General features: G+C 40.2%; 3 protein-coding genes and 1 long non-coding RNA gene across 15 annotated transcripts in view; 1 reads left to right on the top strand and 3 right to left on the bottom strand.

The window, feature by feature from the left end:
- Positions 1-44,191, bottom strand: part of PLEKHG1 (pleckstrin homology and RhoGEF domain containing G1) — a 122,014-nt gene extending 77,823 nt beyond the window's left edge. Inside the window, exons 1-4 of one of the 9 annotated variants that reach the window (XM_064649120.1) lie at positions 43,695-43,801; positions 31,387-31,455; positions 30,520-30,574; positions 5,325-5,399 (exon numbers count right to left, since the gene is read on the bottom strand). In XM_064649120.1, coding sequence (XP_064505190.1) covers positions 5,325-5,373 — 49 coding nt within the window. In that variant the 5' untranslated portion in view covers positions 5,374-5,399; positions 30,520-30,574; positions 31,387-31,455; positions 43,695-43,801. Of the gene's footprint in view, positions 1-3,274; positions 3,294-5,324; positions 5,400-30,519; positions 30,575-31,370; positions 31,456-43,694 lie in introns of those variants that run through there. The other 8 variants (XM_064649121.1, XM_064649123.1, XM_064649119.1 and 5 more) reach the window with 8 other exon arrangements.
- A 22,167-nt stretch (positions 44,192-66,358) lies between these two features.
- On the bottom strand, positions 66,359-175,333 carry IYD (iodotyrosine deiodinase). 3 transcript variants are annotated; one of them, XM_064649112.1, is made up of 6 exons: positions 120,828-121,128; positions 114,089-114,283; positions 111,927-112,086; positions 110,556-110,712; positions 67,246-67,286; positions 66,359-66,534 (listed from the first exon to the last, which is right to left on the bottom strand). In XM_064649112.1, exons 1-6 carry the CDS (start codon positions 121,006-121,008, stop codon positions 66,519-66,521), a joined length of 750 nt encoding a protein of 249 aa, XP_064505182.1. In that variant the 5' UTR covers positions 121,009-121,128; the 3' UTR covers positions 66,359-66,518. The 3 variants fall into 3 exon arrangements, with proteins under 3 accessions (XP_064505182.1, XP_064505183.1, XP_064505181.1); XM_064649113.1 differs by lacking the exons at positions 66,359-66,534; positions 67,246-67,286; positions 120,828-121,128 and adding exons at positions 108,305-108,877; positions 132,159-132,244; positions 165,655-175,333; XM_064649111.1 differs by lacking the exons at positions 66,359-66,534; positions 67,246-67,286 and adding exons at positions 108,305-108,877; positions 121,617-121,665 and having other exon boundaries at positions 120,828-121,067.
- LOC135411496 (uncharacterized) lies at positions 112,119-116,075 on the top strand. Its single transcript, XR_010429173.1, has 2 exons — positions 112,119-112,327; positions 114,065-116,075. It is a non-coding gene; the product is annotated as an uncharacterized LOC135411496 (long non-coding RNA).
- A 90-nt stretch (positions 175,334-175,423) lies between the features above and the next one.
- PPP1R14C (protein phosphatase 1 regulatory inhibitor subunit 14C) lies at positions 175,424-229,329 on the bottom strand. Of its 2 annotated transcripts, XR_010429172.1 has the most exons (5): positions 228,954-229,329; positions 201,930-202,027; positions 189,258-189,341; positions 187,781-187,813; positions 176,585-176,754 (listed from the first exon to the last, which is right to left on the bottom strand). XR_010429172.1 is itself a non-coding variant. In XM_064649114.1 (4 exons), the coding sequence occupies exons 1-4, from the start codon at positions 229,230-229,232 to the stop codon at positions 176,680-176,682; spliced, it is 471 nt and encodes a 156-aa protein (XP_064505184.1). In that variant the 5' UTR covers positions 229,233-229,329; the 3' UTR covers positions 175,424-176,679. The 2 variants fall into 2 exon arrangements, 1 of the variants encoding a protein (XP_064505184.1); XM_064649114.1 differs by lacking the exon at positions 201,930-202,027 and having other exon boundaries at positions 175,424-176,754.
- Positions 229,330-274,915: the final 45,586 nt, after the last annotated feature.

The following is a 274,915-nucleotide window of genomic DNA, read 5'->3' as shown; positions in this document are numbered from 1 at the left end:
CTCAAGTTTAAGCAGTTCAGGCCACATAAGCTCTATATAACTCCCTAATGACTGAAACACTGATATTTGGCAGGATACCAACCAGCCAGGACACCAGGGCAAGTGCTTGGCATTTGAAGAACAGGTTATTCTACTTGTTAATAGCCCAACCTTTGTAATCAGTGACTTAACCACCATTACATTACAGCAACTGCATCTTCACTTCTGATGAGGAGCAAGCTTTACTGTACTCCAAAATTTCAGAGTGTCCAGAACAGTCTATCTTTCACCACCCTTCACTGCCCTAGATCAAGAGAACCACCACATCCTTTTCCTCTTCATTGAGCTGAGGAATTTTAGAAGCCCATCCAGTTTACAGCCTGTTGGCAACTGAGAAAGAAAGTGGGACCCAAGCAGTATGGCTCAGTGACTAAGACAATTCACCAAAACGCTTAAAAGAAAACAGTCAGTTAACTCAACGTTGTGGTTAAATGCATCATGCACTAGCAGAGAATATGAGCTGTGCTGCACAGCACAGGGGCTGCAAACAGTCTGGTTGCAGCAAAGCAAGTTCCTTTGGCTGTTGCTAGTACTGAACTTCAGTGAACTGGAGCTTGCCCAAATTTCAAGAAAGTTACAACAAGAGTCATTATGTATTATGACAAGAGCCTACAACCAGTTTTTCAAAGAAAGATGTGGCACCCTCTCACAGTGTACAGAGGGAGACCAACAATTTAGTGAGGACTCAGAAACAGAATATCCAATTTCATCAGCCTTCCACTTTGCATTTCTCCCATTTCCAATCAGATTCCAAATCTGCTTTGGCTTCACCACCTCCTTTTATAAACACTAGGGTTAAGAATTTCAGATATTGTCTTTATACAGACACTTCCTCCTTCATCAAGATATGATTTTGGGGGGATTAAAAGCTGCTGGAAAATGAGGCTATGAATAGTAACTAAAGAATAAGAACCTGGCACAGGAAGATTATATTACTGGGGAGAGTGAGAATATAACAAGCATGTACTATTTTTTCCTCAGCATTCTTTTAGCTTCCAACCATTTTCAGCTAAAGTTATTTCCTTGGTTCACAGTGGCTCATTTATTTGAAACCATCTTCTCTAGTCTCCCCTTCAACTCAAGTGATTTTTTTACATTCACAATATCCTTTGGCAGGGAAGTCTACAACACCCACCATTTTCGGAATAAACATCCAAGACCTTTTATGTTCCATCTCACCCATCTAGTGTCAGCACACAGATGTTTTTATGTCCATCTCAGCCCAGTGATGTACCATTAAGCCTAAGACTGCACTATTATCATAGCTGTCTATGACTTCACATGGACATAAGGTCTGAAAAAGCTTTAGATAAGATGCTTCATTTTCCATCTACTTGTGTGTTTCTTTAAAAAGGGGATAGTAATAAAGCGTAACAACTTTCTTCATAAACATGACACACTGAAAGCCCACACAGCACTGGGCAAAAGGCAGCACACAGCATTTACTAACCTAAATGACCATACCCTTGCATTCCTGCTGTAAAAGAATCAGCCTTACCAAAAGTTGGAGGTAGAAATATTCATGCTATTTTCTTCACTGCATTTGAAGTGTGTGATCTATTGGGCTGTGCTTGCATGTTTTTCCTGTGCAGCGTTACGTATTACGGCAGAAATAGCACGCAAACGTAAATCAGAGGAGTTACAAAAAGGAATTACTCTTATCAGAAACAGTAACAGAAACAGCTGGTAGGCTCCCACTAGTGCCATCAGTACACAATGCAAGGAAAACCACCTCTTGTTACTATAGGATATTTTACAATGACATAAGCTTGTTGTCCACAGGGATTTGTCAGTGGCTGTTTATAAAGTCCAGGTGTAACATTTGTTTCCTTCAGGATGCAAGTGTGAACTATGAAGTCAGTAGAGAGGATCCAGCTGCGGGAAGTCATGGCTCTTGCTTAATCATAAAGGGTGGTGTGGGAAGAGGGAAAGGAAGAAGAATTTGTGGGAGTTTAACTTCCTCACATCTTCAACTATGTCTACTTTTAAGGCACAGAAAAACAGGCAGTCAAGTTGACTGGAGAAACTTATTAAAGGTTCCGACATCCATATATCTTTTCTTAGTGTTTTGCACAAAGCTACTGCTAAGGTAGCACTTGACTGATATCCCAAAAACTTTGAGTCTGGGAGTCTTAAAAATGGATACTAAGGCAGACCTCATCTGGTTCCTTTGAAGCAAGCTTAGCTATGTTATGAACAGCTGTTCATAGGTATCATGACAAAAAAAATCAGCTATCCATGGGATGAAACACTTGTGTTTCATGAAAAATATTCAGCAGCATCAAAATTTTGTTAAGCTATAAAAATTTTGGTTTAATCCTGTAAGATAGATAATTTATAATGAAAAAAAAAAATCTGTGATCACTCCCCTAAATTTTTGCGAATGAGTAATTGGCCAGCTCCAGATAGCATCATGACCAGCCACTGTGAACAACAGCGGCCTCTCTGTTAAGTGAGAGGAGGAATTTGTGCAGTGGGTGGGGTACTCCTGTCACAGCCTAATTTCCAACAGTTAACTATACCAGAAATTTAAGAGTGGCTTTTCAGCAAACACAAGCAGAACAAATGCTAATTCCTTTGCAAGCTAAAACAGAAATACACTCAGTCCACTTCCTGGTATTGACATAGTACATTGTTCTAAATGTATCCATTGTAAATGGAATATAATAGCTTTGCCGAAGGAAAACAGTTAAGAAATAGTTATACGTGGATCATGGTAAGATTTTTTTTGTTTTAATTTGTTTGTCTGCCACTCCTTGATAGCTACACAAGCTTCTTGAAAAATATTTTTCCCTGTATGATATGCACGCACTTCCATCTTTGCAACAACGGAATCTCCAGATCCTGGGTTTTTTTCTCCTGATAACATAAAGCAAGCAGTGACATTTATAAATGTAACTGTTGACTCTATAAGGTTTGACAGAAGTGGTGGTAGAAAAGCAAATAGTCTGCCCACCCACTGGGGACCTTCCAGGCAAGGACTAAGTTACAGTAACTTAATTACAGGAAACTCCTTTCTCAATTGTCTGCTTCTGTGTGCTCCATGGCTTAACTGGAGTATATGGAGCAGTGGGTCAGTGGGTGAGGGGCAGGGAGGGGCACTGACAGGTTAAAGAAACGCTGACTTTTTAAAAGTTTCCAGATAATCAGTTACTTGCCGACACTTTGCTCAACCCAACTTGACCCTGATAAACATACAAGGTTAATTGTTAGAAATTTGTAACAACAAATATACCTTTTTCTTTTCTTTTAACCAACGACTGCAAGAATATTTCTTTGGAAAAAAACCAAGTAGTAACAAGAAGATAAGATGCCTGGAAGTAATTACAGAAGTACACAGTTATGCACATAAGGAGCAGTGATATTTTAAACATGAGACATTAAACACCCACTTCTCAATTCTGACTCAGTCATACTACGGAAACATTTCTACATATTAGTTAGCTGTATACATGCTAAGTAAATAGAGATATATATGATTAAAGACTAATTATAGAAGTTTATCTTTTAAGTCTGTGCTAGAGCAGCCACTGGCATATATGTCTTACAATTTTTTTCAGTAAATGTTATCATAACAGCTTTGAAAGTATTTATGACAATAAAACAGCAAAAACTCTGAAAGTTTTAACTTCCAGCATCAATGATTTAGTATCATTAGAAGACACTAGTATGTTTTATGTATAGTAGAGCATTTTCATCAAGACATAAGAATAGGTTTTTCAGTGAAGATTCATTTTTATTCATTATTTTACTTTTTTTAACATCTAAATATTAGTTTCAAAAGAGCAATTAAAAACAAAGCATCCAGGTTAAACCAAGTTCTGTTTTACTAAACACTGCATTTTTTAAAGCACACCAAATCACAGAGAATATTCTGAGTTGGAAGGGACTCACAAAGATCATAGAGTCCAATTCATAAGTGAATGGCCCATACGGGGATCGAGTCCACGACCTTGGCATTATAGGCACCATGCTCTAACCAACTGAGCAACCATATATTATGCAAATTGCTGGAGCTCTTATGAGCTCTTATCATGAGCTCTTATCAGAATACAACGATAACTGTAATTTGAAAATGAAGACTCGGAATAATCTCACCATTATAGTTAGCTATATTTTATTGTAGACTTTTGTTCTAACCAGATTCATCACAGTGCTTTTAGCATATGTATTTATTTATAAGTGGGACACACAACATGAGAATCAGGGAGAGTTTAGTCTTTGAAGACTAGCTGTAATTGCTTCTCCTCTTGTGTTGAGAGTTCTTCTAGTAACGTGCTAAGCTTTACAGTAAATTTAAAAAAAAAACTTCTGCAGTTAAGCATAACTTAATGTCCTTTATGGGAAGAGAAATGCCTTTTTTTGCTGTTATTGACGCACTTCTTGAAGTTATTATGGGAGTATGGTCTTCCATGCCTTTCAAATGTCAAAATGGAGGTTTAAAGGCCACAAAAATATTTAAAACTAAATTTTCAGATATCTTGAGGCATAGAATAAACCAGCCTCAGCTGTAAGCTTTAGTCTAACTAAAACACACATTTGAATTAATACAGCCCTTGTGTGAGGACAGCAATGATCTAGAAAGCAAGGGTATACAAGAGTTACTATAAGTTTTGACACAATACTGTCAGAAACACCTCACAACCTTCACACTAAATAGCAAATTTCTATAAAATATTTTAATGACACATCCAGCAGTGATTCTGAGAAAGGACTCAAACTAGCAGCATTACAATTGTTTTTAAAGAATAAATTTTCCCTGACACCAAGTGCCAAACATTCAGATGTGGGAATTTAAAATTAATGGACTTTGAGAAGAAAAAGTGATTGGACTGAGCATTTCACCACTGATTTTAGTGAAAATCATGCATCATCAATTCCTCCTCATATCAATCATCCCACATCTTAAATGTCAGCTTGGGTTCTGTGAGACTCAAGTATTTTGTATGAAAAACTGGCCTCAGTCAACAAGATCTCTTTATCAAAATGGGACAAAACATCTTCTTCAGTGCTGAAATCCTATCAATGCACTGGCCCTCCCCCCTCAATATATATTTTAGGAATATCATGGATGTGGGCTAGAGAGGGGTGGAGAGATTAAAATAATAAAAAATAAGTGAAAATTTCCTGTTATTTAGATAAACATGCACATATAATACTAATTGAGCTCTCCCTTAAATTTAAGGCCAGTAAGGGAAACTCACTTTCTGACTTGAAAAATTCTTCACAAAATCACAATGCTTCTTTTTTTTTCAATAGTCAAAAAATAGAAGAAAACTACTAACCTTCACTTCTGGGCACAGGCTCTGTACCACCTGGTGTTTTATCTGGCATCTCTTCAGACACAGGCTTAGTAAAACCTAATGGACACAAAGCAAAGAAAGCATTCTCCATCAAAGCCAGTATGATCCATGGTCCCTGCGAAGCATGGATTTTCATATTTCAGCATTTCTGTATTCGTATGTAAGAAGTGTAAAGAGGTAAAACTCACTAAGGATTAACTGCAACACCATTCAGTAGACTCTCACCTGAATGTACTGCCAGGCAGGAGGCACAAAAGGACCCTAATTACATCTGTCTTTGATTTTGTATGGTTTTTTTCCCCCTCAGTTAATTTCTAGTGAGAGGTCTGTGAACTGGGATGGAAGAGCTGCTTACATTCACACACTGCTGAAGTTAACAATAGAGTGACCATGTGAAAGAGTCACATCAGCCTGCATTAAACAGAAAATCCTATTAACTTAAGGCTTTACTACATTGTAGAGCAGCAACATTTACTCCATCACAGCAATAGGCAGAGAAAAAAAGGCTTCTCAGGAAGGCAGTGAGCCCGTCTCCTCTCACAGCAATCTTATGTACCCTCCGTGGTACTGGCTGATGGTAAATGTGTGGCTACCACGTACTAAGATTTTGTATCCTCCTTTTTAGCACCTTTGAATATTCTCCCATCACCGGTAGACTGACATTCAATTTTACATAAAAAAAGCCTCAAATCAGATAGAATGCATCAGGAAATACAAATCAGAAAGAGGAGGATTCTCTGCCTGAAGGAGACTGTGTGCCAATTGGGCAGAGACTTCACCTTAGCTGACAATGCACATAGCTCAGTGCTGCGTACAGCACTATACAGAGTACACAGCACTGGAAGTATTAGCAGTACACCCTTAATTCCTAATGAAATAATTCAATCATCTAGTTTTTAACAATGCTGAGGCAAAGAGCAGATTTGGCATGCAGATTTCAGACAACCAGCAGATCCAGAGTTATGGGAGACCTCCCTGGATCACCCTGCAGCAGAACTGAGACTGAACTCCAATAAATGGCCTTCTTTTCCCCTCTCTTAAATTATTTTGCTTTCAAATTCATATGGCTTGTTTTGAATCCTATCACTACATATAAAATGAAAATGTTTCTGCCCTAGCATCCAATAAATACTTGGGTTTACATTAAAACCAAACCATACAAAATATCTAGGATTTCTTAAGCAATTTAAGTCACAAAATTGTATTTCAGGTGTATTATCCAGGGCTGGTATATTTGTCATATTTAACTCAATATATGTAAAATACTTAGAAACTTCTGTCAGACATGTAAGGCTACAATCCACTAGCACATCTTGGGGTAGAAATTAATTCCTATTTAGCTGATGGAAACTCTACAACATATGATTTTCTAGATCAGCCAATTCATCCCTACTCAAGATAAAATACCACCAAGTCTTACTTAGGAATTACTTTGTCCTTAACATACATGTTTTATCCACACAAGAGTACACACACTTAAGATAGAGAAGATGCTTGGCTAGTTCACCAACTTCCTAAAATTAATAGTGATAATGCTTATCCACCTGAAGGTCTGAGTTTATGAGTTCAAAAACCACAGCTGGACAGTGTCACAAACTGAACAAACAAATGTGCCTGCAACAGAGGTTTTAAACAATTATAAACTCACAGTAGTCCCTGAAGTCCTTTATAAATCTTGTGTAAAACTCAGAACTCACAGTCCAGAAGACAAATAAAAAAAAAATTTGTTCTTCAAACAGATTACTCAAACTTAATTATCTATGCTTATCATCACTAAACAGTTGGCTAGAATAAATACACCAACTAATTCTAAAACTTGGCAAACTCCTGTCTAAGCCTTTGCATTCAGTGATGCACCACATATTATCTTGAACATTGCACGAGTTTATATATAAAATTCCAGGTATCCATTGCTTTCCTAGGAGAGTTAATTGAAACTAGTTAATCACACAACACATTTCAACCAAAAAATTACATTAATAAATACTATATTTACTTTCTGTGATTAATTTCAAGAAAATGTTTTCATAAATTTTACATTTTAAATAAATCTTTTAATATCATTTATTCAGGGAACTACATGCTTAAAATGGAAAAACATGGATATCCACATATTTGTTTTCAGGTTTTGGCTGGTTTGAATTGTGTAGAATGGAAATAAATATGTAAGTAAATTTCACCATGAAAATGTTCAAGGAGTTACTCGCTGATGAGATAATGACAAAAAAACCAGTTGTCTCAGAAATAATTTGGAGCTTTTTTACTGACATTTTAGAGGTACTAATATAAGCAAGAAGAACAAAGACTTTTTTCTTGCCTCTTCTACCCTGATTTTTATTTATGTTAAGTCCAATTTTTCCTTGTCTAAAGAAGCCAAAATTTTCTACTTGACTTTCTAAGGAAACGATAGCCTTGATTTTGTGTAAACTCAGTACCAAGAAAGCATTATTACTACAAGTAAGACACACACTAACAGTCAGTGGAGTTCCTGTCTTCATCCCTCTCTATGGAGCGTGACCTATCATTCCCAGCACAAAACCAAGGGAGATTCAAATGGGCATTGAATTACTCTTGGCATTTTTAATAAAGGAACAGTAATTTAAAAGCTGGATCATTCCATTACTGCACATGAACCAAGGTATTTATTGAACAGGTTCAGACCTGCCACAACAACAAACAACTCTGTTTCAAGAGCTCATTTGGATAATCCATGACAATTTTAAATACTACTGTGCCACTAATGGTTTTCTACCCAATTTAGCAGCTCTGCATTACAATAAGTGATAGCAAGGGAGGCTTAACATAGTCCTAACAGATTGAAGAAAGTCAGCCTCTGTGCCTAGTACATTGCATCTTCAGAACACTGTCTAGAAACTCTTAGAATCGTAGGCAAAAAGACCTCTAAGATCACTGAGTCCAGCTGATAACATGACACTGCCAATCCCTAAACATGTCCCTAAGTGCCACATCTACACATCTTTTAAATACCTCCAGGTGTGGTGACTCCACCTTTTCCCTGTGCAACTTGTTATAGTGCTTGACAATCCTTTCCATGAAGAAATTTTTCCAAATATTCTTGTCACTGTCTGTAATGGTTTTCAGTAATGAAACAGTCTGAAATTTGTGGCTGTTTTCTAAATCACATAGGAGATTAGTAGCACCAGAACAGTTCAACCAGATGCAAAAATGACAGTCTTCAACATTTTCCCATATCGTTGTCAATTAAAAAAAATTACATCTAAAAACTGAGGTCCAGTAATGTGGCACAGAACAGTATTTTATGACTTCTTAAAAAGCATAGAAATCCACATATTTTAAAATTTAAAAAATATGCTTTCCACCCTTCTGTCTCATTAATGCAAACCAGTTCCACACTGGTGGAATTCTGCAATTTCTAAAAGAAATTGCAGAATATACTAAACAACTTTAAAAAAAAAGGAAATCCAGAACTCTGCTCCTGTTTTCTGTAACACACCAAGTTTTGAATTACTCAAAAGCCAGAAGTCAACATTTAGCATTCCTTTATTTACAAATAAAGTTCCTCCTTTTAATCTAGGAAGGAAATCTCTGAAAAATATATCAGACAAGGAAAGTAAATCTCTGTCTCTTCAGTAAGGCCAAGCAGGACTCCTACAAAATCCAGCAGAGAAGCAGCTTTTGGGGTATAAGCTTGCTAGTAAATGTAAAAATGCTCACTTTCTATACAAATAATTTCCACTTATCCAGACAACCTTATTCATAGTAGTATCCCAAAGTTTGCAATAATTTCAAGATCAATCAAATAGAATACCTTATAAAAACATTCCTGTTAGACCAATCCAAATACTCTTGCAATACAATTATTGATATAGCTTTAATTGCCCCTGAATCTCAGGCTCAGCTATTATAGCACTCCATGGGGTACTTCGTATTTCTGAATTCGTCAGTCAAAGCTGCTACCTATTGCTTACTCCAAGAACTTTTTCACAGAATATCCTAGCAAGAGAACTTGAAATACATATGCATTCATAATTTATGAATAAACACAGCCATACTGTTTACATTTCTCAATTAAGCAAAACTCTTTAACAGCAACCAAAAACATTCAGATGCATGACCACGCATTTTCACAGGCCATAATCAGCTAGGGCCACCCAAACAGGCATACTGGGAGGTCTTACTTCAAGAAATTTGTCGTTCCTTCTAGTAGATTGATTTGCCTTTCAAATCCTGAGCTGCTAAAAACTGCAAATCAGCTTTAAAAAAAAAGATCCTTTAAATACAGCATCTAAACCAACAGCATGCTATAGGTGATTTAAAAGGAAAGCATTCAAATTTATAGCACGAGTGGCTAAAAAATACTTTAAAAAAAGCATGCTTACAAAAAATACGAATTACTTGCATTTCACAGACAAATATAGTCCTTATCTCTTAAATTAACTGTACTCTGCTGAAACAAACAAACAACAAGCAAAACCAATCAAACACCAGTAAGGGTTTCCAATTATTCAAAATCACTATTAATTTTCACTTTTAAAATTTCAGGAATAAATTTTCATTGGAGAGAAGACTTCGGTTCCATTTTTGTTCTTTCAGCAATTTATTGCTGTATTCTCAAAAAAGCATGAAGCATCTTGAAAGAAACTGTTGTTCATCACAGGACTGTTTGCAGTTGTAACTATGGAGCCTAACCATGTATTTATGTTGAACGATGATCGTCACTAACCAAAATCTAAGCTGAACCTTCTTCTTTGTGTCAAACCCCTGGCCCCTAGTCTACATCTGTTCCAAATAGCTGGAAGTGATCATATTTAAGAAAGTCGGTTGGATTTCTTCCCCATCTTTCAAAGGCACAACCAACTTTAATATTAAGATTCTGCTGTGGGCACTTTATTCATGATCAATATACATGTCCCCTTAAAACACTGTATTACAATTTTAAATGCAGCCTTTTACAGAATAAACAGTTAGTGCTATACACATACAGAAAATACATGTCAAACAACTGAAGTCCTGAAGTTCCACATTACATATTGTGCTGCTAACAGTAAAGCTATCTGCCGTTTTATTTTTAAATTGTATTTGGATGAGTTCTTCCTGATGCAATTAAAAAAAGCATAAGAGGAGTGGGTAGAAAATGGATATTAGTAGGTTTTTTTGACACAAAATATTTTGTAAACAAATAAGAACAATTAGATGTCCAGAGACAGCCTGCATAGACAGTCATCCTTCTTGGATTAATGATATTGGATGTTGCATTTCTGAATGCAAAACAACTCACAGAACTTCAAAACCAGCACTCAAAATCTCAGGTTGCAGGATGAACTCTAAACTCCAAGGATGGCTATGGTAAAATCCACACACGCATCAACACGACCAGAACTTGACATCTGCCTGTGAAACACTGAATATATCTTTGTTAGACAATAAGGACATCTGTCCCTGATCTAGTTTTTGCCATTTGTTTGCCTACAAAATCCCTTCTGGAGCAGATGCATTGCTGCTCTGAACCTCAAGAGAATAGCTTTGATCCCAGGTCACAGGAACGATAAAAGCAAGTTTATATGCTAACACTAACACAATTCTTTCACATGAACCAAAAAGTGACACTGAAAGAAACCCTAAATAACATTGACAGAAAGGACAGAAGTTACAGGGACAGAAACCACTGTATGCCATCAAGCCTCACTACTGCTCCTATTTACCACCACCCCTCAGCCCTTCCAAGTAACTTGGCAGTACCTGTTTAAGATTCCAATGTTATTTCAAGTTAATAGTTATTCCTTCAAAACTGCACAGAATTCTAATGGTTCCTTGCATTCCCTTCCAGTAGCACTCTGGATGTGAGTTACGGCTTCCTTCTTCAACAATCCTCTCTTTCAAAGTCCCACAAAAATCTTCCAGACTTTTTTCTGCTGCACACCAATGCATATCAAAGCATTCCAACTTTAGGGGGTTTAGCTGTAGTTTGGGGTTTGGGTTTTATTTTTTGCAAGATGCTACACATTTTGCTGATTTTCCCAAACCAGTTCACCCTTTCACTTTCTTTTCCACAGAAAGGCAGTAACAGTGGCATTTAAGATAACTGCAGCAAGAGATGAGCTGGTCCAAACGAGATCACCTGATCTATATTGGTGAAAAGGAGTAAAACCTCCTTTGCACATTTTCCCCATTGATGGAAGTCATATTAATACCACACTCTCTCCTGCCCACTTCTTCAAAACAGCATAAATCTACAGCATCCTCTGTCTAGTTTCTGAAGCTAATCATCCATACTGCAATCCAAAAAACATAACTTTTTGCCAGCAAGCGAAGACTAAATCACAGAATCCCTTTGTCACTTTCATTCTGGTTTCCTGTAATTCGCCATGTTTGAATGTGAAAAACATCACAGATGTTCTAATATAAGGAATGAGCTGTCTGGCTCCTTTGTGGTTTAACTGCTATGCATATGTCTTCTCCCTCCTCCAATCTCTCCAATAGTTCTGAAACCATTCCCAGTGCTGTTCCAAGACTTTCGTCATGGTTTTCCAAACCCACTAAAAGATCAAGTTCATCAGCTAATCACCATATTTCAGCCTGCAAGTCAAGACAGCATATTTTTTACGAAGTAGCACAGGATAAGAGGTCTGAGAGGGAATGTGACACAGTATTTTCTCATTCAAATTTTGTATAGAATGAACTTCTTGAAAAGATGAGCCATTCTTAGTGTTTGGTCAGTGTCCAACCACATTGCAGAGCTCCTTACTTAGCATATGCTGCTACTACGTCTACCGAAAAAGGAAACTTTCCCCATGGGGTCTTCTGGGAGGAAGAAGGATGAAAACTGACTGACACTCCCAGAATACCCTTGTGAAGCATAAGCTCAAAGCCTAATCAGAAAGATGTCAGCTTTAACTGGTGAAATGCATGTATTTCCTGCACATATATATTAGCTCTGTACTGATCACAGCAGTTTCTCACCTCAGCAGAAGTGCCATCTTTTGAACTCAAGTCATTTCACTGCAGAAGAAATTTCTTTAGTATCATTAACCACAGCTATTTTATTTCTGTAATAATGAACTGTTAATGAGTATGTTTGAAAACAGTTATTATACACGTTCTCTTTTACACTTTGCTCAAGATCAATTCCGCATTGCATATAAACACCCTTTGCTACAGAAAGCTGACAGAAAACAACCCAATGCCTCCTTCTGTGGCACTGGGAAGTCATGACAGCTTTTTCCCGGGATGATGCATCTCTGAACCGTAAAGCCACCGGTTCCAGCAGAGCTCCCACAGGTGGCACTAGCTGCTGCTCTGCAAGGTGCCACACACTGCTCCACTGGCAGACAAAACCGAGTGCTTGCAGCAGAAACTGTCTATCCCTCCTGGTCAGCATGCCAAACAAGGGTTATAAATCCCTCTAACTTTCAGATTTCTGAATTGTCCTGCGTATCGCTCGAGTCTGGATTTGGGGTTGAATAGCCTGACAGCTAAGCTGCTATACCACCTTTTATTTATTTCAAAACTCCCTGTAACCAGAATGAACAGAATTATTTTGTAAAACACTGGGCATTTTTCAAATTATGTACATATATTGCTTCTCTCATGCCTTTGTACAGTGCAGTTAATCTCAGCAGCCCTTCCAGGTCTTCTCTAAAGTTAAAAAAAAACCACACAAAGAAAAAAATTCCATCAAAAGATCATGTTTCACTTACATACACGTCTGTCATTTTGGACACTTTCTTTTGAATCTAAGCTTTAGAAAACAGACAGACTTGGGTAAGGTGGCCCAGCACAGGACATGCCTGACATACACTCTGATGATAAAAAGGAAAAGCAGGATAAGCAAGTCAGTCCCAAGATATTTAGGGACTTAGAGGCAAGTCTCAGCACAGACTGTTATGAGTACAGCAGTAGCAAGTCATAGCTGCCAAGTACAGCTATTGTTATCACAAAATACTGTTATCATGTACTCAAAGAAATCTGCTACTCAACAAGCATAAAATGAAGCACACAATGTATTCCAAGCAAACCGTTTTCTGAGCAATTAAGAAAGAACCCCATGTAACGTACTACATGTAGATACTCTGCAAAAACCAACAGCATAGTTTTCATTAATGATATTTACAAAGATGGAGATGAAACATTTTACTTGAGCTTTAACTGTTTAATGTTAACTTTAACCATTACACTGTTTTCTGATTTCATGTTTTCGGTAAAACTAGTTCTACTGTTAAGTGCTAATTAGGGCCACACAAAGAAAACTGAATTTGAGACAAACCCATTTTAAAAATAAAACCAAATGCCTCAGCACAGACAAGAGCACACAGTTCAACATTTTCCTTACTACAAGAGTTTATTTCTAGTTTCCTTAAGTTGCAGCTCTTCAGTAATGCATATATCAAGTGCAGAAATAGCACAAAAAGCACATACACCAGATAGAGCACTAAAGAAACTGAAGGATTTTAGGGTACAAGTCCTCACATTGCAATAACAGTCAAACTCAGGGCCAGAACCCTGACAGTTGCCAGAAAAGAATACATGACTCTTCCCTCAACAAATTCTCTGATACTATTAGAATTTACAAAGTCATTTTGTCATGTCACCCAAGGGAGTAAAACTAAATACAAACTCTGGCTATTAGGTTTACAGCTGCACTTCTGTGTTGCTCACCACTCACCCCTCCGAAGTTACATACTTAGGTAAGTCCTCAGTTTCCTTTTTTAAATCTACATCCAGTATTTGGACTGGTCACTAGCACCCCCTCTTTTTACATCTTTCTCACGAGAAAATACAACTACAGTTGCATTAAGTCTTGTTTTTTTTGTTGAAATGAGTCCAGATGAAGGCCACCAAGTGGATTAGAGGGATGCAGCACCTCTCCTATGAGGAAAGGCTAAGACGATTGGGATTGTTCATCCGGGAAAAGAGAAAGCTTCAGGGTGACCTAATTGTGGCCTTCCACTACCTGAAGGAAGCCTATGAGAAAGCTGGAAAGAGACTTTTTACAAGGGCATGTAGTGACAGGACAAGGGGGAATGGCTTCAAACTGAAAGAGAATAGAGTTAGATTAGATATTAGGAAAAAATTCTTTACTGTGAGGTTGGTGAGGCACTGGAACAGGTTGCCCTGAGAAGTTGTGGATGCCCCATCCCTAGAAGTGTTTAATGGAGATTAAACACTCCATCCAGATTAGATGGAGCTCTGAGCAACCTTGTCTAGTGGAAGGTGTCCCTGTCCACAACAAGGAGGTTGGAACTAGATGACCTTTAGGGTCCCTTCCAACCCAAGCCATTCTATTATTTCATTCTAGTAAGGTGCACAGCATAAACCTCACCACTGGGTCAAGAGTTCTGGCTTAATAAATGAAGAAAAAAACATTCCACAGCTGGATATGAACTTGTTAAATTTCCTCAATAGTAAAGATTGATTTATAGTGCACATGGTTAAGGAAAGGAAACTGAAGAGGAAAGAATTTCAGCATTGTTTATCTCATAATTACTCAAATTCCTTTCAAAGCTCTAAACTTTGCTACAATTAGAAGAGACGCTGATTGGTGAATAAACAATCACAGAGATGCCCACATGCAGTGTCCCTCTTTAGTCTTTTTCCCATTCAAGTCTCTAGTGCTCAGCAGCTGCTGTTTAAAGATTCCTGGTTAAGGGTAAGGGCTGCTGCTGCTGGTTATCCATGCTGTTCTTGGATATTAAAAAAAAACAACAAGCAAACAAGAGCAATAACCCAGCTAGTATCCTAACAGTCAACTTTTATTCTCAATTCTCTGTTATACAGAAAAAAATAAGCAAAACAAACAAAAAAACTCCCTCCAGTTTTGCATCTGGCATACATAGTAAAGAACCCCTGATACCCACTTTCACAGGCTGTAAGCCTCCTTTGAATTATTTGCTATTAGAGATATTGTCTGATAGCACTTACAAAGACACTTCTCTTTTTGCTTGATGCCTGTGCTTGAGATATCACTAAACATCAACTTGGAAAAGACCACTGTTGTGTAAATTCATCACTTCACCCCAGGTTCAAGTAGTGGAGAAAATAAAACCAAATTAGGCTGCAAGGAAGCAAAGCTGTTGCTGGATGACAAGGAATCCAGTCACAGCAAACAAGTCACAATTTACTTTCAAGGTTATTAAATACAAAAAGCCTTAAATTAATTTGCATCCAGTCCTACGTGCTGAATAAATCTTAAAGTGATGGATAACGTACCAGTGAATTCCAATGTGTTTAAAGAATTTAGTTATGATGGGAGAAACAAACTTACCATGTCTGCATGCATTTCACCTTCTGACACTTCCTTTCTGCATTTCTATTTCTGTTTCAGGAAATTTCTTGACACCCAGCTCAAGATCCCTAACTCCATCATACTTCATAGAAAAAGGGAAACAACCTTGCTATCTGCTTAATAAGGACATCAGGCAGTGTCTATTATGAAGGGCAGTCTCTCCTGAAATCACAGGGCTATGATAATAATGAAGCTGTTTCTGCAGTTTGTTTTGTTTTAAATGAAGGTTTTGTAGCTCTCTTACAGAGAAATTCTTGATATTTTAAGGTCAGTATAAAAGCTAGTATCTATGGGACAAACAAAATTCGTATATATTTTAACTTTGTGTAGGGCCAGAGTCAAGGCACTGAGATAGGGAATGACATCTTCCTAAACTCGCATAACCAGTATGCAATGTAAACCTTGAAACCACACTCATGGACAACTTGACAAAGAGATAAGGTGCCTCCAAAAGCAAATACTCAAGACTACAGAACAGCCCAATGTTTTTCCAGAGTATAAATATAGAAAAGCCCAATTCAAAGTCAGTTGTTTCAGGGGTATTTCTTCTCTTCGCTTAAACACTTTCCTGAAAACTCAATAAAAAGAAAAAAACTCCAAACACAAAAAATACTGCTCTGCACCAAATTAAAATTACAAGTTTATTCTCTCATGCATATATTTTTCAAAGCACTGTTATTTTTCTTCCAATTTCACTAACAACAGAGAAATTAGTATGCATCAACTCCAATTAGGCTGATTCACCTCCTCTTTAATATGTTTGGCTTCACTATGTATTTTCAAAGAAATAACTTTAGACCTCATTGTAGAAGAAAACCACAGAACTTTCAGAATATGGTCATAATGATGAAAGACAAAAATGTCATCACTGTCCAGAAGACCCATTTACTTTGCTAAAAATTTTCCTAAACAGTGTTAATTCCAAGTAAAGAAGGGAGAAAGATATTTTTCCCCTTAACCGTAAACTCTTTCGGAGAGCTAAAGAGAGGGGGGGAAAAAAGATACAAAGGAATGTTTGGTGTGGCATTGCTGATGTTTGTTCATGAAGCGGAGGCCTACTTAAAACCAGGATAATAGCTAATTATCACTTTATATGTGGATCCTTCACTACTTTTGTCTCCATAAAGCACAGTGACACCGTTACATTTATAAGAAAAGAATCAGACACAGATTCACCATCAGGAGAAGGGCTCCTACAAAGCCCATTTGTGTGTTTCCTTCAACTGCAATTGCCCGAGTATGGCATTACTGCTGAAATGAGATGTTTAGACATGGGTTTTATAATTATTAGACAAGTAATACTCAGCTGGCTTTTCCAGAAACTGTCATTTGAGCAGCTAGCCAAAGTTCAGCCATGCATAACAAAGTTACTTACATAGGCCCCATGAAACACATTTTTTTATCCACAGCCCTCAGAAAAAATCCATCTAACTTTTTGACTACAGTCAACTGTCATTAATGAAAATGTTGGGGGTTGCTTTCATCACAGAGTAAGTAACATAAGGAAACAACACAGCCAATTCCATAAAAGAGTCAATGGTTAAAGCTTTCTGAGCACTGACATTTTCCAGGCTCCCAGCTCCCAGCCCTGGCTTAGGCAGCTAGTTGACTGTAGGACCACTTCATGTTTCTCCAGCTTTTCCTCTTCCCTGCTTTGAGGATACATACATCTGTATGTACATATGTATATACATACTGCACACATACATTAAAAAAGAGGAAATTAGTAACAGACAAACTAACAGCGCTATGTACATTCACTTGCAATTTATCCAAATGAATGGCCTCGTAACTCAGGTTGTGACATCTCCTGTAGAAACACCCCACTATTCATCAAGCCACTCCAGACTGCCACTGTTGAAGTGTGGCCTGCAAACAACATGTTTTTTAGAGCCAAAGTTTGCAGTTACCTACAGAACACTCTAACTAGTTATGGAGAAGCCAGAGCCCTCTCTCTGTAAATTAGCTTGGAAAACGTGTCCCCAGTTCAGCGTTCTGTAACTGCAAGCCCAGTCAAATTGGCTTTTGTGTCACTGAATTGCATATACAGAGCATAGAGAAACTTTAGTTTCAAATTCCATTCCTGCTTAATCTCTAACAAAACAGGTTTTTGATATGCATACATAAAGACATGCACATAGATATTCATTTTAAAGCATATGGAATATTAAATGAAAAAGGGCTAGAAATAGAAAGGAAATTATTTCACTCACCCATGATCAGCCCAAGCAGAGAGCCTAGGAGACTTAAACTGTCAAAAGGGAAACCACACACAGTGACAATCTTTAACCTGCCACAATTTCCAAAGGAATTTGAATAACCATTTTGACAGAAGCAGCTGATAAGTTGCTGAATAAACATTTCTTTGGGGTTAAACTGCACTACTCTCTAGAAACAGAAACTCCTCCTATATAAACGTATAAAGCTTCTTATCTCCATTATTCTTTCTCAGAAAAGCTGGATTTCTTACTAAACATTGCATGGCCAAATGCAGACTTTCACTGGCCCCAGACAAGAATACTAGTTCCATTCAGAGAAAAATACATGGGGAAAAAAATAATATCACTTACAAATGTTATAGTTGGAAAGGTAATTCCTTCAGCTGAATATTTTTGTCCTTTCTAGATTAGTCTAAGAGACATGGTTTGATCAAATCAGTTGTTTATAAGTAATTCTCAACAGCTGGATGGAGTCTGAACCATTGTGCACTTTGATAGGACTTCATTCCCCTTCTCAGAAAATAAAAAAAATAAATAACTTAGACTTATTTAGCTTTCAAACCTAGAAACAAAGAAATATCTATTTTGTACTGAAATAGTAGTAATCTGACATTGCCTCATAGACACTTAAGAGTATGCAATCGTTCAGACTTTCAGAGATTTGCAAGATTCTGAAACAACTATAGTAACTCACAGCTTGTGCTAAGAGACACCTTTTTTTGGTGACCTACATGTTGTTTTGTAGCCTTCAATACGACAGGAGAAAAATCATCCCAAATCCTGTAACTCTTCAAGGTGAAAGTTATTTCAAGGATAATGATCATTAGGAAACATCATGTTTGAATACAGGTTATCAAAGGATAGTCAATAAAGGGTTTCCAATCATTTTAGCTTATAATTTTAGAAGGTATTAAGATTACAAAGCTTTTTAAAATTTCAACATGAACAGACACTTTTCATCCAGCAAAGGAGTACAAATTCTCCTCTCTTCACCTTCTCCACCTTCTTATACCAGCAATGAAGGTCACATTTCTTACCTTTCCATTTTAACCACAGTGAACAGTGAAGCTTTTTCTCCTTCTACACACTTTGTAGAGAATCAAAAACAAATCACGCATTCAGCAGTCAGCTTTCCCTGCTCTGTCTGGGATGCCAGAAGTACTGACAAAGGGATGTCTCTCTCCCTATCTATTCCCACCAAGTAAAATTTTACTAGACTGAAAGATGGATCACGTGTACTTCAACAACAGTAGAAGGCAGCATTAAGGGTAATCAAGTACTTAATTTCTATCCTGAGAAAGATAAGGTTATGAAAAAGAGCAAACAGGTACAAAAAGGAATTCAGGTCTCCTCAATTAAAAAGGTTAAAATGAATATAATGACTCAAATGACCCCAAGAATTGTCAAATGATGTCAAGAATTATCAAATGACATGTAAATATTATGCACTGTATTAAAAGGGTAAGACAGACACCTTCAAAATAAGACAACTTAACAAACCACTGTACATGAAATCCTATAGCAAAACTGCACGTGAAATCTTATTGCAAAAAGAAACCATCAGACACACTTCCATTTTTATAACACGTATATCAATACTGTGGTTCCAAACAAGTAAAATTCTTGAGTTACAGTGTTTTCCCACTGGCAAGGCAATACATTGCTGCAGTAAAATAGAGATTTCCAGTTATTTCATACCACTGACAACTCTCAAAGAACTTATTTTTAAGAGAAAAAGCTTTATATTTCATTGATCATTGGATCTAGTACTGGAAACCAACACAAATAAGGACAAAGTGTGAGAGAGAATCTCTGAATAGGCTTCATTAAAGTAAATATTCAAAGGGATATTACTCAAGTCAGTACCAAGAGCTTCAGCCAGTTCCCAAAGCCCTTTGAATTTTCAGAGCTAAGCCCGGTGAATTCAGATGAAAGTTCTTTTTCTTCCACTTTTAAGGGAAGAAATAACTTATGTGAACTTTCTGCAAAACAGCCTTCCGAGTTTAGTAATTGGGGAATAAGCCTAAAGCACTGCCAAGACACACAACTAAGCATTTATAAACCTTAATGTTTCATTCAAATATTAAGTACTGATATACTGAATTAAAAACAGAGAGGTATTTCAATAATGCTGTTTCAAGTTATGTAATACCATCCCTTATACACAAAAATCCCAGCTCCTCCATTCTTGCTGCCTAGCCCACATTTTGTACTCTGAGGAACACAGGGACATGGGGCGCATACTAACAACACCAAGTTTCCACTGAACCCAGCAAGAGGCCCAGCGAGGCAAGGAAACCACCTGGCCATGCCTCGGCTCCGAGATGATGTCAGCTTATTCAGCTGGGTAATAGGAAAAAAGAAAAAGTCCCTGTTGTATTTCAAACACACACAAGGAGTTAGGTATATTGCCCCAAAAAGCAGGAAACCACTCTGAACAGCAAATGATTCTACAGCCCTCCAAGCCTTACTGCATTTAGGCAAGAGGAGTAGGTGGAAGAAGAAGCATTTTCTCCCTTTAGACTCAATGACAGTTACTCCATCTCCCTCTCACTCCATCACTGTTCCCACACCCTGAGCAGTATTCACAGAGTATCACCAAGCTATTATAACTTTTTGCCCAAAAGTCACCACTATGTGCTGACTTACCAGGGCAAGTTAATTTAACAAGTGCCAAGCAAGTCAGTTCCAAACTCTTCTGTTTTCTCCTTCTCAGTTCCTAATTCCTCCATTTCTCTCTACAAAACAAACAATCCAGAAATTCACTTTGAAATAAATAATAGCAATTCTGTAAAGCAAACTTACCCAAGTGAGGGACTAAAAAGTCTGCAGAGAAATGCTGACTGAGAAGATGCACTCACATCGAATAAAAAGTGACACTTGATTTTTCCCACAGTGAAGACACTCACAGGATCTCTGGACCAACCTGCAGATTCTCTGATGCTGAATAAATGCTGAGTTCATGTTGCACAGTTTCATCATTGGAAAAATGAAGGCTATGCTTAAATTCATGCATTAGATGAACCCAACAAGTGCTCCTGGGCACAAAAGCAAGCTGGGACAGAATAGTGCATATCTGTGGTAATGAACAATCTTAGTCTACAAAACAGGGTACATAAAAGCCAGCTCTCACAAGTGGTGACTGAACTGGACTAGGGACTGAGCCATGCCTGGAAACTGTCTGGGGAGAAAGCTAACTATCATTTCCCAAAAATTACACCAGCAAACGTGACTATTACAGACCACCTTCTTCCAGGCCTGGCAGCATTCGTAGGCCCATCTGAATTTTAAACAGATGGAACCTTACAGGACTCCTCTCTCAGGCCACCTATGCTCGTAAACTTTGCTGGCACATAGTTTTGAACATTTCTCTCTTAATTGAGTTTCATTACACACTTCAAAGACTTAAAGCACTCTGAGTGGAGACAGAGAAAGACACGCACTCGACGGCATAAAGAGCAGAACAGCTAGGAAAAAAAAAAAGACAACCATGCTCTCTGGAGAGCAGAAAGTATAATTACATTCAACTGAACTACTCTTCCCTTATACATATGCCACTGGTGGCGTCAGGGTTTACGTCTACCATCCAGTCCTGACCTTTAAAACAGATCAGATACTTTTCAAAAAGGAGCACAATTTTCTGTCACTGTACCTGTCAACACCTTTCTCTGCAACTTCTCAGCTCCTATGCATCCAACAACATCTACCTCAACTTATGGAAAATAGGAACTCAGCATACTTAATAAAAGTAACTATAGTGTAGATTAAGGCAACTACCAAATTTCAAAATTACCTGTAATTTTTGAAAGCTTTGAGTCTTACACCTAAAAGTAAGAAAACGTCAACCTATTTTAAAACACATATCCACATGGTGCTTCTGTCAAATCATTCTTATTATATGGCTTTATTTGCAAAATAGATATGTGGAAAAAACCAGCAAAAAACTAAAACCAAACCACAAAACTAAGGAACAAGGTTTGAATCACGTAAACCCTGGAGGGTTGAATTAGCATATGTCTAGAATTATTTTGTCTTTTCCTGAAGTTAATTGTCAGCAAAACTGACACAGCTATTTGACTAATTAATTTGTTATCAAAATTACTAGTTAAAACAGATAGCCTGTAACTACCAGCTTCAAAGTTGAAGATTCAGTATTTCTCTAAGGAAGTAAGAGAACTGCTCCACCTTTCAGAGAAGTAATTGCAGAAACATAATTTTCCTTTTCCAATTTATGCACGTATTAAAATTAAAATAGATAATAAAATCCATTTCCACCACATCAATGTTTTGTGGACTTCCATTACAGTTTTGCTCTCTTTTCCACCCTACAAAGAACTCTACTAAAGATCCACTTTAACTGATTCACCAAACTGCTTATTTGGCAGGATTATAAGAACATACCAAGCGAAATAAAGGTTTTCAACCTTTCGACTGAGGCAAAGGAAAAAAAAAAACGTATTAAGAAGAACACTCAGATGCTTTACAGACTTAGAGCCTGATGATCAAGTAGTGGTTTACATCCCACTTCTCCTCTCGGCTGCTGGCGCCTGCCCCAAGAGTGCTGCACTCTGCCTATTCTCAAGTATGAGCCCACTACTCTAGACTGCAGTGAAAATCCTATATCCAAACAGCATGAATTAAGCAGTAACACTTCATCTGAAGTATGACATATACTTTGGAAATGTTCCACCCAATACTATCAAAATACCATGGACACTGTCATTTTCAAGATATCTACCATGAACCACATCTTTGGAAGTAGAGGTTTGCCTACTAGATTAACATGTAAATCCTAGATTAACATGTAAGAATCATTAAGGAAAAATTTTTTGTTTGCTTTTAGTGATAAAGATCAGTGGCAGGAAGTACAATACTACAGAGATATTAAAATATTTGTATGATGCCTATTTATAAATAGATGAATGTTTACATTGTGCTTTTCGCATATACAGAAAAAAAGCATGCATTCTTCTACCACTACTGCCAATTCATTTTAAGGAAAACCCCCAGCTACTAATCTCATTTCCAACAAGCATGCAGTGGGCTTATGTCACTCACCTTGAAGACCAACATCCAAGCAAGCAGGGAAGGAAATTACTTTCGCAGGGGAATTAATGCCTCCCTCATTTATACAGTTATTTACACTACAGAATTTCCCCAAGTATCTGTATCCTTACATCTCATAACGGTACGGATAAGACAAAATAGAATTTGACAGTCTCGAGAAACGTACACCACTGTCAGTGCTGAAAGGCTGTTAAATGGCTTTATGAGAATTAGTGTCTCAGGGATTTAAACTACATCTTGGGTTGTAACCTAGGTACATGGAATAAGTGGCAACAGGGATGAAGAGCTGGGGACTCATGATTATCACACATGCACTGCTGCACTACGGGAGATGAAGCACAACAGCATTTGTGGGGGGGTCCTCCAACCCCTAGAGTAAAAAGCATTTGAGTGTTTTGCCCCTCATCTTTCCTGGTGGGGGAATCAAATCAAGCTTTTCTCAGAAACAGAGAATAATAGTAAGCTTCCAACCCAGAAGACACACACATAATTTACCTGAATTTTATAGTTTCATTCAGCTTTTATTTCTTTGTTCTATGCATAGTAACAATACAGATATTAAGGTTTGCAAAAGCATGTTACCACAGGCGTCACTGTCTCTTGAAGTCTGACATCAGCAACCCAGCAGATGGTCATTATTTTGAATTCCCCACCCTCCATCATCATTAATTCAGGAGCAAACTCATTTCAATGGACTAGCCCCTATTCATAAAGAACTCATTGTCCTGACCAAATTAATAGCTTTAGATCTTGCATTACCAGATGTGCTTCAGAAATACAATAACATTTTATATTATAAAGTCCGCTTCAATGTAATTTCTCATAAATATTGCTGTATAAAGCAAACTTACAACCTATTCCCAAAATAAACACAAAACCTCTGTATTTTTGGTTTAGATCCCAGACAGATTTGGCACAAGCATCCTCAATTATCCTGCAACCCACTTGATCAAAAGCTGTCTACTCTGAGACTAAAAGTAGCACAGTCTTTTGAAAGGCTTCATTTCACTCCGAAGATTAATAAACCCTCAACACTTGCACATCCAATAAAGAGACAGGCACTGATGGTGCCTATTACATAAGCAACACAGTTTAGACCAATAATAACAATGGGACAAATCAAATTTGTAAGAATTTGGAGTAGATCTTCACTGATTAGTCATCAGTAAGATTTTTAATACACGTCAAATGGGGAATGAAAATGAATAGAGGGAATCATTTGTAATGACTTTATCAGAATGTTTGCATTAAAACAACAGAAGAATCTTTTTCACAGGAACAATTTGCAAAAATGAACATCAGTAGACTAGAATCAACTAGCAAGTCATCTTTCCAACTTAAGGAAAAAAATAAAAAGTAGAATTTTGAAAATAGCTATATTCTTTGTGAGGAAGAGGTACAGATCGTTGAAGGATTGTAATTCAAATAAAAATATAATTAAAATAAGCAGAGACAGAACTTTTCAGAGAGACAGTATTCACTTCAGTTTTAAATTACATTGTTATTTTTCCATGGAACTGAAAACACATTCTTACAACCCTGAGTCTCAAAAACTCCTCTTGCTGATAGTTTTGTTTAAATCCGCTTGTGTGAAATGTTCTGTTTTAAAAAAATTGTTATTTTCCAACAAAATATTTTTGGCTGAAAAATTCCTAACTGGTTTCACTTGTAAAACTGTTTCTGAAATGTAACATTTCATTAAATCCAATGCCTTTCCTTACTTAAAAGGCTGCATTGTGTATTCTAAAAGATACACACTCCCATACTGGCAGAAAACAAGCAACATTTGTGTTTTAATCAGTATGTATGAAGGGCATTTTTCCTAAGTAATCTATTTCCATGTAGAAGAAATGAATATAACAATTACGATATTAAGGTATTTTCTATTCTATCTTGAAAACAGGATTAGAAGCTACATCTCTAATAATCTTTAACCTGCATTTGATCACAGTCAAAACATACAACTAGGTAACTTCACACATCTAAATTAAGTGGTAAACAAGCATAATTCTATTGGATTTATCATTGAAGTGCAGTTTACAGTTGCAGCCGAAGGAAAGGAGTTAAGGCTGCAATGTCTGCAGGATGAAAACACACTCTTGGGAAAGGACAAATAAGTAAGGGAGAAAGAGGAATATTTTCTTTTAAAAAGGAAAACAAAGAAAGAAAGGAAAATCAGTTAGGTCTCTTACCAAATTCCATACTGGAATAATTTTTAATTACAATAGAAACTCATGAATCAAGAACAAAAGAGTGTTTGATATACTGCACTTATGTAACTGAAGCTAAGTATGCAAAGGCTGGGTTTTTTAAATGCATTAAATATTTTTTCAAATTCCTACATAATGTAACTAATAAAAATATTTACTTTTACAAAGGGTCAAGTGGACAGAACATAATTCTCCCAGAAGGAAACCAGATATTTAATATCTTTAAAGTGATGTCTGTGATGATAAAAGCAGTAGCTAATCTTTCTTTTAGAGGTTGAAGGTCTTGTTGAAGTTTCTTTTACTGAACAGCTATGTATCATGCTCTAATGAATACCTGCCTCAACAGAACAAGTATTTTTAATTTTTAATAGGATTTTGGTCTGTGTGTATATTCATCAGTGCATATGTACTCAAAGAGCTGTGAAAATTTTCTAAAACAATCTACAGTCCTGCTATAAGTCACGTATTGCATCTGTAGTTTATGATAAAAGAAGTCACATCTGTTCCCAAAGCCAGGATTCCATAATAAAAAGATCTTAGCAAACTTCTATACAGCAATTCAAATACACTGGCACACAAATATTCAAGTGTTTCTCATGAGTCATTCAAGAGGTGCAGAATAATACATCAACGTAGTGCTTAGAATTGCAAAAAGCACTAATTAACAATTTACTATCTTTCTTAAAACTTAAAATGCAATCTTTATAAAACTCAATGTATTAAGATATCCATAAAATGGAATTTACAACGGCTTGAGCAAATGGATTTCAAATGATTCTATGGGTTTCTCCTGTATTACTTGGCTGGTGCCATGACTAATATTTAGCTACAACATAAAGCTTGCTGACAGATGTAAGATAATTCTGAAATCCTATGGGGATAGGCTAAACGTTTAAAAAGCTTTGGAGGTACGAACAGGGTCTCTTGTGTGTCTCACTCAAAAAGAAAAAGGGTTATTTAGATGCTTAAATTACTCTTACACAAGTTTTCAAAAAAAAAAAAAACAAACCACAAAAAACCACAACCAAGCCCGTTTTGCCACTAGACAAAAGGAGAAAAACCTACCCAATTTAAATTTAAATTTGGGGTTATGGCACCTGCTTTTTCATTTTCTGAATTTTTTTCTGATCAGGGAATGACAAAAGTTTGACCTTACCTATGATGGACAATTACACAGTTGATTACTCTACATTGTGTGCAAATTAGAGTACAGGTGAAAATCAAGTCAAAGGAAGGTTCACAGTTTTGATGCCCATTCTACCAATACCATAAGGGCATGTATAGCACTGGGACATTAATTGCAGCACAATTCACTTATGGTATCATTAATTTTGCATTCAGCTATGTTAATGTTCACCTACAGCACAGTTCTTCCTCGCTTTTCCTGTCGACAGTGGCCAGGTACATCTGTTATTTAAAAAATCTATTTAGCTTAAGGAAGGCTGTAAGCTTTCAGCTAAATGGTGTCTTATGGATAGAAGTTGAACATCTCAACACCTCCTTTGTTAAGTGATGGAGATCCTCTCAAGAGTACATGGATAGAGCAGCTCTTGGGATAGCCCAAGCAACAGGAAGGGGCTGAAAAAACCTTCAATTTTATCCAATACACATCACAAACCCCCAAGAAAGAGGGCAGCACTACTCAGTCTGCTGATTTGAGTTCACCAGCTTCATCAAAGCCCAACATAAACTCTATTAGTTTAAGTACCAATATATTCAGACTGTACAAAAGCAGAGTACCGGCACCTTGCTTACAAGAAACGCTGCAATTAAACAGGATAAAAGCAAAAAGAAGGAACAAAGGACAACAGAGTAAGTGGTAAGGATTCAGATTTACACAGCTCTTTCAATTAACGGTTTTTCAAGCACTTTTCTTGGCAAGAAAGAACAAAAAGTTCCCCTGTTCAAGACACACTCAGGGTATACATAGAGCACCTACCACTTTCACTTCTTTATAATACAAAAGTCAAAAAGAAAAAAAATTGTGGAAAAATTAATTGTGGCTGATGTGATGTGAAGGGCAAGCTGTGGTATACTCCCCTACCACACCCAGCTGTTTTACTGGCCTCCCCCAATCATTTCCCCAGATATCTGTCTTCCCTACCTTCAAGTCCCATTCTTCTCTCAGGCCAGACCCTTATCTATAGTTCACCATTCATCTGTCCTCAAAACTTCCTTCTCTGTCACCTGTAAAGTCAGGTAAGGAGCTTCATCCATGCCTAGCCCCCCTCTCCAGGAGGACAGGAACACACCATAGAGCTGCCCAGTTCGTTCCTCAGCACTTCCAAGATCTATGCTGCAATACATCGAGCAAAAGATTTTCAAGCAGGAGTTGGACAATGATATTACAGACTGAGAAACCACATCATAGAGTGAAAGCTGTGTGAATATTTCAGCTTTTGAGTCCTTAGTACGAATGCTATTTTATTTCTCCACTTTCCTAGAGAAAGCCATTTTCAATGTGATTTTGGAGTGTTAATTCTGCAACGCAGAGACCATACTACAAAGACGAGACTTGTTGCCTACAACCTGCAACCAAACACAGCAAACACTGTACATCGCTGAAGTCTTTGAAAGATTTCTTTGTTGTTGTTGTTTTTGTAAAATACACTTATTTAAAAACAAGTCATTCTCCTCCATTGTGCAATCTGTTTTTCTGCTCTGGCTACACCTGTGACAAAGGAACAATACTGTCACATGTCACCCGCACCTCCTCTATTAACTACTCCTGAACAGGAAAAAAAAAAAGAAAAAAAAGTAATCTTCAAGACAGTTTCACTGCTGTACAGGATGCTCACCAGAAAACAACAGATGTGCTATAATCACTACTGCCCATTCATTTCCTTTCTGTCAGAAAGAAAGCAGCGGTCATCAATTAAGAACCCCTATCTACAGGACACAAAAGGAAGTATACACTTTTCCTTGGTCATTTGACCGCAACAATAGGAGATGGCAGCGGGAAAGGACCCGACCGCTCTGAGCAAGCATGGTTGGGGGTGGTGGGGGGAAGATAGGGTCGAGTGGGCTTGTGGGTTCAGAGGTTTTTTTTAAATGAATATAAGAAATTTTATTCAACACTTCAATATACAAATGTTTAAAAAACAAATAACATTGTCTACAAATTACACAAAATCTTAATTATATTATTAGTGATTTTGTCCAGACAATTCAGTTAATCTTTTTCACAGCAGAAAATCCCAAACATGTGAGCTGACAAGAGAATTAAGCAGCATCTGGAAAAGCTGTTTTATCAATTAACAAAGCCTTCTCTGAAACACTTATCGCAATTTTTATAAAACTGTTAGTCTAAATGTACTATATGTTTAGACTTTCAATATATCCCTGGCATAAGTTATTTGGATTAATATTTTTAAGAAGTCTAGTCAGATCTGTGGATCCTTCTGTTAAAAAGATTACATTTGCTGGTCAGCTTCATCACTCTGAAATAGAATGGCAGCTTTCATAAAACTGCCAACAACAGAGAACCCTAGAGATGGCCTTTATATTATGGCTGGTTCACAACTGTAGTCAGCCACAAAGGGTTTGGGAGAAACTTATTAAAAATTGTTAGCCTTAATTAAGGTATTAGGCCCTAATCTAGCGTGCTAAATTAAACCCCAAATATTCCCATGGACACTAATGCAACGGCTCTAAAAGCCTGCTAGGCGCTTCCCACGATAGGAAAGCTTTTACAGGCCTCCACATTGCAACTGAACCCCTGGTTTTGCCCTGTACCTCTGCTTCTTGCATACCAAAAATAGAACCGACTTACAGAAAAGCTCACACGTGGGCATAGCATCATTCCTTTCCACCCCCACAGAGATTTGCAAGCCCTCATACCATTAAAGGCATGGCCTAAACAAAGCATTCAGTGATGCGCAGATACTAAAGGATTTTTTTTTATGTATTGACTTTAAGCATAAACACACTGCATATTAAAACTCATCATGAATTGTCAGAACAAAGTATATTGACCTGATGTTTCCTTCTCTGTTACAACAGATGTTATGATCTTAAGAGCTGATGACTCACTTATTAAAAAAATTAAAAACAGACAATATTGTTATATAAGTCAAATGGATAATAGCAAAATATATTATTTTGCTCCCCCACCATCTCCAAAAGTTTTTCAGAATGAAAATATCCTTAGAAGTTCCAGACTTAAGTCTGACATGTGAAACAAATTTTGCAAAATTATTGGTGGTTATTTGGTAAGATTTCACATCTGTCCCCCAAAGCTGTATATGCCTAAATCATTACGCTACTCTTTTTACAGAACACCTCTTCTCATATTTTAGGTTTCTTCCTTTTCTCCACGAAATTAATTCCTTACTATAGGCACTTCATCTAGTCCTTGAATGCCTTATCCCATTAGTTGATACATTCCCATATACTCCAGTTTTGTTGATGCAACAATTTTTTGAAGCACTTCACAGTGAATGATTGTCTTCCATGGATCCCAAAGAATCTTAGGAAATCTTCTGCATCTTAGGCCACAGGCACAATCCATGTTATTTCAGCTTCCAGAAAAGAGGTTTTTCTAGTCTGACAGTCTGGTTTAGCTTTTCTGTTCAGCACGAAATCACAATAAAATCACTGCAACTCAAAACCAAGGCCAAGCACCACATTTGAAATTAAATGGAAATCAGGGGAGGGGGGATGTTTGTGCAAATAATTCACTCTAAGGTCACTAGGCAAATACTTTGCGTGCATTTGGATATGCACAAATTTCAAGCTAAATAAATAAAATGATTTCCTGTGTGGAAGCTGGGAATGTACAGCCCATCCACATTTATGGATGAAAAATATTCTAGTAATTAACTACTGGTAAATAACAGAGAGAACTAGTGTACTGAATTTAGGTCATGCCAATTATTTTTCTCTAATGCATGTTGAAACATGCAACCTTATTCAAATCTTGCTATTTTTAGAAAACACTGAAGAGGAATTTCTGGTCTTTCCTCTTGCAGCCTCTGCAAAATGTTTTCCTACTGTTTTCCCTTGGATCCAAAGGAAAGTAAGATCTCACTAATGTTTGTCAGATGTAAGTTTCAATTTAATGCTATGCAGTCCTGCAAGTGTCTCTCTAGTACAGTTATGCAATCTCAAAGCACTGGAGCCAAAATAAAGTTGCCATTCTCCTAAAATTTTATAAAATTCTAACACAGTTGGATGATAAATACAAAATTATATTAAAAGCCCCACCATCAGGAGGTAAAAGAATTATTAATTAGTAGTCTAATATAGCATATTAGTATTCCCTCTGCAGATCACAGAAGCCCAAGTAGCAATTAATATAAGGCACTTTTTTTTTTTTAATTATAAACTAATCCATGCTACACTGGTTTCAGCATTAGCATTGGAAGGAGTGAAGTAGGTTACTTATAAGGCATCAAGTTGTCTATGCTGTTACCCACTGAATGTCTGCTTTTTTCAGAGAGAAGAAAAGATTCCTTCAGGTTGGCAGCAGCACTGAGGAGGAAAGGAGGAGAAAGGGATGTTGCCTAAAGCTCTCTTATTTAATATTTTCTGTGGAGTTTCCTGCCAGCCCTATCATGAAGATTTCTGGAATGTCAATTTGTTTTAGATAATCAAATGAGTGAAACTGGTTATTACAATCAAGTTACATTTCCATGGCATTTAAATCTGCTTTTCCTATGCTCTAAAGTTCCCCAAGTCTCCCAAGAATTTCAGGCAGTGAGATTACATAAACAAAATTAAATCCCTAAAAAATAAACTAAGAAACATCAATTTCTTCTTAAAATGTCATAGAGTAACACAGGAAATCTCAGGACAACAGTCATCCCAGATTTCCCCATCCCCAGTCTCCCCATCCCCACGGACAGACCACTGTTTCTTCATGAAAGTGGCATTTTTAATTCCAAATGGATAGAATTAAGCAACCAAACAGAACTTCAGCTACAGATCTTCAGCAAAATTTCAGTTACAGAAACAAGGATTAAAAATAAAGACTTAACCTCCCTTAACTGCTTAGCCCCCACCCAAATTTAATTTAATTAGCATAAAACTCCACTAGTGTGCACAAGAAAAAAAAACACTGTCCCAGCTAACCCACATGTCAGGCCCGTGCAGCACACTGACCTACTGTGGATTTGCATACCTAGCAGCCTCATGGTTAACCTGAGGCACATTTACTATACAGCAATAATAATCATCTCAGTCAGAGGTACAGCAAACATCATCTCATATCTAGAATTACAAAACCAAAACAAAACAAAAAGTTAAAATAATAATAAAAAAAAATTACCTGGTAGAGCACTCACCAAATATATTACTGTTGGGTTAGGCAAAGTGGAGTCACTTTTCCTTTCCTCTGTTGAATCTCTGGCATTCTACAGAAAGGAGGGTAGAAATTATGGAATTAGAGAAGGGATAAAAGGCAGCACAGCTGCACAGCTCAGTGGGAGTCCACACTCACTCTGGTTTATACCCCCTAAGTCGTCCTTGCTGTATGTACTGCCTGCCTGTTCTGACTTAAAGAGTAGCTGAATAAAACATAGCACGAGCTGAATCCAGTTCAGACAAGCTAAAGGGTCAGATTTTGAATAGGAATTAGACACTAATGTGATTCTGAAAATCCCATTAAGAGCCTTTAGCACCTCTGCCTACCTTTATATCTTTAAAAATCTAGATCAGACAGCTTGCCTATGGTCGTGCTGTACATCTGTGGTGGAGCAAGGAAGTGCTGCTGCATTCCCAAGTGCTAAACCTCAAGGGCTTCAGGCCACACTCCTTCTGGAAATTGTTAGTGCTGATATTCAACTTAATTATCTTTATCCCTGGAAACTTCTATCTAAGTGAGCCCTCACTTTCCTGGTAAGCAACATTGGTGGTCATTAAAGCACATCAGAGACATTGGTCACCGAGATCTGCCTGGTACCTCCATCTGATCTAGGTATTTTTACAAGGTCAACAAAGCATGATAAATATTCAAATGAAAATAACGTTTCTTCTACCACTTCATGAAAAGCAGCTATCTAGATAGAATCACGGCACAGCTTTTTCTCGCAAAATGTATTAATCCACCTTAAAGCCAAAAAAATGGAGGATTCTTGATTTAACGAGGGAAAGAACTCATTTCCTTTGCTAAATTTGTAACCCTTCCCAGCTTCAGAATATCAATTGGAACTGAACAAGGATACCTTTTTTATTATTTTCATTTCTCTAAGACATTTTCCTGTTCTAGGGCATCCCAAGATTAATTCACCTCTCCTTCTTTGCTATTTCTGTGCTATGGACTGGACCAAAGGTGACAGCGAACAATCCACAGAAACCAAACGTCAAATGTTCTTGCTCTGAACTTTCAAGAAACTATTTAATTTTTTCTTCTCTTTTTTTATATCATCATAAGGCCTGTTTATATACTTGGAGTGGAAACAGTGCACATTCAGCTGCAATTGATTTCCTGTATGGCAAAATACCTCAGGCATTCAGCTGGCTGGGAACACTACAGAGGCCTCTTACCATCACCAGTTTTCTGAGACCAGGAAGCTCTGCCCAACGCTTGTTCTTATGCCAGAATAAATAAGAGTCCCTGCTGAGTATCCAAGTTAATTTGGACTAGGCGAACCAAATCATAAACAGGCAAAATTTTATGTCTCAAAAATCCATTTAAAAAATATTGGTCTACTTTCAACTTCAACAGTAATACCATCAATTTAATCTTGCTAATGCAGCATAATGTTCATCTACAGATGTTTTTTTATATACAAAAACTACTCCATCTGAAATTTTCTTTTAATGAAATATCAATACATCTTCTCTCTCCATGCTATCTTCATAGCAATAAATTAACACTACAGGCAATTTCACAGACCAAAAGAGTATATTTTTTTCTCTTTTAATATCACTGAATGACAATTATAACAACAATTTTATTTACTTCATTTAGTTTTTTTCTGTTAATAACTGAATATATAGAAAAGCCTACACTAACACTTCTATGAATCTGAAGGAAGAAATACATGAGTAGTCTCACCAGGTTCCTGTGATCAGACTGTCACAGCTGTAACATTCAAATGCCCAACCACCTGACTGTACCTCAGATTGTAAATTAAGTGAAACAAAAATACAAAGTGAGCTGTGATTAACATCCTACTTTCCATTTAGTTCATGCAAGTTTCCTTACTCTCAAATCCTCCAGAGTCAAAGGACTCAATTTCAAGTGCTTGAGAAAGCAGTTTCTTTAAGAACCCTAGAAAGAGACAGACTGGTAATACAACCACAACCATTTAAATATACACACGAGTAAGTATATATACATGTGTGCATATATGCTTACATATATATATAAAAACATATACATATGTTTATGTATATGGAATATACATACATACACACATTATATATAAAGAAATGAAAATCGGTGACCAGACAATCCTGAAGAAGTTGAAATTTTTATAGGAGCACTCTTGTTTAATAGTAGCTTCATCAATAACAGTTTCTTAGTTCTTGAGTAAAATTATTAGCCAGAACCTGAGGTATTCTCTAACCCCCAGAGGACACAATGGCCTTCCAAAACCTTTCAATTGATGACTTCTGACAGGATTCCACAGTCACATCCAAATTGACTAAAGTACAAGGTCTCGGATGCTACTGAGTGTTCTTCTATCAACCTTCTTTAACTTTTCCAAGAGATCTTTCTACGGATCTTGGTATTATCATACTATATAACAGAACAATCTGTAAGGAAAATGAATGTTTCATACTGTGAATTTTTTTATCAATTAAGTGGTTTATTTCTCAAACATCAATCTAAGAAAATTGAACACTTTTATACTAGAAACCCTATCACAAAGAAAACACGTGCATGTTCCCTTCAAGAAAGTGATTAACAAATAAACTGTTGTTTGTCCTACAATTTCTATTTCATCTTTAAAAAGCTTGCATGTCTTAAAATAGTCTTAGTTAATTTAGAAATATATCACAATTATTAATCAAAAAGCATTACCTTCTAATTACTTTTAGAAAATAAACAGGATTAAAGCATCAAGCAAGTAGCAGCTTAAGAAGCAAAACTCCCAAAGAAACCTGCATTCATGTATTTAAACTGACTTGAACCATAATGTCTGGCTGTCCTGTGAAAAACACTTTGGCACTCGGACTTCACATTGTAATGTTAAATTAGAAGCCCAGAAACTTGAAAACTGTCTTTCAAAATGCGGTAAAATGAAGATTCTCTTTTTAGGTATACTCTGAATGGGAGGCAACCAAAATAATTTTCAGTAAGAGGACAGGTGCTTTATTCTCTTAGGAGTCATTGAGACTATCTTCACCTCTGTTTTCCTCAAAAGTGTAAATGACACTCAACCCTTCTGTGTGACACGCTCCCTCAGTCCCAAACTGAGGTGCTTGGTAAAAGGCTAACATTATCACTTTACTCCAAAAAACTGGTTCCCTCAAATGACGTGCTTTGAGTTTTGAAATCTCTGCTGTTTAAGGATTTCCTTATCCTGTTTCTGCTTGGGTAAAAGACCAAAGTAAGCCAGAGCCACCTAATTACGTATAATTGTGTTCCACAAACTAACATGTGGGAATTTGCTTAAATTACAAGTAGGATATCAAGACACTTGTTCCATTCATTGTCATCCCTGCTCTCACCTAGTCCCCAACCACACCTCACATCCAGACAACTCCATCCTTACAACTTGGATTATATTGTGCAATGGACATATTAAAATTGTGTCAACTGTAGCATTTTAAAACAAACACTCTTGTGAAACAATTCCACATACTGATTCTCTAGGCAAAGCTCAGAATAAAATTATTTGTAGAAGCAAACCACTGTCAAGTCTAATCAGTAAAGCAAAAATTTGGCATGACTTTTTACTGAGCTATGTGCCAGTTCTTAAAACCCAACTTTTGTGGCCAAGGAAAGCAGCTTGTTCTTACAGCATCAAGGGAAGGCCACATACTGTAGCACCTTCTTGTTGCATGACACAACTGATGAACAGATGGACAATGCGCGGCATCCCAAGGAAAAAGATTTATTTCATATGCAATCAGATGAGAGCTTTCCCAAATATATTAAACCAATTTCATGGACTAAGAACATGCAGCACTCCTGGAGTTTCTCTGACTCTACCCATTCGCAATAGTGAACAGCACAAAGCTGAGTTACACGAGAAGGTCAACAGCTGAGTGAATCTTTGCCAGAACTCCTCCATCCCTTGTATAACCTCAAACTGTCCCAAGGAAAGGAGTCAGTACTGGGCAAGTATGGGCATAGACATGTAACTCTGATCCAGGTACCAGAACTAATTACCTCCTGATATGACTCAATATTTATAACTAAAAAACAAATGGAACCAATCCTGTACATTTTTCTGAAATAATTAGAATACTGGCACCACTGATCCTCTGTTAAATATTGAAAGAACTCCTCGTGCAGCACTGACATTGATTCAAAGAAGATCAAAAGGGGGGGAAACCCAAAAAATACCCCAAAACCAACTCCTCATCACTAAAAGTCAGTGGTGAAGACGCATTCAGATGGACCTAGCACCCAAATCCCTCTGGAAGCTCAAATGGTTGCATGATGCACATAGCCAGGCTAGGCAGGTTCATCTGTCAGATATCTATGTCGGCACTGTCCCCTAGAAATGAAAGAGACTCACAAGCAACAGATCTTCACAGCAAAGGCTGATGACCAGCTTTTCTTCTGAAGACAGAAAATGAGATCATCACGGTTTTGTTTTTTTCAGAATTCTTCCTTGAAAAGCAGACACAGCTCCTATCCTACCCAAACAGCACGCAACGGCATGTGGAAGAAATCCTTTCTCCTCCATCCCTCACCTGTGCATATCACAGGTTCCATCACATCAATTCTTCACCAATGAACAGTAGAAAAAAAAAATCCCTTAATCTGCTTTGACCTTGTGGGAATCTGAGTCAGTGTCTATGCTGTGCTTTGGATGAACAAACTGCTTTGGAGAGGCCTGAGGAGTGCAAGAGTCAAACTTGTGTTTGGTAACAGGGATGGTTTATCGGCAGGACCCTCTGCTGAAGAGTTGTAGGAAGAACCTCTTCAACATGGTTTCTTCTGGATCTGCACTGTGCATGGCAGCAGCAGGATAGCCTAGCTCTAAGACTGAAGAACTCAAGTGACACTGTCAGCACGCACAGCCATTACTGAGGAAGCACGCCTGTGCTGGTAACATGCCACGCTACCAAAGAGTGCTGCTGCAGGTAAAGTGGCGAAGTGCAAACTGCAGTAATGGAGATCAGCAGGATGAGTCCCCATGCAGGAAATCAGCTCTAAAATCTGCCCGGCACGGCTTGTGCCTTGGCAAACCACTCTGTCCTTCACACAAAAAGAAAAGTGGAGTTTTCTTAATGCTCTAGTCTGCATTTCCCCACTGGCAAACTAAATGAAAGAAGAAAATGATTCCTGAAAAGGAATGTCTTCAGAAAACCTGGTCCTTTTCATTTGAGAAATTTGCCTAGCACTGAGTCTCCTAGCACAGACAACCAATTCAGGAATAACATCACCTAATGCAATGGAGGAATAGAGGCATGCCAAGATACTGCCCTATAAATCAGAAAGAAACCTTGGAGATTAAATGGTCATTGATACCCTCCATGGCTTACCAAAAAGCTTATACTGTGCCTGATGCTTGGTGCTGCAGGTAGATGTTAAGAAAATAAGCCAGTGGCTTTCCCCTGGAAATCTGGGAAAAACTCACAAGATTAAATGAGTTCAAGCTCGGGAGGAGATGTTGGAGATGATATCCTCATACCACAAGAGAGAAGAGCCTTCATGACACAACCAACCTCATAGGGCAAAGATTTTAAGAGGCTATATCCAGTGAGGAGTGTGCTAAGTGGGCCTTTCTGCTTGCAGGACAGAGACAGCAACCTCCTCAAGGCAGCAGGAGCACAAAATGACCAAGATAAAGCAAGTCAGAGATTTTTTACTTCAGATTCATCTAACACGAGACTGACATTTATCAGAGCAGACTGATGGAAAAGAGACATTACTAACTGGTAGAGGATGAGGGAAGGTAAGCTATCTGTCCAAATTCGATAATGATTTATTGTTAAATACATCCTTGTCTACCATTCAAATAGGCTAAGACTGCTGATTCTTCTGAGAAATCAGTGTTTCTGCAACAGGCTGAGTCTGTGATGACATCACTCAGACACTACAGTGTGACACCTCTCTGAGCAACTAGTGAGGTATGTTATCAGGATAATGACAAGGAATTGGAAAGTAAACAGTGACAAAGCTTCATAAACACTTGAGTATGAAGCATGCTCATCTTGGCAGTACTAAACCTGTTTGCAAGCCAGATATTAACTTGGTTTCAGTTTAAAACAGTAAGTGGAAAGCTCTGTGCATTCTGAAGTGATAAAGATTACAGGCATGTATAACAAGTAGTTCATCTCTCCCATCTAGTTTCAAAATTATTTACAAAGAAGGAACTATAATTTTTCCTTTGTGTCAGGCATCAAGGACACAAAGCATGATGTTACATTATACTGAAGTACCACAGATCAGTGGCAGCAGCAGAAAGCAAGTAGTTCTGCCACTACATTTCTGAAATGCATTGGAACCTCAACTATGAACCTGGACTCACTTGGATAGGCAATACAAATACAGAAAAAAAACCACAAAACAAAACCAAAAAATCCTAAACAGCAAGTTGATACTGGTATGTAGAAATCACAACGAAGCCACAGCAGACAGTATATGTAATCTTAGGGGATATACAGGAGGGTAAATATCAGTAAATACTTTAATAAAGCAGAGTTTACAGGGGGTTAACGAGGAAAACTTGCCTATGTTTACAGATAATGCTGAAAGATATCAACCATGACCATGAAAAGAAGCTGGCTGTTACGCTGTCTCCAGTACCACTCCTTACCAACCCAAACAGCCCTCTCCTTCCCAAGCTAGGTATCAAGGTTTTATCTACAATGGCTCTGAGTAAGCAACTGAGCAGGTGATTCAATCACTGTTCCCATGACACACCTTTTATCTCTGCTCAGTACTTCCAGTGAAAGGACACACACATCCTACCAGCAGAAAACATTACCTTCATGATACTAATGCCTGAGAGTGATCCTGAAACATCTGAATGGATACGAAGGTTCAAATATTTCCATGTTAACAATCATTAAGTTAGGTTTTAAAACATCTGGGTAGGGCTCATATGCAAGTTTCTACAGAACACATGCTTACAGGAAGAAGTTTGGCACCTCTTGCAGACTGAAACTCAATGACAGAGGTAAGCAAGACTTAAAGGATTCAAAGCTATTAGCTTTGGTCACAAGTTTACATGGGAAACTGCTGCCAGCTCCAAGCTATACTTGTTCACTACACTTATAAAAGACACTACACTTATAAAACACACATGCAACTTCCACTAGCATAACCATCCATGGTCCTGTAGAGGACTAGGAAGCAGGACTCATGGAGTTCATGGCTAGGAAGGAAGGAAGAAAGAAAACCCTGAGATTAGCTCAGTTGGTTAGAGCACGGTGCTAGTAACACCAAGGTTGTGGGTTTGATCCCTGTATGGGCAATTCACTTAAGAGCTGGACTTGATGATCCTTGTGAGTCCCTTCCAACTCAGAACATTCTGTGAAATAAGAATTAAGTCAGATGCATCAAGCATCTCTTACAGACAAATTTTCAAACCATCACCTTGCTTTGTATTTTCACAGCAATGCTCTGCATCGTGATTAGTGAAAACACAGGTAGCGAATCACCCCCATATCCAAGTTCTTCAGAAGGAACCTCAGTCAGCAGCTGAGAGTGGGTTTAAGAGTTTGCAACTTTGCTTGGACAACTGCTTCTTTCAGGCCTCCTTGATAAGTATCAGTAGTTTTTCCCTCTATTTCCTTCCCCAGTCCTCCCTGACTAGGCCCCTTTCTTTTCCTGCACTTGTAATCAAATTCGCAGTTAAAGTTATTTTAGGCCAAGTTCATATTAATTCAACTATTGGTGAATCAGACTAGATAGACCTATTTGATACAACAACCACAACTAAAAAAAAAATGTTTATATCCTTAAAGTGATTTGAGAAACTTAAAAAACTATGAGATAGTTTGTCACACATTTTTTTTGAAAATTAATTAACACAAACAGGTTTTGCCGATACTTTCAGTTATTATTTAATCAGTTCACATTCATCTCTTGTATTCTTAACCACATATGTAAAGTGCTCCTGTACTCACAATCATAATTGTTGCCACTGCACTAAGACTGACTTTCCTCTTCTCTCGCTTTGCTCCTGGTTGTCAGCTTGGTTTTGTGGTTTCACCCACCTGCTCTGATGCGTGAGGCTTTTCTAAAGCCCCAAGTCTTGGAGCATGACATCTCATGGGAATCTCAGCTTTACTTTCAAAAATGAAAAAATGGGAAAATACTACTTTAATAGACTTCAAACCCAAAAGGAACTGAAAAATACTACAGGATTAATGGCTAATAAACCAAACACACAAGTTCAGGAAGCTTGAGCCATGATTGGAAGACATTGCTTAGGACTAGTGATGCAGTTCAGCTCTTTAGGTGGTTTTGGTTAGTCTCCCAGAATGAGAGGCTTAATCAAGTATTAAATGAGCAGCTATTAGAAATGCTTTGAAAAGCAACCTAAAAAAAAAAGGGGGAGGGGGAAATCTAGACTCCACATCCTTTGCATTCTAAGTTTACAAGAATAACACTTTCTTCCACTTCTTTTCCTCGTTGACAGTCCTACAAGCTAAACTTTCTTATGTGCAACAAAAGTAATGCAGGTTCTCAGAACTAACCATTCAGCAACAGCTCTGCAAGTCTTTTGGCCATTCATGACTTTGCTGAGGGCTGCAATAATTTTTTTCCCCCACGTCCCCCACTTAACACTAGAAAAGCAAAATGCCATTTAGAGTAAGACATCTTCATTGTCCCTACAAGCCAGAATTCCAGCTCATTGTAGGAGGACTGCCTTATATAATCACAACTATTCCAAATGTCTTCAGTAGACATTACATTACTAACTTGCATTCTTTCATATTTCATTATTCTATCTTCTATTATATATTCCAGCTAAATATCTGCAGACTACACTTGGCCCCTAAGAAATTTATGGCAAAATAACTTCAAGCCGTAACTAATTTAATGTGTCAATAAACATGTTTCTTTAACACAGCAATCATCCTTCTCAACACATGACTGAATACAAAAGGGAATGCACACCAGATTAATTCCTTTGTTCTAATTTATAACTGCCACAGCTTTACACACATCTAATCTGAGAAACACTTCCAAACAGAGTTCTGCAAATGGCTCCCTTTATCATCACCTTGGATGTTAAAATTATTTCCTGACCCAGTACATCTGACCCTATGGACTTGGGGTACATGACAGGGCCATGCTGAGTGTCATCTCCAGCTGCCACCCAGAAATGTGGCGCCTCTCTTTCTTCATGACCTCATGCTCCCAAAGACCAAGAACTGCAGCTCTGGCTTGGCTGGGGAGAGACTTAGTGGTGCCCAGCAACTGCTGGAGTGGCAATTGCGCATGAGGAAAACAAACAAATAAAAATCAATAGTTGAATGAGTCTTTGGCATACTTTAATAGCTGTGCTAAATATCTGCTAAAATATTGTTATTTAGGACTTCTTAAAAAAATTAAGACATAAAACAAAAGAATCCCCGTCTATTCTGACATCACATATCTTGTAGTATCCTTCCCTAAGAATTGTTTTGGTTTGGGATTGGTCTTTTTAGGCACAATTTTAGAAATAACACCTCTGTACAGAAACTTTTTTTAAAATATCAGTATCTCAAGCTTATCTGTGGATCTACTCTTCAAAATTACTAATAGCAGACTTTGTAATTGTGTTCTTGATTGCCCCATCTTTGGATTGATCTCAAAAGTACTCACCATAGCCTACAAGTTGTATGGGTGATGCTCTCACAGAGCAGAGTAAAATGACAGAAGCCACTATTGAAATTACAGTTCTGTTAGTGTTCTATGCTAAAAGAAACAGTCAGATCTGCACTGCAGAGTTTGCATTCAAAGATAATGAAGCACTACTTCAAGTATGAGCCTTTGTCAGTTGCTACAGCCCTATCTGGTTAGCAGGACTTAAAAAGCCTTTCCTGAATTGGAGCTAAGAAATCACAAGCGTAAGAAAGGCAGAGGAGGACAGGTATACCACAACTCAATCCAAACAAACGCACATGAGAAAGCTTTCAGACACGCACACAGCTCCAAATGACTTCAAAAAAATACTATCACTGGTGTCACATGAAAACTGCATCAGTGAAAAGTTCAACCATACCAACCTACACAGATAACAGTAGCAAAAAGTACCACAAACTCACAACTTGCTTAAATTACTCATTAAAAAAGTAAGCATATATTTTCACTTCCCTTCTAGCTTTAACTTTTTAGATCATAATAAAAGTTCAAAATAAAATAAGAAAAAACAAAACCACAAAGAAACCCAAAACATAACCCCATAAAAAAACCTTACCTAAACAAAAACACCACCCCACTTCCACACAGGAAGGTACCAAGAGCTCAGTCATTTAGCTCCAAACCTTTCCTACTGGGCACAGTTTATACCACAGCCTTGCAATCAACCACTTTAGGCTCTAAGTATGCCTTTAGTCAGTTAACTTCTACTCTCACATCCTGCCCAAGGAAGAAGAACATATTAGCAGATGTCCTGAAATCATGAGAGCTGCCAACAGACTTGAAGATTTCCACTTAAAAATCAAGTCACTGCTGTCTTTGCAAGACGTTATTAAGACTATAAATTACAAACCAATTTGACTACACACCCTTTTTTTTTTCTTCTTCTTTCCCTTTTTTTGGAAAATAGTAACAAGAAAAATGACACATTAACACCTAGTGTTAGAATCATAATATGCATTTGAAGAGATGAACTCAGTTGTACAGCCACAAGTCGACACTGTTTACCTAGAGCTCTCTAGGTCTGTAAGAAACAGACAGTATTTCCATAAATGATCACGTGTAAAACTGAATCTTTTACGAGAGTGTTTTGCACCATTTCGAGTTTGTCAACTGAGAACACAGAGGAGAAGTAGAGTCAAAATTTAATAGCTAAGCATCTGCATGGACCCAAGAACAATACCAATATTCATTAAGAGGCTGAGCTCAAACTGCTTTCTCATATTTTCAAGACAAGCGCTCTATTAATACCTTTTCTAACCTTAGTATAACTCGTACGTTTTCATCCCAAAGCACCCAGACACACATTGATGAAGGGTTCCCAAAATTATGGCAACTACGTGCCACACACACACCAGGAAAAAAAAAAAAGAACCTAAAAATAAATCTAGAGGAAACTACATATTGTGCCTTGCCAACCACAGTGAACTGCACAGCCAGGAGTTGCTATAGCCAGATTTAGCTCCATACAAGCTAACAGGATTCCTTTATAAATTTAGCTAGAGGCATGGGCAACAAACGCTTATGGAAATTTGAACCGCAACTCTCCAGCAGCAAAGATTGTTCTCTCCAAGAATGAAACAGTAGTAAAAGATGACTATTAGTAGGCTCTTATTACATAGCTTTCAAAACACCTATAAGTCATCAGGTTCTCTAGGCAGCAATATTAAATTGCTGAAGTACCAGCAAATGTTAAAAGAAAAAAGCAAGACCACTGCTCTTTCTGAGTCTGCCCATTAATAATCAAAGAAGGAAAAAAGCCAACTAGAGAAAGACTATATTGGAAGCCAGTCGTACAGCTAAGTTTGTTTCAGGTCCTCTTCCCTCATACTTGGAACAGTGTGGCTTGACGAGAAAGAAGAAAAAGAGTGCCTCGTGTCTGTTAATGCTAACTGAAGGATGAGCTCTGAAGGGCTTCCCCACAACAAGAGGGACAAGGACTGCAACGCGCAAAGCAGGGAAAAGACTAAGGCAGGAAATGGGGAAACGCATCCAGGGTCCCACAGGACAGCAGGACACTGCTCTGCCCCACTGCCTCTCCCTCTTCTTCCTTCCCCAGAATAAACGTTCCTGACACTTAACAATAGATCGATCTTATTTTTAACTCTCTTTAGTCCATACTTATCACAATCCCGTTAACGTTACTTCAAAACATCAAAGACTGAGGGTCTTTTTTGGAACGGATTTTTCCAGAAGACGCAGGTTTGCTAAAGCATCCGCACGAAACCTGAGGCCCCACGCAATTTTGTAATATTTTAAAGGAAACACCTCCTCCCCTCGCCAAAAAGACTCAACGAAACCCTCAGACTCCCTGAGCGAGGTGCAGCGCGCCTAGGCTGCCCCCGGGCTCCGGCGAGCACAAAGCGCACCAGAGGGCAAGGCGATCCGCAGCTGGCGGCCGCCGCAGCCCCGATGAGAGCCCCGCGCACGGTGCCTCCTGCTCCCGCCGCTGGGCGAGGAGCGGCGGGGCTCGCACAAAGGCTGCGGTCACGAAACGCCCTCTCCCCTGCGGACCCCCACCCCGCTCCTTCCCGGTGGTTTCGGGGGCTGCAGGGCACCGGGTAACTCACCTCCCGCCCGCCCCGATCCGATCCGATCCGATCCGGGAGCCGCCTCCCCCTCCCCGGCGCGTCCCACTGAACAAAGCTTTCCCCCGGCAGCGCTCACCGGCAGCCTCTCGCCGTCTTCTGCCCTCGCACACCCCTCCTCCTCCCCCGCTTAGTATCCAGGCGCAGGGGTGCGAGCCGGGAGTGCGGGAGGTTACCCCGCCCCGTAACTCCTCCGGCGGCGCTGGCCGGGTGTCCTCTCGCAGCGCCCGCGGCCGCGCCCCGGTCCCTCCGTGCGCTCGTGCTCCGGGCAGCGGCTTAATCTCCAAACTTCCTCCTCCTCCTGCCGGCCGGGCAGAGGAGTCTGTGAAACTCCCCTCCTCCATGCAGCTCCCGCAGCCCAGCCGCTGCCTCAGCCCCTCCCCGGGGAGGCTCGGCTCGGCCCGGCCCGGCTCCGGGCTGCAGCTGACTCCGCTCCCCTTCTTCTTCTCCTCCCTCCTCCGTCCCCCATTCTCCGAGGCTGGGAAAGGGGGGTGGGAGAGAGATTAACCACTCGGACTTGTCTCTGGAACCGAGCCAAAGAGAGCAGACGGATTACAGCTCCGGGAAGAAAAAAAAAAAGGGAAAAAAAATCCACTACTGTTTTCACGCAGGGACAAGCGCTCGGCTCTCCTGCCTTCCCCCGTGTGTCAGGGTACAGCCTGTCTGCCCGGCTGCGAGCCCCATGCCCGACTGGTAGAGCTGCCCACTGGCTCCTCTCATCCACCACGTTTGAAATTCAGTGATCGAAGGCACGACATTGGTATTAAATGGATAGAGCTTCTGTAAATGAATTGCCAAAATGCCACAGAGGTAAGTCCACCCTGAAACACAAACTCGTAAAAAGCAAAATTCAAAGAAGTTGTAGAGACTACACCTGCCTCCTGGCAGTCTGGGTGGGCCATCTTTTTTGAAAAGGTGATTTTAAAGTTACACGACATTAAAAAAAAAAAAGAATAAATTAAAAAGACACACACACAAAGAGAGAAATGGCTTAAATAAAGCCTGAATTCTTCATACATGTTCAGTGGTCCTCATTCATCTGAGCCGTAACAAAATCCTTGGTTTCCTGTAAAACCTTTTTCCATATTTCACATTCAGTAAAGCTGTGTTACTTTTGTTCTATAAAATAGTTTCTCCCTCTACTCATGCTAATATACAGCATGTGGAATGTGAGGAAATTTGGGAGGTTAGAACAACTCATACTTTTCAGAAGTCAAAACAAGTAATTACAGCAGTAATTCAGAAAATGAGGAAGTTTCAGAGTTTGCCCTCATCTTACCTGTTCTCACTGGAATCCTAGGGAAAAAAACGAAACAAAACCAACAACTAAACAAAAACAAAAACAAAAAACACCACAACAAAACAAACAACAACAAAAACAAAAACCGAAACCCAAACCAAACAACAACAAAACAATAAAAAAACCCCACAAAATGAAAAAAAAAAACAACAAAACTCGGTCAGGGTCTGTTTCTCTATCATTGATTCAGAAGCCCAACATTCACACTGAACATGCTTCAGACCAGTGATGAATTTTAAAAGATTACCAGATTTATGAATTCATTTTGGCCATGTTTCAAAACAAAGGTTTGCATTTGACAACTAGGACTATATTAACTTCTCAACTAAAGGAAAAAATACCTCAAGTGTTTTAATGACAGCCATTCTGCACATAACATTTATTCACATTGCAGAATTAGAGCATAGTTATCGTAGCATCATAGAATATCCTGAGTTGGGAGGGACTCTCAAGGATCATCAAGTCCAACTCCTGGCCCTTCACAGGACAGCCCCAGGAGTCACACCATCTGCCTGAGAGCATTGTCCAAACACTCATTAAACTCCGTCAGTCTTGGTACTGTGACCACTTCCCTGGGTAGAGTTCCACTGCCCAACCATCAACCTCTGGGTGAAAAACCTTACCACCAAGGTTAAGTCTTGCTCTCCTGCTACTGCCTTGTGAGCCGTCACTGTCCTATCAGGCAGGAAAGGCAGATCATGGGAGGCTGGACTCCACAGTTAATATTCTGGAATGGTGCTCTACGAAGTCACTTGACAAAGGACAAAGGGGGAAAGGTCAAGTAATTTCAGATGTGACTAGTAGCTCCACTAAACCCAGCCCACTGGTCATGACCTCCTGCACTCCATGTCTGAATTCAGCATCCAGCTGAGCACACATCCTTGCCTCAGCACTCTACATTCTGGCCTTGTGCTGGAGCAAAAGGTTAGCCTTCATTTGCAAGCCAATTAGAAAAAAAAAGAAAAAAGGCAGCAAAGCTGCTGTGATGAAACTACCGGGAGAGGAGCATTTGTAACTCTTTCCCATTTGGGGGATCAGGGAATGTTTTTCCTTTATTAATAGATCTTTCAAAGATGGTAATAAAACAAACTACTGGTTGATGCATTTAACTCGGTCCAAATTAAAACAAATGAAAATACACACGCATCCCCAAATGAGAAATACAGCAAAACCCCCAAACCACAGAGTATTTCAAGTTCCTTTAAGAAACTGTACAGTCTTTGCCAATATGTTTTAAAGGCCTTACATTATCTATTCCATATGGAGTTTGTTTTTCCTCAGTGCTATGACTAACAAGAAAAATCTAGAGGAGAATTCTCTTCCTCTCTCTTCATCCTTCTATCTCCATTTCCCCAAAGGACTGATCATGAGCCTGTCTGGTTGCTTGTTTGTGCTAAAAATAGCATTACAGTGGACTGACCAAATACCTTCAGTTTAAAGTCGACTGATTGACAATGTACAATCATTGTTGCAGAAAAAATGAGAGAGGTTTAAAGGTCAAGCTTTAGAACACTGTAACACAAAACAGTGTATCTGAAGAACCACCCATTTTTTGAGAAATTAGATACATGGACAAATTGTGGGAACTCCTACCTTTGAAGGTAATCCAGGTGACCACTGGTGAAAGGGCGGGAATGACAAGGAGGCTGCAGGCAGACAAACCTTCCTCCTGGGTATTGCTTGTGCACCAGGTCAGTGGCACAGGCAAGAGCACAAATTGTTGTGAGGGTTCCCAACAGCTTGCTCAGTCACCCTCAGCAGCACCCCTGTGCACAGGCAAGAAGCAAGCCTCTGCTCCCCCTGCATTCATCTTTTTCAGCGCACATCTTTTTCTGCTCACTCACACAGCATCTCATACTCTCACACAGCAGGATCCATGCCTTCCCCCATACATAAGGTGGGATACGGCCTCATCCACCAGCTCTTCACCTCTGTCCCTCCTGCTGCCCTTGCAGTCAGAAACTTGCACTACTGAGCTGGTGTCTTTCACAACAGTGGTCAGGACTTGTCTTCATGTACCACTTGGAAGTGATTTGCTCACTATATTTGAGAATCTATAACTTATTTCCCTTTTGGGGATTTTCTTTCCTCCTAGAAAGTCTGACTATATCAACTAGTCTACCAATAGGTTTGTACACATACATATGTTCTCAAACATCACGGCATTTCCATACATCACCAGGTCTGAATTGCACCCATCATTGTGTTCATGTTTTTCTCATTTTATCTGCGACTCAGTAAAACTGTAACCAATGCCTTTAGAGGTACAGAAATCTCTGTCACTTCAGTTTTGCTGACTGATGATGAATTTCAGCATTCACTTGAAGAGAAGCACAAGTTTATCTGTTCCAAGTTAGAATCTGGAGAAAAAAAACCCTGTCCCTACAATAGCAGAAAACTGCTACTTGTAAAGATACCCTTCACACACACTTAAAAAGACAAAAAGACACATCCTAGATTTGATTGTTTGGTGAGAGGGAGGATCTGTAGAAGCAAACAGCTGCATCCATGCCATGCACAAGGGTGTAAGGCAAGGAAGATGGATATAATCTTAACCTGGGCACTCTTCAGTCATCTTAAATAATAATAGTAATAATAATAATAAGCAATATGCTCCTTGCCTTGCATCCAAATTAATTATTCCACCCACAATACAATTTAATTGGCAGGCATAGGTATGCTCATTTGCTTTGCAAAGCAATATTATTAAGTGTGGGGTTTTTAGAGCTATGCTCCTGTTTAATAGAATATACTCTTTCATGTATGCTAATGCCAAGGAGTACACAATTATTCCAGTAATTATATGTTCCAGTAAAATCATTAATATCAAATAAAATGCTATCATACCTACTTTATGCCTTTGTCCTGTACATATTCAATGACCTCTAAGTTGATGATTTATTTGTGTGAAAAAAATTGGAAGCATATTTAAGTCTTTACAGAAACAGCTGCTACACATTTAATCACAGAAAGTTCAAAATATCTTATTCTCAATCTTACTGCAAAGTTTAAGTGGAAGTACTTTAAATACAAGATGACTTTGCATGCCACTTGCCTTGGCGAACAAATAGTGTACATAAAGAATGGGAGTGGGAAGATGAAGTTTAGTGGTTACAAGTATGAAGACTGTCAACATAAGAAAAGAACAAAATATTGTACAGAAGGAATTGACTGAACTTAATCTTTCTAAGGAGAGGCTTTGACTCCGTTGTCTGGGAGTATTTCCATGCAGAAGTAAACATCTTTGAGATCATTTGCTTTTCCACATACCAGCACTGCTTGGATTCTCCACAAATGCAACTGTATTTCATAAAAAAAGCATACAGACTAGCTGCAATTTTAATGAAAGAGAATTTTGGTAAATTCAAATGCTAATACAATTATGTTGCCACCTTCAGGTCCCAAATTCCTTAGAAGTCTTGGGTCTTAAGCACAACCTCCACCATGATGCTTTCTTCATTGTGATAAATAATAGCCTTCTACACTTCCCATCTGTTCTTCTCCAGAAACTTTTTCTTCTGTCTTATTCCTGAAAACATTTGCATCTACACCCTTGCAAACAAAAAACATGTTTCAGTCTTATAAAGGCTTATCTTTTTCCCCATGAAATTTTCTTTGGAGTATTTTAGATTGTAAGGCCAGAACTGAGCAGTTAATTTCAAACTTGTGGACAAAGATGGCCTTCATTCATCTTGCTCTGGGAGAAAGTCACTACTTATTCCGTACTCTTCATACCAAAGCCACCAGGTGAGGATGAGCCATTGCAACCCCTCCATCATGCTCATCCCTTTTCTCTGGACAGGACAGTCAAAAGCAGTCAAAATAAAGCTGGAGCAGGAACGCAGCCAATCCCTTTTCTCTGTTTCATTGCTTGCATAGCAGACAGGCTTGCAGAAGGTGCTTGTTTCTCAAAATTCAGCTGCCTCTTTTTGGCTTAAATTGATTATTTGGTAAAAGGGTATTAAGGCATGTCACAAAGAGACCTTTGGTTTGTGTGTTTGATTTAGGGACTGCAACATCGTGCTTTTCAAAAGGTTTTTTTTTCTTTGTTGTGAGTCCATGTGCAAAAAAGGCAAGAGCAAATCTGAGGTCTTAAGAGCACAACAAAGAATACATTAGAGTTGCTTTAAGCAGCAACTAAGAGTTACTTTTCAACATTGCTAATGCGGGTTGCTCAGATGGCAGATGAGTTCATCTGATTACAGGACTCCAACTTCAAGGAAACTCCTTCAAACACTTAACCACTGGTTTCTTCTGACTCATCCAGGTTATTAAAAAAAATATTTTACTACTTACATGAAAATCTTGCGGTTCTCTACTTTCAGCTGTACCTTTTAAAGCACAATGCTCCACAATATTTAGACTAATTGTTTTAAACTACTATCTGAGTAATAAGTAATAAACATGCTTTTTTTTTAGGCAATAAACTAAATTCATCTCCTAACCTCTCCACCAATTAGTCCTTGGAGTATTTTCTCAAGGACAGTTGGATTCTTCCTTGCATTTAGTCTGGTTTGCTGCCCATCAGAGAGCAGGCAGATTGCAAGGGCAGTTCTCTGGACATGGATCAGAGAGAATCCCGAGGGGCAAATTTCCAGGAAGGAGCTAAGAGAACTGTAATCTCCTTTGCCGTATCGCTGTCTAATGCAACACGCAGTCCAAATCACCTATCAGATAACTGCTCTGCCACTGTTCAGCCATCCCAATCCTCATCAAAGCTGCATCCTGTGCTGTCCTAAGCTACTACCAGAGCAAAAAGCTATCTTGAGGAAAGGCTTTCCTATCTCTTAATAAATTGTGTGAATGGCAAAAGCCAACCAGGTCACAGGCAGCAGGTGTAATTCATCACAGCCCACAGGCAAGTTAACACTCAAAAGCTCTCACTCACTGCAGACTGGTCAAGGGGAGGTGATACTTCAGATCGTATCAAAGATTTAACAAACCTGCTCTGGTTTCATTTTGCACATATCTACATGAGTGCAGACAAGGTAGTGGAAAAGGAAGTCTCAAAGCTTTATCAGGAGTTGTAGCAATCAAGGCTGTTAACCTCCAAATGGGAACTTGCATTAACCTCAGTCAGTGCCTGTCCAGAAGAAGGATGTAAGCCCTAAAATGAAGATCTGTCACTGACAAAAAGACAGAGAACCTCTTACAGTTTTTACAAATCTTACTACCTACTGTATGGATTGATGCTTTTGATTATTTAATAGTTGTATATAGCAATCTAAAAATGCAAAATACTTTAAACAGAAGAGAGAAAAAAGACCATATCTCAACCTCAGACAAAGGGGATCGAGAGCAGAAAACATACCTCAGTGAAATAATGAAATAAGGAAGAAAAATAGAAGAAAGGGAAAAAGAAAAACAGGAAAACCACAAATCCTAAAGTGTTATGGTAGGTGATGTTAATTCCTTTTATTTAATGCAGAAGGTTAACGCAGAAGGCTAGTACAGGAGAAGAACCCAAAATTCAATCAGAAAATATCATTTAGAAAAGGCAATGTGTTGCAGCATCTTGTAAATACTTGTTTATATGAGATGGCCTATATACTTACTGGTTATTTTGTCTGTTCACAAAATCTGAATGCTAATGTAACAGAAACAGTTCCAAATAATTCTGAGACAGTGTAATTGACTGTCAGTTTTCAATGTTTTGAAAGAATTTCACTCATCAAGGAGCCAGCACACTGTATTATTATTACAGATGCAAGAGTTACCAAATAAAGTCACATCAAAAATTGGAGTATTTGGAACTAGCAGATCAGAGAATCCTAGAGTTTTCAGAGTGTCTCAGAGACAATAGTGCCCAGCTATCACTGCTACTAGAATACTGTTACTAGATTATTCTGCTATCTCAAGATTCGACAGATGAAATCACCTTCATAACATCCTTCTCATAGCCACAGACAAAGCAACTGATGCAAGAAAGAGACAAAAGTCTGTTCTCTTTCCTCAAGCCTTCAACTTTATGATACATCTGTCCCAGGACAGTGACCCACTACATCACTTTGAACAAAAAAGCCAATGAACACTTAAGTCTGTTAACTGCCTGTAAATCTAAGCAGCTGTGTTGTGAGTCATTTCAGGACTGGCTAATAATTGAATAAACAACTGTAACTGTGCTCCATGAAACTCCCATGTTTCCTTTCAGTCCTGGCTTCTCCTCTCATGAAAGCTGTACAAGTTAGGGTGCAACCACACAAACTCAGTCAGCTGTGACAATGTTTACCTAATACCTCTAGTTTACCAGCCATCATGAAACATATCCTGGCTCTGAGCATCTAACAGTAATAATTTCAGAATATTCCAAATACAGTGATGAGAAACTTGCTTACTAAGTGATATTTTGAGGGCCTCAGATAACAGCGCCATTTATTATTTATATTGTAATAATGCTCACAGGGCATGGGACCAATGAGCTAAATGTTTGTTAAACAAAGGAAAAGGCAATCCCTATACCAGGGAATTTACAATCTAAGTAGAGCTGAGTGTGTTCTGAATCTTTGAATAAATGTAGCTAAAATTTCACTGGAAGGAAGGTCTTTTTATTCTACATAAATGCTCTTTAACCTATGGTCTACTTTTAGGAGTCCTGGAAAGATAACTGGGAAAAGAAGGTTTACTTTGGTAGACTTAGATTCACTTTATATGGATCCACAAATTTGAAACCAATTGAAAATACTAATCTTAAAGATTTGTAAACTATCCTGTGGAATTGCATTGTTGTTCAATTATTTTATGGGATCATAACCACACAGTTTGCTAGAGAGGCAGTCACTCTGGGAAGTACACTGAGACACGGAAAGGGGGCAATATTCCTGAGCCCCACTGACTTCTGCTGCGTTACAGCAAAGGCCACAGACACACCCATGCAGACTGAACAGTTAGCAGCAGCAACTGGGAAAAAGCTAAGAGAGAAGAGAGCATAGGAACCACAAGATTTCACCTTGGTTCTGCAAAGTGTTGGAAAGAGTACAAACAAGCTCTAGAGTCTGTAAAAATCTATAGATTTTACTAGTATATAAAGTAATTCCTAATAAACCTCATGAGGTTTATACGAAAAGTTTGTAATGTGAAGATCCCCTACTGGTGAGCAGATAGCTTTGCTGCTGTGACTAATTCAGCCTGTGACAGCTTTGCCAAGGCTATAAACAAAGTTTCAGGCTGTTTTATTGACACGAATACTGCTGGAAAAAAGCTCTGACACTCTTCCAGCTGCATATTTCTTTTCACCTACAAAACACCACTATAGCTTGCACAATATCGAGGCAAAGCAAAGTGAGAAGTGCTTGTGCCTGAAGCCTAAATTTGCTTTGATAGTCGACAACTATCTGGTTTGCCATTCCTGGAGGAAGGTCCTCACAGCTGTGCTTTTCAAAAGACAACCATGTCAGTGTTGCACACTGCTGCACAGAGCTCCCTTTAAGAAGAGCCTGTGTTAATAAGGTTAGGAGATATTCTGGTAGAGAAACAAGTCCAAAAGCGCAGGATCAATCTGGGGAGAAACAGAGTCCCAGGGCTGATATCATAAAGTAAAAAAAAGCTAAACAAGGTCCACCAGCCTGTGTATTTTTATTTTTTTTTTTACCTGCAGAATGAAGATCAGTTTTAATCACAATATGTTGTTACAGCCAACAGATATTACAATTATTTTTCTAAATCTTATGAACTGGCATGGCATAAAACTGTTTCACTGGAAAGCAATAACCATAGATGCAGATACTGATATTTGCTTTTTGTATAAAAACAAATTAATCACAAAAATCTTTCTTTGTCTACCAGGCAGCTGATGTGCATAGCAGACAAAGAAACACTTTTTAGCATGTTTCTCAGAACAAGATCCCTTTTGACAGTAGTCAACAAGGAAAGGAATGTCTTTATTGAAATCCATATTAGAGGCAGAACATTTTTCTGTTCTACCCTAATCACTTGAACTATGTAAAGTAGTCCTTTTGACTACCTTTTTCTTTTCATTAAAAAACTCTCACTTTTATGACACCTTTCTTTAGGCCCAGGATTGTGTGTTTTGACAGGCTGAGTCTATGGGCCTATTGTATCTTCCACAAAACAAATTAAGCCAAATGCTTGTTAAAATCAGTTGTTCCTATCTGGGGAAAAAGATTTAACAAGTAGGGAAAAAAAAAAAAGGGTATTGTCTCACAATACCAAATATCTTGATCTATTTCTCTCACTCTACAATCTACCCTTTTGCCACCTTTTCCATTTTTTAAGTTCTTTGTGGGGATCTTGGACTAATCATGTCTATCCTAGAACTGCATTCATTGATGCTTGGGGCCAAATTTGTTCGTATAGAAGGAGAACATAATTTCGGAAGTAATCATGAAAATGGAATAAACATCCCTGGAAAGAAAGAGAGCTCAGATTTTATCTTATATTGCCCATCTTGTTTCTTTTGCATATAGCAAACATACAACACTACTTATTATAAAGATAAAGTACTGAGTCTAGAAAGCACTGTGCTGCAAGTACGTTTTGCTGCAAGCACGTTTTCTGTGTAGAACATACTTAATGCATGAAGGAAGACAATTAAGTATTATAGCAGAAGGATATGGATGGAAGAGAAATTTTTTAAGAAAAGAGAGGATCTGCTCCATCTCCCTTTCTGGAACGCTGGTTTCTCCACCTGGAAAGACACTCTAAAGCAGAAAAATTAGTACAAAAAATTACTCTTGAAAGGGCGATCAGAGAGTGAGTGTATACACACACCCTTCCTTTTGAGTAGACTTTCCTGAAAATTGCCTCAGCTGTCTGTTGAGCTCTCATGGAAGGATTTTTCCTTTTTATTAAAACAAATAATAAAACCCTTCCTCTTCATATTTTGGAGCCAGCAACTCTCCTCAGTGGCAGCGGTTCCAAAGCTTTTATTGCACAAGCCCCTCCCTGCTCTACACAGACTTTGCACTGAGCTCTGCTTTTGTTTTATGACACTGAATCGTCTGGGCTGCTGAGTGTCATGCAGCACTGGAGATGCTCATGTGCTGCATATTGCCTGTTTGCCACCCAGCATGACCCCTCCAGGACTCAGCTCCAAGCAGGTTATGTACCTGCCTTGGCTGGGACCTTACAGAAGACAGCTTAGGCAGCACTGTTCTACCAAAAGTCCATCAGTAATTAATGTGCAGTCGCTCATCAAATCAATCTCTGCCCCAAGAGAGTTCTCAGCAGCTCCAAGCTAAAACAAACTATATACTCATTAGATATTCTGATTGTGATTGATGTAGTAGACTAGTGTTAAGTTACAGCATATATAGAATGAGGTGAATCAGAGGAAAAATTGTATTTTTTCATTTGAAGAACACCTTGGTTTTGGACAAGGCTGCTCAAACAAGTAATAAAAGAAAATTAAAATTACCCCTGGATATTTCTCTCAAGAAAAGAAGTTCCTTTCCAAAATTCCACTGAAAATTGGCTTTGACCTGACAGATTTATGAGGCTTTGAAACTTCCAATTGAAGCCTAAGCAATAGTTTGTTTTGTGTTTAGAATAATAATACTTCTTAACTGAGGCAAAGAGTGGCGGTGACACCACTATTTATGGCTTGTTGTCCCTCTCAGTTTCTGCGCAGGGAATGCAGCTGGACTGGTGGTTGCTTTTACAACTACTGCTCGCTTTTTGTATTGGCAACCCTCACATATTGGAAAACCACAAAACTGCTCCTCCAGAGCAGAGGATTAATTAAAAAGAAGAGCATTTTGAAAGTGATACTTTCAGTTGCTCCTGCTTGTCTTCTCGTTTAAGCCATTTGTGTGTGTCTGTTTCAAGTTTCCAAATTTTTTCCCCAAACCATGAATACTAGAAACTTTTAGGTCAAAGCTGAGATCTTCATACCTTTTAGGGTTCTGTCATCCAAGGCCAAATGAAAAGCACTAAATATCATAGTATTAGCAATAAACGGACAGTCACCAGCATAGGAACTTCAAAGAGCTGTTTTGTCTTCTCAAGTGGCTTTGTACATGAAAGATGAAAATTCTTCAAAAAGTTTGTGCAACAGTTTTGACATGTGGACATACAAATATAGTTTAAAATTTAGTGTTCTTGCCTTTCTTTTAGGATTGCTCAAAATACTGAACTCTAAGCTGAAGTTTTCTTGATGTGCTGGAAGTACTTTCTGTACAACCTCCTAAAAATTGGCTCACTAATGTACTTAGTCTTTTCTAAGTGGAGGTACTGAATAAAATGGGATTTTTTTTTTCCTATTGAAAAGGCAAATAGCATTGTTTCTACTTTTGTACAAGAATTCAAGGGCTGCAGAATCAATAGGCTGTTTCATATCCCATCATCAGCAGATACTGGGCAGAAAGCCAGTTTCATCACGATGGCTTTGTTTAGCCTACAGTTTTGGTCATACTGTAATTCTAGTTAATTGATTGCTGGTTTGTTTGAGTTAGTACAATTGAAAATGTTAATGTAGACATCCAAGAAATATTTGGGGCAGAACAGTTCATTAATCAAAGTCACAAAACTTTGTAACAGACCAGGTTAGGTTGGGTGTAACCTCTCTCCCACCTGACACTCAGGAACTCCATCCACATCTCCCTGGGGTCTGATGCGCTGATGGAAGACAGCTCTCATCAGGACCTTGGATGTGGTACATCAGTCTTTTGATTACAGGTGAAAACAGACAGATGCCCTGTAGACAAAGCAAACCTTACACCCAGTCCCCAGCACCAAAGGGAGACAGGATGAAGCACTCACTTCAAAAGCAAAAGCAGATGCACGCAAGCACCTTACTCCTTTTAGTACAGACAGCTGAAGCAGCAAGGGTTACTGCAACTAAACCTTTCCTTTCACCTCTACTTTACATTTGAGTGTGAAAGAAGCTATTGTTTTCTTCCATTTTACATGTAATGACCACAGCATAGTTGTTGATGGTTCCTTATGCAGGAGAGAACTGTGCAGAGCAGAACCATTCTTCTACCAAGAGGCATCAAAACTATGAACAGACATGTACAGTTACATTCATGCACCCAAACTGAGAAGGATGAAGGTCATTCTGATATGAATGTAATAAACCAAAATGCTAGATTTTTTAGCACTACCCTATAAAACTTAGTGGTTATGAAAAAGCATGACTGATCTGGACACTCGCTACAGCATTTTGTACTGATATAATAAGTGAAAAAATTGTACTGAGGACTTGCAATGCAGAATCCCATGGTGTAGTTGCGGTCCCACTGGTGGACATTGTAACATACGTGGGATTTGGATGTGTTTACTATTCCATTGTTTGACTTTATCCTGGCGTAGCATGGTTCACTATGTGACACAATGGTTTGAGTCTTCACTGTTGTTCAGCTTTCCCCACCCATAGAAGAAGTTTAATGACAGAAAATTGTAACTTAGAATTTCAAAGTGTAATGAGGCTGGAATTTGAGCACTGGTCTGAACTCCTAGCTGTGTGTTTTATCTCCAGAACTACCCTGTTCTCTACTGGTAAGCTTGCATAGTAATTTCTATTGATGCTATAAGGCATGACCTTAATGAAAAAGTTACATCTGACTTCAAAGATAATAGTATACATACCACTCCTGGAGAGCGTACATCAGACCTGACTCTCTCTTATTTATCTCTCTGGAATGGCTGACAGCAGCTTGAGACAAATGATTTGGAAGAACCTACATTTCTATCCTTCCTCTTATACAGGTCAATGAAAATCTTTAGTGTACTTACATTGAGCTGAAATAGAGCTGGTCCCTGCTGCCTAAGCTCTGCCTGCCATAGAGAGCCATATGCAATTTCCAGAGTGCAGACTGATTAATGACAGCTCAGCATGAGGATGCAGAGAGACTCAGACTCATGACTGATGCATGTGAAAAGACTGATGAACAGGGGGTGGTCAGGTTTGAGAAAACAAAACCCATCACTGAAATCGGTGAAAGCTGCTGACAATTGTTTTTGCACACAGAGGCTATTTCTAAACATGAGAAAACTTACTCCTACTAACTACTGTGTTTCCCCTTCCTCTTGTCACAATCCCAATCTTCCTGCCATGGCTAAAAAGGAAATCTAGAAGTAGGAAACAGGTCAAGAGGCAGCCCCAACTTTATATAACGAGACTTCTATGTTCCATGGAAGTGTCATTCTTAAAATAAGGAGAGTGATTCTAGTTTTAATAATTTTATTAATTAATTGAACTTTGCCAGCCAACCATTATATTGATCAATGTATTATAGTTTATATATTTGACCTCCTTGTCCTAGGAGATCAACACCCCAAAATCAGATGACAGATGTGACCCCTGAGAGTTTATCTGACATGTGAGGACAGAGAGAGAAGGTGGCTAGAGGTGAGATTAAATAAGAAATTACATTCTAAAGTCAAAAGTTTTAGGCTGTCTGTCCATTATTCTACTGTTTTCTTAATTTCTGTCACAGAGATTTCTCTCCTTGGAGTAAGGCAAAGGATATACCAAAAGTGAAGAGACAAAGCCAATGCTGGAATAGAAGCAGATTGGCTACATGAAGTTAATACTCCTTCCCCTAGAAGCCTCAGCCCCAAACTACTTGATGGTTTCCTCTTTTTGGCTTTTTCACAGTTTAACATTGGAAGGGGTGCCTTGATTCATACAGCTGCCTTTATAAACCAGGAACTCCAGAATAAGGAAAACTTGAAGGAACAACAGCTCCATTTCAGACACTATCGCTCCATACTTTTACTGTATAGTGACAAAAATGTATGAGATATACATTGCCCTAAAGAAAAGACCATACAGAAGACCAAGACAGCACTATTTTTTTCCACAGAGGGAAGCAAGGTAAATTTTATTCTCAGATTTTTAGTTCATGTACCTTCAACAAAGATTCAGTTCCATTTTCAGTCACTGAGGGGCCTTCAACTTTCTTGCTCCTGGCATATGCCAGGAATTTCCCCCGTATTCATGGAAACCACAATGAACTGGTATCCCAGATATTCTGAGAAGAGTTTGTTCTGTAAATGTGACATAGAAAAAAGTCACCTTGTGTGGGAGCCAGCACAGAATATCACTTGAAACAATGGTCAGTGCTCCAGCCAAGTGCATGCAGCATGGATGGGAAATCCCAGCCCTGACACAGCGGCCTTCCTGACTGTCCCTCACCCATGAGAGAGAATCTTCTGTTTCACTGTGCTTGGCAGTGATCATCCTTCATCTTTAAATCACTTCAAGAAAAATAGATTAGTAAGAACATACGTTAACCCTGTTTGAGAAAGACCCTCTTCTTATTAGAAGATGCTACAGGGAGGGACCACATCCTATATACTACAGAAATCATTGTCATCACTTTGAAGCAGCGTTTCTGTTACATAGCAGAAGAATTCTCTATGTTGAAGAAACACAGAACTCAACAGTGAAGTTAAATACAGTGGTGTTTTTTTTTCTGAAACATTTCCCAAACTGGTTTTTATTTAGTGAAATCCATGCAATTTTGTGTATAAGAAGGGGTTGAATCATAAAACTATTCTAAAAGAAAACATGCATAGCCTTGATAACATATAAGTCATTCTTATTAAACAGATAATGATTAATACACCATATATCAAGATGGGTGGAGTTTTCCTAGTGGAGGCTCTGAAATTGTTTCCTTCTAACAAAATTTCAGAATCCATTTGTCAGCACATATGATTTCCTGTGCTTCTTGCTGTATTCCAAAAGCCAAAATACACATCGTATTGTAAAAAACCTCCTGGTTTACCAAGATAAATAAACAAGAACACAGATTGTTGTTCATGGTGTCAGAACTTCAGGCAGCTCTTTGTATTTGTTGGAAGATATGACTGGGTTATGAAACAGTAATTATTTCTAGGCAGATTCAAAGATTTTCAACATTTTAAGACCTTTTCTCTTGTAGCTGCAAGGTTGAAATCCTCAGTAGTAAACATAAAATTGACAATTAGTTCAACTTTATCTCATGTTATTCAGCTATACAAAACAAAGTCTGTTGATAAAATGAAAATCAGTATCTTAGAATATCAAAAGAGACTGTTTACTAAGTTGCAGTTTCATGGGCAACTGAGCAAACCTTGTGTCCTATGGTGGCCAACAAAGTCTCACCCTGGCCTGGCTTCTCTTCTCCCCTGCTCTGCTCCCACACTACCCACTTGACATTTGGAGTCTTCTGGATGCTACCCTAATCTATCAGAAGACTGCTCGGCTCTTCTGCTGAATAATTTATCCTGCTGGGCTAGTGGGCTAGACTCCCCTCAGTCTGGAAATGAAGGAATAGGAACAGAGTGGCATGTGCACAGGCAAGAACAAGAGTCATCCACCTTGGCATCTTGGCTGCGCAAGGAACTACTGCTCAGTATGTAACAACATAACGAGTCAGAGAGTAAGGACTCCCGGAGTCACTCATCTCATCTGCTAAAAAAGGCACTTGCCACTCACTTCAGTCAACATTTGATCTTACAAAGTGGATAAAAATGTTCTTTAGTTTGGGAAATACCTGCGTTACTTGGTTTGTAGCAGGGAATCTGACTAGCGGACATCCAAGAGAGAAGGGGAACTCCATTGTGCTTGACTACAAATATGTAGCAAAAATTGTCTTCTGCAAACACATTATAGCTGAGAAACCGGATAAAATTAAAAGTAAAAAATTACCACGTCTATAGTACAGGTCAACAGCAATATTAAATCTCAAATCCAGGTCCCTTTAGACCCTCCTGGCTCATTATCCAAGAGATCTCTCATTTTCTCAAAGCCTTGGACCCAGTAAGAACTCTACTAACATATATTGTAAAGTCTGTAACTCTTAGCAGTCAAAAGTCAACTCCATCAAGGGCTGCAGAAAAAAAACACATTTAAGTGAACTGAAAATGCTCATTAGGCATTGGGCTTAAGAAAAAGATTTGTTTCACTGACAATTTTGATTCCACTTATGTTTTCTCATAAGTGTCAATTTCTGGAAATACCTGGGGGGGTTGCCATTTAGTTTGTTAATGTTTCATTACAGATTTGTGTGGAACTGAATGGACAATAGTTGTCTGCCACTGAGTTATACAATATGCATGCTTCAATAGAGTGAGACTACTCTAGAAGGCAATTCATCCCTTAGTTCTGTTTAAATAGCACACACACTAGTAGTTAGTATCAACTTAGGTGCACTACTTAGATGTTTATTGACCTGTGTATCTACTCTGCTAGAGCAGACTGTATTCTACTGAAGCCTTTTGAACTGCTGCTTTTGTTTATGGTTTCCAGATCACACAAATTTCCCAGAAAAGGAGAATCTCCAAGACATTTTAATTTATGAAACGTGTACAGCCCATATAAGAAATGTATCCCAGAGGACTGGAAAATTTTAGTTTGCACAATCTGTGGATAAGAGTCAACTAGTGTTGAGAGTAATTAAATTTTGGCACTAATTAGTTTCAACCAACAGTGTGCATTAATTAATCCACACAGTGCTCCTGTGAAAGAAATACAGAAAACTCTGAAATTGAGGGTTTGTTGATAGATGAAAATTGGCATATAACAGGATAGGGAGACAATTTTAAATGGATAGCTGATTCAGGTTGCCTCTATAAGGGAACATTCTGACCCAGGTTCTAGCTTGCTTAGTCCAAATGCAAAGTAGCTTGAATACACTCAGAAACAGAGAGGAAAAATTCCCACTTCTATTTGAGACAAAACCATCCAGATTCCCAAACCAGTTACTCATTAAATCCATAGATAGCCACAAACCCTATTATTTTATGTCCTGGAATCCTTTAGTTCTTGTACATTTTTCACATTTGACAAGTGTGTTGGTATAACTCTGATGACGCTCCGTCCAAAAGGCTACAGTAGAACTAGGAGTATTCTGAAGGGGCACAAGGATGAAGGGGGACACTTGCTGAGCAAGTATGGTTCAGCATCGGCTCATGCAAAGGCTAAGCAGGCTAGCTCTCTTCAGCTCAAGATGACTTGCACATGTGGGGAAAGTAGGTTTATAAAGTCATAACTAGGACAGAGAAGATGAATAAGGAACAATTGTTCATCATTCCTCACCATATAAACAAATTAATTTATCCAATGGCAGTTTTAAAAACAGATAAAGCCAAAGGGAACTGTTTTCCACACAAAATATTGAGCTGTATGACTCACTGCTAAATTAAGCTAGGATGTGAAAAGTACTAACAGGTTCAAAGTGGGATTAGGCAAGTCACTTGCAGAAAGGTCCATCGAGGATAACTAAACAATGGCCCTAATGTCATATCAAGAGGAGGAAATGCCTGCAGCACTGATCACTAGAAGAAAGGAAAGAGGAATGGATCATTGCTGTGTTTCTTAAGCTCTTTCCCTAAGCTGTTGGTACTGGCCATTGTCTGAGACAGGCTAATGGGATGCTCAACCAGTGTGGGACTGCTTAAGCTGGTACTTCCAGGAGTTTCCAGTGACAACATCTCTGCTTAAATGGATTTCAATATTACATTCAAAAGAAATAATGGTAACATATTACACAGAGAGTACAGAGCAACAGAACTGGGCATGGATCTTATTTTGTATACAGCGCTTTTTTATTTATCCTCTTTATTAGCAAGTATGATGACCCAGGTCATGTAATTTCTATGTATTTCCTAGCTAAGGAGTTCTGGAGCTGTATGGGAGTGATGGTGAGCACTATCACTATGAAATAATAAGGTAACTATAAATAAGTCATTTCCTTCTATGCCCTATATTTATCAGACCACACAAAAAAATCTCTTGATATAATAACCCAGATGAGTGAATGATTTCTTTATGAGGATCTTGACATTTCTGTCACATCTGATTAATGTTATGGTCGTTGTTCCAGAGGCTGTATATTGAGAATGAATTTGCCCTGTAACTATCTGGCTCTAAAACTTGATTCAAATATACAACGAAGTCTTTATGGCCTTTCTGAGCTCTGACAATTCTCCAGTTACCAAAAACAAATGACAAGAAACTCCTCTTGCTTTTCTTATTTCCACATTTCACTGTTCTTCTTTCACTTGATAATACATTTTAAAGTTTAAAACTCTCTCCAATCTATTTTTTTGTCCCACTGCTATCAATATAGATGTTAAAAAGAGGTTTTCGGGTAGGGATAGACAAACTCATTTAGCCTAATTTTGACCTCACCGGAAAAAAAAAAAAAAAGAGGATGAGATTAAAAGTTCAGTTTGACCTTTTTGTGGTATTAATGAGAGAAAAGCCAATGAAAAATAGATTGCAGTAAAAAATAGAAAAGAATTCAGAAGAGAAAACATGTAATGAGGAAATGAAGATCTGCCACATACAGTGGGCCAGTTTCTGTGAGATGGTGAACAGTTTGCCATCTCTACTATAGCACAAAAAGTTCAATCTACCAAAAAAACCAACCAACCAACCAACCAAAAACAAACAAAAGAACAAAACAAAAAATATGGCCTGGGAAAAATAATCAGTTTAAATTGCAGGAAAATGAAATTCATAGTAATTATGTCAATAAGAAGGATGATGATAAAGAGTGAAGTAGACCACACTTTTTTTTAAACGTCTAGCTTTATATCACCTGACAGATGGTTTCTATAACTATTCTTATATTCAAAACAAATTTAGAAAAACAACCATGTGAAGTTGTGAGGGGATTAAAAATACACCTACAAAAGGGACTTCTTAAGTATCATAGGTTTACTCGTCTTTTCCCCTGGGGCTGAACACGGTTAGTTCTAGGGGACTTGCGATGCTGAGCCAATTAGAAGCTGTGGTAACGCCTCTGCGAATTACATATGTAAAAGGCCGGAAGAGAAGGCTTGTGTCGTAGTAGAAATTAGAGCCACGAGGGTGGTAGAAGGGCTGCCAGGGCCCCGGGGGCCGCCCCCTCCCCGCCCTGGCCTGGGGGCAGGCGCGGCACTGAAGCCAGGACCAAGCCCCACACTGAATGCCGACACAAAAGCAGATTCCATTGAAGCAGTCTATATAAAGCACCTTTACTGAAATCCAAACAAAGGGACAGTATTGATGAGTGGTTTCTAATATAGTCCGCTAATCACTTGGGGAGTTTGCATCAGTAGAAATTATCTTAGAATTATACTGTAAAAGATCTTGTTTAAGGAAACGAAATTTGTTTATTCCCTAATAATAGGGGAAAAAAGAGTGTCTTTCTATCAAAATATAGTGAGCATTTAAATTTCATCAGTGACATACCTGAGTGTCATGCATTTGTTGGAAATCTGCCAGAAAGAGAAAATGCGAATAAACCTGAGGAATTCTGTGTTGCACTGAAATAATTATCTTGTGATACTGTTCAGGAGTTCACATACTATATGAGTAATTTATAAATATCTTCTAAAAATAAGAAAGAAGTTGGGTTTTTTTAAATTCTATGGGCAGTAGAGCCAAATTAATACTTTCCCCCACTCCCACCCCAAAAGTGCTAAAGGCTTTTTAAAAATAATAAGAGAGTTACAGCAACAAAAGTAGGAGAGGTAGAAGAGAAGGTTCTTGGTTTTATCAGAAAACCTGGCTTATATCATCATATTTCCCACTCCCAAACGTTTGGGGAGCTGTAGAAACATTTCAGTCAAAGATAAACATAGGTTAAAAGACTCAAAGATAATTATAAACCCATAAGGTTTATTAAATAAGACGTATGATACCAAGTAAATGCTTTCATGTGGTGAAGTCATGCAGGAAAAAACTCTTCTAGATTCCCATTCCAGGTCTCCTATTCAACACTTACCTGGCTGCAGACTAGCCAGGGAATATCACAGAAGTATGTTACTGCACATAACTTCTTTTCCCCCACTTGTGCACACAAACCTTCCTCCCAAATACTGGAAATCTAAATCCATTCCTTCCTCTGCTTGAGACAACTTGAAGATGTATTTCTAACTTTCAAGGAAAGGCTCTGAGCACAGGTGTACATGGCACAGTTATCTGAATTTCTGGTGTATACTCCATCCAAAATAGGAAGCACAACACGGAACCTGACAGTCCTGCTTCCCAGGGGAGCCGGCAAAAGCTGAGATCCCTCTTGCTCAGCACTGATGGGGCAGTTTCAGTGGGCAGGACCCAGGAATCTGCCAAAGCCTGGGAAAGACTCTCATCTCTGAAATGTTAGGAAGTGACAGCATCTCTCAGAAGATGTGACTGAAATCCCTTCAGGAGTAGGAAAAACATGAACTCGCATCCCAGGACAGTATTCCAACAGATGAGCTGTAAGATGAACAGACAATCCTTCTGACAGAACTTTTAAAGCCAGACTTTCTGTTCCTCTCCTATTTTCTTCTGCTCTCTTCTACTACAACACAAAATAAAATGTTCCAACAGCAAAGAACTCATTCTGTGTTGAACACAGCAACTTTTGTTCATCGTTCCCTCACAGTCTGTACCACACTGTGCAATCTGAGATGGTTCTGCTGGGGTTTTCACGTCTTCTAGACACAATGATGAACGCATTTACATACAAAGCTGTATGAATAACAGTGGTCTGAGAAATACACTATTTAAACTAGAGATGCCAAACTCTCTTTTCCCCCACTGTTTCTTCAATTAATGAAGAAATACAGAGAAGACAGAATGAAATGACATTAATTTCTCTCTCTGATTGCTTTCACACCCCCACGTATCTCAGCAGTATCTGGAAGTAATGCAAAGCCTCTCCAGCGCTTAAGATGCATTCCCTCCGAATACAACAGAAGAGCTCTGAAGCCAATAAGCAGGAAAATTTGCATTAAAATGGAAACTAATTTATCTCACCATTAAGAAAGCTTTCTGTGTCTGGCAAGCGGTGTGAGCCTGAATTTGCGTGCGTCTCTTTGCGAACAGTAGTACAGGCACTGTCAAATCCATTCTGTTGCTACTATGATAAAAGCAGACAGCATTTAGCGTCACTATTATATATTGTTCAGCGAATGGGTTGTTTTAGGACATATCTTAATAAAAGACACCTATCTTGTACAAATGTTTTTAAGCATAAACATGTGCAAGATATTATAAGAAAAAGATTTTTTTTTAAACATATTTTTGCATTTGCTCATCATCCTCTTGATTTTTTTCCTGAGGAATGGCAAAACAAAGCCATGCTATGTTCTCAGCAGGGCTATTTTCATAGTAGAACAAGTTTCAGAACTGTGACTTGGTACTCTTCCACTATTAAAAACATAAAAATAAAAAACTGATTCCCTATCCTTCCTTCAAGGAAGGAGCTGGAAGACAATTTCCAATGGTATTCCTGGTATCTCTGTGAGCAAAAAAACAACAATAGCAGAAGTTTAACATACATAATAGAGGAAGGAAGAGACAATGAAAGCAATGTTTGTGTTTATTTTCTGCAGTGTATGCACTCAGCTATCACTGACTTCAAGGCAAATGCCATTTTCCACAACATCTAAAGTATGAGACCAATGCTGTAGGAGCCATAGCCTAAACTGAGAAGCACAGTATAAAATTAGCCAGGCAAGCAACCAGCAGTCTGCTCAGAAGCTACAGCAGTGTGGGATGGCAGTGTACAGGCTCCTTTTGCCCAAATCTGCCTTATTAGGAGTATTCCCATATTCTCTTCTGTTCTCATTTTGCCTTTAAATAAATAGAATAGCAATAGGAAAGCAATAGGTCCCCTAGCTACAGTAAACACAGGTGGACAAAACAGATTAAAAGTTAACTTCTTATGATCTTACATTCAAAGAAAATAAAAAGCTCATGCTGGGACTTGGTGTGGCCTTTTGGAACACATCTTGCTTTCCCAGCTTACTTGCCTGACCTCTGTACTGAATGACAAAAACTATCAATACAATATGCAGAAATGATGTCACCCCTTTGGTATGAAGGGTGAGGGATGGCTCATTTGGGATATTTGTTTTAATGATATCACAGTAACACATTGTATGATTTGAATCAAATAGATGCTTTTGAGCTTAAAAAATTCAACTGATCTTTCAAAATTCTTTTTTTTTTGTCTGATACTCCAGTATGCTCCCTAGTACTGTTGCTATTTAAATGACTTCACAGCTGAAGCAGTAAACATATTCAAAGATATGTTTTATCTAAAAATTGAAACAAATATAACTGGTTTTGTCTCAAAAAGCAACTAAGAATTAAAAATCAGTTCCCAGTAACTGCAACGGAAAAGTCACAAGTGGCATGTGTAAAGTCACTATGAATCAAAATCATATGGAAACAGATCTGTCAGTAAGACTCATTTGCCTCACAAAAACTGCACATCCAAAAAATAATTGCTCAGTTTATACCTGTGACCATGACAGTAAAAAAAAAAAAGCAAACCTGTGTCTGTAGCTTGCATGGGTTGAGCTGAACAGCCACAGGCATCAGTGCAAATTTCGCTTTCCATAGGCTTCAGAAGTTGATGGTAGGATTCAGTATTATGTATAATTAATGACAACTAGACATGAAAATAAACCTGAATTAATACAAAATCTTAAAATATGTTAGTCTAAGTGGTCATCTCAGATCCAAATTAAAATTCCCACTTTTATTTCAAGTTTTCACTATACTTATCTGGTTTATTACCTCTGTTTTCAAATTCATGAAGATCTAAAATTCTCATGAAAGGCATTGCCAGGAACATATTAAAGATAACAGGACCTCCAAAATTTGCCCAGTTTTCTCATTTTGCTCTCAGTGCCAGCCATCAATGTTTCAAATGAAGAGCATAAATTAGCTCAGGACAGCCTTGTTCTGAAAAGTAGTAAAGAAAAAGATCAGCACAGGTACTAGTACTTATTGAATCAGCACACAAAGAAATAAGAACTTAGGATATTCCCACAATACAGAAGTTGAAACAGTTTTCTTTTGTATGCAGTCTCTTTGTGAAGGAAACTACAGGAAAATCTACCATTCTTGATATCTGGCATAGTTTTATAACAAATGGACTGTTCTAACAGTATATTCAGCATTTGCCCTATAGACAGTTGGTATAGGTATGTGAATTTATACATTTATTTTGGTTTCTATTAGTGTGCTCACTGAGCCTTGCGGGCTTAGATGACATAAGTTTCTGAAGGTAAAACTTATTTGTATTATGTATACTTCTGCTGTATTTACTGTGATCTGTAAGTATTGCAATGATGCCCACAGTATCCTGTGAAGTCCTAGTCTACATCTGGAACGTGTACTGGGAAATATTTTTTGTAATACTTACATTTAATTCATTTAGCTCTAGCTGTCCTTTGGTTCCAAAACTGCACCTTGATAACAGCAGTTCTTAATTTAAACCAACTGCTCTCTACGTGTGTGGATAAGACTGTCACTATGGTAGCAAAACACCTGGGATAAACTCCTAGGCCATTAAAAAAGATAGTTTTGTCACTAATTTTAAGAGACCAGCATTTGGTCCTCTGCTTTACAGAACAACAGATAATGAGGCTTTTGTTAAATGTTCTGGCCTACCTCTGCTCTCTTGTAGATGTTTTCCTTGGAGAATTTGCCACCTGTATCAGAAAAAAATAAGCTTATTCTTACCAAAATAAGCGAGTCTGTATCTTTACAACACATGTTTCCTTTAATAGAAGGTAATGTGTTTACAGTCTCTGTGCTTCCTCATCTTGCTTGGACTTCATCACCTTGGCTTATCTCCCACGCAACTTGGTGTTTGCAAGTTCAGTAGTTTACACTGGAAACAGTGTAGTCAAAGAATTTTACTTCATTACACAGATAGAATTTCACATGTGCTCTGTATTGATGTCTTTTCCTGTAACCAGAAACAAGGACACATGAACTTAAGTCCTTTGGCACTCCATTGGTATAAAACTATACTGTCCCACTTTTGAAAAACCAGTCAATTTTCTGAATGAGCTTCACACAAATGAGAGAGTGCATTTCTGATGTAAAACCCAGATGCACAAGCCATCCCTCACTGATGAGAATGCAACACTAGCCAAAGTCTAATCCTCAGGGAGCAGAACAGTCCTGTGTAAAACATGGACAAATAATACAGGATTACAGTAACAATATTAATGGTAGAATACTACTAGTTTCTTATGCCAGACAGACACAGAAAACACTTGTAGGGGCTTAGGAGATTCCCAAACACTCAGCCTAAAATCTGAGCAGCTATTAAAGGTTTGGACTTACTTCTGCTGTTCTTTTTAATTATGGAATCATTAAAGGAGTGTTCTTTTCTGCAAGGTAGATGCGAAGAAGTAGAACCTTTTCATGTTACGTACCTGCTCTCTGTGTCAAGAGCACCCATGCCCTCTCTAGGTAATCATTCCAGAAAGCTGCAGATGGACAATACAGAAGCAGTTGCTGCTTCTCACACATCATCAAAACCTCAACTCTGCCTCATGGGTGTCAGAGATAAAACTCCCATTAATCCAAGATGGGATCAAATTTCTCGAATACAAGTTGTCACGCCTAGGAAAACCCACAACAGGTGAAAGTGGTCAGGCTGTTGGTGAGGAGGTGAGTTAAGGCAGTAATGACCTATGGATAGGTGACCTAGAATGGACAATTTCAAGGTTATTAGCTGCCCAGGTGTCTCCCAGTGGGCATACTGTCCTGCAGAATGTGCCTTTTGAAATGTAGAGAGACTCCTACAGCTTTGGCTGTTTGCTCTGAGTCTTAATAGAGGATTGATAGTTTAAACACAATGCTTACAGCAGTGTTATTAATAAAATAGGTGCTTAAGGGTAATAAGCGCAGGTATCTCATCCCATTGGAGTCCTTTTTTCATGTGACTAATGATTATTTCCACCTTTTGGCATTTTATAAGCAAATGGTACTCTCATTACAGCTGTCACTTGAATTACTACTACTTCCATCAGTATACTAGGACAAGTATAATGGTTTACAAAGCAGCTCCTGACTTAGACTGCCTCCTGTTCAGGAGCAGGCATTTCCCATAACTATTGCAAACTAAAACTTGAGTTCCAGGTACTCAGTCCATCTAAAAGTCAGAAAAACCAGACATTGGTTTATGTGAATTATCAGTAAATCCTGCAGCAAAGCCATAGGCCTAAATATTTTCTTTCACAAAGCTTAAAAGAAGAGAAGGCAAAAAAATACTTCCTTTTCATTACACTTTGCTGTTGTGGCTGCAGGAATAGTCATCCTAACCAAGCTATTCTTACTCTTTTGTGAGGTGGTGACTTTTTTGGCCAGTGTTCATAATTTTTCCCATTTCTGTGAGTTTTAAACTAATGGCTGTTCCTCAGCACAACACAGAACCTGAATGAATCCACTGCATAGATCCACTAATACCAACTTTTAATTCATGCAAGCATTTTGGATTTGCAATTGCAGAGAATGCACAGAAAACAGAAAATACCCAGGGAAGTATGAGATAGTAAGATGTCCAAGAAGTACAACACAAATTTGCTGAGTCAAATATTGCAAATTCTGCATAAACAACTTGCAGGCTTATTGAGAAGCAGAAGACAAAGAATGGTACTGAGATAGGAATGACAAGGAGATTGACAGAAGAAAGAGATCACCATCCCCTGCTTTGTGAAGAAAACTGAAATAGAGTATTGTCCTGATGGGAATTTTATTTTATAGGGACTGTAAACAAGCTGCAATTAGCACTGTATTAATAAGAAGCAAAAAAAAAAAAAAAATTAAAAAAAATTTAAAAATTCTTACGTTACTACTTTGAAAAAACTCCAACAACTTCACAATTTAGAAAAACAAAACAAACCACAAAAGTTTATGCCAGTCTTCATTTGCAATTTTCTGAGTTTACATATTTTTTCTGGAATACTAGTCTCTATTTTATTTATTCACATTAGAGCAATTTCAAAAATTCCTCCTCAGACATGTCGCATCATGTCAAAATTATTCATCACGATGAAGGCTTCTAACAGCCTCTGGTTACAACACTGTGACATTTTCTAATAAATTATAAAGTGAAAAGATAATTTAGTCTCCATAACCAATTAACCCTTGGCTTCTTAGCAAAACTTAGTTTCAAAAAATGTGTCCACTAGTCTAGAGAGAGCTGGACTGCAATAATCAATTCACCTCACTCTTTCCCTCAAAATAATCAACATATCTAAATGCTTTCTTGTTCCAACAAACAGAAGAAGGACAAGCCTTAAAGAGCATTTGAAAAGGGAGTCTGAGGTAGCCTCTTTGAACTCTCTGGTCTTCTTCAACAAGAAAGCAGACCAAGGAATGAGTTAGCATCTTGAAAAGGAGACAAAGGACGCATTGTAGTTAACATGCCTCAGGCTTGATTTGGAGCAGGATCTCATGCATTTTCTATAGAACCTTTGGCTGACGTGTCCTGACATTATTGAAAATAGTCCATTAACTTCATGGCTACTAACACATATACTAGGGAGGGGAGATACAATGTTATATAAACAGCAGGGACAACCAACATAAATATTTGGAATTGTTACAGTAGGTAATCGAGTTGACAGGTTTTGAATTGTGGGTATATGAGCACCAGGAGTAAGTATTCTTAAGAAAACCTAATTTTGTGGATCCTAGTCTAATCTAAATCAAGCTTTTATAAGACTAAATGTTGAGGTTTTATTAATTTTAAACTCAGGGGTCTGTAGTATGTACAAACACTTCTACTGTATGCAGACAAGGTCAGTGAGATGTTTCAGGTGTCAAGGGGGAAAGTTATCACATTTCTGGAATGATAGAGTGAAGATTTATAAAGTTTTTACTGGCCTGAAGGAAAGAAAGAAAGCAAAAACATCTGCCAGAGTCATGAGTGGATTGTTGGCTAAATTCATTCAGCGGAGGAGTCTGAAATAGATCATCTCTGTCTTCAGCAGTAGGCGTTAGTGGAGTCATCAAAAATAATTACTACAGAGGAGTCCAGGTTGTACCCACAGGGAATAAAACTAATCTGAAAAGGTAAATTAAATTCACAGAGTATGGATAGAAAAGCCAGTAGTTCTTACACTCCTGGGCTCACACAATGTGCCATGTTTACTAAGCTCTTATTAAAAAAGAACAGAGATACTTTTTTATCAAACAAGAACAGAAATACTTTTTATTTGAGTCTGGAATAGTACTTATGAATGTGTCATTAAAAGAGGGAAAATTGCAGACAACAGAAATTGCTACAAATACAACTATTATCACATTACCCAGAGCTTCAGTAGTAAAACATCCACCCGAAGATACAAGCATGAATTTCACAGATTCATAGAACATCCTGAGTTGGAAAAGACCCATAAGGATCATCAAACTCCAACTCCTGGCCCTGCACAGGACAGATCCAAGAATCACGCCATGTACCTGAGAGCATTGTCCAAATGCTTCTTGAACTCTGGAAGTCTTGGTTCTGTGACCACTTTCCTGGGGAGCCTGTTGCAGTGTCCAGCCACCCTCTGGGTGAAGAACCTTTTCCTTATATCCAACCTAACTTTGCTGAAAACAGCTTCATGCCATTCCAAAACATTCCCTGTCACTGGTCACCAGAGAGAAGACATCAATGTCTGCCTCTCCACTTCCCCTTGTGAGGAAGCTGTAGACCACCATGAGGTCTCCTGTCAAGTCTCTCCTTCTCCAGACTGAACAAGTCAAGTGACCTCAGCTGCTCAATTTCAAGCTTTGGCATTGCCTGTGATGTTTCTAATAAACTCTAGAAACTCACTATTGCTGAGAGAAGTAAACATGAGTGGATGGAGAAAAGGTTCAAACAGCTGAGGAGCAGTGACAGTAGTACAAATTTAAACAACTTTCTCCCTTTTCAGGATTTGAAGAAAATCAAAAGGAGGCTCTGAAGTTCCCAAGGTGCTCTGTCACAAGTGTGTCTGTGCTTGCCACTTGGCACTATCATATAAACAAGGTACAGTGCACCACTGGAACAGTGATGTGGCCATTTCCCACAACAGCCCTCTCTCTCTCTCCCCTTGTAAACAAACCCTGGGCCATGCATATTCTTTACAGCTGCCCTGGCCTCTCCTCAGGAGCTCACATGAAAGCACTTTGACTGTGTTTTGCATTAGTTTGCTTCCAGTGCCAAACAGCCTCGGGACTCCCCAAGCGCATACCACAAGCCCCTGCTCTGGGAGGGCAGCCAGCAGGGCTGTGTGAGGCCCACAGCCTGGGGCTCTCCTGGGTGCCGTGCTGCCTGTCAGGGCAGAGAAGACCCCTCTGTGACTGTACAATGGATGGCTAGACTTCTGGGTCTAGAGTTATCCAGAGGATATGCTCTGTAAACTTGCCTTTGAGCAGCTGGAGCGCAGGGAAATGGTGGTGCTTGCAGCCAGAGCTGCTCGTTTGACTCTTGGTGTGAAGGCTCTGGCCTTCCCCCTGCACTGACAAGTTTCTGTGGTTATACTGCTCAGGCCCCAGGCATGTTGATTTCCTCAGGGCTATTGAAAACTGATTAATCCCACTCTGGCAATGGTCGAAGACTTGTGAAATGTTGTACAGAAATTATTTCAATTATTTTCTTTCTGAGGGGTTGCTCCTATACACTGCTCCTCCACTGCTCTGGCTGCAGGCATCTGGCCCAGACCGGCAGCACAGATTAGGTTTGTATAATGGGAGTGTGGAAGGGGTTCAAACTATGTTTCTCAACCTAGGCCACCATAGGAGGCCAAAATATAAATAGATGGAAAGGCAAGGGTAATTGGCATGTCAAATGAATAAGGCCACGAGCTCACCCTAGGAATTCTTGCAAAATAAAACTTCTGTGGCAATTCTACCAACTTGTATTCTGGTTATCCTTGTCTGATTTTGTCCAGATGTTCCACTTTCCCTTTCTTCTTTGAACAGTAGTATCTTTTCCCCTGGAGTTCCAATTCCATGTTGCATAAATTATATGTATTCCAGACTGTAATTACTTTCATAGATTAAGCAAAAAGATGACCATATAAAAGATGAATAATCCTAACAAGCCTGGTGCTACTCCATAGTTTAGCTTTTTGGGGAAAATTAGGCAAGTTTCTAAGACAAAACTTTTTCTAATCTTGTGGTCCATAGTCTCCGAATCGAGTCTTCTACTGTGGGGAATGCTTTGGGCCTCTGGACATGTCACCATGTCTCATGCCTAGGTAGTCTGGCAGGAAACTAGAGTTGTAAAAGCACACTTTACCTTATTCACAAGTAACGATTTGATAAAACATGAACTTAAAGGGCTAAGCGATAAGCTACTGCCCATCAAGACTTTCTCAGGAAAACAGCCATATAAGAAGTTTCACGTGTGGGACAACAGAACCTACTGTCTGAGAGGAAACTGGGAAGAAAACATTTAAGATGATGTCTGTTTCTAACTCATACTACATTTTGTTTTCTGACATTTTGTTTTGTTTAACAGACACTCACCTCAGACTTGGATCCACTGGAAGGCTTCTGTACATTTCACAAAAACAGGATTTGAAAGTCTGTTGTGGTGAAAGTATGATATAAAAAATTTACAAATTTATTTTAAGCACCATCAGGTGTATTTCTCTTTTGGCTCACGCTAAAGCTTGGGGTTGGAGGAGGAAAGAAAAAGTGGCTCCTGTAATTGAGCTCTTCAGAGTAGGACTTGAAACTGTGTCCTGCCTACTCACAGTGACCAGGTAGGACAAGCTTTCATTGCCCCACAGGAAAAGGAACAGGCGTGCTCAGGAAGTCAGAAAGCATCATGAATTATCAAGAAGAGTTGTTCTGGGGAGGGACAGGGAGGACAAGGGAAGAAACAAACTAGTTGGCCAGGTCAAGAGAAATGCCCAATATCTGAAGGATGGAAAACCACTGCCATTTGTCACCACAACAAGGATTTGAAAAAAGAAAAAAGTTAGATTACGAAGGATAAACAGCTCTAGCACACAGGAGACCAAGGAGAAGTCTTTTCCTCAGATTGCTCATAGATATGAATCCCGTGGAGAATCAAGTGCAGGTAAATAGATGTTGAAAGCAGACTAGATGGTGTAGTGTTTTTCAGAGACACATACATCATCTTCAGGGCGGTGATGAAAAAAAGCTAGTCAAAATGTAGAGAATGGAAAGTAGCCCTTAGATATTGGGTAGTAAAATGTCAATTAATTTAACTTGTCTCAATCTCTGCCAGTCATATCTATGAAGTGACAAACCCTCTTCACACTGTTGTCATGTTCTAGGTCTCAGCCTTCTGTCCCTCCTTCCTGGAGATTAACTCCAAACAGAAAAGTACTACAAAATAATCTATGTCTGATCAGAACACCAATGTAAATGCACAAATACTTCTGTGTTAATAAACTAGCAAGGTGGCATGAGAAGCTCTTCTAACTGTGCGTATCTAATTTGTGGGAAAAATGTAGCTGCTGTTAATTCTTTATATAAAACTGAGAATCAAATGCTCTGCATCTGACCTGGGATTCCTCCTAAAAGAGATGGCTGAAAGGTTGTTCTGCAAGTTAAAACGAAACCCTATGACATGGTTCAACTGAAGAACTGAATTTCTTTGGAGATGCTCAATTCCAGGGGGACTTCTCTCACTAAACAGGGAGCAAAGGATGCTCTGAGCTCTTGCCCCTGACAAATTGGGGTAAGAAAGACTGTGAAGTGAATGCAAGGCACAGAGGAGCTTTTCTGTGTTACAAAAGGTAACTCCAGAAGGTTAGGTCAATAAACCTGAAGTATGTCAATAATACTATATATAATCCCTATACATTTTAACAGCCCTTACCCAAACAAGACTATTTCATTTGGATATTTTGCTATCAGAAGGTCAGTAGTTTAATTGCATCACCTAAACAGCAACCCAATTAAAGTTACCTCAGCAATGCATAGATACTGTTCAAATAACTCTCCCAAGCAACATAAGTGGCCTCAAAATAGCACCCTTTATAATAGCAAAGAAGATACTTGAGTGACTGTCAGAAAGATAAAAGGTGAACAGCACAGCACTTTACCCACACAGTCTGCTTTTCTTGCCCTTCGAAATGCAATTGTATTGCTTTTAATGCTTTGGCATGTTCCCAGGGGTTTTTTCTGCAGTGAGATCAGGCTACAGGAAGAAAAGCACTGTGTTAACACTGCAGTATCTTAAAGACTATTTTTATTGTTCCTATTTATTTCTGACCTCCTTATTTTTTTTTCTGCTTGACCTTTCACATGAAGACAAGGAAAAGAGTACCTTTCATCTACCAGTTCAGTGCATTTTCTTTTCTTCTCTAGCAGAATTATAGGGTTTTAAGTGAACGTCAGCTATTCTGCCCCGGGGCTTTCACTTCACAGCGACTGTATATCTGGCCTTTTCTTTCCTCACTAGTAATGGCCTTTTTTAAATAAGGGAATGTTTACCAAGCAAAACCAGCACAGCCTCTAAGATTTGTGCTGAATGACAATGTTTTGGAAGTTAGTTTCCCTTGGGAGTCAAAATTGGTAATATGTAGTTGGGTATTTTCTTAGTGCTATTGGTTTGTTTACCAAACCTGCACATTTCCCATCATGGTTCCTTTGAACCATGATAATGAATGGCACACAAGCCTCTTTGCAATTGTGTGTTGCCTCCTGTCTAGAAACTGCTGTTTTCCTTTGTCTTCCTTCACGACCCATTCACTCTACAGCTCTAAGCATATGGTCCCAACGGTAATGCAGATGCTTGTGTGCTCATGTACTGAATCAGAGAGAGACAGAAAAAGCATTAAGGTTTGAGAACCTCATCATTGATTTAGCACCTGCGCTATGTTAGCAACCTTGCATATAGGGAAGCTGAGAAGATGTCACCCTTCCTTATCCTCCTTCCCCTTGCTCTCACAATTTCCTAAACTGTCAGCCCTCAACCCTGTCCTGTCCCAAGTTGTCCTAATTCTTATACTTGCATCCAGAGCTTTGGGAACAACAGAGCAATAGGAGAATCATAGGTAGGACATTAAAATGAGGCGGGTGTTGCACAGGAGCAAATAGGTTCAGATCTCCTCAGCTTCAAGCAAGGCTGCTGCCTCTGAGAAGACTGAGAGATGAACAGTGCAGTCTTCACCTTCCTATGGCACTCCTGTTCTAACGAGACTCTTGAACTCCCCACCTCAGCTATCAGTGCTGCATTTATGGCCTCCTTTCCGGCAGCTCTGTTTGTGTCACTATGCAGGTAAAAAAAGCAGAACCCTATTCCCACCATCTTGCTGCAAAGAGGGACCAGCAACAGCATTGGCCTGGGACAGGAAGGCTCTTTCTTGTGGTTAGAAATTGTTCCCAGGACACCACATCCCAGGATTTTGACATTAAGAGTCCTTGAAGTCATTTAGAGAAGCTGTTTAGAGATGAGGGACCAAGGTACCAGGGAAGGTGCTGGGTGCAGGTTTGCAGAATTTCCTCCTTAGGACTATAAGTCTTAGTTAGGACACAGGATACCCCAGCAAAAGGCAACGGGGCAGCAAGGTGCTTGTGCAGGTCTTGGGCAAGAGATATGAAGGGCTCTAGAGCCCAAGAAAACCTTCCTGGCTTCTTTCTCCTTAGCTGATCTATAGCATGGAGATAAGGTATTCAATAACCTGTCTTAGAGACTTACTGTCTGCAGTTTGCACTTGTCCTGCTGACCAGCCTGAAGACAGATGTGTCTGTCAACTGACACTACCACATGACCTTATCTGCTACTCTTCTTGCTTGCATCACAACAGGGGATCCAAGAAATGTTAGTCTGTGCAACTGTCCTCTTCCCCCTCTCCTTGTGTGCAAAAAAATGACTTGTAGTCCATTAACTATAAGAGAAAGGATAATATCTTACTTCGTCCTAGTTACCCTGTGTTTAAAATAATTGGGAAACCTCCTATTCTTTGTCTGGAAGCAGGTTCACCCAAGTTTCTTCCAGCCTGATGCCTGCAGTGTGCAAACCATTAAGACCTCATGTCAAAATGATAACATTCTTAGCAAATCTTTAGAAGCAGCATCATAGTTTTCCTATTTGCACAACTGGCACAACAGGATATGAAGTCCCAGTTAAATTAACTTAGTGGGTATCTACAGACTAGTAAAAACTTCCTTATGACAAGTTTGAATGCCTGTTTTTTCCCATGTATACAAAATCTAAACAGTGGGTTTTTTTGCTTAAAACAAGTCACTGAACTCTCAAAAAAGCAATTCTTCCAAAGAAGTATTCTTTGTCATATGGGATTTAAACATAAACTTTGATTTTGTTATTAAAGATTGTACTTAAAAATATTTTCTACTACATTCATGTCTTCAGATCTTAGAATGAACTGTTGATTCACCCTGTTGCTCTATTCCTACCCCATATGCCAGTACTCAAATGCCTCTTGCAGCTTCACTCACACAGAAAAACCAGATTCCCATAACAACAGTTAAAACAGTACAAGATACCCCCATCTTCTCCAAGTATAGATGCAATAGTACAAATGTACCATCTAACAGCGTGGTTGAGAAATGAGCACAGAAAGCCCAGACATTCTGCATGAGTCTGTACTCAGTTTCTAGGGATTTGCTTATGACAGACACCTTGAGCCATGGTAGGTATATTTGTGCCTGTTAAATCTCAAGGCTTTTTTCATCTCTAAACCCTCAAAGCCCATTTCTGAAGCTCTGAGAACTTCTGGACCCCAAGACATGCTGTGGCCAAGGATTACATAACTTAAACATGCAGCAGCGTGTGAAAATGTTATCTCCTGTTTATTTTGAACCTGATACCTGATGGCTTCATGGCACACTCACCTGCTTTGGTAATGGAAGCAACAGAGATAAACTCTTTCATAATGACTTTTCCTTCCTACTCTGTCATTTATCTTCTTCCACACCTTACTGCTTCTGGTAAAGAAGCCTCATAAGGAAGGGGAGACACACCTTTCAACCACTATAGCACTGAAAAATACGTTAAGCCTTTAAGAAAAGTCACATTTCTCGAGTTATAAGTAGTACTGCATTTTGCCAGCTAATTTGCATTAACTGCTTATTTACATGCCACTTCTCTGTAGTAAACATGAGGTACATTATCCTTCAGGTAGAGTGAATCATCACTGAAACAGAGATAAAATTTATCAGGTAGTAAGAACACATACCCAGGCAGGTACCAAGGAGCAGCTGACACCCACGCTGTATTTATGTCTTACTTCACTTGTCAATACTCAGACCTAACCCAACTGAAGGGGCTTTGCACGGAGGTGCTGTGTTATTGCCTGGTCAAACAGCCCACTGACACCCCAACTATCTAAACCACTTCAATCTCTGCTGCCTCTTCTCCTTGAGCTGTAGCACCAATTTGCAGAGCAATAGGCAGCCCTTTCCTCCCCACTGCTCACACTCACACCCCCAATTCCCTGCTCTCCTCTACCAGAGCCTCGTGTCCACCCCCCACTCCAAAAACGGACTATACTGAAAGACCAGACACCCCTGCCAGTTGCTATAAATACCGTGGGAATGCCAGAGCCTAAGAAGAGATCTTTATGGTAAGATCTTTATGGAAAAGAACACTTATAGTTAGTTTGCTATCACATCAGCTGCCCTAAACTGGGACAGAAAATTTGATTCATGGGGAGAGACACAAAGAAAACTTCCATTTGCAGTTAGGAAGGTAGGCTAACATACTGACAATGCTCTGGTCAGAAGGAGAAGAGGAATATGGTAGAGATTGCTTGATAAAAGGAGAAGCCAGGTTTTCAAAATAACCAAAATTTCTCAGGTATCATACAAGCTGGTTTACCAGCTATGTACTGAAACCTTGACTAAGACCAAATAAAACCTTTCCTCCATATTGCAGTCTTCATGCCGTAGTAAACAGCTGCAAGATAACTGCATCACAAACAAAATCCACTTCTATTTCGCAGACTGCATCTCTTTATATTGAAATATAGACTTTCGTGCAAAGAAGTTAATTACCCACAGGTGTTAATTAATTAATAACAAATCACTGGATCACTACCTCTTCTAATATATGCCCTTCAGTTCATCATGGGTACATCTATCTAAAACCTGTCCTGCCTGTTTTCTGTTTACTATATTGATATTTCCTTTCTACCACTATCTTCTCTGCTTCACAGGATGCTGAAGCAAACCAAGTTTGGATTCACCAACAGCATTACAGAAGAAAGAGCATTACCGAATGAAGGCCAAGGTCAGCTACAGCCATGAAATTCTTCATAGGAGATAAACCCATAGGATCTGTCAGTATACTTCCTGCCCATTTCTTCACAGTAAGGCACACACACAGAGCACACCACCTCCACCTTCCTTTTTCTGACCTGAAAGTTCTGTGCTTTCATCAGTAACAGCCTTCAGAAAGCACTTCCCTTGTTAATCCTATGGACTTCACAAGTCATCCCAAAAGACAGGATTCCTCATTTCACTCTTTCATGTTTTTTGAGGTTGTAGTAGCCTTAACCAAGCAGTTCTTTCTTTTCACCTGCCTTTTTCAAGATTTACTTAAATGATTTACTGCAACTATTAAAAAGTTAAGCTAGATTGTCCAACAGTGTTTAACCATGTGGTCATGAGTCATTAGGTCATGCAGTAAATCGGGCCAAGCACTTCTTGTGGGAATACACCTGTGAGCTAATTTTAAAGTGGGTTCTCTGAAGTTCTCAGTTTATGAACCTATGAGACTTTTCCTATTAATGCTTTGTTAGCACAGCTTACCCACTGGACTGCTCAGTATGGATGAGTGCTATGTACCCATAAAGAAATTATGTATGAAAGGTAACTTAGAATCTTAAATATGATCATCAGTGCACACCAGCAGCTAATTGAAGTTCTCTCATCTTTCACATTCTTAGTGTTGATACAGGATAGCACCTGCTAAGCCACTCGAGTCATATAATTTAGTGTCACAGAAGAACAAGGAAAGGACTTGAGAGATTGTACAGATCAGAGATTGTACAAAGAGAGTTAATTTTATCTGGACTGTCCCAGTTGATAAAAATCCTTATGAGGGTTTTGCCAAACTTGTTCTTGACCCCAAGGGGTCTAGATAAGTTATGCCAATTTGATGTTCATCCTTATCTCATTTTACTATCATCTGAATCATACTTACATTACAGTACTTAAAATACTTTACTTACATTATTGTTCAAATCCTCTGTAATCTATACAAGCTTGAAGAATGTTTCAACCTTTTCTAGGAAACTCAGGGCCAGTTTGTTCTACATACCTTTCAAATAATTATATCAGTTCTTTGGAAATGCTGACATCACTGCAGATTGATTGATCAGAGATACTGGAAGAAGGAGAGGCATTGAAGGAACTGGAAGAGGAATATCCTGCGTTTGCCTTTGAGGCAACAAAACAGCAGCGGGAAGGAAGAAAGCCACATGAAAGCACGTCTCCTCCAGACAGCTTCTACCAAGATGACAAAAGAAATTTAAAATAAATGTTTATGCCACAGGAAACAACAGGAAAACAGGAACTCTCCTGCATAGCATCAGGGAAACAAATGCATGTTTCAGAAGACGGCTCTAATTACAGATTTTTAGCTATTTGAAGTCTCATTAAGCTTACAACATCTCAGAAGCAGAAGAGGACAGATTTGTCAGTCCAAAAGAGACATTACATCTAGATTCATTCCTTTTTGTGCCTTCTCTGCTCCTTCTTTAGAGTCTAACAACAGCTGCCCAGGATGTTGACAAATGAAGTAGTATTCCTTGACACTCTTATCCATGTTAGGCATTTTGATTGGCTTTCAGATGCATAGCTTATATGTACATGAAGTGTCAACAACCACAGCCATACCCCAAACTTTTGCTGCTTCTTTAATGTTATCTTCTTATGGAAGTTTTTTTTTTCTTTTTTTTGGTATTTTGGTATTTTGGCACTTGGAAAGCATCCCAGGGCCTAACTCCCATCAAAATTAATTCAAAGTAGGCACCCGTGTCTAGACAGCTTAAATGCAAATGTATTGCTTCCTATAAATCAAGCTTTTCTAAAGGCCTACAGACAGAAAATGTTCCTGAGGGATCTCTCTTGCCTGCTCACTTCCGCTTTAAGCAGTGGTTTCCACCAATAGATCCATCATTCCAGCATGCAGTAACTGTTGGGAGTTGTGAAAGCCTGGGGTGAGACAGTCTGGTAAGTGTGATCAATGCTACTGGTGCCCAGTTAATGAAAAAACCAAAATCTTTTGGTAGTAAGAAGTTGGCTGATATTTTTAGGACTAATTAAAACCATTTGAGTTGCAAAAGAAAAAAAAAACAAAACAAACCAATAAATTTTTAGGTATATTATGTTGCTACAGTCAAGTCAGGTTTAGATTTCTTTCTTTAAAAGCTTTTCATATGATCATAATTAGTTCTCAAGAAAGAAGACCAAGAGGATGCAGACAGTTGGTAACAAATGACAAAAAAATATGGAGAAAGTGACAGAAACCACTTTGTACTACCACTTTTAAACTTTAGCCACTGAGCTAACTTCTCATCCAGACAGAAATGGGCTAAGGCTGGCAGGAGACAATGTTCCTTCTCCTGCAAGCACACAAAGCTGGGTGTCACCTTCATACCTCTGCCATCATGAGTCTATGACAGCTTGTGCTTTCCTCTTGTAAAATGCTAGGGATGCCAAACAGGATGCAAGAGTCTTGCTCTGTGTAATCAGGGACATCCCAAGTGTGTACACCTGTAGTGTATACTGCTCTGAAAGTCAGACTGCTTCTGTCAGCACATATTCAAAGTGAACAGATGAATTTAGTGTGTCAGTATTTTATCCATCAAGACAGGAAGCAGGAAATTCTGCCTCAGAACTAGATCTGTCAATATTTCCTGACATCGTTGGCTATAATGAAGCCTTCTACGTTCTCTGGTTTTTCAGAGACTGCTGGTAATTTGTCCCTTTGAACTAAAAAGAATTTGTTAGACATTGTTAGACTTTAAAGGGATTTATTTTCTGTTGGTTCTTTGAAAGTTTTATTACAGAACCTCTCTCCTCTTTTTACCATCTGACTGATAGGAAATCAAAGAATTCTAAAATGGAAAACGTCTGAATTTAGGAATGAAGCAATTAGTTGGCATCAATAACAACAGCATATTACTACTGACAAAAGCATTTCTGCAACCTAGGATCCTTAAATAGAACGAAAGGAAAAAAAAGAAGTGCACCAACCAGGGTTAAGTTCCGTGCCAGCTTAAAAGAAAGCAGTGGCAAACTATACTGGCACTAGCTTTACTTATTGCACGAGCTTAACATATTTGCTCTTTGCTCTTGGGGCATTTGATTGCATATAATAAATACATAACAAGTAAACACATCAAAAGCATTAAAAAAAAAAGGTAAAGTAACTGCTGTGACTATTAGGCTTAATGTTCCTGTATTCACTTAAAGGTACCGGATAACCAAAAGGCCACCCTTACACATGAAATATGTAAAAATAACAATTTTATTACCGAGCTTTAGAAGATACTAAATATATTTCAACAAATAAGGTATTAGAACACATTAAAATAGATTTTGAGAAATACTGTCAGTGACACAATGAAATGGTCTGAAACTATGTCAGGGAGGTTGTCAGAATTAAGACTTTTTTAAAGACTCATGTGGCAACAGAGTCAGTGAGATGGCTCTGGGCCTCATTTCTCCTCTCTTCACAAGGCTGCTGAGCTCCAGCTTCAGAGTCAATGCTGAAAAAAAATAGTTAAGTCTTGTTGTACTGAGTCTGGATAAGTCTTATGTGATCTTTGACATAGGAATTAGCCTACAAAGTTCTCACACAGAAGCCAACAATCAAAATCATGTTTTGTTTGGAAGTGTTTTTCAGTTCCCAGGAATTTGTAAAGGCTTGTACACAACAGTAATAAAAGACCAATAGGAGCTCTGCAGTTAAATCACTTTCCTTAGCAAACCAGGAAGAAATAACAAGAATGGCCTTGGTCTTTGATGTTTGAATAAAAACACCAAGAGTTATCCCTCTAGCCATATAAAGTGGCCTTGGTATAATCAAGGCCCAAGTGTATCTGTTTGCTTCACCCACATTGTGTGAGACAGGCAAAAATGTGTCAGTCTACTGAGCTGAATTAATTACTAGAAATAAGCAGCAATAGATTGGAAGGTAATTTTTGAACATACAGGGGAAAAGAGAGGAGAGAATTTTATTATTTGCCTTGATACAGCATCACTTACTACATTACTTTTTTCTCTTCTAATAGAGTAAGATATGTTTTCCTAATGAAATCACTCAAGCCTCTTTCTTTTCACAAAACAGGTGATTATGAGTTTCTGCTCTATCACCTATCACTCTAGAATATATTATAATGTAATACATAAATATAATTATAGATAATAATAGAGAGTAGAAAATATCACACATATAAAGTTTTCAGTCCTGTCTCATTATGACTTCAAGGTAATCATTTAAATGAGACCATTTCCCTGAGTATCATGGACACCCTGTCCTCTCTCTTGCCTAGTAATTTCCTCTCAACTCATGTTTGGTTTGCCTCTTCAAAGTGGGCAGATGTTGGCTGGCTCTTCTTCTTCAGACCAGCTTTCACCCTAGGCTCTCTTGCCCTCAGGAAGAGGAAGGGCTGGGAAGGTGACAGACAAAGCTGGGCCAGACCTCTCCCTTTGCCCCTGGTATCTGTAGGAGTGGCAACAGCTGTAGAAGAGGAAAAGGAAGAGAAAAGTGCTGAGGAAAGGGAGAGATAAGGAGAAGCTGCAGTGGATCACAGTGAGTAAACACACAGGTGTGTAAGACAAAATGCTTGAAGGCAAGAGGACAATTAGGAGGCATCAAGATAAAACTGGGCCGAGTGACATCTCTACACAAAGAGACCTCACTGGTCAGCTCTGTATAAAAATAACAACTTGCCTTGCCAGCCACATTCTCCCTTTGGTCCCCAGCTGTTTCCACTTCCTTTACATATGTTGAACTGAATGAAGTGTTTACTAATTTCCCGTCCAGCTTTTTCAGAAAAACACAAGAGCACGGACTGCCAAGGCCGGAAGAAGGTGAAAAAGACCAGGCAAGAAGAACAGTAGAAGATAAAACTAAAGTGTTTAATCAGTACACTCCTCTTGGGTTTTCAGCAGGTCTGCTTAACTGCTTCATTACCAGAGCTGGCACTAAGATGAACATCCACAGTTACCAGTTTTGTGGAAGACAAGTGGGTGTCCGGATATCAGAATGGGATCTGTTCTCTCCACAGGGGAGCCAGAAGCACATTTTGAGTGGCTAGTAATGATCATAACAAAAAGAAAAGTAACTACAACTCATCTGTCATTCACTCTCTAGAGGAGGTAACCTGAATTGCAGTCCCCTTCACAGTCCAGAGACAGACAAGAAAAGCAGTTTTTTCCAGTTTTGCTCCTTTTAGCAATATTATTAATAATAAAACAATAGTCAAAAGCTCTTGGTATATTTCTGTTATATTAGCTGTTTCTCCATCAGCAGAGCTCAAGGGTAATTAATGCACAATTCTCTGGCAGCAGTCATTCTGTTTATTCATGAACCCAAGTTAATAACCCAAACTAGTAACTAATTCTCACCCACTTGTATCACATAAACAGCAACAAAGCAGATTTATTAATTCACCGGGGAGAGAAGGAAAGGACCGAGACCAAAATGAGGGCCTTGTTCACATTTAAATGCTCTGCTGCTGAACTTAGTGCAGTTGTGCACAGCTGGTGTGCCTCTCTGCACTCTTCATATTGATGCAGCTAGCTGCAAGAACACACTGTACCTGTAAGAGAACCTCTGTATCTTCATAAAGATGTTCACAGCCCAGTCTGTTCAGATGTAACTGTTTTAGTCTGTCACACTCTCACAGGATACTTAAACCAGCAAGAGAGTTCCAGGCAGCGACTGCCCCACACCTTGAGACCACAGAAACAGATTTTCCTTCATTCTTTTTCTCATGCTTTTTCCTGTGAGCACAACTTTGATAGAGCAACAGGTAGCACAACAGGTGAGTTAAAAACTACAATTAAAAAGCAATCTTGGGATTAGCATGTTTAATGAGTCCAAATTCCTGGAGCTTCAATGAAGAAAAAACTTGGAACAGCACCATGCATTGGGTTGAGTTGGAAGCTTCAGCGTTTATTGTAATTGCTTTCTTTCCTACTGTTTCCTGCACTTTACTAAGAAAATTCAGTAAAATCTTCTGACGGAGAAGAGCCTTATATTGTAAAACTTGTTCTGAGCAGGTTTCTAATCAGCATGCAATAACCACAAAGCAGAACAGAGAAGAATCTTTTTTCCATTGTAAAAGTGAGGATCTTTGCTGCCCCCATATCTGCCAAGTGAGAGGGGTAAACAGAGCCTCATTCAAAATCTCAGTTTGATAGCTCTTCACTCTAAATCTGCAGTATCTAGGTAAGTTATATCCTTCAACTGGAATAAAAGGGCATACAATCTCATTTCCTTCTGTCAATTAGGGTGACTGGTGCTTATGAAAAGCTCTACCTCCCTGCCTTGGCATACTACTTAAGGTCAGATTCCCTAGAATCAGAGAAAACACTAAGAAAAAGCAAAGATACTGGACATTTTCCTTCCTCTTTCCAGTTACTGCTCTTTCAGTTGTCAATGATTTCAGCACTGCAGGCTAAGTGAGGATGTGGGTAAAGGAAGTTTTCAGTGTCCTTATCCTTCTGTTTCCTGGTATCATTCAGAGCCAACTTGACTTCCAGTGTCATGCAAAGCAATTTCATTGCTGCTCTGATCCATTCTCATGTGCTATCATCCAGAACACAACACACCCCAGCCATGACCCTTCCATCCTCCTCTTGGCACTGTGGCTATGCAGGCACAACAGAGTTTCATTAGGCAGGGGATATCCCCTTGGGTTTTCTTCAGTACCTCTTGTTCCTTCTCAAGTGTAGTAAAGGAGTCTGGATAATGAGCCCCAAAGAAGTAATTCACAGTAGTTTGCTACAGGAGGCAGAGTGATTAAAAAGGACTGAAAAGCTTACACAGCAGCTGCCAGACCAACAAATAGAAGTGTTCTCCATCCTGAAAAATGTGGAGCGCATGTTTTAGAGCTCCTTGACAACACAGCCCTCTGTGGAACAGAATGAAACAAGAATAATACAAATATAAGCTAGTCTACTGCTGTAGTTAAGACACTTCCTGCAACAAAGGCAAAGGAGAAATTAAAAAAAAAAAAAAAGAAGAAAAAACCAAAAACTTGTGCTATAGAAGAGTAAACTACTTACCCTCAGCCACCAGGCATCCCCATATCTGCTCTTATTTAGCCCAGATAAGTCTAGTCTTCATCTTTCCTCTGAGGACCACAGCATGTTGAACTGGACTTTCTTCCATTTTGAACCTGTCACAAAAATTTCTACAAGTAGTGGTGTATTCCCTACCTTATTTGACTGAATGATTAAGTCTCTTACCAGTTGGACTTCTGATGTGGTTTATTCTTAATCAGCCTGACATTGCTTTGATTTTAGTTCCACACCTGCCTGATCTTGCACTGGCTTGTCTTCCTGTGGCATTGGTGTTAAAGCTGCAGCCTTCAATCCGTTTTTAATTTATATGCTATTAACATGTTCTTGAAACACCTCCAGTTAAGGAAAGGTGATTTCTCTAAATCACCTCGACTTACACTCAGGAAATTTTCTTAAGGTCTATCATGAATGAAGTTTAGACCCATTTTTTAATTATGTTGTTTCTACCAGTCAAGTCAGAGAAGGAAAGCAGAGTAACTACAGAGATAGGAAAACAAGAGCTACTGCCTACTTGCTCCAGCTTAGTAACACTGGAACAGATTTGTGTCAAGTTCACTGTGTTACAGGAGCAGCCTAAGGCTGTAAAACAATTTGTTTCTGTTTCAGGGCACATGAGCTGCATGTCAGCCAAGGAGCAAACAAGGTGCCAGTAGCTGATGAACTTGAAGCCTCCTCTCTCTGACAAGACCTGGCACCATCTCTGCATTCAGATGTAGCTTCACCTTTGTATGCCACCAAGAACAGGTAGACAGTACCACTGCGTGAGTACACCCTTCCATTTGTGGACTGCCTTCCCTCATTCACCTCCAACTTCTTTTTCCCAGGCAGATGTCATTCACCCATGGTTTTCTTTATACCTTGCATACTTTCTTCTTCTCCTCATCCATTTCCACCATTATATTCTTTCTTTGTTTTATTCAACAGCTGACATGAACTCCATTTTGTCTTAGAGACCTCAGTGCACTCATTCCCAGGAGCTGTAACGGAACTATACTACTTCCCAAACAGTCATTTACATTTCTACAGTGCCTTCTAGCTGTGCATCACAAAATGCTCTGAAAAGATGAGCTAAATCAGTAAGATTGCATTTCTGAAGACAGGAGTACTAGCCTCTTTCCTAACTAGGTGAAACTGGGCAGAGAATGACAAACTGACATCTCCAAGATGGGCCATGCAATCTCGAGGCCAGACTTGCTATGCAACCTACATTTCTTAAAATTTACCAGCCTTGCTGTGATCCTATGCTCTATTCTGAACTCTCACTTTGCTTTAAAACTCCTCCTTGATTCTGTATTTTGTTCTGTTTCTATAGATTCACATAGTTTTAGAGCTGTTGATATCTAATTTCTTTGCAATCATCAGCTCAGAAATGTTGCAGTGTTTCAGAAAAAAACATCAGGTTCTATAGAAATATCTGAAAACATGGAGTTTGTGAGAAAACTTTACTTGAAAAAAATCCTACAGGTAAAAACTCGCAAAACTCATCAAGAGTATAAAACCCCCAATCCCTGTAGCCACTGAGTAGCTCTTTCAAAGGGAAGAGATGCAGTGAGGTTGTTGGATTTCATTGTGTACTTGCTGTTCTCTTGCTGGGAAGACAGGCAACCTAAGTGTTTCATAGCAGCAGCGTGCTAGTGCTCCAAGGGGAAGGAAGTTATTCATTTCTCAGCTGACTTATGACTACCTTGGCTGTGACGTGAGGAAGTTTGTCAAGCAGAAAAGGGAGAAAAAAGATAAGGGGATGGGGTGACTAAGGAGGTAAATGTGCAAAAAATGAAATAGTATTACAGATCCAAGCTGCTATCCAGACAGCACTGCCAGAGAATCGTTTGTCCATGAACCCTGCTACCACAAGGCTGTCATGTTTTCTACATATCCATGTAGTCACTAAAAGACTTTTATCCCCCCATCTTACTAATCAAAGCTCCCACTGCACTGTCATATTGCTCTTAAATACCAAAGTCTCTTTCACAGTAATCAACCTAGTTTCTCAGTATCACCTACTCCATGCTCTTGCCCTTATTTTCACAATACTCCTATTTCCCTGCCACAAATGTTACCTGTTTGACTGGTAAAAACAGCACACATCACAGCTGATTTAGATATGAGTGCTGACAGTAACATTTGCAGATCATAGAGGTAAGATGAGGACTGAAGTCAAACTTCCCCTTTGTCTTCTTCCTTGCAATGAATTTTCATGACATTTTTTAGGTACGTACCATCAGCTTCTACTTCTGATGAATTGATTGAAATTTAGAATTTATTGGTGAAATTGCAGAGATGGATGGGCAATGCATAAGTCTTGTATTCACATGAAATTTCCTGTTTCCATATCTCTCTAGAATCTTACATTGATCCTAGACAAGTGATTCTTTACCTGTTTCTTTCTGTAACATGCAACAGCCAAACAGAAAACAGGAGATGGCAGAAAAAGAAGGTGAGGTAAAAAAAAAAACAAACCAGCTCCCATGTCAGTCTTCAGTAATTTTGTCAGCCCATTAATATTGTTCAGTCTCCTTTCCTGACACTTAGGAATGCCACTGATGTCAACATACAGTACGCAGTTACCTTAGCTCAGAGGTAGACACCTCCTAAATAAGAAAACCAAAGCTAATCCCAGAAAGAACTCTAAGAGCCATTAAGTCTTGAGTATTATTTTCTTCCACAGATTTGGCAAATTATTCAGTCTTGTAGCTAATAACATTCCATAAAAGTGAAAATCTCCAGTCTTGTTAGCTTTCAAACATAGAAAAACTGTTAATGGTAGAGAAGTCACTGTGAGACTTTATCACTTTTTATTTGTTATGAGGGCAATAAAAATTGCTAATGAAAAATGTCACCCAAGGAACTTGCTTTTTTTATATGCTGCCCTAAGTCCAGAGACACAACTATCATCAAGGAGGTGAGGCATTAAAAAGGAGAATTTCTGGACTGCTTCTTCAAATAAATCCAAAGCCTGTTACAGTGTAACATTGTTTTCTTCTTAGTTGAGAAGCTTGAAGTATTATTTCTCAGATTGTGGAACAGCCTTTTCACTTAATGAATAATATTCTGGAAAAATGACATTTTGCCTAAAAACTAATTTCACCTTTTAATCTGTCCTGTTGTCTCACTCATTCATGCTGTGAAATGTAATGTACTGCACTGCAAGTAGCTCTCAGCCCAATAACCTGAGGTTTAATACTTGCGAAGAGCTTTGTTTAGATATGATAGATGTTCATCCAGTGTGCTCCAGAATCAGTCCTATAAACACTGTTTACTGCCAATTTGATGGAGCATTTGTTATATGTTGCATCCAGCTGTTTCTCTCCATCAGTGGCAGTGTTGCTGATGGAACACCACTACATACTCACTGTCTGCCCTTGGCTGTGGTATCAAACTCTTTCCGTTCACAAGCAGTATACTCACCTCTGACCAAAAAAACCAAAATTAAACCTCTTCAATCTGATTTCTGCCCAGAGCTGATGAACTTAATTTTCTGCCAGATTATGAGTAGATCAGGAAGTTTAAGGTATTTGCTTTTCAAATGTATTAATTTTTTTTAAAAAATATATTATTTTATGGAGTCAGAACAGATACTTGAGATTCAAGCCATAGCGTTTCAGCATCACTGGCCAAGTAAGTTTTATTTTCTGTTTGACATTATCACCCCTGATTTGACTAATATGTAAGCACTTCCAAAGCAAATGCTTTGCGTATGTAAAGGATATTTTTTTCCTGAAATACATGGGAATATGTAAAAGGTGTTTTTCAAAAGTAGGTGCATCAAAATATTGGTTAACATTGCTGGTGGGCAGACACAAAATGGGTACATCTATAGAATAAAAAAAAAATGATGTGCATTTTTTGCATTATTCAACCTTGTTAGTAATGTGCCTGGGAAGACAAAACTGAGGAAGCTGAGATGTTTTGTTATACAGATCTTGAGGTCTTTGACAGGTTACTAAAGGAAGGTTATCATATGTCACTGAAAAGGAAATTATTTTTTTAAATAGCTATTTTTATGCCTTATTCTGTGCACGTGTAAATGATAATTTGCGATCAGCCTGCTTTGTTTGGTCAGTGCTGCCAAAGAACATCCCATGTAATAAGCTTGGCAAAATCCTCAATTAAATCAGGTCAAAGGAGGTCAGGGCCCAGCAACCTTTCCAGAAAGGCACGCCAGATTTTTTTTTCCCCTACTAGAGATAAATCACGTACTGCTTCTCAAAGAGACAAAAAGAGACGAAAGGCTCCCAACTCCCATATGCCAAAGCTATTCATTACCTTGTGCACAACAGGAATCTCCACTGAAGACATAAGAGGGAGCAGAGAATCCCTGAAAGTCGCAGCCATCTCACAAAATCCTTGCAAGTTGCAGCCATCTCCTTGAAGGCACAGCAGCTCCCACCTTTTGATCCTGCCCAAACCCTACAGAATGCCACTCAGAAGGGACCTGAGGTTTCTGATTCTGGAATAAAGATTTACTTGGAGGGAAAAATCCTCTTGCAAAAAATACATAGCTTCCACATCTAGCCTGTGGGGTGAATGCTTGTTCAGTTGTCTTAATTTCATGACTGTTTAACTACAACACAGCGAAACCTGATTCAGGCCTATGCACTTGGGCTTCTTTTTTCTGGAAGCTTGGGAGCCTGAACATGGAGAGAAAGATGTGAAAGCTGGCTCGTGAATTGAACCAGGACCCAGCTTGAGCAGAGCTCCTTACACAAGACCTGGGAATCACTCCCTTGTCTTCTAATTTTGGTTTATCCTTAGCCTGTACCATCATAAAACCATTACTTGGAAAATCCGTTGTACCATGCACTGAGCAGAGCAGTGATATGTGGGAAAATCCTCATTACATAGATGACTGAACTCTGTGACATACAAGGTCCATTTTAGCCTTGGCATCTTTTTCAGATGGTACAACCATACATGGTAAATCCCTCAAATGTCACCACAGGAAATAAAACACTGCTAAGCCTTGGTTCAAAAAACAAGAAGGTAATCTCTTAACGGGGACTATAACAGTAATAATAGATCTAAAGAAAAACCTCTAATTATGGCTAAACCTGCTAGGTTTCTGTCTCCTCATATTGTTTTCTTACACTCTTTGAAGCCTGCACAAAAACTGAGTGAAAGTGGCATTCAGTTTGGTGACACAGCATAACCCCCCTCTCTATTAAAAAACAGACTTAAACCTACTCTGAAATAGGCAAAGTAGGAAACAAGCAGTCACTAGTCAGTGTGTAGACTTTCCTGCCTCGTGTTGGTTATTCAGCAGGGAAACATATACACAAATCACCAGATCCACATCAAGTTGCACTAAGAAAAAATGACGTACTGGAAAAGATAATGGAAGAGGTAAAAGGGCAGCAGATAGGGCTGAAAGAGAAACATGCTCTTGAAAATCTTAGAGCAGAAAGGGTCAGAAAACATAGATAAAAAGTTTCTTCTGCAAACAGGATCATTCATGATTTCACACTGAAGGAACCTGTGTTCATAAAGCACTTTCTTCAAAGAGCTGTTATTAGCTAGAAGTACACAAGAAGACACAGCAGTCATATCTACTGCAGGCTATTCATGAAAACTAAAATACTAGCAAACACTACTCTTAAATGCTAGGAAAGGCACGGAACATTATTAAAATTCACATTAAAACTGCACATTCTCAGTTGTCTTAATTTTGTACTGCTCTCTTTAGCCTATTTTGCTACTTTTCTACTCCTTTTCTGCCTCAATGGGTTGGAGAAGCAAACAAGCAGAATATCTGCTTGCACAGGCTAAAAGAGAAGTTGGCCTCCATGGTCCCATGTCAGGAAAGCAGGACTGAGTGGCAATCGTCTTACCTGAATGGACAAAGGCAGTCCATTTCTCTGCGGTGAGTTCCCAAGCAAGAGTAAAAGCAGGGATTTTGGCCAGCTCCTCTGTGCCCTGAGCAGCATATCTTCTGCTGATTCTGAAGCCCACATTTGTATGCCTACCTCTGCACATCAGAAGTATGCTTCAAATTCATAGTACTCCACTATCTTGTCTCCACACTCAAGTTTAAACCTACAGTGAGGAAGGGCATAACCCCTTGAGACAAGACTGACAATGATTAATGATTAATCCACTACAGCTAAACAAGACACTTTCAGGGAAGAAAACTACCCTTCAGTGAACATCTAGGTACAGAGCAAAGGCTGTCACCATTCTGTCATGTGCCTTGGTCAGTGTGAGATGCTTCCTAAAGAGTCCTTTAGGAAACAGAGAAAGGTCTAAACATCATTGCACCTCTGGCAAACTCCATCTCACTCAGTTTTCTTCTCAACCCCCTTTCTTTGTGCCTTTTGTCTTTCATGTTCTCTTGGTCCTTACTCCAGTGTTCTGTGGCAACTGCTAGCACAGTCCTCAGAAGAAGCTTTTTCACCTTTATTTCTTTATAATCTGCAGCAATGAGCTTCAAGTACCCTCAGGCAGTTTCTGTCTCAGAAGGCAAAACTCTAACTCGTTCATCCGCCTGGCAATAGCACAGTGAAACCAGGTAAACTGAGACAAATATATTGGACATGATGATATTACAGTATCTTTCCAATATGATAAAGGAAAAAAAAAAAAGTCAGTCATTATTCAGGCGGAGAAGGAAAGCGGTGTAGCGCCCCTACTTATGAAAATTACATGAAGCAAGAAAATGAGAATTCTTGCTATTGAGTTATATGTGATATTCAATACTTTGAAACTGAATGCACCTAGCTAAAATGCCAGTTTCTGGTTTAATTTACAGAATGGAACCACAGAAGAAATTGCATTGTGAATTATTTAAATTACAGGATATTTTGCTAGAACAGTACACCTTCGTTCTCAAGCAAATGTTATCTCCTGATGATACCAACCTTAAACAAGATATACTTCCTTTCATGATATTGAAAAAGAAGATTTTATCTCTAGCATTCCACACCATAAAAGATACAGCTCAGACAGCAAAGGAGCTGTCTTTACCCCAAAATTCTCTGATTGCTGAAATCCAATGGCTGCTTAAAATAAAAAAACCACTTGAACCCTATCCATGGCACACTTCAGTCCTCCACTTTAGAAGCAGTATAACCTTAGGAGATCAAAACCAACCACTTTTCTTGGAATGGGACAGTGTATATGCTAGGGAGAACAGATTTCCAATAATATTATAGGCAATGCTGCAGATCCTAGTTATCTCCTAGCTCCCTATCCCTATCAGCATGGACTTCAGCATGATACTAACAGCCGTGCCACCATGCTCTGAAGCCACAATCACAGGGGCAAGTGAGACTTATTCTTTAAAAAACATTTTTCCTAAAAATGGCATCTCAGAATTTTGGAAATGCTATTGAGTGGTCCCAATTAATGAAAATATCTGCGAGTTCCTGCAGTGACTGGATTCAGTAACACAACTGGACAAATACCACAAGAACTATTTCCACCAACAAACAAGGCAAATTCAAAGAAGCATGTACTTTCCTGCTTGCACTTCACTGACTGTCCAGTGAAATGCTGCCAGACTAATTGCTTACCAAAGTTTGTTTTAAAGCTACACACATTGTTTGCAGATATCATGCTTAAAGTGTACGTTAGAAAACTTATACATGCCACAAATTAGAGCTAAAACAGCATGGTTTATCTGGTCACTGCTACTGAAAAAGAGCTTAGCATTATGCTCACAAAATATGGCTTTAATTTCAAAAGAAGTTTTTGCCCTCAAAGAGGACACACACTAATTTTTTAAAGATATTCAACTAACAATGAGATTCATGAAAATTAAATTGGTTTGCCAAAGTAGCTTCATATTTATTATAGGGTTCCTTAAGATGTATTTATTCTGTTCTGATGACAGAACAAATTTTAAATACATAAAATGAAGAAAGTTTTATGGAGAATATACCAGAAAGCTGGGAGACATTGAAAAAGTGCCTAGATTAGTCACAACACAATCCTATGACACATTCCTGCAAATAACACACAGCTGTCTGGTTTCACTATGGAGGTTTTTTTATGCTTACCAAAACTAAGAATGACAAAGACATAATTTAAACTGACTAAAGATTTTAATATAGTTGCATCCCATGCACCTTGAATTTATTAAAAGGAACCATGCAGATAACCTTAAACCATTCAGTTTGAAGCAGGTTGTTGGCTCAATGGTAGTCAGTGGCCTTATTAATGACATAACACAGAAAGTCTTCTCATGGTTTTGTCAGAGATGAAATACATTCTTTCCTCTCCAAGAGGGCCAAGCATTCAAACATAATCCCAGGAAATCCCATTGTTTATAAAAGATGCTGTCATCCTGACTAGCACTTTACAGCTCCCTCCAGATGTGGCTAGACACTTCTAAATTAAGTCAATGAAAGCACAGGCATGTCTGCAAAGTTGCAAAGTGGTTTTCTGAATCAAACACTGAAATAAAAATAATGCACAAAGACCATATCTTTATGCTCTACATCTTGCAGTAAGCAGTCTGCTGCCACTATTACTGACCCCTACATTTACCTGCCCAACTGGAACACCCTTGTTCTGCACCCAACTAAGCATAAAGCATGCAAGGTTGAGAGCTGCAGCAGCTACACTATACAGACTTGCCAAGTTCTGTGCCCTGAGCGTAAGCTTCCCATACGGTGCTGCTTCGTGCTACCAAGGAGGGGTTGAGATGGCCCCACTGCCGGTTTCAGCCCTGAGACCCTCTGTGCAAAAGCAATACACATATAAATACAAAGGTTACCAGTGTCTGATGCCAGTGTGTGGAAAGGGGTGGAACCTGTAGCTCTGCAGCCCATCCCAGAGTACTAGACTAAATCTATGATAAAGCCTGGGATTTAGGGAGGACTTGGTTTGCATGAAGACCTGGGAGTAAACTCCCCTTCTGGCTGAAACTGCAAATCTTTCCCACACAGCATCCCAGCTCCTGCCCACACACAGCGTTGGTCTCTTGAAGCTTCAGACCTGGAGGCATCTGCCTTTCTCTATCTCTTCAGGCCTCCAGAAGTCTTCCTCCCCCACTTTTGGCACTGAGCCTGAAATGCAGCTGTTCCACAGTAACGCAGCAGCTCCTCTTTCCCTGCTCCTCCCTTAGCTCAGGCTATTATCAGACGTCAGCGTGTGGATCCCTTCCCAGGAGGAACAGCCAGAGTAATTAAGTTCTAGTTCTGCTTGCAGGGATCCCAGCTCCAAAGGGAGACAGTTCAGCTACGCAGACACCAGGAGCCTTCATGACTGAAGACATGTACTCCACCAGTGTGTGCAAAGAGTAATAATTAGAGTCCCCTTCTGCACTCGATGTATCCAAGCCAGACTACACAATCTAAGTCTGGCTCGGTCTGATAATTCCCATATTTCTGTGAAAGCAACTAGTCTCTCCCCTTTCATCTCTGAAAGAGTTGCTTCTTCCTGCTTCTTCCATCTTTAAAAGCCAAAGCTTTCCCTTGAGCATACAAAACCCCAAGGACATCTGTGATGGATTTGGAGATGCCTGAAATTGTATACATAATCTTTTAAATGTTTGTTTGATTACTGGAAGCAATTTACTGTATAAAAACACGCAGTTAAAGGGAAAAACAAGCTGCCTACATCAGGCAGGGAAGAACATAATTCAGTTTCATACAGGCAGCCATTTACCTACCATTTCTGGAGAGGGTTTTCACACTTAAGACCACTGGGCCCTTCAGGAGGCACTTTGGAGGCTATAGAGGGGTCTCATCTCTCCTTTCAGATTATAAAGTAGGTGGGGGAATAAGACAAGGCAAAAAAAGTTTTAATGTGACTGTACAAGAGCTTCCTGAAGTCAGGTTAACCTGTTATGTAAGAAGTTAAAACTTCTGGAGGAAAGAGCATCCGAGTAGCTTTAAAGGAGCATTTTCTAGAGTATTCAGAAAGTATTCAGTCACACTATCTCTCCGTGCAAAGCTGGGGGTCCCAGTGGACTCCACTTTTATGCTGATAGGCTTCTAAAGACATGGATTGTCTGCTTGTATAGTTCTTTGGTTCCTCACCCCCAAAGTTTAGTTATTAGGAAATATATGGTGTTGGTTTATGTACAAGCCTCTTCTTTCAGACTCAAAGACCATAAGCAGAGGATTTGTAGGGCAATACAAAACTAGGGCATGGTACCAGGCCTGAATAGTTACAGAAGTCTTCTGTGAAGGACTGCCACCTGAAATATTTTCTTCTGTAAAAGGCTGACCTAAACAATTGAACAAAAGGGCAGAAGAGAAGAGAGACTCAAACTGGGTAGTACCATAATTTGTAGTCTCTGAAGGCACCTCACACTCTTGCTCCAGGTGTTGCCACAACAGCTGTCTGAAGCTCCAGCTGCCCTTCCAAATACCTTCTCTCTCTGCAGCTCTCCTGTGCTCTCCTGTTTGATTACGTCCCAGTCTGGGAGATAAGTCATGCAGCAGAGCCAGGAAATTACTAAAACCTAGCTGGCAAATGGCAGCCTTGAATAATACCCTGTCCTGCCCAGCACACCCATGCCATCCCACTGTGGCCAGACTGCTTTGAACAATGTTCAAACATGTGTTCCAAAAGGGAAGTTTAGGTAGCACCTGGTCCAGTATGGATGCATGCCCTGGCAGCTGTGCAGCATTTTGTTTGCTGCAGCATGACAGCACTGCTTCTCACAGCCTGGGTGCCTAGGAGAAGCAGGGAGAACTAGAACAGAGCTGAGAAAGAGTAATGGGCCCGGAGAGATTACGAAAAGGAGAAAACAACCTCCCACTCTGTCCTCAGGCTCTTCTGTACACTTAGACATATCAGCAGCACCTCGTGCAGGAAGAAAAAGTGGTGAGTGCAGGCTGGAACCATTTTGCCCCAGGATGATAAACAACTCTCAGAGGCTATCCTAGGGATTAACAGAAAGAAATCAGCATAAGAGAAACTAATAGGGTAAAAGCAGTGACAGGAAATAACAACTCCATCACTAACTGCTACCACTTCGGCTCTCCCAAGTGCAGCTTTTCCCTCCTCCACATTTCCCCCCACCATGCACACACTTTTTATTTCACATCAGGATGCAGGTGTGATGGAAAGGAAAGTGCTGCAGGAGAATTCTGCTCTGCTCCTAACAATGGTTTAATCTATTTTGACAAGCCCTCCCCCTAGGCTCTCCCCTGCTAAAAATAATCAACACTTCAGTCTTTCATGGGAGTGTAACTTTAAAGACTGTGGAATCAGTGATTTATTTCCTCCTTCAGCCAAACATTTTTCTTTCTTCACATGGGAGAACCCGTTCCTTCTGCCTTGCACAACCAGAGGCTTTGAAAGGTGCCTGATACCCAGCAAATACACGATCATTGAGAGCCACAGTTTAGACTGGGTGAGGCGGTGGTCAGCCCTGCAGTCCTCAGCACAGGCGGTGGTCAGCCCTCAGCATTCTCAGCCCTCAGCAGTCCTCAGCATTGCTCTGATTTTTCCTCCTTAATTTTAAGGAGCATAGCCACACTAGCCAGCGCTGGCTTGCTGCCCAGCTTCAGGTGCAGTCAGTAAGGTGACACATGCAGGGTGACTGCCCCCAGGACACATACAGCTAATAATTTCATATTGCTGCAATTTACGAAAATACCAAAGAATAGCTGGTAAGAACTGTGGAACTGTTTCTCTCAAGTAATGCAAAACAGTAACTGCTCTCTCCCACACGTGCTATGAATGCATAAGACCCTCTCATTGTCTAGTTCACTGTGCTCCCTCTGCTTCATCTTCCCTTTAGCAACTCTTTCAAGGTAAAAATGAAAGGTGTTTTGTCTAAGTCTACTTTTCCATCAACTGCTCTGTATTGCCTCTAGTGACAGAAGTGTAAGGCAGTGCATATTAGGTTACACATCAAGTAAGTACAAATTATTCACATTAATGGGAGAAATTTCAGTCATATTTATATAACCATCATACAAACAACATAGTAAGTAGTCTTCCATCTTTAAAAAAACCCACACTGCATATTCCATCTAGTGCCTAGCCTTGTAAGAAGTTTTATTCTTCTTTGCAAGTACAGGAGCACAGAATACAGACAGAAAACCCTGTTTTCTGGGAAAATGGGAAACACTTTTTATTTTCAAGTGGAAACCTGGAATCCTCCTCAGGAGGAGTTGAAATGCTGAAAGCAGAAGCCAAGACAGATTTTAAGCTCAAACCTACAATCTTTGCTTCTTCAAGTGCACAGAGTTCACTGCTGCCAGGCTGTCCAGTGTTAAAATATTTCTGCAGTGTTTATCTATTCTTTCTCAGTCTCCAACTTTCCTAGTATCTTTTGAGCATCTACGATTATTTCAGAAAGAATACATTCATGATTAATGATCAAATACAGATGAGTTTTAATAACAGATAAGCTGAATATGAAATCTGGGAAACTGATGTAGGCAGCAAATTTGAGATTATCAGATTAAGCTTATCATGGGCTGCTCTAGTAATTTTTCCGCTTCATTTATTTTCTAGTTTATCAGCACAAATCCCACCATTCACGCACTGACAGAAAAAAATATGTTAAGTGATTTATCCACTATTAGACAGGCAGGAGTTCCAGTCTTTGGTTCTAGCTACCTGGCTGAACCTTCAATAAGGAGAATGCTCCTTCATTTGATGTTAGTATCTGACTGACTTGCTGCTTGGGCAGCCAAATAACTCCTCTGCACCTGCCTACCTTCCCCCAGTATGTAATTTCTTTGTTGTTACATAACAGTTCTAGCCTGAACACAGCCTTACACATGCCTTCAGATCTGTGTTTCACTCCCAGACCTTTTTGCCCTTCTATCTCCCATTAGGCTTCTAAGGCCACCACACTCCATATTAAAAGGTGACTTGTACTTACTTCACAATTTGTTTAAAGTCCCAGGCTTAATTTTCACACTGCTTATGGAAAAAGAGGAAGTTCTAGTTTTCACACACAGCTCATTCTAAAATCCTTTAAATAGAGAGTAAATGAAGATTTATTTCAGAGACAAGATGGGAGAAGACAGAGGGAAAGCTTTTCCTCCACAGCTCTTCTCATGTTTATGTTGCATAATTCCCTCATGACTTATCTGTATCTGAAGAGAAAGAAAAAGTGAATGATCTCCCTCTTCTCTGAGGCAAACAGCAGAAATTAAAAAACTCTACACTCCTTACTTAGATGACAAACCATGCCTTGTGCTTCATATGAGCAAGTAAGAGCCTCTGAGTAGACTGGAGCTGGATCTGCTCCTTGAGAAAAAACTGCCTGAGTGTCATGCCTTAGCTGCTGGCCAGCCGTGATTGCAGAGGTCTGGAAGCAAGTATGAAGACCCACAGGAGAGAAAGGGAAATACATGGGGAATTAATTCAGTGAAAGGAAATGGCTGTGACCATTTTCTTACTTAAAGACACCTCAGAACATGACAGCCTGCTGGATGACTAACGTGAAATTTTGTGTCTATATCATTGAAAAGTATATGACAATATGTGACTAGATAAAATTGGTCCTTTCTACAGTGAAAAAAAAATCCCACCTACCTAAGCTTGGATAAGTGAGTCTGGCCCTTTGCCTTTATAGTCAACTCTTAAGCCATTTAAGTACATGAAAAATTTTTACTTTCTGTGCAGTCCTTTTTTTTGATCACAGATAAAACTTTGCAGATGCATATTCCCAGATCTGTGGTTTGGGTAACAGACTACGGTTAAAGGTAACAGGAGCAAGGGGATATTAGGGGCCAACTCATTTCCTAGCTAAGGTCCTCTGTTCCTACATGGTATTCTCGTGCCATCTAGTGGTAGTCAGAGAAAGTCAGCAAACGTGGTGGAGCACTTAATGTATTTTCTTGCCAATTAGAAGCAGCTAGAGAAAAAAAGATGATTGTACGTACAAAAGGTCAAGGGAAAGCTCATTCCGTATGAATAATCTGAGAAGCTAAACAACGGAATGGCATTTATGTATTCAGCCCTTAGAGAGCAGAACACGAGTGCCAGGTTAGGTATGCAGTTCTTAAAACATCTGAAGAAAAGAAAGATTATTTAAAACACTATTTACTTTTTCCTTCACAAGGTATTTTAGTTCTGGGCAAGGATACTGGTCTGCAAGCAAAACTGCCTCCTATTACGTCAGTTCACTCTGAATAATCCATGCAGAAAATCGTATTTCCCCATTCAGCTGCTCACAGGAGGACTGCTCTACTAGATCAAAGGGGCAGAAAGGAAAAACGTTCCTCCACGAGAGAGGTCTGCTGCATGATTGTGCAGGTGAAAAAAACCAGCCTTCAGTCAAGAGGGACCGTCATGCTCTAAAGAACATTCCACAGATAATAGGCATTTGTGCAGAAGATCTTCCACCATTCATGGCTACTCTCCACGTGGATTTTCATAAATCAGTCACATTTAGTCCACTCTACCCTGTCCCTCCAGTGAGATGAAAAACCAAAAATTGGAAGTCCACAGACAGCTGACATCAGTACACCATGAAAAGCAGATGAATTCTGAGGAAATTTCTGATCCAGACCTGGTTGCAAATCTGCTATATTTGATTCTGCAGGTGAACGTGCAGTCTTCTCCTACGAAATATTTGTTCTGTGTAAGTTAGTTAGAAGTCAGGCTGCATTGCTCTGTATTCTGGGCCTACCCAACTTTATAACACTGCAATCTCATATGGAGTGAGTACTGTGCTAGCTAATTACGGCATTAATTACAAACTGTCTTCAGCTGCTAATCAAATGTTCCACAGAATATCAATTGTGTGTTAAAGAAATTCACTACTAATTCCAAATAATTACATTCTTGAACTTTGAAATTTGTTCATGAACAATTTAGTAAATTAAATGGGAGGGTAATATTCACAGAGTGTGTTACTCGCTTGGATTTGTAGAAAAGGAGGTACCTGCCAGATTTCCAGTTGCAGTTAAAATAGACAACAGTTGACAGCAGTTTGCTCTAACCTTTGTTTATTAGCTGATTCATACTTCTACTTGTGTTTTGTCATCAAGTTATAAACAGATAATATAACAAATCCAGCTAAAAGGAAAACACAAACTTGGGAGTGAGAATCACTTTTTGCTACATATCTAATGGAATTCAGGTGCTGCACCCACATAGAGAGAAAAATCACAGTAGAAATAAGCACACAAAAGTTAAGATCTTGCTACTGACCTGTGCTTACTGTTTTCGTGGCTCTTCTGCCAGCTCAACACATTTTGCATAGTACCCATGCTTTTTTCTGTCAAATGTTTCTGCACATGTACTTCAAGTGTAAATTTACACAACCTTTAAATAGAAATAAGTTACATGTGGGAAACTCTCAACTTACCAGCTTTGCTAATGGAGTCAATATATTATGGCTTATTAATACAATAAATAAATAAACCCATACGGACCCAGCTTGGCTGAGGGTTCAGCAACCAAATCCCTTTATTCAAATAAGACAACACCTTTATAAAAGGCACCTCAAAGGTACACGTGACTCCCTTGACCAATCACCATGGGTATCTCACTACCCATGTGCAAGAGAGACTTCGGGACTTCATTTCCCAAGATGCCCCTCCAGCATCCTTCCTAAAACCCTCCTTAGTACCCTTAAGTATGAGAAGGTCAAGTCATTTACCTCTGTGGGCTGACCATAGCTTGGAAAAGATGATATTTCTACTCTGTTATTAAAACCACACACAGCAGACTGCTGCATAGTGAAAGTTGGTAACACATAAAGTGTTACCCTGTGTAATGCAAAAGGGCTGAGATCTGTATCCAGAACCCAAACACAAAACCTAAGAATCATGCTATAGCTCTGGTCCTCTTTGCAGTAAATTCCCCATCAGGTATTATTTGATATTACAGAACAGCAGCTATATAGAGAGATGCCACCTTGAAAGTTAGAATCAAAACACCTACCCATATTTCTTACATGTCAGCTTTTGTTCTGAATCTAGTCAGTAACGAGACAACACGATGTTTAGGCAGGGAGAAGTCAGACCTGTGAGCACACAAACAACATGGATCCAACTTGATCGAGTTCTCATTCTGGGATGCTAACTTGAAGAAATCCAGTTACTGTAAACAGAGTACAAGTAGCCTTAGAGCTTCCAAAACCCTGAAGTAGTCAAACTCATGAGATGTTCAGTACCATTTGGTTTGTATATAATGCTACTTTTTGTGTTTCTACTAAAGGAAAACCATGCTCAAAGCTCAAAAAGTATCTATAGCAAATGTGACAGATGTGAAATGAAGGACAGAAAAGAAATTGAGGTCAAGAACATGAGAAAATGGATAAACAACAAACAGCATCATGACTGCACTCAAGTTGTACCATGTAGAAGGAGGAAGCAGTACTTAAAGGTTATCCTGTATAAAACACTCCTACTTTCTGGTAAGATGCAAGATACTTTTTTAAGAGTCCTTCTGGCCTTAGAGCTTTTTTCCTAGACTTAATTTGCTATTTTCCACAACCAGCAATGTTTGGTTTTTGCCTAAGATTTCCTTCCTGGGAAAGTGGCAAAACTGCAACCACTTGAGGTGAAAACAATTCTGCTGTGCCACATTATTCACCTATACTTTATATGTATAGATGCACCATTTATGCGTGCACATCTACGCATACTTGCACAGCCAGAGTTAGTGGTCACAACAAGAAATCTCCATCTGGTACCATCCATTGATCACCTCTGATTTATGATGCTATTGTAGCAAACTGAGACATGCAAGGCATAATGTATTTAAGGTTTGTGCATCACGTTTGTCTCAGACCTCACTGAGCCACAGAAATGAGCTACCAGGCCCTGTTCAATACATAACATATCCTTAAGCTGAAACACAATCTGGAATCCCACATATAGATGACCAGTTGTCGCCTTGACATCCTGGCTAGTAGACAGCTTGGAAATACGATTTCTCATTTCAAGGACAATCTGAAATACAGTTCAACATGAAACAGATCCTAATTCTCTTTCAAGTGATTACACTTGCATATGCTGCTTTGGTCTCCAAAGCAGTGAAAGGAAATAATCACAATTCTTTTAATGCTTTTTGAAAATTAATCAAAATGAGTCAGTATTTCCAGTGGCTTTTGATTGCTAAATAGATAGTCTATTTATTAATCTTTAAATTAGTAATTTTGAAGTTTGTTTTTCTTCTCTTTCAGGACCAGCTACTACTAAAGTTTATTGATAATTCACCCTGGTTTAAAGTCGAGGGTGCTCTTACTTGATACCATTTTGCAAAACTGTGTAAAATACGTGATTATTTAAAATTTAAATTTATAAAGCTACATATAACTGTCCAGAACTCTGTTTATTGATTATACCACCTTTTTGCTTTGATGAATGTTTCACTGAATTTAAAATTATTCTTCTCCCTTCATGTGCTCCGTCTTCATTTTCCAGCAAAAAGGGAAATAGAGACCAAAATTAGAGAATGAGATGCTGTATTGTATTAATTCTAAGAAGTATTCTGAATAATAAAAGGCCCTATACCAAAGAGGAGTGGTGCCACAACTGTCCTGCTTGGCAGCAGCTAAGTCATCACTCATTAGTAGCTTTTACACGTAATTCCAGGAGTGATACAGATTTTTCAAGAGTCATAATATCCTGAAATTTGGTGAGCTCTAAATTTTATGTATTCCAGCTTACAAACAGGAACAAACATACTGGCCAGCATAGGAAAGCTTTTTTTTCTTTTCAGCTCTTTGAGTCCTTATGCATTGCATAGTAGTTGTGGCTTGTCTTCCTCTGTTTCTTTTTTCCTGTTATAAAGCCCAACAAACAAGTTTACTGCTACACAAAGGTTACACTGTTATTGAAAGCAGCCTAAGATCTTCAGACTGAAAACAGGGTGACTTACATCACATCTCATATTTATTTATTCCAGGAAGGCAAACCCAGGAGGTCCTTGTTGCCCCTTCCACCTAGTAGTACTACTTGCTTAGAGATGTCTTTCACAGTAAGCTGCTAGAGAACATATTTCTCTTTATCTAAGAGTGGTACCTTGGCATTGGTTGCACAGAGAATTCTGCAGGCTGAATGAATAATTACCATCCTATGAGTGAGCTAAAGGAATAGTTTGAAGATGCTAAAAGCCTTCTGATATTTAGAAAATTTGCACTACAAAAACAATAACACAAAAACTTCATTAAAATCCAGTGCATAATCTACAGACCAGCGTCTCTACTGCATATCCAATGGAAAAAAAGTCAGCCTGTTAAACCAGATCCTCTCTTTGAAGCATATCTGTGACTGTTGTGGGTCTCCACAGCTGTGCTTGTCACTATCTGACTCGCAATATACACACTCTGAACTTAGTATTTGCAAGAGGTGTTCCTCAGGATAACTTCACAAACACTATCACATTGTAGGGCAAAACTGTCCAACTCTGGTCTCACCCTTTCAAGCCGAGTCACTTGTGATCTCAATGACAAGATCTTTAGTAATAGACAAGAACTTACCCTCAGGCACAGGATAGCTCCTCATAAAAAACTCCAAGCGCTTCATAGGTTACCTCTTAAAAATCCTTCAAACACAACCTCTCTTAATGCTATGTCTTGAAAAACTTGGTAACTCATGCCCTGAGGTTTTGGTCATTACCCATTTTGCTGATCAATATTTTTTTCCCATACCTTAGACTGTGTCACCAGAGTCTTGGACTGCCTTCGTTGTTTCTATCAGAACTAGTTCAACTCAGTTCCAATCTTGTAGCTCAGGTTAACACAAAACACACAAAACCTGTAACAGCATGTGCTATTTAACTGGTAACTTGCTGCTGCACTGATTCAAGTTTCAAGAACTCTCCTCCATCTTAAATTTGAATGGATTTTGTTGCCCAGCTTTCATGCCTTTAAGTGTTCTCATTATTTACAATCCACAAGCATAGAAAAGTTCTGTCTAAGAGAGCAAAGACTTAGCTCTCATAGATGTCTGATATTGGTAGTGCTAGCCAAAACAATAATTAAATGCCTTGAGAGTTCTGAGTCATGAATCTGTTCTACTTTTGCAGTTTCTTTGGCTAAGCTCAGGTGGGTGGAAATCTTCAAAAAAATACAGCAGCCAACCTCTTCCTAATGATCTCCATGGAGGTCTCATCAGTGACAGCAACATGAAGCCAAGGCTGAGCCCTTCTGGAAACAAAAACTTCTTAGGACTTGCATGTGCTGGCAGAATTAGCTTTTGAGTTTTTATTTCTTTCGTGTTTTGCTGGGAGCAGTGGATTAGTGCTGTGAATTCATGTTCTGTCAGCACCTGGCATTCAAATACAACTGATCCTGCCTTGGAGTGCAAGCTGGATTATTTCTCAAGATTCATTTTTCATGGGCCCAAGTTTATGTAGCAATTAAGGAAATAAATCAATCAGATGCTGACTGCACATCTACTTGCTTAAATATCTTTGAAGTGCTGCAACTTAATCAAAGCAAAACTACAACCTGAGTTTGGGGCTTGCATGCTTCTGTTCATCTGGGCTACAGAGCACCATGTTAGTACTTCCTTGCACCTAAAAGGTGCTTTACTTCTACTGTACTAGTGTAAATTTATATGGTAAGAAATGCTTAAATCATCATCATCATGGCTAGCTTTCGCGAACGAAGACTTGGGGAAGGCTCTACCCATGGTCAAATACACAGCTGATAAATTACAGCACATCCCTGTGCACCAGCTCAGACCAGCTCAGTAGCTGTTCTTGGGCAGTTGTTTCCATCAAATGTAAGATAGCAACACTTAGCTTTAAACTGTTTGCAAAGAAGCTAAATGCTGACAACCTGCTATTTTCTTCAAGCAGAGAGCTGTTCACTTAGATGGTTACTACAGCCCAGCTAGTTTATGGGAATCTTGCACTCAGTCATGTAGGTGAGTTCTAAGCTATGAAGGAGATAGCATATATACCAGTGTAACAGTTTCCTCAGACCTTTGAACACTAAGATTAAAAAAATATTTATTTTCAAGCAGAGTCATTTGGGTTCTGGCTCACCTGTCTGGAACAGAAGATGGTGGACTGGGTTCTTACCCAGGGGTAATGCTTTCCTGCCACACTTGATGGCCAGCTGGATTGCTAATGAGGTGCCAGGTGAACTGCAACAGCTTACAGCTCTGTATTCAAGGGCATACTAAAACCAATGCCAGTTTAGTCATCCATGGAGAGGGAGGAGATGGGCAGTTTGCCATGGTTCCAACAACATGTGATACTTATTCCTTTAATCATCTGGGCTGTGATGCAACCCACCGTGTTGTACCTGACTTCAAGCCTGTTTGTCTGACAAACTTCAGACAGTGAGAATCCTTGAATGCACACAAATTTGTCCACGCAGTTCAAGGAAGAAAGATCCCATAAATGGGGAAATCTGATTGGTGTCTGCAGCTGCCTGATTGGAAGGTGCAGAGAAGATGAAGCCAGACTTCTCTTGCAGATGCATAGCAGCAGGCCAAGAGGCAACCGACACAAGTTGAAATATGGGAAACTGCAATTAGATAGCAGAAAAACATTTTTTTACCTTGAAATTGAACAAATACCTTAGAGGTATAGCTTATTAAGTGTAAAACAATTTAAATGCTAACCTTTTTTTTTAATAATGTGCTATATGGAAAGGCAAAATTTATTATTATTTAATTGTGATTTAAGTTAAGACAGTGCACTTATTAGAGAACACTTGCAATTCTAAGTAGGCTTGTCACTACAGGAACACTAGCATGATTTACAAGAAACTCTGCAATATCACCAGCAGCTGTAATACTACTGAAGAATTTCTGATTGAATAAGCATTTGTGTGGGAGAGGGAAAAAAAAAGAAAAGAAGCTTATTTTACTTACATTTCATGGTCTAAGAAGAATCTTTTTGACTTAGTAGGTGTGAGGGTGTGAGGGCTTGAGTTTTTCAACTACTACATGGATATTAGTTTCCAGAATCAACACAAGGGAAAAAACACCATTAATCTTCTTTGGTGCAAAGAAGTATAAGTGGTATATACCAATGCTTGTTATTGTGACAGTTTTCTGTGTATTTTTAAACTGGTTTAGTTCTTTGTTTTTTAATTATGAAATCATACTAGAAATAGTCTTATATATGCAAGATTCTGCTGTTTGAAACTGAATTCATTTGGTAAAGCTTCTCTGAGTGTTGTCTATTTTGCAGACTGAGACCAGGAAGCAGCAGTTTTTTTCTGTAGCTATAGGAGAGGTTGCAACAAGACAGAGATTCATCCTCCCTCTATTGATGTGAACTCTGCATTAAAACAAACATAATTTTTACAGCAGGTAAAAACTGCTTGTGAAGGGGCCTGATGTGGCAGAGCAGCATCTGCACAGAAGGAAAACTTGCAACAGTGACTTTAAAATGTATTCCTGATAACTGGGCACCTGTAGCTGGTCAGCCTTGTCTTGGTTCAGCCCATCCCTCTCTCCCTGACTACCTTTTAGACCTTGCAAGTGTGTAGACACAGGACTTCCTTATTTTATTTTATATTAGTTATAAGAGCTCATTTTAGATTAGGCTTGCATTAAGAGCTTCCTGCCATAGCTGTATCACTGAGGATGTGAAACAAGATTAGTACAATAGGTGAACACATTTAGGCATGCCTGCTAAATACCAGCAAAATGGTCTGCTTAAGAGAAAAATAATTTTTCCCACTGGGTGACTGAGGCATTGACACGGCTAAAATCTGTACCTCTGTAAAACATTATCCCCTCCACTTGCTAGGCTGACAACGGGTGATAATAAATGGGATTGACTTATAGAATTACAGAATCATAGAATGGTTTGAGTTGGAAGGAACCTGAAAGATCATCTAGCTCAAATCCACCTGCTGTGGGCAGGGACACCTTCCTCTAGCACAGGTTAGACTTCAGACAAGGAGCAGTGGGTCATCTCGACCAATGCCCAAGGAGGGCTGAAGCCAGTTTGGCTGAATTTGCCTGCAGCAGAGATCAGGGTAGGAAAGTGTTTCACAGAACAGAGACCTGCAGGAAGGATGCCTCTCTCCCAGCGTTTTCACGTTGCGCTATTCCAGCGCCGGCGGTACCTGCGGCCCCACGAGGGGGCTCTGCCCGCACAGGGATCGGCAGCACCAGCGCTTCCAGGGCGCAGCTCTCACTGGCGCCCCTCACATCTCGCTTTTAGTAAGGAGCATTGCTTTTGTGGGAAGCAATATCCCTGACTATGCCTGATTTGGTGTGACATGAAAGCGCCTCTCACGTGTCAGCGTCTGTAAAGCAGTTTAAATTTCAGGGTGTTAACCTGGTATAGTTGTAGGTATAATAAACAGGATAACCAGAACAGTAGTTCCCTCTGGGCTGCTTCCAGTGGAAGCAGCAAATACAGGGGGCATGGTTGATAGCTACCATATGATCTGACTGGGCCTGGAACATGTATAAATAAATGGTAACAAGGAAATTACTTGGATGACTTTTTCCTACTACATTTTCCCCAATCTAAGACACTCGTAGCAGCCATAGTTTAAGAAAGCCTGGTATAGACAAGGTATTTGAGATCAACCAAGTGGTGAGATCCTACTATATAAGAGAAAAATAGCATCCTTCTACACAGAGGGGGAAGGGGCATTTAAACAGTGATTGAGACAGCTGAGTCTGACCTCTTTATATCTTTTAATACAACCTTCATTAAAATTCTTAAAATAACTGTGTAATGGCAATCAGAAAAGTATAAGAAGAATATATATTCCAGTTCAAGGAAAGATTTGTCCCCCCCAATGCATGAGAAAAATCAAGTGATGAAGGTCATTTAAATGCCATTGTCCCCTGGAACAACTGCCTGGTTTCATAAGTGACAGCACCTGTCAAATGCACAGCGCTTGATTGCTCACTGCTGTTAGTAGCACTAAAAGAAATACAGATGTAAACTGCCAGAGAGCAACAGTGACATAGGGGATGATGCAAAGAAACAGCAATGACAACTTCATCAGGCTGCTGCTTCCTAGCTGTCAGCAGGGATGCACTCCTTCCTCCTGGCACTGGGCTCACATGACCACCATGATGTCTTCCAGCGGCTTTCTGGTCAGCGCAGGCACAGTAGCATCTTTCTTGGGATAGCCAACAGGGAGCAACAAGAGTAGCTTCTCATTTGCTGGGCGCTGGAGCAGCACCCGGAGCTGGGGACCACAGTTGAGGGGTGTGGAGGTCACCGTGTACAGACCTGCATTCTGCAGCAAGACAGACAGCAGTAGAGTGAGACAGAGGTCTGTGCTCTGTATGTGTAGCAGTTGTTCCCACCAGACCTGTATTGTCCTATTGACTAGCCCAGAAATGCTGCTCTGTTAGATCCTGTTGCAGTCTTTAGAACATGTGATTTACTAACAGCCTTAATGGTACCATAAAAGAAGCCTACTTTGCTTATGGAAAAGTGCAGTTTTTCTCGACCACAGCAAAGGCACATTCTGCCTGCCAAGTCTGCGTGCCATACAGCCGGAGCCTGCCCGCAATGCTCCACGTAGAGGGGGACCCAGGGTTACACTGAAATTGAGAGGCAGCTGTGGGGATATTACTGGAATATCATCCCATGGAGTTGGGGATTGGACTAGGTGACCTGTAAACCTCTCTTCTAACCCAAACTATTCTGATTCTATGACCTGGCTTGCACAGAGAAATGTTTCAGTTTTTGCCTCCATAGAGCTGACAGGAGGATGCGTTACAGCTTTGTGAACATTTGCTCCCTACAGGGAAAGGGGGCACAGGCACTGTGTCAAAAGTTGCTACAGGAGTCTGTTTCTGTCTCTCACAATGGCCATTGTTACCACTTATATCAGAACCGCAAAGTAGGTCTATATATCAGTCCTCCTCTCATACAAAATCGCACAAAAGACCAAAAAAATCTGACAAACAATAAAGAGCTGACATCATCCACGGTATAAGCACATAGCTGACTCGCTTCCTGACAACTGCGTATGTGGATTTCAGTCTCTCCGTATATGTAATGTGAGAATTTTGAGTCTTTGAGATATAAAAGTCAGCCAGAGAAAGGTGCTCAGGCAATGCACCTCTCATGTTTCATAATCTCTAGGATCTTCTCAAGAGGAGAAGAGCTAATAGTGGTGATGCTAAATGGTGCCTGAGGAGCAGCAATGCACAAAAGGAAGTGTCATTCAAAACAGAATGGAGGAGAAATGGCAGTGCCTGGTAGGAAATTGGCCTAATATAAGAGGTGGCACCTTACTGTTATCCTGCTGACAGGTCAAGTTAACTATCAGAATAGCTTTGCTATTTAAACACTTGTGTGAGTACATCAGATACAAGAAGCAGAACTGAGCACTGAGAAACCACTGAGAAAATCTAACTGGCTGGTGTCAAACATGCTGAGCTTTAGAAATCAGTTCGCTTTGAGAAATGCCTTGGAAATACTGATTGAAATAGTACAGCCTGTTCTGTGGAGTATGTCCCTAGTTTTTTATTTTTTCCAGCATTGTGTACTAAAAGTGTTTTGGTGTCAGGCTGTTTTTGAGGGATTACTGAAAAAAAGGGGCCAGTGTGGCACCACACAGCCATGCTTGGGTAGTTTGCAGAGCCTGTCAGCCCTGTTAGCATAAGGCAGAAACCACAGGAGCTGAAGTCTGTGCCTAGAAAAGAGTGACAACTCTGGAAGCTACATTACATTTTTCTTCTTGTTAACCAGTACTGATGACAGGAATTACCTTCTCGGATATAGATATTTATGGAATAACTTTAAAATTCAAAACTAAGACATATTGCCAGGAATTGGAGTATTCCAGAGGACTGATAATGTTAAAATTTAAATTGGGTTCCACTCTCATTTGGGCAGAATAGTCTTGGTATGTAGTCCAAGCTAATAAATTGACTCCTAGTGTGTTGGTTCTGTCAACATACCTGCAGTGCAGCAAGCAGGATACCACAGGCAATCGAAACACTGATTTCATTATAGTAATGCGTCTTCTTCTTGCCATTTGGAAGCCGCCCATATACCTGCTTGAAAATGAGGATCAGATATGGAGCAGTGTCCAAGTACTCTTTGATCCAGTTTGTTCTGCAAAAGAATGTTTAAGACATTTATTTTGCAACCTTTTCACTTTCCCATAAGCCACACTTACTGTCTGCAGAGGGGCACTAAAGGTACATGACAATTATAGCAGTAGACTAAAGCTTAGAACATTTACTGCAAAGGATTAAGTATTATCAGCTTAAATAGAAACATTTTTGGAAAAAAAAAAAGCTTGAATATAGTTCTCAATTTTAACAGATTTGGCTGAGGAGTTGATGTGCTCACTCTGAAGAGTAGAATTGCATACAAATAAGCTACCTCTTATCTATGACTGGCCTCATGGGCATTTGCCTGTGAGATTATTTAATTCCTGGAATTTTGCAGATTTGCTTGTTACTAGCAGTACCAACTTTTTTGTGATTCCAGGGAAAACTGCTGGCAAAAAAGTTCAAAACTTCTTTGTCTGCGATCTAAACCTAAATGTATTCTCATGGCAAAAAAAAATGTTACTTTGGTTCTGAGTATTTCAGCCCTGTTAGAATTCATTTGGCTCCCAATTTTTTAAATGACAATTTAAATATATTAATTATGATGTAGGATTTAGAGAAGAAAATGTGCACTTTCTACTGTTTGCACTCAAAATATAAAAAATACTGGGGTTTAGTTGTTTGCATAGCACATGAATTTGCATGGCACCTAAGCACATGTAAAATAACATTATGAAACAGGTAGGGCAAATAAACCCTACAAAGCTTTGTGCATATGTTTCATTTGACAAGCCAAGACTCAGTAAACATCTTCCCATTGCGAGAAGTTAAGCAAGTCAGTCAGACTTCGGAGGGCATTTGGAACAATTAAATATTGTATAATTCAGCACCTGGATAGGGTCAAGCCTTGGGGCTACCTCAGTCAGTAGCAAAGCTTCCAATGACTTTGGGAGCTTCACTGTTTGGCAAACAACAGGAAAAATCTGGGACAAGAGTTTCAGCAACAGAGGTTACACAGGAAAAAATAATGATGGAGCCAAATGCTTGGAAAACTTTCAAGATGGAGAGCATATAAAACCTTTTGCTGGAAGCAATTTTATGAACCAGCCACCAAGGCACAATTCTATGCATATTTATAAGTTTTTCTTTCCAAGTGTGAATCTTAGAAATATATTAAAAATGAGAGGGAAGAAGAAATTGAAAATGATATAAGTCTTTCCTAGACTAAAACATATCTCCTTTCAAACTCCTTAGCCAATTGACTTTTCATACCTGAATCTTTTCAGGTCATTAACCCATCTGTCTCCCATCCTTTTTTTGTAGTTGATTTCCTCTTCTTCTTCTACAATTTCACGAATCTTACGTTTTAAATATGGATCTTGCACTACCACAAAGGTCCAGGGCTCAGTGTGTGCTCCACTAGGTGAAGTACCTTCATACAAAAACAGGGAAAGATGAAAACCCAGGAAGGAGGGTGGGCAGTGAGAGGTTTCAGCTATTCCTTGTGAGCTTTCAGGCTGACCAAGAGTGACGGGAAAGCAAGTGAATGAGATGGGAGGAAAAGGACTGAGGCAAGTTCTGGCAGACAATCCTGTTCATTTCTTTCTTAAAGAATGAGAAGTCCCATTCAAGGACAGAGATTAGTCCTTTCATACAGCAATCTTACAGGAAGGGTAAGTTAAGGATTTCTAAAAGTTCCTTTTAGTTCTTATGATGAAACGGTAACATGGTGCAACATATGCCCATAGTAATTATACGGAAAGCAATGCACTGTCTGAATATGCAGCCAACTCTGAGACCTGATTTTAGTTAAAGGGCAAAACTAATGGCTTTCAGGGAAACAAGGCTAAGTGACCACCCGCAGGAACCTGTCACTGACTGACTAAGATAAGGAGCTGCACAACAAAGACATCTGCCATATAGCATACAGCTTTGAGTTTTTTGTCCCAAAGGCTGCTGGTGTACGTAGGTGTGCACATATAAAGTCTGCACTTGCTTACCAACCACCACCATAGGAGAATATTTTAACTGCCTAGAGGTTAAAAACCAGAAGCTGAAGGATATAGTTATCTGCACAGATTCACATATATATGGGTTAAAAAGACTGCTTAGATCTCTCTGATCCCTCATACACATTTAAAAATATTTGAAGATCTTAAACACATACAATAGTTGCTTACCTAAGGACTGATTTTAGCTTGAGAAACACTGAATAAGCAGCTTGAACTATCTTTATATATTAAAATGTTTTTATATTGTGAACCTTGCCTCTCCTCAGGTTTGGGTAAAAACTGATGACATTTATGCTTCATTTTGTTTTCTTTTTCTCTACACAGCCCAAAGCTTTCAGGATTACTAAGTACTTCATCTGCACGCCAGGCTTGTTCGCTTTGCTGCTTTTGCCAAAACATGCTCAGTGTTTTAATGACTCCTAGTTAATTAGAGGGAGACAGAGACTCGTTACAGTGCAGTAGCAAAGCTGCTTACAGTTTTTAAAGGGAAAACAATGCACCTTAAATGTTGAGAATCTTTATATTATTAATCCTGCTAAAGGCCACTGAGCTGTTTTCTAAGGCAGCCTGGAATATTTTCTATAGCAGGAGCAGCTGGCTCATAGAATAAGAGAAATAATGAGGGTCAAAACCATTTCTGGCTGAAGTCAATGTTACTAAAGCAGAGATGAGATTAGGGCAGGACGTGACAGTAATGATTTGAAATGCATAAATTCTCAACAACAACAAAATAATCAATTTCTGACATTCCACCAAATAACCTTGATCAGGGTCCTCATCATAACACTGCAGTCATATGGAACGAGGATCTGGACTGATGTCAGAAGGACTGGAAAAGGTTTTTTGTTCTAGACAGAAATTCTTTTTCTATAATAAACCCCAATCATTTATATCACCTGAAATATTTTGCTTGCCTAAGAAAATTTCATCACTATGTTTGTGGGGGGAACCCAAACATCAAAACCCACACTGGATATTATAATGCATTGCATTTTAAAGCATGCGAAGTACACATGGTTTGACATTTTTAAGAGAAAACACTTTAGTATTCCTATTTGAAAGATGTCTCACTAAACCATACACAAATTTTATTTTAAATAACATCTTTTAAAGGTTGAAAATTAAGTATTTTGCTTCATGCTGTTGAAATGCTCTTCTTCCCTTATGGGTAAACTGCAAATACAAAGGAATTGGGAATGCTCCAAACAATTCCCCAACATATTGTTTGTTGTTCAAGCTGAGTAATTTCTGATCAATCAATGGGTGCTAATTCATTCCGGTTACAGGTGAATCTGGTAAAACCATAAGAAAAATGCCAATTTTCTTGGCTTTTCCACACCACCTTTTCACAGTTACGCAGTTGAACAACAATGGTGATCCTTTTTTTGTTTTTTTCAGACCTTGAACCACTCAGTACCATACCTGCTGTTCTGATGACATTATCGATAACCTCCCTGGGGACCGGCTCATCACTAAGAAACCTGACAGATCGCCTCTTATTTAGAAGCTCATAAAATGTCTGTGACCTTTTAATCATTTCAGCCTCAGAGTAGCGCTCCGCAGTGAAGGGGACATGGGCAACATTTTCTTCAAGTCCTTGCCACTCTTCATCAACATCTGCAAGAAAACACAAGTGGTTAGGGATTTTTTTGCTGGAGAATGCTGTTGATATCCTTGGCATTCACCGCTGGAACGCACTTTGTCCTGCATTGGCGTACGCTTTACTTCGACATCACTCCTAAGGCAAAGTCTGAGGTTCCAGTTGACACAACTCATTGATCCCTAGCTCCAGCTGCTGAATAAACATCTTGTTTAAATACCAAGAGGCACGAGGGTCCTGGTTGGCTGTTGCAAGTGTGATCCACAAAGAAGTCATTGCTTTCTCCGCTTCAGCCTGCAAGCCTGCCTGCAAAAATGGGTTACAAGCTGAAACAGCAGTGAAAAACTGGCTAGGCCTTCAGCCCACTTTTCTCAGCAAGTAAATGTGAATATGTATATTCCTTCTTGAGCAGTCTAATAAGAAAAAAAAAAGTCAAATTACTGAAGTTAAGGAGAGAGCTTAACTACCATTATGTGAAAAATCTCCTCTGAAGAGCTGAATGTCAACTTCTTCAATATTCATGTTTCATAGCCAAAGCACTGCAAGTCTTAGCTCTGCAGAAATGTGACTTTGTGGTTAAGCTCTTTGGTTTCCCAACACTTCCAGCATAAGACAAAATGGATGACAGGCATCTATACTTAGGATAACAATATATCAAATATAGGATATTGTGCTTCTTATCTTTAAATTAAGAACTCTAAATGGTTCCCCGTTTCACTGAAATCTGTCTCTCTGGGGTTTTTTATATCACAAAATGAATCTTCTGTTGTCTCTGAGATCTCTTTCTGCCCTTTATTCCTAGAATCAGCAGAGATAGCATTTTTTGCAGCTATGATGTGGAAGTTAAAGCCATTTAAATGCTGCATTTTGACTAGTCGATAGTATTGAACAATTTGCAACAGAGAGCTGAGTCAGGAAAAATATTCCGGTTCTTTTTCAGTCACCATTAGGCTATTATTCCAGAATCATAGCAATTTCCAGTGCAAATTCAAACAGCAATTATTTCTGTGTTTTAGTAGTATGAAGTTGCCTTAGAGACCAGGCTGATTTTTTGTTCATTTTATAAACAGCAGTGAAATATTCACAAGTGTATCTCAGCATGTGCAAGATTGTGAAATAAATCCAGTTTCATACATTGAATCTAGACAGAATTATTCTGGTCCCCAAACAACACACATTTCATTTTGCATACCCAAAGAATTCTCTTTGTTTAGCATTTCATGCCTCTGTTGAGCACTCTTGGTCACAGTCTGCAAGGACCTGGCTCCACGTTAATGCAAAGCAGTGACCTGCTGTAAAAATTATTTTTGCAGCGACCTGCTGTAAAAATTATTTTTGTGACCATCTTGTACACTCAAGCTGAAAAGTAAAAAGGTGCCTCTTCCTAATGTTCCCTTTGTGGTTTACACTTAGTAAAGTAGTGATGAATGTGTGCTCATTTTGTGGTGTGGAGTTTTTTTTCCCATGAAAGAAGAAGGGAAGAAAAAAAGTCCAATTGCTGTTTGGTCAAGATGCCTCAACTTAATAATAAGGTGAAAAAAGAAATGTACTTTCAAAGATTTTGAATATGGAAAAAAGGTGAGGCAACTAGTGAGAATGAAAAACCTTTATACCCTCCAACTGGGAATACTGGCAGAGGGAGAAGAAGAACGCAGGATTGAGGGAACTGACACACAAAATCAAAACTCTCCTGGTAATTTTTTTTTTAATAAATTCATCTAGTATTTATTCTCCTCTACCATGTGTCTACCATTCATTCTTAGCAGTTAACATTATCCATATGCTAAGATAAAATCATTATCAGCACCATCTGTTTAGTGCATGCTCTCTATATCTTTAATTGCTGTGTTTAGACATACTCCTGTTCGTATGGTCACATTATATAATACTACAAGTGTCTTGTTTACATCTCTGTGTATTCCATGACTTGATGGACAACAGACATCCTGCTGGTAAGTCTATTACCTTGTTACCCACATTCTCAAGATTGCCATCGATTCCATTGTACATTTACAGTAGTCTTCAGGCTTCCTGCCTTTTATGAAAATCTGAAATGGTTTTGGCTCAGGCATCCCATGAATCTCATTTTAATGAAATCTTGTTTTAGAAGTACTATTTCTCTAACTCTATCAGAAATTTCTCTCAGGATACATTTTAGCATGATGACTGCGATCTTCCCAGCAGTTCATATGGGAGGTTATAATCAGCCTACAAACCGTATAATAAATTTTGCCTCATTTTGTAGCAACAAATCTTACCATGAATTCCTGGTAACATAAGCTCACACTGAGAACAACGACTTGTCATTTCACTTCTGTTGGCCACTTATTTTACCTACACTGACACTTCCCTGTATTGTTGGCTTCCACTTGTATGTCATTAGGAAATTTCATGTGTCCTCCTTGGTTTTATGCAAAGACCACTAGATAATATTAACAAATGGTCCTGAAACTGATCCTTGAGAAACTTCAGTCTAGAGGAATGTGTTTGCTTTCCAAACAAGCTCTTTCAGTTTCTTCTCTAAGGAATTGCTTCCAAAGCATAAAATTCCTTTGCGAATCTCTTTGCATAGGAAAACAATTAAATAAATGCAAAGAAAGCTTTCAGATCTTTGGACATAAAATTCTAGGTAACTGACCCTGTTGTTTTTTGCTTGATTAATGGCAGACTGCTACAAAATCTGCCACTACAGGAATCCCAGTAGTGAATCCAATCTTGAACTGAGTGTGTGGCTAAAAGAGAACTAAAAGAGATGGATTGCCTTACTAATGGGTTATAAATAGTGCCTAGCAGGCTGATCCTGGAACCCCAAGAGTTGGTTATAGATCTTAAGCAAAAGAAGTAGCAAGTGGAGAGGCAGACCCTGGAAGAAAGAAGCCAGAATCAAAATATTGTGAAAATTACCTCAAACTGGAATATAGTTACAGAAGGTTTTTAAGATCTTCAGAGAAGTGGAGTGGCTGTTTTATAAAGAGAAGACTTGCTGTTTTACCTAGTAAATGGAAAGCTAAGAGGTGATCTGATTGCTACCTATAAACCACAGGAGGATATATACCAGGGTTGGAAGAGTATCCTTTAAAATATGAAGAGGAAGGAACAGGAAAAATGGGTATACAGTAGTATTAAATAAGTTTGGGCAGACAGGCAGGTAGAGAAGGATTTTTAACCTATAGCATGGAGTTCTGGACCAACCTTCCAGCAAGGTTAAAGAAATAGGGTCATGAATGGCCAGTTTTCATGTTCATTCTGCTGATGACAAGGCTGGATTTGTCTGCAGCAGTAGGAAGATAAGCACAGTAATGCATCATGTACATCTGAGTCCCGTGTTCCTAAATGACACAAAACATGAACTGTTATTGAAATGGAAAATTAAGTTGCTACTGCCTCATTCATGTCAGTAGCATTATTAAGATATGGGAAGTCTTTGAAATTGGGGAGAAGAGAAATGCTTTTAAGTGGAAGAGGTCTATTACGAAAAGTATAACAAGCAATGAACAGTGCATTTTCAGAAGAAATTGAATATTTGGAACTTCCTACATTGCTTTGTATTCTTTAAGTAGAGTGTATTGCCAATGTCCCCACAATTAAATATATAGTAATAAAATATCTTTGTTGTTAATCTGTGCAACTTATCCCCGGAATAACAAGGATACAAATATAATTCAACCACATCTTCCACACCACTTTAAACTGGGTCTTTACTTTATCCAACAGTTGTACAGATCTGAATTTATGATCAAGAAAATGATTGATATGCATTAAGACTGGACATGGTTTTCGGTAGTCCAGATCTAATTGTGTAAATCTGAATCAGTGGGAGATGAGGTACCACCACTTTGGGACAAGATGCCCACTACTATTAGAAAGTCCTTGTGACTCATTGTTCAAGGCAAGGCTGAAGAAACATCTTTTTCATCTGTATCTAATTGGTAGTGCAATGGCCTAGTGCAAGACACAGTCAGACATATACATACACAGACCATTCTTGCCAATCCACAGCACAACAATCGCTTGTTCTGGATCTTAGAAATGAAGGGGAAAGTTACAGGACAGATAGACATGTAAACAAAGCTGCAGTGCTGCCAGTTAAAGCATTAAACAAATGGGCTGAGTGCTTTGCACCTAGTGAAGGAACTGGGTTTTTATCTGCTCCAAGAAACACTGATCTCTTCAGCTACTGAAAGCAGAACACACACAAGCTCCAGAGCACTTCTACCCTTCATTACCAATAAGTGACCCTACTGAGTCTGCCCAAGCAGTTCAGCTAATTACACTAAATGCTCTGCTACTCAAAGGTATGGCCCTCTCAGGTCAAACATCCCTGACGGGGCCACTTCAGTGAAGGTTCATGATATCTACAAATAAGGTCAGTGCTTTTCTTACAGGGTACTTCACATGCTTGGCAAATATACCTTGTTTTGGTAATGGACACAAATCAAACAACTTGATCTTAAACTATCCCTTCTTGTTCCAGAGTCTGTTGAAAATTCAGCTTGTTCACCTAGGGCAGCCCTAGATTCTAGCTTTAGACAAGTCCTTAGGAATGTTTCATCTCACCTAACTCCAATTTTCTTCAGAGGAACTTTAAATACAAGCCAGCTTGAAACATTTAAATAGAAATGAGCTTGTTTCCATAAGATACGTTAATAAAGTAACAGAATTTACACAGCACATAAAATATTCTTTACTATTATAAAATCTCTGTTTACGTCCATGTTTCCATTTCAGCATCTAGTACAGTCAGTGAAAATTTTAATACTGACAAGTGTTAAATTTTAACAAGGGGAATACATTTTGATGTCTACTTAGCAAAAGATCCTTACCAGCTCTTCTACTTCTCATTACTACTCTTCTCACTTAAGATGGACTTTTCCCTTCTAAAGAAAAACTTCCCAGAGCATGATGAAATTATTTTAATTTTTCTAGAGATAAAAGACATGATTTGAATCACATACCATTAAGGGAAAGATAATTACTTATTATTAAAAGCAAAATAGCAAGAAAACCGATTTTAACATTGGATGACATGGTAAATTGAGAAAGGTTTTATTTAAAAATAAATAAATCTTTTAGCAACAGCACCAATATGTCTACCTGTCAATTTTTTTGCAAGGAATTTTAAACTAATACAATTTTGAATTTAGCACCTGAATAAAATGGTAAGTAACTAGCACATAAATGAATGACTTTATATATGGAGTTGTGGCAGTGAGGCTCCTTGTTAAGAACTAATAGGTTTGCTTATTTAGAGGATCTAAATTTTTAAACTGATAGAAGCAAGCATAGTCCGAGATGATAATTCATAAATTATCACTTGAACTACCTTCAGGAATTTTAATTTGCAGCAATTTAACTGAACTAGCAAGCCATCAGTGACAAAGGGATTATGCGATAATTTTATGCAGAATCTATTTTGCATTGAAAAAAGGAGGATACAACACATGAAGTAATTTTTAAAGAAATTTTACGTATTTGGGAATTAGTCAACATGGTTTAAAATGTTCCAGGTATCGACTGTTTCTGGAAACTGATACAAAACACTAACTCAAAGTACACTGAACACTGAGAAAAGAAGAGAAATAATGGATCTTAGAAATAAGTATATGTACAGAAGAACAATATGTTTCAAGATTTCTAGAAGTGGAGTCAGGGAATGTGTCATTATGGGACCAAAAAAAAGAATCCCCACAAAAAGCCTTTGAAGCCAGCTTGAGGAAAAGGAAGAAAAAAAAAGAGAGCTGTATTAACTACAACTTTAAAAGCTTCATAGGAATAGAACTCTGTAGATTTTTATTTCACAAGGAAATAAAGGCGGTTTATGGAGGATAGTCAGGAAGCAGGAAGAAGGAAGGGTACATACAGTGTTTAGACTTTTGTCCAAGCTGTGCATCAGAAACAGCTACTGAAAATAAGAGTCATTCTGTATAGGTTCAATTAGGCAGTTGAGTGAACAGATTAGCAGCATCACTACATTCTGTTCTTGAATATTTGATCAACATAGCTTTCAAATGGTTCTAGTTTCAGCTAAAGCTCTCAGGGACATTCTCAGAAGCCACAAATGGAGGACTTAAAACCATTTCCAACTTTTTAGGGGTGTTGAGACCAAAGATGTAGCACTGGGTGGTAAAGTGAGACGAGATGTCTACAAAATCAACTTGCAGATATAAACTGTCTGCTCAGGTCTTCCCTTTGCTCACACTTCTAAGACCTGGGAAGAGGTTGGGGGGACTTTAGCAGGATCTCCTTTCTTTCCTTACATTGCCCATAAAGTCCCTCATAGGTTTGAGATCTACTGTTCAGAGGAACAGACAGGGGTCTTTGAAAATGTGTTTTCTTTTTGCTCTCTGACCTGGATCTGGAGGAATTAGAGGTTTACACCAAGAGTGACATGACATGAGGACTGCCTCCTTCCTGGGAGCTGACAAGCTCAGGGCACAGCAGCAGAATAGCATTATACATTGCTGTCACTGTGGAGAAGTCCAGAGGATTACATCTCCTTTATTCACGTCAGCAGATAATATTCAAACAATGAAGTGTTCAGATGGATAAGATTTTTCTTACCTTCTTCATCTAAGGTATGGTCAGTACCATCTTTTAAATCTTCATCCACCCACGGGCGAGATGTAAGCTTGCTTTTAATGTCACGTTTTTCCTTCTCTCCATTAGTTTTCTTTATTATTACCCCAATCAAAACACATATAATGGCTATAAAGACTGGGGTGAGGGAAGAAAAGAGTGCCATGACTATGGAAATATGGAGCCTTTATTACAAGTTCAGTAGTTTCTCACGAAAAGGAAGGGCTGAAGAGGAAAGAGCAGAACGACAGTAAGCAAAAAGGGGTGGACCCAAGGTTCAGTCCTCGATCATATCCTGCTTCTACTTTTCAGTCACCTCCCCCACAGTCTTATCTGCAATGTGCTCCTGCTGTTAATAAACAGCTCATGCTGTTAAACAAACTCCAGACCCAGGCTTATATATTTTCTGGGGAGAAGCAGTTTATAAAAAGCACGCAGAGACACTGACCACATACAAACACATAAATGCTGTCCAGTGCAAAATAAATTTAAAAAGCCCAACACCTTTCAAAACCCCAGACTAAGGCAAAAGGCTTCTCGCCTCTTATTTTTATTGCTATAGTCATCCCAGTAATCTTTCTTGTAACAGTGATTATGAGAAGAGCCAAGTGGGAATGTGACTTTTAAAAACTGATGGCATCTCTTCAATTTTTAATTCATAAAATTAGTTGTATTACATGTGTCCTGGGAAATCAGAATATTACCAATTGAATACCAGCTTGCAGCACCACCTTTGGCTATAGAACAGTGTCAATAGAACAGTGGCAGCATTACCTCCGTGTAAAGTATGAATGAGTTGATTCACAGAACTCTGTATTCGTGCTGGATATTCTGGGGGAACTAAAAAGAAGAACACAGGGAATCAAAGTAAAAAATATTTGAGGGCCGCAGTGAATTTTATCAAATTCTTATCAAAGATTAAAAATCAATATGATCCTGGTTTAATACAATAATGGTCAATGTCTAAATGCTTAACCCATTTTTTACTTCAAGCAGCTGCTTGGGAATTGAATCAACACAGCAGCATGGAATTGATGTCTTTATCTGGGACTGTTGGGATATACTGGGTAATGAAATGTCAGATGTCAGTAGGTGCTGAAGAGTGTGCTGGAGAGCAGGGTAAAGGAGTATTGACTGCATGCAGTCACCAGTGCCCATCAGCCCTTTTTAGCATCAGCTAAGCACCAGCCCTGCCAAGCCTTATCCCATGCTATAGGAGGTCAGTTCTGAAGTCCTAGCAAGTTAATCCCATGCCAATCCATGGCAAATTAATCTGCGTTTTGAATAAGCCTACCCGAGATAAGAGGGAGGAGTCTTGACTGTAACCATTCCATGAGATGGTGAGCCCCAGAGCCCTGGCATATCTCACACTGCAACAGGCACCTGCAGGGGGCATTGCAGGTCAAGCCTAAAGCATTCCCGGTTTCCTCCATGTGAAAACCAGGACACACAGGGGAAAGAGAAGTTGGGGTATGCACAGGTTTCATCCTGACAGGTTCTCAGTTCATACCCTACTACTCACATCTCTCAGTCTGCTGTTTTTGCAGCACTGGGCACACCCTTATTGGTCCCATTTGACATTGTCAGTCCAAAGGCTCCCTATCTTCCAATGCTTCAGCAGATACTGCCAGCTGCCTTGAAGATTGGTCTGTGTGTTGGGAAGCACAGATTAATGACCAAGTTGCTGCAAAGGAAGAGGAATGTGTGGCCATGCCAGCTGGCCACACACAGTGATAGTCTGGCTAACAGTCCGGTCATGCTCCTTTTATTAAAAGGGCAAGGCGAAGAAAATTGCTCAGCTGTGCACATAGTGTGCAGACATACTTAGAGGCAAAATGAAACTACCTCACAACTTGTACCCAGGCTGGGCTTTCTCAGCTGCCCAGCTCAAAAACAGAATAAATGTGTTACTGCTGTTGTAGTGCAACCTACTCCAACACACAGGCCCCCGGTCCCTGTAGGTACTAGTCCTTCCAGGCAATGTAGGGGATCTGTCTAAGAAGGGCAACCCCAGGACCAGCCAAGTGTTTGCCCAAGTCCATCAGAGATGAAATAAAGAGGACATACAAAAGTTGTGCTTAGGTTTCTAATCTAATCCAGTAAAGCTGGCAACAAACTGCCACCTACCTCTGGCTAAGAGGACGACTTGCTTGAAAACCGAAGCCATGAGTCTTGTCTTTCCTGCTCTCCAGTCAATTTGTGACCTAGGGCACCTGCTTGAGTCATTGATACTGGGCTGCATGTATAAAAAGCCCCAAAACACATACACTGTACAGGGACAGAAAGGACAAAAATTATCATGTGGGGAAAAAAACAGATGGAAATTTATCCTCTCTATCTTTGATTTAGAGTAGTTATTTAAGCTCATTTGTCCTGCCTTCTGGACATCCAGTCCTGGGGAGAAGTACTTCACCTTATTCTAATTAGAAACAATGAATTCATTCATGCAACTAGAGAAGGAACCTGCAATTTCATAAGGCACATTTTCAACAGCCCACTCTGTAGCAAGGAAGGAAAAGGGAATGTGGTCTGAATGGTGCTGACTATTTCTCCCACATGGAATATATTAACCTTAAATATTCACATACACATAAAGTAGGATCTGGATATTTTGCAGCTGAGATTCCATCCTGTGGAGAGAAAAGTCTGTGCTGAAAGAGAGAACAGCAATATAGAAGGCTGAATGATGTTATTTAGAATAACTACCTCTATTTGGAATACTGGGAACTTTGTAATCGCTCCCTCCTCTGAAATACCTGTGACTTCCTTAAAGGTAATATTAATTTTTCTCTTGTAGAACAGGGAAAGAAAGAAAGCTAAATGTAAGTCCCTTTGGTATTAACTTAAACAGAATCTACAATGGTGATCTCCTTTTATCATCAGGTGACCCACCTGGTGGATGAGGGGAAGGCTGTGGATGTGGTCTACCTGGACTTCAGCAAAGCCTTTGACACCATCTCCCATAGCATACTCCTGAAAAAGCTGGCAGCCCATGGCTTGGACAGGGGCACTCTGTGCTGGGTTAGGAACGGGCTGCAGGGCCGGGCCCAGAGAGTGCTGGTGAACGGTGCTGCATCCAGTTGGCGGCCGGTCACTAGTGATGTCCCCCAGGGATCAGTGTTGGGCCCACTCCTGTTTAATATCTTTATTGATGATGTAGATGAGGGGATTGAGTCCACCATTAGCAAATTTGCAGATGACACTAAGTTGGGGGGGAGTGTTGATCAACTGGAAGGCAGGAGGGCTCTGCAGAGGGACCTGGACAGACTGAAGAGTTGGGCTGATTCCAGCGGGATGAGGTTCAACAAGGCCAAGTGCCGGGTCCTGCACTTTGGCCACAACAACCCCCTGCAGCGCTACAGGCTGGGGACAGAATGGCTGGAGAGCAGCCAGGCAGAAAAGGACCTGGGAGTTTGGATTGACAGGAAGCTGAACATGAGCCAGCAGTGTGCCCAGGTGGCCAAGAAGGCCAATGGCATCCTGGCCTCTATCAGAACAGTGTGGCCAACAGGTCCAGGGAAGTGATTCTTTCCCTGTACTCAGCACTGGTGAGGCCTCACCTGCAGTGCTGTGTCCAGTTCTGGACCCCTCAGTTCAGGAAGGATATTGAGGTGCTGGAGCAGGTCCAGAGAAGAGCAACAAGGCTGGTGAAGGGACTTGAGCACCAGTCCTGTGAGGAGAGGCTGAGGGAGCCGGGGTTTTTCAGCCTGGAGAAGAGGAGGCTCAGGGGAGACCTCATCGCTCTCTACAACTACCTGAGAGGAGGTTGTAGCCAGGTGGGAGTTGGTCTCTTCTCCCAGGTAACCAGCAGTAAGACAAGAGGGCATGGTCCTAAGCTCTGCCAGGGGATGAATATTTAGGTTGGATATTAAGAAGAAATTCTTTACAGAGAGGGTAATCAGGCATTGGAATGGGCTGCCCAGGGAAGTGGTGGATTCTCCGTCCATGGAGGTTTTTAAGGTAAGACTGAATGTGGCACTTAGTGCCATGGTCTAGTAACCACGGCAGTAGTGGACTAAGGGTTGGACTTGGTAATCTCAGAGGTCCTTTCCAACCTGGCTAATTCTATGATTCTATGACATTTGTAGCCTATAAATGGCATTTGCTCATCACACATTTTTACTTTTGATACTGAGTACATTTTTTTCTTTCAGAACAACAACAACAACCATGCATAGAATTTCATGGGAAATATTAAAAAAAGAAGTTTTGATCCAAAAGCTTTTAATATTATGGTCTGTGTCCTTTAAGAGTGTTTAAAACATACCTACCTAAGTTGGTACTATGTTAGCTCTGCTCTAAGCTCATACAACTCTGGTGCTGAGGCTGTGGACTTACTACTTCTACTATTTTACCATCCTACCGTAGATGCACCATATGATTCCAAACCTCCTTTCAGCACTCAGATGTGAGCTCTAAATTATGCAGCTCCACCTCTGCTTTGGGTGCTTCCCACGTCATTCTCTGTGACCTCAGCATACGTCTTTCATCCTATTTGGAGCAGTCTTATGGCATTAGTATGAGATTGTCTCATGGCTAGGCAGGAGCAAGTCTCTTGGTGAATTCTTACATGCATATGAGGTCTAACAGAAGAGCTACACAAAAGACATAAGTGGTAGGAGATCCTCTAAATGCACAAATTATCAAAGAATTATCAGTGGGTGAATGTGAGCTACATAAATGCGCAGAGGCAGCAGGTAAAGAGACTGTAAATGGTTGGGCAGAACCAAAACCAGCAGCCCCCCCCGACTTTCCAACTGTCTTTTTCTATTGGTACTTTATTGGAGAACTCTTAAGACTTCTTATTGGATGCTGGAGAAAAATAATAATACCTAGACATTCAAAAAGGTATTCAATACACGTATTCAAATTGGGTTAACTGTCAAATGCAAAGTATGGTAGTTAAAACACCTAACATAGGAAGCCTCTGAGATTGAGGAAGACATATGGACGGAGAGACCTTTTTGTGCAGTCCTTAGCCTTCTTTTTTCCTAATCACCTATCCTTGGCCATGTACACACATATCAAGGGTTATAGCACTTAATGTCCTCAGATGGCTAGGACTTGGTATGAGAAGTATTACTGTAGTCAAAAGCAGATCTGTATAAAATAAAGCAGTAGTAGAAACAAAGAATGCTAACAGGGAATGTACAAGAGTGCAGAGTAGGGTGAAGGAGGTACTTGCAATAAATATAGCACAAGTCTGCAAGAGAAAACAAGTTTTTGGGTGTTGGCTGCAATTCCCGTTGCAAGTGTCGCTTGCTGAACACTATCAGTTACATACCTATAAGGAACATGTGCACTATTTCTGCTGCTCGTCAGTGCATAAGCCACTGTCAGAAACCCCGAGTGATATCCCCATGTGACGGTGAAAGGGTCCACACAAAAATCTGTGTTTATAGTTAGAAGCAAGAAAGAGTCACCACTGGGTATTGTCTAGAGATGCAATAAAATACTACATTGTCTTCAGAAGTAAGGTTGTGACTGAAGTTGGTGTATACTGAAAAGAAAAAACAAAGGCTATTTCAATGCCATCCATGGTCACCTCCCAACTCAGTATATACCTGCTATGGGCAAGGCAGAAGCACCTGTGAACTGCTTAATCCATTTTCTCCATCAACCCATAGAGACAAATGTCTGGGATCAGCTGAAACTTACATATCAGGTATTAGCATTACTAAAAATATCATTAGCTTAATAAGCATCTCCATCTCTGTGATACATCTAGCACATCCCCTCCTGCCTCTACCAGTGACCAGCACACAGTGCTTCTGAGCAAGGTGACCCTTACTTTTCTGCTGTCTCTTGCCTCTTCTTGCACTCACATATACAACCACCCCTTGCCCCCAAGACAGCTGTATGATCTCTTTATGACCCCTGGAGATATCAGATATCTTGCCCTGTAGTACTGGATTTGATTATCTCTTTCATTAACTTATCTCAGATTGCCACAAATGTTATTAGTGTTTATGAACTACCCTTTTGAAATCTAACAGTACAGTGAGTAATACAATTACGTCCCATAGCAACAAAAGCACAAGACAACAGTGCACCATGCAACAGAGCAATTCTTTCCATTTGTCCTCAGTATACCACCCTTAAGTTGCAGGCTCCCTGTGTTTATGTATTAGAGGCAGAAGAAATAACCTAGCTATAGACAACGTGATTCATTAATATCTTTCTAAATGGCATAATCCATTTATTAGGATCTGTGGTATCAGGTAAACCATTACTTGTGCTCAACGGGACAATAGTGGTCCTAAAAATATTTCTGATTTTAGAAAATAACTTAGATTTTAACCCAGAGACTAGTTTACCCCCAAAATCATAACAGAAGGAACAGTTTGTTGTTGCTGTACCAATGTTACCACCATGAACCTGTAGGAGTGAGTTTACCCCCGGCAGGGATCTGGTGGACATAGTAGTGCTACTCATTGAAGTAAAACTGTGTGGATGAGTTTTCAGAAACTCACTGAAACTTTCAGCTCTGAAAGGTCTGAAAGTTTTCAGAGGTCCTGAAAACCACTGAACTTACATGATAATCACCAAGGGACTGCAGATAACACAGACCTTAAAAGTTATTTGCCCCAAATATGGGGATACATAAATACCTAAAGACAAAATATTATTTTTCTATAATCACTTTTAGACATAGACTCATAATAGGCTGTGTTCAAATCTCGTTTATTCTGTGAGTAACCTTTGATACAAGTCCATGGGGAAAAGTAAGGGCCATTTCTGAATAGCCCCATGGTAGGTGGGAGTACACAGCCTAATAAAGGCTTTTATAACCTCTTCAGAGTAGGGATGTTTAGAGAACAGGAAGGAGGGCTAGCAATGCCCCCCCCCCCCCCCCCCAGCAAGCTGAGAGTAGCCTCTTCCAGATAAAATATCACAGCAAACTAATTCTCTGCACATTGGGCCAAAGAGGGGAAGGCAAGGGCAAAATGCAGAGATAGAAATTCAAAAGGCAGATTCTGTATGACCATACTGCCTGAGGCATGGAGCTGAAGCATAAGCATAGGTAGACCTAAACCAGCTTCATAATCAGAGCCACATAGTTTCCATGATGTCAGTCAGGAGGTATCAGCTTAGTCACTACCCTAGGCAAGGACTCAAACAGCTCCTCATGCTGCCACCCCTCCAGCTGCAGCTCTCTAGCCTTCATCCCCAGGTTCAGACTCTGTACATGCTCTGCCTGGGCTTCTGATTGCAGCACAGGCATCATCCCAGATCTCTCTTCCCCATCTGTTCAAGATGTAGGAAAACAAGTGTTTATAGCAAATTTATAGTCGTGTCCCACATGATCAGACTTTTCAAATCATGATGTGAAGTGAGGTAACAGCAGTAGAGAAATGATAACTGGATGTCCTTTGTAGCTGATGTAAGAAACATTGCAATTTTCTTTTTGATGTGAAAAACAAATACAGGGAGACAAAAGAATAAAAGTATAAAACAAAAGGTAAAAGAGGACAAAAATTACACACACACACTTCCTACTTTTTAAAGGTGGATTTTTATTTCCAATTGCTAATATATCTTTTTTCATATGTTCACACAGAGGGAAATTGTCTTTCCTTCCATAATATTATGACAGGACAGCTGAATGGCAGCATGGAGCATTTTAAATCAGCATTTCAAAGCCTCTACTATTCCAGGAATAGCTATTCCTATTACTTCACTTTTTATTTGCACCAAATCAAAACACGGCTTAGTTTGTTTGAAGAGTTTCTTACCTGATTACATCTGAGCCTCTAAAAACTTCATCTAGGAAAACAGTTTCTAAGCTTAGAACATGAAGGAAGCCTTGAATTCCTATGTAATCATAAATAGCAGTGTTCAAAGATTTCAGGGCTTTTATGGGTTGGTTGTTTTGAATTTTTTTTTTTTCTTCTTTACATGCTTTCAGTGAGTTTCATCTCCCAGCCTCCTGAAGAAATCTATCACAAGGCTGAAGCCCTGTCCTTACTGCCAAGGGCATCCACAGCCTCCTCTCTTCCTTGAGGTGAGTCTGTCCATGACTAACTCCAATCCAATTCCAATTCCAACTGCTCTCCTTCACAGTGTTGCTTGGACAGTGGATTGGCCACACAGGCTCCTTGCCCAGCAATAGTGAGTATCTCCCTTTCTTTTCCCTCCCTAAGGGGCCTTTGCAGCGCCCTGGAACTATCTCCAAGTGAAACCCCTCCTTCTTTCTGATAGTATCAATAGTGGCCAAGCATTAATTGTCACTGTGACTCTGCATCAAGGATGATGGTGTTCCAGCATTTCTCTTTCCCTTGCTCCAGTATTTGTTTTTCTTGTAAAGGAAGCTGGGAAGTAAATGCCCATGCAATGCACAAAGTCCAGATCAGCAGATATGCTGACCCAACTCTCAGGTAAACCACAGAGACACCAGACACTGTGGGAAGATGTTTTTAGACTGTCTGATAATGTCAAATATCTTGGTATCCAGGGAGGGTGGGATAGCTGGGTGGTTAGGTCAGCATGCTCTAAAGGGTCCTTGAGGCTTGAAAGTCATATGCCAAGGGACCCAGAATTACAGATCTTCTTCCCATCATGAGTGATCCTTTTAAAGAGAAATCCCAAGCACACGTAAGATTTAAAGGACCACCACAAAGAACCTGATAAAGATATTTTCACCCTTTTCCCTAAGGCCAGAAAGGAAAATATTTTTTCTGCCTGAATCACTGATCTAAGACTTCAGGAGATTCAGATCTCTTGCCCAAGTCTACTATTACTTTTACCCTATGTGTAAATATTTATTTCACAACCTGTCACATCAGATAATCAATAAATCACTCCTCTTGGGTTGTAGTCCACCACCTGACAGGTTGCCAAGGGGAGATTAATATTCACCATCTTCCTTCCTAAGAGAAAGAAGTTGCAGCTTCTGGTCCAGAAAACAAAGTAGCCTTTCTCACAATGGCGCTTAGTTCAAAATGCTAGCACTGTTCAAACAATTCACTTTACTCAGCTAACACTTCTTTAAAGACAGTTGCTCTCTGAAATGAGACTGGATATTAATGGACTGTTCGAAAAACTGCAACTATATGGGACAACTAAACTGTTCAAAGTTTGCTATTCCACCAGCCAGTGGACTCGACATGTGGTTTCTCCAATGGGCATAAATCTGATTTCAGCATACAGAGCTTGGAAATGCGTTGGTCTGAAATTTTTCCTCTGGATCTTTGGGATCTAAATTCATTGAAAAGTTCATACTAACTACATAAGCAAAATCCACTTTGCATCCCATTGTGAAAATCTTCCCTTTTTTGTCTCAACATAAAAGCTCAGGCCATGACAGCCATTTGAGATCTACTTTCTGAATGAAAAAAAAAGTATTCTCTCATTCCTTCTAAAATAGGAACAGGGTCCTTGACACCAGAGGAAAACTTCGCAAAGAGAAATAATGATTGGTGCTATCTGAAAGATCTGGAGGATCTCACTCTGCCCCATCACAGATATATTATAACTACAGTCATTGGTATGAGGAAGAAGAAACTCAGACTCCGCAGAGGTTATTTTACTTAAAAGTTTATGAATGGGTATTTCTAAAAAATGCGATGTGCACCATGACTGAATGAACTCAGAGGTCAAGGCATTCTGCCAGCATCCTTATCCTCACCTTGCCTTGTCACCAATATAGTGACAGAATAGGCTGCTGCCCTTCTGATGTTCCCAGAATATCCTGCAGCAACAACAGAGTCCCTGTTTACTTCATATGGAGTTCAGCTTAGGACAGCTCTGCACACGTGGCTGAGGCTCTTTTAAAGGTCACCAAGGTGATTCCCCAATACCAAGTGTCTTCCCACCAGTGATCAGTCATATTTTACCCTTGCAATCAGTGCCCTGCAGACCATTACAGTTAGTCAGTGCTAGAGCATCTTCTGTCCAAAAAGATAAGTAAGCTCATTTTTAAATATTGAGTGGAACTGCTTGCTTTTCAGCCTGATTTCACTCCAAAATTAAAAAATAATTAGGACCTATATACTGTTTTCTCTGTGCTACAGATTCCCCCTGCCCCTGCTAACTGTGAGGTAGTCTGTCATCATGTAACATGCTTGCCATCAGGTACACACATACACAGAGGATCCTGCTTTAAAGGTTTGTCAGTGGATTTTTGCAGCTTAAGTATCCAATTGCTCATTTTAGTCAGGTTCATCTCAGTAAATGTAAAACCAGCAGAGCTTTATCTGTGAAATGAGGTGGGGGGCCCTGTCCGAGCCCTGCTGTTACTTGAGGTGACCTCTGAATAGCTTTACCTTCCACCCAGTATCAGCTGCCTTTGAGGTTGTGCTGACAGCAAAAATAGAAGTAGTATGTGACCATCACTTGGTTATTTCCACTTCCTCAGCTGATGCCTTATTACACAAGGCTCTGAGGGATGTGGCAGTACTCAATCTGTTAAAGCATATTTCCCCAGTGGTTCCTTCTGAGCAGCATGAAAGTGTCAGATGAGGACAGAAGCTGGCATTATGCTACTGGCATGATTGAATCACAACAGGAGCTCTGTTGTTAACCATTTAACTGTCTAAATATATTGCACAGCACTGTCCTGTCTGGTTTCTGTCCAGCATTATTCCTGTTAGAGAAGGGAGCTAATTGTCCAGGAAAACTGTGTGATGAGCCTCTGAACAGGCACCAGACTGAGCTGATCCAAGCTACAGCTCAGCTGCTCCAGCATCCTGGCAATGGTGACACAAGATGCCTCAGATGATGCGAAATCTACATCTCGTTCAAAACCAGGTCCTTTCATGGCAGCAGTTCCTGCAGATCACTGTGATCTCTGAAAATATGTCAGCCTTCCGTTCAGAAAGCAAAGGCTTGAATTACCATGACACTTTTGTTGATGAGCTTCTTGTGCTAGTAGGTGGCATAAGAAGAGGTTTCTTTTCCACACTGTTCATTACACTTGCATCAAACCCTCCTGAGGATACTCTGACAACATGCTTACACGAGCTGACAGCTGCAGCCATAGCCCAGGGGAAGGCAGTAAGTCCAGGCCTCAGAGAGACAAGTTTCTCTTCCCCAATATTGCCTTCTGGGAGCTGCTTGGCAGCAAACAGCTCTTCTCGTTTTCTGTCTGCCTGCTCATCTGCTCCATCTGTCCATGCTATCCTGCTTTTCCATCTTCCTGCCTCTTCCCTCTCCTTTTATTCTAATGTCTAACTTCATAACGCGCTTCCCTTTTCAGCCTCTGTCACATGTCTAAACACTCTTTAACATCCCAAAGATTGCCTTCCTTTACAATTAGGACTTAAGAGTCAGAGAAATCCTAACTCGAGTTGCCTGGGTGCTGGCAGAGAAACTCACCTTCAGCAGTCACCTCCATACCATGCATGCCTTCCTGGAAGCGCTGCAGGTTCCCTGGAGCAGCACTGTTTGGCAGAAGACCTCCCCTGAGCAAAAGAAAGAAGACAGCACTAATGAAATGCCTCTCCTGTCATCAGTCACCTAGTAAGCCCATCCCCTAACTCGATAGGATAAGTTAAAGGTGGCATTCAGGTTGAGATGAGGCAAATTTAAGGCAAATTCTCTTGTTGCTGTTAATCTGGGGACCTCTATTGGTTACAGAAAGGATTGTTCTAGTCAAGCTCTCCTTTTTCCAGTCCCCTGGTTTACAATTATATTGGTGTCATTATTTCCATAGTATTATTGCTTAGTGCATTGCAGTACCCTCAGAGTAGTAAGAATCTTAACCTTACTTTTCATTGCTCTTGTTAGTTCAAGTTAGCTACACAATGTCATTATGCTTTTCTATAATACAAAACCACAAAAAACCAATACAAAACTTCTACTATTCCTTTTAACTAAATCCATTTCTTTTAACTAAATCCATTCCTCTTCTAGACAGTGGATAGCAAAATTTTATGATCTTGAACATCAAATATTCCCTGGGCACTTAACCAATCAGGATTCATTGACTCCTATTAACGGTTAACAGGGCACTGTGTTCTTCAAGCAGATATTCATAATAAGGCTTTGACTCTCTGAAATCACAGTAGATAGCCAGGAAGTCATTTAAGTTACATGCAAGATCTAGTTTGCAGGAACCAAGAAACATGAATACATTTATTTACTTCAATGCATTGATGTGGAATACCAGCCAAAGAACCCATAGCACAACTTCAAAATAAGATGCCCTAGCTTCATCAGCTTTACATAATCCCTTTTATTATTTAGTTGTGTTTCAGGTAGACAGAAAGACAGACAATCTCTCTGATCATTGTCTGACACAAGACATGAGGAAATTCAGGGTCTGTAAATTTTTCAGAGAATATTCTTAGGAAATACTATTCTCTGATATCATTGGAACATTCCCATTGGCGATTTAAATTGATTCTATAAGTGATAATAGGGACATCTTCATTTAGAATTATATGCACAGCTGCACATACAGTTATACAGCCTGTCAGGAAAAGGCTCTGAACAACTTTGCTATATACTTTAAAAACAAGAACAACTTTGTACAGAAGCCTATAAAACTGTCCTTGAAATATGACACTAATAAAGGACATTTTATTGTGTTCTACTCATAAAGTTTAGGAAGCAAATTAATTTATCTCAGTTGTGAAAGCTACATCATCAGCTCCAGTAGTTGTTAGCAGCATAAAGCAAATAAGGTTGGGATCCCTAGACACACTGTGCTTTTTAGAAATAATTGTTCTCTTGAAAGAGTTAAGAGCCTCTGCCCCTTTCTAAATGCGGCACAATAAAAATGTTGCTCTCTCTCTCATTAACAAGTATGGTTCAGTAATTGGAAAGTAATTTTAAATTCTAATTCCAAGTAATTTGATTTGCAGGAAATGGCAGTTAATTACTCATGCAGATGCCTCTGTTAGGTGTGGCTGGACTAATGCACACTCCATGAAGCAGGGAGAGCACACACTCTGATGTGCCTCAAACAGCCTGAGACAACTTTCATAATATCAAATATAACAATTTATTTTTTTTCCCCAAATCACTACCCACTGAAAGTAATTTCCAAGTGGAATTTTAAATTAGAGGTGTAGTGCAACATAAGGAAAAGCTGTACTCCAGCCAATTTTAACTACTCTTTGCAGACTCGTGGCCAACATACCCGTCTGTGACAGTCCCTTCCTGCTGCTCTGCTCTTCACAAGGCATGGCCCTTTCTACCATCACAGTTTCACCTCCAGACCACGAATAACTTTCTTTCTGATCATCAGCATGTCTGAAGGTATGGGTTTACAGTCCTAAGCAGGGCCCAAAAGTTCACACACAAAGGGTCAAGTCAGACAAAAAATGTCCTGTTTAAAAAGTCCTGCCTAAGGCAACATTTTCACAAGGGAACCCAGCACCTTTTCCATCAGGAGAGGCTGACCCTGCTGTGCTCAGCCAGGGTTTTCCCTCTCCCTTCCCACAACATTCATTTCTTGCGTGTTAGCCCTCGCTCTGTCACACAAGGTTAGCGACGCTTCACTGGTGCTGTATATACACTCAACCACCTATTTTTGGCTCTACTAGGGCACTGATTCCAGCAGCAAATAAGGCTCTTGCTGTCTGCAGTCTATTTATCCAACCCTGACCCTGTGAGCCAGCAAAATACCACTATGCCCACAGCACATGCAGGGAGAGAGGCAGAGAGAGATTAAGCTGTGGCACAGCAGGGACTGAACACCCCCATGCCATGTGAACACCCAGCCTATGTTACCTATCTATGCTTTAAGATTTTTTTATCTGTGAGCACACAGTTTTTGGGAACAAATTTGAGAACAGTGTGATGTGCCCCATATGCTGGCCAGAGAAGGGACCAGAACACCAGCAGGGTGCTGAGATCCTGGAGACCATCTCTTTAGCTCCAGGATGCATTGCAACATTGAGTCACAGCTGTGGGTGGAAGTGACACCAATTTTTAGAAAATCGCCGGAAGAGATATGGGATAGGTAGCCTGACCTTTGAACAAGGACAATTAGGAGGAGTTGTAATAGGGACTAAAATTAGTGGGCAGCTAGAGAAGCACAAGTTATTTGGGATGATTACAGCAGGAAGAGTTTGTATTACTTTTATAATGAGAAGGTCTTCCTTACTCTCCCTGGAGATCTGCAAAGGGATCCACAAACCTGAAGATAAGGGTGATTTGGGATAGGCAGATTAGAAAGACTGTGTAGCTGCAGAAACTTCATATCCTTTGGGAAGTTTGACTAATCTTTCCACATTCTAGGTCTGGAAATTTCATTCAGCTAATCATTCAATATTTAGTACTCTGTGAATTTTTTAAAGCTATTATTCCACAAACTTGAACACTTTCTGCTTCTCTGATGCTTGAATATACTCTGACTGCTGAGTTCAAACAAGGTGAGATTTTGGTGAGCAAGATGAAACACAGTAATTCTCCCTGTTTTCCCATTTATTTCCATTTTTTAAATCCCAGTAAAAATAGAATTCCCTCAAGGAGGCTTCAAAAAGTACTTCAGGTTTTTTATTATGAATCAAAAGGATCCACAGCAAAAATAAAGAAAGACATTTTTCATTTAGAAAATGGCACTTATAGAAAGAAACATGCAAGGCTATGAACAATCAAGCCCCATGCCCTGAAGGCCATGATTGCACTGCACCTAACTTCAGCTGAAGGCCGCTCTACTGGGATATTTGATTTACTCTAATGACTACTACTTAACTCGAGTTCTATTAGTAGAAGTCCCATGTAACTGGGGACACATTTATCTGGGGCCGATGGACTGTGTAATGTTTAACCAAGTATTAAGCAAGAGAGGAAGCTTAATCTCTTTTTGATTAATAGAGGAAGCCAACATCCACAAAATAAGCACAGGCAAAATATAAAGAATTTCACCTTTACTGTTAGATTTTTTTTTTTAAAACTCATTTACATTATTTTCATGATTCCAGGCTTACTCTATAGGAGTAAGACTGAAATATAGGAGGTCAGACTAGATGCTCACACCAAACTCATTTGAAACTGAAGTCTACATAATCCCAGAAGACATGACTCTTCCAGCACCCAGGCAAGTGGTGGGAAGGATCTGCATGTATATGTCACTCAGAGAACAAGCTAGAATGCCTACATTTCAGCATGAAAGGGTGAGTATCTGCCACCTTCATCAGAATCCAGGGACTGGTTTTGAAGTCCAGAGCCCAGGTCAGTGCCTGGGCCCATAAAACCTCAATGGCAACTAAGCAGATAACTTCCTCTTAAAACTCAGAAGTCCTATCTGTATCCTAAAGAAACTGGTTTGTAAACTTGCATAGATCAAAGACAAAAGCAGGGACAAAATCTTGAGGGTTGGGGTAACAAGAGTCAAACCAGGCTGAGTTATAAACACATTATCTGATCACTGTAACACACTGCAACCAGTAACCGAAGGGAAACAAAACTAAACAAATGGGACCTTTTTCCAGATTCAACACAAGTAGGCAGAAAGTCACTGTACTTTAAAAGCACAGCTTGCTTCAACTCAGTTTCAATCCCTCTCTACTGGAACTGCTCCCTTCTTGTGCTACAGCCATTTCCAGCAGAGCAGGGCCCGTGGCCATTCCCACTGGCCACAGACTAGCGGTGGAGCGAGCACCAACCTCTACAGCACAGCCTGCAGCAGGCAGATAGGCAATACCACTTAGTGTGGAAATAGAGAACACAACAAGTAGTGCAAAGAGAGAAAAACTACCATGAAAAAGAGAAGACTTGATGCATCATTTTTAGAGAGCATTTGTCTGTGCTATCTCAGTAAATGTGAATGGGATGGGAATACCACCAAGAGCTACAAGTGTAGATAAAAAAAGGTGTTCAAAAGGCAGAATTACCTCTGTTACTAGACACTTAGAGTTATCCTGAATTAATGATAGTCCTGCAGTCCTCATCTGCTGGGGGGAAACAAAATAAAAACTAAAAAAAAAAAAGAGAGGAAAGGAAAAATCTTTAACAGAGTAAACATTAATATGCTGTGCATTGCTTCTGGAAAAGGCAGTGTGAATGCACTGTTTGTAGTAAGCTAATCTAGACTGATACCTCAGAGAGCTTTATGCAAACAAACAAGCATACAGGACAGGTTTGCCCCTGCCCAGACATCTATAGAGGTCTTTTCCTTAAGTTGCAATTTACATGCTCCCGAGTAATCGCATTCAAGAGCAGTTTTGTTGGAATGAACAAGGAAATGAGGTGACATACTGATGCTGCTGCTGCAAGATCATATGTACACTGGGAATGAGCAGTTTTATGTTCCTACCCTCTACAGCCAGAGGGTGTGATAAACAGTCCACAAGAGACGTGCACATTGCACTGGAGGTTCTTAAGACGCGAATAACTGGTAAACAATATAACTGGTGAGGTAAGCAAAGTTGAACTAGTTGCCAACATCAGAATCCAGCCAGGACACACAAAATGAAGGAAACTGATTTGAAACATGTATTTCCTTTTGTGTCTGCAATAATTATGAGCACTGAGGCAAATCTCCACAAGATGGATATAATCAAGACCTTTAAGGTTCAACCAGATATCTGCAGAGATAAAAATCAATAGTAATTCAATATTGAGGGGTACCAGCTCCATTTGTATGGTACAAGCTAGATTCGTGAGAAGAGAGATCAGCAGAAAGATTTTTTTATCTTTTCTAATGATTTATTTTTCAACCTAGTTTCAGCTCTTCCCTATTCCTCTACCAAGTGTGCACACATGGCTGCATATCCACCAACCTTGCTTTCCTCCAGCACTTCTCTTCAGCTTCTCTCTTCTGCTTTCAGACTTTGTTTCTCTCTCTCCATGTCTACTTTCCAACTTCTTTCCTTCTTTGTTTCAGTCTTCTCCCTTGACTGATTATTTTCCTCTTCTCTCCACTCACTGTATTTTTCTCTCAGAGCCTAAGATTCTAATTTGTTTTCCTTTTAATTTCCTAACCTTTCCTGCCTTAATGTTTCTACTTCCCACACCCGGTATCACACACAGAGCACCACAGGAATGGTTTTCACCCCTGATGGGCTCCCTCTAGATAAAACCATGCAAGCTTTTGACTGACTCTATTTACAATGTGTCTTTCAGATGCAAGTGAGAGGGACTTTTTCCTAAAAAAAATAAAAAATAAAAAAATCCCTTTTTCCTTTATTCTACTTAGCCTTATCATCCATCAAAGCAGTGAGCCCTTTATAAAATGAGCTGCCATGAGGGGAGTCTGTTGGCAGGGAACCTGCTCTCGCTGGGAAGCTGCCAAAGGCTGCAAAAGCACTGACAAACATCACGAGAGAGAGAGAGAGAGAGAGAGAGAGAGAGAGAGAGAGAGAGAGAGAGAGAGAGAGAGAGAGAGAAGAGGAAGCCAGAGAAGAGGTGTCTCAGAAATGGGTTAGTATTACAAAAGGGAGATGTTTCAGAAAGAGTTAGCGTCTCTAATGCGAAGCCATTTTAGAAAAAGAGTGATTTAGAAATGATTGCTTTTCTCAGTAGTTCCCAGTCCAGAGCTAACACTGCTCCTCTCCCTTCCTTCTAGCTTCAAATACAACCCACAGCTGTTTTTCAAATCCCCACAATGTTGACAGAGTAATAACTCGGCATCAACCAAATTCTTCTTACTTGGAAAACCTCCTGTCAATTAGTGTTTGAGAAAACAGATGTAAGGAGTCTCCCAGATGTAACAAAATTAGAATATTTAACTTCCTCTATCCTTTTGTACAAAATTCCACTTCAGTGTCCATCTGATATACCACATGCTGACATCTAGGGAGAAAGCGAGTAAAGCAAGTTAGAGAGGTGATATTTGTATGCAAGTACTACAAATCATTCAAAGCCTCTTAGTTACATTTGCTTCTGCAAGTGTACATCTGTTCCCACAGCTGCTTTTTCCATTCATGCTTCTCCATTCTTTTCAACAGTTTGCCCTGTCCATTCATAGTATCTTGGCTTCATTAGGCTGTAAAAAAATTTGGCATCCACTGCCCAGCACACGGCAGACTGGGACTCCAGCACTGACAGAAGCCAGGTGTGCTAGAACTGTATAGATAACTGCTGAAATAGAGTAACATTTACTAATGAAAAGGATGTATTTAAAAACTAGAACCTGAAAGTGAAACAGTATTTTACCCCACACCCTTTCTTTTTTTCTTTTGCTTCATCAGTGTGAAGAAAGAGGCTTGAGTGGAGCACATTTTCAGCCTGCACCTTCAGAATTGTCTGTGATCTTGACCCCAGCATCATAGAATCAGTGTGAAGTGCCCATCAGTCAAAGAGGTCTGTTCATTACCACTAGCAGTATTGAGTCACTTTGCCCCAGAGGAAGGGATTACAGAGCAAGGGAAGTTGGGAACTCTTACTGGAATGAAAACTCATGGTAAATTTGAGGTTTTCAGCTTCTCCAGAAGCTGGTTTGAGCAAGCCTGGCATCCACAGAGGCTACCCAAAGAACTGTAAGATTGATCTGGCTTTAAATAGGAGAAACCTAAATGGTGATTTGGAAGGCATTAAGATTTGAGCCCACTTTCTAGAAATTCAAGAATCCTACACACACATGCAAATAAACACAGAAGGTAGTCCTAGGCCTTTTGCCTCCAGCAGTTCACAGAGATATTTTTACCACGTCACACAGGTTCAGAGCCCTGAAAGAGAGAACTAACTAGGGCAGCATCTCAGGTAGGGACCTCTGGATCACCTGATGACTAATTAACAGAATATTCCTGGTATATATAAACATAAAGATGGTCAGTCAGTAAACCTACATTCATGTGTTATGTTCTTGTGGCACTAAATATTTTCTCCTTTGAATCTGAAAGATAGAAGTCAAGACTCAGCATGTCACCTCTGTCAGGTCTTGCTACGGCTGTGGAGCCTCCAGCCAAAGACAACAACGTGAAGACCTGCAGAAGCTGGGTACTGAGTAGATGTCCTCAGGGCTCTCAGATCCCAAACCTGGCTGTTTCACTCAGCTAGTTGTGGTGGAATATGGCTTCTGCTCTTTTGTAAAATATACTGAATCTTTTTAAACATCTCCTAACATAAGTTTCTGAACAAATAACTCATGACACCCTCTAACAACCTTTTCTTTCTACAAAGACTAACATCTATGTTGATTTGTATGATATTTAGACTATGTTTTTCCTTCAAATTTAGTCTGTATTTAAAACAGATCATTGCATTTCTACATATTTAATGACTGTGACTCATAAAATCTATTTCATCTGGGTTTTTTTTTGTTATTCTCATGTGATTTTGATGCTGTTATTTTTGACTACCAAGAAAACTGTTTTGGTGAAGAAAGAAACTCTGAATCTTCTGGACCTCACAAACATTTTAAGAAAAGTTAATGCTTATTCAGGTATACATGAATAATTCATAATGCAGCCTCATTTTTAGCACCATAAATTCAACCTATTAATTTGCAAATCATTTTTGCATTATTCATTTTCTTCTAATTGCAGAAAACCTTAAATAAAGTAGGGAAACACTGCAGTACTAGGAATTGTTAGAAGTTAGAAACAAATGATATTTTTGATTTAGAAGTAAACCAAGAACAGAGGCACATTTTCCAACCTATGATGTTTGACCTTGCAGTTAAAAACACCTTGACCTTTTGAGTCTAATTTTTTCCTGGAAACATGGCCAGTGCAATCACCGTCTGTGTATGTGTATGTGCTATGGGTTTCTTAAACCCACAGGTGAAATTCAGTAAAATTTGACAAGAGAGCAAAATGCCTTTAAGCAGTCTCAGTAATTTTCAGCTACTTACACTCGCTTGAAAACAGATAATCACAATAAATAGCCACAAACAAAAGAGACCTTTTCTTGCTCTAGCTTAATATACATTTGATTATAAACCAGGGAAGCCCCACAGAAGGAAGCTAAAAAATGCCCCACTTAGAAGAAAAGCTCATTCAGCTCTCTTGGTAACTTCAAAGGCTGATGTCTAGATCAGAAAGGAACATGTATATTGGCAACCATCAGTTTTGAAATATTTTCAAACACATCTGTTTCTGTGCTATGATATGTCCATATTCTCTGGAATTAGGCCAGCTACTACATGTAAATATAATGCCAATGACAGAGACTTACCCTAGTGATCCTCATCATCTAATTTTAGTTGCAAGTATTTCTGTCTAAGGTACAGACAGACCAGCCAGGCAGAAAATATAATTCCTCCAATGTCCTGAGCCACTAAATCTAGATATCCCAGGCCACTGCTGAAGGGAAGGCCAGGCAAGCCAGTGACTCCTGATAGGTCTCTCTTGTTGGCCATCTACCTTAGGACCAGATAGCATCAATTCATTGAGGCAGTAAAAAAAAAAAGAAAACAAACCACAAACAAAAAACCCAAATCAAACAACAATGATGTTCAGCTTTGCAACCAAATCAGTGGTCCTACTATAAAACTTTAGTGAAGATACTTGTCTCTCACAGCACTACCCCAGAATTATTGTGTAGAGATTTTCCGCCCCCTGCAAAAACATTTCACCAAGAAGCCCTACAGAAAACCTACAGAGTGCTGGGAAGTTGTGAAGAACTCCAAGCACGGCTTTCAAGAGGGTGGATAAATTCCAGTTTGACTCTTGCAACTGCTCATGCCTTATTAGCATCTCAGAGGATGCAAGATGGGTGTTCAAATTCAAACAGGGCCGTATCTGTGTTCAGCTGCTTTGGCAGCCAGCCAGGGTTACCAGAAAGGATTGATATATGTGTATTCACATGCCAGCTGTGAAAACTTGTTGAAGGCATTGAGGCAGGTATGAACTGCACTTTGTATCTGACAAAAAAAATAACAATAACTTTAACAGACACTGAAAGCTACACATCAGCCCTGCAATTTTGTCACCACTGGCATAAATGGCAAGATTGCTATGAACATGAACAGGACCTTGCTTTGGGTCAGTCACGCATAATTTTCCACAAATGTTGCACAGTGGGGTCCGACTCAGCATAGCTCCTGCCTGTGAAATGAGACCAGATTTGTCTAAGGACCAAAACATTCATTACTTGTACAGATTTTGGATATGATAGTAGTTAATGTTTTGGATTTTCTCTCAGTTGTTTCATGAAGAATAATGTATAATGAGAGTGCCTGAAATGTAAATGATCCATATGGGTGCATATCTAATAAGTGGTACACTACTTGGAATCTGGCCCAGTAAGCCTATGTTTTAAAGAAATATATAGGCTGGGAGAACTTCAGGACGTAGTGAGGCTGTTACTGATACTGTATTGCCACACTGGTAAAAAAATAAGGCAAATAATTCCCTTCAGGAAGCCTGGAGCCAAGAAGTAGTACTAAGTGCTCATAGTCCTGGGATTAAATGCCCCTTCCCTGCAGCCTGGTTTCTTCTAGTTAAAAATATTTCTGGTTTCCCTCCAAGAGAACATTTAGTTTATACTTTGAGAAAGCATTTGGAAGAAACTAAATGCAATTCCAGCATTAGGATTCTGATGGTTAGCCACCACAATTTTTTTAAGAGGACTGTTAAAACCAATTCCCTCCCTCACTCTGCACAGCTCACATCAAGGGGCATTAAGTCTCAAGAGACATGTCTGAGGACATTCCTAAAGCAGCACTAAAAATCCAGTTTCACCTACTACAAGGTAGTACAAGGGCCACAACTGTGGATATTTCCAAATAAAGCTTTACAGGATATACTTCAAACACAGAGCATACCATTCCACTCTGTCCTGCTACTTTTTCCTCATGGATGTAGGAGTAACAAACCCTGAGACTAGCCCCAGCACAAAGAATGCTGTCCACCAAAATGACTCGTAGGGCATCCAGGACATACTGTGTGCACACACGTGAGAAAAACTGGGTCACCACTACTCCTTCCTCCCTTTTGTCTTCTGCAAGTGCTCTGCAGCATGAGGTAAAATCCTGCAACTAGATCAGCAGGATAACAGTATTACAAAACCCATCAATAGATCAAGTGCTCAGGGACATAGAGGTCTAAAGCACATTGTGAGAGCCTTTTCTTAGCCAGCAGCTCCCCATTCATCTTATCTGCGGTTCAGTGAAGTAAAGTATTCAAACAGAATTCTTACTATATAAAAAGTGAAAGACTGTACATTTAGAAAACCTTAGAGGAGCTTTATATCAGTATCAGAGGCAGGCAATGGGAAGGTTCTCTACAGTAGATGCAATTAAAAAAAAAAACACCACAACAAAAAACCCCACCAATATTTCTCATAGTTATTTTGAAACAGCCCTTCAAGCTGGCTACATTTGGGTAAAGCTGGGGTCATAAAAATGCTCCTGGCCCAGGATATGCTCCATCGCCACTCACACTGGAAAAACTCAAAACAAGAGCATTTTTGATTCTCCTGAAACAAAAAGGGGCTAATGAAATATTTTAATGCTTTGGGATGACTTTCTTTGGATGTGGAAATTTCCTGGGCTGAACTGTAGTTTGGAACTTTCACTGAAGGAATGGGGAAGAGGAACTGAGAGGCCCTGCATGGAACCCCACAGAATAGCTGAGGAGTACACCTCATCCTGCATCCATGAACACGGCCACAGCAGTAACTCTCCAGCCTGAGCTGCCAGCCCTCTGAAAAAGCAGGCAGATAAGAGCAAGGACTTCCACCTGGAAACCCTGTGATTCATCATTCGTTGTTCCCCATACAGTCTGGCAGGTCGGGCCTTTTCAAACTGGGTAACAGCATTTTGCACAACTTTCAACTTTTACTTCTCCATTAGTCTGAGGGGAAAAAGGACTCCATGCTGGCTTAGCCATCTCAGTGTGATGTAAGTGACAGAAGGAGACAGGATAAGGGTGAGGGATTCAAGGAGATATAAAATCTCTCCCAAAACCTAAATGCTGAATTGGGAAAGGTCAGCTGGAAGAAATTCTATATAGAACTGAAACAGGGCTGGGCCAAGCAGGTAAAGCTTACATATATTTTTTGCTTGGCTGGAAAAAAACCAGAGCTCTAAATCGCATTTTTTAATATAGGTATTGGGGAGGGATTGGGGAGCTTTTTGTACAAACTCCTCCACTGCAGCTTGCTTTCTCTATGTGTATGTGTATTTTCTGGGACATGGAGGTGGAGGGGGGGGATTTTTTTAATCTTATAAGTACCATTTCCTGAATTTAGACCAGAAATCCACATCTAATGCATCCCAAGGGCAAGCTGAAGGTTGAACCACAATACTGCAACACATGCCCCATTTCCTCCTCAGCTCCCTCTGCATGCACCAAACCTGTATCACATCTAAAATCAGTGTCTGAACAAAGTTGGCACCAAAGACAGAAGGTGGAACTCAACCTTGCTTCATGGCAGTGTGACACAGGTCTGCAGGAGGCAAGCTACAGAGCTGCACCCACTGCTCTTCAGCACATCATGCAGGATGACCCAGCCACTGGCTACCTGGAAGCCAGTCTTTAGGATTACCAGCAGTCTCAGCAGGTAAAATCTTTGGTGCTGGGTTGTTCTGAAAACTTCTCCTAGTAGTTTCTTCTCTCTCTTTAATTTGCCCTCTATAAGAAAACCACCACCAAAGAAGAAAACTAATGAATTACACACTAACGAAAAGTGGAAATTTCACACTTGAAATCTCTTTTAGTAATTTGTAACTTCTACTTCCAAAAAAAAAAAAGTTATTTTGTGTTTCCAAACAGTGGCCTGGTGCCATCCTCCACATAAAAGCAGTTGACACCACATTCAAGCGACCCATTGGGAGTCTCACTGGCCTCCTGTCTCTCCTCAGGTCAAAACAAGTAATTGGTTAAGATCTGAGTATGCTTTCCTGTGAAACTTCGAATTTGTTCATTACTCTACAAATGCCACTCACAGCTAACTAATATATGTGCATTTTACAAGTATTTTGAAACTGAGGTAAAGTATGATTTCATAGGGAAACTCCTCTACTATATGACACAGAGTACATGGAAACAAAAGTCCTAGAACACTTTTTTATGATGCCAGATATATTAAAGGCATCATTTACTTAGCATTTTCAGGCTGTTCACACAATTGTCACTCATATATCCATCCTTCAGGAACCTAGATATTCAGCACTTAACATGAACATAACATTGAAATGTTCTCATATTGTATTTGGGGAAAGGACTGATTTTTCTCCTATTTTGCAGTCCCCATAGTAACTAACATTAGTGAAGGAGGGAGAAATCCAATGCCAGAGGAACCTGATGTTTGCACATAAATGGTCAAATGGAATGAAGAGGAGGCAGAGACAGAGAGGTTTCGTTCAGCACTGTTTGGGAGAGACAGCAGAGCTGCCATTAAGTAAAAGTTTGTCAGGAGAATTTAGCCTGGTCATGTAATTGCATAGCAGGTCAAGCAGCCAGCACAAGGTCATTCCCTGAGCAAACTTTGCAGAACTTTGCCTGAAGGAGCCTCCAAGTGCCTTTCCCACTGCCCTGGGTCTGGCACTCTGTTCCAGTCAGGTTTTGTGACTCTTGGTTATTGCCTTAACCCTAGTCTTGAAATGCAAGAGATGACTGTATGCAAGGTTCATTTAAAAACTGCACTATAATAATTGCTTTAGAACATAAGATGCTTGTGCAATATGCTTCTACTACCAGTCCTATTGAGAAACCCAGTGTTGGTGATGGCCTTCACTGGAGAGCCTAGTTATTCCCACCAGAAAGATGATCTCCATCTCAGGTCCTTGAAGCAAGCAAGGAAAGAGACTGTGAAGAAGCAGACAGAGGATCTGACTTGCAATTGAATCGAGGAGCTAGTGAATCCCAGAGCACAAGTCCATGAAAAAAAGCCACACATTCACTTTTGAATCAATGTATTTTTTAAGAACCAACAGTGAACAAAAAATATCTCCAGGAAGCTTCATGCAAGTCTTGCTTCCTGACCATTTCAACCTCATGTTCACACACAGGGCATTGATATGAAATGGTTGATAAAAAGGAAACAACAACCGAACAGCTGAGCCAAGTGAATGGCAGAGCATCTCTGAGTGCCGTGTCAGAGAGCTGTGGCTCAGTAGTTGTGGAGCTCATCCCATGATTCAGTCAATGGTTGTGTCACGTGTCAAAAAAGAAAATGCTAATAGGAACCTATAAATAAGGCATCTGAGCAGGGCTTTGCCACAGGCATTTTCCTGCCTTGCAGCGCTGACTTCAAGAACTACAAGAAGTTGGAGAAGGTTATCACACAGACACTTCCATCGAAAACAAAACGTTACTGTTTTTTTTAAGAGCAGCCAGCTACCATAATTAAGCTGACAGCCTATTGCTAACATGTAACTTATCTAATAACACTATTCTCTAACAAAAATATTCTGCACTAAGTTCAGCTTGAAGCCTGCAATACAGTTGGTCTTGAATATAAAAATCTTGAATAACTCACACTTACTGTGGTGAGAACTAGAACCTCATTTATTTAGGAGTCATTGACTCAATATATAGTTTGTATTATTTCTGTGCACATATTTAAGTCTAAAGTACTGTTCCTTGTGATGTAAAAAAATGCACTGAACAGTGCACTGAACATTTTCCAACATGGTTGGAAAATGCAGCACCACATTTATTACAGAAACAAGTAAGATACAGGAATTTAAACAGGAGATGCTAAAGGCCACTAACAAGGTGATAAAACTCTATATCGTTTCTTGTGGATTAAGCTAGTGGGAAATGCTGCAGAGGTTTGAGCATGCCTCACCCATTCATCTGTCTCAATGTGATGAAATATATACAAAAAACTTATACTGTTCCTTTATTTGGCTGTGCTATTTCTTCTGAAGGGAAAGCCTCCAGACTCTCTAGCGCATCTCAAGGTCAGCAAGTTCTGAATATGCATCAGTCCTCCTACAAAATAACTGGTTGTCCCTGTTTCCTACACATGCTCACACACACTTCCCTTCCCCATCCCTCTTGGATCCCAGCAGTGGCTTGCTGCTCTGCCTTACAGCATGCGCTGAGACCCATATTCTGCATCACCCCATTGCTCTCTTTATATTGAAATCCGAACACTCGTACCTGATTCCTTTCTCACATAGGCAGAAGGAAGCCTTGCATAGGAGCAGATCTAGATAAGTCACACAGGATGGCATTGGTAGCAGGAGTGATTATGCCTGGAATTGCAATGGATCACCCAGAAGAGAGCATCACAAAGTGCCAGTCCCGTGGTTTTATGAATGCAATTCACAGAGTCCCCCGACTTCTTGCTTTTTCTAAGGCATGCTTCAAAACACTGCTATCTCGTTCAGTGCACACACTGAAAGAAGAGGTCCATTTCTTTCTTACAGCACTGCCCAAACAGCATGAGATTCTTGAAGACTAAAGAAAAATACAATGCATTCATGCACAGAAGCATTCTAATGGGTGCTAATCAAAGCAAAACCCCAGAATGGAAGCACTTGCTTGTCTGAAATCATTGAATGAGCATCTTATTATAACACATGAATGACCTGGGGTATTTCCCCTCTCAAAAAAAAAAAAAAAAAAAGTGAGAAAGCCTTCAATGCTAAAGAGATCACATAATGGTTTCTCAAGTCAAATCATATTTAATAAGTGTTACAGGGAAAATGCCTTGACCTGTTTCTTGTATGGTAAAGTTAAAATGGCATCTATAGAAGAAGATCCTTCCATTGAGAAATAGGGCTATGTGAAGGGAAATATGTTAAAATTATGCTGTTCAAAGAGGGGGGAGGTCTTGCCTATTTTTAGAGTGTAAGGAAGTAAACTCCTTGTCACAAAGAACTAAGGAACACAAATAATTTTCATTTCCCCAAGCTCAGACACTTTGATGCCAGCTGTGATCTCTATAAGAATTTCAGCCTTAGAATTCATGTCAAATGCTACTCTGCTATCCCAAGTTGCTATAATTTAATTTCTCCTGCCTTTGACCACCATCCTCCTTCCCCCCACCCCCAAGACAGAAACAATCAGAAGAGCTGACTCATGGAAAAGAGGTGCTCAAAAATCACCCTCTCTCCACAAGATCTTACCAATTTGGCCTCTGTGCTCCCATCTTGATGGTGCAATCAACATGCTCACTCCATCCTGGTCCCACACCATGGTTCCCTGCTCCCACCAGGAGTAACCTGGGTGCTTGTGTTCTCTGCACAACCTGTTTTCTGCACACTTTCTGCAAGGATAGGAGTCCTTTCCTTTGGTAGTTATCTGCTTGGTTTGCCTTTGGATAAGGAATATAATTGATTCGCATTTATTAAGAAAACTAAAGGTGACTACCCATCAAGGCCTATTATCTGTCTGTCATACTTTGCCCTACAGAGGAATCTTAATGGATAAACACTGATTCCTCTTTATTGCTTTATTACACTTTATTACTGTCACCATTGATCAAAACTAGCGATAAGCAAGACATCAGTGTTAACGCTTACTCCAAGACAACAGCATCTGCCAAGCAGTTCATACTCCCTGATGAACATTACCACTGCAGCATGAAGACTAAACAGATGCAACCATACATCTACATCAGAGGCCTTTCTCCATTCAAAGTCACATTACTGAATCTTTTGTTGGTCTACCTTCTGTGTAGCTATACAACAAATGGACCGAGTAGAGAATAAAACCCCTTTCCAGCCCATGTGCACCTTCATGAAAAGCTGCCTTACCAGGAAAACAGTGGCCAGTCTGACCAATCACTCCAAACCCAAGGGCAAAGACTGTGTGCAATGGCCCCAGAGGGATTTACCAGTGATCAGGTATCTTTCTGGTGATTGTGATTTTAACATTCAGGACAGTGACAAGATTTTTCATGGCCTTCAGTGGTTTAAAAACTGTTTCTGGCTATTCTATGCACAACTGTCTTCTTGTCCTCCACTGAGCTGCTGCCCCTGTGATGGAGACCGCAGAGAAGGTGAAAATCAGTCGCTCTTGCAACCAACCCAAATCGCATAGGGATATCCCATTAATTTCCAGTGGTAAGAAACCCTGACAGAAGAGACAAGTAAATATTTTAAGACTAAAATCTTTTCATCTGCCCTCCAGTAAACTTATTCTGTCTTCTATATCTTTCATCAGCACAGAGGTTCAGCTGCAGCTGTCCATTCCCAGGGCTGCTGAGGTGACCACTGGTGCCAACACTCTGCAACACCTGCCCAATCCATCCAGGCATGTAGCTGGGGTGCCTGAGGCACGGATATGGTTTTGGTGCCTGCTGGAGGGTACAGACTGCCTGTGCTCTCTGCTCATGGGAAGTCCCATTCATATTTCATCCTTTAATTGAAACACCCCATTTGAGTGGTGAGATACCCTCCTATAGCTTTTTGATAGTCTACTTAAAACAGGTGGCTCTCATACAGGTTCCCTGTGTCTCACAACTGAAAAGTCTTTTCCAGAAGCAGAACCAAATAGCAATTTTTCCAGGCAAAACTTCCAGGTTATGGTGACAGAAGGAGATGCTTTACCACGCTATCTCACAACATAAAGCCTTGTGGAAAGTTCAATAATTCCCCACAGAAGAGAGAAACATGTCTCACTGCTCTGTCTGCTCCTAATATGAGGGACAGAAAGAGTGGGTGGGCACATGCTTGTTAACAAAGGAAAAATATTTGCATGGGAGTAAAACAATGCACACAGGAGACCAGACAGCATCTTTTTATCCATCTAACTCATTCTGCTCAGAAAGAAATATAACAAACACCTAAGTTAGCTCCAGATATCAACAACATAAAACTCTCTCCAACTTCACTGACGTTCCACCATTACTTAGCCCAAGCAACACTGAGGGAAGCAGTGTACTTACGGAGAGGTAACAGGACTGTGAAAGTAAAAGGAACAAGAAATGCCTTGCTGATAAACTCAGCAGCTTTGGAGAACAGGATACAACAGTTGTAGATAGAAGAGATGAAGAATAAAATACTTAGAGGGCAGAATCCTGAAAAAGCGAAGGTATACTCAGAAAACAAACACTGGAACGTATTTCTAATTTCTTAACTATTTACCAAACTTTTCATCAAGCAACTGTGCTCCTAAGTGACTATTGCATTAGGTATCAGATTGTTTTTGCAAGCTAGGAATAAAAGTGTCATGCAAACAATTTCTAAGATTTTGAGTTGGGTAAAGCAGATGAGCAGAAAAGTATCAGCAACTCTATTCAAAGAACATATCACATCAAAGAGAACACAAAATAGAGCACAGAAGAAGGGAACGCAGTAGAGAAAAGGTTTTCAATTTAAAAATACTAAGAACAACATAGAATAGGAAGAAGATGGAGTCTCAGAACAATTCTGTCCCACAGCAGAATATACCTTGTACCTCTATATTTTCCAGGACAGATTTGGTTAACCTGTCCTAAACTCTTGTGCTGATGAACCATCACCAACATTGCCATCAATCTGGAATCTATTTCAGTCTTTTGCTATATTCATTTTAGAAAGATTTTCCTAATGTCTTATTTGAATTATCTCTGCTGCTCTACCGCTTGCCCTTGATACCGTAACTGTGGAAATATTTTATTTTCCTCCTCTTCCTTGCAAGAGCCTTTCATGTTTTCAGAAACTGCTCCCTTGTTCCCCTCCATCCCTTTGCTTCAGATTACCTGATTCTTCCATCCCAGCCGGTGATGTTTGCTAGCCCTCTAATCATTCTCACAGTTTCTACACATTCATCCTTCCAGGCAGTCCTCATTTATCCTCAAGCTTATCACCCAAAATGAGGTGCAAAGCTCCTGCCTTGGCCTATTCAGAAAAAGCAGCAGGTATCTGGTTGATTCCTGGTGTTTCACCTTCCTTCCCGCACCAGCTGCAGCACTGGCCTTCTTCACATGGAGCTGCTGATCCTGTTCAGCCTGTGCTTCTCTGTAAGTCCCAGATCCTCTTGTAGCAGGCTGCTACCTTGGCACTCACCTCCCTTCTTATCCCTGCCTCAACTAGTGCACATGCTGGCTGACTGTCTCAGGGCAAATATTGGCTGCTTCCATTTATTAACTACCTACAGGTAGTACCTTGAACTTGTTTCCATTGAACTATTTCCCAGCAATTCCTCCAAGTTATCAAAATGCTTTGGGATCCTAAAAGGAAGAAACCCCAGGATATACTACCCAAATCCCCAGCTGATCCATCCTATCACTTTGATTACAAACCTTTGATGCCACCTGAGAAAATGGGTACTCAATAAGTTCTGATCCTACACCTCAATGATTTCATTTTGACCGTTTTTCTGAAGCTTACTTATATATACATGTGAAATAGTGTCAAATGCCAGCTCCTGCTGATTCTTTCTTACCTGCCAATGGGTTACAATTTTGCAAAAAAAAAAAAATTAGACTGGCTTAACACTTTGATCATGATAAATTCATAATGGATAGTATTTACTTTGCAATCTCAAGGGTGCCTACAAAATATCACATAACTATTTGTTTCAGACTTTATCAGAGAACATAACTGATTGGTTAAAAATAATTCATCTGCTTCCCCTTTTGTAATTATTAGTATATCTTGTAATTTTCTAGTTGTCCAGGACCTGGCTGTCCTCTTATTCTCATCCAGTGGACCATAGACTGTGTCGTTTCATGATCACCATCATATTACTTGCTCTCAGCATAAACTTTTCAACTCTTCCTACTAGTAAGAAATAAATCTTTAAGGAGTTTCCCTCCCAGTTGCTTTCACCACCCAGTATCAAAACTCCCCACCAGTACACTAAAAACTGGATGAACCATCTGTCATGTTTGTTTTCAAGAAATGCCTAGGTAACTAAATGCCCATTAACAACACATGCTGCTCTGAAGGATTCTGTAAGTTCATTTTTGCTGGAGCATCTTTGCCAATCCTTAACAGCAAGCAAATTGCATTTGGTGATTTGTTAGTCTGGGGAAACTAGCTGTAAATTCTCAGTTTTTCCTCTGTCCAACATCCAGACAAAGTCAGAGAAAACAAGAATAAACATTTATCTGCATTATGAGCAGGTAGACTCCAAGAGGAGAAAGACTGCCATCCCGTTTCACCAACCCACAACAGCTCTTCAGTCTGCACAGTGCCCTGCATCATAGAATTCATTCTGTTTGCAACCATTTACAAGAGTTTAAACCTTATGTCTGAGAGGATAAGGAATACCCTGTTGGGTTAGAGTAATAGTCCATCTAGGTTGGCATTCTGAACATGGAAGATCCAAGCTACAGTGTGCCGACTAAAACTTCTTTTTCCAGGTTCTTTGATGAATGTATAAAACTCGAGCAGAAGAGAAAGGCAGGAACTCACTGTAGTGGTGGAAACTTTCCAAGCCAGCTCTGTTCATTCACATTTTCAGTGATCTTCAATGTGTTGCACAGGCAGAAGTTCAGTAACTTCACCTTGGAGACCCTTCAGAAGTCCAGGCTAAATACCATCTAGTCCAAGGGACTTACCTGCTTAGTCAAACATGATCTGAGTCCTGTGAGCTTCCTGCTGTGAAAAAAATTGTTGGTTGTAGGAATCTCTCCAGCAGCAAAGACACACACAAATACGGTGAGCTTCTTGGATATGATGCACTGAGGCGCAGTTGCGCTGAGAGCATCTTTCACCTTTGGCCAGCCAGTGGTCTCACTGATTGCAAGTCTGGCTTCCCACTTCTGAGGCATTTGAAGAACTTCTCACTAGCAGCTCAAGCATCCTTAGCAAGGCTCTCTTCCAGTTTTAGGAGTTTTTTTTAGTCCTCCTAATTGCCTGTTTATGTGTCATAATTTATGCGCTCTCTTAATTTGGGCAATTTTCCCATTTTTTAATATAAATCTTCTCCTTGTAATAGCCTCAACTTCTGTATTAAGCCTTGAAGGGATTTTACTGGATTTATGTTTTCTTTTTAATTGCAATGCAAAATTCACCTAAACTTCTAATACTGTAATTTTTAGAAGCCTCCAGTTTTCTCACTTCCTAGACTACTGTTTTCAAGGTTGTTTTGTTTTCTTTTTTGACAAATTGACTCGTTTTCACAGAGCATCCTGTCTCAAAATTAAATATTCATGTTCTGAATTCATTTGGCTTGCTTTTGCTGAAATGTAATCATGCTGAGACAGTTACCTCCTGAAGTAGGTCTCATACACCACTTGTGACCAAACACAGATCAGCATCTTCTCCTGCAGGTTATTCTACACAGCCGGCAATATTGCATGTCAAAATTTTTTACCTCCATACCTTGCCCTCATAAAGCATCAATCCAGTCTATAGAGGGACATCACAACTACCCACTTTGCTGTTTTGTAACTGCAGCTCCTCTCATCTCACGCAACATTTCCCCATCACGTTATGATGATCAATCCCTGTCTGAGCTGGGGCTTGTCAGTACAATCCTACCATGGCACTTTGTTATTAGGGATTCCACTGCACATCTCTTTTCCTTAGAACATTTTTATGCCATTACATTTCATATTATCCTTTCAGAGCCTGGCTTCATTTTAACCATGGCATAGCCTGACAGCCTGCACAGGTCCATCTTTTCCCAGAAGTGTCTTCATTTCCTGAAACACTTTAATCCTACCTTTCTGCCCCATCACCTCCTCTGTGAAGGCTCTTTGCCTATGGAAATTGCAAGGTGAGCATCCAGGTAGAAGTCCAAGATTTATCCATCCCTCCGGTCCTCATTTTGATGCTGACACAGGATACTACCAGGAAAGCCTGGGTCCAATTCTCCTCTCTAAAGATCATAGAATCTTAGAATGGTTTGAGTTGGAAGAGACCTTAAAGATCATGTAGTTCCAACCCTTCCACCATGGGCAGAGACACCACTAAACCAGGTTGCTCAGAAACCCATCAAACCTGGCCTTAAACACTTCCAGGGATAGGACATCCACAGCTTCTCTGGGCAACCCCTGGTTCCTCACCATCCTTACAGTAAAGAAGATAGGACCTCAGTCCCCTTGAGATACCTGAGTTTATCCCACCCTGCTCCACCTGCTCCTCTGTAGAGTATGGGCTATGCACAGGCTCTGTGTTACATCTGCTGATGCTGCAAGATCTGTCAGAAGCCCTAAGGCACTCAAACAGCACTAGATGGCTGTTGTTTAGACAACTGAAGTGAGCTGCTTAGGAATGTGAGATTTGCCCTGGAACAGCAGGGAAAGGATCCCAAATTTAAAATGAAGAGATGCTTTGGAACAGCTAGTTACAGTAGACAATAGATGGTACTTCCTCTGAGGAAAGTAAGGAAGAATAAGAAAGGTTTGAAGACACTTCTTCCAGAGCAGAGATACTCAGCTTAATCAATTTGATTCTAGACATGGCTGCTAAAAAAAAAAAAAAAAAGTTCTACAATAGCAGTGAGGGGGGAAAAATCCCCAAAATCTGGGTGAATTGTAGAATGCTCTTTTACATCACAGCTCTGATTATCCCTTTTCAGAAGGTTTTGTACCCCTAAGATCAGGGATATTATCTCCTATGCATTTTGTTATTAGCGACAAGTTCTTTGCCATGAAGTTTGTTGCCTTTTTTGAGGTTTGTAGTACTTTTACATTGTACGTTGTTTTAAGCACAAAATAAGGGATCTCAAACAGAATATCAGAAATAACTACTTCTAACCTCATAATTAAGTGTTCTAACTCTCAGTATACTGATTAAGGGCTTTTTATGATAACTTCTCTGCTTTTGGGGGCATTCAACATCTACACAAAAGCATCAAAAGAAGGCAATCTTGCTGTAGAATATGTAATCAAATTTGCTTTGGTTTTTCACACAGCTACAGTTTCCGCATGTCCCTTTCAAATACAATATTAATTTGAAAATGCAGCATTGTTCCCCATACAAAAATGTTCTTCTGCGTGACCAAGGAGATTGTCTAGTGCCACAGTACATTGTGCCATGCCCCCACATATTGTGTAATTCCTTTTCCTTTGCACATGTGTTTCTCTTTGCAATCTGGCTCCAAGGCCAGCAATAGCACTGGACAGGTTCATGCTGCGATTTCTCCCAGAATTTCATGGAGTATTCACTTTACCTTTCAGTGGTTTAAGGCATCATTCACTGATGTCTTTTGTGCATGTCTTAACAAAGAAATATGTACTTACTGCTTGTGAAATAGCCCCTTTATGGGACACTCAGGGCTACATATTGCAAAATATAGGACAACTAAAAGTAACAGTTTTCCTTCAAGTGATATAATGCTACAGAGTAAAAGGGCAATCCATACTTAAATATGGATTAATAAAATGAACTTAAATATGGACTAAATATGTAAGTACTTCTGATTTGGACATGACTGAGCTCACAGGTTCTTCAGGGACAAAATACCAATTGCATAGCCACCCCTGGAAAGCTGATGGGGCTATAAGGCAATGACTCACTGCACATTTTACCGAGTCAAATTATATTCTTAGTTCTCAAGCATATTGTGATTAACAAAATAATGCACAAGGAGACTCTTAGTCCTTGTGCATTACTTAGTCCTCTTTGGCACAATTTTGCGGTGTCAGTTTTTTGCCTTCTGTGAAATTATTCCTGATCAACATTACTTAAATAAGGATCCAGCCAAGGGTGGGCCCAGTATTGTACAAGAACAAATGTAGCAGAGAAGAGTTTCAACAAATGAACCCTAGTCTCTAGAGGAGGCTGCAGCAGTACTTATCCAATTTAAACAGCAGAGCTATTATAGAAGTCTAGGAAATATAATTTTTGTCCTAAGCCAACACCCTAAGAAGTATTCAGATATGTTTTCATCCTTCCTTCATTTCACAGTTTTTAATCAGCAAAGACAAAGAACTCTCAGGTACTGTAATACAAAACAAAACAAAAACCAGTGCCAGAGCTCAGCAGCAACCTTCCCTCCACATCTGTGCTGAACTAAAGCCATGACACTTGGCCAGGAAGATGTCTTGTTCATTGTTCTCCATGATGAGAGAAGTTAATCCTAGTGGTTTGGAAAAACTGCAGTTTGAGTCATTAACATTCAGCCTACGCAAATCCTTGCCATCCTAATGCTTGGGCGTTGTGCTCCCTTCACAGTATCCCATAAACTACTGCCATGTTGCACCACAGTGCTTAGCACTGGCCACACCCCTTGCAAAAAGCAGTTGTGTTTAAATGGCAGATAAAACAACTATTTAATATAAAATCTTCAGCACAAAAATGTATTTTCTATCTTTTCAGAGTAAAGATGCATGGAATAGAAATAATGAAATGCAAAGCTGTCTGGCTAAAACTCAGAGGGGTTGGATAGGGTTTTACTTTTTGTTACACAAACCAAAATAAACTAATTTTAGCACACAGGGACATTTCCTTAACATTTTTAAATGCTGAATAGCTTTGTTCCCAATCCAAAACCTAAATAAATCCTACTTCCAAGCCAAAGAGATTTTTTTTTTTTTAGATCAAAACGACAAAGGAAAAAAGGAGTGTTGTGGGTTTTTTTCCACCAAGTTACATGAAACGTGGTAACCAGGAGCTGCACAATGTGAGATTAGAAAAACCACATGAAGTGGTGAAATGATGTATACAAACCTTCATTTTGCGCAGCTCCATCAGGGATAAAAGTGCTACTTCAGTGAAAGATATTATTAGAATTTGTAATGCTCTTGCCTTGGAATTAGCTGTCATGTCACCCACCAGGATTATGGCTGGGTGGACAAATAAGAAGAGCAGATGATACGTGAAAGCAGTAGAGATGGAAGCATTTTTCAGAATTAGACAGCAATGACAAGGGAAATGAAAATGACATGTAAGGTCTAATTGGAATTCCTTTAGTCACTTGGAAAGGATATTAAAAAGTCTTTCTCAAAGTACTCTTATCAAAATTTTCTTCAGGAATTAGTGTACAGCATAATTTAGTGAGTGCATAAGCATATTAATTTTTCATTCTGTGAGTAGGTGACAGAAAGCTTGCACATATTAACACCAGCCCATGAACTCTTCTTTGGGGCCACAGCAGAGAATAAAGCTGGGGAGTATCAGGCAGCTGGCTACCCCCTGACACTTGTGGATCAGTCTTACTCAATCACTTCTCAGTCAGGACAGGCTCAAGTGTCAGTAGCGCTCTGCTTCTAGCACGTATTTATCATCAACCCTCCCAGCTCAGATTGGCAGCTTAATTGTCCTTTTACCTCAACATCCTATGTGAACTTTCAACATCACAGCCCCAGTGAAAAGCAGGTAATGTGAATAGATACAAGAAGAAAATCTGACCTTGCAAGATTCATTACTTCCCCACAACCTTGGCCAAGACACAATGAACCACATAGGGATCATTGCACTGGGACTACCCCACGGCTGAGCATCAAAACTGCTCAGAGCAGTCACTGAACCAGAGCCCCTGACCAATCTAATCTGATGTTGAGGTTAACTCTGCTTTTGGAAAGTGGTGAGATTAAATGTCCTCCAAGTATTCCTTCCACTACAGTTATTCAACTTCTAAGAACTCCTTATTGCATCTGACTGTTTCTATCTGTCCTGCATGAGCTGTATGTCCATCACAAAAACTTTTTGAAGATTCTCACTTCTCTAAGCTCATCCTGAGCTATAACCTCACTTCAAAATTGGCCTCTTTTCACAGAGGAACAAGTTCTTGATATCAAAGGAAAATTGACAGGACATATAGGGGGAAGAAACCCTTCCTTCATTAACCCTCCTCATTCTCTCTCTCAAAGGAATGACAAAAAGGCTGTGCGCACTCATCATCCGGTCCCCAAGAAAAAGCCTTGGAAATCAAGTGTGGTGAAGGTCAGAGTGCTGTTTTACCAAAACTAGTACTTTCTATAAAAGCCCTATTTTTGCTGCCTACATAATACTGGAATAAGGGCCATGCAGCTTGATTTGTCATGAAATTAATGTCCAATGCACACATGCCTTTAAAAGAGTCAGGAACATTTAGAGTTAGTTAAGACATTTCAAAATAGCCATTTAAGATATAACTATAAAAGTACTTGGTATAATTCTTTAACCAGTTTGTTGGTTTGCATGAGAAACTCATACACTCAGGTGTCAAGTGGAGGAAACAGGCTTAGGATTTGACCTTTTCCAGGTCACATAGAAATCTGCTGAACTGCACAGACCTCATGAGCTCCTCTGGTGACTTTTCACCACTTCAAGAACCATACTCTTTCTCCTGCCCTGGTTCCTGACTTGAAACCCATGTAGGGATTTTCCTTATTTTCCCTTCTGTGGGATGGCCAAAAGCGATATTCCAAAAATTCAAAAAATGTTCCTCCTGTGGGATGATCAAAAGTGAGGTGGCAAGTGAACGTCCCCTACTATTTGATAAAGCTTCAGGTCTTCAGCTTGTTCAGCTGGGCTCTGCCTCTGTCACACATTACATTCGAAACCACATCTCTGAATTCCTGCAACTACATTGGTAACATTTCTGACCCAGAGACAGAAGATATACAGATACACTGCCTGTTTGCCTACACCCATTCCTCACATACTAAGGGCCTGCTAAATTAAAAGGGGATCTGCAAATACACCAGTGCTGTTTTAGCAAGATGCTGTTCTCCTGGTTTCAGGGCAAACTAGAGCCTGGTGTGCAAGACTACTGCAGAGACCTTTCCTGCTTAAATCTGACTGCTGGACACCGGAAACAACACAGGTGACCAAAATCTGAGAAAAAAGACATCACTTCTGTCAGTTGTTTTTGTTTACTGTACAGGCTTTATTATGTGACAACATCTTTTTTCCCACAGACTCTTCCCTTTATTTACTACACAGAATAGTTGGGCTTCACTTTGCAGTTACTTTGGTTTTCCCCTTTATTTTTCTGCATGAGGCACAACTTAATCCCTGTTCTGAAGAAAGAATTATTTGCTTCCTTCAGTGGTTTTCAAGGCTGCCACCCCTATCAGATCTCCAAGCATGTCAGAAACATTCAGATGTCAAACAGGGAAAAATACGTGCAAACCCTGCCAGAGTTTAGACATGCAGCTGACTGCTGCCACTCCAAAGAGAAGCACAGTGAGAGCCAAACCTGGTTTGCTTTTTTTACCATCTGCAGCACCAGGGAAGATGGGACATTTTGCCCAAGGCTTTTCCACATGCTTGCTGACAGCAGAATAAGTGTCAAAGGGAAAAACCTTGGGTTGTCATCATGGGCTTAGAAGTAAAGGCTGGTTTGGTGGACAGTGTTTTGACCCAAAACCAGACCTCTTTTACCTTTCAAAGCTAAAATACAGAGACGCTAAAGCTTCTCAAATAAAATGTCACTGGAACTTTTTCCAGCATAGTCACAACAACGCTTTCCACTACAGCATTGGAACACCAAGGAGAAGCTGGCTGGAAGGCAGTCCAGCCCCCACTCACAGCATGGCTATGAGCAAAGCCACATCTGGTCAGTTATAGCTTTGTCTATCACAGTCCCAAAAACATCCAAAACCACTCTGGGTACTTTTTCCTATGTAGCACCAAACTCCTTTTACATTGGATCCTACGTAAACACCCCATAGTGGGCAGTGCCCCTTGATATACTGGGGAGGAATTTGGGTCCTTCATTCTTTGCAACTATTTCTCAGGTTCTTGAGCACTTCACCCTCTTCTGTGTCAATCAGGGCTAGGCTAGGCCTCCTCCATCTGTGAGCAGATCCATTTTTATCCTGAATTTCTTTTAGCAGCTAGTATACCTGCAGGATTCCTCCTTTGTTACCTTTGAAAGCCTGCCTCAAGTCTTTGCTCCAGCTGGGCTTTTTTCTTCTTGATTTTGTCCTTAGGCACACAAGGGATGCTTTTATACTCCTATTGTCTGTCCCCACTTCCATCTCCTTCATGCTTCCAGTCTCATCCGAGTTGTCTTGAAATGTCCCAGTTGTCTTGAAATGCTGTTTTTCAGACACATTCAGCCTGGGGCAGACAGCTGGTATGGAAAATTACAGCCCAGTCATAGCTTCTACAAGTTATAAGTAACTGAAACAAGGATTTATAATGAGCAGGGTCGGGAAATTTCAATAATTAGTAACTCTAGCCCTCCCACCTGTAATTATCTACTGTCAAATACTGCAGCCAGCACTCACTGTGCTCTGGCCATATAATCCTTTTTAAGCAACCCTGAAGTGTATTTGTGCTACCCAAATAAATATAGCACTGATCTATCCTAGCAAATGAGTGCTAGTGCTTGCCTGTTTAATGTTATTATGTTACCTTCCACTGTTTCTGCAGCCCTAGACATTTTAAATTTATTTCCAATATTTTAATCTTCTTTTCCCCCAGCCACACCTCATTTTATCCTCTCCAGTTCTTGTCAAGATTTTTATTTGGATTTTTATTACGTCTAATATCACTTGCCCATGCTCTGTTCCACTTTTTCCTCCTTTCACCTAAGGTGTTTCCTGCCTCTCAAGCTCACTTTCCCTTTATTTTCCCTCCTTTACCTCACACATATGCCTCTCCCCTGCACTTCTCTCACACAATCGGTTCTTATCTTCATCTTTCTTCTCAGACACAGCTCTTCTGGCTTGATGCAACATCTTGTCAGTATCATTTTATTCCAAAGCAAATCAGTGTTACACATTATCTTCCCTCCTGCTGTGGGGAGAGACCAGGCTCAAGTGCAGTGTTTCCCTAGGGTACATTCGCTATCTCCCTTGCCCTCTGCACAAATTTCATCCCTCATCCTCATGGCCAGCAGCTGTCATGGGCAGCCTGTGTTTGGCAGTCCAGACCTAGGTGCAGACATGTCCTTGTTCCACCCACAGAGCCATCAAGCTTTTCTGACTCTGGTAGAGCTATTCCAGCCCCTTATCTTCAGTGGACAGAGAAGAAATGCTCTAAACAGGGCTACTCCTGCATCCAGGCCTAAGCTGGGTGTTGCGTTTATTGTTCAGTTCTTTTCTTCTTCTCAGCAGAGACCCAAGATCACTGTTCTACCTGCTACGAAAGTCATCGGCTGTTCTTGGAGGATTGAGGTCAGTAAGTCATACCCACTCTCCCACCCAGCTGCTGTAGGCAGCTGCCCCATGATGTTTCTGGATGCCACCAGCAACAGTGGGAGGGACATCATGCCGAGCTCCTGTGGCAGCAGCCAGGGAGAATAATGAATCCAGCAAACTTGGAGGCAAAGCCCCCTGCCCTGTACTTTCTGCATGATCTTGGACAAGTTGTTCAGTTGCTCAATCCCTAATGAGAACAGCACTTTCCTGAACCTACTTAGTCTAACACTGCCCTATGAGATACCCTGAAAACATATAGAGCACCACGAATATTGGTAAGATAAACACGACTTCATAATAAGAAATCAAGAAAGCTACCAGAGAATGTTTTCTGTTTTCTTTCCCTGGGGGAAGCACGATCGCTATCCATTCGCTTTGGCAACATGCACCCACACAGAAGGGAAAATAGAGGGAAGCTGGCAGAGCAAGAGCTCCAGCTCAGGTCTACAAGGATACCACAGTGAGATTTGCCCACAGCAGATGCATCTTTATAAAGAAAAGTGCCTGGTTCCCATGGCAGCTGACCAAAAGATAAATCCAGACACTGCTGAGCAGCTGAATCTATGGGATCATCATTCTAACAGCACCATCCATTGAACTGAGCAGTCACTCCCACATAAAAATCCAAATCAGCCAGATGGTCTCCTGTCACTGTGCAGACCTCTCAGTAGGAGGCAAATAGCCTTTGTACACTTGTCTTCTGAAGTGTTACCTAATTTGTTTTAACTGTTTAAAAATTAAGGTCATACTCAACACTTTAGCTACTCTTTTTTGTTTGCTTCGTTCTGTAAGTACTAAATATTTAAAAAGGTCTTACAAGGTACCATCTAACAGCAGGTTCAGCTGTTGCTGTGCTGCACATTAATAATTTAACCCCCTTCCAGAATAAAAATGAAGCCTGGAATAGTGCATTGGTATAACCTTTATATTACACCTCTGTGTGCAGGGAGAAGGGATACTATAGTAAGGAGCTTCTGAGGCTGTGGTGAAACAGCTCAACATGTAAGGACCTCCTCATTCACATCTCCCTCCTCTCCCTCTCACTCCTTCTGCCCCTGTGACTCCAAAAATGAACTGCCTCCTTCCCCCTTCAGCTCTCTCCCTTCCTTATTTGCTTCACGCACCTGCAAAGCTGCTTGTCACTCTAGGAACACAGCAGCAGTCAGCAGTCCTGTCGCCTCCAGGTAAGTGATGCTTTATCACAGTGCCACAGGCTGACAAGCAAGGGATGTGCGGGCATCCCCCTGTGCATTGAAGGAGTAAGAAACAGCATTACTGCAGAGGACAAGCTGTACATTGGCCTTTCCCACTCCCTTAGAAAATTCCCTTCCTGTCAGGGGAATTCTCACAAACGTTCCAGCTTTTATTACTTATAACTGTGTTGCTTGCTCATTAAGCAGCTCTTCTTTCTCGGACATCTTCATGCTTATTGATACAGATCACCAGAGCCTTTGTAAGGGAACCAGACTTTCTACCATCTACCAGCCAGCTTTGGCAGCAGAGCAGAGGCTTCACCAAACCCCACAGCAGCAGACCAAGCCTCCCTTTGAGCTTCCACTGGGGACCAGGGCAGGCATGCAAAAAGGAGCTTTGTGTTTCTAATTATTTGACCTATCAGCTTGCCCAGACATGTTCAGTGGTCTTTTCACATACAAACTGACTAGGAAAGTGTTGAGTCATCAAGATAAAAATTCACGGAAGTCATTTTGTGTACCCACAACTAAGGTCACAAAGGCAGGTGAAGGGAGTTGGGATTCTGCAAATAGAGCTCTGAGTATTTGAACAAGACATCAAGAGCTTTGTCAAATTCAAGTTTCTGGCTGCAAGTTTATTATTTTATATTTGGCTTTTTCATGCACAGAGCATAAGACCAAAATGTTAGTAAAAGAGGCAGTGAGGAGGGGAAGCAAACAAAAAGCCAGAGAATTAATACAGACTTAAGTGCCAACACTGACTTTGCCTAAAGTAACCTAGCATCAGGAGGCACTGCTGGGTAACAACACTACAAACAACATAGGCACACAGACAGAACCTTAAAAATAGTAACATGGGAGTTATTAGCACACCAGCTTGCTATTCCCTGTCAGCTCAGTAACTCAAGAGGCCTCCGCTTCTGTCAAGAAAAATGCAAGGCACATGCCATGGGTAGCATTAGCCTTGTGAGTACAGCACTTCCCACACTGTTAAAAATAATCTTTCTTGTCTCTACACTGGACTTTGGGGTTGTTTTTGTTTTCTGCTTTAAAATATCAATACAATTTCAATGCAAGTTAAGAAAATTTACTTCACCAAGGTGAAAATACATGGGTGAATTACACATCCTATTTTTTGCATTCAATCAATCAAACCAGTCAAGTGGCTCATGTCACCACGGTGTTTTGTGGCCTCAGCTGCATTTATCCTGACAATACCCCCATGACAAAATCAGCCCTAGACCATTAGCGCAAGGGGGGAGCTGATGCACAGAAGCGACTTTCTGAAGGCTACACAGGAGGTTACTGGTGGAACTGCAAGCTTAAATCACAGTTTGAGGAGCTAATATCCTTTATCAACTGCATTTTTTTCTTTGCAGCCAAGCTCATTTGTATTGCGACTGCCTCCCTGCCAAACAGGTGAAATCCCCAGAGCATCACCCAGCTACATCACAGCAGTAATAGCTTGGGAGATCCCTGTAATTTCTCGCAGGGGAATGCTGTGCAGCCACTTGGCTGTAAGCACCAGCCCTCAGTTCGACCAGACACATGCACATCTTCCTCACACTGTTGAACAGCACCGAAGAGCTACAGCTTAACAGAGCCATGGGGACAGGAGGGGGTCAAGGCAGGAGGCAGTTGAAGTTACCCTCGCCTGTGGGGCAAAGAAGAGCTGCCAAAGACGGATGGGTCAGAGTATGGGTGAGGGAGAGCAAGGATAGCCACCAGAGACTGGAGACCATAGGGACAGACACTGGTATGCCCCACAGGGGCAAGCAGAGCAGGAAGCAAAGTGGGACTTTCTCTATAATAGGTCAGGAATATTTTATTTGACTTCTCTACTGAGCTGGATCAAGCCCTGGTCGAGTGCAGGGTAACAACATCTGAAAGCAAGTGTGTCAAGGCAGAGTTACCTAGTCAGAGCAGCCAGTTTAAAAGAGCAATACATGAATCTAAAACCAGACTAAAAGCATCCAAGAAACCCCACATGTGCAACTTCCTTCCCAGAGCAGCTATAGCGTTGTAATAGCGCATTTGAATCATCCAGCTCTTTTCAGGCTGCCCACTGGGCCGGAAACCTTGCAGCCAGGCACTCAGGTCTCTTCTTAACTCCCAGCTGAGTCAGAATGAACCCCACAAGGTTTTCTGCCATCTACCAGCCAATCGAAAACAGTGAGGCTACAAAACCAAGAGATAATGGCTTCATACACAAACCCCTTTAACAACGCTCGGGGTCCAATGTTTCTTATTTCATTCAAGTCCATTAAAGCCAGCTCACATAGCAACTATCTATTGCACTTGTCAGCAAACACTGTTAGAAGCTGACCTTCACTTAGACCACAGGACCCCGAGCTCCAATAACAACTCAGCTCCCTCCAAGCCTGACCTGAGATCAGAAATGCACCATTTGGCTTGAGGATTTCAGGCTCTGTTTGCTGACAGTGAACATTGCATACCTGAGCCTGACTCTTTATTCTTAGCTAGTTACCAGTGGCTGCCTGTGCTTGGTTCATTGATTTATTCCCTTCCTTAGCCTGCTGCAGATGACCTTGCTCCATTCCACACACCAGAAAGGCCATGCTCTGCAGCAAAAAAATTCATATGTCCTGAACTGAGGCATGCAATCATGCTGAAACACATCACCCCCTTCGAATAGCAGAAAGTGTTGCACACACATGAGCCACAAAGGAGCTCAGTGTAAAACGATTATTTTACATGATGCTACCTACTGCGTTTTTAAGAGTTCTTGGGGCAACAAAAGATGGTTTGAGAGGAGGTTTTTTTAACTTAACCCAATATTTTTATGGCAAAAAAAGCCTTTGGCCTGGTATACAAATCAGATGTTAGCATTATCCTGTCAGAATATGGCAGTTTATTTAACCATAAAGCTTGTCTTTTTATTTATTTTTTCTCTTTTACTGCTATAGCACCAAGCAATCATAGTCATTCTTAACTAGATATATGCTATTCATTTATTTGTCAATATCCAGAAAGTTTTCAAGAATGGACAGTAAGTTGGGAGCCTCAAATTCCTAGTGCTCCAGGTGAGAAGCATTGTGAAGAGAGTAATTATTCTATAAATAAAGGTCCTTTTAAAGTGCCCCGTGCTGGAAAAACCAATAAATCAAGGCCTTTCAAATCAGTAGTTAATTATGAATGCCTCAGCCTTAACAAGCTTGCAGCAGAATAAGCAGTGTGTGTTGTTAGCAAGAGAAAATCCTCAGTTAGGTTGGGTGAGCTTCAAGCTTGACTATTTAGACTACAGGAACCTTGTATTTGCCCATAGAGAATTTCTCTCTGGCATAAAAAATGGTGTATCACTAATGTTCTGGAGGGATAAAGATTATTTTCCCATTAATAATAATAAACATCTTAATCCTATTTAAACCTTTGAAATATACCCAAACAACAACAGTGCCTCAGCAGGATTCCCACTTGTTACATCTGCTATAGCTCCCTCTTCACAAGTGATCTTGTACTACACATTTCAATATTTTCAAAGGTATTTTAAAAATATTACATTACTTATGACTCCTGTCAGTGAGCAACTGAGAGGTGGTGGAGGACAGAAAAAGACAGGGAAACGTGAGCAAGGCTCCTCAGCATTCGTTTAGGCATTCTCCTTAAGCAGCAAAACCTCATTAATCCTTAGAAATTAAAGAGGTCAGTGTGCTGCTTCTGACTCTGATGTGTTCAGCCTAGACACTAGTTGCTACCAGGAGGCAGGTCCAGCTGGGAAGGAAAGATGTTAGAAAGCCACTGAATCAGCCAAGAAAATCCCTGCAGATTTGCTTCATTTTTCCAAGTCAGTGCCAGCTTCCTGTAGTTTCCTCCTGGATGCTTTTGACATGTCAGCTGCTAAAAGGACCAACTCTACTCCTTTAGGAAACTAGAAATCAGGGCATAAGGAAGGAAAAATACTCACATACCATTAGATATAGCAGGTTCTTGTTTAGGAAACTGCTGTCCTGAAAAGCTCCTTTCCTTCTTCAAGGAGATTGACCACAACCTCTTTTGACAATGTCACTTAATATTAGATGCAGGAGAGTTCACATGTTTGTTTTCTTAAAGGCAACAGACTGTCTATTATACCAACAGTTAAGAGCTCTGTGAAGAGGAGAGGAAGCACTGCTCCTTGGTTTTCGACACTGCTGTTGACTGAGCAGCAGTGACAGGTCCATCTGAGATGTGTATGAGGGAGCACTACTCATGTCTTGGCTTTCAGCCATGGGACTTGCTAACACCATTTTAGGTGTCTGCCTGAGCGTGTGAGAATCTGTGTTTTACCTGAATCCCAACAGGAACAAGTAGGCAGGTTGTGCTCACTGGAGTCGTTCTCTTTCCCTAAGCAGAGATGGGTAATAATACACTGTCATGATCCAAGCAAAGGTAGTGCAAGGAATAGGAATTAACAGCCTATTTCATGGCAGTGGGTTAATGCAAAATGCTGTCTTATACCCTCTTGTGGAAAACACTTCTCTGAGATCTGGAAAGCAGAAGACAGACAACAAATCTCAAAAGAGATACTTAGATCAGAACAGAAACCTCAGGCTTGACAAGTTGAGTGGGCACTAGAATACCAGATGAAGCAAAGAACTCAATTCAGCTTAATTAATGCCAGCAAATTGGGGAGGGGGGGGGAATGTTTTGTAGTATTTACTTCAAATATAAGAGCTCGGTCATTTGCTATCCCTAAGTGAATAACTTCTAAGTCTTCCATGCACTGCTGTGGTAAAGAGTTACAAGCACTTACCTCTGCTTGGCTCCAAGTTGCCTGACACGTGAAAAACTGGTGGGATCCCCTGCTTTTCCACGCAACCCTGGTCTTTCTCTGGGAACCCTTCCAATTCCCTGCCCTACCCTAAGATAGGGAGGGTTCCCATGAACTGGAGAATAAGATACTGTTTAATTAAATATAACCGAACAGCAATCATAAAATTCTTGTAAGATTATCCATGTCCAAATCTTTATACAGAAAGCAACCACTGGTTGTCTGTTTCCCCTCAGCAGTACAGCAGTCCTAGATTGTGAAGGAAAGATCTGTGGGTAACTGAACTCTACACCTAATCTGTCATTTACAGAAAAAACAGGATATCATGAAAATGTTGTCATTTTAGTTTGCTCTCTCTATGGAGCTTCCCTCAAACATGTGGCACAGAAAGCTGTGTATCCATTTCCCAAATGCCCTTACACAGCTTTGAAACTTTCTGCCAAGTTTTGAGCATCAACTACCATTCATTTATTAGAATTGTTTGCTCTCAGTAAGTGACACTTTTAACAACAAAAAGAACTCAAAAGGCTTTCTTGATTTGCAGACAACCCAGCATTTGACAGCCTTTTTCTGTCCCCAAAGGGCAAAATTGGAAATATAATTGCTTGGGGTGATAGCTAGGCTCCACTGCAACACACTTTCAATCTAAACACATATTTAAAATGAGCTTATTTCTCTCTGTCCTCAACTATTTACACCAAAAAAGAGCTGATTGTTTCTAGCACACATCCAAAAACTGTTTCTTCCACCCTATGTACTGCAGTAAAGCATGGATGAAGTGATACATAAAAGCCCCCATCACTAACTCATTTTAAATGAAGGTTGCTTTCCAGTTAATGAAATGAGAAGTCTGCATTTAAATGGATAAAGGGCAAGCTAAATCAGCTCTAATGCCAAGTGACACCAGCATATTTAAATTTTACCTAGCTTATCTACCTCAGAGGCTTCTCTGCACAAGCAGACCTGAGGTCCTACCAGCACAGGGAGAGCTCCATGGGCTACATGAAATGCACCAAAAAAGGCAGAGTGGCAAAATAGGAGCATGGTTACCTCCAGCATCTACAAATGTTATTTCCCTGACCGTCCCTGACCTTTATTTTTTATCATAAGCCCAGAATCTTTCCTAGGATTTCTGTTCCTGAAATTGCTGGAGATGGGAAAGGAAGATTCAGTCCCCCATCAACTGTATGAACAACTTACAAGAGACCTCTGAGAAACCATCTCTCAAGAAACAATCAAACTATGCATTATAAAAGATTCAGGACTCCATAGCCTCAGAGTGCCAACATTACTTGCCTCATAATTCTTGAGCATTTGAGATGAGTAAGTTTCAGACAGTGAGGAAACTTTGAAAGAAGTGGAAAGTCAGCATATTCCTGTACCATGCCAGCTGTTTGACCTGGAGTCCCTGCCCTGATGCATATTTGACAATTGCTCCACAATTTCTAGTAACAAGACTCAGTGGTTGGATACGAAACCTCTGAACAGTCACAATCTTATTTCTGTTTTCAAAAAGCCAACCTTGTAAATGAGTTTCATCTAACATATTTGAACCAACTCCCAGAGTTTTAAGCACTTTATTTTGGGTACTTCTGGACTAGAAAAATAAAAACATTCTCCTAGGGAAGAGTTTGCTTGTGCAAGAAAGAGAAAATACGAAACTCAGAAGTGGGCTGGGCATGATAGCCTAACTTTCTCCAGAAAAAAAACCCAGCAATACTGTGGGTTAATCTGATTTATTTGATCTCTCTTGAATCCCTGCCAAGTTATCTTTGCTGGTGCTGCAGAGGTGGCACAATTTTTACATTCTTGAATTTCTGTTGCAAAAGGTATGAGAGCACAAGAGAAGAATTTTGAGGGAGGGGGAACAGTTGTCAGAGAGAACACCAACTGCAACCATAAATAAAAACTATAAGAAATACAAGTAGAAAATGAATTAGGAAGCATCTAACAAGATCAGAACTGAGAAAATCATACTAACTTCAGGAAGTGATCAGATTTTCAGATTTCAAAGGTAATCAGAAAGGGAAAAGTTAAACAATTATCACTTCACTCAAATCAAGCATTAAAATTTTTAATTTTTGAAGAGTTTTAAACATATTGTCCTTGTCCCAAGGACAAAAAATCCAGCCTCAGAGTGATTAAGTGCTGAGCTGAATGTACAGCTTCACAGATGAAGAAATAATCAATACAATGTGATAAGCGGCAGCTCTTGGTCAAGGCACATCAGAGGACAAAAGAAAGAGCAGATACTTGAGGTAAACTATTAAAATTCTAAGGATTTGCCATTATAAAACATGCACTACTGTGGTGCATTGTTGATATGGAAACAGAAATACCTTTGAGATAACTGTAAAGCGGGGAATCTTAAATATTATAGCCCTTTTCCAATATGTAATCATTTTGTGCCTGATTTTAAGACTAAAGCAGCACTAGAAAAATTCCCCAAATAGGTTAAAGCTTTTCTGATAACTGTGAATTCTATGTTAAAAGGGCAATTGAGTTTAGGAAGCATGAATTAAATGAGTTCAGATAAAAGAACATTTAACAGCTTCATCTTCTCACAAAAACAGACATTATTGGTTAGTAATAGCATACATACAGCTATACCTATTTGAAAGATCTGCTTTTTAGGTACGTATATCAGAGGAACAAAGTTATTTATATGTTGGTTGGTAACAAACTACTGTCCCTCCCAAGTAAAAAACATGCTCTTTCCTAATTTCAAGCCTGAAAAACTGCAGTATTCCTTAGTGGCAGTGGCAGCAGAGACCACACATATCACAGTCACTGCAAAATGGAAAAGAGTGATGACACATCCTACCAGTGCTCTTCCTGACACACTGGCTTAGTAACAACCCAAACACTGATTCAGCGCTGAGCAACTTAGCTGATAGCAATTACACTAAGGTGCTTATATCTACATTACTCCCGAAGAATCAGTACTCATCTCTCCACCAGGCCACTGCCTAGACCCAGTGCAAAGCCCAGTGCAGCCTGATGGAAGTAAGTTCATCTCTGACAAGCACTGAGTTTAGGAGACATGGACAGTTTTTTTTTTTCGCAAGGACACTAAGAATGTCTTCATTTGGAGAGTTTGTGTGTCTGCCACTAGTTATTCCTCGATCCCTTACTTGCACTACACCCTCAGGTTTCTAAACAGGAACATTTCTGCAGCCCTGCAAATGCTACTGGAGCATCTTCCAGATATTTGGAGGAAAAATAAAAACCACATTTATATTTTTTTCTCAGAATGTAAGAAAAACTGATTAGCTCTAGAAGCTTTGTTCTCTCATTACAATGTGTGGCTGAGTTGCATTCACACACTGATGAAAACTTACTTGGGGAAGTAAAGAAATAAGGCAAAAAGTGAGTAAGCTCCAGCAATACAAGGTCGTAAATCAGAAGACACTAAATTTTACTGCACCTTTTCTAGTTTTTTGGATTGACTTGGTATTAACAGCAGAGCCACTGTGGCAGATATAGCACCATGACACATTTCCACTGAATAGTAAAAGGTCCCTAAGAGAAATAATCAAGCTGTTAAAGTTGGAGGAACGGGGAAAATTAATGCAAACTGTAGGCAAACACACCATGAGGTACTGGAAGCAATGGATGGCAAAACTCATTTAGTAACTACTGCCCTGGTAGGCTTGAAATTAAGTCTGGAGAGACACAACAGAATACACGCATTTCATTGAGGATGGTTAGTTGCAGAAACTAGGTACAAAACTGTCTGAGTGCCCACTTGCAGGTTGAATTCAACTCCATTTTTTATTTGATGTGGTAGTTAAAAAATGCAAGTGATCCATTACACTTCTACAGGCATCAGGCAATGCACTGTCCCCCTCTGCCCACAGTGTTGTCTAGGTACAACAGAAGCAACCAACATGCAGCATCCAGAAGTCCTCTCCATTGTGGCAACTCTTAGAACACACCTGAAGCCCATCTATCCAGCCTGCCACAGTCATAGTTCACTAAGTCATAGAATCATGGAATGGTTTGAGTTGGAAGAATTGATTAAAGCTCATCTAGTTCCAACCCTAATGGAAGGGACACCTTCCAGTAGACCAGGTTGCTCAAACCACCATCCAATTTGGCCTTAAACACTTCCAAGTCAGTTCTAGTGCCTCTGTCTCAAGCACCATCATGGCACACTCTTTGTAGTCTTGATATGGCTCTGGCTCAGTACTGGTTGTGGGACAAGCCTGAAGCACCCATTGAAGCCTTTTCATTTGCTTTATGAGGCTTCCTGAAGTAGTAGAGACAGAACAAACAAATAGGAAGGTAGGCTCAGACCCAAAGCCAGGTTCAGACAGAGCTGTAAGGAGATCTGTCTGCAGGGTCTGCACAGCCACCACTGTCACAAATTGGCTTCTCTAACTAGGAGACAACAGGTATATGGGAGTTTCAACATACTATCCCTATTGGAAGTCCTTCTTTACTGCAAATCAGTATAATAAATAAAGGTTATTCCAACCTGGTTTTGCCTCAGGTCAAGCAACATTAAGGGAAATGTGGATCCTGGATAAGCGCAATCCTGTCACAGACCTGCATGACCTAGTTCTCCATATATGTGGTAGTACACACTGCTACAATTCCCACAAGCCCCATTATGACTGTGGGTTGCATGACATGAACTTAACCACAAAGCCTGGGCTGACACTAATGTAGGATCCTCCTTTAAGGAGCCAGGAAAGTTTCATGTGCTCTGATCCCCCCATACCCCCTAGAAGCAGTAGCCAAACAACTCTCTGTCCTTGAAGTGGGTCAGCTCCTACATTTTTTGTCACTTAGTTATGTGCTTCAAGTCCAACCCAGTATTATACAGTTACTCAGACTGAAACCTCTGCTAAGGGATATCACAGGATAGTTTTGATTTTGGTCTTAGAAGGAAAAAATGCAGGAAGACATCTGAGTTTACTACCAAACAAAACCTGTTAACTGCACCTCCAAAAGAATTTTCAGCCTTATATACATTTTAAAAATTGCTCAGTTTCTTTAAAAAGCTAATGTCAATTTTTGTTGGAAAACAGAGAAGTCTGTAAATAGTGGAAGCTAATATCTCAGAGAATTTGGTTATTAGTTGTACCAAAAAAAACCCCAAAACAAATAAAACCCAATCAGCACTAGGTTAGATTATTATGAATAATAATTTCAAAACTTCAGAAACATTCTGTATTTACACTGACAGCAGAATCCTCCAGCGGTAAAAATAAAATTTGCAGCACCAAGTACTTTCTAGTCACATTTTCTCTTCATCACTTGAAGCTCTCTAGCTTTCAATAGCAACTTCAATTACACTCACACTTACTATTTGCTTACTTCCAGAAAAAAATAATAGAAACATGAAAGTCAAGTAAAAAGTAATAGAGTTGTATATAATATGTGTAGCTATTACTGGTAATCTGACTTGACCCCTACACAAGCATGTAGTTACATGGCCACAATACATAGAAATCAGTTTCTTATTAGTTTCCTCTGCTTTACAAAAATCTAAAACCAACCAAACCAACAAACCAACCAACCAACCCACCAAAACCCACAAATGCCCACAAACAAACAAACAAACAAACAAAAACCAAAAACCCCAAACAAACAAACAAAACCCCATGAAGCAGAAGTCTAGAGTTTTAAGGTCTTTGATTACCTTGACTGAAGTTGAATAAACTCATCTAGTGAATGCTTTTCTAGAAAAGCATACGATTTCAATTTGGAGATAATATTAGATGTCAATCTCACCCTATTCCCACATTAGCAAGCTCAAGGGGCTCCTCACCAATCACCATCAAGATGCTCTATCTTCTTCCATACTTCAATTTTCCTTCCTTTATCTTCCAGGTATTCCTCCTCCTTATGCTTTTCTCCAATACATGAAAACACTCTCATCTCTCATTTTCTTCCCATACAGAAATATATGCAGCAAAGCAAGACTTCTCTGCATTCTTAACAGCTAAACACATAACAGGTTATTTTCTTAGTGATTTTTTCCTGGACTTTCCAACATTTGCTTTCTTTTCTGACTTCCTCCCTAAATCTCAACACCCTTTAAAAAGCATTGCATACAGTTATTCAGTACCTGTTTACCATCTGTGCATGATGCTGGCAATGACAAATCTTATACACCCAAGAAGCAATTTGTCCTTTTGTTGCAGCACTTCACCAGTTTTAAGTTCAGCTGTTTGTTCAGAATGAGACCTCTATTTTCTTCTAGTGTCCAAGCAAACAGGCTCTCCATTGATGTGGCCCAAGTAATTTTTTTTTTACCATGGAGGTGCATGCTTACATAAAGATTGTCTTAAATCTGAAAAACCATCATAGAAATAGATCACTCAGTAATTTCAATTTCACATACACTATTATACCTAACAGCATAAAGTACCAGAAACTCTTGCCAAGACTCTGTGTCAAAGAGTTTGAAGTGCACAAACAGAGCAGATATTTTGCTCTCAGTTTTCTTGGTCGTGTTCTTGGAGATTAGAAAAAATTCCCTTCCACATATCCCCTCATGTTCCCTGCATGCATGACAACTTTAGGAGTAAACCCCACTGTTGGGGTGAAGGAACAAAAGCGACACCAGCAGATGAATGGCTCATCTTTTTCTGTGCCACAGGAATACACTACCCAGTCACTGCAGCCTCATAAGGCACAATAAATATGATTACAAGCACTTTCCTCTTCTTTCTAAGCCAACTGGAAGAGCAATCATGGGAGACATCACACTGTCAGCTCCTGCTGTAAAACATGCAAAGGCTAATTATGCCATGAAGCAGACCCCAGGAAAACATGCTCTTGCAGGAGATCTTTATACACTGGAGAGGCACTTCAATTCCAAAACAAAAACCTCAGCTTCACTACCATATTTATAAGGAGGGACGTTAGTTCCTTTCATTCATTCCTTTCGCTTAAAAAGCCCAGAGGAAGCTCTCATTGCAGCCAGACTTGGCCCTTCTCATGAAAGCCAAGGCAGAGAAGAGCCTGGGCTCTTCAAGTTGTTTCAGTAACAGTGTGCTATTGATACGCCCCTTGAATATTGCCCCAAAGCCAAGAACACCCACACAGTATAAAGACATAAAGCACAATTAAATGTTTAGTGAATGGGTCAATTCTTTTCTCACACCAAGGCCAAGAGTATCTCCATTAAGTAAAAATTAGCAAGAATGAGACCCTGTAAGTCCCTGGGAAAATCAGGCCAGCTGCAAACAAAAGCTATTTAGAGCTTGGTTTTGCTCACTGACACTTGTAAGACAGCAAAATCCGTGGAGCTGGAGGAGAGGAAGCTCTTCACAGTAGTGACTTGTCCCATCTACATAATGCAAGAAAATAGTAAGTGCTGTCCCAGTCTTCACTATTTCTAAGTGTACCATCAAACCTACCGGTTTTAGAAGGAGTAGACTGCTACTTTCCACTGCTACTTCAGTGCAAGATGAGTAGGACAAAAGACACAAATGTGTCATGCATAGACTTGGGTGGGCAGCTTTTAGTCAAACAACAGAAAGAAAAAATACTTGTGGATAGTATTTTGCTGTAGGAAAGGAAAGAACTGGTGCAGTTGCGATTAATTCACATTTCTGATTTTGCACACCATTATTATAAAGGAAAGAAAGTTATAATAGAATTGTTAGTGAAGTCACAAAATGCATCTGTGGATGTTGAAATTGCTAGAACTCTTATTGTTCATACTTTGGGTTGTTTCCAAATACCACCTGCAAAATTGTAAGCAGCTGTAACCACCTCAGAACTTGAAAAGGTATATTACATGCTCTCAGTTTTTTCACCCATGTATCAAATGCATGTGAATAAATTTATGAGTCAGGGAACAGTACCCACAAGCACACAGTTCAGACTCCAGCTCAAAACTCTAAACTAAAGAGTTGACAGCAAGTCTCAAATCAAAAGGTTTTTCCCAATTTTGGATATACTAAACCCAGGAGTTCAAAAAAGGCTCTCAATGTAAAGGCTTACAAACCAAGAGGTTTTCCAGCAAAAGTACTTGCCCACTCAAACATCAGGTTTGCTGGTAAGTAAGATTTCTTTACTAACCCCACCGATTCCTGCCTCCAGAGTTGAGTGAAAAATCTAACAAAAGGCCCCTTACCTCAGCAGTTGAAGCTTTTCCTGTAACATTCCCTCCTTCAAAGGGTGATGTTTATACAAACTTGGTCATTTAGATCTAGCTACATGAGATCCTCTGCAAGGAGCACAGACCAAGGAGAGACAGTCTTCCTGTGGCAAGACACATCATTCACATGGGCCTCTTTCAGAACCAAAGACATCCCACTGATAATGCTGACAACAACAGCTGGATATCCCAACACAAAAACAGATGAATTCACAAGCTCTCTCTGATTTCCCTGAAGCACTGATTTCATTTCACAATTTCAAAAAAATTTGCTCAGTCACTCTTTAGGAATCCAGAGCTAAACTGTAACTTCAGCAAAACATGAGGTTTAAATTTAAAATGCTGCAGGCAAGCCTTTTCTGAGGGCCATTGGAATTTCTTGAGAATTCAGAAAGGTGCATAATGGAAGAAAGGTAGAATGCCTCCAGCTGAAAGACCCCCCTTCTGCCATACCTTCAGCAGAAAACTGAGAGTCACAGCATGTAAGCTCTCCCCTACACTCACCTCTGGTGGACAGAAAAAATTACATGAACTTACCAGCATTTATCTGAAAGAATTTCCAAGCTTTTTTTTCCACCCTGTTTTATATCCCTCGAGGCACAGGAAAGGAAGGACTCATCTGTAGTAGAGTTTCAAAAGTGAAGTTGTGCATCAGGTTACAGGAGTTTGAGTGATACTGGGCACATTAAAAGCCAATAAGGGTCAGTACAGCTGGGTTCGCATGTACTTACCACCTCACAGGTTTCTCTTTTTGACAAGTAATTCCATTTACAAACCTACTCAGCAACAGTAGTCTTGTAAAGTGTACATGTAACAAGTCACAAGTTGTTCCATTTATTTGAGTAAATATCTGGTAAATAAAATCATCGGTAAACATTACAAAATTAAATACATTAAAAAAGCTTGCCAGTATACATGAAATTCACAAACATGTACTTCTTTTGAAAAATAAAATATGTTCAGAGCACCCTTGATATAAAATGTCTGACTAGTGTCACCTACCAGTAAATGGTAGCTTATTAAACATTCCAGTTAGGACATTTTTCAGAAGGGAGCAGGGATCTCTGTCTGTTCTTGCTTTTACAAGTAAGAGAACCCAAGTTAAGAAGTCTCTCCACTTCTCAGGGCAGAGCTATAAACAAAGACTGTATTATTCTTTGCCTACCTTTATAAGAGAGGAATCTGCATTTGATTAAGACCACATCATTAAATGCAATACAGTACTTGCAATTCATTTTGGTATCACTGCCTTTCCCCCAGCCTGAAGCAGCTTTTAAATGGTGATGGACATTTCTCTAGATATCACTCCAGGCCCTTATTCAGTATAGGTTAGCACGGCTCCAAGACACCAGGAGGTGAAGAGGACGTGATCCTGGCAAAGCATCAAAGTCAATCAAATAACTTTTAAGTCTACACATTAAGTCCTTAAAATTCCCAATTTTCATATGCTGCAGTCTGAATAAGGAGATATGATAAAATTCTTCACTGGGCTGCTTTAAGGGTATTTAGAAAAATGGGAGCACTTATTTTAGTAATCTAAATTAGTACCTTCTGGTAGTAAATTTGCAATAACCACCATTTAAATAATTTACTATAACAAACCTTTCCTTCCATCCATGTGAAACAGTATTCACAACCCACTTTAAAATTTATGTACAGACAAGCACAAGAAACTGGACATCCATGAGTCAAATGTACAACCAACTTAAGAAACGTTATCCAACTAGTTGCAAGGAGAAGTCTCCTAGCTCTGTAAATTTACAAGATCTTCTGATTCAACACATAGGCTTGCTGCCCCTCATCACTAACTCTTGGATTCTTCACTTGCTTCAGTAATCCTCAGTTGGAAGTTGAGCAGCATCCAAATTGTTGATATTTTTGATAAAAAAAATTTGACACTTAAAAAAGAACCCTTAAAACACACAAAAGAAATTCCTTGAGTTGAAACTGAATAAAATCAAAGAAGTTGTGGAGAAAGACAATTATTTTAATAAAGGTCTTGTATTCAAAGTCCTGTTTCCCTTGCCATGTCTTTTACAGAGTGCTACTACTTCAAGTTATTTATATACTCTTCTTTTGAGGGGGACTGAGTTTCCTCATTCCTCTTATCCGAGTTAGCAGCTCTTTGATAAATTCCTAGGGGAAAAAATAGAAAATATGAGTAATTTTAATGATCCCATAATACCATGATTGACAATTTTTAGAAAGCAAACTATACATTTTTATTTAAGCTTTTACTGCTAAGCTAGAATTTCTCTGGCCTGATCATCAGAAACTTTATAAGCATATCCTCATCACCCAGCAGAGGTGTGAACAATTAGCTTTTCCTTGTGAGTGTGCTGGCTCAGTTTTTAACCATCTTTCAGGCTTTTGCCACACAGGGCCTTCTACCAACTATTGAATGAAGCAAAATCTATGGTTGGATACAATGCAAACAGTCAAAGCAGACTTTCACAGCCTAAGCCTGCACAGAAATCAGCACTCCTGCCAACAGAGGCGTTTCTTTAGCCACTTCACCTGCCGGCACTAGTATTTTGGTTGGCTGCATACTCAGCTGTAACAGAAAGAAGATATGGCTAAAAATTTGGCTATTTTTCCTCTTCCCTTGCTACTTTCTAAGCTGGCTCAGCCCTCTGGCTGGTCAGCCTCTGACCAGGCTCACCACTCAGCCCACAGTAACACTGAGTGAGGCAAGGCAGTAACGAGGAGCCAGAGGTAGTACCACTGGCTTATGATGGGCGAAACTAGTTGCGGAGCTAAGTGAATGACACTACTCTGGAAAAACAAAACAAAACAAAACAAAAACAAACCCTAAACCAAAAAAAAAAACAAAACCAAAACCAAAACCAAACCCAAACCACCACACAAAAAAACAACCAAGCAAACAAACAAACCCACTCTCATCCCCCCCCCAAAAAAAACCCAAACCAAACCAATTCAGTTTGTGTGAGAACAGAAGCTTACAGAGTTCCATCATTATCTGAAATTCTTTTGGTATACAATTTCTGATCGTAACTGTAGATGCATTAAAAGCTAAATCATCTCCTTACTGTCACACTAGGAAAATAATATTTACCCACAGTACTGTATATGAAAGCTGTTAGCTACAAACAGGGAACGTAATTATGGATTTTGTCAGTCAGGTTGAAGTGAAAAGCCAGGTTGGATAGGGTTTTGAGCAACCTGGTCTAGTGGAAGTTGTCCCTGCCCTTGGCAGGGGGTCAAACTAGATGATCTTTAAGGTGCCTTCCAACCCAGATCATTCTATGATTCTATGAAACAATAAAAAGCATGACTTCCTGTCTGAATGCTTGAAGCTAAAAATTCCAGTGAACAAAGTTACCACCTAAATGACAACACAGTACCTCTCAAAAAAGGTCACACAGAAAATTATATTATCCAGGTACTACACTTTGCATAAGGAAAGTCTCTGTAAATGTGTATTTTAACTTCAGAAATATGCCAGGTTTTTTTAGTGGGACCACAATCCTAGCATGTATCATCCCAAGAAAGCAATTTCCTTTCCCGACCTTTTACACTTCTTTATAGTGAGCTGCATGTGCTGCTGCATCATGGTTATCATTGCACCTACACTACCTGTGGCTGAAACTAACAGCAGCAAAGGCAGAGCAGCATACACATTACTGTGGTCTACAAACACTCACTAAGAACCTTTGATATTTGGGCCTCCACCCCTGAACTAAGCCAAGGCCAGTTCAGGAATACATCTATGTATATCAATACCATGCTTCCTATCTGGATAGACAGATAGCCTAAAGAGATGACCAGAAAAACAGATTAAGACCCCAAATTCTCCCCCTCTACCCTCTAGAAGTTATGTTTTTTCACATAGGCACAAGCCACTGCAACAATGTGTACTCTAAACTTGTCAGAATCCAGTACTTTTCCACTCAAAAAATCAGAAAAATGAGGAAGACATGTTTACTTTGAAAATTCACAGTTTTCAATGCACTTTGCATTGGTTGTCTCAACGTTTCATCATTGTAAAGACCTGATAGATAAGGCCAAACTATGTGGCATGGTGCTGCTTGAAACATAGAAACACACTTGAGGATTTTTTACTATCAAACTTAAATAAAGCCCTGCAGTAAAATCATTATAGAAATAAATGCCCTAAAGTGATCTTAAAAGGCCATTATTATTGCCTTTCAACAGCTCTTTCCATAAAAAAGTCATGCAAAAACATCAGATTAAGACAGCTTTGGGAAGGAATGGGTAGAAGTACAGTTCTTCCCTTCGAAAAGCTTTATTTTCTGTTCAAGCCACAAATACTCTATACCACCTTCATTCACCATCAAGGCAGCAACAAGACACTGCAACTGGAAACTGTTCAACAGTTTCAAATAAGTTGAAAGTAAGAGCCTCACAGGAAGGGGCATATGCAGAGTGAACAGGGACATCTGTGGTACTGTATGGGAGGCACTTCTGCCATTTCTCTGTCCATTTTCTCTCAGGGGAGTTCAGAGCAAGTTTCCCTTAGACATGAAACATAGCCACAGGTCAGCTGCTTTTCAATATGACATTAAAGCAAGAGAGGAATTCCCCCCCTTATATTTTTAAGAGGTATCACAAGCGCCTTCTTTTGCAAAACAAGATATTTGCTTGAAGTTTTCAGGCAAGTTTGACACCACCTGGAAACTTCTTAGGGCTGCCAAAATAAACCACACTGTAGGGGCAACCCCCTAAGCAGATCTGAGGTAACTGCAGCTATTCTTAAGGCAGAGCAAGCATTCATTTGAAGAAGTATATATAATAATTTACAATGCTTTACCCCTCAGGAGCTATTTTTTCTTGAAATAAGGGTCTGCAGTATGAAACAGTAAAACCCAACAAGAGCATTTTGTATGTGGCAGACATTTTGCATAATGCAGTAGGGCTGTTGTGCACATCCCATGGGTGCACAAACCACACCACTGGTTCAGCACGTTTCTGATTTAAGTATCATTTTGCATCTGACACTTGCATGGAGCTGGCTGTCATTAACACAGTTCTGCTCTGGTGCACTTCTGCCTTTCCTGCTTTGCAGCTCTCCATCAAGGAAAGGCAGCGTTCTAGAAAAGATGTACATTTTCCCTTATGGAGGCAGGAAAGGAGACTTCACAGCATTTCAATAAGCCTTCACTTTATAACTACTAAGTTTGCTTTATGACAGTAATACCCTTTTTTTTTCCCTTTAGCCATCACTCAAAAATTGCAGTTTCGTTACTTGTGGCCATTTGAGTCAAGGCTTAATGTACAAATCTATCTCCACCTTGTACACAAAAATCATCTTACACAGAGCATTTTATTGAAATCCCCTTTAACAAGATATGCTGAAATTTAGCATCTGAAAGCTGATCATGTGCAAATCTTTGTTAAAAGTAGTCCTGTAACACAGGTTGAATTATCTACCTATTATACTGATTTAATTCACAGAACTGAAAAACATACAAGAATAATTCAGCTAAAGATTCAAGAACCTATTATTCCTTGGAGAGTTACAGCCAGGAATACACAGGCTACATCCACTTTTAACAAAGCAGCACTTTGTACATTGGTAAATAAAATAAAAAATAATTTTTTTTAAACAAGCAAAAGTCTACACAAACTTGGTTTCAATTCTTTTTACAGATATTCTGCAAGGAGATACCCTTGTTACAAGTACTGAGAATCCTGTTAATTTATAATACTAAATTATTGTTTCTAGAAGACATCTTTCTAATTCTAAAGGCAAATTTAAATGAGAGACAGAGACTAAATCTACAGTTCATTTGAACTCATCTATATTCAGCCTTAGGCAAAAAAAACCAAAACAAAAGATGACAAAGGTGAAATGATAATTCAGGAAAGGGGAGGAAATCACCTCCCTACTTTGGTGGTGTGACTCATTGTTTTAATGAGGTCATTTGCCCAACAATGAATTCCAGGCTTTCTATTCGAGTCTTCCAATTAATTCTGGAAACTAATTAGACTCTGTCTCTCCAGGTTTCTCTTCCACAAACAGTTCACATGTAGTAGGACTAGCTCTTAGACTAAAATTTAGAGTTTCTAGTCCACCTGCTTCACTAGAGCATGAAATGAATCCTAAGTCAGCTTTCCTTCACAGCTTCGCTTTCCTTCACAGCTTTACTTCCCTGCAGCCAAGTCAAAAATCAAAATTTTCTTAACTGTTTGCCCAAGGCTATTTCTTGGAGATGGCCTGATTGGTTGGATGTAAAAACTAAAGTCAGCCTGGAGAGCAATCCCACAGCTACCTGTGGAAGAAATTAAATAATTTTTAAAAAAAGAAAAAAAAGCGCCATCTGAATGTGAAAAGGGGACAGGTGGGGGTGGGAAGGAGGAAGAAGAAGAAGGAACACTACCTACTGCAAAACATCCTCCTTTCCACACAGGCTCAAACCTGAAGCCAGTTGTACAGAAAGAAGAAAACTGACGAGACACAGTTGTTTTGGGAGAACAGGACCAGAAGCTGCCTTCTATTAGCAAGAACCAGTGCAGCATGTCTGCAGCCTCACTGAACTATCCCATCAATACGCCCTCTCCAGTGAGGCCACAGCACCATCAGTGTCCAGAGGACAACAATATGCAGTGAGGACAACAATATGCAGCAATTTAGGCTCTCATTGAGCCCTGTACAAGGCACTAACTACATACCACAAAGCTTAGCCATGGTAAAGACCTGCAGTCCAGTTATTCTCCAATTTGGCAGCATGTAAACAAGCTTATTCTTGCCAAGTCACTGTTTGCTCCTCCATTCTTGGAGGAATATTGCTGTGGGTATTTATTAGTTGTTAGAAGTACTTGCAGAAATGAAAACATAAAAGATTAATTCCCTCCAACACTGTAGTACAATATAGGGCAAATCTCAGCAGCCACATAAAGAGTTTTAGTTCACTGAATTCAGTGGTCAAATGGGTGAACAAGAAATCATGTTTTATTAGAAATGCCTCCATTTGCATTGCTTTTAAATATGCATGATTCTTAACCTTTTTTCTCTACAAATTGTCCTATTTGATTTCAAGTAAAATGGGCAGATAATACAGTTACTGTGACTTAATAATTTACCACCCATTCAGCTGCCCTGCAGCTGATGTCTGTGAGTTCCTAGGCTTACCCAGATGTAAGGTCATACACTGCACTGAGGCTTTAGGACACATCTATAGTGACTATTGCTTCAAATGGCTATCCTACATATGGCTGCCTTGCAATTACATTGAAAAAACAAGTAGTAACAATAGCTTGAAATGACTCATTACATAGTAGTACCAAAAATAAATATACAATCCTTCAAAAGTTTAGGGGTTCTATTTCAGAGACAATGAGCTTTCTACTCATGCCTGCATACTAAATACATATGTTATCTGAACAAAACAGGTTTTAGCTTTAAATCCACAGTGCCTAGACCACTCTAGAAAGCTGCATCACAAGCCTGTCATTTGCTCCAACTAGGAATTAAACTTTGCAAAATACATAGTTAAGCAAATGCATCTCTATGTTTTTCAAAATGAAGTTTTAAAAGCTGCTGAAATAGTAATTGAGTAGTCAATGACTTAAATCTCTGCCTAAGTTTTCCAGAAAATATGCATAACAATTCAACATAGTTTGTTTGCAAATCCTATTGAAAATCATTATTAATTCAAAGTTCCCGGCAATGCAACTTTCTTTAATGATGCAACTTCATCTCCGATTTCTCTCATTTTGCACTGAGTGAAGAATTGTACTACCAACATGATCTGGATAGATTTAATCCTGATTGAATGAGAGAGCTCTCCAGCCCATTCATCTGAAGCTTTGTATATTTCCATAAGAAAAGAAAGAAGTAAATAAACTGCAAATCTAATTTATCCAGTTCTCTTAAAACATTCATCATCTGCAACCATTGTGTTGCTCAGCTGCATCTTTTGGAGTCAGCGTCAAAATTGCCCATTCATTGGATTTCCCTCCCATAGTAGTTTAAGAGTTTCCCTGTAATTTCTTCTGTCATCACTTTGGCAGTCCCACCAGCGGAAGCTATAATTCACATTGACCACAAATATTTCAGATTTTCTGCAAAGCCCAGTCTAAATGAGTGGCTTTGCTGCTACCAATGGCAGAGATATAGTAACACAGATTTAGTCAGCCTTCTTCAAATCATATGTCTTAAAAAAACCTCATTGATTTCACAACCACAACAGTCTTCCTATCCTAAATAAAAGTCTATTGTCGAGTATCTAAACCTTATCATCAGGATTGAAGATTATATTTAAATTTCTTTTTTACTCTGCTAACGTGAGACTTGAAATTCCCTGTGATCTACATTAAAATTCTCCATCATATAGACAGAACTGGGACAGCAACTTGACAAAGGTTCCACAGGCGACGCATGGGACTGAATGAAGAACTGGCTGCTCTGGCACACGGATGATGCAGGAGGATGCTGCTGCTACTTGCTACTCTTCAGCCACAAAAGTTCAGATCCAAAATTTGGTTATGGCACTGATTTAGCAGATACCATACCCCTGAAATTAGTGTGCAGGACTCTTTACACAAAGTTCCCACATTAAGCATATTTCCATGCAAATTAAAACAGCCATAACTGCTACCTTAGAAAAGCTTTTACATTTTAGAGCACATTCAACAGTCTAGCTATATTTCCATTAGAAGAAAGGTTTCATAACAGTTCCTCATAAGTTACAGTCAGCTATTATATTTGACTTAATTATTAAAGAGGCTCAGAGTTCTTTCTATCTTTCAAGTGACCTGGTGAACTCTGTTTCCTCTGATGACAAGTCAATCCAGAATACACGCAAAAATGCCTCAGTCTTTCCTAAACTTTTAGTCTAAATGGAAGGTACTAAGCAAAACTGACTTAAGATATACATTTGCAGGTTTGGAGGTTTTTTTTAACAGATGGGATAAGAGCTTCAAGTTATTAAGCTTTCTGCCTCTACTATTTTTCTTTATGTTTGAATACCAGAGACATCATATTACATAACTTTTTCCCCAGTTAGTAATTACTGCCTTTTGCAAACTATATTACTCTTGATGATAAAAAACCCAATGCGCTTGATTGCTTGTATTTGATTGGTCAGGATAAATTCCATCAGTTCATATCCATTCTCCACAAATCTTCTAAAAATCCTTTCACAAGCCAATTACCTTAATAGTTTTGAATGGTCTGCAAATATAAAAGGATTGCAGATTTTCTAGACGAAGTGTGGATCCTCATATAGCAATTTTAAGCCAACTTAAAGGCTGTTCTTAGTCCACACATGGCATGTTAAAAATCTCTATTTTTAAGTGGCCTTAGTTAGCAGTCATGCAGTATTACATGCCATAGATGAAGAAAAGCTGCTGCTGGGAAGTGACACTCATTTTGGCAACTATCCTAACAGAAGAGTGGATTAAGTACTCCTCTCAACTTGGCTGTCTCAAAAGATTGTCAAGGAAGATGAATATTCTCCCAGGTAAGGGAGCTGCCTCCATCCCATCAGCAGATGACTGAAGACGAAAGTCACCACTTCAGTATTAAAATCTCACCCTCATCCAAGTGCCTTGAGGGCAGTTAAGCACATGTGTCCAGGATGTTTTTTCCTGTGAACTGCCATGCCAACTTAATTTGCCAGCATGGTACAAGTATTTCCTGTAGGTCTATGACCAAGGTTTCCAGTGAAAAACTCACTAACATCTGTCATGTACCCTTATCAGCTCTCTGAATTTGTCCTTGCATTATGTCAAGTTTCACATTACACGTTCAATGAAGAAGGAAGGAGAGTAATTATATGAGTCTCTGCTTTCTTCATCTGCCTTCAGATAACACAGAGATAAGAGGTTAGCATATGAATGACTGTTAAACTCTTGGCAACCTGTTCCTACCACCTGGACATGACCGAGAACAGCCATGTCAGGCTCCACATGCCCTATCAGCCTTCACACCTATCTTAAGAAGAGCCACCAAGGTTCAATTGCACTTGCTTAGAGAAGGCTGGAGGAGGCTGACAGGAGTCATCTATAGTGTAGCATTACTACAGTGAGACATCTGAAGATTTGGCATTATGGCATCTGCACAATGGGAGATGTGTGTTATCTGCTGTAAAGAAACCAAGGTACAACACAGATCAAGCTACACATGCGTTATCATGTAAGTCTTTCCGGGTGAATTCTCTGCACTGTCAAGAAGTTTGTACCAGCAACTATAATAACAATTATGGAGAATTTCCCCAACCTACCATAGGAATCAATAAAAATGAAAAAGCCTTGAAGAAAGTATCTGATGGATTGGGAAGTGCCAACCACCCAGTGGTTCTTCCTGACAGTCTGACTATCCTTCAGCCCCAGTACTTTATGTGGTAACAGATGCAGACATTACAGAAGAACCAACCTATATGCAGCCTTGTTTCAAGAACCTAAGGCCTGACTTCTAGTCATTCTGTAGTGGTTTTCTGTGGCTGGGTTTTGGTAGCGGGGGGGGGGGCTACTGCCGTGGCTTCTGTTAGAAGCTGCTAGAAGCTTCCCCTGTTCCGCGGAGCCAATGCCAGCCGGCTCCAGGATGGACTTCCTGCCACTGGCCAAGGCTGAGCCAATCAGGAGTAATAGTAACGCCTCTATGATAACATACTTAAGAAGATCGTTGCGCAGAAGAAATTCCAGCCAGGGAAGAGTGGAGTGAGAACATGGGAATAACAATGTAGACACCGAGGTCAGTGCAGAAGGAGGGGCAGAAGGTGCTCCAGCTGCCGGAGCTGTGGCCCCTGCAGCCCATGGTGCAGATCATGGTGGAGCAGCTGTGCCCCTGCAGCCCATGGAGGACCATCGGGGTCCAGAGACCCACCTGCAGCCCATGGGGAAGCCCATGCTGGAGCAGGCGGATGCATGAAGGAGGCTGTGACCCCGTGGGAGTCTCAGGATGGAGCGGGGTCCTGCCAGAGATCTGTGGCCCATGGAGAGGGAAGACCACACTGGAGCAGGTTTTTCCCGGGTAGGACTTGTGGCCCCTGGGGGGGACTCACGTCGGTACGGTTCATTTGTGAAGGACTGCACCCCATGGAGGAGTGACCCATGGGACAGCAGTTTGGGAAGAGCTGCTGCCCAAGGGATGGACTCACATGGGAGAGGTCCATCAAGGACTGTCTCCCATGGGAGGGACCCCACAGGAGCAGGGGAAGGACTCCTCTCTTTGAGCAGCAGCAGAAACAAGAACTGACCATAACCCCCATTCCCCGTCCCCCTGCACCACTGAGGGGGAGGAGGGAGAACACGGAAGGAAGGAGGGGTGGGGGGAAGGTGTTTTTAAGATTGTTTTATTTCTCACTCTTTGGTTCTTATCCTGTTAGTAATAAATATAAGTACTATCCCCACTTTGAGTCTTGTTTTGCCCATGAAGGTAATCAGTCACTGATCTCTCCCAGCTCTTATCTCTACTCATGAATCCTTAGCTGTTTTCTTTTTAGCTCTCTCCTCTGTCCAGTTGTAGAGGGAGAGTGAGAGAGCAGCTTTAGTGGGTACCTGGTATCTGGCCAGGGTCAACCCACTAGACACGCACAGCTGAAAGGTGTCTGATTAGGGGAGTCCTGTAAGCCACCCCCTCTACTAAATACTGTGCAGTAGCCGCTTCTGGGAAAGCACTGACTCTATAAATGGAACCAAGAAACTGACCCATGACCTTGACTTTTGATTTTTTTTTTTTTTTTAATGAGTCCAAGGTTTTTTTACAATATTTACTCTTCCTAGTAAGCACACATTACTATATGAGAAGTAGGCTATATTGGCACTGGACACATTGTAACAGACAGATAACGTACAAATGCCAAAAATTATGTTTCGCCATTGTTTCTGCCTGTCAAAAACCTCCTACCAAAACTTCTGTGTCAGTTTTCCACCAGAAGTTCTCACCAGGATTTTCCCACTGGAGTTTTCCTGCCAAAAGATCCTGGTATTGTTCATGGTTATCATATCTCTGCGAACATCTGAATAGAGCTACATGCCAAGAAACCACACACAACCTCCTTTGAATAATATAAAAGATGAACAGATATTTGGGAAGAGCAGGGAAAGAAGAGTGAGAAAGAGAGTTGGCTGTAACAGCTAAAAATCTCTTCTCCGCCTTGCCCTCACCTTTTCTTCTGCCACCGTAAGCTGCCTGCCGTCACCAGAGACTGGACTTCTGCCGTCTTGAAGTGGACTGAGACCCACCGTGCTACCCACCTGAGTTTTTCCACCCTGACCATATTGCTGAGGGCCGAGAGGTGCAGACCTAGACCTCTGCACGGCCTGGGGCTGCCCGGTGTGATCGGCGTGAGCAGTGGAGAGGCCCACATCCTGGCTGCATTCCAGAGAACTAAGACCCCCTGCAGCTAAAGAGATAACATCTAAGGCGGCAGAGACCAGAGGAAAAAAAAGGCAAAAACTGCTTCTCTCTCTCCCCCCCCCTACAGACCAGCTCAGATACAAAGGTAGTTTCTGGTGGTAATCTTTTCTCTGCTTCTAAAAGTAATCTTAGCATTTTCTAACCTTTTCTTATTTTTTCCTCTTTCTCTTTGCATCTCTTAGCAACTAATAAAAACAGTTTTGGTATCAACAGATAACTTGTATGAGTTTTAATTTTGCTCAAGGGAATATTTGAATCTAAAAGTTCTTTCTGCAATATTTAAACAGATCGTAACACACATTAATAGATATGCAAGTTGAAAGCTGAGTAACTAAATCCTGCTAGTTCAGGTTATCCCACAATTCTATTCAAGTCCACTCACAAATACAATTAGCCAAGCTGCATATCTGCATAACAGTCCTCAGAATAAAAATTTTACAGTCAGAGATAAAATTAAGTGTTTTCAGATTGAAGAGCACAGTCTATCATGCAAATATTTTAACCATCTGACGAGAATTGTTTAGTTTTTCTATCACATGACAGGTTTAAGTATCAGTATAGTCAGTATGGACATTACAGAAGACATTATTGATACTTTAGCTGGAATAATCAGCAGTTCCTCCACGAGGCAAAATCATATTCCTACTGTAGCTAAGGGACAGGGCACAAACATTTCCAGGATATAAAGCACCAAGTCCATCAGTTACCATTAACATTCTTCTAATGCTTTTATCATAACTATAAAAATAAAGTTACTTTATCTTGAACATAGCTACAGTTTCCACATGTGAATAGTATTTTAAAAAAGTCTTTTACCTCTGTTGGTTTGTAGCAATCTACAAGAGTTTCCTAGAAGCAAAATATGAAAGAGTCAGTTCCCATAGAGAATAACAGTGAACATAAACAAGTCACAGTATGAAATCTGACAAGACGGGGGGGAAAGAAAAGGAGCAACAACCAGGAATCACTGAATAAAGATGCTACTGAAAAGCAAGTGTTATAAGAAGTTATCTTTGCTTTCTAGTTGGATCAGAATGATTTGCAACAGGAGAGAAATAATGGCTTCTTCCTCCAGGTAGGAAGTTACAAAACCCCTCTCTCCAAAAAAAAAAAAAAAAAATGAGAAGAGGAGGAGAATCCAAGAACATTTCTTCCAGTAACAGAAATGTGAAAGGCAGCTTTCTATGAGGGCACCAGAGTTTTTGTAATGCAGAAATACAGGCAGTTATTCCTAGCAGGGCATTCCTAGCAGGAGATCTGCTGCAGCTAGTTTAAACAGAAGCAGCAAAGCTATTAATGAATACTCAGTGAACAGCCCAGGGCCATGCCCCACATCTCTGTGGCTGGCCAGTGGGCACTGAGAAAGGGTGCCAACAGGCACTCAAATCAAATGTGCTACATCTAAGCACCACATTAGTCACCTCGCAGAAGAAGCTGAGGGCAAACCACGACTCTGGAACAGTTTTCCTTTTAGTAATGCATCTGAAAAGATTATAAACAGAGACCCTTCATATTGGTTTTACACCTTAATTTAGATAGATAGATAGATAGATAGATAGATAGATAGATAGATAGATAGATAGATAGATAGATAGATAGATAGATATTAAGACAATTATATTTCTTTTCTTCTCCCTCTCATTCTTCCGTTCATTAACTTCTACCTCACAGAGGATTCAAAGAATTAGAGAGCCGTTTTGAACTGTGTCATTTCAGCGGACTCCTTTTGAATTTCCTTATTAATTCCTGTTTCTGACCATCTTACCTTTCCTCAAGCTTCTTGACAGGTTACTTTAAGGTAGCTTGATGAGTTACAATTTCTAGCTAGCATGGACAGAGAAGTAATTGCCAATAGTCTAAGGACAAGGGAAGATTTTTGGTCTGTATACACATGCATGTATGTTTCTGCTGCTGAAAGAAACTGTCTGGCCATCATAACTGACTCTCGGCCATATAATTTTTCCTATGTGACTGTTCTTTATTTTTCTATGTTTTCTGTTCTTTATTTTTTATATTTGTACAAATTAGAATGAGGCTTATATGGCTTAGCATATTTCCCTATAATACTGGATTTTTTGAACTTTTATTTACTCCTATTATCACCTATCTTCCAGAAATTTTTTATCTAAAAGGATTTTGATTACCTTTGAACCGTCTAGTGGATTATGCTAAGCTCAGACCTAAGAATCTCTCAGTTCTAATTCTACACTTACAGTGGATTCAATCAAACACAAGATGTGGATCCAGATGCATTACTTCAGCCCCATTCTGATTTAAAATTATAAAATACTACCTGTAATTTGAGAGCTCTCTCCTCTTCATTGGCCGCATCAAGAAGGTCATCAATGTCAATTTCTACTTCTGGCATCTCTTCTTCCTGAAAAGAAAAAATACCCACTTAGTTCATAGATCTATCCTTTAACTAACCTCAAAAGCAGCATAGTGATAGCACACAAACCCATCTTCCTGGAGCCAGACAAGGAAATCAGGAAGGGATGGTGGCTTGATTCCTTGCTCTCAGGCCAGCAGAAGGTCAAGCCTCAGCCACACGGGAAGTGATGGTTCTTAAGCAACCCTTCACTCACAGCCAAGAGCTGTGTTACTAACTCACGCCCAGCAGCACAAGTCATGCTATTCTCACAGTACTGGACAAGAGGATGAAGCAGTAGTCAGGGAAGAGGAAGTAGATAAGAGCTGCACCAGGGCACAAAATTGCTTTGAAAGCATTCTTGAATGAACTGCTTATTTTGTTAACACCGTGGAAGATCTCCCTTGCTTAAAGCTGGCTTACAAGGACGACATACACGGCCTATCAGAAGAGCTCAGATTTTCAGTGTCTGCAGTGGAGCACAAAGTTTAAGGCATAGAGTATTTTAGATAATTTTTCTGAAAATTCCTCCACCCACACGCTTCTCCCGTTGCATCATCAACACCTCAGGTGCATTGTTCCCTGAGTCAGAGCAGCAGTCCACACATTTTGAAGGACCCCTGAACTCTGGAATCTCAATGAGAATTCATCATCCACAGATATCACTATTTATCACATTTTCAATTATGCAAAAAATATTCTTTTGGCCATTTTTTGCATTTTCTCATCAAAATTGTTACACAGCACCTCGCTGCACATACAAAACTCGGGTCTCAGGCTCTCTCCCACATCAAGTCCGACCCTGGTAGTGCCCTCAGTGTCATGGACACACAGTTCCTCTGTTGCCCCTCCTCCACCCAAGCCAACACACAGGCACTGCAAAACTGTCCCCTCCCACATGTACACTGCCATCAATCTACTCACTAACACAGCATCACCTTGCCACCTCCTGAATGAAAGTAGGGACCTGAAAGCCTCCAAATGGAAGGGTGGATTTGAGAGTCAGGATGAAGCAACAAGACCACTATCCCCAGCAGCAACTGTCTTCTTGGACCCCACCAACATGTTTTAAGATCCTTTAAAGAAACATTTTGACAAAAACGTGGTGGTTCCAGCAATTTGCAAAAGTTTCAACAATTGTGAAATAATTTAACAGCTCAAATGGCAACTGCCCCAGGTAACACTTAACCTTAGCCTGGGAGCAAGGAATCAAGCCACCATCTCTTAAAATTACTTTTCTACTGGATAAAAGATGAGACCAAATATGAGCAAGGAAAATAACAAGTTAGCTCCAGTTAATCTAACAGAAGTTAAACACCAAGGTAGCAAACAACTACCTGTATCAGAAACTCCAGCTAAAATGCCAACCGTTCAACATCTTTTTGAGTGTGAGAAGGAAGGACAGAAGTTGGATGATTAAGTTCCCCACTCCCCATCTCTGAAGGAAAGCGTGTAGGAACACGTGTAGGAACACGATCGCGGAGTTGCACAGGCTGTTAGACCCAATGAATAAAAATACACAAAGAACACTCTTTGCCCAGGTAGCAGGTTTAGAAAGGAAGCATGGACATTTGTTGAGCTGAATCAAAGACACTAGTTATTGTAATGCAATCTGGCAAAAAGGGAGTTTCTAACCTAATGATACAGACTCATTAGCAATTTAAACAACAAGGAGAAGAGGAAAGAAGTCTTCCACAGACTATAAAGATATTCAGCAAAAGCCATTAGAATTTGAAAGGATAAAAATTAATCCACAACTAAGTGATATACTTAGTAGCTTACTATCCCAACTCTACGCTAATTAGCATATCACACCAAGAACCAGAAATTCCCCAAGTAGATAGTAAACCTCCTGAACATTTTATCTAAGCAGCTCATCTTAAATACTGTTAAGACAAGGCGCCTGGAGTTACTGTTAATACTGTAAACTTATCAAAATACCCATTCATTGACCTGTGTAAATGCCAGTTGTGCACCCCTCTGCATTCAGAAGTGCTGTTCAGCACATTGAATATTTTGTCAGATACACATTTTGAACTCTTGTCTGTTGGAGCAGCATTCTGGCAAACTGAAACAATGTTGGAAAGCGACAGTGAGGGGGAACTGTCTGTAAGGCATATAATTCTTTTTTGTGGTCACACTTCATTGAAGCTGAGTGCTCCTGAAAGGTTAGTTTTACTCTGATTGGTACCAATAAAGTGGAAGAAATCCCTGCTTGTATCCTCCTTCACTCTTATCTTCTTCAAGTCAGCTTTTCCTACATCTTCAAGGTTCACAGTGTCATCAGTCCAGAGGGCAACTGTACCACTGAAGCTTTGGTGTAAGAGGTAACACAGCTCCTCTACATCACAGAAAGCCATTAAAAAAAAAATAGAAATACTTCCAAAATGAGCAACTTTAACTGTGTCTGACATACTGCCATTCAATTAAGTTACATTTTCTGTAAAAGATCATGTGTATCTTCTTCACTTCACAGCAGATTTGAACTCTGATACAGAACACAAATGAAGGGGGAAGCTCAAAAAGCTATCTCTTGGTCTTAATTTTTGGCTGAAAGAACAAACATAATCAAAGCATTTTTTCTCCATCTGAACTACTGTGCCTGCATGAGCTCAAGAGTTTTATGTTAGGCATAAAAAACATGTCCTTAGGTCAGGAGCCTGACTGCTCCACAACAGCTGTAATGACAGAGGGAAGGAAGACAGTCATGTCTTCTGTTTGACACATTTTATTGGTGAGATAAATGTGATTGTTCCTACTACAATTAAGCAGCTACAGATTAGGCTGGGGCAAGCCTGAAAAGGTCTGTGCACAGCCAAAAGGTGGTATTTTGAGGGTCTTGTTAGTGTCACAAGGCTGGGAAAAAAAACCCAAAGCACTGCCATGTTCTGCTCCAGTGAGAGGAGACAAGGTGATGCAAATAGCAGATGATGGGAGGGGTAGGGATGGGGCAGAAACCACAAGCAGCATGCTGACACAGGGAGCAGCCCCCAGAGAAGCTAAAATAGAAGACGTGGGGGGTTGCAGATGCTATCTATGAATTGAAACACAGGGCGGGGGGGGGAGTGAATGGACACTCTGCTTTTAAGCACCCTCACCAGTTTGCATTAACAATGAAGGCAGAATGTGGGCTGATTTCTGCTGCAGTATTCAAAAGTCAAAAAATATGAAAGTTAGTTTCCATACTTAAATTCAACCTTGCATTGAAAGATAGCCCCATGACTCTTTAGGTTGCATGAACTCTTTGCAAGCTACTGGCAAAAGACCTTGGGCACAGATGTGCATTATGTAGTAAATAGATGTAGCAGTTTAAGATATTACAACCTCTCCAGCTGACAGAGGTGATCACAGCCTCAGTGGCATCTTGAAGAACACTTACATATCCCAGTCTGCTGACCTTGAGGACAGCACCTCCAGTACAGCAAAAGCTGATCTGACATAATTCCAGGTATTTACTAACTAAACATTTATCTGAGGCTTTAAAATTTAAAAGGCAATAGTTGCTCTATGGATAACTTTCCCCTATAAATCCAACTCTTAAATTAGCCTATTATCCCACATCCTCACTGCCCATTCACTGTGCATCATCTCATTTGCAGTGCTGCGAAATAATTAAATAGGCTTGTTTGGTGTTTACTTTAGATTTTAAATTTGGCAAAGACAGGAGAAGTTAAATGCAGGAAGAAAAGTTAAAGCCAATATTTGTATAGTGCGTTTGGAAGCAACATGAAAGGACAGCAAGAGAAAAATTAAAGCAAAGGAGGGAAAGACAACCATACAGTTCAGATGTATGGAAGTTTCAGATTGTATGAATCAGGGATTTCTCTCAAAGTCCTGGAAGATGCCAGTGTAAGTGATCAAAACTGAACTAGAAAATAGGATCAGTTTTTCTAGAAATATCCATTTAATATAGAAAATATTTATTTATTTTGGAACAGACATGTGATGGGCATCTAATACAGTTAGCTCTAAACAAGGTCATCTGCAGACATGGGTGGCGCTACTAGACAATGGCTTAAGTCTCAGGATGACAAATAAAAGTGCCATAAATTACCAGGACTAGAAGTCATTGGTTGCATGTGTAACCTGATGGGATTATGAATGGATTGCACTTAATCCAGGTAAATGACTATGACCAAATAGTTATTTGTCTAAAAAACAAAGGAAAAACCCATGTGTTCCTTGTTTCAAAGCCTACAGTTGTTTTGGGTCAGGGCAAAAGTAGATAAAAGTGAGAATAAAAAAAGAATAATTAAGTGGGGAGTCAAAATACACAGGTAAAATAAAGCTATTTTCAAGACAAAAAGACTACTCATGTCTACTGATTGGTATGAGGAAGAGAAGATTAGGAAAGGATGCTGGAGACAGCAAGAAGAGACTCAAAAGTGCCAGGGTTTGTAAAACTTGCAGTAGGAACAAGAATCCTCAGTGGTACAACCCAATTACTAAATGACACCATGTTTTCTCCAATCCTGAAATATTGGCAGCAATAATGCCATAGCAGACATGATGATCTAATGTTAGACATGGAAAAAAATTATCTCTCATTTCTGTTGGTCCCAGTGAAGTGGTTCATGCAGCAGTGAATATTAGTTTGTACAGCTGACAATCAGTGAACACATTTAGGATGCTGCTCCCAGTATGATACAATCTTTAGCGTGCAGTTACATATTATTTTCTCCCTCATCAGGCACTTATCTCATTAGCAACCAGTCATTGAATGTGAAATCTGAAAGGCAACACACAGTGCGAGGCCCCACACTCCTGAGCACATGCCATCTAGTATTGGCTCCAGCTAAAAGCTAGAAAAACCTGTGTTGTACCCCATCTGTTCTAACCAGAGCAGCAGCCTCTTCCACCAACAGCAAATTTACCTTCCTCCATCACTCTTGTTCATTAAATGAAAGTGCAGGCACATTCAAGGCAAAGTTACCAGATTTGTCCACTCATTTTGAGTCAATGATCCTACTGTTTCTGAATAATCATAATTTATCTGTGGCAGCGTGGCCATTTAACAGAAACCTTCTCCTGTGCTGAGCCCATCTTCAAGCCTGACATCATATGGATTAAGTTAAATACACAGAAAAGGAGGGTCATCAAGTGCTCACCTGTCAAGAGAATGGCTTATGCAAGCTGCCCAGTATCTCACATCTACATAACACGGTACGAACGGCTGGATAAAAGTCGAGGAGACAGTGTTTTATCTATATGGTCTAGATATGACCCACCCTCACCCCCGGCACTAGCAGTGCATAGCCTTGCACTCACACCACTAGAGGGAGGTAACACTTTGCAAACACAGCAAGGGCCCCTGAAGTTGCTGGTAGACCACGGAAAGGTCTTCTGAGACCCAGATGCAGTTCTCAGATCTGGAGAACAACAGTCTAACTTTTGTCCTCAAGTACACATTGTCCTCTACTCCTGTTCTTAAAAATGTAGCCCTCAAGCTTTTACTCTCACAGCTTGATTACTGCAAAATCCTACCACCTATGTGTCTACTTTTTGGGGTATTGCTCCTACATCCATCCAATCTACCTTTTCCCTTCAACTGAGGGCCAAAGAAAGGACTGCTGCAAGCAACTCAGCTCCCAGCCACTGTGACCAGGGCTTCCTGCCAAGACGAACTGCAAGAGCCGAGCCACTTCTAGCTCCCTACAGAGCAAGTTTGTTCACATATGACAATCTTTGAGCTTGTTGCCAAACTTTAACAAGTTCGGGCATATGACAAGCACAAGTGAAAGAGGAGGGGAGGTGTGTGATTAAACTGAGAACACTTCCATAAACTGGCCACAGGCATCTCTGACACACAGCAAATCTGATCCCTCCTAAATTTCCAAGATCAGACATTAGAGTTTCAACTCAGCTTTTGAAAGTCCTCAAGCAATGTGAAAAAACCACTCTTTTTTCCTCCCGATTTTAGTCTCAACATCAGAAATAACTGAAGTCTTACCTAAAAATCTTTCCAAGATACTCCATCTGAGGCAAGCACATACTGAGAACCTCCTCAGCTCAGATGATTTCAATTTGGACAAGTTTAACATTTTAAAAGTGTGTTTGCTGGTTGTTAAATCAAGAGTAATGCCAAGAACAATGATTATGGGGCTCTGCATGGAGAACTACACACCTTGCTGTGAAGCAGAGGGGGAGCTTACCGAGGAATCACTAAAGTCTAGCAATGAACAGGGTGGAACAAACCTGCAGAAAAGATGGACAGATACTTACATTCAATGGTAGTGTCTACACAGGCAGGCACAGCTGGACTGCAGTTTGCTCAGCCAGTGTGTCATGCTGCATGGTCCAGAAAATATAGCTGGATTAGGGCAGCTTTAAGACGAAGAGAATAAACCCTGTTGGCAGAGCATGTACATACTATGTGCCATAGTCTATTAACACAGCAATTAAATTTCCAGACCAAAGCTTACCCACATCCACCTGGCTCAGAGAAGAAAGAAACAGCTAAAGCCTGTCTGCATCTGCCAATTCACCCTATTTTGGTAAGTAGATAAGTGGGCAAACAGCCTAAAACTTATATTAGGAAGTGCATATCACATTACAAGGAAATCTCAACGAGGAAATCTGTTGGAGGCTCCTGTCTGAACCCAGGGAACAACAGGGAGTACTCTCAAGCTCCAAGGTCTAAAGCATAGACTAACAGCATCCTAGATCCGTGCCAGTATGCAACTTTGGGGTGTGTTGCTCCCAGTCAGAGACATACTATGAGAAAAAGCACAGGACTACATGTTGAAACAGATACCACCGTGCTCCTTTGACTGGAAAAGCATACCCATCCTGCAACCTAGCCAACCTTCCCTGAAAAGGCACTGTTAGGAATTCTTGGCCTCCTCCATATCTACCACCATCTTCATTGTCTTTTCCTGTCATACAGGTAGCAGATCAGTTTGAGCAGTATGTCCCTTAAAAGCAAAAAGAGGGACACAAAGTTTTGATTTAATCCATAATGGCAAGTTTAGAGATTTGATACAGTCAAACAACAGGGACATGCTCCCTCTGTGAGTTATGTCACCTCAAAATATAACTTGTCAATCAGTATTCTTGCAAGTTGCCTAGAAAGTATAAGTCATCATAGGTTTGAAGGGTTTGGTTTTGGGTGGTGGGAAGGAGGAAGGAACTCAGAACAGAATGATGTCAAGCAGGACAATCCCTGTATAAGGATATTACCCTAGGCAAACTGGGACACTAATCCTGTATGTTAGTGTTACTTATCAATAGCCAAGAACAGCTCAAACTTCCTTACTTAGAAACAACTATAAAGAAAAAACATGGCACAAAACAAATTTAAAAACTTCTGGGAATCACTTAAGTATAAGGGCATCTTAATGTTAATGTATGTGCCAGGAGTTACGTACAGCTACAGCTTCAGAATTCAAGTGTAAGTTAAAAATATACTAACAGGGCAATGGCTGTACACACAAAACATTTAAAATTCTAGTTATGAACCTCATTAAAGCAATTAGCAACAACTGATATTTTTAATAAATGGGGGAGGGGCACCAACTCATGCCAAGTTCTTCCATCTCATTACTCAAGCTGGCTCAGTCACTGTAAGCCATTGTTGTTTGTTTCAAGCTGGCACTGCCTCTCCTCTTGGCTCTCAAGTGACAGTAGAGCAGATGAAGTAAACAGATGTTATTCCAATTCCGAGTTCCATTCAAAGAGTCAGCCCTTCTAAAGCAGTAAGTGCACCCTGAAGTTTTTATTGTAGCACAGTAGTACACAAAAATGGCAACAGCACAATCCTGGCACTTAGGTGATACAAAAAGACACAACTCTGTTGTGCTGTTATTTCATGTGGGGTTCCTCTATCAGCAAGGAGGGATTAGGGTTTTGGGCAGAGATCATCATCCCTCAATGCAGTTCCTGTTAAAGCTTCCTTTATGGGCAAGCCTTTGTGAAAGAGGATAGCGAAAGGACATCCACATCCAGAGTAGTACATGTCCCTCCACCCAGCTTCCCTGAATATCTCTTCACCCTCCCCCAAAACAAAAGCCTGCCTGCATTGACATTCAACACAGAGGCAGCTGCTGTTTTTGCAGATGCCACTGCAGTTTTGGCTTTCCTTCGACTAGAAGGCTAGAGGGCAGAAAGACAATGGCAACACACCATGATTTAAACTTACAGCTAGAGACACTAAATTTAAGTCAGCTGTTAGCTCCTACATCACAACACGGTTAGCATGACATTTTACCCTGTATAAGGGGTGGAGGAAAAATAAGACAGCCATGTGTCAAAATTCAGTTGAAAAAAGGGAAAGGGAAGGTTAAGTTAAAGCACAGTGAGACAGGTACAAGTACTGCCAAACCACTTCCTGAAATGAAGTTACTCAGCTGAAAGGGAGGCAGGGCCAATTTCAGAGGACAACTGAATCTATAGAGACTATGCAACTATGGGTTTTCTGAATGGAGCAACGGAAAACCTGGACCGCTCCCCTGCTGCTGTGTTCTGCTGCACCACAGGCAGAGGCTGCATATCACATCTAAACTGCCTTAGTGCCACACAGTTATGCCAACACAAAGCTTTGAAGGAAAAATGGTACCATTTGGCAAACAACAAAAAAGCAAGTAGTTGAAAAACCGTTGATATATCAACTTGAAGCTAGAGTTTTATAGTGTTAATAATTTGTAATAGATGAAGCATAATAATTTCCACAAGCTGTTTCAATGTAGATTCTGGCCTACCTACACCCAGGAGTAATGGCAATGGAATTTTCAAGTGAAAGTCAGGGGCTCCCTTTAATCAGTATGGGCTAACCAGCCACTAAAATTCACTGTATATTTCTGCATCAATGTGACCACTACTGTCAGTGTTACCTTCATATTTATTTAGACTATATGAGAATGCCATGGTGACCTCACTCAAATACTCTAGAAGTGTGCATGCAGAAGAAGACACCTCAGTTCCTCTATTTCCACAGTTCTCTATCCTGCTTGCTAGCAGGGCCATAAAGCTGCTATTGAAAGAACAATGTGTTAGGAGAGCTAAACTGAGTTTTATTGCACTTCAAACTCTGCCAACTCAGTTGAGGCTGGGCTTGCCTAGCAGACACACTGCCTATTGTTGGTCACCAACACACCCATCAAGTTTTCTTGGCTGGAAGGAAGACTTTCTGTGCTCTTTCAGAAGACCATGCCTTTTTACTTAGATGCCTGGGCTGGCTGCCACATTTCACTGGCTGCATTCTCCCATCATCAGCAGGAAGGTAACTCGTACAGAGTTGGATGCAGCCTGCAATGACAAACAGCACTGGCGGCTCGTGCAGGTGCCTTGGCCAATAAAGATAAATAATAGATCCTTTTACTTTCCTTTTCCCTGCTTCTGTTCAAGAATTTTTGCCTCTCAGTTTGGTTTGTTAGTTGTTTTTTTTTTTTGGTTGGTTGGGTTTTTTTAATTTATTCATTATTATTATTATTATTATATGAAAGCTAAGGAAGTAATTTGCGAAGAATCAACAGGAGTAACTTTTCCTCTAATTAGCTGCTAAATGGAATTTTGTAAAAGTAAAACAAATGCATACACACACTACTTAGGGGTCTTTTTATCAAATCAATTTCTTGGTATCCTGTGTTTTAACGAGTTTTCAAAAGAGCCTATTATGTAGGTGACTGAAAATACTTATCCTAGGCCCTGGAGTTGCTATTTTTAGTTTGGTATTTATCTGTTGCTTGAATGGGTGACTGAAACACTAGTCAGGGGTCACACACTTGCAGTGCTGACTGTGGTCTGTCCATACACAGTAGCTGTTGTATGAGCAGCTGTTTAGGAAGCACTTGCTCAGAACTCCCGTCATAAAGCATCCAACAGTGAGAAACCAAAATAGGCTCTGACTTGGAACAAAACAGCTTCTAGGAATCCCAAGCTGGCGAAAAAACACAGTTTGGCAGGCCTTGCTTGGTTGATGGCCCTATCATTCATTTAAACACTTCCATTGGTTCAGTTGGGAAATGGAAGTTGAGAGTCAAATACAACTTGCTATTTACTCTTATTTTACAATGTGGGTATTTGATAACTTCAGAAAAATTGTGACAACCCTTGAAAATCATGTGGTTTTGACTATGACACTGATGCAACCGCCCAGTACGACAGAAAAATGCCCACTTGTCTTGAACAGGCAAAATACCTGTTTGTGCTTTCCTCTCCTGGTTGGGAAATTCTTGCCTAGTCTCCAAGGAAGAGTCATCATGATGCTAATGCAGACACAGCTGCTAAGTTAGAAAAAGGCATTTTTGCCCAACTTTTCTCTACGTACAAAATAGACCAAGCCAGTAAGAAATATACAAAAAAGATCCATTTTGTTAACACTTCACAGTTCAAATAAATGTCTCATCTGAAAAGTTTGTATCACTGGAAGACAGAGAAAACAAGTAAGTGCTGGAAGGTGAAAGCTGAACATATAAATTAAGACTATCTTCTCTGCCATTGTTATAGGTGTATTAATTCCTTTCAAAACAGGGATTTTCAATGGAAGCATTCAGATCTCTTTGTTGCACTGAAGTGTTGTCTTCCCAGCTGGTTTGTTAACTGAGATTTCTGCCATGCACCCTTCCTTCACACTTGCAAAAGCACCATTTCACTACCTGATATATGTGCTCATGGGTTCAATGTCATGTCATTTCATCCCATTTTAGTTAATATCTAATTGTGAATAAGTTTTAGCCCTCTCATTTTTTCCAAAATTCTTTTATTATATCCAAGTGTGGCATATTTGAAAGGAATTTAGGTTTTAGCTAGCATTTTAGGATACCACCATTTAAAAGCTCCCAAAAATGTGTCAAAAATGCCTTCCAATTCATTTAGGTTCAAGTATACACATTCACACCTTCCTGACTCTCTGAAAAATGGGTTGTAAGGAGACACTAATTACACATCAAGAGCACATCCTTGCCATTAGAGCACAAATGCAAGAGAAGAATTCATTGCAAAGAAGTCCAAAGCACAACCAAAAGAAAAGCTTACAGCAAATCTTTTTGAGTCCCAGCTCCCTGCATTCTTCTACCTATTTCACTATGTCCCTATGATCATAGTTACCCATCCCAAGAGAAGCTAACCTTTGCTTACTGCCAAAGAATTGCACTTTGAACAGCCAGCAAACCTTATTAATTGTGTTGCCACCTTGAAAATGAAAACTGAGCAAGTATCACTTGGCAGAGCCTGCAGATGATCTGCAACAACTGTTTTAAGAAGAGACACCAGCTTAACTGCCTTCCAAGGTAGCCTTCAGCATCAGGAACTCCCATTTCAGCTTCCTTGACCCCTAAATAGTGCTCTTTTTCAACAAAATCTCACTTTGCTGTGATCAGCCTAAAATTTGTTCTCCTTCTTCTGCTTCAAGTTTTATCTTTCCTAAGCCGATGTCAAATATATGTGAAAATATTTTCCTCCATCTTTCACAGAGACACAAACTTGTGAAGTCAGGACTTGTCAGCAATCTCTAATCATATGCATTGTTGGAAACAGTCCCAGGAAGAAGGAAAAAGTGTTTTTCTTTCCAGTGGCATTCCAAAAGAAACAAGTTATGGATGATGTGGATATATATACACTTTTTTTTTTAAAGAAATAAAAGCTTTGTAGTTCCATAACTATAGCCTGAAAAGTAATTTAAGGCATTCAGAAGAAGAAAAGTACAATGTAAGGCAAGATATTTGTTGTTTTGGCTTTGTATAAAAGTAAAAAACTGAAGTCATTCCTGAAGCTTCTAATTTACTTGCAGCTTTACTTTTTAAATGCCAAAGAGCCTATCATCTTCCACAACAAACTATCATCTTGCCAGCAGCAAACATGTGGCAGACCTTTTCACATTGGATAATGAAAACTTGTGGTGAGCTGTATGATCATGACAGTGTTAGCAAGCTCAAAATAGAATGAGGCCAAAGCACTGAGATGTCCCTCTGCTCCTCAGATACACAAACGGGCTATATTTTCCAGCACAACCATAAACATTCCAGATGCTCATGCAACAGCTGCTAGCCCTCACAAATCTCTGTAGCGGAAAGATGATGCAGGCAAATAGAGCAAGCCCAGGACTGATGAGGTCCTTAAATGAGATGAACTTACGGAGTGACAATAGCAAGAACAGAGAAATTCAATTGGGCTGAACTGAAGGGAAAGAACTCCAAGAGGTTGCTGAAGCATGAACACTTCCCCACCCCCTCCACCCCCTTCTTAGCAGTACAACTCCCATATACATGCCAAAAAAAACAACTGCTTAAACTGTTTCCTAGACTGAACTACAGCTCCAGGAATGGAATATTTTTCTAAAGCTGTATTAAGCCTAGCTCTTCATTATCAGTGTTAGAGCCCTGGCAGAGGGGCCATAATCCTCACGTTTTCAAGTTAACAAACAAGTAATAGACTACTCTTAAGTATGTTAATTAACGCAGTAGGGAAAAAACGGTGGGAAGTAAAAAAGATTTTAAGGGGACTGCAATTTTCTCAAGTATCCTTTAAATGCCAGAAGGCGCCACCTTCAATTATCTGGAATACCAGAGATTCTCAGAAAGGAGAGAACTCTCATGCATACTCAAGATCTCATTTCTTAAATAGTTTCCTGGTTCTGTAGGACAGCGCACACACCAAGATTACCTGGGATCCAAAGCACTTTGATGTAAATCAGAGATCCTCTGCAGCTCCTGGAAGTCCAGAACAAAATCAGAGCGATGCTTCTGGTTAGCACTGAGTTTCTAGAGGCCAAAACAAGGGTATGTTATCAGTGGCCTTGTCTGCAGCCGACTAGACACAGCTTTTCAGACAGAACCCAAATGAGTACAGCACTCTTTCAGTTTTCTCTTGAAGTTGTTTCCATACTATGCAAAGCATTTCCAGCAGCTCAGGTATATTAAAAATAGAGCCAAACAGTAGCTTCATTCAGACTGATGTTACACTGAATTGCAATATTATTTCATGTTACACCATCCAACACCACACTATATACACAGTGCACACATATATACACACTAACCCTTCAGGATCATGTTAATAAACCACAAATATGCACCTACATCCACATATGCATGAACAGTTACCTGTTGTTACAGAAAATTACCAGAAGAAAAAGAACGTACACAAATTTCTGCAATGAAAGTATAGGTAGCAAAGCCTTGAAGAAGCATGGCTTGCCACAGCCCAGCAGAGCATATTAACAAGCCATGTGTTCATTATAACAAGCTCAACAGGATTCAGCTTCTAAATGCAGAGATGCTACCTACAGCATCTCTTGTCCCTTGATCAAGCAGTCAGTTGTTGGATATTGCCGAAGTCTTGCCACATCCCTTTCGGGGAGTATGTTATATGTCTGCCACCAGCACAGTCTGGATTTAAAAACTGCTTTCCCAGGGGGCTATGCCTTTGAGCAGAATTAGTCGCACTAACAAGCAGCCCACAGTCAGGTTTCGCCAGCTAGAGATATGCAGACATAACCAATGCTATTTGCTTAAAGCTCTCAACTTCTGCTCTCACCCTGGAGAAAGATGCATTGTACTTCCAGGAATATAAACACTGAAGAATATGAAATCTGCTTTCAGAAGAGATACTGCCTCTCAAAAAAAGAGACAAGAAAGACATCTCTCTCTAGTCTTATGCAAGCCAGATGACTAGTTTTTTATTCTCTCCCCTGGCCCCTTTACTATATTTCTCCCTTCAAACAGAGAAATTACGAAACAGCTGTTGCTTTTGCCAGCTTTGTGAAAGGCAAAGAACAGCAGTCAGAAGTAGCAGCAGGGGAACAACACTGTAATATACTCTGAGTCTCATCTGTTGAGAGTGGGTAAACAGAAGACAGAGGACAAGGAGACAAATTGGGACACCAACATACAGTCAAACAGCTCCTTTCTCACCACCAATCTTATGTTCTTCAGCTCAACACCCAGCAACTGCAGCAAGAGAAAGGACAAAACTCTTCAAGTTAAATGTACAACGTCCATCAATTTAGTATCTTGATAGTGTTCACAAGCAAGTAGTTTAATTAATACACTGTGCAGCCAGTATTTTGGCTTAGTTGTCACTCTGCCATGTGGCAAACTAGACAAAGCAGATGGTCAATAAGCTCTGTTAAACTGTCGGGGCCAGCTATTATGAAGAGACACAAAACAGCTCTCTGCTAGTTCCAAAATTTATGAGCTAAATCTCAGCAACCTCAGCTCAGTTTCTCCTCTTAGAAAAGCTGGCATCAAAAGAATCAAAGTTAAACTAGTGACTTTCCCAAGGCTCCAATCCTGAAGTTCAGAGCACGCCAGGCATCATGCTAAGGTGCAAAAATTGGAAAATAGGCAGTATCATCTGTACTACACCAAGAAACCACTGATCTGTGAAATCAACAGGTTTGCATCTTAAAAATAAAAAATGAAAAAACGTGTAGCAAGTAAATCAGGAGAGCTGGGATTGAAATCGAATATTAACTCCTCAGCCTTTGAATTCCAAACAGGGAAACCAGCCCAGCCTAAGTCTTATTAAAAGGAACAGTTAACAAGTCAAATTTCAAAATACATTCTGCTTTTCACTAAAAATGCTGTTGTCACACAAACTCTGAAACAATCTCAGACACTTTACCTCACATGCACCTCCAGATAGTTCTCTGATCCTCGCAACAAAGAGAGACGCCCTGAACAAATAACCAAGCAGAGTGGAAGTCTGGTTCAGCAAAGAGTGCAAGCTTTGCCATATTAGAGGAGAAGGTTTCTGGTAGCATGTGCAGGTACACCTTGTTCTGTTCTGCTAAAACCTGCCTCTTCATGCTACAGTAGCCTCTTTGCCTACTCATCATGTGGGGGCCTTGTTCTGAGGCATCTCCAGAGACAAGTGTTTTAACATTTTTACAAAACGCCATCACGCTTTGCTCACAGAGCTGTAAGGAACACAGGTTATGCCTATGTGTACTGCTCCCTGGCCACATGATAGCTAAAACCAACACACGCCTTCTGCTCTAGCACTACATCTAGCTCAAGTAGTTAAAATTTGCTTAGGATTAAAAAGTTTTGAGCCCAATTCTCTGTAAGTCCCCATGAGGAGAGGTTAAAAGCTTAAATGTGTCTTTCAGGCAACATGAAACTCATGAAAGAGCATCAGAAAAATGCTGTAGTTAGAAGTTAAAATGCAGTTTTTTACTTAATGAACAGTGAGCTGATGCCCCTATCTCTATATGCACCATCTCACTTGGGTGCACTGCAGTCACCATCACTAGACACTCCAACACCACATTTTTCAGGCAATACTATATCTCATTTATGTTTGCAACTAAGTGCCTATCTCAGTAGGGCTCTAGTAACAGTGGTTTGGTCTTGCAAAAGACATTTTATTAAGTTTGTTGGCATCATTCAGAAGCTGTTGGCAAGAGCAATTAAGGAGTCAAGAGACAGACCAACTTTGTTTTTCTAAATTGTCTCATGATTTGTGTAATATGGGCTCAAAATTTCTAGATCTTGAACTTCGCCAATACAATATATTTACAGCAAGGAGCCACGACAGCTTGAGCAAGCCATCAGGTGAGGCTGTAACATGTGTTTCCTCCTTCTGGACAACACTGGCTGGCTTCTAGCCTCTAGCAGACTCTCAAGGAGCCATTCAAAGAATTCATCTGGATTCACACTTCAGCTACTCATTTCTGTGAGTCTTGCTTTCCTTTCACTATTTTATGTCTTGGAAACACTTAGAGGTTAGCCTTCTCCTTTCTTCATCTACCCTGCTATCAAATACACACATTGATCACATGACAACTAAAATTCATACACATGAAGCCACTTAATATGTAAACAGTCATATCTAACTCAGGATCAGCTGTCTTCCAGAATGCGACCTTCATCTGATCAAAATAATTTTTGTTGGAAAACATTTTAAAGCAACACTACAAAAATGACTGGTTTTTTTACCAAGTCCCAGGAGTCACAAGTTGGGAATTCTCTCACCCAGTTTTCTATGTCTACCACAGAAACGTTATCATGCCCCATCTGTGGAATATGCCCCATTCCTGGAAGTGTTCAAGACCAGGTTGGATAGGGCTTTGAGTAACCTGGTCTAGCGGAAGGTGTCCTTGCTGATGGCAGGGAGGTTGGATCTAGATGATCTTTAAGGTACTTTTCAACCCAAACCATTCTATGACTCTATGACTGAGCAACCATCCATCCATAGTAAACAAGAGGAGACTGTAAAGGGAGCGTCAAGCCATTACAGCCTGGAGGTCTGTCTCATGACAGATGAATCTAACTAATAGTGTCTCTCATATAACTACATGGAAGACCTACATCCTTCTGTTAAGGAGGTAGTTGAAGTTCACTGTTGCTATTTTTGATCCTGGAGGCAACATACAGTATTATCCTAGTCCAATAAAGTTGGAGACAATGCCCTTCTTCAGATCGTGATAAAGTTAATCAGTATACCATGATAAAGGTTGTGTCAGGATGTGAGACAAAGGGCAGACTGTCTTCAAGTCTGGCTGATTGTGTAGCTTACAACGCTTCACCAAAAGACACGTGTTACAAATCACAATTAATGTAATTTAATTTTCCCATCTGTTACACTGTATTTTAAGACTAATTATTTTACTACCAGGTCAAATGAAACACATCAGAAGTTCTAAAGATGGGTGCTACCAGCTGGCTACCTTGACCACCCAACAGATGTTAATTTCAGTGTGGGAAAAAACCCAAAGAACAAAAAAAGAAAGAAAAAAAAAAACAAAACAAAACAAAAAGCAAAACAAACAAACAAAACCCCAAAAACAACAACAACAAAAACCCTACAAAAAACCCCCAAACAACAAAACAAAACTAAGAAGCATACGAACAGAAACAAACCAAAAAACCAACCCTAACCTTCCTCAAGTCAAACATTTAATTTGGAGTTTTTAATTAATTTACTCAATATAGTGCTGTATTCTTTTCTGTAGAAAATTATTTTCTACTTCCAGATATCAAAAAAGGAAGTAATAGTCTGAACATCCTTTCTGTTCCTGTTCTTAAACATAGATCACCTTCTTCTCATTAGCACATCTTAGTCAAATAGCTGACTATTTTGCATTCTTCTCACATTACTCCACCTTTGAAATAAAAGATAGGATTGGAAAAGCAGGAGAAGAAAATTTCAAGCAGTTAAACACTGCTACTTAAAATAAAATGATAAAGGACAGTAGTGTTATCATTGACGCTGTACTTAGCGTATAGTCTGAAATCCAGAGTCTTTGGGTGGCAGTGAAGTATGTATAAGAAACTTAACATCATTACCCAAAGAACCCAAAATAAAGTCTTTCAGTAGAGCTCCTTCTCATATGACTCACGCCTACAAAACTCCTGCATATAAACCAAATACCTGCAGCAGCCTATTTCCGTTGTAGGGACAAAATGATAGCCGTGAGTAATCACACCCTTTCTGCAAACCAGGACCTCATGGAGTTTGACTTCACTGTCATGGTTACAGAACTGATGCCATCAGAAGGAATGCAGAAGCGCTCCTGTGCACCTCTAAAGTACCAGTTGCGTGCTAGTCTATAGCCAGTTCAAAGGAACTTCGAATTCAAAGTATAATACTATGTTAAACAAAAAATCAAGTTATTTTTAACTGGCTAGTTTTCTTACAAATATACAAAGTTTTAAGATTTGAAGCCCTTATAGAAATCAGCCTGGACACACACATGTTAATGAGGAAGACTCCTATAATCTCTGCACCTCCAGATTCTCACAAGCCTTTTCTATTTCCACCTACAGATTTTCTCAAATGGGAGATGTTTCAGGAACACCTGAGATGCTAATCAAGTCTCAGACATGAAACTGCATGAACACACACGCAGAGGCAGGTGGAAGGAAGGGAATAAGATCAAAGTCAGGCACTCCCTTTCCCTCCCTGGGAAAGAAAAAAAAAAAAAAGATAAGAGAGGAAGATCCATGCTGCTCCTGTCTCATGTTTCTGTTGTTTTCCACTTTTAAAAGATTTCAGTTGTCAAAGTTGTTTTCAGCACAAACTACATCCAATGCACCCCGAAACAGCTGACTTCCACAAGACCCCTTGTAGATGAAACAACTGTTCACCTGGCTCCCAGGGTAACATACAGGATCACTGGACTTTCGGGGGTTGGAGGGTATATTTTGAGGGGGGTCATTTTGTTCTTTTGCTTGTTTGTGGTTTGGGTTTTTTTACACTGTGGCACACAAAAGAGCGAAGACTCCCTTTGCCAATGAAACGGCACATCAACAAAGTAGATTCAGGGGATGACTACTAACTGGAAAATGTTTCACATCGGAGTCTGACTTCTTGCTAACAGATCATTTTCTTTAGTAAAACATCCACTTTAAAGTGATACTCAAAAGAGGGGTGGGCTATGTATCACATTTGTGTTTGGATTGCTCAGGTCTGTTCTTACAGTAAGCATTAACAATTACATGGGTTAGGGAGCACTAGAGCTAAGGAAGTGTGGGTTTCCTGTAATTTCATGTCTTGATTCTCAGGTGCCCAAATAAAGCCCTTTCCTTTTCAAGAATATACAGGAACGTATAACAATTTATCTGTGTGGATCCTCTACAATTTCATAAAGAAGGAAGTTCTTACCTTCAGTGAAGATACTCAGGGGGTCTGTAAGTTTTGTAAAAATAGGCAGCTAAATTCTACAGTTAAAATCATGCTCTCTGGCCAATTTCAAGCCAGAATTAAAGGAGTTAGCATGCCAGAAGACACACACAGAGACAAAATTTTCTGCCAAACATTTTTAGCTTGTCATTTTAGCTTAATAATGGAAACAAATACACTTAATGCCTTAAAAACACAGCCAACCCTGATCTAATTACAGTCCAAACTACTATCGGCCAGAAAAGCTGCTTTCAGGATTTGTATTTGAATGAGTTCAGCAAACTGTCCTGAGCTTGGAGAAAGTGTTTATGCCCATAAAAATAATGTGCTCCTGCTCGGCTTTTAAGTACATTGTAGCACCAGATCAGAAGACTTTCTGCAGTGGAAGAGGACCCTTTTAAAACTGGTAGCGGCAAATCAGTGCTCAGGTAGCCCCAAACCCTCTTTTTTTCCCCCCCAAATCAAAAGTCTGAGCTTCAGAGGACTCCCCATGCATTGTCATGATTGCATGTAATCACCCTTTGTCAAACCTACATTACCAGATTTCTTCAAAACTCTTATTACGCATTCTAAAACATGTTAGCACACCACATTAGCCACAAGCTGCAAGGAATGCACATTTCTTTAATATTTTCTCTTATCGATGAACAAGAAAACAAAGCAAATAAAGAGTAAGCATAATCAAAGTGACAGGTGGATTCTGAAAAGCACTTCAGGCTACAGCTAACAATAGAATACCCAGTTTCAAATTAAAAGTTTGGATGAGGAGTCTGGCACCCTGAAATGTGAAAGAAACACTAGTGCTTTTCTAAGAGCTGGTCAGGCTGAGTGAGCATGCCAAAATACAGGAGCAGCATGAGAATTTTTTCATGCAGTAATTGGCCTGAATCCAAGCTCATGGATAGATTTTTTTCCTCCAAGTAAAGCTGGGCTCCACATATATGCAACCTCCAAAGGCAAGATTTTCTCCAGCAAACCAAGTCAAAGCATTCTCTGCCTAGCTCAGAAAAGGCACTGGCTGGCACAGGGTCCTTCCAGTCAGCACAAGGTGGTATCATCAGCTCCTTCCCACCAACCTTCGCTTAGTGCTAGCCTTCTTAATCATTCAAAAGGCAAATGCAAGCAGAGTTTAAAGTTCACCTCACCAATTTTGGGATATCCCCAGAATGAGCACATATTTAAACATTAGAAATTCCTCCAGAACTGCAGCAAAAGCACTTTCCACCCCTACACACCCCTGTTTACTGAACTTCACTGTCACAGCAACAGCTTATGAAATGTCTGACTCTCTCCGCTGATGGAGGGCTTAAGAAAGCTTGGGCCATTTAAGAGGTCTCTATCTGCTGGTTGAAAGACAACATAAAGGACTGGGAGAGGGAGAGCTGTTTTCTGAAAATAAAGAAAAGAGTTGAGATTTTTCTAAAGCACCTACATTTGTGCTTTAGAGGACCCCATCTTCTCATTATTGCCCAAAGCTACCAAATAGGTACTTTCAATACTTCTCAAATTCTTCCAAACCCAGATGGTTTGGAAGATGGTTAGGAAGAGAGAAGATGGAGCAACCCCCTCAAGCACGTCTTCACAGCTTGTAGAAGATATGTGTAAAGTACACTGTACCCATTTTCCTCCCACAGGCAGGTAGCTCAGATAAAGCACAAATGGTTCAGTTTTGCACACATGGTGCCAAGCACAGGAGTCAGGACACTAATAAATCCTACATTCGTAATAAGCAGTGCCATAACAAGAGTTCTCAGGATAAAATCCACTGAATATGGAACAGATGCAGCAGCCATTGCCTGGTCATTTCAGCACAGCAGAATACAGGCATCCAGGTAGCACTTTATGACCAGGAAAGAGTCTAACATAAGCTTCCTAACTAGCCTATGGAATAGAGAGTTAAAAGAAGGTAGCAGAACCCATTGCCACTCATTAAAATCAAATACAGTCACTATTCCTTTGTTTAAAATACCCACTACCTACAGCTGCAAGCAGGAGATAAGCTGTGCCAAGAGTACTTCTACATTTATTCTGCTTTAAAAATGCTGAAGATGCTTCATATAACGCCTTTGGCAACTACCACTGAATAAAGACAAGCCAAGTCATAAGATACTTTGTAACATAAAAATATTCAAAACCAAAATACACAAATTTGCAACACCATTTTCCAATGCTAAAGGATTAAACAATTACGTACTTAATTAGAAAAATTAGGACGTGAGTTTCACCTTGTTTCAACACAAACCAGAATTTATTTTCTACTGTGGTTTCTGATGTAGATCTGGACAACTATTTATGCAATTACACTAAGGAAAGCAGGCTAATTTTTAAGTTCCTTCATGTTGTCGTTCTTAACGAACAAACAAAAAATACACATAGACAAAAAATAACTACTTTTTATCACCAAAAATCCATGTATTCACTCAAATAGGGAATACTCATGTGAAATCCTGAAATGCTTCAGATAGAGCCAAAGAAGAAGCAACAGCTGGTTGAGCTCCCAGTCTAAAGAGATTCCAAATATACAGAAAAACAAGATGTAGTTAAAAATTACCTATCCCTTGGTATACGCAGCTTGGTGGCTTATGTTACGTATGCTTTCAACCTGGCAATTTGGTTTAGGTGATAACAGTTGTTTTGAGCACTGGGCCAAAGTTTTACATCAGAGCATTTTCACACTGCCCTACAGGCCAAGGTAATGGTACTTGTCTCGTTCAAAATTTTTAATGACAGAAACCCACTCTGGCTTTCTTTTAACATTTTGCTTTATAGCAAGTCAGCTTGGACCTTTACTTCTGCATTTCTCCAAACAAGCTCCTACTCACGTAAGTAGTCAGTCCACCGTGCACTTGGCATTCCACTCCCAGCTACAGGCAAAACCCTCACTGCTGCTTTCTTGTGGGCTGGTTCTCTTCCACCTTTTGATGGTTATAGCCCTTTGATTTAAGCCCTAAAGCAATTTCAGTTATTTGATGCTTTCCCACAATATCTTCTTCTCTTCCCCCTCAAAATATGCCCCAAGAACAGCCAAGTTCCCACAATTCCCTGGGAAATAAAAAGCAGCTCAGTTTACTGCAGAAAAAAAACAACTATGGGAATAAGACACCAGCAGTCCTAGCAACGGGCATGTGGGACTGAAGTGCCTAGGTACATAGAGATCCATGCTGCTTACGTGTATACCAGGCCCAGGAGCCCAAGCTAGTGCACCTGCTCTGCATCTGACTGTGTTTTACATGCAAGGTTATCTTGCACACAGAATAAACACGTCAACTGAACACAAATTAATTTGTACACTACAAGACTGCCACCCTGCAGAAGTTTGAAATTCACAAGGAAGTTTGTTTTTGAAAAGAGTGAAGCGCTCTACATTTAGGAAACAAGAATTACAAATACTGAATTGATTCTACAATTAAACACAGCCTAAATAGTTGACTGATTCCAATAACCTTACAATAGGATCTTACCATGAAATATATGTGTGACGTTGAGCAAGTTGTAAAGTGATAGTTTCCATCTCTGACGTGGAGGAAATACTTAGCTAGCCCTTAGTGCTGAAGCTTTGTTCATTAACCTTTGAGCACTTCAGACTGACTGTGTTTCAGAATTAAAGCAATGTAAATATTTATCTGGGAAACAGGAAGAATAAAATTCTGTAAGAGTCAAATGAAAACTAACCTTAGTTTTAAAAATTGGTCTTCCAGTTAGTTAACTGTCCTCAATCGCACAGCCTCAATGTTACGTTAACAGGTTTCTTCCTTTTGAATTGCATATAATTTTTCTTGTGATGTATTTAATAATGGCAGTTAAATGGATCATTAGGATTGGAAATGTTCATCTTTTGGATATGAAAAGTTTTGTTTTCAAAGCTGCCATTAGCCTGCTGATAGTTTTCTTTAAGGCACCATTAACACAGCAGCAGTCAAGACTGGCTTACATTGCTGCAAAGAAATTATTATCTGACAAGTTTAAGCCTTTTTCTCTTACCTACATGAATCTTTGCAGAAAGCTTTGCAGGTCAGGTAGTTATGAAGATGCAACCAGAAAAGTCATCAGCTCCAGTACTTCCTTTTATCCTGTGTTACCTGCCACTGAACTTCCATGACTTCCAAGTGATAGGAGAGGGTTGCATTGCCAGCTTCTGAAGGAATACTGGATCAGATACAGTGCTCGAGCTCTTACCATCTTTTCTCCTTTTAACACCTCCAGCCAGCCTCCAGTCCTTAGGAGGACTGCAGTTCCTCCAAACAACATTCATGGGCTCTGGGCTTAGCCTGTCCCTCTTCTCCCTTCCCTTCTCCGCCTTGTACGGCTACTCTGTCTTTTACAGCTATTTCATCCTTAGCAACAAAGAGACTGTAGCAAGCAAAATATTTCAGCATATCAGACTGTTATGAGGAAAATAAAATAAGAAACATTATTTCAGAAACTGACATTCAAATGGGTTTCATGGCTGAACAAAGACTTCCAAAAAATGAGTCTTTACATAAAAACTAAATTAATGGTGTGACACACACCTTCTCATCAGGCTCCACATGGCCACTCTGGTTATGATAACTCAGCTGGGTCTGCACCAAGATCTTTAAAAGCTCAGTCTCCAACACATGTTAACATACCTCACAGCCTTACATTACAGCCCGTGATCCAGACCCGGAGCTCTCCCTGCAAGGACAAATTTCTCACATTTGCCCTCAACAACCTTAAGAAGCACTCAGGACCAAAGGCCAGTGTAAGAACATATCCTAAAGCAAGGATATGTAAGAATATATCCAGTGTAAGAATATATCCACTCACAGGCAAGTCAGTGCAAGAAGCCAAACTCCTCTGAGTGCTCAGGCCCCAGGAACACCCCCATCACCCCCATGGCCTGCCATGAGAGCCCCTGGGACCATGAGACCCTGCCCCAGCCATGTCCCAGCAGGGCCAGCTCCTCACAGCTCATCCACAGGCCTTGCTGAGCCAGACCCACACCAGGGCTCAGCCTTGGCTCAGCCACAGGGAGATGCCCAGAGCTGGGGCTGCCCTGGTGCCCCTGGCTGCCTGCTCTTGGCTGGGTGTGGGACAGACCCAGGCTGCCCTTCCCTGGCCCAGGCGACTCACATGGAACAGGAGCAGCACAAGCACACTGGGTGACCAGCAGCAAGGCCCAGGGCTGCACACTGCACCTGAGCACCACACAGCACTGCCGGACTGCTCCATAAAACCTGACAATGAAGAGCAGTATCTTTCACCAAATACCATTTTTGCAGCCAGTGGCAGAGACAACCTCAGCTGAATTTCAGCAAGAAACACTTCCCACCCAGCACCAGGCAGCCAGCCACAGGGTCACAACTGGTGTCTCCCAGCGTTCAGTGCTGGGGCTGGTCCTCTTCACTATCTTCAGTGATGATCTGGACAAGGGGATTGAGTGCTCCCTCAGTCAGTTTGCAGACAACACCAAGTTGTATAGGAGTGTTGATCTGCTGGAGGGTAGGAAAGCTCTGCAGAGGGATCTGGGCAGGCTAGATCGATGGGCTGAGTGCAATTGTATGAAGTTCAATAAGGCTAAGTGCTGGGTACTGCCCTTAGGTCACAACAATCTTATGCAGTGCTACAGGCTGGGGGAAGAGAGGCTGCTTGGCAGAAAAGAACCTGGGGTGCTGGTCAACAGGCAGCTGAACATGAGCCAGCAGTGTGCTCAGTTGGCCAATGGCATCCTGGCCTGTATCAGCATCAATGTGGCCAGTGGGACAAGGGAAGTGATTATCCCCTTGTACTTAGCTCTGGTGAGGTCACACCTCGAGTACTGTGGTCAGTTTTGAGCTCCTCACTTTAAGAAGGACATTGAGGTGCTGGAACGAGTCCAGAGGAGGGCAGTGGAGCTGGTGAAGGGTCTGGAGCACAAGTCTGCTGAGGAGCAGCCGGGGGAGCTGGGTTGTTTAGCTTGGAAGAAGTGGCCTCATGTTGCACCAGGGGAGGTTGAGATTGGGTATTAAGAAAAATTTCTTCACTGAAAGGGTTGTCAATCACTAAAACAGGCTGCCCAGGGAAGGAGTTGAGTCACCATTCCTGGAAGTATTTAGACGTGTAGATGTGGCACTTCAGGACACGGTTTAGTGGCAGACTTGGCAGTGCTAGGTTAATGTTTGGACTTAATGTTCTTAAAGGTCTTTTCCAACCTAAACAATTCTATGATTTTATCACCATCCTCCTTTCTCAAAGGTGCCCAGGTTTTCCTTCCCTCACTGACAGCCAGTCTCACCAGCAGTACTACTGCTCTGCAGCCATGTTGTGACCAGAAGTCAGCTTCAGCATCACTGCTGCTCCATGCTGAGTATTACAAGATTTGAAAAGGGAGTGCTTGTAAATTAGGAGAGAGAAGAGAAGAGATCACATCCTTTTCTTTCAGCTTTCACTCTGTGTCTCGTTTCCTGCAACATCTCAAACACTAAGCCAGAGTAATGCCGAACAAGCACAACTTCTCATATATTGATTTTCCTCCTATAACACACACCTTCTGCTTGCTATTATTCTTCTCCTCAGCCTACAGCAAGCAAAGACTCATCTACAGTAGCAGAGCTGAAAGCCAACTGCTCTGTGCACAGCTACCCTGCGAGTCAGTCTTTGCTAACTCACAGATGGCTTCCCTTCTTTTTGCCTTGTCTATATATGTCTAGGTATTTTGTCTTCTAAGGCAAGAAATTCCCAGGCTAGGCTTTCATGCAACTTTCTTCATATTGATTTGCTAACTGACCATTCGAAAAGCAAAAGCAAAACCAAAACCCACATAAACCTGGATGACTGCTAAAAGAAACAATCACGCAACATGAAAAACAAGCCACTGTGGAAGGAGAGAGTCAGACACACTCTAACTTCACTGCTTTTCTGCTTAGCACTGCAGCTGTGAAAATGAGAAGAGAAGAAACACGCTTTTTCAAGGCATAGCCAGCCAGTCTGTCACAGTGTTTCAGAAGCACATCTCCAGTGCTCCTGTTCAGCACTGTGAAAATAACTGCAAGTATAGTTCAGGTTTTGCTTTTTTGTAAAGTTAAAAAGTCAAAAGGATGAGAAAATAGTGGTATTCTGTAATAACAGCAGATGCCATAATCTGACAGGGTGAACAGGTCATTTTGACAGTAATGTTGAAAGACTGCAATTTTCTCACACTAACTGTTGGTACCATAGGTGGAGTACTAAAATTAAATAAGTGTTTAGCTGGGCTTGGTGAGTGGAAAATTGCCTCTATTAAAAATTTGCCTCACAACATGCCTTTAGGAGGTATAGAGTGCAGAACATCAACTCAAAACTGCCTATTATTTCATTTTTTCTGTAGCTTATACCTCTGACATTTAGACCTGGTAGCTCCTGTTTCATGAGAAAGTCCTCATGGCCTTAAACAATTTATTTTACTGAATGCCTATCATCCCAGAAAATTCTGAGGAAAAGTGATTTACAATGACCATTTCACCTCCTGGTGTTAGGCTTGGAGTGAGGGGGCGACTGCACAAGCATACCTGAAGACACATGCCCAGATTAGACCTACAAGTTGCAAAAAACACTGAATGAATGTTTCAGAAGCATTTCGGTACATCATGTGTCTCAGAATTAAATGTACAGACATCCTTACTAATTGCAGAAATACCAGCAGTTGTTGACAGTGATCGTATTACTTCTCCCTCTAATCCATATCCAGTGGACTCTCCACCGCTTTAAACACTATTCAAACAACTTTTTCTAAAATACAAAATTCCGGCTCTCACTTGCCTGAAGAGCAACATCTAGAGCACAGAAAGCAGACTCAGAACAAACTATTGTCAATCTCATTGTCCCTACAACCCCCGATTTCTTAAGTTCTCTCTTTCACTACTGTGAATATTTCTGTGAGTCTTTAGCGGAGAAAGACAGAAGGAGACAGAGGGCACAGGAATAAAGCAAGTCAGAAGAATAATTACCTATATTTATCAAATTGGCATAAGCAAGCTAGCAGAATTTGGGCAAGGAGACATATACCCACACATCTGGATTTGAAGTACACAGTAGTACAAGAAATAACCTGGAAAAGCATGGAGACAAGGCAGGCAGCCTACTGTACATTTTCTACATGCCATCTCTACCTTAGTTCTGCCTCTCCAGGTCCACCCAACTCTTCATTTTCTTCTTTTCTTCTCCAGTCTCTTCCTACGTGGCCCCGATAACCCAACAATTCCATTCGGTTCAGAGGCAATGGATATCCTTCTACTGCCTATTGCAGAGATGGACAGAAGCGAGCTCTGGAGGAGAGAGGTGTATTTGTTCTCCACTAGTCAAAGGCACGATATTTATGACAACACAGAACTTGTTGGCACAGGACTTGAACTCGACTTGTTGTCACTGGAAAAGTAGGTAGAGAAAGGGTGGGAAAATCCCCATTTCCTCAGAGCCCTGTCAAAACTGCAGCTTTTGCACTTGCTAGGAAATGGTTTCCAAATGAGTTACCGACCACTCCATCCTCTCAAGCACTTAAATTTCAGAGCAGTTCTCAAGGCAGGACATGTGTCCTTGTGGTATGCCTCCTAAAAGGGTAAATTAACCTAGAGCCACCAGCAGTAAAAGCAGAGATGTAGCCAGCAGGTGGGGGCGTGTGCAAAATACAAGGTGGAGCAGCAAGTTCTCTGGGATTCATGCCATTGCTGCTAAATGACGAAAAACAAGCATCACGTGAAATACAAGAGCAAATGTCACAAGATTCTGAATTTTGAGAACTCTACACCACATGGTGCCCATAACTTTGATGATAAAATTCAATCCCCTGCTACAATGGCTGCAGCTCTCTAACATCTTTAGCACAACACAGAAGAAAATCCACTGGTGAGATGACATGATTACAGTGAAAAGATTTTTTGATACCAAAATACCTGTTTCCCCAAAACCAACTGCCACTCATAGTAGAGCACACCAAGCATTCTATTCAGCCATAGGGCTAATAAAAAAAATCTCTGCTCATTATGCAGACAAAGTAAAGAACTTGGCACTCTGCAACTGCAGTGTCATTAGTAAGCATAGAGAAGAAACTGATATACAGTCAGACTTCATTTAGCCTTCTTTAGTACTAATACTGGTATTTTACTGTTTTCATAGCTGAACTATCAAAACAACTTTAGCTGATCCAAATATATCCAGAACATGCTGGTTAAGGAATTGTTGTCTAATTCGTGCATCTTTACAGAAGTCTAAAGGAATCACTAGAGTATGAAATTGCTAAATGAAGAAGAGGCATTGATCACAGACTATACTGAGCAGAGGAAGAAAGAAGCATTCAGCACTTCCTAACCATACCCATAACATGGATCCAATCTCAACAACAAGACATTTGTTAAAAATCAAGTATTGTCTCCAAAATAAATACCTTGTGTTCTTGATATAAAAATAGGGCATGCTAAGTCTATGCCTGGATGTCACTTCTATTAAGCAAAACACTCCAAAGCAGATAGGAAGGACACATCATGTTTTTTGTCATCCTCCATTTTCACAGCGAGCAGAAATAGTTTGGTATTAGCAAATACATGTTGTAAACTAAATCACTGTTATATAGTCACCCTTAAAAGGCACAGAACTTAAGCCATCAAGAGTTTTCTAAATGTTGCTGCTTTGAGAATTATGCCAGTGGAATGACTTCCCACATAGGAGTCATAGGACATCCCTACTTCTGGCTGATTCACAAGAGCAGGTTGCTCTCCATCTCCAAGTAACAAAAATCCAGCTGACTACTTCCCTGAAATTTGTACATAATTCTGCACACAGGAAGAATGTAATAGCAACTAGGACAATGGCATACCAGGTCAAATTTGACAGACTGATTACTTTTTTGTAAGAATGGAGATGGAAAAACCCCTAAAGAATATACTCTGAAAAAAATTTGATCAAACAGGATCAACACCAGGTCCTCTGCACTCTGGAAATTTAGGCTAAACAGCAGTGCAATTAAGTAGGTTTGCCTCTTGAGGCACTTCAAGGATTAATTACTCCATCAGATTGTTTGAAAGAACACAAGGAAAGAGCACATGATATAATGAGGCTTCTAAATGGCTCTCCTCACCTCAGTTTCAGCAGCCCTGTAAAAACAGTCTGTTAGTCTCCAGTATTGATTTTCTCTACTCTGAGAAGCTGTGTGTAAATTGACTTCTGCAATAAAAGTCATACAGTATGGATACATCAAACATCTGACACACTCAGGGTCTTCTCATTGCATTTTTGTCTTGCCAGCCAATTAAAGTGTTATTGGTCAGAATAGGAGACAGTTTTCAATTGTCAATATTTCTTTAGTCAGAAGTATTACGTCCTTTCTGATTTAACATGGGAGACAAGAAGTCTGCTTTCTGGGGCTTTAGAGGGAAATGTTTTATTGAGCGGTATCAAAACAAGTGCTCTTGCATCCTGCAGAATCTACAAGGAACATAATCTTCTTCTTGAAGAAGTTGAGTCTGCAAGAGATCTAGATTGCTTTCATGGTTTGTGACAAGCCATTCCTTCAAATGTTGCCTGGGCACAGCAGTGTGCTCCACACACTGATGACTGCTAGACCTCTCCCTTCCCCAAGATACTTGTTTTGAGCAGCAGACAGGCCAGGGACTGGCAGTCAATGCATTTTGGCTCTGGTCCACTGATGTCAAGAAATATCAGCAGGAGTTCTAACATGCTTTAAAGCAGACACTCCTCTTCCCCAGGGGCCAGAGACACCACTTGGCTACACCGGCAAGTCCCAGTACTGCAAAATATGGAAAAGTGCCTGAGGGATCTTTAAAATGAATTTGCAAACAACTCCAGATCCAGGAGGTGGGATAATCTGCCATGACTATCCCACCAAGGATGACAAACCCTGGGAGAAGGGAGCTAAAGATGTATGGGACCCCTGTTTGATTCCAGTGCTGCTTCTCACTGTCAGATTCCCAGAAATGTATTGACACATTGTCCTACCTCCTTCCACTTGCTACATTCAATGCACTACAAACTACTAGCAGAGAGTAAGAGCTAACAAGTCTAATATCAAATGTAGCCATTACATACTTTAAGGTGAAATCCAAAAAAATTGGAGAGCAAAAAATGCTCAGAGACATTGAAAAAGAAGGCAGAAAGTTTGTTTAGGTGTTGGCTTTTACAGTCTCCAAATTATAAGTGAAAGATTGATATCTTGCTTCCTCGTATAAATGCATTCTTTGGTTATCAGAATTACTTCAAGACACTAAAGCAAACCTTATGTGTAAGAGTTTGGGTTTGATAAACAAATAGCAGCTGGATACCTATAAGCAAGTTGATTAAATCTTTAGCTAAGCAGACTAGTAAACTAGTACTACAGCAATAGCTGAAGTAAGAGCTGAGATGCTTCTGGCTGCCAGTGAGCCAGTTACCACCAGTGCTCCTCCCCACACCAGTTTCTGCACTCAGAGAGAATTCAGTTTTCAATATTAACATAATCCAAATTTTAGGGGCTTTTGTTAGCTTTTTAAGTAAGAAGACTATGCAGTTTTACCTCAACACGCCTAAAAGAGAATTTGACCATAAGACTAAAATGGCATGATTACTACTAGCATAACAAAACAAAACAAAACAAAAAAAAAAAGACACAGTAATATATTCCAGAACATTTGGACTTCTTTTCGGACAAAACAAGTGCACTATGTGCTTCAGGTACTATCTTCAAAATGTAAAGCAAACAACTGTAAAGGCTTAGGGCATTCTTCGTGTTTAAAGTAAATGTGTCGAAATGTTATATACTAGTCACCTAAAGTAGAACAAATTGTTTCTACCATGCTGGAATTAATTTAGATATCTATAGCAGAATCACTGTCTTAATACTTCTGCCCCTCGACTGTGGTCATCACTTGAGCCCAGTGATGCCCAGAGTAAGGACAGGCAGCAAAGTGCATTAACAATCTGTTTAAACTTCACCTCAGAGTGAAAGTCCAGGCAAGCTCATTCCAAGCAAGTATTGATCTTCTGTCTATGTTTTTCTACATTTTATGGAAGGGGTGGGAAAGTGACTAGTGTCTAAAAGGTTTAAAACATATACTTAAATATATGAAATAATGTGGAAACAAACATCATATAACTGAGTTACTCCATTTAAAAAATTATATCAAATGTAAAGAGCTTATCTGCAAATGAGAAGGAAGACCATGTGACCTAGGAGATCCTTCCCATTTCTGTGTTCTAGAAAGTAATCCTATTAAGACAGTCTGGTAAGAGGATTTTCATTAGGCATTGATTGTGCCATCATTTGCATTTATGAAGTCCAACACAGAGGACTGAAGTGTGTGATCCCTTTGTTGGGAGCACATTTAGAATGGTAAACTCTTCTCAGTCACCACTGAAGTGTCACCTGTAGACTAGCGCCACTGCACAAAGTAGCCATTTATTTATTTACCATTATGCCACTAAATTAATGCTATCTTCTGTACTAGCTTTGCTTTACAGGCTGAACAGTAATACATTGAATTAATTATCTACAAGCATTCTAATAATTAAAGACGTATGGTGCATGTATAGTTATGATTTTTCTCTAGGTTTAGATCCACTAGATCTATGCTACTGATAAATATCACATGGATTGAAAAGATACAAGACGCCTTCTGGGCCTGCAATCTGTGTGTTCCCCAAAAATAGTTTAAGATGCCATGTTGAACTGGTTCCGAGAATAGATATCATGCTCCCAGGGTGGGGGGAGTGGTGGTGTAGTGGTGAGGTAACAGTTCTGCCATTCAAATGTGATCCTCAGAATTAAATACTTATCACTTCAAAGAAGATTTGATTTGTTACAGTGTATACCTCTGCCCAAACAACTCCTTGTTCCAAGAAAATCTTTAACAGGCTAAATTTATTCTACCCTTTGAAATACAGTCATACAGTATGGAGTGCTGTATGGACTGCCTACAATTAAGATTTTATCCCCCTTCTCCAGCATTAGTAAGTTCTAGAAATCTTGACTTCCATAATTCCACATTCCACGGGGAGAAACAGCAAAAGAAACTGCTAATGTTTTATAACAGGCAGCCAAAAGTTGCAGTGACAAAGATGGATAGCCATGTCTAACCTACTCAATTTATGCTGTCAAATAGAAGTTTCTGGAGTTAGATGTAAGACAGGGAGAAATGAGAATTTAGCTTTTGAATACTGCAGGCAAGACACAGGGCTGCTGAAAGAATGGATTGATATTGCTGCTGCTGCTTTATCACCTGTGGTGACAAGAGACAAGGTGACCATAACTCAGACTGAATCAGGTTAGAGATGGGATAGCACTTATTTTTTTTCTATCAGCATCTCCTGCACTGTCAGGATACCGTATGTACACATTATGTACAGTAATATGCACTACAAAATTGTATAGGGTGTTTTGGCTGGGCTTGGGGCCAAGTACAGTGTAAGTGGCTGCACATAAGCTGTTCTAAAGGGAGAACTATAAGAACGCAAACAGGAGCTCAGCCAGCCTTTGCAAAGCATGAATCAATAGAGAATTAGTTTAGGGTTTTCATGAGACTAAACTATCACAGTACTTGTTCTAGTTGAAGTAAGACTTCATTTCGCATCTTTTTATTTAGATATAACACCTATTTAGAAACATTCCCTATGCCTTACAAGAAGAGTAAAACGTGCCATGAAATACTTATTTTCCTCATTTAAACGGGGTTATTTTTGTTTTAGGCATTTGCTTCCATAGCACAGGTTAGATCAGCTAATGCAAATCTATGAGAATAAGGAGAGATCCCACTCTAACACAGGAGTACAAGGGAACAACGGCCCCTAAGTCAGCCCAGCACCCTCAACGAAGCACAGCATAACCCACTCTCAGCTATGTGTGGATAGATCATCCATGTTGTAGTTTAATTGTACTACAAGTACAGATACATCCAAGGTAGACTCGAGTCCAAAAGCAATATAATGAGTTTGTGTGACGAACTTCAATGGGAGAAGGAGGTAGATTAATGACCAGTTCCCCCTCTTTCCCTTCAGCTGTACATTCACTGCATGATTTGTAGCATAGTTTACCGTTTATTTTTTCTATCCACAGTTTTTCCATTGTTTTCATGTTCTCCCTTCCACCCCCTCTTCTCCCTTCTTACCCTGGATAATCAAGTACTGGCACTAGGTAAAGCAATTTGCCCAAAGGCATAAGAGTCTTTATAGCCACAAAGATTGGAAGATACTGTTCATAAGAAGTACAATTATAAAATCTTAAGTGATGTAAGCAATCAATTATTTATTCACCTTATTATAAAACAACCACACCTACTGCTTCAGCAAAGAGACCAGTTGAATCTTGAACAGAGAGGGAAAGGACAAAAAAATTGCTATGGAATAGCTTATGAAAGATAATTTGTGTTGTGAAGCCTTAAATTGGAAGCGAAGAACATTGCTGCTGGTTCAGATAAAACAATGAACCATGACCAATGCAGAAATGACATTTAGACTATACAAAGATCAAGTAGTAGAAAAAATCATTTTCTTGGAATCATAGAATGGTTTCGGTTGGAAAGGATCTTAAAAATCATCTACTTTCAACCCCCTGCCATGGGCAGGAACACCTTCCACTACACCAGGTTGCTCAGAGCCCCATCCAACCTGGTCTTGAACGCTTCCAGGAATAGGGAGTCCACAACTTCTCTAGGTAACCTGTTCCAGTGCCCCACCACCCTTACAGTAATTAAATTTCTTCCTAATATCTAATCTATACCTGCCCTCTGTCAGTTTAAGACAATTGCCCCTTGTCCTCTCACTACATGCCCCTGTAAAGAGTCCCTGTCCAGCTTTCTTGTAGGCCCCCTCTAAGGTCTTCCTGTAGCCTTCTTCTCCAGATTGAACAATCCCAACCCTTCTCAGTCTGTCTTCACAGGAGAGATGCTCCAGCCCTCTGATTATCTTCGTGGCTCTCATCTCGACTCTCTCCAACAGGTCCCTGTCCTTCTTACGTTAGGAGCCCCAGAGCTGGAAACAGTACTCCAGGTGGGGTCTCACAAGACTGGAGTAAATGGGGAAGAACTGCCTCCCTCGACCTGCTGGCCACACTGCTTTTAATGTGACCTAGGATGCTGTTGGCTTACTGGGCTACAAGTGCACATTCCTAGGTCATGTTGAGCTTCTCATCAACCAACACCTCCAAGCCCTTCTACTCAGAGTTTTCTCAATTCATTCTCCACCAAGCCTATATTTCTGCTTGGAAATGCACTTGACTGATGAACTTCTCTCTTCTTGAATTCCTTTGAGATGTGCAAATTTTGCATGTAAAAAGAAGGAAAGTAGCTGAATGGTAGTACCTTTCCTACTAGAGTCTTTAGAACTTAACACAAGAGTTTAAGAAGTGCATTTAGAAATAAAAGACTTTGACTTCATCACAATCAGATGATGGCACCCCACAGGTATTTAAGCCACTCCTCTGAAAGCAACAGCACACATTTTACAAGGTTTGTTTTATGACAACATGCATTTCTTTAAGCTTCCGATTTTCTGTTCTTAGGATTCAAATACCTTTCTGTGGTTGCCACACGACAGAATAAGCCTTTGCTACACCTGTGATGCCTGCAACTTTGTAGGTCCCTGATCACAGCAGCTCTTCAACTGACACAGGTATGTTGAGCAGCATCCCTGCCATCAAGACAGTGCTCCAAAGTTCATGCCATACAACACAGAGATCTGACACCTGCATTAGTTGTCCAAAAGACAACTATATATTATATCTATAATATATATTATAGATATAAAATAATATATAATCCAAATACATTTATAAGCAATTTGATGGACCTCCAAGTACTTCACTCCAATGCATCTAGACTGTAATACTCAATCTCCTGAAGAAATAAATCCTTTATTATGTGTCCTACTGACTTGCATCTTTTTAGAGGGGTAACACTCTCTCCAGTTCTCAGCCTCTTTCCACTTTTGATCAGTTCAGAAAAGAGTCCAAACACAATTTCCATTTCTGAGATCTTAGTACAAATTAGAAGTCTATTCAAAGAGTCAGACAATAGGCAAAAGTTTGTCTCTGTAGTGTTTTATTCAGTGGATTTTCTTACCAAATGCCTTTCTGAGAAATGAATAATGAATTTCAAATATTATCTTACTAGAGCCTGAAGCATAAGTAGTACCTGATCACACCTCAAGCCCACATCACAACATGGCAGTCTTAGCAGCATGCTGACAGGCTGTTTTGGAAAGAACAGAATTTGGGGATGGAAATGTTTGGCCCTGAAGTCCTTGCACCATTTTATCCAGCATTTTTCCTACCCCAAAACAGAATGGATCACTGGTAACCATGTCAACTGTCTCAGACACAGGATCTGCAGGGCAATCTTGTGACCCATGAGCAAGTGGGCTGGAGAAGATGGTCCATACTGTGCCAAAGGACAGTGCCCCACATAAATATAGTCCCAAACAGTAGTGGAGAAAGAGCTACAAACAAGTTTACCAAATCACAAGCAATGCATGCTTGGATGCAAATGCAGAGGAACTTTATTCAGCATATGCAGCACTGCTCCTGGTAGACCTCCCATCAGTCTGCAACTGTATTTAAAATATATTTTGAAAATACAGTCAATTTGTTTAGAACTTAGGGTTGACTAGAACCCCTCTTGCAAAAATCCATCCTTTTCAGAAAGCCTCATACAAGACAGACAGCTCACCTTCCTCCCAACTCTCAGTCCAACTTTTAGACCTTGCCACTAGCTTTTGACCACTGCAGCCAAGACATTTGTGCAGCAGGAAAAGAAATGGAGGGCTAGGAGATTTTTACTTTTGTGATCATTCTTTCCAGCCTAAATAAGGGCCTTCCTCTTGTCTTCTCCTGTCTAGCAACCACCAGCTCAAATTGAAGTGTGCACAGACCAATGACTTTCTGGAGCTATATTACGGACAAGCGGTCACTGTTAGCATATCCCAGCAGCTGCAGGAGGATGGCCAAAGAGGGTGTTCTCCAGCACTGCAGTCACAGAGCACCCAGGGGAAGAGAGCTCTCGATCCATGCAGTACTGATTTAAATTGTTCCCTTTTCTCAGTCTGGCATGGATTTGTACTCCTTAAAGGAAATGCCTGAAGAGCCTTCATGGGCAGCTCTTCCAACTATATTTTCTTGCACAGTGAATTTTTAAATAGAATCCCAGGACATTTCCATTTCTGAAATGGAAGAGGAGTATGTTTGGATGTAACACCCTCTTACTTCCAGACCAACATCATATCCTTTGACAAGTACTGATTTCTGTAGACATACTCTAATAAAATAGTTTATTACTCAGCAAAGGTTAGCAATATCTATTATCTCATATTAGAAAGTAAGTCTAATATTCAGCTTCTAGAGTGCAGAATCTAAGGGCCCATTTGACTTGCACATGCAAATCTCTACATTAAAAAATATTCAGCAACAAACCCATAGTACAAACAAAATCTTTCTTCATTGCTGTGCAAAATCTGTGTGCCATTTATAGCAAATGCTACAACCGTGAGTACATAGGACCCCAGAGAACAGAAATTCACCTGAAAAGTTGAATGACTTCTGGGGACAAATCCAGTGGTCTCTTTTTCCATATATAAAGTTGTACAAGTTTGGCAGGTGCACACAACGTAGATCATACATCTGGAAAACTAGACTGTCATCACTTTTGTGCTGAACTACAAGTCGCAAACCATTAGGGAATGAACAGTGATGATGTAAGTTGTTCTCTGCAGCATTATTTTGCAATTCTTAACCAATAATGGACTTAGCCCAAAACACAAAGCATCTGTGGAGAAACTATTTTTAGAAACAAGATACCTAGTAAAGGTCAACACTGAAGTCAGTCCAAATCCTGCAATTAAGGCACTGCATTTTCAATATACTAACCTGTGACCACAACCTATTTCAGCATTCATAGAAACCAGAACAAACAGGTTGTAAAACTTTTCTTTTAATGAAGCAATCACAGAAACAAACAGCCAGATTGACACTCACCTGAAGCACTTGACCTGAGTACATTAGCCTGAAGGTTTTGGTGCCCAACAAATCCTGCTTAAGTCTCTCTGGTCCTATTAAAGTTTCCTACCTTGGTAACCCTTTACCATTCAGGCTGTTTTTTATCCCTGAAGTCTGCATCATGTGGAAGTAACCTTTCTAAAGCTGATCTTGGTATCATATAACTGTGGTCTGCATTAAAAATAGTCTCAAATAGCTCCTTCTAAACCACTCCCTCCAACACCATTATATTGCTTGGCATCCAATTTTTAAAACTGGAAGTGTATCAGTAAAGACAAGATCCACTAGAAAAAGAACATAAACAAACCTGTCTCATTATTTCCCAACCTCATTTCCTAAATTTTGTCATCAAGCCAAGAGGGGCTTATAGCCGACTTGAGAGACTCTGAATACATATTTAGCTTCAAATAAAGGGAGTGTTTCTGCAAGTATCCACTTATTGATGAATCTCAGCATAATAGGAAAGATTATTTAAATGCAAAACAGTGAACAGGCACTACATTTATGCAGTCCCACAGAGAGACACTCAAGTCTTCTTGCAGACTTTCAGAGCACCACAATGCAAGTGCCTTTCACCTATATCTGCTCTTCCCAGGAATGAAGTGCATTGCTCCTTAGAAACAGAGCTCTGAACCAGAATAGCAATGAAACACTGACACTGGTTAGCTCTTCCAGGATTAACAATTTGATGGCTATTTCTGACATTATGAAAGACTTCAGATTGTTTCAGAATTTAAGTGCCATTGCACTGGGAAGTTATAGTAGATCTTCCACAGAAGTTAAAGTGAGCAACTCCCAACCCCCTCCCCCCCACACACAACCTGCCCTCAGACAGGGTTATTAACTGTCTGCATAGGTGATTAAATTTCAGTCTGAGAGCTATATCTCTAAGCCTAAAAGTAATTCAAGCAGATTCAGGGAAAGCATCTTGCATTAAATTGCTGTTGTCTTTAATCACTACACTCATCATGCATCTTCAACTTTATTCTGATAGCATATTAATTGCTTGACCTTTTCACTACCATCATCTGTGCTGGCACTGGATAAAGTTCATGCATAATAGCAAAGAAGAGCAGAAGATGACAAACATTTTGCCCTCAGCCTTCAAAGCTAAAAGCATTTTCATCTTTTGTGTCAAACCATTTTTCCCCCTAAGAGTTACCTCAGAAACCAAATCGTCCAAAAAGTTTTATGCAACCATAAACGGTTCCCACCTTAATGAAGAGCCCTCCTTTTAAAGCAGATCTTTTTCTATTTTAGTTGGAGGCAAAAACTGCAATAAGGAAAAGAATGAAAGGTCTTCCTTCAACAAGCCTATGATTTGAATACTGTGAAGAGCAGCAAAAATTCCTCTGGGCTTTGGTTTCATCCTACGTATTGCACTCTCTTATAAACAGAGCGATTACGCCTGTATGTCAAAAGTACACAGCCCAAAAAGGCCTGGTGCTTTTGAACAGCGAGAGTCAAACCAGAGGATGGATCCAGCAGACTAGACACTAACTACATTATGAGCTTGCACAGACACAAAATCGTCAGTTCACACAAACAACTGTAAACACTCCTGACCTCAGAGAAATCCTTGCAGCCTACAGGCTATGTGGCCAAACAAGTCATGAGACTGGAGAGGCAAATCACACCAAGACAAAGAGTAAGAACTGTTTATTTTTATTATTTTTAACTAGAGTCTCCATTTGTATCTTTCCTTCCCATAGCTCATGGATGTGAATAGTTAAGGAAGTCTAACTTGCCACATGCACATTTCTTATGCATGCTTCTAACAAATTGGCTGATAAACTGGTTTTGAGATTAAAGAAGTCTCTTTAAACATTTGTATTACGTGTGTGCTAGATATTCCATGCAGGTTATTTACGTTTTCACATCCACTCAAGACATCCACACCTCAAGGACTGTCAAGCTCTTGCCTTCCTAGCTCCAGAATGCCCAGGAGCCCTGGTGTGAGATGTTGGCTCCAGAGATGCTAGCTGCAAAATTCACATTTGGCTTCAACAAATCTCACTTCAGAAGTCTCTAATAAAAGTGAATTAGATTACTGATGGGAAAAGTATGTTCAAACGTCAGGTCAGCCTTAACATTTTGATCCTTTATAACAGTAAATACTTGAGGTGGAAGAGAGGTAGGATCTCCTGGGGACTAGAAGGTCTACATTTTTCAATGAAGCTTTGACAAAACGATGTACTGGTACTTCCTTTACTTACAACTTTGTTTTCTCTATAAGAACAACAACAGTTGCCATTCCTTTGAACAAACTTGAAACATCGTTCTGCTCACCTGTCCTCTACAAAAGAGAATTCATTCTGGCAACACTCTTTGCCCAGAGTAACAGAAAAATAGGTTTGGTACCTATAAATTAGGTACATACAACCCCCCAGTGTTTTCGATTCTCGCCCTAATGATCTTCGAACTGCTCACTGAAATTTCCTGGCCAGTATCTACTCCGCTTCTATCAGTCAGGGTAATGAAAAACCACGGTCCAGAGGGGACCGTACCCGCATCGGAGTCCTTCCTCCACAATAGCCATCTCCGCACAGCCCCCGTGCAGCTCCCGCTCCCTCCTCCTCCCCCTGCACCCGCCGCACACCGCTGCCCACTCCGGCCCGCCGGCCACCCCGGCGCTCGCCCAGCCCCGCGTCTAACGGAGACCGAAGCCCGCCCGGCCCCGAGCCCCGGTCCGCCCTGCCCTGGAGGGCTGCAGGGACAGCGGCTCCCGGCCAAACACGCCGCGGGCGCACCGCCCGCCCCCCTCGAAGAAGAGGGGCCGCTCCGTGCCCGGCCGTACGGTAGCCACCGCCCGTCCCCACAGGGCGGTCCCCTCCCATTCAGCTCGGGAGGGTACGAGGGACACCCCTTCTGCAGGACGGGGAACGCCTTCCCCCCGTTCCCTGCGGCAGGGCACCACGGAGGCGCGGGGCGGCGGCAGGGAGGGGGCGGCGGGCCAGGAATGTCATTTGGAGGTGGCGGTGACAGCGTTCCCCTGCCCACCGCCGAAAGGCGAGTCGGGGCGGGAGGAGGATGCCGGGGGCGAGGAAGGCAGCGGCGGGCGAGGGGACTGCGGCGGCAGCAACCGCGCCGGGGACCCCGAGACCCCGGCCCCGCACCTCGCAGCCGTAGAGCTGCCCCAGCTGCTCCACGATCCACTCCTCCAGCACCAGCCGCTTCCGCAGCTCCTTCCGATCGTATTTCACCGTCACTTTCCCCTGCTGGTGGCGCCGCTGCTGGACCTGCACCACCGCCGCCGCCGCCGACACCGAGTCCTCCCGGGAGGTGCTGCCGGAGGAGCCGCCGCTCCCGCCGCCGGCGCGGGGGCTCTGGAAGAAAACGCGGTTCCCGCCGCCGCCTCCCGCCGCTGCCTCGCTGCCCCCGGTCACCACCGACATGCTCCGCTCCGCCGCGGCTCCCGCCGAGCCCAAAGGCGCCCGCCCGCCGCTACCGCCGGGCCGCCGCAGCCGCCGCCTGTGCGTGTGCTCCGCTCCCCCGCACCTGCCGCTTAAAGCCTCGCATGGCTCGGCGGCGCAGCGGCCCCGCCGCCGGGGGGTGGGCCCGCACCGGCGGGGGCGGGGACAGACCAGGGGCGGGGCGGGGCGGCTCGTTTAGGCTCGGCTTTGCGCTGCTGGGCTCGGCTTGGTTCGTCTCGCTCGCCGCCCCTGCACGGCGGAGCGCAACGTGGAGCACCCCGAGCGAGCCGCGGTGCCGGCGGCGCAGCCTTTGGGCCGCCCCCGGTCCCAGCGAGGCGTGGGTGGCCGCTCCTCGCCGCCGGCGGAGGCGGAACGGCGTGCCCGCGGCAGGGAGCTCCCCGGGAACTTCGGCTTGCTGGGTGGTTTGTGGCTTTTTTTTTTTTTAAAAAAGGAAATGCAATGTTGCTCCGTCATACACGCTACGTTTATAAATACTGCATACCTGCAGCATTAGGATGCTGAATGCGATCGTTTTCTTCTCTTCGTGAGGAGTGTGTGTGTGAATGATTCCAGGACAGTGAACACAAACAGCAAATACTGCGAGCTATCAGCAGTCAGTGTAACGATTAGCCATAGAATCATAGAATCAGCCGTGTTGGAAAAGACCTCCGAGATCATCAAATCCAACACTGCTGTGGTTACTAGACCATGGCACTAAGTGCCACATCCAGTCTCATCTTAAAAACGTTTAGAGATGGTGAATCCACCACCTCCTTGGGCAGCTCATTCCAAGTTTGGATTACTCTCTCTGTAAAAAATTTCTTCCTAATATCCAGCCTAAACATCCCCTGGCACAGCTTAAGACCATGCCCTCTTGTCCTGCTGCTGGTCACCTGGGAGAAGCACCTCAATATCCTTCCTGAACTGAGGGGACCAGAGCTGGACCCAGTACTCCAGGTGTGGCCTCACCAGCGCTGAGTACAGGGAAAGAATCACTTCCCTGGTCCTGCTGGCCACATTGTTCCTGATACAGGCCATGATGCCTTGGCCTTCTTGGCTACCTGGGCACACTGCTGGCTCATGTTCAGCTTCCTGTCAATCCAAACTCCCAGGTCCCTTTCTTCTCTCCAGCCACTCTGTCCCCAGCCTGTAGCACTGCATGGGGTTGTTGTGGCCACAGTGCAGGACCTGACACTTGGCCTTGTTGAACCTCATCCTGTTGGAATCAGACCATCTCTCCAGCTTGTCCAGGTCCCTCTGCAGAGCCCTCCTCCCTTCCAGCAGATCAACATTCCCCCTAACTTAGTGTCATCTGCAAATTTGCTAATGGTACACTCAATTCCCGCATCCAGATCATCAATAAAGATATTAAAGATATTAAACAGGACTGCCATGTGGTGATGGCACATGGTGATGGTGATGATTTTTTCTAAAATGCACAGGTTAGCCTGTGCTTTCAGCTTCGTGTATCTCAGGAGGCACTGAGTGAAATCACCGATGGCCCATCATACTCACCAAAATGTTCCTATGACTGCAAGTAAGCAACCAACATTAACACAGGCACTGTTTAGGGACCCCAGGCCACCCCTTTTAGTGAAGAGGTTTGCCTGTGAGAAGGGGTAGAAGCCAACCTCCTGCATGTGCAGACCTGGGACTAGAAATGCCTGGTGTCCCAAAGCTTGGATATGGCTGTAGGAACCATCCTCTGTACACACTGACCTGGGAGTGGATGTCTTGGGTCAGCAAGGGGCAGAGGGGAAGAAGGGATGGATCACCAGCCATAATTACCTGGGCGTGTCTGCTTCAGTCAGATCCTTGCTGATGTTTGGCATGGCCATGTAGCAGTGGCATCTCAGCCTCTTCTGCTTTCTGCACTTGACACACCACTGAGCAAGAGGCTAGCATGAGGCATTTGAGCCTCATCAAGCTATTTAGGTAAAACTCAGCTTGTGCTGCTAAAGGGATCATAATCTAATATGATAAAATCTTATTATTGGTCTTGAAAAGCTATTATAGCTTTTAGATTTTCATCTAAAAAAGCACCAGTCCATCAAAGCAAAGCATATAGAGTTAAGCTCCTTACCTGTATGTAGGGACCACATGATTTTCAGATATATTGAGCAACTGCAACTAGGAATCAGTATAGATCACACTTGAAGCTTGAGCTGCAGGCAGAGCTTGAGAGAAAGTCACGTGCCACAAATCTGAGATTATGCAAGAAGCCTACCCTATCTACCAGGTGCCCATTACTCAAGTGAATCTTGATTTCAACTGCACCTGGGTAGTGCTACCTGCCTGGTTTTTATAACTCTAGGCTTGTGTAAATACAGTAGGAAAATACCATCATCAACAATTTATTCTTAGAGAAATCAAAAACATATAAGAGAGTTTTTGGAAGAGGGAAGTGGCTGTTTTTTAAACTTTTGTGTTTGTTGTGGCCTCTAATTTAGGTCTTCAGCTCTGCATGTCATGTTGGAAATCTGGTGCTGTCATTCTCAGCCACAAAACTTCAAACTTTTCTTATTTGGAGCAGGAATATTTTCATCTTTATAGACTGGTTTTGTTTTCAGCTGTTGAGAAAAAAAATAGATTAATGCAAAGGAAGGTCAATATTTCTCAAGAGGCTTTTTAAAGCCATACTAAGCATCATACTTGTTCCATGGGATATAAAGCAGGAATAACCAAACTGTCACCATAATAGAATGTTTTCTGGAGCCAAAAGACCACTTAGGTGTTCCACACTGGACCTAAGCTGACTGGAAAATACTGAGATTTTTGATCTCTGCAGTTGCAAATATCAGGTGTACAGATGGCTAAAATATTCTCATTGACTCTGAATGTAAGAATCCAAAAGGTCTCAGCAGAAGGACTTTTTCAATACTATCATTAATAGGATATTTTAATCACTGTAGACATTTAAAATCTGGTACGCACTATTCAATTAGCACTTCTGCAACACAAAGTAGAAAATGAGATACTGGTGATTAAAAAGCATGTCCTCAGAGGTTATCATTTCAAAGATACAATTCTAACATTATGCATAGTGCTTGGTAAATGTGGGTGGATAAGAAACTGGTAGATCTGCCAGCATTGTCATAAGGCAGTTTTATGTGCCATTGGTTTTTCATTCAGCTTTTAAAGCGAGCACATTCCTCAGGAAGCCAGAGCAAAAAGTGCTGCCAAGAATCTTTCCTGCAATGATTTTACTTCATTTGAAAGAAAGAACTGGTTGTTTAAAAGTCAAAGTTGAGCAAAAATGTTTAGATCTGCTAACATCCTGGGAATGAGCAATGCAGTCCAGTGTGGGCATGATCTCTACTTTACTCATGAGTGGCTGAAGGCATACGAGAGCATTTCTTGGAGAGAGTTTCCTCACAAATACTTCTCCATACCACAATGGAACTATTAATGGTTACACCCATAACAAAGACAAGTGTTAATGTGGCAGAGGGAGGAACAATCCTTCCCAACACTTCAGCCTTAGTTTTAGACCTACCTTAAGGAATTAATTCAGGGCATAAGAGATTAGGCTTCATAGTTGAGGGTCTTCCAGCAGCTGAATCAAAATCACAGTGCTGCATTTCATTGATCAATAAAGCCAAAGGGGAGATAAAATACTATACCACTGAAATGTTGTGCTCTTTCAGTGTGATCATGTCTAGATTTGTCTCAGAAGAGCATTGTATCGGGTGACAGGATAAGTAAAGAACAGACAACAAAGGCAGAGGAACACTTGCATAACCTGCATTTCCCTATGTTTCTTTCCCAAAGAGTGGATGTGAGAAGCTCTAGTGAATGTTAGCAACATGAAGCTGTGTCCACTTCCCATGCATATATCACATGGTCCTAGTCTGTTTTCCAGTCAAAGAAAATAATAAAGAGCATCTAGACTAATTTTTCAGGAGGCCTAGGCAGTAACCCTTAAGGTTTCAAGGCTCTGAGCGTAAATTGTCTGTTCACCTTTAGTAACCCTGTTTGACAGCACGTGTATTCTCTTCCTAAACAATTGATGCTTCACATCAGTGCTGGCCACAAATGTCAGCATTGACTCATTTCTGTGGCTGAGGTTCTTCCCCAGGCAAACTTGCTATTTAGGAAAGAAAGTTTAGATTTGTTATCTCCAGTGATAGTTTGAATTCCCATTTTCCTATGCTGTACACTGGCCAAAGCCAATACCCCCTTTTTTAATTCTGCTCTCCAATGGGTTTTCCTTCCCCAGAGGCTGTTCAAAGGAAGAACCCCTTCAGCTTGCGTCTTCTCCATGGCTTTCCATTGTTTCATAGCAACTTCTCTTAGGTGTTTCCATGCTCTTTTCTGAACAACTTTGAAATAAGTTGCTGGACTCTGAAATAAACCAATATGTGTCATGAAATTTCACTCTTTTTAGTATCTGTTATTTTTCTGAGGCATTTTCTCTTTAAGGGATTCACATGTGTGCAATTTTGATGGTTTCTGCTTCATACGATGATGTATTCAGTAAGAAATTAGGAGTTGAGTGGAAGACTCATGGGTGGAGATTTTTGGCAACCCAGAATTGTTTAAAACTGCAAAGTACACACCGATCAGTGGTTTTGTTTCGTTACTGAAATGCACATTTGCCTTTACATGTTCTCAGAATCATATAAGTCATTTCATGCTTGTATTCCTTGGCTTGTTAACAAAATACTCGAGTTAGGAGGTGCTAGGGAATCTCTTAGGTGTGTAATGATAGACTCCATTATTTTTGCAATGCTAGACAGCCTTTGCCTACTGGCTAACCCTGCATTTTAAGAGCTCTGTATGGCACCTTATTGATGAGCTGTGAGACTTCACTCCAGGAACACTAGTGAAATTTACTGTTGCAGGGCTTCTCTTTTGCAAAATTATCGGAAACTTCCATCGACCAGATAGTCTTTGTGCCTAATGGAGGCACAAAGTCTGAAGACACCATTCTGAGTTATTTGTTGTTATTTTTGTGTGAGAAAAGTGTTTCATCAATGAAGAGGCTTGACATTCCACTCAGCTGGGAGGAGGTTTTACTCCTGTGGTGTGGGTACTGCACATTGCCTTGTCTGGAGAGTGTTGCCATTCTCCTCATCAATAAGCCAAAGCAGTTCAGGGGAATACTGCCACAGTTCATAAACCACTGCAGAACTAAGTTCTGCTTTCATCACAGTGGTACCCCATGCGTGTCAGACCGTGTGTAAGTGCCATTTTTGTGTCTTCTATTTGAATTTAGCTTGGGGCTGTGAGCTGTTAATGGGTTCTTTGTCTCTAAGTGATTTTCCACTTTGCATGTCCTAATTAATGCCCCTCCCTCAGACTGGTAAATTTCTTGTCTCTCCAGATATATTATGATTTTGTTTTCATTTTTAATCACTTTTCATCTGTTTGTGATATTGATGTTCCATACTCCAAAGACACTGTGCTTGTGTTGATCTATCATTCTTAGCACTGCCAACTCTTTATTCTTGCAGTCATCCTTCTGATGCTACAAACCTCTGTTTATTTAGTTTGTTTTGCCTTTATTAAAAAACTCACCAGAATCTGGCTCATACAAATGTTTATTATTGAGGGCAGCTTTTTCCTTTGTCCTTTCTTGTAAAGAGAGCCTACTGGCTCATTGTTCAACCCACTGCTGTATTACTGTGCCCAAAACAGTAACTCTAATACTAGTCAGATAAAACAATGACACAAAGCAAATATTTGTTATGTCGTAGTGTTTGCTCTGGTCCCTCTTGCTTATGATATTATCTGTTTATAGCTTGAGACTCTCTGATAATGAAACTTTGGAAGATTTACATTTCAAGAGGAGGTCATTTGGTAGGCATGAGTTATATAGGTTAAGATATATTCAGGTACAAGGTGAATGCTACACAAGAGAGAGAAAAAATAGAGGGAAAAATAAGTTTGTACACATGCACTTATTATTTCCTACAAAGTGTGCACAGGGACAACTTCTTCCTGTCTCAGAGCAGAGATCTGAGCACGGGATATGACTGTAGCCTCATTTCTTCCCTACACCAGTAGTGGCTAGAGAGCATGATGCTATGAAATCTGCCAGTGCTGGCTGTTTCTCTGTGGTGGAATTCCTCCAAACTTTCACATACATAGTGTAGGACTACATGATGTACCTATGTAGCTGTTCCCAGACCAGAAGGCTTATTAGGACCCCCACATACCAGCTGTCCATAGCAGCCTCCTCTCCTTCCCCCAGCTCTGTCTATGGCTCCAAGCCAGTGTCCTTGGGGAGAAACAGCCCTTTGGGCTCCTTATGAGTGCACATCTCGGGCAATTTGCATGGGACCCAGGCACTGTTTGGCTCTGGGTTTCCCAGCTGCTCTTGCAGTGGCAGTGGTGTGAAAGGTTGCTGGGTCCCTTAGAGCAGGAGATCTCTCTGGAAGGGGTCCACTTTGCAAAGGCAGGCAGTCTGGGTGCCCGCTGTTGTGTCTTAGAAAGCAATCAGAAGTTCAGAGAGCTCTCAAGTATCAGGTACATCTCCAAGCATCTCTGATGCATGCTGTTCAGTCATGTTAGAATGCACAGACTGTGCGGTCATGGCACTTTGTGTTAAGAATAGGTAGCAACTAAAGAAGTAGCGGGTAAGCTCTGTTTACTGGCACTTGACCTCAATAACATCAGCAATTCCTGGTACAAATAACCTATGATTGTTCACCTGAGCACTGCCATCCAAGCTGTCACTTTTATTTAGAAAGATGTGGACAGCCATCCTTTTTTCTGGAAGGGATTAGTGGGGAAGTAGGGAATCAATAAGGCAAAGATTTGAAAAAAAAAGCCAACAGCAAAACAAACCAGGAAGCAGAGCTGGACAATTAACATCCCACAGCCTCTAGTAATATTGATTGTTGTTTTGCCCTTGAATCCCGCTCTGCTTACATAGAAGTATTAACCCTTTGGTAAAATACAAAGGGAGAAAATGAGTTTAAGTATTTGTATTACTCCATAAAAAAAGATAAACAAAAATATTAAAAGAAATTATGGGTTAGAGAACAGGACACCCGATATCTAGATTAATAATTGTCTGGATCCGTCATCTCCCAGATCGGTATCTGTCAACTCTGCTACACATTCCATTTCACTTGCACTCAAGAAATAATGTAGAATGGTAATAAGTTATTCTGCATAGCCTGGCCCAGCCTGTAAAGAAGGGGCATAATGGGTTTCACCCATTTTGTTTGACAATTAGTGATTAGTGATGGTATTCAGGTGCTTGGATATGGGGAAAAAAAATGAAAGAAAAAGAAAGTTAGACAGAAAACAATCACTTAGAAATTTGGATCCCAATAGTCCTGTTTTCCTTCAGGTCCCCTCATCCTTGCATCTCAAAATATTCTGCAGAAGAATGTATGCAGAGTGAGCCCAAGATTGTCTAAAAATTGACATGGATGTGCAGCTAAAACCTGGCTGTTCCTAGTTGTTGGACAAGATAGAAATGCTAAACTTTTTAAGTCCTTAGTTACCTCCTTTGGGAAAGCAGGAACCATACTGAGCTGTTCAGCATAGAAAGAGCCTGTGGTCTCTCTGGCTATAACAAGAGATGCCAAGAGCATAGAGTTCTTAAAAACATTAAGTAACGGATGCCATCCCAATCCATGTTCTGTCAAGCTAAAAGCTACTTTGATGGAGGAAACATAAACAGTCAAGAAGGCTTGCTGGTAAAAGCTATCAGCTGTGGTTTGAATAGATAACAAAACAAGGAGCAAAAGTAGAACAATTTCTACTGCTCAGGTGTCTTTCTGGAAGATTTTTATAAGAGTCCTGAAGACATTTTTCAAACCTTGAGAATATTCCAAGTTGCCACTCAAAATCTAGTAAATGAAAAACATGGAGGATGCAGGAATTGAAGAAAGGAGATCAGCAAAATGTAGAGCAGCAACCAAAACAGTTCTTCAGTTTTGTATGTATATCACAGGACGCAAATCAGTAAAAGAAATGCAAACACTCCATATTCAACCGGAGTAGTCAGCTGCACAAATACATGATTGGAAATGTGAATTTGACAACAATTCTACCAAGGACCAACAAGAGATCTGGATCGCAGATTGAACATGAATCAGAAACAAGCTGTGGTGAAAAAAGCTGTATTGCAGTGGGATGTATAAATTAAGAAGAACATCAGGCATACGAGACATGAGGTAACTCTACTGTGTGAGATTCTATGGGTAAGGCCTCTGTTAAGACTGTGAGGCTCCAGAAGAAATTGGACCAATTTGGCAGAAATCGAAGAGAAGAAACTGGAATGACTGGACATCTAAAAGACATGCCCTTTTTGTAATAGCCTACAGGGAAAGACTAAAGAAACCAGAAATACTTTGTCTATAAAATGCAGATGTGTTGATAAAGTTGAGGAAAATAATGTGCTCTGGATCTCATTTGGTGAGTGCAGGGAATAACAAACCTAAACTGAAGCAAAGGAGATTTTGATTATATGTGATGAAAAAATTTCCAATGGTAGGGATAGAGAAATGGCAAAATACACTGCCTAGGAAGGCTGTGGAATGCACATCTTCCGAGGTTTTTCAGAAGGAAAAAGGTAAATGTTTATTGTTTAGTTATCTCTCTACAGGGAGAGTTTAGCCAGCCCAAAGGTAAGGAGATGAACTGGGAACCTCTCAGGCTACACCTATCCCCCTAAGCTCTCCAGGGCCAGAAATGGGCTCAAGCACTGATACCTGGTTACTCATTAAGCTACCCTTGGCATCCCCATTAGAGCTCAGCCCTGCAGTAGTCACTGGCCTGGGGATCTAATCTCCAGAGACATCCCAATATCCACTATGGACAAGGCTATCATATTCAGGGGGAAAAGTATTCAACTGTATCATGGTATTTGCCCTCAGGGTGAAAGAAGAGGTCATGACCCCATTTCTTGTAAAGACAAGCCTAAAACTGCCCTCCAGCCCTAATTTCTCTGGGTGTTTCTGTACCAAGATGTTTTTAATGAGGAGAATCCAAAAGCTCTCTCTAAATATGTGCAATTTAAATGAATAAGCTTTTATGTGTACAAGTACAATCCAGCTCTGGGGCATTCATGCAATTTTGCTGCACTTAGCAGCTCCGTATAAATAACATATGAAAAGAAATATTCTATGTGCAAACATAAGATGTTCATAAATCTGAAATAGTTATAATTCATTGCAATATTACCAAGATGAAAGTCCCATTATCCTAAGTACTTTCACAAATCTGTACCAAGAGCCACTCCCTGGCCCAAACATTGCACAGGTTAAAAACACATGGTCATGGTAAGGACATTTTCTTAAGTGTAAAAATGAGATTATCTGTGCTAATTTTTAGTATAAGGCACAATTTAGCATTTCCTCCCCCACTTAGGCTTAAGCCATTTTTCCAGGAGGTTCAGCTCAGTAAGCTTTATACAATGACACGACTGCTTCAAAACTTCCTTTTCTAGTACAGATATACATATTGGTTAATCTGTTAAATGCCTGTCTAGAGTACCTCCATTTAACAAGCTTCAAAGAATTGGATAGTACAGAGATGACTTAGGATCTTCTACCTACAGATATTGTCCTATATTTAACTTTCTAATTGTAATGGGAGGAGAGTGAAATGCTATCAGGTTCCATAAACTTAAGTTACTCTTTTTAACTGTTGTCAACTTTAAAGCTATTCTATCATTCTGGCCTTGCACATTTCTAAGCACCACTGAGAGTCTGGGTAACAGCACTTAATAAAACTATTTCCTAAACTGAAATTCAGAAAAGTGTCGCAAAATGAACCCATATAGCTCTTGCAGTAGTGAAAATAGCATCAGAAAAAAAACATTATTATTTTCTTTTCCTTTCTAACCCACATAAGAAAAACACCACAGGCATCAGCTAGTTAGTAACCTCTTAGTGCACTGACCTGTTTGATGTTCACAGGAGTGTTAGTCAATATATTAGCCTTGGATAGGGTACCATTAGTAATTTATGCATGAATTTTAGTACATAGTTCAATCTTCATCTTCCCTACAGCCTACAAATGCTCCACCGTCACACGCAACTGCAGAAAATGGGAGCTATGAAAAAAGTTATTAATTCTACTTGAATTTTGGTCCTTTGCAATGCAAAAGGCATGGTATTGAGATATGTTTGCAATATTTTGCACTTAAAAATGGTGGTATGTTTCTACTTTTAAATATGGCATCCTAGATAATGTTAAATTAATCATTAATCATTTAGGGCATTTCTAATCATTATTATTCCTAAGCCCCTCTCTATTGATTCTCAAAAACTCACTAGACTGACCTCTGAAAGAACCCTCAGCATTTGAAGAAATCACATGTAGATATATGCTAGCTTCTGTGGGGGAGTACATTAGTAATTCATCTCTAAATAACAGACAGTAAAATGTTCCTGGTATGTTGTAAATAGGAAAAGATTGCAATCTGCCATGGATCATCTTGAGAATGGGAGCTTAATGAATCAAAGAAAAACCAGTCAGAAATTGAATTTGATAACATACACCTGCTAAGTTTTGTGCTTTCTGATGATGAGGCTGCATCTAAAGCAGCAGTTCTGGAAAATGCAAGGTGAATCTGAAAAAGGTAGAGTCAGAGCATATAAAAAAATAACCAATGTTTGATCCTGTGTGAAATGGTCCTTCAGCTCAGACATCCTGTTGTTGAATTACCTATCTATGCCTATTTTTTGATATATAGCTGCACTTCATACTGATATTTTTTCTAGCAACAGTGCGTTTATATTCATCCATCTAAATTATTCCTGGAATGATACATAGTACAGCTCTGTAGCACTAGGAAATGAGGCAATTATAGGTAGAGTTAATAAATCCACTTTGACTGCCTTCCCCTTTCAGAGCTGAATCCCAAGCCCATGGTTAGGCAGCTACATTTTCTATACAGTGCAGGAAGCACTTCAGAAGAGCAATCCAACAAACCTCTTGCTTTTGCAGAAGATGCCCAAATTGAGTCCGAAGTGGTGAGCCTTTTTCAGAATTGCCTCTGCTGATACTGAATAAGGACTATGAGCAGCGTAGCAATGTCATTACAGCACTTTATTTGGGTTTATACACCCCACTTCTCACAGCGTGACTTCAGCAGAGGCTGTGGGGGCTGCACTGGCAGGCATCAGGGTGGATAGAGGAGTCTCCTGGGAGGAGGCAATTTTTTAGGGCGACTGAAGCAATTCTAGAGTCAACCTTTTCATCTTTCTATGAGTCCTCTAAGTATGAAGTTGCTATTTAGACAGTGGAAAACAAATACCTCTCCTCAGCATTTAGTAAGCCCCGTCATACCCTAAAACAGTTCTGCCAGAAATTGTCACAAAAAATACTATTAAGCAGCCTTTACACAGTTTTTTAAGTGAATTATTGCACTCTCATGGCTGGAGCCAGTGTGTCCTGCCAGGCTTTCTCAGTTCTCCTCCCTTGTATTTTGGTCCATAGGATTTTGGCCTATGGTCTGTCAGTAATAAAAAAAAAAAAAAAAAATGTCCATGAAAAGACACATGCCTGACTTCATCTCTAGTCTGATATACCTGCTAGCAGATGCTGCACGTCCCTGCATCATTCTAAAGAAGACAGCACAGTGCTTGTGAAAGCTACATTTTTAGGTATCTCTTTTAAAAAAAAAAAAAGAAAAAGAAAAAAACAGGTGTTCCTTATTGGCAGAAGGGAAATGGAGTTTATTCTGAATTGATAGTCCTTCATATTTCACCATGCCTGGATGAATATATTAGACTGTATAATATTGTTATTATTAATGGCAGCAACGATTTTACCATTAAGCAATTCAGCAATAACCAGATATTTGTTTAATATTTTTTACTTGGCTTATCTCCATCTTTCCTATATTAGCTATGGAATTTGTGAGTCCTGAATCCTCTAGGTCCATAGATTAACATGATATGATATGTTTCTTTTTATGTCAAAACATTTACAGTATACTTACAAAAATTAATAGAAGGTTTAAAATAAGCCCCTCTCATAGCATGTTTAGTTTGCTTTCTAATGAGTTATTTCTAATGCTTATTTCTAAATGAGTACTGTCATTAAATGTAGCTTCTCTTAGCAGAGTCCTCTATATTTTTGATAAAGTTTTTTCTCCTTTAGCGTTCCCATTAGCCACAACAAATCTTTCTCCTGCTGCCTGTGCATGCTCTGACTGCCGTTTCAACACTGACTCACGACTGAGAAAAGATTAAGACTTTGACTCGACAGGTTATAAGCCTCTGCCTGCACCAGGAATGCAGTGCTCTGCTATCTTACAACTGCCAGTCTGTGCATAAGGAGGCATGATGGCCCCATCTGATGTAATTCAGCTTGTCCTGATCAGATAGGGGAGAAAAAATACACACATATCTAATTGAAACGTGAATTATTTTATTGGATTACGAATGTGCTTGGAAAATCTGTGGTAACATTCATTAAATAAGTGTTTGTTCACATACATAAGCTGGCTCACTTCAGTACACAGGATGAAGGTTGGAAACTGCCTCCTGTGAAGTGACTGGAGTTTTTCTTGATTGCTGAACAGACAGTGTTTTTCATGTTCTCTCCAAATCATGCTTATGATTCACAATGATCTTCTCTCTTTCTGAAGATTTATATTATTGCACAGATGCAAAGAATGGCACCTGTTCCAGAGAGCATTGTCAGCACTTTAGTATTTATTTCAGTGTGTTGAATACATTGAAGAAAACCTACCTTTAAGAAAATGTAGCAATACAGTTACACAAAACACAGCTCTTGTATTTTCTTATGTGCTCAGTTCCTACCATCTGCTTTGCACATAATACTCAGGCTTGCAGAGCAGCTTCCAGGATTTTGGCATTTTTATTGCAGATGCCACGCCTCTTTCCTGTTACAATGCCAAGCATTTTTTTAATTGGAAAACCAACATACACAGGTTATACACTAGCTGACAAAGATGAACCAGTGTAATTGAAGAATGGTGAATTCCGTAAGAAACAGCCTAAAATGTCTGGTAAGCCTACATGATATAAGATGGCAGATACTAATTGTCAATTTATATTTAATTGTCATTAATTGACATACTGAGGTAACACACCCATCCAATTTAGAAAAATGCCAGAAACATCCTGAGGATCACTATAAAAGCACAGTTTTCACTGATACACTTTGGAGTGTGGAACTGTGTTTTTCTTCCAGGAGGACATAGCAAGGGGGAAGACAAAAGTAGATTTATGGCACTATTGAACAGGAAGACCCTACCTCATGTCAGGCAAAGGGTACATCAACACCTGTTTGACTGGTGGTTGCCCCAAGCTGGGCATGGGGAGAATGGGGCAAAAAGTTCAAGCTAAAAACAGGTGAAAGGAAATAAAACTAGAAATGGGCCCTGAAATTCAGGAAATAATACAAAAGCAGTTAATATTTATAACTAATCTCTAACTTGTTTCTGACAACATCCAACAGGTCCTGCTCTCCCAGCACAGATATGGGAAGGTTCCTAGCAGAGCTGTGCTGGGGCAGGTTTAGGGCAGGTCATGTGAGCACCCGCTCTTGAGCCACATGGCAACTTCAATGTCCAAAGCACTGCTACTTCCCTGTGATGCTACACCCATGCCCACTGCATGCTGGCATGCCTGAAGGAGATAGGGACTTAGGTAGGTCACAGCACGGCTGGCAGAACTCTTCCCACTGCCTCTTCTTCAGATGTCTATTCTAACTCCGTTCCTCCTTTCTGTGCCCAGTGTAAAGCCTCAGGATGAAAGCCAGCCCTCCCAAAGTCCACAACAAAACTCCACTTGAGCAGAAGAAGTTCAGCTGCTGCCTGGAGCTACGCAGTGGGTCTCCTTGTTCAGCCTTAGTGTCTGTGGAAAAAAGACACAGCAAATATTCGACCTTTGAGATGTGTGAACCCATACACATTTTCAAGGTATTCTGAAGCAATGTCAAAACCCAAATGCATTCAAATATATCACTATGTGTCTCAGCTGAAGAAAGTATCAAAGCCAGGAATATGTGCTTCAATAGCTACAGGACATCCCACATATTCGAGGCCTGGCCAGCAGCATGCACTGAAAACACAGTAAACACAGTTCAGATCAAAAGAGTCTAAACAGCTATCTAGTCCAAGCACCAGTAAAATCCTTGAAATGATTGTTATTTCCTGAACACTTAAGATGTACTGAAATCTATAACTGAGACCCCAGTTCACAGACAGCTTTAGAGTAATTTCATCACAACTGCTCTATTGTGGCAGTATTGTCACTCAGCAAGTTGGTCACTCATGCCTTCCCTCGCATGCCACAATCTCCGGCAACCACGGGAAGCAGATGTTTGGATTTCCATAACACTTGTTTACTTCTCAGGTGCACTTTATTTGCTCTCATTAACAACGGAATAGGTTTGATTTGGAGCAAATTTAGTTTCTATAGCCAGCTAAGTAGAGAAAGTATCAGATCTCTTTTGATTGTTGTGAGATTTTTTTTCCCAATTTTTTTAGCTGGGAACTATTTCACACGTGCAGGGCTTTTCTTGTATTTACTGGCCACCTGAAATCAGAGTGCAGGAAGCAAAAGTCTTGATGGTTCATCAGTATTTCAGGCTCCAGCAACAACACATGCAATTTTATTCAGAAAAGGATTGAAAAATATTCTCAGTTTGCAGCTTTGAAATAGAGCAAGCCCAGTTCAGTGAAACTGAAGCCTTGAGCAGGTGACAGTGGCAGATGCTCCAGCTGACCCTTGCTACCACCCAGTCCAGCAGACCCACATAAAATGCCACCCCTGTGATCACAGAGGGCTGTAGACCAACAGGGGTTTCACATGATTTATTTGTTTCTCCCACACTTAATGTGGCAAAAGGCTCTGCCATGGAGGGAGTAGGCGATTTTTAGCCTCTCTCTGGGACTTTGGGCCAAAACTCTTGCCCTTCTGCCCTCATCCTTCTTACAGATGGCACTGACCATTGGGAGAGCGAAAATTCAGAGTCTTTACCAGGAATCCCTTCTTTCCTCAGAGCTGGCTTTTATGTTGCTGGTCTATTTTTTACCTCAAGGACAACAAGACATTACCCAGAAAAATGAACTTCATTTCCAGAAAAGACAAAGGCAGCAGTAAGTCAGGCGTAATAGTCTTAAGACATTTAGAAAGATACAAAAACTTATTGCTTTCAGTTCGTTCTCCGTTCTTCTTCGTTTTTTTTCTTTGTAAGATTATTACAGCTTTATCTTTGCTTGATAAATGATGGGAATTTCTGTGGCTTGGACTGCAGCAAGAGCCTGAGGCCTGCATTCTGAGAGCCTCTAAGGCTGACCCTAACAGGATCATATCTTGTCCTCATACTTTCTTCTCTTCAGAAGTTTAATTTTCTAAAAGTTGGCTCCCTGGCTAGTTTTCTTCGTGACTGTTTCATTTAAGGCTCAACAGTTTTCTACCTGTTAAAAGAGCACCGGATTGACTAATGGAACAAGAATTGTGATTCTGGAAAAGTATTTCCAAAGCATGTATATTCTTGTTCGACTCACGGTGTTTCTCTGAGTGGGAGAGTTACTATGCTTAGATGAACATGTTATGTACCAGTTAGTCAGGTATCCTGATGATTACACATAGCTTTTTAAAGGAACATCATGTCTTTTTGTGCAGTTTTGATTTGTTTTTATGTACTTTTTTCATCAGCTTGCTCCCTCTAAATTTTTTCCCCAAACTATACCATTGTTTTCAAGAGTCTCAGAAAATCAGATATCAGTGTTTTGATTTTATTCTTCCTGCTTAATAATCATACACCTCTCTCCCTATTTTTGCTTTCCTTCCATTCCAATGTACAGCAACACAAAAATAAATTTTGCAATTACTGAAAACACATTTCAGGGCTACAGTTTCCAGAGATCAAAAAAAGAATAAACCACAAAGAAATGGAGGTTTGATTTTTACTTTCTGGCAGGCAAGGCAACATGTGGAATCAAATATATAGTTAGAATCTAGCTAAGATGGTAAGCCACAGCCTTCAAGAAGAAGCTATGTGGACGTGTTTTGTCCAGAAAAATCCCAGAGAGGAATGCTTCTCGAGGAGACCAGAGGGAAACCCAGGATTCTGCTGCTCTGTTAAAGGTAGGACAAAACTTTTTGGTTTTTTCCCACCATTGCCATTTTACATGGGTGGGCAGGGATGCACTTTGCTCACGCTGCCTTTTACATGTCTGGTGTGACTTTCTCCACCTGCAGCTGCCCTGAGGACTCCCTTTGTCAGCTGTGGGAGGTGGGCTTGGCAGCAGCCCTGCAGCCTGGCTCCCACCATCTCCCCTCACTCAGGCGCAGCCTGGCCTCTGATGCCCGGAAAGCTGTGGATGTTACAAAAGCCTGCTCTGTTTGCTCTGTTTTGCCCTCCTTGGGATAAACAAGGATCCTGTGCTGTGGGCAGGCTGCCCAGAAAGGCATGCAGGCTTGGAAAGGGAGACTGGTGCTTTGTCTTTAACACTTCCCAAGGAAAAAAAAATGCTTTCTTTACTTTGGAGCAAATAATGGGCATGTGATAAATTTATATGAGAGGCTGGGCATGGCAGTTTTACTGCAAGAAAAACTCAGTAAGGGAAAGCACTAAACTCTGTCTCTTGCTCTTGTCTCCAAACACCCTTTCAGGGTAAACCTATTTATTCCGTACTAAAGTTGCAGGATATTATCCACACAGTGCTTTTAGGTTTTTTTAACCTCAGGAGAGTTAATTCATGTGAGGTATCCCAAACTATAAAATACACTACTTTTAAGCAAAGAAAAAAAGCACCAAAAACCCAAACAAAGCAACAAAAAAGACCCACCCCAAAGCCCTGTGTGGATTGGATGTTGCTCATTTTAAACTCTTCTATCACAGATTACTCTTCTTTTCTGTAAAGGCTGCATACTCGAGTGCAATCTCCTCCTTTAGACCATGAAAAACTGAAGAGTAAGTAGTTTAAGCCTGTTGTTTAAGCTAGGATTTGGGGAAAAACTAGGACTTAGCCAGGAACAGGATAAGAGTGGAAAGAGATAGAAGGAGATATTTCTTGAGGGATAAGGAAAAGCATGGAGGTGTGGAGAAGGCCTAAACTTCTCTACTTGAAATAGCACTGAGGAGAACACCAATGGATAAAGGCAATTATAAAGGAGAACAAAGAGAAAGACTCACCAGGGAATACCAAATATATTCTGACATATAATATGTGACATATGTGGGCAGTGACACAGAGTTTGGAGGGTTAACTCCACACCCTGAAATTCCCTTTTAATAACAGTAAGTATCACATGACGATAAAATCTGCTGTGTTCCATCATTCTTTCCATCCCCCCCGGGAAGAGAGTATGAAAGGTATCAGGGCTGGCATCCATGCAGTCCAAAGGCTCGTTCTCTCTTCCACATCCCCAGGCTCCTCAGGCACACACCTCCCTAATGGACTAGAATTGGCTTAATTTGATCTTGACAAAATAAAATTAAGTAAGCGCAAAACCACTAAAGTTATTACAGAGAATGTCTTTCTGAATCATATTTAGATTCATGCCATGCCAGGAGATAATCTCCAGCTAAATCCAGCCTCGGCTGAAAAGAAACATAGAACTAATTCAGTTCTCTATACCTGAGATCTCAACAGTGCAGTAACTAAAACTACTAACCACTCCTTTAAAGCCTCCTCCTTTCTCAGGCCTTTTTAGGATGGGTTGATCTGGATAATCACCCTTAAAATCAATTTTGAGTTCCAGGTGCAGAAGACATTCAATTAAGAAAATATATCTTTTTCAAAAGTCTCTTATCTACCAAAGGATTTAGATGGCAGGACTGCCTGTTCAACTGCCTGTTCCACCCCTTTCCCAGTTTTTCAAGTTGATCATATAGAGATGGAAAACAGTTTTGTCTTTGTTGCTGAACAACAAAATGTAAGGGTATTCAACTGACAGCAGTTGTGATTAAATTGTGATTAAAATAAATTCACATTTAGATGTCGGATCAAATCCTGAGTAAGTGTAAAATCATTATAGCCCTGTTGAATTCATTGAATTTCTGCCCATTTTCATAAGCTGAGACTCTGACTAGAGCTGGACTGTTCTGAGTAATCTTCATCTCTAATTCTAACAAAATTAGTAATTTATTTTTCCATCTTGCAATGTTTCTATCCATTCATTTATGTGGAGTTCCTCTTCGATGTTTCTTGTAGCTTGAACATGAAGGAGGGATCCGGCACCAATTCTTGCTGAATAAGGCCTCAGTGTGTGCACTACCAATCACTTTTCTCACAAGGGTGCTAAAAATAGCAGCTTCAGCCCATCATAGCTCACTGGGAAATCTGTCAGCAAATTTCACGTTTCTATTATTACAAGACCAATTTTAGAACCAGAAAAAAAAAAAAGTTATAGCAGTGATATAGCTCCAGAGTGTTTTAAAAGAATTCGGGTGGAGATGGGTCAGCACTGCAAACACTTCCACAACAAAGTGCCAAAATTTCAGGATGCATTCACTTTTAGCATGTTCATGTGATCTTGAATTTGCTTTCCACAGACATTTGGTCGCTTAAAATGTTGATTGACAGCAGTGTTTGCACTTCATTTCTTAGGAAGTTACATGTGCAAGTATTCACGGCTAATGAATTTGCATTAGCACAAGCAGTTACTCTTGCAAGAAATGCTCACAAATTTCTGACTTTAGGAGAGCAGGTAAATCTGTCCCTATTGTAGGCAGCATTGAACTGTGTGCTTCCACCTCAAAGACTTCCTACAGGCTCAGTTCTAAATTCGTCTATTGACATGTGGAACCCCAGAACTGAAGCTGTAATGAGACTGGGGGAGATAGACACTGGGTGCCATATGACTTATTAATTAGTAAGCTTAAATAGCTAACACTGTGCTATTGCCCAGAAACTTCATAAAAACATAAGCACAAGTGGTTGAAAAATTTCTAAAAATAAATAGATCTTGAGAGAAATTACAAGTGCTTGTACACGTGCTATAATTATGGAGCATCCATTATTTAGTCACTTCTGTCAAATACAACTTTAAAATCAGTCCAGTCTAGCACTTGAGGTTCTTTGTGTGTGTGTGTGATCAAGCCTTTTTAGACCAGACTGCAGGCACCCTGGTTAATAACAGAAGATAAATGACTTCTGATGCATTCCTAAAAGAAAAAAGTGGAGGAAATTCCTCAACATCTGGGAGACCTTTGTATAAGTAAAGAATTATGTAACTCCTCATGCCTTGACTAGTCATTGTGTTGAAGGTAAAGTCTGATTTAAATTGTAGAGTCATAGAATAGTTAGGATTGGAAGGAACCTGAAAGATCATCTAGTCCTGCCATGAACAGAGATACCACTCACTAGACCGCTTTGCTCAGGGCCCTACCCAACCAGGCCTTGAACACTTATAGGAATGGAGCATCCACTTCTCTTGTCAGCCTGTGCCAATTCCTCATTACCCTTTGAGTACAGAATTTCTTCCTAACATCTTATCTAAATGTCTCCTCTTCTAGTTTAAAAACATCCCCCCTTGTCCTGTCACTATATGCATGTGTAAAATGTCATTCTTTCTTCTTTTTTATAAACCCCCTTTAACTACTGGAAGGCTGCAATGAAGTCCTCCCAGAGATTTCTCTTCTCTGAACTGAACAATGCAAATACCTCCCTGGAATAGTTTCTGGGCTCTGTAGCCCTATTCCAACCACTTTCTGAAGAGTATCTCAGAGTCCCTCCCAGCATAACAAAACAGATGGTCACAGCAGTGCTGCTGAACTGTTTCTCTCTTGAGAGGGCAGTGGGAGACCAGACGGTATCTGAAGAAATTTTAAGTATTGTTGAGAACTAGCTGAATTCAGTTTGGAACCAAAGTAAAAAAATAAAATGAGACTATAATAACTTGTTTAACCTGTGAAATTTGAAGGCTTAACCATGCATTGCATATATGTTATTATGAAATATGACTTTATAGTTCTTCATAGATGTGTCCCTTGGGGACTGAACACAACTTTGAATAGGTGTTTCACATTTGGTTGACTTTGAGCAAACCTATAAAATCTATAACTGTTACGACAGTCAATGTAAGAAATACAGATCACAAAGAATGCATTTAAATCCTTATTATCTTCTCCTTTTTTGGGGGGGATATCAAAGAGAAAGACAATAAAGAGCAGGGTGGTTTACATTTATGGATAGGTTTTTGGTATAATTTTGTGTTGCAATCCTAGCGACAGGCACCAGGACACAGATTTTTACATCGTATTTTTTGAGTACTAATAGTAAACATGCATAAATTATTTTTAAAATGCTACAGTAATTAGGAACCTGAATGGCGCATGCTGTTATAAAACACACAGACTCTTGTAGGCCATAAAAAACTACCCTTACTCATATGTTTGTTGAAAGAAAACGAAATTTATGGTCTCTAGATATTGCTTTCAAAAATTTATGTCAAAAAAGATGCAAGACCTGAAGACAGGAAGGATTTAGAAAGACAAATTAATGAAATCTCCCAATCTAATGATTCTGGGTGGAATCTGAACATTCTGCTAATAAGCAAAAGAATTGCTAACTGGTGCTGCTGACTTGTGCTGTTCCTGCTACATCTGCCACCATATTATTTTGCCTCAAGCATTGCTGTGGAGCTCACTTTAGCTAATGATCATGCAACTAACAGTCTGTCAGACTTAATATCTGCGGGAAACAAAATGGAATTTGTCCCTACACTATTAGCCATGCTTTCTAAACACACTTCCTTTGGCCATATGTATTGAACATTGCATTTAATGCCTGCTCTACTATATGCCTACTGGATATGTGCAATAAAGACAAATTTTATAGAGCAGCACGTAGAAGTCTATATAAAATTCCTTGGCACATCCTTGAAATACAAAACCACTTAGATTGTTGCTCTGTTTTTGGAGTAAATGCAAGAGATGAGAAACAGTGGGTCAGCAGACCAGCAGCCAATAATAATGCCAATTTATTGGAAGACTCAGTTTTGCCTGAGGTCCTCTAATTACATGCATTGTAGCCACAATGGGGTTTAACACAAGGACAATTAAAGCTTCCATTTTGAGGAGGTAAAAAAGTCTAACTCCAGACAGGAGGACAGGCAGCTGGGGTAAAATCAGAAAGGATTCCTGATCTGAGAGTCACTTCAACACAGGGAGGGATTCATATCTCTAGCAACAGCCACGCTAACCACTGCTGCCCCCAGAGCGATGGGTACCAAGCTGTGTCACGAGGAAAGCTGACTGCCCTTTGGTGAGTTGGGAAGGCTCAGAAGCCCAAGTCCTCGCTCTGCTCTGCTGCATTTGCTACAGTGCTGCTGCAATGACCCATTTCTTATGGCACTGAACTAATATGTGAACTGTCAGGAAGGCATGAGAGAAGGGAACTGGGGAAAGGAAGCAGTAGATTCCTTTCAGGCAAACTATTGCTGCATCAGAGTCTGTCCCTCTAGACTATGTTTCCCCATTCCACAAATAGCTTTACATCAAAGAAGTCAGGAAAAGTGAAATGACTACATCTTGCTTTTACCACTGTTTTTCTGATTCTGGACACCATTATCGCTTTCTCTCTTTCTGGTCACTTTTTTAATCACTCAAATTTCACCCCCTTGGCTAAGAAGGGGAGAAGTACTTAAGATTTACTGGTTCTTTTCAAGTGTTCAGTGACAGAGACAGGAATATGCCCTCCTAACTTGAACTCAGAAAAGCTTGAGGCTTGAGTTTAGGACCTTCTAGCATACAGCCAAATGAAGTGCAAGGAAGCCTTTGAACCTGTGGGGTTCTCCACTTACTCTAAAACATGGCTCAAGGAGTAAACACTCACTGCAAAGTAATGTAAGGCTTATTCTCTGCACTCAGCTCTGCTACTTTCAGCAACCAAGGTTGGGGTCCTGAGTATTTAGATACTCCCACTTTGAAGCAAGAGAGAATACAGTCAATGCACTTATGCCTGTTTAAATTTTGCTTAGAATAAGACTAAACAATTTAATTTTTCATGCCATAGGGTGTAATCACCTGAAGTGCTCTGAAAGGGTTGAGAACTAAATAGGTAGGCATGTTAATTCTCTAAGTCCATTAATTAGCTTAATTTCCATTTCCACATCATATTGTACTTCCTTTTACCTGCCCCAGGGTCTTACAGAGCACTTCACACCTGCTGCCACATTTTGCTTAGTACCAGCTTTACATCAAAGCCAGTTTGTATCTTTCACCTTTTCTATACATGTCATCAATTCCTGTACATCTACATTTCCTAGAAAAAAAACCTACAAAAAAGATTCCTATGGAACCTTACTTTGCTGTCCTACATACATTTTGTTATGTATTCTATATTATGGTGTGGAGATATTTTACTGATGTAACTTCAGAGCTGAATATTTCAGGAATAAAAACAGTCTTATAGAGATGGGGCAGTGCATATAAGCATTTGACTAGAGTTCTGTGTACAGCTGTATACATCACAGGCTTTAGGAAAGATGGAGATCATCTGGAAAAAATGTTGCTATTGATCCTGCTTTGATGCAGCAAGAAAGGCTCTCTTTCCATTTATTGTTTGACAAAAATTTTGTGGGACCAAACTATGGACCCTTTACTCTTTCTCAGTGGAAAAGCAATGATTCCAGTATTAAGGTGGGAGGTGACTTGTTCAGCTGGTTAGTAAACATTGTTAATTATGCTGCGGTTTTGAAGTCTTGAAACTATATATTTGCACTATTCTGTGTGAGACACCACAACAGAGGCTCGAGGAAATTAAAACAAAACTAAAAGCAAGTTTTTGCTTTATAAATCACATGCAAAATCATCACAGTCTTCAGAAGTCCTTCTGGGTTTTAAGAGAAGTTATCTCAATTTAGATCTTTATCTTCAAGAGTTTCATAAAAATTGAAATAAGAATGTGATAGCAACCTGGCAGAGCACCCAAGAGTTACACTAGTTGAATGCTCTCCTTGGTCCCAGACCACCTGTGTTAACTTCATAGAAGTCTGAGATAGTCTTTTATTCACAGAAAAGGTCCTTTGGTTTAAACAACACATGAGGTTACAAATTTCATCTCTGCACTAAAAATCTCAGAATAGCAAAAGGCATAGCAGCCAGTCCTGCCACAGTGGAAAGCAGGACAGGGGCATTTTGGTCAGTGAGTGAAGGTCCTGAAGAAAGCTTAATTGTGTACAAACTTTATGAGATATAAAATGCATTAATTTTAAACAGTAAATGACAAACTAAAAACAAGATTATATATAGGTCCTCATAAATAACTATATTTGCAATATTATATAAACATTATAAAAATAAAATTATTGCTAAATTGTGTCAATCTTTCTTAGCATACAAATTCAAGTGAGTAATTTAATGTTTTCACTGGTATTTGGGTTCTACACATACACACTTCTATTGTAGCAGGAATTACTGTTTTCATTTCCATCAATTGTTAGGATTATAAATGTTTTCACTTATTACATCCTTTTCTCTGGAAAATTAGCTGGACATACACATTTTGACACTGAACATAATTTACCTAAGCTTAGCAAAGTATCTCCATTATACAGGAAAAATACATATTTTTCATATTAGGAGAATAATAACGTAGAAAAATCCATTTGCATTTTATAGGAATGGTGTGCGCTGCTTAGAAAATAGGGGAAATCTGAGTCTGCCCAATATTTTTGTTTTTATTGTAACTGCTGTACAGGTAGTTCTTCTAAACATAAACAAAATGAGACATAGCAGAACAGGGCACTCAGAGTCTATTAGAATCTTGCTCTTTATTTCAGTTCTTTTTAAAAAATAAAGTTTTTTTAAAAAGTGCTCCTACTTGAAGTTTCAAATTTAAAGAAAAAAGCACTTAGAGATAACTGTGAATGCATATAGAAGTCTTGACTAATACTGTAAATAAAAGAGTTACATTTTTTCCTGCTCAGAAGGAAGTAGGTGTATTCTTTCTGACATTTGCTAGCTATCTCACTGGTCCCTGCTATGCTCTGACTTATAATCAGTATAATTTATGGAACAATCAATATTTTCATTTTTATGACAAAAAGTCATCTTGTGCCAAAATGAAATATCTCAAAGCATCTGTATCAGCATGGCAGTTGCTCTGTATCACGAGTAGGGAACATATCACAGAAATGAAGAGGGACAGTCACACATAGGTGTAATCTGCTAGTCAGGGAATAGCCATAGTAACAAGCTTATGTGAAATATACACTATTCAATTTTCTGCTTCCAGGGACACATTTAGTTTGGTATACGTAGATGCTCAGTATCTCTGCTTGTCAGTCAAGTCACCATCTGCTCCTATTCACTGTAACCCCTTCCAGTTTGCCTGTATACTGCCACGTATCTTCAAATGCCTTCTACTTCAAAGAGTTTGAACAACCTCTGATCCTTTCCCTTCTGCTTTGAGCATGTCCCAGCTCCATGTTATACAGGCTGAGAAGTGCTGGCCTGTTAAAAGGTTATGTCTACATCATATTGTGAGGACAGATGCAAGTTTGCTTCAAGCTGGTAGGAAGCGAGCCAGTTTGGATGCAGAAGCCACGTGACTGCATTATCAGCACAATGCTGAGCTTGATGCAATAAGCCTGACAGAGAAACAGAATATATTAGCTGAGCTTCAGTCAGTGTAGAGGACAGGCAAAGCAAGCTTACATCTGTCTGCAATCTGTCAGGCAGCTCCATATTGTGCCTGAATCACATAATTCCCCTTTCAGTCTTAATAGCCCACACACAAACTGAAGCAGGGACTGAAAGACATTCTGTTTGCTTTCTACAGATGAACTTGCTGATACTGGGCTTTTGTCAGAGATGGCACACCTGCATGGCTCTGCTCTGCTGTGCTGCCATTTCTATCATAGGAACCAGGTCTACATTTGCCAGAAAGCTTTTATACTCTGCATCTATATTTACATTTGTTCAGTTACCAGTAAGAGACTATTTTCTGCACTGCTACCTGTTTCCACCCACTGAGAATCAGCTTGAGAGCCGTGAAATGTTTATTGTAAAAAAAGCATTTGCAATTCTCTTTCCATTTTTGGTCTGTCCAAAAGCACAAGAGTTTTGACAATATAAGACTCACAAAAGCACTGCTTGCTTTTAGTGGTCTAGTACCACTTAGGATGAAAACCACAGTTAGCCATTTTGAAGAACATAAACATCAATAGAAAAAAAAAAGAGATTTTATTAACCCTTAGGACCATATACGCCTGGGGGATTTTACATGCTAACTTTCCCAAAGTCCATTTTCAATAACATCTATTGAACATAAATACTGCACACTCTTCTATAAGATCACCTGCCAGACACTCTGGCCATTGAAGGCCTTTCTTTAATAAAACTTTGAAGACCCCTGGCTTAGAGTTCTCTGTGCAAGGATTCTCTCAAGGAATCCCTGATACAGAAAAACATCTTCTTCAAGGAGATACCAACCCAATGCCTGCAGCACTGTGTATCAGCTCCCTGAAGTGACTGCCTGGTGCTTATGTTACCACACTGATCATAAGACAGCCTTGATCCCTTTTTGCACATTGTTCTCCAGTATGTCTGCAAACTCCTTGCTCAAGTCACAGAAATCATGTTGGAGAAATACTCACTATCCATGCTGCTTTGTTCTATAGGAAGTGAGGGTGCTCTTCCGCTAAAAGGGTCTAGCTTCTCTATGAAGTTATAGAGATTATTAACTCTTAAGTGGCACCAAAATTTAATGAAATTGAGAAAACGAGAAGATGCAAACAGGTTTCCAAGAATAAGTTCCCACTGCAAAATATAACATACAGGTTTTCCCCGCTCCCTGTGCTGCCAGAAATGTGCAGTGGTAGTTGGTCCAGGCTAGAGCAAACCACATGACCATCTCCATGCTAAAGGAGAGTGCAACAGGACGAGCATGTCTATGGCTCAGTGGTACCTGATTTTCTTTTGTGAATCCTGACCTCATTTATCCTTGTAACACAGGATTCGTCACCTCTCTTGCAGGCATGTGCATCTGGCTTGACTGAATTTCCACTGTGTCAATCTGTTTCTCAAATCCTTTCAGCCAGCAAAGAACAGTGGTGACACCTGAGCGGAAACAAAGATGACAAAAATACTCAGGGCCCTTTTGCATTATTTCATATTGCATTTTGCTTAGAAAGGTCTGACAAAAAGCCTATCCCAAGAAAATTCTCTGCCTGCTGTCTCATGCAGCTTGTTAATTAACCACAGGGACACAAATAATTTAAGTATGAAGTAATTGCAAGTATTTTTGTTCAACAGGTTTTATTCAGCCTTATATGAAAGGCTTAGACACCTGAACACCTGTCTTTTTTACAGACAAAAAAGTCTGTTCAGTCTAATGTTTGGATTGGAGACAGCCAGCTGTAGAACTGCTCTTGAAGTATCATCCGGTGACTGACTGTACTCCAGTGTCTTGCAGTCAGCTCTTCAGGCTTCAGCACTGTTATCCCAGCTCCACAAGTGCTAGGAGAGATTTGGGGCTTTGTCTGAACACTGTATGGATTATCAGGGATGGCTGCTTATCCCCACAGATCTTGCAGAGTGAGATGACACCTTGTGTATCCCCCCAGTACTTCCCACAGACACCTACCAAATTTCCCAAGCCTAGAGACGCTGGCATTCACAAGCCATGGTGGGGCAGGGAGCAGGAAGGGTCCTCCTCAGGAGCAACAAGGAGATGAGGTACATGGGTGCAGCCATAAGCTTTTTTGCTTACAGGAATCAACCTGAGGTTGTTTTGCCAGGCACAAAACCTCATCTGTCTTCTGCTTGAAAAATGTGATATAGGCAATGAATCAGCACTGCCATGGTTGCAACGCCCAGGTGCTACAAAATAGTTCTCCCAGCCCTGGTTGGAGTGTGCTGAGACAGTATCTTGACCAGAAGTGAATCCTGCTTCAGCAAACTCCTGGCTAGGAGCTCTCCATGGGGGTCCATCAGGGCAGGGCTTGGCAGCCCATCTCATCTCCAGCCAGGAGCAGGCAGACAGGGGCAGCAGGGCAGCCGCAGCCCTGGGCATCTCCCAGGAGATGGGCACAGGATGTGTCAGGCCTACAGGTGGGCCTGTTTTGGTGGGACCCGTGTCTGGGCAGGACTGTAGGGAGCTGGAGGCTGGCCGTGCAGCATGGCTGGGGCAGGGGCTGATGGCCCTGAGGGCTGACATGGCATGCTGGGCTCTGGGGAGCCCCAGGGGACTGACAGGGACAATCAGGGCTAGGGGTGCCCCTGGAGCCCTGGCAACAGATTTTTTTGTCTCAAATTTCTGTTCTCAGAGTCTTCTCTTTCATCTGGACATATTGATGGTTTTTTGCTCCCTTTCCCTCTGCACTCCCTGACTACGCTTGGCCATAGCTGCTCACTGTGGATCACACTTGATCACTAGCGGCACTAAAGCAGGCACCTCTTTGAGACATGTTTTGCCGCCTTATTGCACAGCTCATCAGCCCTGCTGTTGGAGAGGTCACAGTGAGAAGGTACACTGCATCACACCTGCCTGCAGCTCCAGCAAAAGGAATTCCCCACTTTTCCGCCCATGACCTTCCTTCTGACTGACTCCCTTGTCACCTACAGACTCTGAATCAAAAAAAATACCCATTCCCTGAGTTCAGAAGCAGTAGTCTTGGGTGCAGCTGTCTGCTCTGTCTCCTCATCTACCTGCTACAGCTACAGCTACAGTCTCAGCTACAGTTGCCCCTGAGCTGCCATGACTTGGGAGGCCATTTCACAGCTATGCCACCACTCCCTGCCTCAGCACTGTGCTGTCTCTGCTTTACAACCCACCTTTCAGACATCAAGTTTTATTCAAAGCTTTCTACTATAGGTTACGACAGCTTCTTGCCAGATGCTGGCTCATTTACAAGTAATGGGTTAGCCTTCACCAGCCTTACTCACTGTTAACCCTCTCTGACTCATACCCCAGTTCAGGCAGTTCAATCCTGTCGTGCTCTGATGATATTTTATTTTAAATGCATCAGTACTGTGAGTGGAGGGACCTACTTTTAAGTTAGACAGAAAGTGAGGAAGACCTAAGGTTCTTCCCTGCCAAAAGGTCAACTTTGATAAACCTGGAGAACTAGGATATGAAACCCATGCAGCTGAGGATCTCAAAGGATTGAATGCATGCAATACTCCACATTTTTTAAAGTAAAAGATGAAAATTTATATAGAATATTTTTTTTGTCAATAAAAGGAAAAAAAGGCATTGGAAACAAATATAGACTTTGGTGAATGAAAGCTGTTTCACAAAATCCATAACAGAGTTGAAAAGACAGACCTGCCACTCCACAAATTGACTTAGTCCATGCTAAATCTGAACTCTGATGAAATTGTCATTTTGGCAATATCTTGTCCTATCTGACATTTATGTATTTAACCTTTAGTTACACGGTTCCATATTTTTAAATATATTTTGTTGTTATTTGACTGCCTCTAACATTAAATCACTGATGCTCTGGCATTCAGTGCAGAACTGCCTTGTGAAATGTCTCACTCAGTAATTGTCTCCTCTGCCCTTTCTTCCCAAGGCCATTGCTACTGTTTGCCTCCCAGGTCTGCAAATCTCTCAGCAGCTCCCACAGTTGTCTCCCAACTGCACATTTCAGTGACCTCATCTCTGCAGGCCATAGTCTCCCTCACACTTGGCATAAACTCAGATCAACAAATCCACTCCCCAAAGCACATCTAATTATATTCCTCTACTCCCAGGAAGCTCCAGCATGTTCTAGTGAATCCCAAATCAAACGTGAAGCAAACCCAGATCTTCGCAAACAGGTGAGCTTTTTGTTTCTGTAGATGTCAGTGTGCATCTTCAGTTTGAGTATGAACATCCTTGGGGCATGACTGGGCAGCAGCAGTTTGTCTGTGGCATCCTTTCATGATCATTGGAAGAGATTAAATGTTTTGAGTTCTGACAAAAAGAGTCAGTTTGGTTCTATCTGCATAGTGTCCAACTCGGTTGCTTTCGGATAGAACCAAGGTTCAAGTTCCTTTCAAAGTCATTGAGCTGCATTTTCAGTGGGACAAAGCATACCTAAAGGTAAAGAAGTTATTCTGCAATGAGATAAAAAGAATGTACTCTCACAGAGAAATAAATGGTTAAAAGACAGGACACAAAGGCTAGAAGTCATTGGAGGAAGATCACCAGTGCAGTCCCACTGGACTGTATTACATATTATTACTAATACATATTATACACAGTGTATTCCCACAGGCATACACTGATTGATCTAGTCTTAAGTGACCTGGAAAGTGGGATGAGATGAAGTAACAAGGCTTGCTGGTAATACTGAGTTATTCAAAGAAGTAAATTTAAAGCCAGCTAAGAGCTGCAGAGGTATGTCATAATGCAGAATGACTTGGAAATAAAAATGCAGCTGAATTCAATATTGATAAATATAAAGTAATGCACATGGGAGAAAAATGCCTAACTATATTTACGCAATGACAGTCTCCAAAGTAGCTGTTTCTACTGTGGAAAGCAATCTTGAGGTTATTATAGAGAGGTCTATGAAAATGTCAGCTCAGTGCTCAGTAGCATTTAAAAAAAACAAATGAAATATTAGGAAAGAAACTAAGACCAAACCAGAAAATACCATGAGATCGCTGTACAGATTTAATGTGTGACTGCATTTGAATAGAGTGTGCTGTTTGGTCCCCATCCTCCCAGCTCAAAAAAGTGGGTGGGGGAAAAAAAACCAAAGATTATCCAAAATCTGGAATGGTTTTGATGTGAGAAATGGTCAACAAGACCAGGAATCTTCTGTCTGGGAGAACAGAAAACCAGAGAGGGCACATGATAAATATCTAAACAATTTTAAATGGCTTGAAGGATGTAGATGGAGAATAAGTGCTCATGGTCTTCCAATATAACTTCAAATGGAATCAGTAGAAATACTTTCAAATAAAGCAAAAGGAGGTAACTCTTGAAACTGCAGTTCAGCTGTGTAACTCATTGCCATAGGAGGCTGTGGGCACAAAAAGTCTCTGTGGGCTTAAAAGCCTCATGAAAATGGAATCTGTTGAGAGCTACTGGATATCAAAACTCAGAGTTTTCCAAAGATGCAGATCTTCAGAGTGCATGAGAGGCATGTGCAGCATGTTTCTGCATCCCTTTTCCTGCTGTGCATCCATTATTGCCCAGTGCTGATGAGCTGCAGTGGGACCCACTATGAAAGTTTTGATGTTTTAAGGTTGTTTCCTTAAAGGATCAGAGTGAGCCCCAAAGCTCACCCCCTTTTCTCCTTGCAATTGAGTGAGGGAAACTTAGCTCTGAAGCCTATTTTATGCTGGAATAAAATATAGTTTGGTCTAAGTCAGAAGGGAGGTGTAAGATGTGTGACTTGGATTAATTTGGCATTCAGTGGGTGTGCGAACGATGACATATCCACCAATGGAACAGATGGTCTGGGCAGCAAAAAAAATAACCAGATAGCTATAAAATAAAGCAAGCTCCTTCCAGGCAAGTTCTTATCTTCATTTCACCTGAATAAATCTGAAATTATTTCATTGAAAAGACTGAGCTGTTTATCTCTTTCACTTGAGGTATATCTTAGATTTTATTTTATTTATTTTATTATTTTATTATTTATTTAGATCTTATTTGGCCCCTTGCTGGAATTTACATGTTGCAAATTCATCTCCTTCCTCCAGGTTGAATTTGAGTCCTTATGTTATTAACTGTCTCATTGAATCTCTTATACAGTGTCCGTGGAGGAGCATTTAGACTAATCTCCAGAAAGGAGAAATCAGTCTTACGTGCTTCTCTCCTCAGACCTGTGCATCCTGTGAGTGGCAGCTGGGGTGAAGAGGTCCTGAAGCTGATGGGGCAAGAATGGTACTTCTGTCTCTGTGGGCATTGCTCGGCACCATGGGCAAGAAAAAACTCTGAAACCTCCTTCACTTGAGCTAAATCAATCTTTAAGTTGCTGAAAGACAAGAAAGGTATCAGTCCTTAAATAAAACCACAACCCTAGGCTGCAATAAAAATACATCCCTAAGAGGTGCATCCAGCTGTCTCCTTTTTTTCTTTCCCTTTCCACACCCCCCCATGTAGCTCTTTGTGCTGTGGCTGCACTGGTGTCAGAGGCAGTGACAGGGAGCGCACAGGTAATGGCCAGTATTGCATAAGGGCTTTATCAGGTAGTGTGATAAGAAAAAGTATTCAGAATTTAAAGGTAATACTAAAATTGAGAGCTTTAAATGACAGAGCTTTATCCTAGAATAGCATCTTCCACATTGCAGAGTATAGTTTTCTCCATTTTCATGTAATCTGATAAACACAGTTTCTGTTATCCTAAGCATGAATGTTTGTCAATACTAACTTTAAGTAATAAGAGGCTGATTTGGTTGCAGGAAAAAAGAATGAGTCATCCAGCTGAACAGAAAACACTGCATTCTTGTAAATGTATCCTATATATATCCGTATATTGAAACAAGCCTAAGATATGATGATGCTATATTGTTTCCAAGTAGAAACAGTATCCAGATCTCTGTGTGGGTGGATAGGTAGTAGGTGGATATAATAAAAATCTCTATGATGTATTGTACTTATGCCTCTGTTGTTTTCAAATATGATTCTGAATTATTAATACCTAAAAATGGAATTGTCCAGTTCTGCCCTTATGCATCATTGTTTACTTCAATAAACCTAAATTTAGCAGGAAATGCTGAATATTTAATTGTGCCACATAAATAATGAAGATTCGCAACCATTCTGGAAAGTCCCTGTTTCAGAGATGACAAGTGCTTAATTTTATATTTTATTGCAGTAATCTGCTGCTAAAGTCTTCTGATTCGTGACTCAGCCACTTGATATGCTGTGATGAATTTCTCACTTTCACAAACCAGGGGAAGAAAACAGAGGGACCTCTGGCTTTATCCTTCATATCTAGGGCATTATTTACCAAGCAGATGTGAACAAACACCCAAACCCGTAACTTTGGCTTATGTTTTCATTTGGAACCCACTAGTGAAAGATGCTGAGTTTTCTGCTCATTGTTTCCTTGACTGGTTTTTGCAAACCAGGCCTCTGTGCTTGCCCCATCCGTGTTTTTCCTTTGGATGCTGCCTGGAAGGAAAGCTACGTGGCTGTCCATGGAGAAGGCCCTGTGCATTCTTGCCTGGCACCACAGACAGTGGAGGGATGGCTGCCTGTGCTGGAAAGGCACCCTCAGAGCCAGACACAAAGTTCCTCACGTGGTTTGTAGAGCAGGATTTGCCCAGCTTGTGATGGCAGGTACTGATACAAGATGTACTGACAGAGGTGGTGTTGATCTCCTTCAGTGTTTGCCTGTAATTATTATGGCAGGCTTTCCCCCCCTTTGTAATTTCACTCTTCCATTTGTAGATAATGATAAGCATTTTCAACATTATGGTTAGTGCACATGGTCTGGGATCTGCAGCTTCATTTCCAGTGAAGATAAAAGTGTTAACATGTAAATTTTGCATCACGAAATCCTATGCACACAAATAACTTCCGTGGGAAGGAGATTGAAAGCAGTGCCCCAGACAGGACTTATGAAAAGATCTCTGAATGTGATCACAAAGCTGGAGATTGATAGAGATTACTGGAATTCAATAGGGAACATTATTAATGCTAGAAGACCAGGGAGTGCTTGCTAACCTGGTAACAAGGCATATTATTGTGCTGAAGTATGAAGCAACAATAAATAAAACTTGCTTGAATTATCCTTTCAGAGTCCACTGAGGAATGAGCAGTTATGGAGGTAATACAGAGCATGGTAAAGATATTTTACGGCAGTATATTGCAATTGCAGATCACTCAATCATTGTTTAAATGAAGGATTTTAAAGTCTATACTTAGAGGTGCTGCACTAGGTGCTGCATGACTGCTTGTAAAGTAGATAAGTTGCCTAATATACAAATAGCTTGGATGTTCTCTGCTCATGTATGATACATAGTTCTGGCCTCATATAGGTTAATTACGAAGTCTGAGGGCAGATAGACAACACTTCTTTTAATATATTACAGCAATGTTTTCTCACTCTCAGGTAGTTTTTTCCTCAAATGCAAACCTGCATTTGTTTGGGTTTTTTTTTAGGAATTCATTCAACTCATACTGAAGTCAATTTCAGCCTACTAATAGAGCCAGTTGATAACTTTTTTACCACTGGCAGCATCCCACCTGATTATGGTTATCAAGGGCCTAGACTTTTTAACACTAATTCTGAGGTTTTTGGTGTTCTTTAAAAGCAGGTGGGAGGGATAGCACAGTTTCTCATGCATTTACATAAGACATAAAGACTGCAGTTACAACTCCATTCCTAAGATAAAGTGGCAATTTCTACTGTGAGGATAAAATCCACCCGTTAATATCATCTTCAGGACAGAGCCTCAGACTAAAGAATGAACTCTTGTATCCACCAAGAACCACCTTAAATCCTACCATCCTCCACCTTTCAGGAAAAATGTTCTTCTTGAGCCTTGCCTTCTCTGAAAAAAAAAAAAGGTAAGTACATTTATACAGATTTATACATAAAAATATATGAATGTTTGTTTTATTTATGTATTAAAAAAATAAGACCCTATTAAAGGAAAAACAAAACCCTATTAAAACAAAGTGTTACTCCAAATGCACAATTTTCCCCAAGAGACTCATGAGGCTGAGCTGTTAGTGGCAAATAGCAGATCCATCACTTCAGACTTGTACTTGGATATAACTACGAAGAAACTAAACTGAAAAGCCACATGGCGCATAATGGAGCACTCACTCTCCATGTGCCAGAATCACTGAATATGTAGAAGAGGACACCCTCATAAGAATGGAGAGGCTGCACAACCCTGAACTAGAGTTCCAGGTTGCCTGCAGGCTTCAGGTAACAACGTGCTGGGGTAATGATGGCAAGGTGTTCAACCATGTCCCAAACACGTAGGTTTTTTGCAGCACTCAAATTGAGGAGGAAGCAAGGCGACCACAAGATTTTACCCTCCAATAGAGAGTCCAGTCATTTCCCTCATCTTCAAAGCAGCTTCTCTCTGTGTCTCTAATCAGGTCCTGTATCTGCTCTTCTCCCAGTGGGAAACTGATTGCTTAGTAAATGCCACATTCACATCAGGCCTTCAAAGGCCTCTCTATTTTAACTCATGCCAACACAACTGTGCTGTGGAGGCAACTGTAAGACTGTCCCAGCTCCTACTCCAGCAGTGTTTTGGCTGCCTGGGGGACAGGGAGGCTTTGTGTGGAAGTAGTGCTAGGTGGCATCTGGGGGACAATGTGCAGGTTTCCATATAAAAGTTTGGGATGGGGCTGTGCATGTTTGTAAGACATGGTTAGGTGCAAGCTAAGGGGCAGAGCTGGGTAGTGCAAATGGGTTGTCAGGAAAAAATTAATTGGGGGCACAAAGACTCAAGAGCTGGCTAAGCTGCTTCAGCTCCTTTCCTTCAGCTTGACAGAGCTGGAGACAGTCAGGCTTAACTGAAGTCTTCTTGAGCATCTGTCTTAGTTTGAGTTGCCGCCCCAGAAGCCGAGGGGGGGCCTAGAGGCCTAGAGGTGATTGGGTCCCAGGAGAACTCCCCCCGAAGAACCAATCACAGCTATTCTTGTTCGCTCCTGTGAAATTAGGTATCACAACCACCAGAAGTGAGTTGGCAGAGTTGGCAAAGTCAGTCTGCTGCTGTGTCTGAGTGAGTGTGTGTGTGAGAGGGCCCAAGGGTGGCAGGGTCCCCTTCCCCCCCGGGGAAGAGGGGCCCTGGGCCCCACAGCTCTGGCCAAGCTAGGGCTGAAGGCAGGATGTAAGAATGAGTGTGTGTTGTGAGGGAAGACACAACAGCTGGAGGTAAGACGGAGAGAGAAGGGCAAGCTCCTTGAGAGGAGGCCAGGCCCTCTTTTCCCCCTGCCTTTCCAGCCAGACTGCAGAGCTCGGGACAGTTCATAACTGGACTGAACACCTGTAGCAAAAGCTGAGCGGGGGCTTTTCCCTCTCACTGTAAGTGGGAGTGGATGTGAGGCTTAGTATTTTGAAGCTGAGCCAAAGAGGATGGGCTGATAACGAAGCAGCTCAGTGACAGGGGAAAAAAAAAAAAAACAGGCAAAATTGGAGATGGACCAAAGCAGGTTCGGAGGTGCCTATGTTGGATTTAGATGTGGCTACTGAAATGGAAAACTACAGCAGCTACAGAACAGAGAGAGAGAGAGAGAGAGAGAGTGTGTCACACAGCAGAGATTGGCACGGAACCAAGGAGCACGGACTCAAAACTATCTTCTTGGACTTTGTGAGGAAGAAAAGACTTCAGTAAAGAGCTGGAGGTTGGTGGAGGGGTGAATCAGAGGAAACCCTTTTCCCTGAACACTCCAATGAGAGAAAGACTGTTTACCTATCAGCCTAAAGGCTTCTCCTGGACTGAATTATGGGAGGGGCTCAGAGAGATGATAGAAGTGTGTAATATTGTATATATATAGTTGCTTTTAGTTTGTACAGTATTTATTTGTATAGGAATAAATGTACATATTTTCCCTTCCCCCTACAGAGGTGTGCCTGCCTGAAAGTTTCTCTTTGGTGTTGAGGTAAATTACGAGGGAGGTGGGGGAAGCTTGGAGATTGGATTTTTGTGGGGGTCAAACCACCACAGCATCTCACCACACTATGGCAAGCCTGATCCACATCCAGGTCAGGAGAAGGGATGCAGAAAACTGTGATCTCAATCTATGTCTTTCCAGAGCAGACCAGGATAAAAGTTCCATGTTGTCCTTCCCCAAATGAATCACAAGATTTGTTTCAATAAAAGGTATGGCAAATTATCAAATGAAATTTCTAAATTCTTATCCCATTATTTTAATGTAATCAAAGTTCAGAAGGCTGCAGGAACATCACTTAACTAGACAAGAAGTAGTGCCAACAGCCCTGGAACCTTAGTGGGAGAAGGAGGCAAAACACAGCCTTTTCATGACCTTGGTGAGTAAGTTAATATATTCCCTTACCTACCACTGTACTGTATATAATAAAGGCTTTACACACAGAGAGTCTCTCTCCTCTTATTGCATAGCCAGAATAAATCAAATAAGGAGTTGGGTTTTTTTTTAATAGAATTAAACCCAGATCACATTTAGCTGGGAGGAAGTTATGGGCCTGAAAGGGGGAGCAGAGGCACACAAGTATGGAGATCTGGCTGGAAGAACTGGTCTCAAATTGCAGAAGAATACAGAGGAAAAGGGGTGAAAAGGTTCTGTCCTGTTTGGTGGCATGTGCTGTAGAAGATAGGGAAAGTGAGGGTAGGTGAAAAGGGAGTAAAATGGTTGTGTCCTGATGGGGAGAAGTGAGGTGTGATGTTGCCTGGAGTAGTGAAGAAGATTCAGAAGAGCTGTGTCCTGTTTAAGAGAGAGAGGGCACAATGACTATCAATATACAGGCTTGAGGTGTAAGGAATGGAAACTTATGCCTAGTAAAAATTAAAGCTACTTCTCAAAGTGCAGGGTCAGACTATTCCAACAGATCAGGCTCCACTTATGTAGTGTCCTGATCTAGAACTGGGATATCCTAGGGAAATAACTGCAAGAACTGCACTGAGGATTTTTTTCAGGATGTAACAGGTACCCAGGAATTCACTCAGAAAGAAAATCATGCCACTGTTCAAAAACTGTTGAATGTGCAGTCATAGAATCAACTGGGTTGGAAAAGACCTCCGAGATCATCAAGTCCAACCCCTGAGCTGTTTAAGCAGCTGTTCCCTTTATGCTTATTGTCTAGTAAGTGCTAAAGCCCATAATTGCAAACCACACCACATCACCCTCAGATAAATAAACAAAAACCCAACATGCTACTTCTCAAATTCTAAAGCTGAAGGACTGTGTAGGCATGTTCCCAGTGTCTCTTGGTTTGGAAAGGCAGCACGGATTAGTGTGGCTGCCTGAATGTTGGAAGGCCATGTGCTGGGGCACAGCAGGGTGGCAGTTGGGCAATATATTGCGAGGATTTGGAAGCTTTGTTACAGGAGAAAATTATACTGGGTATCCATGCAGGCTATTGCTAAGCTGTTTAAAGCAATACACAGATTAATAAATAATTGAAACACCTTAAAGGAATAGGAGGATACATTTGCTGTAATCAAGTAACAAATGATGCAAAATATGGCAGGATCCCAAACAGTATTAAGAATAGGCACGTGACTAAGTGGTATCTTAACCAAAGGCAGTGCCAGGCTATGGATGGGTGTGTTGTATTCACCAAACAGCCTACAAATACCCAAACAATTTTTAAATATGTAACACATGTGCCATTCAGAGGCTGTGGAAGACCTAGACATCACAGAGTCAAATCCCAGATTTTAAACAGTCTTTACCTTGAGATGATATTCCATCTCATGACATACTGAATAGGGAATAGTTCCAAGGAAATGATCCTCAGACTTGAAGTTTCAACAACAGCTCATGGAGAGTGAGTAAGCAAAGCTGAAATGCCCAATTAATACCGTAACTGAAAAAAAACCAGTAAAGTCTTTCCCTCTTTGTCATGCATGCTGTAACTAAAACATGAACTGGCTAATGGTGCAATTCATGAAAAAATACTATTTTCCAGGAGAATTTTCACTCATAAAAATGGTATTTCCAGGAATAAGAGTTTTGCTGCAGGAGCTTGAAGAATTTTCTACAAAGTATGAAAATTACCTTAATATATTTCACCTATTTTCTCCTGAAAGTAGGAGTTGAGTAACAATTACATAAATAAAATATTATTATAATGTGCTTAAATTACTAATTAATATAAGCATTAAATTACATGATTCTTCTGCCCCTTTTCTTGGAAGAAAAGAGGATAAACACAGTATTGCCTCCTCTGGATTGAAAAAGTTGCTGGCAGAAATGGAAAAGCTAAGGAATGAGAGGAGAGATCTTTTTTAACAACATTAAATGAAGCACACAAACTTTCCTGAGAGCCGTTCAAAGATACCAGAAAACCCTATAGCACATACCATTATCACTTTAATCTACCTCTTAAATAAACTGTCAATCCCACACACTATCCAAACTTTCCATACCATCTGGCAGGAAGTTTATACAGAACCTGAGAAAATTCCTCAGATTCCAGTCCGGACGGACCCAATGGTGTGATTTGTGAGGTTGATCTAACTAAGCAACACATTTGAATACTTGTCCCACACATAGCAAAATTTCTTAGCTCTTGGAGAAGACTTTCATTTTTTATAGAAAGAAAGGAGAATGGAAAAGAAAAGGTATGCATTCAAGTAGTTATTTAAGTATTAGGAACCTGAGCATTTGTAGATTGTATATTGGCAGAGAGCAAGAGGTTGAAGTCTGGCCCTGCTGGAGGAGATCCAGCAAGATCTCTTCTAGAAGACTTACTTAGATTAGAAGAACAAATAAATTCAGTAATTTCATCAAAATGAGCTATGGCACTGTATAGATGCTTTATAATCAAACAACAACAATGAGAATGTTCTACAGTCAAGTAGCTTCCATAATATTCTATAGCAAAACCTCAGTAACTCTTCTGAACATGAAATGAGTTCCAGTCAGGAGTACAAATCACCAGCAAAAGACATGTTACTCAGAGGTCTAACTTATTGCACTGGTGGTATGGGCTCAGGATTAGTCCTTTGGCTTTTCTGTAGCTGCCGGAGATGTAAAAGTATGGGCAGGCTTTCAACTCCAGAAGCGCCAAGCACATATGCATTGCACAATAACTTGCCTATACAGGGACAGCCTTTTAAAATGGCTTCATGATACAAATCTAATACACTCTTACTGTGAATTGCACTGTTTCTAATCACAGTTTCCTGTGAAGGAGCAAGATTCAGGATGGGAACAGTTCCAGGCGTGGAGAAAAGCATACAGCAATTGGCAGGACTTTATTATATGGACCTTACAGTTATCATATGGACTTTACTGTTATTATGTGGTGTCACTGTATTCACACTACACAGTGCACAGCCTGGACACGCCCAGGCTTGCCATGAGTTTGCCTGCTGCCTGCTCCCTGCTTCCCTCACTCCTACCCCTTTTGCCCGTGTCCCTATCCTGGTTTGTCCCCCTGCTTGTCTGTCTCATGCTCTGCCCTATGTTCTGACCCTTTCCCCTTCCGAGCTGACAAAAGACAGCGTGCACGCGTGAATAGAGGATTCTACCTGCACCCTTCATCGTGTCCCATCCCCTCTTCGGACCGTGGCAGTTTCCCAATTTCACATGTAAATAACTTCTGTACAATATTAGCAATGAGAAAACCACCTGGGTGAAAAGTATATTGCATGATGCATATAAACTGCATTCGTTCACTGCCCCATATACTGGCAGAAGCACTGTCTGGTTAAGTAGGAATGTACTATCTTGATCAAATAGAATCATAGAATGATTTGAGTTGGAAAGGACCTTAGAGATAATCTAGTTCCAATCCCCCTGCCATGGGCAGGGACACCTTCCACTAGAGCAGATTGCTCAAAGTCCCATCCAACCTGGCCTTGAAAACTGCCAGGGATGGAGCATCCCCAGCTTCTCTGGGAAACCTATTCCAGTGCTTTACCACCCTTAAAGAATTTCTTCTATGCATCTAACCTAAATTTCCCCTCTTTCAGTTTGAACCCATTACTTCTCATCCTATCAGTACAGTTCCTAATGGAGAGTCCCTCTCTGACTTCGTTGTAGGCCCTCTTCAGATTCTGGAAGGTTGCTGTGAGGTCTCCATGCAGTCCTCTCTTCTCCAGACTGAACGGCCCCACCTTTCTCAGCCTATCTTCATAGAGGAGTTGTTCTGGTCCCCTTATCAATTTCACGGCCCTCCTTTGGACTTGCTCCAACAGTTCCATGTCCTTCTTACATTTGGATCACCAGAGCTGGACACAGCACTCCATGTGGTGTCTCACAAGAGCAGAGTCAAGGGAGAGAATCATCTCCCTTGACCTGCTAGCCACTCTCCTTTTGGTGAAGCCCAAGATATATATATGTATAGATATAGATATATCTATATCTATCTATCTATCTATCTATATATGTATGTATGTATGTATGTAGATACAAAAAGTCAGTATTGCTCAAGTCCAAGTATTTTCTTTTTCTCTCTCTAAAATAAACACATGAGGGGACAAACTGGTTTGGTGAAACCATGAACCTGCTGAAACCTTCATGTCCTGACAGAACTGAGCTTCAGGGGAGTTGCTTCTGAGAGTCTGAAATAAATGGTTTCTAGATCAGCTCAGATAAGAATTGTAGAAACACTAAGAAAGATGATGTTATTACAATATTTCAAGTCCACATTTGAAGCAAGAAAAAAATAATGCTAATTTTAAAAGTGTTTTTCAATAGTATTACCAGTCAGTTATGGAAATTCTAATGTGCAGTAGCTCAGATATGTATTCAAGCCACGGGTGCTTATTAAATAATAATGCAATCCAAAGTGTTGGGGAAAATTTGAAACTTACACTCCCTGAAACAAAGTCTATATCATATTTAGGACCTTTTTTGGTTAATGCAGCCAGTGATCTTCAACACAAAATTACCCTGGGTAATCTGTATCTGAGCCTAATCAAAATCCAGATATTCTTCCATTGCAATGTGTATACTGTGATGGCATTTAAATTACAGGTGACTGAGATAAAATGACTGGGATTTTTTACGCTGACACCCTGTGCAGCATTTGCCTCGCCAAGTTTGTCACCTTTGAGGAAACATATGCATCCTCTGAGACACATACAGGAGAATACTGGGAAGAACATTGGAGGATTATCTGCATTCAAGTCATTTTGCCTCAAGCTTCACTACAAAATCTGTGATTTGCAGCCCAATTTAAAGAAAATCCCACTCTCTCATCTGTCTAAGTTAATTTAACAGCACTCCTGCTTTGAAGTCCAGAAAGGCATTTTTAATGAGGATAGAAGTAAAATGGTTGGGATAAAACTCATATGAGCGTTCCAATTAACAGGCCAGTTACAACACACCTAAAACCTGTTTCTCCACTGGTAGCAAAACAGGAACACCATTAAACCACACCATTGATTTCACCTGGAGAGATTTCTCTGTAGGTACAATGCAACTGAAATCCAAAGGAACTGCTAGAATTGTACCGAGTTCTTCAAACCTCCCCCCAGATATGCAAATACAGCAACCTAGGGCAATCACAGTCAGCTCAACATGCAGTAGAGGAATTGGATTGTACTGAGTGAAAAATCAGACAACAATATTTTTAATTGCAGCATTTAATTATTCAAGACTGACCTCAAAGTGTATTATTAACATTAATTATGTTTCCTATTGTAGCTCTCCATTTGTATATATCTATTAGTATTTCCAATTTGCAAATAAGAGATGCAGATTTTGAATCTGACCCTGAGAAAATTAAAGCTAGCAGAAGAGTTTTGTCAAAGCTGGGAGGACAAGTTATGTGATCTGCTCTGCAAGACAGATCTACCAATCTTCTTTATACACCTTCAGACTAAGAAAAACCATTGTGCTTCCAGCCATCATGGGTTCATTTTTTTATGCCTGCAACAGAAAAATACATCAGGTCGTACTTATTTGACAAAATACTAGCTAGGCAAACCAATTTGGCAAGGCCATAAGCTATCACTTCTGTTATTAAAACTTGAAAACCTAAGAACAGTCTTTGACTTTTTGAACACTGAGATTCAGAATTCTTTCACATAAATTTTATTGTCTTTCCACCTAGTCATGGCTGCATGCATTTAAGACAGTAGAAAAATAGAAAAGCGGAAACTTGAGTGGCTGACTGAACCAAAGTGTTCCAGTGTTAGCTGGTTCATTAAACTAGCCAATGCATTCTCAGTATCAAGAGGCAAAGCTTTATCCAAGAAATTACTTTAGAAAAATCACAGAGACATCTATCAGCTGTAATACAATGGATTAAAATTATATGCAATTGTTGCTACACTCATTTCTATTGTTTAACATCCCCAGGAAAAGAAGAGAGAAGTGGCGGGAAAGAAAATGGAAGTAGATATGAGTATACAATGAGTTTCATCTTTTGCAATGGAGGTTAAAAGGAAGCCTTAAATAGAATGGAGTGAAAAAAATCTTCCACTGTAGATCAAGCTGTCCAGTCAGCTCATGCTTTTTACTGTTGCCAGTAAGTTAAACATCATTATCATTATATTTCTGTTTTCTTGTAGAATCAGTAAGGATGCAAAGGATCTGCTGCCCTTGCAAACATTCCCAAAGCCCTGAAGAGTTTGGTAACTGCCAAAAAGCAAGAAGTACTAAGAAGTTCAAAACTGTTCAATTAAGAGGAGCATACTAAATCCAGAGTGTATAAATGAAGAATTCCATATAAAACTGCTCCCAGTGACCAACCATTTGGCTTGGTTTTGCTCTTTCTTGCTCTTATGAAAATCACCAGGGGTTACTAACAGACAAAAGAATGTTGGTGGTCACATCCAGTATATTTGCAAATTCAGTGGCATCTACAGAACCCACTATTATTTTGGAACATGTTTCAAAATCTTGACATTATTGATCAACATCAAGGCTGCCACCAGCTTCCATTGACTCACTATTCATGAGTATATTACCAAACTGATTTTTATCAACATACCATGCTGAAGAAGAGTACATGGCTGAAATAGCAATGACTACTTTTTTCAGCTAGATATTTTCCTTCTGGGAAGTGATCCTTTGTAGTTTTATGCATATCAAAGGTTCACGTATTTAAAAAAAAACCCAACCCCAAGCACAAAGGATTCAGGCTGTCAATTATGTACATTCAGCCAGTACATGAAATATTTTTCCACATTTTCAATATGCAATAGGAAATTTTTTCAATGACTAATGGACTCAAATTATACAAATCTTTGCTTAGCTAACACCTTGGAGCGCAAGTTGTTCTGCTCCAGTACAAATATAGGCAGAGATAGTGTTTTCAAAGGTGACTGTAAAAAAATGCATAGTATTGACTCACCTTTATTCTCTCAACCATTCCCCTCTTAATGGTGCTGTTTAGGAGGCAAATGACTTTTTCTGCTCCTGACTTCACCTGGGCTCTGGCTGTTAGATTTACTGTTTGTAAATCAGTAGTAACCTATTTCTACAGAACTGGCTGAAATTCTAGCTAAAGATCTGAAGCTCTAACCCTAACTAACCCTTTCACAGAGAAGTATTTTAATAAAAATAAGTGTCCTTCACCTCTCAGACAGCCTTCATGCCTCAAGCAGCAGTTTCCAATGCTATTGCACTGATCAGAAGAATGCTGAAGAAGTATTTGGTAGATTTCAGTTGAAAAGAAATGTTGTGTTTTTCCAAGATCCAGCTAAGATATGTGATAAGAATGGTACTATTCTGCCAGTAATATTAGGATTTATTTGCTTAGCTTTACCCTACCTCTCTTTTTACCCTGCTTGATTTTGATTTTGATTAAGCAGTCAGTTCACTGTCGTAATGACTATACTTCAGCAGCAAGGATCATGATCATTATGTGACCTCTCTTCTCACAGTGAATTTCACCTTACACAGGTAATAAGCACAATTAATAACTTCATTTTACAGAAATGGCTCCCCCCTTCTCACTCCTACCCACTCTTGTTCTTTAAAAGAAGGTTGCTTTTTAATTAAAAAAAAAAAATTGTTTCAGTAGCAGAGCCTTAGTGCTTTTACTGTCAGAGTGTCTCTGCTGATACCACGTGGTGCCTGGCTAATGCTGTGCAGTCAATTATGCAGTATCCAGGCAGAAAAGCAATCACAGCACGTATGAACGTAACGTTAAAGTAATCACCTGATGTCTCAGCTCGATCCTTACCATTGCTGCTAGTGGGAAAGGATCTCTAAAAAACAGTCCTGTGCCTTTCTTCATTCTCTGTCTCCTTCCCTGTTTTGTTGTAAAATACTTGCTTTGTGTTATGCACAATTACAGTAAGCATACAGAAAGGAGGGGAGGTTGTTAATAACATTCCACTTTATCAACCAGCAGAGCTCTCACTTTCTGTACACTGATATTAAATATAGCAGTGGAAAGGCAAGCACAATTACACACACACACACACACACATTGCCAAGATACGGTTTAGCTATTTTTCTTTTCTTAAAGAGGGCAAGGAAAACTGTTTACCTACTTGGACTAATATCAGCTCAAGCTGTAATTTGTCATACCTTTTTAATCAATACAATATGAAGCACCTTCACAATTACATTTTTCATTTAGTAATTTGAAAAACTATTCTGCCTGCTATTTTCATAACACCAGTACCAAAGCATTACACAATTATGCTTGGGAAGGATGGGAAATATTAAAAAATAACACTACACAAAAACTGAGTGATATACCTGTAATTCCTCTGCTCCCACTCCTAACATTTAACACCCTACCCTCTGTAACTTGTGCAGAACACCTCGTCTCTCACTCTCGGGGTCAGAAACCTGAATCTTCAAGCTGCAAAGAAAAGGTTATCACTTCAATTCATTCGTGGGCAAATTGCTCAAACTCAGCTGTCAATCATCAGTCCACCCCAGCATCTGAGTTGATTTGTATCTATCAGGGGTGTTTACTCAACAAATTCTCACAAGCAAACTGGAACAGAGAGAATGTGTTTAATGATAGCATCATGCCGACAACACGTTTTCTGCAGATAACATTTGCATTATGTGTTTACTGTTTGCAGAGCATCTGTAAGACTTCAAATGAAAAGAAAGACATATTTCTTTTTCTGAGCACGTGTTCTCCACAAAAAAGAAAGCACAACTCCACAGGAAAGCAGTTCAGATGAGGAAGTCTGGATGTAACTTTGCCTTTTCTTCTTGCTCTCTTTCTACATTCTCAGGTTTTTTTCATCCTCCTCCATTTCTTTCTCCTGCTTTTTTAATTCCTATTATTCTCTTGGTTTGGAAAAAATATAACCAACAGAAGAAAAAAGCAGATGCACTCAGATCTTACTCTCATAGTTTCAGCAATTTATGAATTTTGAATATGAATAAAGATTGAAACTAATCAACAGATGGTTGGAAACATGAATATTAATGAATTCTGAATCCCTGTATTACTCTGCCAGGTATTGTTTGGATATAAAGAATATATGTGTAGTCCAATCACCACTTTTGGAAAAGAAAGATAGCAGTCTCTTTAGCTGTCCCATGTCTGATGGACATTTTGGATAGTAAACTGTGGTACATGCATGTATCCTTTGAAAAGGGAAAAAGAACTAAAACCTGACAAATACCTTTAGGAATTTCTAATGCCTTCTGCTTGAAAATCAACCATCCCAAAACTTCATTTTCATGAGAGGCAGGAACAAAATATCTTATATTTTACTATAACCTAAATATTAATTCATATTTGTACCTCCACAAACCAAAGGAAATCTAAGGCACTCACAACAATGAAGCAGTAAAGAAATGTGAAATTAAGTATAAGTAGTTATTTACCCTCAGGCAGACATTAACGTCTAGCAGCAATCTGTTTTATATAAGTAATAAACTGCTGCCACCTTCTGAAAGAAGCTCAGCACAACTACAAATACCATCCATCTTTCTCACAAAGCCAAAGTAATGATATGCATATTCTAAGCCAAGAAAATTAGGCAAGAAAACAAATTCTGCTGCAGCATCAATACAAAAAAATCTGCTGCACTTAGACACTCTTGCTCAAGAAACTAATCTGAAGGTGGCATCAACACTTCCAAACACAAATGTAAGAATGTCATCCTTATCCCAACTCAGGAAAACATTTTGACATCTACTAACCATCAAACTGTTAAAACTGACACTGAAGCAAGCCAACAGGACAGTGACCTGTTGGACATACCCTTCTTTACCTCTTAAATGCTCACCTGCTTGAAGAAGAATCTACTCTCCTTGGAGACACCTT

Source organism: Pseudopipra pipra, chromosome 3 (assembly GCF_036250125.1).
Source record: "Pseudopipra pipra isolate bDixPip1 chromosome 3, bDixPip1.hap1, whole genome shotgun sequence".
Lineage (NCBI taxonomy): Eukaryota > Metazoa > Chordata > Aves > Passeriformes > Pipridae > Pseudopipra > Pseudopipra pipra.
The sequence above is the reverse complement of the archived record's forward strand: the minus strand, read 5'-3'. Positions and strand labels throughout refer to the sequence as shown.

Excerpts from the sequence above, each read along its gene's own strand:
- IYD (XM_064649111.1), bottom strand. The coding sequence starts at position 121,008 with ATGGCACTCTTTTCTTCCCTCACCCCAGTCTTTATAGCCATTATATGT. Across the intron at positions 114,284-120,827 it reads CCATACCTTAGATGAAGAAG|ATGTTGATGAAGAGTGGCAA; the intron begins GTAAGAAAAATC and ends GTTTTCTTGCAG. Across the intron at positions 108,878-110,555 it reads TCCTGCTTGCTGCACTGCAG|AATGCAGGTCTGTACACGGT; the intron begins GTATGTTGACAG and ends GTCTTGCTGCAG.
- PPP1R14C (XM_064649114.1), bottom strand. The coding sequence starts at position 229,232 with ATGTCGGTGGTGACCGGGGGCAGCGAGGCAGCGGCGGGAGGCGGCGGC. Across the intron at positions 189,342-228,953 it reads GGCAGCTCTACGGCTGCGAG|GAAGAAGAGATGCCAGAAGT; the intron begins GTGCGGGGCCGG and ends TTTTCTTTTCAG. Across the intron at positions 187,814-189,257 it reads AGAGAGCTCTCAAATTACAG|GAAACTCTTGTAGATTGCTA; the intron begins GTAGTATTTTAT and ends TTTTGCTTCTAG.